Raw genomic sequence first — 288,358 nt, 5'->3', positions numbered from 1 at the left:
GTTACAGGGGTTGCTTACAAGAGCTTGGGGTGAATCTCACATCTGCATCACTGACAATAGCCCAGCCCAGTGTGAGTGATGACTTACAGAAGTTATAGCAACAGATTCTTATCTCAGTGTGGACGACCAAGAAGCTGATCCACTGAGGTCTCCTCAATGGATTGTGGGAAACTTGGCTATTGAAGTCATCCTCACCTGCTTCCAGCCCCATGCACAGCATCCTGCATCTCATGATGGACGGACGGAGGCAGCCTGATGAGTCTCTTGCAGGTGATCACAAGTGCTTTGACTAAAGATATCCTAGCAACCTACAGGGTTTCCTTATATAACTCAGATTGGCTGTGTATCTGTAATCCTCCTGCCTCAACGTCCTGAGTTCTGGATTATAGGCAGGTGCCACCACACCTGTCTTTGTTTTCTTATTCCCACAATGCTTTTTATATTAAAAGAGTGTATTCTTTTATGTTCTGGCAATATTGACTGACTCATATTAAACATCAGCATGTACCTGGCTCTGTTTTATGAATTTTAGGATATTTTATATGTCTTAAGGCACTTATCCATTTATTAAGATACCATAATTTCTATCCTTCACATACCACAGCACTGAGGAACAGTTAAGAAGACTGCCTTGTTCCCAGGAGAATTTTAATAATATCAGCAAAACAAAAAGATGAACAAAAATTAAAGTGGGGCCAGAGAAATGGCTCAACAGTGATGAGCCCTTGCTCTTCTTGCAGAGGACCTGGGTTCAGTTCCCAGCACCTACATGGCACCTCCCAACCTTCTGCAGCCCCAGCTCTAGGGGTTCTGACACCCTGTTCTGGCCTCCACTGCACACAAGCTATGTACACACACACACACACACACACACACACACACACACACACACACACACACACCTTCAGGCAAACACTCATACACATAAAATAAGAATTAATAAGTTTTTATTGAAGACTATAATCCCAACACTCAACTACACTCACTGTTAACCTGTGGTGGGAATGGATGTCTATAAATCAGATACGGGTGAGGACCAGCGAGTATCAGAATTGCTTGGGGAACTGCTAAGTTAGGTATACGCTCGGTGTTGTTTTAGTTTTAAATTTAAAATTTAAAAAAAATTAGTAAAATTAAAAAATTTAGATTACATTTTAAAAATTTAATTTAAACTTCTTTTAAAAAGTTAAAATGAAACTCAAATTTGTTTTAGTTTATCACCTCATCACTGACACGAACAACTTAGAAGGTTTTATTTTTCCTCACAGTTGTTTCATGGGAGGTGTGGCAGCTGAGGCTCCATCAGTGCTGCTGGCCAGCCTGGACTCCCTACTCCTGGATCCTCTGAGCTGAACAGGTCACACTGAGAGCTGTCACCGTCTGTAACCGATGCTTCCATTTCCACTTCCACCCTTTTCCTTCCAGGTCAAGGTCATATGGGACCACCTTAGCATTTCCCCTCATTGTACCACTTTCCTCATCTGGAAAGTTCCCAGCCCAGACTCCTCGACTTGGCATAGGACAATGTGGACTGTTGTCTTAAACTCCTGTCCAGTCAGCTTCCCACTTTGATGCCGTCTCTACAACTTATGAACTGTGGAACGTTGTAGTGTCTATCACTTAACCTGTTTCCCCCTCAGGACCCTCGTCTGTCTCATAATAACCACAGTGACTTCACTCAGTTCTTGCTGGGATGCGGTCATCAGAGACCAATGCTCAGAACATAAAAAAAAAATTGTTTTTTTCTTACAAGCCTGGATGATAGATAATACCTTTGACTCATTGGGTCACAGCTTCTTTCTCAGATGACCACCAGTTGGAATCTGAATGTTTTTATCTCCCAAAAAAATTTTTTTTAGCCCTTATCCCCAAGATGACAGTATTGAGTGGGTGGGACAGGGTATTTGGACACATGGGTGGAACCCTTGTAAGGGGGACCCTAGAGAGCTGTAACCTATTCCACATGGCGAGCACACAGTGAAAGACACCACAGGTATGAATCTGAAAATTCTTACCAAGCACCTCATACAGGTGCTTGGAACATCCCAGTTCCCAGGAATGTGAGAAATAACTATCATTTATACGCAACTCATATTAGGGTATCTTGTTCCAGCAGCCCCAGAGGGACAAGATAGGCAGCCACAGACAACACAAAGAGGAATGAATATAACTGACCCACCAGTAAGATTTTATTTCTGGGCACAGAAATTTGCATTTCAAGTCATTTGCATGTGTCATGAAATTTTTTAATTTTTTTTGCAAGCATTTAAAAATGTAAAACCCCTTTCTTAGTTCATGGATAGTCTAGTGCAAAAGCAGGTGCTGGACCAGATCTGGTAAACAGGCTGTGTTTGCCGCTCCTGGTTTAGAACACCACCTGGCACACAGGAAGAGCTTCACAAATCTAAGAGAAGCAGGAACAAGAAAGGGGAGGGAGCCAGGACCTGGGATGTGACAAGGAGGTGGGAGTGGAACAGATATGTCACACAGAAGATGGGCTAAGGACCCAACATCCCCTGAGCATCCCTCCCTGAGGCTGTTGACTGACCCTATACCCTACATCTGTTCATGGGGTTGAGTGGAGCTCAGAGAGGTTTAGTAGCATGCTCAGACAGCACTGCATAGCTTCTACATGGCAGAATGGGGATGTGAACCTGCTCTTGATAAGATTCAAAAAGACTACTTTTCCCACCGCCACCATTCACGGATTTCATTGGAAACTTAGGCGAATGATGCTATGCCAGTGGAATAAACCATTTACCTCTGACCTTGCCAAGTGATCAGTCAAGTAGGAAACCAGATACTCCTCTGAGCAATTATAACCGGGGGAGACACCTCTTGCCTCCTGAATCCTTGGGAAGAGCCCTGAGTTTACTTGGGAAATCTGGGAGAAGTGATGTCTAAACTGAGACTGAAAATGGAGAAGAAAGGGCCCAGGAAATCAGGAAACAGAATGATTGCACTAATCCACAATTTTGCCTGTGCAACCAGGTGGCCAGCTTAGTGCCTCAATATTCCTGAAACTGATTGTGCTACTTAGGGCCTCTGATGTTCCAAGTCCCTTTCCCAGGACAGCCCGTGGCACTCCTGGCTCCTACCATCTCTCATCCTGAACTGCTTTCCTATTTCGGTCCCCCAGTTTCCCTGAGACAGAATTCAGTGCTCCATCTCTGTGTTTATCGCCCCCATCCTTGAAGTTACTCTATTAGTTGGGGAAAGTTGACTCCGATTTTGGCGGAGGGAGGGGATCTTCCTAGGGAAGGATCCTTTCTGGAGTTGGGTTTCCTGTCCCTCTGGGCTCTCTACTTCCTTCCTGGAGCTTCAAACAAATCCTTCCTTTGTCTTGCTGGGTGTGTCCCGCCCACCTCTGCCAAGAAGATGAAACCCTACTTGGGGACAGTGCTGCCTTTTCAAGAGCTGTGAACATTCTCTCTATACGGCAAGCCCTTGTATCCTCCAAGATGGCTGCTGTTGTTCCTACTTTGTAGGTGAGAGAACAGAGTAGTTCCTCTAAGCAATGCTGTTGGCCGTGACAGGCAGGCCAGCCTAGCTCCCAGGTCCCTTGCTCAGCTCCTGGGCTCTGTTTTCCATTGAGCTGGGGACAGGAGATGGAGGACTGTCTACAAGGGAGACCCGAAGGAAGAAGTCAAAAGGCCCCAGTGGCTGGGTCCACAGGAGAGAATCAACTTCAAAAGAAATGTTCATTTGTGATTGCCTCCCCACCATCTGAGGGTGAAGGCTTCTTATATGTTCTTCCAGGATGAGAGACATAGGCAAGATTAGTGAGAGAATTAGACAAGATGGGCTGTGTTCACACCCCCACCCCTCCCCCACCCTCACCCCCACCCCCACCCTAGACACCACCAAATACAAAAGGGTCCTCCATGAGAGAAATGTAGGTGACCCAAAAGGCCATAGTTCCTGTGTTTGGCTTAGTAAGAGAGGTGGCACCCCACTAGGTCAACTAGAGTAGAGGGCCCAAGCCTGGGGCTCTGCCCACTGCTTGACCCGATATAGTTCTGGGAGACAGCACTGAGTGTGCTCTTAGGAGACAAGAAGAGAAGAAATCAGAAAATGAGGACAAAGGAAAAGACATGTTTCACGTTGTGGGTGGGGGGGGACCAATGAGTCAAAGTGAATTTTGTTCACTGAAGCTAGAAGCTAGACAAGTTCACATGGGCCCAGGTCTCAGGTCGGCTCTTTGGAGCGCCTGCTTCCCAGTCAGGGACATTAAATGCCAGGGAAGTCCCGTGTCCGTGTCCCTAACTATAAACAAGGCCTTGTTTTCAGAGTCCAGAAGGCTCCGAAAGAGCCATTACCAGAATCTCTGGTGTTGCAAACTCCGACCCTTCTCCACCGGTGAGTATCTGAGCTCCGCTGCTGACCTGCTGACACACGCACCCAGAGGAAAGCAAAGACCAGGCGCCCCGCCTTCAGGAAGTCCTGAGCCCAGAGCAGCAAAACTGGCTTCCTCTTCCCCTCACTCTTGGGGGATGGGGTGGGGGCAAAGGTCACTGTGGTCTGGCGAGCCCTGCCCCCACCCCAGCGGGGCTTGGAGCATCTCGGAACATCCTACCAGCCAGCAGTCCCCAGTTGAGACACAGCCGCCTCTCTAGCCCACCTGCCCCCTGGTTGGACTCGCTACTCTTGGACTTCTGCTCTTAGAGACAAAGGAAACCAAAACCCAAGGTCACAGTGGCAGATGCTGCCAGGCCTCAGGAAGTACGCTTCTGGACCAGGAGACAGCAGCGGGCAGCCCTGGAAAGAGGAAATCCTCTTTGGCATCCAAAACAACAATTGTGTAGAACAGTGTTCGCCCTAGCAACGGGCCACGTGTAAGCTGTGACTGCCTCAGATTAGCTTCTGGGTGTGCTGGGAAGAATAGATGGGGTGGTTATGGATGAAAGCTTGAAAGATTATGGATCTGGATGACTAAATGGCACCCGTTTGAGGTCCCGGAGTTCCGATTAGCAAGGCTCCCATGGAAACGGGTGGAGCCGAGAGATGAACTCGATCTTCAGCCGGAACACGTCTGTGGTGGGCCCAGGGCAAGATGCTGTAGAATTACATGTCTAGGATCTTAATGTTTCCCTAACACAGACGAAGACTTGGAACTGTAAACCTAGCATCTGGGCTCTGCGCTTCTTCCCTCCCACCCCTTACCCCTCACATTATGCAAAGTCTAAAATCCTGTGCATTGTCTTTTCATACAGTTGGTAACTAATCACCATATCCCCTGGAATAGTCACATCAATTGGTGAGAAGTTTGGAAATGCGACAAGTCCTTTTTTTTTTTTTTTTTAAGTGGAATCAGCCCACTAATTGCACAAGCTATACAAAAGGCAAAGTGTCTACTTTCTCACCTCTGGGGCTGTCAGATCCTGCTCCGTTCTGCAGGAGACTTAATTCATGCTGTCAGGGTTACGGTGGAAGACTCCGTATGCAGCTCTAATTTGAGCACCTGTGGGTCCCACTCTTCCTCATCCTAATGGCTCCCCATTAGGGTCAAACTCACCCCTGCAAAGACATTTGGTGACACCTGGAGACAATTCCAGTTGTTACCGTTTGGGGAAGGGAAATGCCCCTGATATCTATCTAGTAGGTAGAGACCTGAGCATCTCTACGTAAAGATTCAGCCAGCCCAGAAGACAGTGGTGTAGAGATTGGAAACTCTACACCAGACTGAGAGCTGAACCAAGACAATAAAGGGAGGCAGTGAGCTGTAAAGAAAAATCAGGAAGGTCCGAGAGAGGCAGCTGCTCCCAGGGGCCAGCGGTGTCAGGAAGAAATCCAGATTTTCATGAGCAAACAGAGTTTGCCGGTTTTAATTAGCTCCCGATGGTGACGTTAACATTGTGGTGTTTTGCTTCTGATGATAAATCAGTCAACTCCAAATGCACCACCAGAAGCCCTGACTTGTCTAGTTTCTGACAAACCCCCTAAGTTCATCAGTCCAGAAAGGCCCCTGACTTATCACCTTGTACCCGTGACGGTCAAAACGAAGCTTCGAGTTTCAGGAACAATAATAATAGTCTCAGAGGGGTTACCAATCATCTTCACAAAATATTATAACTAGTTATGGTTAAAACATACAGATTCTCACCTGTACAACGTAAGAGTGTGTGTGTGTGTGTGTGTGTGTGTGTGTGTGCAGCACATGAGTGTGTGTGCAGCACATGGGTGTGTGTGCAGCACATGGGTGTGTGTGCAGCACATGGGTGTGTGCAGCACATGGGTGTGTGTAGCACATGTGTATGTGTGTGTGTGTGTGTGTGTGTGTGTGTAGCACATGTGTGTTCTTTGTTTTTGAGGTAGGGTCTCACTATGTAGCCCAGGCTAGTCTCAAATTTCTCTCACAGTGGTGTACCACTGCTCTTAATTAGCTCTATTGAAATGTCTGAAGTATTCAGGATTTTTCTTTTCAGTTAATTTGCAGTCAGCCAATTAATGCAGTGAGTAAGATTGCTGAAGTCAGCATCTGCGCACAGTAGGGTCTTTGTTAGCTGTCATTGAAAAGTAAATTGAAATTAGCAAATCTACCAATGCGGTTAAAAAAAAAATAGGGCTGGAGGGATGGCTCAGTGGTTAAGAGCACTGACTGCTCTTCCAGAGGTCCTGAGTTCAATTCCCAGCAACCATATTGAGGCTCGCAATGATCTGTAATGGGATCTGATGCCCTCTTCTGGTGTGTCTGAAGACAGGGACAGTGTGTTCATATATATAAAATAAATTAATCTTTAAAAAACATTAAAAAATAAAAAAGACTTAAAAGTTGTTGATTCTGATGGGAATTAATCATAAGCAAGCCTTCCATTTTACCATAGTAAAACTCTTTAAATAGCCACAATTCATAAAATTGACTCCAGAGCTTAAAAGATACAACAAGTATTTCATACCTCCTACTCCATTAAAATAAATATTGCTTTAAAAAAACAGGCATCCCCGAAGCAGTATTTCTTTTTGCACACCAGTGTTGGCCCCTGGGAAATTAGAAAACTCACAAAGCCAAGTTAATTTTCAAGAAGCACTCCTGTCTTCTTGCTTGCTGGGGATTTTGAGAAGATGGGGGTGGGAGGTGGGGGTATGGGGGGTGGGGGTGGGGTCACAATGGTGTTCACATCCTGAGCCACGGCCCTTACCCCAACCCAGAACCCTAGCAACTCTACTCAGCCCACATTTTGTATTGGCTTTTAACCCAAGATTACAACATCTGGGGACTTGGGCGTCCAGTAAGGCTTCAAACCACTGTCATTTGAACAATTGTACCGTTGTCTTTAGGATTTTTGGAGAACCCCAAGAATCATTATCAGAAAGCTTATTTTATTTTGATTAGGTCTTACTCTATACCCTAGGCTGTCTTCTAACTCATAATCTCTCTGCTTCAACCTCCCACAGGCTGGGATTGCAGGTGTATGCTGCCACAGTCAGCTGTTAATCGACATCATTTATTAGCGTGTGTTAATTACACAAGCCAATGAATTTCATTATGATACTTTCTTACTCGTATACATTTAAAGTATGCTGTGATCAGATTCGCCCACCCATGCCCTCCCCATGTCCACTGAAGCAGATAGAGTAGGACCCTTATAAATAAGCTTGGCCTATGGATCACATTCCTGAGGCACAGAGAGAAATCCAAGTGTGGGACGAGGAAGGGCTCTCTCATCATCCCAATGTGGCTGCGAACCAAGAGGCAGCCCTTTGTCTCTGCGGAGAGGGAAATGTCAGACTGAGAGCAAAGTCATCATTGCTGAGCTGGAGAAGCTCCTTGACCGTTTGATATGATGCCAAATTCTCATCCATTCCTTAACTTTTTGTTCCAAGGCAAGGTGGGTAATGCAAGGAGTCAGAGGGCCAGAAAATGGTTCTGTGGTTTAGAGTACTTGCTGCTCTTACAGAGGACCAGTATTGACCTCCTGGCACCCACATAGGATGGCTCACCATAGCCTGTACCTCTAGCTCCAGGGCATCTGCCATCCATGCTCTTTTGGGCTCGGCTGGCACCTGCAAGCATGTGGTATACATATAGACAAGCGCGTGCACACACACACACACACACACACACACACACACACACACGTAAAATAAACATTTTTTTAAAAAGATGCATAGAAAAGTCTCAGTTTTCTCAAATTGATTGTGGTATTGGTGTCACAACCCAGAGAATATGCTAAAACCCACTGAACTGCTATATGTGAATTGTGCATCATATAAATAATATCTTAATGAAGCTATTATATATGAAGAGAAGATAGAGAAAGAAGGAGAAGGGAGGGTGAGGGAGAAGGGAGGAGAGGGGAAGGGAGGGGCAAGGAATGACTGAAGCACTGGGCTGCCCTAGCTGATGTCGTCAGATGCTGAAGCAGCAGTGTGGGTATGGATGGCCTTGTAGGCCAGAAGAATGTGACTTTCACATTCATGGTGGATTCTAAGCAAAGGGGTGATGTGGTCTGATCATTAAAGCAACTTTGTCTTACGTAGAGACTGACTAGGGGACAAGGAGTAATTCTCCACTAGAAAACTCAGGTTTACCAGAAGGCCCTGGTAAGAAGGATGCCTGGAGAGCAGTGAAGACTACTTGTCCACGTGCAGCCTCATCCCTCTGCCTGTGACCCATCCTCTCCTCAATGTTCTCCAGCTTCTTAGCTAAGGGATGAAGACCTGAAAGAGTTAGCTAAGATTTATACCAGCCCATTCTCGTTGCTTGATTTGAAAATGGGTCAACTTGTACTGAGGTGGTCACTTAACATGTAAGGTACTGACTTCTCTTGTGAGTACAAGGGCATGAGTTCAAGGCCCAGAACCCACTGGAACAAAAGCCAGACATGATGGTGTGGACTAGCGTAATCCCAGTGCAGAGATGGGCAGGTCTATGGGGCTTGCTGGCCAGCCAGTCTAATCTACTTAGTCTCCAAGCCAGTGAGACACCCTACCTCAAAAAGAAGGTGAATGGTGCCTGAAGAATTCTACCTAAAGTTGTCTTTGGCTTCCACATGAACACACACACACACACACACACACACAAAGAACCAGGCAACTCTACCTTATTCACTTCCTCAGTTTCTATGGCACAAGACACTTGGGAAGTTGCTTGTGTTATATGAGTGATGCGTCAAGAGTCCTTTTGTGGTAGCCAAGTTGCTGCAGTAGAGAATCTACATCAAGATTAAAATGTAATAGAAGCCAGTTGGCAGAGAAAGACTAGAATCTTCCTCCACCTGGTCTATATCCAAAGAATCGGGCACAGAGAAATAATACCTGTGAGATACCTGTGTGGGACAGACAAGCATTAGGTAGATGACCTGTAAAGGGTCCCGAGTCTTAAGGCTTTCGAACCACGTCTACGGCCTACTCCCTTCCTAGGTACCCCTTTCCCTTCCTTAATAACCTGCCTCTGTTTCCATTTCTAACCATGTATCTGTGCTTTGTTCCGGCACCCTGTGACTCAGGAACTCTGACATTTAGGTAGCAGTGGCTCCTAGGCACTGGCTTCTGCCACTAACACAACTGGGGCCCACCCCAGTCAGCTTTCGAAGCCAGAAAGGCCAAAAGCAAAAAATGATTTTCTCCGTGAGTGACTCTATAGTCACTTTAGTTGCAGTCACACAGGAAGTAAGCATGCAGATTTACGAAACTGAGAAAGGAAGCTGCTGGGAGGAAGTGTGAGCAGCGCACTCCCATTTTAAGGATTAGTCACTCAGGGCTTCTGGGGGGCCAAGTCCCTTGCAACAAATGAAGCTGGCCAATGGGGCCACTCCACACCACATGACCAGCCCATCTCAATTTAAAAGTCCAACCAAGAACTGTGCTCCTCACTGGTATAGGTATCAACTCTATTCTGGGGATAGAGATATCTTGAGTCCTAGAACCCATCCAGTTTTGGAGACTCTTTAAGGGAAAGAGTAAACAGTTGTGTGTTTGGATAGGAAATTAGCATTCACGGAATTTAAAAAGCTGAGGAGTACCACAGGCACCACCGAATTCATTAAAATAATGCAACGTTTCATTTGCTAATTAGTTACCTGATCTCCTCCCATCCTACATCCCACAGACTGTCCTCTTCCCCCCATACCCTCCCCCCCCCCCCCCCCGCTCCTGCACCCCACCCCTGTGTCCTCACAGCTGTGACTGGATTCTCCTCCTCTGGATGACATCGTGTGGTCAACTGGTGATTTGGGAGGTGGAGTTGGGGATGGGATGATGATCTGACTTTCCTCTTGTACGTTTTCTGTTAATGCTTGTTGTCCTTAGGAGTCTCTTCGTGCTCTAGAACCCTTCCCTGGAAAGGTTTCTTCCGTAGCACCCAGTAGAGCTTCTTGCTTAGTGTCTGGACAGCAGCTGGTCCACTTGGCCAGCTCTATGTCCCTGCCAGTCTTAGAGTGGCTAGAGCACTGGATCGTCATTGTGTGTGAGAAGAGAGCAGCTTCCCATTCTAATACTTCCTTGAAGGATCAAAGGTCACAATGGAACATTCCAGAAGACACCAGCCCAAGCAGGCAAAGGACTACCTCCTTTGTTTACAAATTTGGTAGGAGCCTCCTGGAATTGGCACCTTCCTGACACCCCACAATGAAGGGATCTCTACAGAGTTTTAGAACAAACTTGAGCTAAAGAAGGGGCCAGGACGATTTAACTCTGTGTATTTCTCAAAGTTCTACCTCCTCAAGACCCATCACTGAAAATCCTGCAGGGTGGAGATCGTCTATTTAAGGAGAGATATTTTTACCTTCCTTTCAGCTATCAGATGCTTGAGACAATGGAACTCAAGACATTTTTATTTTCCCTAAGACTCTCACACTAGGAGAAGAAAAGGGGCTAAATCTTAGTGCAGCCCGAGGAGGAGCTTGTCTCCAGGAAAAGATTTGACAGGGTTCGGACAACTCATTAGAACACCTTGTGGGAAGGAATGACTAGAGACAATGACAGGTGGAACCTTGACCCAGATTGCTTATCTATGCATAACTCTTTGTTTAAACCTAAACCTTCAGGACTGAAGATAAGGGGTAGGGAGAAGGTGAAGGAAGAGGATTGAGGGGTGAGGGTGGGGGTTGGGGGTGGGATTGCACCTCTCTGTTTCTCTTCCCAATGGCCACATGGAATAAATACTCTGCCTTTTAATATTGCTTGTCTCTTTAATTGGCCCATTGAGGATGAGGGGATGGGCCTAGATCACTAAGGCTGCCGGGGTCCAGGTTTTGACTCTATCTGCCCTGGTGGCACCCTCATGAGCTAGGATGACGATGACTGTCAGAGAGGAGGAGAATCCCATATTCCTGTTTCCCGAAGAGAAGCCAGAGCAGACAGTGCCGTTGAGAAACTGAAGTCCACAGCTGCATGGAGAATTTTACTTTTCTTCCTCAAACTTCCTCTAGAAACCAATCACCAGAAATGTAATAATGTAATGATACATGCGTTGGCTAGTTTTTTGCTTTTTTGGGTGTTTTTTTGTAAACTTGACACAAGTTATGGTCTTCCGGGAACATGGAATCTCAACTGAGAGAATGTTGCTGTAAGATTGGCCTGTAGGCAAGTCTATAGGCATGTAGAGGTTATTTTCTTGACCTACGTGAGGGCCCAGCCCACTGGGGATGGTGCTAAGAAGGCAGTCTTGGTCTGTATGAAAAACCAAGTTAAGTAAGTCATGGGAAGTGAGCCAGTAACCTGAGACTGTGGCTCACTGCTATGAGACTCCAGATGACTTAGCAGGTGACTTAGATTTCTAGAATGATTCTAGTACACCCTCCCACCCCCGTTCCTCAGCATCACCACCAGCTCCTAAAGAGGAGCTACATAATTGCAGTAGCTGATAGATATTCAGTGTCTGCGGGTGCCACATGCCCAGTGTTTAGTCACTTACCTGTATGGTCTCTTGGGACCCTCACAGCATCTGCTAAGGGAAGGGCCCTTGCTACCTACCTGCCCATCTGGATAATACCTGGTCCTTCTGTGGGTCTGTCTTTCTCCAGAGCCCATGATGTTTAGCCTCATGCTAGAGGACCATTATCATCTGGCTTAACAACCTTTAGTTAATTAATGAAAAATTTGAGTTGCATGTACTTCACATTACAGAGTGTGAGTTGCTTGTCCCCCCTCCCCCCGAATGCATGCACGCACACACGCACGCGCACGCGCACACACACACACACACACACACACACACACACACTGAATGAGACACCTAAGCCAAAGGTTATAGTGCCCAAAGGGTTACTCTCTAAACGAGTGGAAGTTTGTTCTTCTGTCCTACATAGTCAAAGCATAAATATTCCAAGGCTGACACAGTGGCTTCACGACAAGAGAAACCCACGTTTTCTGGCACCCCGAGTCTCCTTGTCCTCACAAAGCTCTCTCTGCCTTAGGTTGAAGTTGCTACTCAGGCCCTGCTCTCCTGCTTGAATCCTAGCCCTGGGGGAGGAAAGAAGAAAGACGCAGATGCTAGCCTTTGTCTTTAAGGTCATGGCCTGGATTCGTCATATATCACTGTAATTTCTTTGACTAACATCCCTTCAGTCAAAACTCATCCCTTGATTACCTAAGGGTTAGGAAGAAGAGTCTTGGAGCTGGCTAAGAGTCAGGGCCTGTAGTATCAAAGGAAGATGTGAGGTTTCCGGTTTAGGGGACAAGCCACCATACTGCCTAGGTGACAAGCCTGTGTGAAAGGACCAAGCTTGGATGGAAGTCTCCTTTGATGAGACTCATTTCATTCCAACGCGTACCATTTCCTATGAACATCTGTGATTTTTTGTTAACCAACCGTCTGTACCTCGAGAAACTCTGAGACATTGGTGAATACTGATGCTCAGAAAGAACGTCCAGACATGAGCAATTATTTTCACAAAGAAATGAAGCAGTCAGTCAATGGTGAAGCCATCCTACTTCCGTCCCCTCTGGAGCTATGACTGTACAAAGGTTAAAGCGCTTGCACAAGACAGTCCACAACAGTGCAAAAGCCTGATACTCCTTCAGCCTAGGACATGGCTTCCAATAGAGTTCATCTTTCTTCATCTATGAGTCACTTAGACAGGGGACTGACTTCTGTGCAAGGCTGGAACTCAGAAGACCTCATTTCCTTGTCCAACACTCCTCCCTGTTCAAACTCACATTTACCTTCAAGTTGAAAGAAAACATGCATGCACGCGCGCGCGCACACACACACACACACGCACACACGCACACACGCACACATGCACACACGCACACAGGCATTCAAGGGTCCAATGCACGCCCTTGAAGTAAACCCAAAGCCCGAGGTCATTTCCTCTCCTCGTTTGCTCTGATCTGCATGACAGGTTTGGATGACATGGGATGTGTGCTGGTTATCAGTCCACTCATAAAAGGAGCTGTTAAACAGTATGGCCAAGAGAAGGCCTACCTGGTGGCCCAGAGGCATCATATAATTGATAGGTTCATGGCAAGGCTCCACAGAGAAAAACAAATGCTATAACATTACAAGCTACGTCAACACAGCCCTGTAGCCACCAGTCAATCTAATAAAGGAAGAGATGAAAATCTATCAAATGGGTTATTTAGAAAACTTCCTTATTGAGAGACACTGGAGAGCAATGGCCTCCTCCACTTCCAGCTACTAATTAGCCAGGCCACGGGAAGGCATCAGCAGAAGGAACTGTAAAATAGGGGTCTGGTGGTGAGAAGTCACCATATCTATCCTCTGTCTGTGGCCAGGTCAATTCTTGGTGGTTTATTTTTAACAAACAGAACTTGAGTGTCCATCCCAGGGTCCAATAGGAATGCTTTTGTGTTCCTGACTACCCTTCTGTGGCAATCTCATCCCATTTCCTATAATTTGCCCCTCCGTGAAGATGAAAAACAGTTAGCCATTTCTCTTCCTGTGTTAGTCTTTCTTGTGCCCACGTACAAGAGCACGATGCTATCTTGTTTCCCATGTTAAATGACCCAAGACCCTTGTTGCTGGTTTTCAGAATACCTTTTTTTTTATTTTTTAAGCTATTAGTGTGGCTTTCCTGTAGATTTCACTTTATCTTCCCCTCCACCCCCACAACACAAAAACTCCACATTGTGTTATTTAATATGGTTTCCCTCAGCCTGAGGAAAGCTAAAAGACCCCATCTCAGTCTTCAGACCTTCTAGTCTTGACCACAAGCTGGGTTTAAATGTTCCCTCTGGTGCCCGTGGGGGGTACTCCAGTCTTACCAGTTTTTCTTCTAATAAAGATTTCATTCTGACTTTCGGAAAGTTACTTTTGTGTTGGGTTTCTAGAGTATCGTTTCCTCTGCCTATACATCCTCCAAGCCTGGTGACCTCTGTGAACCACAAACACATCCCAGCCTCAGGTAAAGATTGCTGACAGCACTAGACTAACACCTGAGCCGCTAACCAGTATTTTGCCTCCCTGACTGCTTCAGAGCCAGAAATACTCCACCCATGAAGGTGGGCTGGCCTGGCATGTTGGTGTATGCTATAGAAAGCAAGACAAGGACCCCGCTTTGGTTCACATCAGGATTTCCTAGCCTTGGAAAGGGTAAAATGAAATCCAACAGTGGGCAGAGGCCAGAAGAGGGCATCAGAACCCCTGAAACTTGAGGTATATGTGGTTGTTAGCCACCATGGGAATGGGTACTGGGGACCAAACTCTAGTCCTTTGCAAGAACAACAAGCCAAGCTATCCCCAGTCTTACAGTTTTTGCTGTAGGAGGCTGCTGTCCCACATGCTGTAGGATGATTGACAGCTGTGGGTTCTGTGCTCTATCTGCCAGCCGTGTTTCTGTCTTCAACTGTGACAAGTAAAAATGTCTGCCGTCTCTCGCCAAGGACCTTCCAGCTGTGAATCCTGTTCTGGATAAGCCTTCCCTTCTGATCTTATCTTTTCAGACACAAATTGCATTGGTTCGAAATAAAAGTGTTCGTGGTACATCCCCTCCCACCTTGAACCCAAAGGGCTGCTGAGATTTGCCTAAGGATAGGACCTATTTTCGTGGTTTGTTTGTTTGTTTTCTGATCACAGTCATATTACAGTGGTCTCTCTGTGGCTGTAGTGGATTAAGCAGCACACAGTTACCCAGGAGCCTCTTCAGCCAGCTTCTCCCTCACCACATGCAGCACCCTCTTCTGAGGGTGTATTTTTTTTTTTTTAAGTAAACTCATGTGACTGGCAATGTCTCATCATCCTTTCCCGTTTACAAAGTGGAAATCTCATCTTATGAGACCTGTCAGCGCTGGGGATTGAAGCCAAGGGCATGCACAGGCTTACACACCCCCAGCCCTGTTTTCTTGTTTGTTTGTTTGTTTGTTTGTTTGTTGAGGCAGGGGGCCAGCCTTGGTCTTAAACTTATCATCCTCCTGTCTCTACTTTCCTAGTGCTGTAGTCAGAAGGATGAACCACCACACCCAGCTATGGACTGCATAATCTTTAAATAAAATCTTCCTGTCATCCACCGAGGAGAGGAAAACCCCTGATACAGAATCCCCCGGCAAGCATTGACCTTAAAAAAATGCCTCCTTCATGCCAAGGGCAGTTCCCTCGTGTGTCTTTATAAAGCTGTTCCTCCTCATCTCCTTTCTTCAGAGTTTCACTTCCCCTGGTGACATAGGCCCTCACGTTACTCTCGTACCCTTGATATCCTCTTGACTTGTCGTCATGGTACTCGGGCCCACTTGACCCCACGGAGTCCGGGACAGTGGCTTACCCGAGTCTCTTCCAGCCTCTGCTCTCGCCAGCAGTAACGGCAGAGGCTCCATCAATTCCAAGGCACCTTCCCATGATCCTTCAGGTGTGAGTCCTACCATACCTGCAAAGGATCCTGGGAGGTAGGACTATGTAAAAAAAGAAAATGGGGGGAGTGTCGGGCTGAAGGCTGCACACTGATAAATGTCCACGGAAAGGCCTGTAAGATTTGCTGGCTTCACCTACTTTCGTGGCTCTTTCAGACCTACTCTATTCCTGTGTCCTTTGTCCTTTTTTGTGTCGTTGTTCCTGCGAGGGCCACGCCCCTTCGTTATCTGACTTTATCTGAGAACTCTTTTCCTCCTGCTTTGTTGCCACGCAAATGTTTTGCTTAATAGCATCATTTTTGCAGTATTTCGTCTTTGAGATGAGTCTATTTCTATAGACCTCCTGGGTTTGAAGAGATCTGCTTCGATGGCATTTTTTTCTTTCCTTCAGTGCAGATGCTATCTCTTGCCAGGCAGCTCAGCCCTTTTCCCACCTGCCTGCTGCAGTCACTGGCTGGAGACTGGCCCCACCTTAGCTTGGTGTAAACATCTCCTGAAGACCCCAAGGCTTCACTTTCCAGCCCCATCTCATTCCCCGACCATCTCACTGACCTGATGTGGGAGCTTGAAGCTATACTGTGTGTGAGCTAAGTGGCCCTACCCACAGGAAGGGCACCAGAGGAGTTTACATCCTTCGTGGAAAAGGCATCCTGCCTGTGCGGACCCTTTGTCCTTTTGTTCTTCCATTGCTTTCCCATGGGATTTCTCTCGCCAAGGTCCCAGGCAGTGGAAAATGGATCTTGCTGTAGCCTGTTTTCCTTATCTGGTTGACTTCTCTCCTTCCTTCCTCGGCACCCTGAGTATTATCACATTCTCACCTCCACCCAGGTCTGCAGGTTCCTTTCTTAAAAGGTGGGTGAAAGAAATGTGGATCTGCCTAAGGTTTCAGACATACTCGGGGAGAGAGGGAAGAGTTAAAGATACAGAAAGACAAAAAGATTGCTGGAAATAGGAAGCCCTACAAGGAGACCCGGAACATGATTCCCAAAGGTAGGAATAAGGGTCTTCAGAGATGTGAAGGCACAGAAAGTCAGGAGCATTTTAAGATCCTCATCTGGCTCAGTAGGAGGCCGAGTGACAGGGCTTTGGGTCAGGCATTGATCAGGGGTACTTGGTGGCCTGGGTGGGGGTGCTGCTTTTGGTGGAGTGAAATCTGGGGACTTGGAGAGTTTTGGGCAAACAGTGAAATACAAACTAATGACCAATGGTATCTAGGCTGGGCAGGAGGGAAGGAAAGCAAAAGAGATTAGGAGACACAGATTAAGTGTTTTACGAGAAAACCGAAGGGCTAGGCATTTATGCTCTGAAGATTTGAGGTTGAAGTGAGATTCCAAATTTTCACATTGAATGAGTAAAACCTTCCTTTACAAGCCCTGCCCCAAGAATAACTCTTGAGTGACCTGGGCCCTAATTTGCTCCATATCCTGTCCCCAGTGACCCTCCCCACCACTGAGCGCCAAGCTTCACTTGGCTTTGTATCCCTCCCTGGATGTCTTGCATGATTTTGTTCTACTGCCAAGTAATGGCTTTGCCTGTTCCCAGGCTTGATTCTGCCTTTCTGGCTTCTTAGGAAATCTTCAGATGCCTCAGGTAGACCCTCTCCCCATCACCCTCTTCCCTCAGAGCACAGCGTTGATACCCAGCTGACTTTGAGTGAGAAATGCAAGGAGCCTTGTGGACATGAAAACTATGAGGCACAGAAAGGTTAGGTTGTTTCCTCAATGTCACACAGCAAGGAAATGGAGGAGCAGGGAATTGAACCCTAGCATGTCTGATTTGTTCCCAGACATTAAATACCTGTAAATGCTACATTTGACTACTCACTCTACTTATTGGCCAACACAGTAAGGAAAGAACAGGACTCTTTTGTCCTGGTCCTCAGAGCAGGCATTGACACCCCTGGGAAGCACAGCTACCTTCTTTCTCTAACTGACTCTGTTGCTTTTGGCGGAACACCATGGCAACCTGAGGTAACCTAGGGCCCTCTGGCCCACATTCTTGCCATACTTGCCAGACCACTGTGTCTCAGGCACACAGATTACATCACTATCCTGGTCCTGAGCAGAGAAGTCAGAATACCTTCTCTTTATGTGTAAACCTTTCCGTCTGTCCTTCTGTCAACACGAGTTTTTCTTTCACTTTCTTGCATCTCTTCTCCACTGAGGCCTGCTCTAACTTCCCGTGTTTCTTCTGGAGGCTGCTTTCCCTTTGAACTTGGAAAACCCAAGGCCCCCTTGGGCTTCACAACCATGCTGCCCCAGCTCCATTCGCTTGGTCCTCCAGCCCATCCCGGAAGATATCCTTCCCTTTTACCTGCTGATTGAGAAATTGGAAATAGTCTCTATTCACACATTCAGAGAGTCATAGTGGCCATCTCTTTTCTTGTCCTTCCTTCTCAAAGATCTAATGCTCTTCCTGGTGGGCTTGGTCTAAGTGACGTCTGATCAAGCTCACACAGGCAACTGAAGAAGAGCAGGGCACTGGATTATTGCACTGGATTCATACATGCTCAGGGCAAGGAGAGGGATGCCTTGTGGGTACCGTTTTGCAGATCCTCTGAGTGAAGGGTGGTCATTTCTTCCTCAGCTCTCCAGTGTTCTGTTCCTCTTCTCTGGTAGGAAAAAGTGTATGTTCTCAGAAAAGTTCCTTTCCATGCCCAGGAGTCCTTCTCAGCCACTCTATTCTACTTTTTTTTTTTCCGGAGCTGGGGACTGAACCCAGGGCCTTGCGCTTGCTAGGCAAGCGCTCTACCACTGAGCTAAATCCCCAACCCCTCTATTCTACTTCTAAACTGAGGACAACAGACTCAGAGCAAAGGGAAGCAACCAGGAGACCAAGACCGTGGACACGATTCTGCTGTCTAGCTATATGCTTCATGCAGTCACCCTGACCCCCATGTTAAATGTGAGAGACAAGTCAACATGGCAATGCAAAGTGACTTAGTCTCTAGTCTCTAAGCCTGTGCCACAAGGGCTTCCCAAAGAGGATGCTAAAATGCACAAACGAGTTGGTGTCCGGAGAGAAGCAACTTTAGTGAGAAGGTGGCAGTGGGGATGTGGGACTGCCTGGCTGTCCCCTCACTCCATGGGGATGGTCTCAAGTATCTCAACCTTCATAGCACAATGCAAATGCCTTTTCAACACCTCCTTCCACTTCCCACTCAGGAATCCCTCTGTATAGAGATTCTAAAATCCAACTAGATTGGGGCCTGTTACAGTATAACTGAGCAGTTTTAAAGTCAAATGATACATTATTAACAAGTGTATATGTTAGCATTCTATCTAAGCTCTACCCCCACAGTTACCTGGCAACAGCCAGACATGCCTGACATTATAAAGGAGACTGCTTGCCCCCTCCTCACTCTCTCTTGCCCTTGCTTCCTCTTGCCCCTTTGTCCCTTCTCTCCAGTGCTCATGGCTCCACTCTTCTCTTCTCTTCTCTTCTCTTCTCTTCTCTTCTCTTCTCTTCTCTTCTCTTCTCTTCCCTTCCCTTCCCTTCCCTTCCCTTCCCTTCCCTTCCCTTCCCTTCCCTTCCCTTCTCCTCTCCTCTCCTCTCCTCTCCTCTCCTCTCCTCTCCTCTCTTCCCTCCCCTCCTCTCTTCTCCTCTCTTTTCCTCTCTTTCTCTCTCTCTTTCTCCTCCCTCTCTTACCTCCCCTTGTCTCCGCCATTCCAATAAACCTCCTCCACATGAGACCATGTTGGCCTGGTGTGGTTTGTCTGACCCATCCCAACAGTATAGGAAACACATTAAATGATTCATTATTAACAAGTGTATAGGAAACGTTTACCTAAACAGCATTCTTTCAGGCATTCCAAATGGCCTCTACGTTTGCAGGTTTTAAATGTCAACTGCCCTCAACTGGAATCCTCTCAGAAGGGAATCTTGGTGGAGGAATGATCCAGAACAGGTTGGCCCGAGAGCATTTCTGGGTACAGGAGGATCTTTTTGTGAATGTTGACAGAGGTGGGAAGACCTACCCTGAATATGGGAGGGGCAATGTCACAGGCCGGACCTGTGTAAGAGCAGGAAGGCGAGCTGAGCAGAAGCAGCAGCAAGCAGCGCAGACGCATTCATTCCTTATCGCTCTTCTGTGGATGTGACGTGACAGCTGCTTGAGTTCCTGCCTTAGCTTCCCCTCAGTGATGGACTGTAACCTGGAATTGTAAACTGAAGAAAGCCCTGTCGTTCCAAGTTGATTGTGATTAGGCTGTTTTTATCACAGCAACAGAAATAAAAATAAGATAATAATTCTCTCTCTCTCTCTCTCTCTCTCTCTTTGTGTGTGTGTGTGTGTGTGTGTGTGTGTGTGTGTGTGTGTGTGTACGTGCACTTATAATGGTTCTATGTAGATTTTTATTTGTTTCTCAAGCTTTCTTCACAGTGACAAGAGATACATTCGGATACGCTAAAGTCAAGGGTTAAGCGTAAGGAGAATGGGATATGAGGGAGGGCACTTTTGACTTCACGAATAAACCTGACAGAATAATCAAGCCATGTGGGGATCTCTCACTGACGTCAGAGTCCAGAGTCGATTTACAGACTGCAAAATATCATTATGGACCTAAACCTTCTTACTTTCTCATTCAGCCACCTTCTTCATACATTTTTGTATGTATTACCTTGTGTGTATAATATGATTGCCCTGGCCATAGAGCCTCTCACGCAAAGAACACAGTAAGAAGGAAAAGCAATGAAAAAGGACACATATCCTCTCTTTCCCCGTAGGACATACTCGACGAGGAGGAGACTCCTCAGGGGAGCCCTTCGTCAGCCTGGCACTGTTTTTGCTAGTCTAGAACTGAGTGTGTCTTATCTCTAGTCCAATCCTAAGCGAAGGAGTCAATGGCTTGCAGCCCTAGGTGGCTATTGGGTAGATAACAGAATCAGCCATGACAATGTGATCCCAATTCAGGTTTCTATAGAACAAAGACTGGGGTAAGTGGAAACATATTCTGTGAATGTAGAATAGAGGTATGTTTTATTCATGAGCTAGGAAATAAGAAACAAATGTATGGAGATGCGCTCAGAAGGCATGCGCAGCTCAAGTCGGCAGCCCCCTGGCGTGCTCATCTACTTGGAGCAAGTGAGACTTTCGATCACGAAAACAAAGAAATCGACCATTGGTGGGTAAATCGTGTGGTGAGTCCTCTAGAGAGCAGAATTACCATGATCGCAATGGTGGAACAGTAAGGGAATCTGCTTGGCGTCTATTCTTTTTTTGGGGGGGGGGCTACCTGACTCTTCCTTTTTTGCCCAAAGGAAGCTAGCTCTGTTTCTGACAATCCCATGACTTCAAATGTGTAGCTTCTGGAATGGACCTGTCATCCTCCTCTGGCCTAACTTGATTTGCTCTTCAAAGCATGGGAGCAGAGACAGACAAACACAATCCAAATTCATCCTCAGCCAGGTTTACACAAAGAATCATTAGAAGGTCCTGCTACTGAGGCTCTGAATCTGCAGCCATTCCTGGAACTTAAATTTTCAACTCTTTCCCACGCATTGATTAAACCTGTATATCTTTTTGAGAATACTAGGCAAGCCGAGCATTATTGGAATTTCTGCAGATAGAAGAACAAAGAAGGAAAAGAAGGAAGAGGAGGAGGAGAAAGACAAGGAGGAAGAGGAGGAGAAAAGAGGAAAAGGAGGATGAAGAAGAGGAGATAGAGAGGAAGAAGAGGAAGAAGAGGATGAAGGAGAAGAAGGAGGAGGAGGAAGAGGAGGAGGAGGAGGAGAAGAAGGAGGAGGAGGAGGAAGAGGAGGAGGAGGAGGAGGAGAAGAAGGAGGAGGAGGAGGAAGAGGAGGAGGAGAAGGAGAAGAAGGAGGAGGAGGAGGAAGAGGAGGAGGAGGAGGAGGAGGAGGAGAAGAAGAAGAAGAAGAAGAAGAAGAAGAAGAAGAAGAAGAAGAGGAGGAGGAGGAGGAGGAGGAGGAGGAGGAGGAGGAGGAAGGAGGAAGAGAAGGGGGAGGAGAAGGAGAAGGAGGAGGAGAATGCCCTTGTTTCTGTGGAGTACACAGTCTAATGAGGAAGACTCAATGATAAAAACATCAATAAGCTCATTACAGGTGACAAAAGTCCCACAGAAGGATGATGAGCATGTTGGAAGGATGGAGCCCAGCTGAGCAGGCCTCCAGACAGATCAGTCAGGGACAGCTCTAAGCTAGCCTGGTTCCAGCAACCTTCCTATCTTAGTTAGGGTTTCCATTTCTGAGAAAAGACACCAGGACCAAGGCAACTCTTGTAAGGGACAACATTTAATCGGGGCTGTCTTACAGGTTCAGAGGTGCAGTCCATCATCATCATAGCAGTGTGCAGGCAAGCACGGTATGGGGATACCTGAAAGTTCTACATCATGATCTAAAGGCAGACAAGAAAAGACTAGCCTCCAGGCAGCTAGAAGGAGAGTCTCTAAGCCAACCCCTACAACGACACACTTCCTCCAACCAGGCCACACCTACCACAAGGCCACACCTCCTAAGAGCGCCACTCTTAGGACCAAGCATTTTCAAACCACCATGCTTCCCTTCTTAGTTTTTTAAAGCCAGGGCCATTTCTTTTACGTGTAACTCAACCCTCCTAACAGTCACATAGGACAAAAGAGAATCAACAGGAAACAATGGCCTCCAAATCACAAGGCTTTCTTATTCTAAATCCATACACCCAATCTCTTGATACCTAGTGTGACTTGCCAATGTCTTAGTCAGGGTTTCTATTGCTGTGATAAAAAACCATGACCAAAAACACAAGTTGGGGAGGAAAGGGTTTATTTGGCTTACACTTCCACACTACTATTCATCATTAAAGGAAATCAGGACAGGAGCTCAAACAGGGCAGGAGACAGGAGCTATTGCAGAGGCCATGGAGAAGTGCTGCTTACTGACTTGCTAATCAAGTCTTGCCCAGCCTGCTTTCTTATAGAACCCAGGACCACTGGTGCAGGGATGGCCCCAGCCACAATAATCTGGGCCCTCCCGACCGATCACTAATTGAGAAACTGCCTGACAGCTAGATCTCAAGGAAGCATTTCTTCAACGGAGGCTCCTTTTCCTCTGACACAAGACTCTAGCTTGTGTCAAGTTGACACAGAGCCAGCCAGCACAACCAAGAACTCTGAGAAAGTATTAATATACCTGGGCCACTGATCTAAGGGAAAGGTGTACTGGGCTAAAGATGGGAGTTGTCTGCCTTGAGCTTTCTCGTGTAAATCTGACTCGGCGTCAGGCAGAGCAGCATGAGTCATTTCTTCCAGGGTCTGATGTCATCCCTGGATGAGATGACAGCTCCAGATAGGCACAGCTGACCAGCCAGAGCTTGTGCAAGGTGACGTAGCAAGGTCAGCTGACTTGGGGAGTCTGTTAATCTTACCCATCATCTTTTAATTCTGGAAGCTAAATATGAAGTCATGTAAACCCCATCATAGTAAGAAGGAAGATTATACGCAAGGTGTGGCCCACAGGCCTGGCCAGCGTTTACACAACCTTTTCACATTCGGTACCTGCCTAAGACTCAGATGGGCAACTCAGACCCAGCCTGGGTGAAGAGTCTGTGTATTTTAATTTGGGGACCTTGGCAATGTGCCCCGCTACTGCTATGGGACAAAGCACTTTAAGACAAAATGCTTTGTTAATTTAAACCCATGATGGCCAGGAAAAGCAGATTTGAACTGAATGGCCAAGAGCTTGGTGTCTTGCAATAGAATGTGGACTTTTTCTCGGGAACTGGGTGCTATGGAAGATCTCAAAGCCAAGGGAAGTTAGGTGATCTAATCAGCAGTCTAGAGCCTGAATTTGACGGTGGAGGGAAACTGCTGGTGGGATCCAAGCAGAATCAGAAGGTCTAAAATGGCCAGCTAAGAAATGATAAAGGCTCAGACAGTTCGAGAAGAGATTAAGGTAGGCAGCCTGGCAGGACAAGGAAAAACCTACTCTGTGAGGGATCAGATAGGTGATAGAAGCCACAGTGTGGGTGATAAGAACAGAGGAATCAGGTGGCAGATGCGGATTTAGCCTATGTCAGTCCCAAGCATCAGTGGGCTGTCCACCTAGATCCATGACTCTGAACTCACTCCACAGACCCAGAAGAGGAGGAGACATTGCTTCCCTGGCTCTCCTGAGAACAACTGGGAATTGAAAGCCCCCAGAGAATGAGAAATTCATCATCGCAGGAGTAACCAGTGAGAACAGAGCAGGAGGAGGCGGGAGGCCGTAAGAATAGCAGAAGGGAGCCCACGAAGGCAAGTGAGAACTAGACAAGAGAAGTCATACAGGATGAAGAAAGAGGGGACATGAGAGACTCCAATGTGGAGAGTGCATCTGTGTGGGATAGCAAGGGACGCCATGTCAACCCTCCCACCTGTCTGCTAGAACTGCTTGCCTTGGTCCTATATGTGCAGAGGAGTTTTTATGACAAGGGTGCTGACTGGGTGGAATTCACAAGGGTCTCACTTAAAAAAAAAAAGACCAATTCCACCTTCAAAAGGTCTATGGGCTAGCATGGAAGGTGTCCACAAATCAAACTTCCTCCTGGTATGCTTCTTTACTGTTTCCCTCTTCCGTTTCTCGGGTCAAAAGGGCAGAGCTTCCTGTCTGAACCATACAGCCTCTGTCACCTTCGCTTTGTCCCTGGCTCGATGGAGATGCAGACAAACAGTAGAGCCGTGTGAACAGCCACAGGCATGTTGGGAAGCTCTGGATGCCTTTCAAAAGTCCATCTCAGGAAACAGTCTCTGAAGGGGAGTGCGAGGTCCTCAGCTTCATTCTGGAAGACAGAGTCTCATCCGCTCTGAAATCGTACTTTCTAACTAAATTCATAAAAGTAAAGAAAATGTCTGATCGGAGGAGGAAGCAAAGTTGGCTGAAAGGGGGGGGGGGGGGGGACGAGCACATCACAAAAGACCGGAGCATCGAAATGCTGTATTTAAAAAATCGTATGCATATACGCTTGCCAGCCTCCTGGCTGTCCCTTTGGGTCTGTGATTACTGGGTTTCTTCCAAACTGACCCTTCAGGGATTTCTAGGTTAGCTAAGACCCAGGGCTGTGCAGGTAGACTCTGCAAGAAAAAACAACAACAAAAAAGCAAACCAAACAAACAAAAAACCCATTTACTTTTATGTCTACTCTCCTGGTGCTTAAACGACTCTGGCATAGTGTCCTGAAACTAGGAAGTGGGCAACGTGTTCAAATTCCATTCTCAGGACACGGGTTGCTTCTCTTAATGTCAAGACTGCTGTACAACAGGAGACGGTCCTGTCGAAACCAGACGGTTCCTGTATGCCTCTTGCTAGCTCCGTAGCAATTATTTTCTGCAGTGTTTCCCTCTCCTTTGCTTCTGCCCCAAGCAAACACAAAGTCTCGCATGCATGCATCAGCAGGTACTTATGGAGCGCCCATTGCATGCCTCACAATGGCACCAGCCATTGGCCTGAATGCGTTTTCCACAAGTCATTAGCCTTTATGAGACTCAGTCTTCTAGTCTCTAAACTGAGACTAACATAAAAAGGCACGTGGATTTTGGTGAGGGATGAGGAGGGAGAACTCAGCTGCCTGAAAGACTGCATCATGGTTGTCTCTGGCAGGAGATTGCCCACCATGCTGTCTGCCAGCCTGGATGGCCCAACCTTGTTTTGGTGGATCTCCACAATGATTGAGAGCAACCCCAGCTCCATCAACCTCAGGCTGAACTCCTACGCCCTCCATCTGAGCTATAGTCCACGACACTACAAGGCTCAACAGACACATGTATGCTCTAACCAGAATACTTTGTAGGGGGAAGGGAAGCTAGAGTCAAAGATGCTTGAGATGTAAAATCACGGCAGCCTAATCGTGAGAGCTCATGTTGGTAATCGACAGTTCCCAGACCGTTTATGGCTCACATTGGGATGGCGAGTTTTTCCGTCAATACTAACAGGATGACATACACCGGAGGTGACAAGAGTATCCCTTGTCATCAATTAATAAGGTCTCAAAAGAGAAAGAACTTACATTGTTTTATTCATGGAATTTACATTAAAAACATGTTTTCATCCTTTCTATGTCTTAAAAATTATTTTTCGATGCCAGGAAAGGGCTAAAGGGTCTAGTTGTGAAGGCCGGATAGACTGGGCTTGACTCCTGGTCTTCATTTCAAGTTGCGTGTTATCAGATGAGCTGCATGCCTCCGTGAGTCCCAGCTTCCTCATCTGCACACTGGGCAAATAGCATTTACATTGCAAAGTCACTAGGAGGACCCGAGAAGGGGTTCATAAAAGACAAAAAGGGACAACCAACCCACGCTGAACAAATATTCACCATTTCCAGCTCTGAGTTTCTTTCTATAAACACCCCTAATTAGGCCTGAGCCGCCTCCGTTAGGTTTCTGTCACCAGTCATTCGTAACCTTGTTTTGCAGTATCGCACAGGCTTTTCCTAGGCTTGGGCAATTTCTTCGGGATTTTTTTTTTTAAAGAGAATGAAAACATTTAAAGGGTAGATTTAAATTGAGCGTTGCTCCGAATTCTTTAATCATAAAATTATAACTAAGCTCTTAGGCAACTGGAAAATCCTACACTGCATTTACAAAAAAACGAAACGAGCGAGAAGCCTCTGCATGAGCAGCACAGCTCTGCCTAAGAGCAAGGACGTGAGTTGGTGTTGACCCTGATCACAAGGAGGCTGAACTCTGACCTCTGGGGTGGCTGCCCTTCTGTGTGTGACCACCTGCTTTTCTTGTTATTCTGTGATGTCACTTGGATTTCATAGGCATCACTCGCAAGTCACCCAGGAACTAAGGTGTCTCACCTTACTCCTTCCACATAAGTCTTGGGTAATGGATGTGGCACCATTTTGTCCCAATAGGACGATAAATAAAAACCGGGAGTTGGCCATGAAAAATCTCTCACTGTCTCTCCATTCTTGGGATAGGTAATGGCCTAGCTTGCTTCCCATTGGTGTGAAGAGTAAGAACCATGATCAAAAGTAGCTTGGGGAGGAAAGGGTTTGCTTGGCTTACGAGTTACATCCCACTTTGAAGAGAACTTGAGGCAAGAACCTGGAAACAAGAGGCCACGGAGGAACATTGTTTACTGGCTTGGTCCCCAGAGTCTCTCAATCAGACTGCTTTCTTATACAACCCAGTACCACCTACCCAGCCATGACGTTTCCCATGGTGTGCTGGACCCTCCTCCAACAACCATCAATCAAGAAAATGCTCTTCAGATTTGGCTACAGGCTAACCTGAGGGAGGTGTTTTCTCAGACCCTAGTGGTCTGTCATTTTGACAAGCAGTTTAACACTGTTGCCAGAATGTAAACGCAAACCCCACCACACTTAATAATGGTCCTCAAACTCTGAGACTTGAGTGGATCTACAAACTCAAAATAGGAAAAGGGATCTGGGTGTTATGCTGCCGATGAGCTTTGCTGTTAGGAAGTCTGGGTTCAGATCTATCACGTGGCACCGTGTGATTTTTGGAGGAATGCATTTACTCAACAAACACACACTTAACACTTACTTTTTCAGTACTGCAGATATAGCTGGGCATGGGGGAAGCAAAGTGACAGTGTTCGTAGGGATTCTATCCTGAAGTCCAGTGAGGCAAGGCATTTGAACTCCTCCCTAATCTGTGCTGCTCTACATATGAAAGGACACGAGCGTAATGGGCTGAATGAGTTGCTTTGGCCACAAAGACATGGGAAGCCCTCATTGGTCAGACCTGGCTCATGAACCTAGACCACAAAGACATGGAAAGCCCTCATTGGTCAGGCCCGGCTCGTGAGCGCAGACCACAAAGACATGGAAATCCCTCATTGGTCAGGCTCGGCTCATGAACGCAGACCAGTGCTCACAACAGGCACATACTAAGAATGGCTGCCCATAGGAAGCGCAAGGCCCTGGGTTCGGTCCCCAGCTCCGAAAAAAAGAACCAAAAAAAAAAAGAATGGCTGCCCAGCATAGCAAGAAGGTGGTGTGGGGATCTGCAGAAGGAGACCGCTCTATCCTTTATCCTATCACACGGTGGGAAGATGACTTATGTAGATGCAGCATGGCTTGGGCTCGTTTACCCGTGAGCTTGTGCTGGGTTCAGCCATTTTGTCCCCTCTAAACATCAGCAGATGAGAGAATGGTGTTGGGGTACTTCTTCCTGCTGGCCCTGGAAGAGGCAATGACCGCTCAACCTTCTATCATGATCTCAGCCACCTTATGACCATTTCCAGCAGCTTCAGGTGGTCCAGGATCCCTTCAGATACCAAGGGTCACCTTGCCAGCTGCTCCAGGTTCCAAGTTTCCTCGGGTAGTTATGGAGGCCTCAGACTTCTCATCTCTTGCGGCTTGTTCCGTGCCCCACCCACATCTTTACAAACAGTTCATGTTCAGTATCATCACTTGACTGTATCTTGGATTTTCTGATGGACTCTGCTTCAGACCCACACAGAAAGTACAGGTCTTTAAATTTGTGAGATGAGTGTCACAAATTTAAATGTGAAGGGGGTTATGAAATTGGTTCTTTTTTTGTTTTGTTTTGTTTTGTTTTGTTTTGAGACAATGTTTTGTGCTTTTCCACCCATACACTAGTTTCCAAATAATAACTCTGTTGCTTATTTATGAAGGCCATAAGCTTGGGCTTATTCCCCAACTAGCTTGTAACTTATATAACCCACTTATTCTATTCTATGTCTGCCAAATGGCTGGTTAGCTCTCCTCAGTTTCATACGTCTGTCTCTTCAGAGTCTTGGTGACAATTCTAATTACTGCCTCTGAATCTCCCAGAATTCCCATCTCTCTCTCTGCCGAATGTCCCACCTTCTAATCCTGCCTCAGCTCATTGGCCATCAGATTTTTATTGACAAGTGATGCTGGGAGAGATTGTCTTCACAATGTCTCTTGTATTCCAGGCTGGCCTTGTAGTCACTATGACATTCATGACCTTGGACTTCTGATCTTCTGTCTTCTACTCCTCAAGCACTGGAACTATAGGGGTGCACCATTACTCTCAATTGATGCAGTGCTTGGGGTGTAGGTCGGGGGAGAGCAAACCCAGGGCTTTTATTTTTTATTTGCTAGACAAGCCCTCTACCCACTAGCCACTAGCCACACTGCATCCAGACTTGGTTCTTGTTGGATAAAGTTAAATTTGTCTGTGATCACCATCCCACGGATGGCATGATATGTCAAGGACCAATCGTTTCTGGGTCTTACCAGGATGTGAAGCTACACTCTCACCTCTAGGGATCAGCAGCTCCAGCTGCACACTTCACAGCAATGTTTCCTCCATTCATTTCAGAGACCAGACCCTGGATTATGAGAGTATACAGATAGCTATGGAGGCTCCTGACCTCTCGGCTGAATCCAAGAGCAGCACAGTTCACACCGCTCTGTGTGTGCTGCCTTCAATACACATCTGTGTGCTCATAATAAAATCAGGTCCTGCCCATCCTTCTCCAGTGGCTTGCTTCTTTTCCTCAGGCTAATCTCCTGGAAGCTTTACTCTAAGCACAGTGGGATCCCCTTCTGTTCTGTTGTGGTTTGAATGAGAATGGTCCCCATAGGTTCCTAGGTTTGAATACGTGGCTCTCAGTTAGTGGAAAGGATAAGGAGGTGTGGCCTTGTTGGAGGAGGTGTGTCATTCATTTTAGTTTCAAAAGACAGGCAAGGCCAAGTCTCAGTCTCTGTCTCTGTCTCTCTGTCTCTCTGTCTCTCTGTCTCTCTGTCTCTCTCTGTCTGTCTCTGTCTCTGTCTCTCTGTCTCTGTCTCTGTCTCTGTCTCTGTCTCTCTCTCTCTCTCTCTCTCTCTCTCTCTCTCTCTCTCTCTGCCTGCTGCTCACAGACCAGGATGTTGATTTCTCAGCTATTATTCATGTGTTATGCCTGTCTGCTTCCTGCCGTGATGAACTTGGACCAGCCCTCTAAAAAAACTGTAAGCAAGCTCCAAACTAAATGCTTTCTTTTATAAATGTTGCCTCCGTTGCGGCATCTCATTAGCATAGCAAGCGACTACTGTGACATCCTATGACGCCTTTCGGTAACACATGGCCAAAGCATACAGCATCCAGATCAGTGACTCTCAACCTTCCTATTGCTGCAAACCTTTATCCCCCCTTGGGTATAACTATATAACTAGGATTATTATTAATGTCCCATCGATAGGCATGACTCAACAGCCCCCTGGCTCAACAAGGAAGTAGAAAAACCTTTAACAAAAAGAGCGTAGGTTAGATACGCTAGGGAGTCAGAAACCCTGTGACATGTCATCTTCTCTTTGGTACCCAGAAGAGAGTGTGAGACTCTTCAAGGCTTCCAAAGCTTCCGGGAGTCCTGGGCCATTTTGGAAGGAATCCTTGGGGAATCTGCTTTGCGGAACCCCATGGGCGTGTTGTGCCTTTCCCAATCCTTTTGCCTGAGGTACATTGAAGTAATTCCTAGGCCAAGGTTTGACCCATAGCTTCTGACAAATTGAGTATGTCCCCTTGACTCCAGCTCAGATATGTGAGGCTCGGGCAACTGCTTGAGTTCCACCTCATACCTTTGATATAGGAACCAAGTCCTAATGTCTTCTCTTGTCATTCTGAGTGTGTGAGACAAGGCCTCCAGAGCCTCCTCGTTAGGGTCAGGGTCTGTCTCGAAGTGCCGTATTAGCTCCAAGAACTGGTCAAGGGTGAAGGCAGAATTGTTATCCCAGGAAGACAGACTCGGACTTGTCTTCATCTTGTTTCGTCTACCATGGCTGCGGCTCACTTGAGTCCCCTTCCTCGGTTTTACAAACCCTTTAATACAGTTCCTAGTGCTGTGGTGACCCCCAACCATAAAGTTGTTTTGTTGCTACATCGTAACTGTAATTTTGCTACTGTTATGAATCATTTTGTAAACATCTGATATGTGACCTCTGTGAAAGGGTCACTCAATCCCCAAGAGGGGTCCCACCCCACAGGTTGAGAAACACTGGGCTAGATCGAAAGGACATTTGAATGTGCTGCCGGATCTAGAGGGAGAGAGAGGGAGGGAGGGAGGGAGGGAGGGAGGGAGGAGGAGAAGGAGGAGGAAGAGGAATGGGCTGAATGTCTTGGGCTGCCATAACAAAGCTGCTCAGACTACAGTCGTTTAATGACAGAAATTTATTTTCTCTTGGCTCTACAAGCTGAGGGCCTAAGATTAAGGCAGTAGTATGGTTGGTGCCTTCTGAAGGAAGTGTTTCCTGACTTATAGTTGCTGCCACTGTGCTGGTCACTTATGCAACTTTCCCTCTAGGCATATGCACCTGTGATGTCCCTCCAGGCATATGCACCTGTGATGTCCCTCTATGGATACATACCCCTAGTACCCATGATAGCATTCTGTGCAGCCAAACGTCCTCCTTTTGCACAGATGTAATTGTTTCCTCTCTTTTAGCATGGAGCTACTATGATGGTTAATCTTGGTTGTCAACCCAACAGGATTTAGAATCACCATGGGAACAAATGCCTGACCATGTCAGTGAGGGAGTTTTCTGGAGTAGGAGGAAAGACCCATCCTAACTGTAGGTGACACCGTGCCCGGGCTGGGGTCCCAGACTAGATAAGAAGGACAAAGGCAGAACAGCAGCATTCATCTGCTTCCTGACTGCAGACGTGACGAGATCAGTTGCTTCCTGTCCCTGTTACCATACCTTTCTTGCCTTTGTAGATTATATTCTCTTGGCGGGCTATAAGCCAAAATAAATTGCTTTTCTCAGACATTTTGTTGCAGGAACAAAAGTAACTAATATATCTACCTTAAAGCCTCCATGGTCATTACTCCTCTTCACTGTGGAGGACATGCCTCATTCTCTCTGCCTCCAACTTTTCCCTTGCTCCCCCCACCTTATGCATCTCCAAGAAGACCCCATATCGGTTCCTCTATGAGCTTGGCTTCTGTGCAAAATACCAGACAGGCAGTTTGCGTTCAGCAAGCTTTGGCTTTTGACTTTGTGGTGCCAGGGCACCGTTACACAGGACGGGACATGGAGATCCAATGAGAAAATCAGCTTCTCGGTCAATTAGCATACCAGACGGAGGCTAGCGCAATGCTAGACAGAGCTGGTGTCTGAAGACACGGGACGCAATCGGGACAATTCATTCGGCCATTATTGTCTCAAAAATCGAGGTTGGAGCAGCACTCGGAGTCAGCGATCTGAGGAAAAAGCATGCAGGGCTCTTGCGTCAGCTGAGCAGGAAAGACCTCTGCCTTGATCCAATAGGTTAGTCAACGGTCACATGAAGAGATGGCCAACTGGCCACACACGGCCACCAAACACTTGAAATGCGGCAAATGCAACTGAGAAGCAGGAATTCTACGTTTTATTTAACTTTAACACCAATCTGTTTAAATACAAATACAGCCACTTAAAAGATCACTGGGCAACACAGACTTAGTAGATTTTTGTAGGAGCAGTAGAAACGGTGTGTTTCATCCCAAATAATCTAGTGATCCCCACTAATTTCCTAGCCTTGGCCTGCGGCCAGCTGTGCCCACCCAACGTATACAAAGAGCGCCTTTCTAGTTCCTGCATGCAAATCGAAATGCCTACATCTGGGAGAATCAGGTGTGGCTTCACTTTTCCCAGGTTTCTGCACTGGAGAGACATCACGAGGTGTAGCCGTTCTCCCATAACCTTAGTTTGCAGCGTGCACTTGGGCAAATTTTACATGCCGTTTTTAATACATATTCACAATAAGCGTATGTATCAAAATGTAATGAATTGTGGTTTTTTTGGGGGGGGTTGGTTTGGTTTTGGTTTTATGTGTACTGGTGCAGACTTCCACACTACCGTAAGCCCATCAGGATGCTGTGAACCACCCGACTCGAAGCCAGCCTGGGAACTGCACATTCCACCTCACCTCCAAGGTGCCAAGCCCTGTGGAAGTCCAACCAGGAAAATTAGGAGTTTTTTTTTTTTTTTTTTACACTAGCAATGCCTTAATGGTATACCCACTAGAAATATGTATCTTGGCACAGCTGAGCCTTCTGGCCCCTGTCACCTTCTTTCTGTGTCTAGAGTTGGCATGGCAGCCCTGGAAAATAGGCACCGTTTTCCTTTACACTCAGCATGAATCGCTCGTTCTGTGCTGGAGCAGGGCTTGCCTCAGACGCCTTGCAGATACCCGGACAGCACATTTCCCATGTCCGTCTTTCCCCAGGGGCCAGAAGAGGGTTGAAAATAACTCCTGGAGTTGCTGTGAGTTTTCCTCTCCTCCTCCCCGCTCTCCGCCCTCTCCAAATATATGATTTCTTGGGAGTAGCTGGCTTTGAAAAGTCTCTCACATAGCTTCCCAAATATTCATAGCGAGTACGCACAGCAAGGCATGCGTCCTCAAGGTGAGTCTGGCCAAGGTGTCGAGTGAATGGAATCGGATGGTGCACGCGCGCGCACGCATGTGTGTGTGTGTGTGCATGTGTGTGTGTGTGTGTGTGCATGTGCGTGTGTGTGTGTGCATGTGCGTGTGTGTGTGTGTGTGTGTGTGTATGTGTGTGTGTGTGTGTTTTGAACATTTTTCTGAGTCCCCAGCACTCACAGAGTCTGATACAAGCTTATTCATTCATACTAGAAAACTAGGCTCTTTGTGGTCTGGGTCCTGACTGCACTGACAGTCTTGTCGTCGCCTCCGTCCCCATTCCTATGCCCCGGCAGTACTGAGTGGGTGAAAGCACATGCAGTTTGTTCCTTCGCTTTCTGTTGTCAATCCAGAAAGCCTCTGTCTGGTTTCCATTCTGGAACAATTCCTCCCAAACATCCAGGACAGCAGGTACCTGCTGCAGGTGACTTTCTCTTCCTTCTTAGAGAACTCCCTCCTGTGCTCTTCAGTGCCTCTACTCTATATATTCCAAAGCATTCCACGTCTTCTTCTTCTTCTTTTTTTTTACTGTATTCTGTTACCTTGCCCATTTTCCCTTTCTGTTGGTCTTTGAGAGTCTTGAGAGCTAGGGATATACTGGTCTTAAATCTGAACACTCAGAGCTAGCCATTGTGCGGGACTCATACCCATCAATCAAAAGGAGTCCTGAATTAGTTGTGACAAACAGGAAGAGCATCAGGTGGGAGGACACTGGGCGTTTCCCCTACTGCATGATCTCACCTCAAAGTGTTTTGATTTTTAATGGATCTGGATCAATCTGGCATTGGACAGGATTCATATCTGTCTATTTAATGAAAAATAGGCCAGATACTTCAGAGATACCTTAGGCTAAGGCTCAGCGAATGAAGGAAACCGTCGCATGGGATTGAGAGCAGAAAAAGAAAGGCAGTCAGCGCACGTGTGTATGTGTTGAGGGTCTGTCTCTGAACTCCGAGTCTAAAGGACAGCCTGAACTGGGCCACCCCTTGCTCTCCGATTATCCCCAACCTCATCCAGATCCCACTGTCTCATCAGGAGCTTCATTCTCCTGCTCTCACTCGTCTTGTTGCTCACAAGATTCATGTGTTGTCTTGTAGGAAAAGAGACCTCTCTGTCTCTGTCTCTGTCCCTCCCTTCCTCCCTTCCTTCCTCCCCACTCCCTGACTCTTCCCTCCCTTTCCTCTCTCTTCTCTCCTTTTCTTTGTCTCCTCTCTCTGCTCTCAGTTCATAGACACAAAAAGAGAGGTCCTGTTGAATGCATAGTACTGCCACAGGCACACAGTGTGGCTACAGGCACATAGTGTGGCCTGCTGACAGCCCAGTGGAGGCCCCTCGGTGCAAGCAGAATCTCTCAGCACCCTGACCAGGGACTTCCCGGTCTCCAGAACTGCAATCAATACTTGTCCTTCAGCCCATCTAGTCTAAGTGCTTTGTAGCCTTCTGACCTGAGACACGCTCCCCTACACTCTCCACCAGCCACCAGAGCCGCCTTTTATAAAAACACATCGGGACATTTTTGCCTTTACCTCCTTACTGAGTTCAAGTCAAATCTGAAAACAACCCATACCTCTTGGCTGCCTATAAAACCTTGTGATCTGGCTGCCACTCTATTTCTAAACTTTCCCTCCTGGGACACTCTTCACACTCCATGCATGTCACCCCCCCGCTGAAATCCTGTGTGTGTGTGTGTGTGTGTGTGTGTGTGTGTGTGTGTGTGTGTGTGTGATCCTGCAGCCTTCCAAATGTCCCTTTCAAGATGTTTTCCGACTGAGCACTGTGTGCGAAGTCTATGCCACACCACTAGCCATCATTCCACCCGTTTGGTTTTCTTCATAGTGTTTTTAAAGACCTGACACCCTACTGTCTCACATCCTAATCTCTGATTTCTCATTCCTGATTGAGAACAAGAAAACTTGGCCTGTGCATTTACTGTTATGTCATTGACATGGGATGGGCCCTGCTCAGCTCTCATTGGTTCTGAGTGACTACGAGTGCTAGTTGCTAGAGAGGTAAGATGCTTCACCTCTCCTGGTCTGTGTTTCTCCTCCTTTAAGAAAGAGTGATGACTGGACGTGTTCCCAAATAGTACTTTTTTTTTTTTGCATTCCCATATCGTAGATTGGAGAATTATCAATGACTTCTAAGATTCTGACGTAGTACCTGGGGTGAGTAGATTCATAATTAGTTTCTTTCAAGTACAAGTGAGTCAGAGAGCATGCTAGCTCCTTCTCAGACCAACATCAAAGCCTTTATGGATGAATGCATGGGCAACAGCATTTAATGGAGACTTCAAATGAGAGGTGCCAGAAGATGAGACACAAAGGGATGTGGTGGGTGGTGACAGCATCCCACTAGTCCATACTTTGCTTCTGATCCCCTAAAAATGCAAAGGGTTACCTAACCTGAAAAGTATACCTAGCCTTGTTGGAAAGAGGGGGGAGAATTACTGTTTGTAGGAGAGAGACAGGAAAGGGTATGAGGGGATATATATATATATATGATGGCTGGAAGTGTTCCCAAACAGTACTTATTTTTGCATTCACATATCATAGATTGGGGAATTATCAATGACATATATATATATATGGATAAATGCCATAATAAAGCCAATTATGTATAAATATGCTAATAAAAACATTTGAAAAGGTACATCTAGTACTGTCTGCCTACCCATTTTGTGGAATTGATGGAATTTCTTGAAACACTGAACCTCATATAAACAAAATATAAGACAGATTTTAATTTAGAAAAGCATTGTCTAAGGGAATCTGGAGTTTTCTTCAACTTTTGAAAGACAACTGGGCTCAGAATCAGAGACCCAGGTCTGAGCCTAGATTCTAAAGCTGAAAAGTTGTGTGACTTTGTGTAGGAACCCTTAGACATCATCCAGTCACCTTTTGATCTCTTGTTAAGGTAATGCTACTCCACCCACTTTAGAGCCTGTATCTCAGTGGCTCCTTGGAAAGGCTTCAGACTGTAAGCCACCATGTATTGTGCTTTGGTATTGCAAAAGCCATTGAGATAGAGTCTCTACAGAATAAAAGGAAAAGAGAATGTCAAAAGCTATTAATTAATACTCTTGCACATGGTGTGTGTGTGGTGTGTGTGTGTGTGTGTGTGTGTGTGGTATATGTGTTGTCATGCATGCATATGTATGCATGCATATGTGTGATGTGTGTGGTACATGAGTGCTCATGCATGCAAATGAGTGTGTACACATACATGCATATGTGTGTGCATGCATATGGGCATGTGAGCATGAATGCATGTGTGTGTGTTTGTGCGTGTGCGTGTGTATGATGTTACATGTGTTATGGGTTGCTTGCTTTCAACTTTTATTTTTCAAGACAGATTTCTCTGTGTAGCCCTGGCTATCCTGGAACTCACTCTGTAGACCAGGCTCCAGGCTGGCCTCAAACTCAGAGAGATCTGCCTGCTTCTGCCTCCCAAGTGCTTTCAACTTTTTCCCATCAGAAGAGAACACAACCAGGTGGAAAGCTAAGTAATGAAAGACGGGCCAGATAAACCCTTGTATGAAATGTTGTGGAAACTTTTGACAGTGACCTAGAATATTGCAACCATTTTCTTATCCTTTAGATTTCCCCCTCCCCAAACCATCTCCTACAAGTCATATATACATATGCACATACATATACATCACATACATATACATCATATACATATATGTACACATACACATATACACACACCATATGCATATACATGTACATGCACATATATGCATATGTCCTACTTGTTATGTATATGTATATATACATACATATATACATACATATGTCTTTCTTGTTTTCTTTTTTTCTTTTTTTTTTTTTTTTGGTTCTTTTTTTCGGAGCTGGGGACCGAACCCAGGGCCTTGCACTTCCTAGGTAAGCGCTCTACCACTGAGCTAAATCCCCAGCCCCTTCCTTGTTTTCTATACATATACATATACACATACATACATACATACACACACACACACACACACACACACACACACACATATATATATATATATTCAACAAAAACTAGAACAGGTAAGTGCTGACTAAAGTTGACTTTTGGGCCAGGTTGCTTAGGTTCACGCTGTGCTGGTGAACTAGAATTGACTTCAGTTCTGTGTAAAGCTGGGCAAGCAGCAGCCCTCATGGTTGTTTAGGCTGTGGTTCTGAACCTCGATAATACTAAGGCCCTTTAATACAGTTCCTCATGTTGTGGTGACCCCAGTCATAACATTATTTCATTGCTACTTCATAACTGTAACTTTGCTACTGTTATGAACTGTAATTTAGATATTTTTTAGAGATAGAAGTTTGCCTAAAGGGTAGCAACCCACAGGTTGAGAACCACTGGTTTAGAAGATTCCAGGATTGTATATAAATGTCATCTGGCTGACCTGTGATGCGTGTTTTCTATGACTATTAAGCTGCTCCTCTGAACCAGTCACTGGTCTTGTCCATGCTTCTTTCCAGTCAGGGCAGAAGATACCTGGGCAGATGCTGGAGACTTCTCCACAGCCCAGCAGCCTTGTATGCTGCTTCTCTGCTCTCTGGAGGCTGGTCTTACCCTCTCAGCTTCGCCCTACACTCCAGAGCTGGGTGTGTCTCTCCTTCCCTCAGAATCATTGCCTTTCTACGTGTTCCACTCTATACTCTCTCCTGGATGGCATAGCTTGTGACCACACTGACTTGTATTCTTGGCCATACCCCAGCAGGCCTTTTGTCCATGGTAAGTGTTCAGTAGATGTTTGTTGGATGAACGATATAATCAGAAATGGCATCACAAACATGTGGGTCGAAATGCCTCGAGGAAGAGGCTTTCAAATCACACTTACTAATTTCAATCATGTAGCGCTTAAGAGTGCATGCATCATGGAGCTAAACTACCGAGGATGAATCCCAACGCTGATATTTGCTGGCATGGTGACTTTTGGCAAACGGCATGGCCTTAAGTGCATTGGTTTTCTTGAATAGAGTTCACGGAAGTCTTTTCTGTGGCTTTTCTATCATGAGTGTTATCTCACAAACTTCATATCTCCAAAGCCTTAGTAAGCACTCAGCCCACAGCAGGCACTGATGCTATTATCACGCAAGTAACAAAATGCTTCTCGTGTGAAGACCAACGTAGCAAATGTAGAGGTGTTTCTATCTCCACACAGAGCAACGGCCATTACTTCTAGAGGTTCTGTCAATACAGAATAGATTAAGCAATGTGAGCATGGTCATATTACAGGAGCCACCTTGTAAATCATGCACACAAACTTCACTGTCTGTGTCAATTCCAACCACCCCTCTTCTGAAGCCCTTCACACCTGCCTGGCACGTGGGTTGATTGCTAATGATCATTCTGGAATTGTCCAGGCCTTTCCAGTCTTTCTCACCATTATACACAACTGCGCAGGGCACGGCTGAGGAGTATTGTGCCAGGTGCCAGGAGTGCAGTGCACAGCAGCGGGGTGAAGTCCTGTCTAGGACACACATCACACAGATGAGAAGTGGTCATCCTGATGTTCAAGGACCCCAGTTGCACAGAACTCTTGGAGTTTGCTACTGTAGTTGTGAGCTAGAACAGAGGGTCAGATTTGAGGCACACAGCAAGGCTGAGGGGCTGTGAACTTTACCGACACCAGGGAGTGAGATGAGTCACTGAACAAAGACATTATTACCATAAAGATTTGCCTGTGGACAGTCAAATTACATTACGGCAGTTTGCCAAAAATATCTTGTGTCGGTTAGGAGAGACTGAGTCATGCTGTGACGAGAGATCACTCCACCTCCTGGCCCATGAACACGCACAACCGTGTCTAACCACTGTGCACTGTTTGCTGATTTCCCTTTCATTAACGGCCTTGCTCATGGTAGGCAAACACTCAGCTCCCATGCCAGGCATGCATATGCATGGATGTGTGTGTTCATGTTTGTGTCGACTTTAAGATAAGATCTTCCTGTGTAGCCCAGGATAGCCTCAAAATCAAAATTCTCCTGTCTTAAGCCAAGAACACACACACACACACACACACACACACACACACACACACACCACTGTACCTGGCAGCTTTATCCCATACAACTTTTATTTCTTGTTCATGCTACCTGGTCACCAGACATTGGTTGGAAAGGGTTTGGGCCTGTGGTAGCTCTGGCCAGCGTTTATGAACCTCACTGAGGTATGCAGGCTGGTAGTACGGCCTCCACTTCCAATATTGCTGGATTCCATGGCAGAGGGAAAAAAAAGCATTGATAGATCTTGTGTTGGCTACTACATGTTTTAGCTTGTAGTCATCACCCTTGACTACAGACAACTCGTTAACCACAAGCAGCCATTTTGACCTCATTCAACCTTCCAAAGGAGGCCAGGAAAATGTGATCACACCAACAGAAAGAAAGCTAACAAAAAAAAATTGCCAAATATCCCCACTGCTCACCTCTGTTCCATTATCTACTAATGAAACTGGATTCTTAGAAACCCCATGACAACGAAGAGAGAAGAGCTAGGTGATGCCATTGCGGCCAGTTGTGGGCCACAGGCAAAGCTTAGGAATTCTTCAAAACCAGTCTGGCTCAATAGGGTGATCCTTCTTCTCTTGAGAACATCTTCCTCCCATCCATCCATTTACTTATCCTTTTTGCAATTTCTTTGATCAAAGCCTTGCCCTTATTCTCTCTTAGTGCCTTCTCCCATTCTGCCAAATCCTGTCTTCTCCAACCCCAGCCCTCCTTCCATGTCTTTGTGTGTGTGAACCACTGCACTTCCTTAGGGTTCCTGCATGAGTGGTAGCGCCAATGCATCAGTAGCAGCAACGTTGACGACTGTTACTAATCCCCTTACCCCACAACCTTTTTAACTATCTATAGTTCTTCTGGAGAGGTGAGGCCTTATGTGCCCCTCTCTGATCCGTGATGGAATGTTGATGCATCCAGTCACATATGAGTCTTGTGTAGGCAGCAGCTGCTGCTCTGAGTTCGTGGGCACAGCAACCACCTCATGTCTAATGTATCACATTTTACATGCTAATTTCCATTCTTGAGCTCTATCACCCTTTCTGCCTGCCTCCTCTTCCACAGTGTTCTCTAAGTCTCTCAGGAGTAGTAGAGATGTCCCCTTCAGGCAGGCCACTCAACAGTCACTCGTTCTCAAAACATTGACTATAACTATATAGTCACATATATATATATATATATATACATACACACATATACATATATATGTAAACTATAGCTCACTATGAGCAGAAGCCTCCCTGACCAATGGTTCAAATCCTATTTTGAACATGGTTTTGAATGGGTTGAGTGAGGTGAAAGCTTCTGGAATAGGAAAAAACCAGCCAATCAACCATCCATCTGTCCATCCATCCATCCATCCATCCATCCATCCAGCCAGCCAGCCAACCAACCAGCCAACCAACATGTCTAAGATAGTCATAGCTGCTTCATTCTCTGTGAACCCCTTAATTACCTTTCCCTGGAATCCTTCAACCATCTCAGGGACTTATACAGGACTCATCCAGTCTCTACTGTTCAGTGTTTCCCAGTAGAACACCACGATGATGATGAGAACCATCAAGCCTGTGACCTTCAGTGGTATTTCTGAGCTGGAGCGTTCTGTCAATGGTCCCATTTCTCATTGGTACGACAACACCTGACAAGAAGAACTTAAGGAAGGGAGGGTCTGTTTTTGTTTATAGTTTGAAGGAGCACAATCCATCATGGTGTTGGGAGCATGGAGCAGCTGCTCCTGTCACATTGCATCTGTCATTAGGAAACAAAGAGAGATGAATGCTAGCAGTCATTGGCCTGCTATTCCCCTCCCCCTCTTTTCTCAATCCAGTACCCCAGTCCATGGTACAGTGCCATTCACATCAGAAAACAGGGTGGGTTTTCTTCCCCAGTTAGACCTCTCTGGAAACACCTTCCTAGGTATACCCAGGGTGTGTCTACCATGTGATTCCAAATCCAGTCAAACTGAGAATGATAACAAGCCATTGTAGAAATGAACCCTTTTATCCTCTCACCGACCTCTGAGGTGGGCATTTTTCACTATTTTCCCTTGATCAATAAAGACACGGGGGCAGCACCAGGTCGAATAACTTGCCCTAAGACGTCCAAAAATTAGAAGGCAGGCAATGAAGTTCCGAAGATGAATGTGACTGCCGGACCAACTGGTGGAAGAAATATTCTATATAACACTGTTCCTCTGCAACCACAAACCTCTAGCTACCATAACTTACCACACAACCCTCTGTATCCTAACAGAGAATCCCTGGTCCTCAGGCAAGCTTCATTAATTCTAGCCAGCATTCAATCCAAAGAAATGGTACCACACTGGAAGCACATGTTGCCTATCAGTTCCTTTACTAGACTTGACCTGAGTGCTTTACAGAAAACACAGTCCTGATGACATGGTGGCGGGCTGGCTCTGGCTCTGCTAAGAAGTCAATTTTCATTGCCTTAACTGTGGGGTGGGCTTTGGGTCTCAACTCATTCTCTTCCTGCTGCCTATGGAGCAAGATGTAGAACTCTCAGCCCCTTCTCTGGCACATTTTAATAAGGGTTCTCAAATGCGTCTACCCACCCTTCTAGCCCATAGTCCAAAGGTAGGGAAGAAAAAAATGGTAAATAGGACAAGGGGAGGTAGACTGGTTAGAAGTAAGTTCTTTGGGGGTGATTCCAATCTCTGTTTGTCAGAATACCAGCAGTCCAGTTCAGTAGTATCAGGATACCAAGAGTCCACTTCAAAAGTGTCACCAAACTCAAATTAGCAATGGCAGCATGATCCAGCAGAAACTACTAGTCCTCCACCAAATTGGCACTAGTCAGCAGAAACCACAAGGACCAGCCAGAAAGCTAGGAGTTCTCTGCTGTGCCTCTCTAAACAAAGCAAAGACCAACAAATCATGGCACAGCTAGCTATGCAAGCACCCTGCCACTGTCATTTGAGTCCTATTTACATTCTCTCTAAACATCTTGTGTCCTCCCACGAGGTTCCCAAAGAAACCTGTGTGTATAGGAAGAGAAAAGTTGCCATTATAAGGATGGTACATCATGAAAGGAACCCTTCCCCGTCAATACACACAGGGAAATTATATAAATATTCAGGATCTTTTAAAAGTAAACAGCACACTAAGAGATTGCGTGTAACGACAAAAACTTCCAAGTTTGAGCCTCTAGTCTCCAGGATTAATTCTTGGGAAAACTCATGAAGCAGATCCTTTGACAATGAAGCGCTGCTGGAAGACACATGGGAGACATTGAGGAGAACCAGAAAGTGGCGTGGATCGTTCTTCGCAGAAGATCAAGAGGATCTGGGATGATGTTCTCTGTCACTTAATGAAAGTACATTTGGCGAGCTTGCAGTTTGGGGGAAGCTACAGGTTAGTAGGAGAACCAGTCCTTGCATCCTGACCCTTTGTGATCTGCCACTCTCAGAGCAATAGTAAACACAGGAAAACTTGCTTGTCGGAAGCAAATGCACTGAGACTTAGGAACGACAGTGATGTTAGTCAGTCACAGACTGTTCACAGGGATGGCTGCGATGAAGACCTTATGCTTTCTGATGGGTCAGCAAACACATAAAATCATCAAAAACATTGTGTGAACCTTTTTTTAGACTCTGTGTATTAGGCATGTATGAAACAAATAAATTTAGAGTTTGCATTTGGGTTTCATTCCTAGAATAACATTATATATACAAATATTCCAAAATATAAAGGGAGAAAAAGGTCCCAATTCAGAAGCACTTCTGATCTCAAGCATTTTGGTTCAGAGATACTCGACTTTTATTTGTTTATCTATTTATTTTATATGAGTACATGGTAACTTCCTTCACCGGAAGAGGGCATCAGATCCCATTACAGATGGTTGTGAGCCACCATGTGGTTGCTAGGATTTGAACTCAGGACCTCTGGAAGAGCAGTCAGTGCTCTAACCGCTGAGCCATCTCTCCAGCCCAGATATTCAACTTTTAATATGATTCCTCATCACATCCCAGGTGGATGTCCTCTTTATGGTGTGAACACTGTGGTCCCTGGGCTTCCGTTTTAACTGTAACTCACTCTGTCTTAGGCAAGATGGAGGAATGCAGTTTGATAAACACTTGGGGCCTGAGGGGTACGGAACTGAAGTGCTAACGATGAAGGTGGTAGTGAGGACACTGGGACTAAGATCTCAGTAAAGAATGGAGATTAAGCCTGTCAAAACCCCTGACCCCAGGAGCTGTGAGGTCAGTGTTTTAGGGTGAGGGATATGGAAATATAGAAATTTGAAAGTGGCCAAGATGAGTGTTAATGTCACGATTAAGTGATAGGCTAGGAATGCAACACATGTTGGAATGATATGGGTGGACTGCTAGATCAGTTCAGTGGGAAATAGTTCACGTTCTTTAATGAGTAGGACCAGTGTGGGACTGAGTTTTAACAAGGGCGGGGTTTAAGGGAGTCCATTCTGCCTTCAAATGTGAATACAAAGAACTCTTCCTTGCCCATCATTAAGTTGTCAGAGGTCCAACAGTGCCAGATTCCTTTAGGGTTTACCAGCATCTCAAGACACTGTACTTTTGGGTTGGCCAGATTGTAGAAATCTAATCACTGAATAGCCATGTCTGGGGACAGGATAGTTGCCATCTTTGCTAAACAGTCATTGAGGAGAATTGCTATCAGATATCCAAGGCAGTTCTGACCGGATGCTGAAGGATAAGGTAGTGGTGTGGTTCCCAGGCATAGGTGACCACTGATGCTGTGAGTGAGTCATGGGTGACCCTGGAGGTGAAACGTCACACATTTTCTTTTTTCTTTTTTCTTTTTTTTTTTTATTTTTTTCCGGAGCTGGGGACCGAACCCAGGGCCTTGCTCTTGCTAGGCAAGCGCTCTACCACTGAGCTAAATCCCCAACCCCATCACACATTTTCTTTGCCTGGATTCTCCCCCCTCCCCTCCCTCCCTCTCCCCTCCTCCTCCCCTCCCCTCCCTCTTCCCTCTCCCTCTCCCCCTCCCTTTCCCCCTACCCCTTTCCCTCCCTCTCTCCCTCCCTCACCCTCTCTTCCTCCCTCAGCCTCTCTCTTCCTCTCTCCCTCTTCCCCTTCCCCTCCCTCTCCCTCTCCCCTGTTTTGCTTTTGGGGGTTTTGTTTGTTTTACTTCATTCATTTGTTTTGTTTCATCTTGGTTTTAGAGTCAGGGTTTCTCTGTGCAGCCCAGGCTGTCCTAGAACTCACTCTGTATACCAGACTGGCTTTGAACTCACACCTCTGCTTATCCATGACGTTTCTGCCAAGTGCTCTGCCTTTCCTGTGGGTCTTCTCAGCTTCCTTGTTAGACGATGCCTCTGAAACACAAAAGTTGGGGAGAGTCTCTTCCTGGCTGTTTTTAAAAACTGAGTATTATAATCTCTTCTCTCAGAGCTGGTCAATACCGAAAAGCCCCACTGTCCCGGGTTGTAAGGAAGCAACAAGTAAAAAATAAAAAGAAAGGAAATATTAGGGTTTGGGAACAAGTATGGCCTAGACAAGAGAGTTTTTCTCTCAAGGACCTAACTCTTGAGCAAAAATGTAACTGCTCCCACATTGGCTATGGCTATGACATGGAGACACTACAGAGGAGACCCTTGGCAAGTTCTTCGGGAACATCAAGTGGGTACCCTAGAATAAGCTTGGGGGTAGGAGGGTCTTATCATACACAGCCAAGGGTATGGACCTGCAGAGACATCTAACAGCAAGGGCTATCCTACAGAGCCTGAGAAAAAGGAAGCTGGAGGGTTTCTCCCAGTTACAAATATCCTTTCGCCGCGTGAGAACCCAAGCAGTCAGCAGCTTGAGCGTTGGAAAATGAGGCAGGAGCGTAAACTCTTTGATCAGAGACAGAGCAGTGGGCTCTGGCTGATAGAGTCTGGCAAAGTCTCACCTACTGTCTAGTGGAGCCATACTGCGTTCTGACCCTGGTGTTCTTGAAGGTAATCTAAGTGGAACGACTTGTGTCGTGACTCCACTGAGGATCAGCTTCCCAGGGTCTAAGTCTGAGCACCAAGATGAAGTAATATTGAGTAGCGAGGACCCTCTGCTCTATGTAACTCCCGTGTTAAGGTTTTACATGTGAAATGACTACCTCTCTTAAAACGTTATCATCTGGAGTCACTGCCATAGGACACGGAGCACCTGGACTGAGCCTCAATCCTGTCAGATCAACTTTAGTGGTTGGGCCTGATTAGGTAGAAGGGAGGGGGTCGGCCACAATTACTAGAATTCTTAAGATATGGCTGTGGCTTCTGTCTGTGTCCCACACCAACGTTCAACCTACACTGCCAGGCAGTTGTAAGTGGGAACTGCTGTTTTATGTGAACTCTGGGCAAGGGGTTTCATTCCTCCGTGGAACTGAGCATTTCCATAAGGCAGCTAGCCGTGGTCACACCCAAAGGTCTCCACTTAAAACGGACTCATTTCCTATCCTGAGAGACCACCTTTGTGTAAATGTAGGACGCATTCATCTCACCGGTAAACAGAAATGTCCCCCACCTTGTGGTGGTAGGGGATATATCTGAAAAACAGAATAGAATCTGTTTAGCGCCCCCAGAGAGACAGGCGGGGGCTTGGGGGGGTGAGGACGATTCTCACTTCCTGTCAGTTCGATGAAAAACAATGAAGGGAGTGAGAGGGAAGGAAAAAAAAGAAATGGAGCCCTCCCTTCTGTGTCTGGCCTTAGACATGAACCCCTGATAAGATCCTGGAAAACAAGCAACATTTCTAACAGCCTGTTTGCCCTCTTCAGCTGAGAAAACAGCAAGAGCCAAAGCGAGGAATAGGGGCGACCTCTATTGTGAACGTGGCCAGGCGGACTTACTGTCGCCAAATGGCAGAGGCCGAAATGACTGAGATAAGGAATATAATAACATTTTCACATGAACCTTGCATTCTTACCTCTTCTATAGGAAAGGATATCCCTGCAGGAAGGAGGAAGTGGGGCCCTGCCCATGTCCTAGCGCAGCGCTGGGACCGCATTGTCCAGGCCTTCGTGGTGACTCAGGAAGCGGGTACGGAAGTTTCGACAGGAAAACAGAAAAGTTCAAACGTAAACAGCGTCCAAAAAAAATTTACCAATAGCACACTAGATTTCCTCTCCGGGCCTTTCCGTGTTTCAGAGCATCTCTGGGCTGGCAGATTTTAATCTTGGCTCCGTTCACCTTGGTAACCTCCAGCAGGGCAACCATAACTGTTTCCCTCCTCAGTAAGTCAAGAGGATGTGTTTTCTATGGCAATGGAGACAAAAACAACCTCTTTCCATAGACTGTATCCTGCCTGGCCTAGCGGGAGTCTGTTCTTTCTTTTCCATTGGTCATTTCTGGGGAGGGTCGGAGCTCGCCCTGATCTGCATGTGGTAACTGGGAGCTTGTTAGCAGGGCTTAAACAAGCCCAGAGCTCAGTGCCCCCTTTTTAAGGTAAGGGTTTAGTTGGGCTGCCCAGTTTAGCCCGGGGATGGGTTTTGAGTTTCACTCCTAAGAACATTTGGGGAGTTGAACCTGGTCCTTTCCAAAGGTTCCAGGGTGGTTGGAATTTCCCTTCCCACAGCCTGTATTCTGTGCTCCCAAGGGGAGCTGCATGGTGACTCTGGGTTTAAGGTTAGGAAAAGCAAAGATATAACAGAAAGAAACAATTGCACTGCTAGATCTGAAATTTAGCAATCCAACACGACACAAAGACAGTAACTTCAGAATCTCTTTCTCTCCTCCACTCAGTCCCAACCTTTTGTGTGGAACCAAAATGGCTCCCTTAGGGGAGCTGGAGAGAGAGAGAGAGAGAGAGAGAGAGAGAGAGAGAGAGAGAGAGAGAGATTATCAGTCATCAGTCTCCCTGCTGAGAGCTAAAGGAGAATAAGGGAGGTCTGTGGTCTGTGCAGGGCACATCTTAAACAGAGGGAATTTATCTCCACTTTCCCGGACACTGAAAGCCTTGCAACTGTAACAAAGAATTGCAAAGACACTTCTAACATAGTTTTAATGGGGGCTGCTAGGCACTAAAAAGAGCACCCATAACTTCTGAGATAGACCAGATCACACATTTCAGGAACAGTTAGACTTCTTTGATGCCGCCACTGTGGGAAATTAAAGAACCCTCTGTCCCCTCAAAGCATCTCTTAAGCTCAAGTGTCTTTCACAGTCTCTTCGTGGAGAAGTTCCAAGTGGGCTGCTATAGCTCTTTAAGGGATATCTTTTTCTGAATTGTCTTTTCCAGAATAAACGACCACCATTATGTTCAACCAGGGACCAATTCTTCACTTATGTATGTAAAGCAAACCGTGGCCTGTTCCTGAGATATGCTCCTCACTACAGAAAGCTTTTGTGTACAGCTCTGAGGGATAGGAGAATATTGAGTAAAAGCTCCAGGTATACCAACGGGGTGATCTCAAGTTATAAAGCGGGTTTCAAGCTGCTTGAGATGGAATGAGGAGGTTTTGCTGAAAGCAAGGTCTGCATTCTTAGAAGATAGGACACAAAGATCATATTCCTGCCCCTTACATATAGTCAACAACTATTGATTCCATCCATCTACTCACTCATCCATCCAACCATCCACCCACCCACCCGTCTGTCCATCCATCCATCCATCCATCTGTCCATCTATCCATCTACCAATCCATCCATCCATCCATCCATCCATCCATCCAACTATCCATCCATTCATGCACATTTTTTATATGAGATGCTGGGCATTGAATTAAGTTTTAAGGACAGTTAGGGGTGGGCTTAAATATATTTAGCAGCAAGGCATTGGCCCCACCTCATCAGAAAGGACACCAGATACCTCATAAACATACTGTAGGAGATCAGCCACTTCTGTCAGATGGTGGCTCTGTGTCACGTGGGGCATTTTAATATGGCAGTAACCACCACAGCTGTGTGGGATCATGTCAGGCCACTATACCTTGAGTTCAGTGATGTATAATGCGCAGACTCCAGTGGGCTCCTGAGTGGGAGACCCTTAAAGCATCCAAGCAGACACTCCTGAACTCGCTCCATCATCTCCTAACACCAAGACCCCATTTTCTTCTGTCTGAATGGAGACTACTGCATTTGGCTCTCCATCACTCTTCCCATAGTACCTTTCCAGAAACAGAGTCATGGATCTATGGCCTTTCCAGCCGACTCTTGGTACCTGCTACCCTGCTCCAAGCTCTGGCCTAACATGCTTTGTCTTCTCTTCCCTCAGCCTGGGTTGTCTCCCCTTCCACCATCCATGGCACCTGCATAGCCACTCGACAGATTCTTAGGAGCACTTATCTTGGCCACACCAAGGCACAGCAATAGCCAAGATGGGCAGGGCCCTGAATTTAGAGGGATGCTGTCCTGGCAGTGACGAGAAGGGTCAAGATGTAGTCTGTTCACTTGAAAGTTTTGTCTTAAATAATTCCATTTCAATGCTTTATGTAGAAGCTGAGATATAATTCATTAAGGCTGTTTATATTTGTTTCATAATAATATGAAGTCCATAGGCCTTAGTGTGTTCACATGACCCAGACTGTCTTCCTAGTGGGGAAAGTGGAAGGAACAGTATGGCCTCAGGGACCCCAGGACCAAGTTCTTAACACATCAGAGATTTTCCACAGAGGGACAGAGGACAGGAAATAAGAGACAAAGACAGGAGATGGAGAATAAGAGAGAAAGAAAAGGGAATGAGGGAGAGGGTGCGGGGATATTTGTCCTGGGGAGGGGGAGACAAAGGACTGGTTCTGGATAGACAGGAGACAGATATGACGCACAGGAAAATGGCGGTTTATAAAGGTAAAGGGGGAAGTCCCATGTAAGCATAAGGTGTCTAATTTTAATTGAGCATGTTGATCAGGTGAGCCAAAGGGGTCTTTTTAAGAAGTTAATTATCATTTTATATTTATTTTTAAATATAATGCAAATACAATATGGTTATTTTCAGTTATTTTAAAACGTAATTATAGATTCTTTGTGAATTTCATATCGTTCACCCCCCAACCACATTCATTTCCCTGTCCTTCAATATCTGCCCTCCACCTTTGTAATCCACACACAAACAAAAAAACAACCCCCCCAAAAAATACAAAAACAAAACAAAACAAAACCCTCCTTCTTGCCCTGGAAGTTGCCATGTGTCATGGTGTGTCACACAGTCCACCCTTTTGGCCACATAGCTTTCTTTACAAACATTCATTGTAATGAGTCATGGGTCTGGCTTGAGGGCCTCTTCTGCTACGCCATCAACACTGGACCCTCCCTGGAACTCCTCTCAGATGTCCCACTGTTCCTGTGCATCATGGAGATCCCGGAGCTTTGGTTCATCAGGACCAACCCAAAGTGGGGCTTTTGATAGCTGGACCTCAGCAGTCAGCCTCAGGAGGAAGAAGTGGCCAAATAAGGGAATAGACCTTGGTAACTAGCTCTAGGGATGTAACTTAACATCTCTAGCAAGGTAGGGGAATGGGGGAAGGGCAAGGCCTGCCAGAGCCCTGCTTACGGCTGGTCAGCATCCCTTCAGAAGGGTTTCCCCAGCTCATGCCTTTTGCCTAATGGTAGATGGGGATGGTGAGGGGGATGCCAGGTTTTAGGTTACAGGCTTCTTCGTTTATTATAACAACTCACCAGACAGCTGTTAATATCATCCTCATTCTACAGATACAGAAACTAAGGCTCAGAGAGGATAATAGTCTAAGAAAAACAAACCTTTTATTGGTTAAATCCGAAACATTGTTGCTCCCAGGCATGGGGGTGGGGTGGTAAATAAGATATTTAACACCTGGTTCCGTGTGGATACTAAATAGCTGATCAGGGTGCCAGGTCAGGACACCGAATCTGAGGTCCCCCAGGGGAGGCTGGATGATTAGTGTAACCCAGTCAGCGGCAGAGTTGGCCAAGATGGCATGGACCTAATACTTGTCTATGTGAAGGTCTAGCCTTGCATATACAGCCCCGGCCAAGACACCTTGGAAAAGCCCCCTTCCTGTTGGCAGGCTGTGTGACTAGTGAGACAGTGCGCCTATTACTAAACTGGAGACTTATTAAGGGTCACTGTGACCTTTACAGATCATTACACATGTCTGTGTGCTTTGGAAAAAGGCTGAGATGGTGAGTCTGATTTTCTACACTGTCTTTGGTTCTTCAAACCTTTCCTGGTTCTAGACTAGAGCAGTAAAACCATGTTTTGTTTAGCCCATACAGAAGCTTTTTATTTTACAGGCTCTGTGTGTGTGTGTGTGTGTGTGTGTGTGTGTGTGTGTGTGTGTGTAAGTGTATGTGAGTATAAGTGTATGAGTGAGCGTGTGTATAGGTGTGTAAGTATATGTGTGTGTGAATGTGAGTGTAATGGTGAATGAAGTGTGTGAGTGTATGTGTGAGTGTAAGCGTATGTGTGTATGAGTGTGTGTATATGATTTAAACTATGTAAGTGTGTGTATATCTGTGAGTATGTGTATGAATGTATGAATGTGTGTGTATGAGTGTGTATTTGTAGTATATGTGAGTATATAAGATGTCTATGGTCATGAGTGTGTATGTGTGAGTATATGTGTGTGACTGTGTATGGGGCTGTGGGTGTGAGTTTAAGTGTGTGAGTGTGTGAATGTGTGTGGGAGTTTAAGTGCGTGAATGTATAGAAGTGTGAATGTGAGCAAGAATGTGTGAGTGTGAGTGTAGCTATGTGAGTGGGACTCTGTGTGTGAGAGTTTAAGTGTGTGAGAGTGTATAAGTGTGAATGTGAGTGTGTGGCTGTGTGGGGTGGAGGTGTGAGTGTGAGTGTATTTGTGTGAGTGTGTGTGTGAGTGCGTGTGTGAGTATGTGTGAGTGTGTGTGAGTGTGTGTGTGAGAGAGTTTAAGTGCATGAGAGTGTATGAGTGTGAATGTGAGTGTGTGGCTGTGTGGGGTGGAGGTGTGAGTGTGAGTGTATTTGTGTGAGTGTGTGTGAGTGCATGTGTGAGTGTGAGTGTGTGTGTGAGTATATGTGTGTGAGTGCGTGTGTGAGTATGTGTGAGTGTGTGGCTGTGTGGGTGGGGTGTGAGTGTGAGTGTATGTGTGTGACTGTGTGTGAGAGAGAATTTAAGTGTGTGAATGAGTTATGAGTGTGAATGTGAGTGTGAATGTGTGAGCGTGTATGACTGTGGGGGTGTGAGTTTGAGTGTGTGTGTATGTGACTGTGTGTGGGTTTGAGTGTGTTGAGTGAGTGTGACTCTGTGTGAGTGTGTGTGAGTGAGTGTGACTGTGTGTGTGAGTGAGTGTGTGTGTATGTGTGTGTAAGAGTGTGTTAGTGTTTACATGCTGACTTCCTCATCCTTCATCAAGGACCTATGATGTAAGTAGTATTATTTATGGTCACTTTCGTTCTACAGAGGAGAAAAACTAAGACACAGGGTCTCATCTTCTGCTCACAGTGGCAGGTAAATATGGTAGAGGCAGAAACTCAACTGCCCGGCCTAGTTCCAGATTAGGAGCTACTGACTAGAGCACGACTAGAAATCTTTGATGACACTAAACAAAAAACAAACAAACAAACAGGAGAGGAAAGACAGACAGACGGACAAATTCTCCAGCTTGTCCTGACTTAAAAAAAAAAAAAGTTGTAAGTAGCCATGAGTTTATGTTTGACGGGTCAAATGTCAGCTAATCTCCCAGGCTTTTCCCAGTCCCCACTATTCCCTACTGCCTCCCAACATGAAGGTAGCCAGGCACTTGCTGCTTCCCAAGCATGTAAGCATTCCCACCTGCTGATGTCACTTACCTGTCACTCACCTGGGCCCCGTGGACATTTGTGACATCTGATAGACTATTCATAAAAAATGATGCTTATCAAGGGTCAAAAGTGAAAAACTAGACTGGAAAGCAGAAGGTAGGAATCAGTGGCTGGGGCCATGGGGAATAACACATCCATGATACATCAGACAGACTTGGGAAAAGCCGAAAAATGCAATATCACATATGTAAGAGGTCTCTGTATGGGCTCAGGGTTCCCAAGAGCAAGTTCTCAACACAAAGGAAATTTATTTGCCCCAGAGGGACAATAAGAGACAGAGAGTAAGAAGCAAAGACAAGAGATGGAGAATGAGGGAGGAGAAGGGGAAGGGAACAAGGGAGAAGGGGAAGGAGTACTTTTCCCCGGGGACAAAGGATGGCCTCTGGATAGAGAGGAGACAGATGTGGCCCACAGGACAATGGTGGTTTATAAGGGGGAACTCTGTGTGAGAATTGGGTGTTTAGTTTTGACTGGGCATGTTAGTTAGATGAACCAAAGAGGGCTTTGGATTGCTGGGCTTCCGTACTATGATAGCTGGACCTTGGTAGTCAGCCTCAGGAGGAGGATGTGGCCAGATAAGGGAATAGACCTCGGTGTCTAGCTCTCGGAATGCAATCTAATGGTTTTTAGCAAGGCAGAGAGACTAGGGGAGAAGGGCAGAGCCTGACAGAGCTGTTTGTTGTACTCCTGCTGGCCAGAGTTCCTTCAGGTATAATTAACATATGCTACTAAAGAGAACTCAGAAATCACTCTAACTTCTCCCTACCCCCCCTCAAGATTTATTTATTTTATGTAAGTGCTCTATCTGCATGTATATCTCTGTATGAGAAGGCAAGAGCATCAGGTCCCATTATTGATGGTTCTGAGCTACCATGTTGTTGCTGGAATTTGAACTCAGCACCTCTGGAAGAGCAGCCGGTGCTCTTAACCACCGAGCCATCTCTCCAGTCCCAACTCTTCTTTCTTCTTCTTTTTTTTTTTGTTGTTCTTTTTTTCCGGAGCTGGGGACCGAACCCAGGGCCTTGCGCTTCCTAGGTAAGCGCTCTACCACTGAGCTAAATCCCCAGCCCCCCAACTCTTCTTTCTTAAACAAGTGTGAAAAGTCATTATGGTTACTCTGACAACACATGTTTATAGGAGTCCGGAAGTGCATGGCAGGAATCAGGGGGGCTCACTTCCCTCCTGAACTTGAACTAAGACCAAATTTAAGGAGACTGGCCAGAAGCAGTCGAGGCAAAGCCATCGTGGACAAGTTAAAGCTTCAACAGTTGCTCAGAGAGAATATGACTTCCCTTGAACCCAAACTGTACCATTTCCTACAAACATCCAGCATGGTGAAAACATTATAAACCAATAGGGTTCTCTTTATAACTCGACCACCGGGATTTTTGCTTTAGATGCAAGCCAGCAACTGAGAGGCCCCTCTGAAGGCCTGATCTTTTCTCTGTGCACCCTTTCGGGAAGCATTTTGGAAACTCCTTTCAGGGACTAATTGCCAAAGCTAGTGTATGAGCCACTTTTCCTAAGAACTTTACATGGTTTTATTTTCAAACTTTATTTTGATCTAAAATAGAAACACTCAACTTTCCTGCCATTATCCAAACACTGTTATAGAATGGACTTCATCAGAGAATGATTGTCTGCTCTCGTACTGAGACAATTAGCACTTTGAAGGCAAGGCCTTGCGTGTATCAGCAATAATAAATCATCGAAGTGAGAGCAGTCCCCAAGGTGACCTTGAATGAGCCACTACTGGTTTGCTCATTTAGGAGGGTTTGTTAAAGGAATCTACAAAGGGAGTTCTGAGCGTGCATGTTACCTTTTATAATTTTTTTATTTTTTATTTTTTTATTGGATATTTTATTTATTTACATTTCAAATGTTATCCCCTTTCTCGGTTTCCCCTCTGGAAACCCCATATCCCATCCCCTTCCCCCCTGCTTCTGTGAGGGTGCCCCCTCACACCCACCTCCCCATCCTGGCATTCCCCTACACTGGGGCATGGAGCCTTCCCAGGACCAAGGGCCTCTCCTCCCATTGATGTCCAACAAGGCCATCCCTGCTACACGTGCAACACATGGTTGTTCCATGTGTCCTCTTTGGTTCGTGGTTTAGTTGATACTGTTGTTCTTCCTATGGAGTTGCAAACCCCTTCAACTCCTTCAGTCTTTTCTCTAACTCCTCCACTGGGGACCCTGTTCTCAGTTCAATGGTTGGCTGCAAGCATCTGCCTCTGTATTTCAGGCTCTGGTGGAACCTCTCAGGAGACAGCTATATCAGGCTCCTGTCAGCCTGCACTTCTTGGCATTTGCAATAGTGTCTGGGTTTGGTGTCCATATGTGGGATTGGTCCCCAAGTGGGGCAGTCTCTGGATGGCCTTTTCTTCAGTCTCTGCTCTATACTTTGTCTCTGTATTTCCTCCCGTGAGTATTTTGTTCCCCTTTCTAAGAAGGACTGAAACATCCACACTTTGGTCTTTCTTCTTCTTGAGCTTGGAAATCAGTCTGGCAGTTCCTCAGAAAATTGGATATTGCACTATCTGAGGATCCAGCTATACCTCTCTTGGGCATATACCCAAAAGATGCCCCAACATATAACAAGGACACGTGCTCCACTATGTTCATAGCAGCCTTATTTATAATAGCCAGAAACTGGAAAGAACCCAGATGCCCTTCAACAGAGGAATGGATACAGAAAATGTGGTACATCTACACAATGGAATATTACTCAGCTATCAAAAACAATGACTTCATGAAATTCATAGGCAAATGGATAGAACTAGAAATATCATCCTGAGTGAGGTAACCCAATCACAGAAAAACACACATGGCATGCACTCACTGAGAAGTGGATATTAGCTCAAAAGCTCAGAACACCCAAGATACAATCTGCAGACCACAGGAAGCTCCAGAAGTATGCTACTTTAATTTAAAGAATCGTGTGTATGCAATATGAGCAAATTGTAGGCATGTACACTAAAGTATGAGTTATAGTTCCTTCTGGGTGATACCATCACATGTGATTTTTTAAAAAAGTTTTCCTATCAATGTTAATTCAAAAGAACTCAGTGCTTATTGTCACTGGGTTAAACATTAAGAACATGGTAGATAGGCTCTTTACAATTTTATATAGAATGGCAGGGTATAGTTTTTTAATAATAAAAATCAAAGTCATTTCCACTCTAAAAATGACACAGTCTATATTCATCTGCCAGGTTAAAGGGAAAAAAATCCAAAGACAAGGAAGGTCTGCTTTTGTCACCTGACCTATTGAGGTAACCAGTTCTTTTGGAACACCCCAAATTCTACTCTAAGAGCCGAAGGCAGATGAGATCTCAAGCAAGCAGCCACTCACAAAGACAGTGACTTGGACAAGAGTAATAAAAACAGGAAGAGAGGAGACTGGAGGTTTAAGATCCAAACCTGCCATCTGGGTGACTTGGAACATAAATGAGGATGGTTTAGCTATCCCAGGGTCTGGCTTTTCATTTACTCCGTGTTTTGTGTGTGTGTGTGTGTGTGTGTGTGTGTGTGTGTGTGTGTGTGTCCATTTGTTTATTTGCTTTGTCCCCACTATCACAGAACCCCACAGGCAAGATAATAGATAAACAATAGAAATGTATTTCTCATGTTCCTGCAAACTGGGGAGGCCACTATCAAGGTGCCAGCATATGATATAGGTCTTCTTGTTACATGATATCATGGCATAAAGAGAGAGGTGGGAGGAGAAAGTTGCTCCTTCAAGAACTTACTTTCTCAATTAAAAAAAAAAATCTACCCTTGAGTACAGAGCCCTCCCAACCTGGTCACTTCAGGGAAGTTTAAACTCTCAGAGGTATTGTCTGGGGATCGGATTCCTAACACAAATCTTGAAGGGTATTATAGGAACCATAACAGCTCCTTCTCGTGAGATAAAGGAACTGTACTAAGTAGTCCCTGGCAACCTTGACATTCTGTGGCTCTATGAACTCATCCAAGTAAATCGTGAGATAAAATATACTGTTAGCTGTGAAGTAGGTGGTGTGACTAAGAGGCCTGAAGATCGCCAAATAGGAGCTTGGCTGCAAGTGGAGGTGGCTTTTGTTTCCCTGACAACCCTGACCCTGGAGTGGGTGGGTCCAGGGAGGGTGGATGCCAGGTAGGAAACAGAGGTCACATTACTCAGCTGTTAGGGTCAATCTTAAAGACAGGCTTTGGGAAAGAGAAGAAAAACTACCGTGTATGGGATGTTGCTGGTCATGGGGGAGGAGGAGAGGGGACATGGGGAGTGGGAGGTGGTGGTAGTTAATATTTGAAGCTTGCCTTTCTACAGGGAGAGGAAGCATGAGGTCTCTTGCAGCAGAAGACTGTCATGTAATTCAGCAGATGAAGTCTAAGGGAAAGGGAACAAAGGCAGAGGTTGGAAGCCCAGCATTCAGGTCCCTTGAGCAAGCCTCGGGGATCGGGGAGTATCCAGGTAGCAGTGGGGAGGTCAGCTGACCTCCGTTGTCTTCTGAGAAGTTAAATTCTCTTAACTATGGCATCCCATAAACCCACGGGGCAACCGCAGTCCAGTCTCTCCAACGAGAAGAGCCTTAGATTGTTGTTTGCTCTCGGCCTGCGCATGGTCTGTAGGAGACAAAGAAGTCCTCTAGCTCAGTGGGTTCTCAACCTTCCTAATGCTGCGACCCTTTAATAGAGTTCCTCATGCTGTGGGGACCCCCGCCCCCACCATAAAATTATTTTTGTTGCTACTTCGTAACCGCAAGTTTGCTACGGTTACGAATCCTAATACAAACATTTGTGCTTTCTGGTGGTCTTTGGTGATTTCTGTGAGACCGTTGCTCAGTCCTCTGGGGTTTACGACCCACAGGGTTGAGGAACCCTGCTCTTAGATTCTTTCTCTCAAGCCGTCTGAAGATGCTGGTCTTGAAAAGCTGGTGGGTCGCGAATGTGGTTAGCACACGCTCTCTCGGTGCGACTGCTTCGCTGAAGGTTGACTGCCAAGCTGGTCCCACACTTCCCAGAGGCCGAGACTCTTCTTAGGGGCTCGAAGGCCAGAAAGGCCAAGCTGCAGGCCTATCTAGGGCAAGGCAGAAGAAGGTGCTGAGTTCTCCCAGAGCAGAAGCAGAGGTGACCGCTCCCAGCCCACCCAATCTCTGCCCAAAGCTCTTTCAGTCACCATCTGACCCTGCAGCTAGAGGTCCCTCCCTGGAGCCTGAGGAGGGAGGGAAGCCAGGAAGCCACTCTGATAGGAATTTTCATCTCTGAATTAGCTGATTATGTGAGGGGAAACAGATTGTTTTAAACCGGAAGAGGCCGATACCTTCTAAGAGCAAGTTGAAGTCTCTCCCACCCCAACCCCACCACGGCAGAAGGAGGGGAGCCCAATTTTAAAAATGAGAAAAGTCAGACGACCTATTAGCCAACTCGTGCTGCGGTTCAGACGTTTTCCCATTTCGCTAAGCACAGAAGTGCGACGGCCTTGAATCCTATGAAGGAAAGGTCGCTGGTGCTTTAAATGCATTTAATCAGGGCACATACACAGACTGGCAGACAGCCCTCAGGGACAGCTTCTAGCAGGAAGTGGTGTTAGAACTGTGGGTTGAAGGAGGGGTTAGATAGGCATGGGAAAAACCCCCAACCCCCAGGAGGAAGAGGCCTTGTCCACTGGAGGTTAGATGGGCTGAAGGACTGGGAACCAGAGAGTAGTCTCAGAAGAAAGGTTGGGGGCAGGCATCCGGGGCATTTCAGTTCTTTCACTACAGTCAAATCCACTTGAAAACAGCAACAAAGAGAGTGAATTTCCCAGCTTGGAATCATAGCGAGACGATAAAATGCTGTGACTACAACAGAGGAATGGAGTGGGAACCAAGGCAGCTGGTAGACCAACGGTGTCACCCACCCCTGCCCACAACCTCCTTGGCCACCAGGCATTCCTGGGCCCAGACAGTGCCCCCAGAGTTCCACAGGGATGGCTTAGCAGTAGAGCTGTCCTTGTGTGACAGAGTCAAAAGGAACAGCAGGAGGAGGTTGGTAAGCTCCTGGTCAATTCTGGAGACTCCAGAGTATAACGTATGACTTCTGTGGAGGCTCTGGCTACAAAGTGGCATCTCTAAGAAACCCCTTCATGGTACAGAGAGTGTTGTAATGGTACCAGAGCAGAGAGAACGGAGGCTAAATGGCGTAGAACAGTTGGTCTTCTCCTCATCTCTTCAGCCAGGCTCCTGCTCTAAGTTGCCAGTACACCCCGTCAAGAATATAATCTTTTATCGTGCCTTTGTTCTCTCATTTTATTTTCTTGACATTTTTGAAAAAATAATTTATTTTTACTTTATGTGCATTTGTGTTTTGCCTGCACGTATGTCTGTGTGAGGGTGTCAGATCCCCTGGGACTGGAGTTATAGATAGTCGTCAACTGTCTTGTGGGTACTGGGTATTGAACCCAGTACCTGGAAGAGCAGCCAGTGCTCTAAAGGGCTGAGCCATCTCTCTGGGCCTTCAACTTAGTTTGTTTAATTATGTGCATATGTGATGTGATGTGGTGTGTGCGTGCGCACGCACGTATGCAGCAGTGCACGTGAGTACCGGTGCCTGAAGGGCCCAGTAGAGCGTGTGCGCTCCCACGGAGATGAAGTTCCAGGTATTTCTGAGCTGCCCAATGTGAATGTTGGGAACCCAATTCAGTTCTACTGGAAACACAAGAAGTGCTTTTAACTGCTGAGCTATCTCTCCAGGTCTCCGTTCTGCCCACCCCTCTGTCAAGATTATTTTTAGATAGCTTTTTTAAAAAATTACAAACCAAACCAGATCGTGTCTGTACTTTGCATCAAACCCTTTGCTAGATTCATTCTTATCTTGCTTTTAACAAAATCAAAAATCCTTCCATGTCTGCAAGACCACAAAAGCTGCCCCTGGCTTAACCTCCAGTGTTATCTTTCCCTGCTTTCTCATCCCACTTCTCTGGTGTTTTCCCACGAAGCTACCCTCTCCTGAAATCTCTCCTGGACATTCTTAAGGGTGACTCTCTTATCCAATAGGTCTTGGTCCACGTGCCATCTCCTCAGAAAGGTAACACCGCCCACCGGCAATGGCGGGTCAATTCCTAGCTTGTCAATGTGCTCATTCCTCTCATGGTTCTTATTTAGTCTGGGTTTGTATCATTTGTCCAATGTCTACGTCGTCATTCCCGAGCATTTAAATACCTTGCCGGTGGAAGCCAGTCGTTGAATAATGCTTGTTGCAAAGGCGGTACACAATTAGCACCTGTCAGGTGAACGCACTGACAAGTGAATGAATGCACGGACGTCTCTCTCTTATCAAAGATAGAACGAGGTAGCTGCGTGATGGTGGAGCCTGCTTTAAATCCCAGCACTCAGGAAGCAGAGACAGGTAGAGCTCTGAGTTTGAAGTCAGCCTGGTCTACAAGAGGGAGTTCCAGGACAACTAAGGCTGCACAGAGAAGCCTTGTCTCAAAAAACCAACCAACCAACCAACAACAAAAATAAAACAGAGCAAGGGGACGGGATGACTAGAAACATAAGCAAGTGCATTATGTGCTTAGCTGTGGCTGCTGACAGATCTAAGGCAAGGCGTTCAGGGGTGTTCTGCCTGCAGCCCCCCTAATGGAGGTGAACACAATAGAAATGACTTCCACAGAAACTCTGGAAGACATGCGGCAGTCTCAGTAAAGCTCGCTGATTTTGCTCGGGAAATTGGAAATATCCCCTAGACCCAAATTTAGCTCGACAGTTAGTTCTGATATGGATTGGACTTCGAATGGTTCTCTAAAGACTCAGATGTTAAGAGTCTTGCCCTGATGGTGGTGCTATTGGGAGATGCTGGAACCTTCAAGGAGGTTGAGATAGTAAAAGGGTTGTGAGGCAACTGACAGGGACTGAGTGGCCCTTCCACCTCCTCTCCTTGGCTCTCTAGCTAGTGCTGAGAACATTCCATTGCACACTCCCTCCGATGATGTGCTGGCTTGCCTCAGGTCCCTAAGCCACAGGGCCAACTCCCCACGAACCGCAACTTGAAAAACTGTGAGGAAAAAAGCAAGACTTCTTTTGAGTTGACTGCCTCGAGCAGTTGACTGCCTCTTAGTCAGTCACTCTTCTGCTGTGAAGAGATGCCACGACCACGGGAACTCTTATAAAAGAAAGCATTTCAATGGGGCTGAATTACAGTTCAGAGGTTTGGTTCATTGTTAGCATGGTGGGAAGCATGGCTGTGGACATGGTGCTGAAGAAATTCTGGGAGTTTTTTTTTTTTTTTTTTTAAATCTGGATCAGCAGGCAGCAGGAAGAGAGAGTGACACTGGGCCCTGTGTGAGCTTCTGAAACCTCTAAGCTCACCCCTATTGACACACTTCCTCCAACAAGGCCGTACCCACTCCCACAAGGCCACACCTCCAATAATGCCACTCCCTCCCTATGACCTATGGAGGACATTTTCATTCAAACCACCCCAGTAATGGTGACAGATGAAAACTAACTGACACAAGTTCAGGAAACCATAAATGTGGACTTTTACTGTTATATAACACCCTGGACACAGGAGGATGAGCACACTTGGTTCTTGCCCTCGGGGCACACGGCCTTGTAGAGGATGTGAGCACAGAAACACTGAATTAACGCACAAGCTGGTAAGTGTGGGAGAAGCCAGAAAGAAACACTCAGAACAGCTCCGAGTCGGGATGCATTGGCTTTTCCCAAAGAAGGGACTTTATAGGAGAGCTGGCGTCTCGTGGTGCCCTGAAACTGAACAGGGTTTGCTTTTAAGATTTATTTTTTCATGTTTAAATTATGTGTATGCGTGCACATCTGTATGTGTGTTTGTGCACATGAGCGTGATGCCCTCGGAGGCTAGAAAAGGGGTCTGATCGCCCGCCCCTAGAGCTGAAGTTTCAGGTGGTTGTGAGCCATCCAGTGTAGGAGCTGGGGCTGAAACTCTAAGAGGCAATTCAGTTGAGCAGATCACTGTAGTGTCTACCGCACCTGAGAGACATCTTCCAGGGTGTACCACAGACATACTGTACGAAGAAGAAAAAATCACGTATACTAAAGCTCTATTTAGTGAAATGCCTACAACAGAACTCAATGAAGGGAGATTTGGCTGTAAATCTAGAAGAATTCCCTGGAAGTGGAACCCCCATTTCGATGCAGGAGTTTCCTAGAATCAACCATGCTGCAGCCAGCTTCGGCAATAGGGCTCCGGTGCTTTGTTCTAAGTCTGCATTTGTACCATATGGCTAAGCAGAAGGAGAAACCCTGAGATGTGAAATGGCTCAATGGACTGGCTTGGTCACTGGGCTGGGACAAATTAAGAGGTCACACTGGACGAAGCCCTGGAAAGTACCCTGGACTGAAAATCAGGAGACCTGAGCTCCCACTCTGGGAGTGACATTGGTTCTTTGTGAGCCTGACAAAAGCATTTAACCTATGTATGTCTTGGTCATGGTAACTCAACCTTGCTTACCTTAGATTACATGACCCTCTGCAAAGATGGCCATGAATCCTCCTGTCATTGCTTGCTTGTCCGTCTGTGCTACCCAGTTTTGCTTTTCCCCTATTAAGAGGTGTAATATCTCAAGAGGAGGGAAGTCCCTTTAAGTCAGGGCTAGTCCCATGATGCAATGTGGTGTAAAGAACGCAATACAAGAGGTACTCTAAGCCTGTGGTTCTCCATGGGCCACAACCATGTTGAGGGTTAAATGGCCTTTCACAGGGGTTGCCTAAGACTATCTGAAACACACACACACACACACACACACACACACACACACACACCACCACCACCACCACCACCACCACCACCACCACCATCATCATCATCATCATCACAACTTGAGGAACTGTATGAAGGGTCTCAGCGCTGGGAAGGTTGAGAAGCACTGCTCCAAGCAATCAGAGGTTCCGTCTACAGGGGCTTCTATCACTGCAGAATGAGATGAGATCAAGCCTCAACTAGTCTCCTTGAGATTGAAAGATCAGGAAAAGGAGGTTCAGACAATGGCTTGTACCAACCACTGGATATGGGAGAGACTACCTTGCATTATTCAACCCCACTTAATTCACCAGATGAACACTGGTAAGGAAGTAATCTGTACTCAGTTAGCAGCACAGTCGCTCAACTAAACCAGTCAATATTTCTGACCCATAGAGTTATGAGCAGCTAAAGTGGCTGACGTGTTAATTCATGGATTTTAAGCCTTTGGTCGCCACCACTGTGAAACCAATCTACTGCCCTTAGAGGAGCTGATCTGAATGATGTTTATGCTGTGTATTAGGCTTTGCTGCGAAGAACTGAAACAAGGGTTAAACGAAGCTTCCGTCTTCTCACCCTTGACCTTTAACCTATTTCCTTTCCAAACTATTGTGTGGACCAACTAGAGCACCCAGTTCTCAACCTGTGGGTTGAGACCGCATTTTGGGGGGGGGATGCATATCAAATGACTCTTCCACAGGGGTCGCCTAAGACCATTGGAAAACACAGATACTTACAATTCATAGCAGTAGCAAAATTAGTTATAAAGTTATCAATGAAAATCATTTTATGGCTGGGGGAATCACCACAACCTGAGGAACCAGATTAACAGGTCGCAGTGTTAGGAAGGTTGGGAACCACTGCTCTATAGTTTAAATCACTGCCAGTTCCCAATGGGAGGAAATTGAAACATTCCCTCTGAAGGACTCAAAGCCATAGTCAGTAAAATAAAAATCGTAGTAGATTAACAGGGGGAAGTCCACAACAGATTTATTAATGTGTGCATGTACAAAAACCATACAGAACATAAAAAAAAAAAACCCAGGTTCAATGACAGAGAATCAGCTAAGCATGTACAAGGCTTTGGGTTTGAACTCCAGCACCAAAAAGGAAGAGTCACAAATAATAAATAAATACTCAAAGATGACATCAAACACTAGGAACTTAGATGCCATTCTATACAGGACACAGGGACATGGGGGTGCTGTAGGCACTTTAGATGGTTCGAATCCACAGTCGAAGGATTGCGAGTTGCACCACACCTGACTGGAGTGTCACTTGCTCCGGCAACTTGAGGTTGGAGGGCAGCAAGCCCCACAGGAAATAGCTTGTATGACTCAGCGGTGCCTCCCCTTGAGTCATCAAGTTGCAAGTTCCCAAGCTCTACTTGTCCCACAGGTCATTCATTCATCCTCATTGGTCAGTGAGCAGCTGTTGTGTGCCAGGGACTATATGGGACATGCTGTGCCAAAGGGAAGGTGTGTACTGGCCCAGGGGGGACGGGATTTGGACATTCTACTGGGGAAGGGGCTCACTTCTCATCCTCTTTCTGGTACTATCTCATATACTTCAGGGTTGCCTCAGAGGTGGCCCCACCCTGAAGGGTCAGAATTTCAGATCTACCAGAACTTTGTTTTCTCCCAACACTATTTGTACAAACAGTATTGGAAGAACAGCAGCCCCATGGAGAACAGCCCAAGATCACATCAATCTTGTCCTCATGATGGGAGTCAGGGGCCCTTACTCTGGGGCCTTCATGGGGTCTGGTATTTTGGGGGACCTGAACCTGAGTCAGAACTGAACCTGGAGCCATGGATGTGGCTTTGGCTAATGGAGTCCAAATTGGTAACATAGGACATGGCATCCTCTATTGGCAGAGGATGGGTGGTGTAGCCTATGGAAAATGTAGCTTTTCCTTTTATAGGGAAAGAGGTTGAACCTGAGAAAGACGATAGAAGTTACTGCTGGAACCAGAACCCTTGTTTTTGCATTCATGTCTTCTGTTGTGATATAGCACAAAATGGCAAAAAAGAAAAGATTTAGATTTAGGTAGAAACCCCCAAACCCTGGATTTTAATCTCAACTCCTTTATTCCTTAACCGGGTGACATTTAATTCAAAACTTTTATCTTTGCTCCTTGGTTGAAGTAAAGCAGGATTTAATAATCTCAGGTCTCCATGGAGTTCAACAATTCCATGGAACTATTTAGAGTGTGGATATTACACGTAATCTCCAATAATGACGTCTTAAGTACCTGCTCCTGGTATTTATTCAAGGAATGCCATATCGCCAAGGCTCACCCTCTTGAGAGCATTCATTGACCCTTTCTAAGAGGTCATGTCTCTATTTCACCCCAGCATCTCCTGTCATCTCTTTGCATGGGATCTCTTTGGGTCCTTGAGCCCTGACTAAGGGTGATAGTGGAATAAAGAAATGACAGACACACAGGCACAGGAAAGCTGAGGTTGGGTGATCTCAGCTGTCGGATGGAGAAGCCCCAGTGACCCAGAAACTCAGCCTTTAATTGCATACAATTGAGTGAGGATGTGTGGGTATTGCATACAGCTGAACAAGGAGGTGGGGTTAAGTTATCTCAGTAGGGGCAGTGTCTGCAGGGGAGAGGTCCTCAAGGCATAAACATAAACATGGTGTGAGTGTGTGTGTGTGTGTGTTGTGTGTGTGTTGTGTGTGTGTGTGTGTGTGTGTGTGTGTGTGTGCGCGTGTGTATGTGACTATGGAGGATAACTTTCTGCACATAGTATCATATCCACACATGGGCCAGGGAAGGCCATTTTTTGTACATCGAAGGCACGGGACCTTGCCATTGCCATGCCCATGACAAACAACATACATTCACTCAGAATTTTACTCACTCCCTACAATGTTCTGCCTTCAGACCTCTCCCAGTGGCTTAGGAAGGGAGTTCATTTAATAGCACAGTATCAGCCTAGCACCCTCACCTGTAACCCTCGGGCAGCCTACAGAGTGGCCTTTCTTATCCTCTTCTCCTTCACGCTGTAGCTGCGTCTGTGTCTCAGGTACAGAAGAGGGCTTGAGGCAACGTTATGACATCACTTAGCCAACATACGCAGTCGTGGGAACTCAATAACTGCCTTCCCCAAACAGTCTTCAGAGTTATTTCTTTTTTTTTTTTTTTTTTTTTAGATTTTATTTTTATTTATTATATATCTAAGTACACCGTAGCTGTCTTCAGATACACCAGAAGAGGGCATCAGATCTCTTTACAGATGGTTGTGAGCCACCATGTGGTTGCTGGGAATTGAACTCATGACCTCTGGAAGAGCAGTTGGGTGCTCTTAACCACTGAGCCATCTCTCCAGCCCTATTTCTTTTTCATTTTCAAATCTCTTTGTCTGTCTGCCTGCCTGCCTGTCTGTCTGTCCACCTCCTCTTTCTGTGTGTCTGTGTGTCTGTGTGTGTGCGCGCGCGTGCGTGAGCGCGTACAGTCCCACGTGTGTGCAGGTGAATTTCTATATGAATGTGTTGAGGCCCAAACTTAGCATCAGGTGGCCTCCTCCGCCTCTTCCCACCTTATATATTATGGTAAGGTCTCTTCACCATTGGTTCTGGGGATCCAAACTCTAGTCCTCATTCTGAGTCCCCTCCCTCCCTCTTTTGTAGTTATTTCCAGTTATTTCCAAATGACAAGAAGACCAGGTTCTACAATGTCAGCGTAAAGAAAACGCTCTCATCTCACCTCTGTGCTGGGTCCCAAAGAGCAGGGCCTGGTTCTACCTATTACGTCTCACGGGGTAGTGACTTCTTTACTTTGGATCGTCTCCCTTGGCTCCTGCCACCGTGGACAACTGAGCCAGTCCCAGCAGGCTGCTGCGGAGGAAGGATTCCATCAGCCTGGACTTTGTGCTCGGAAGCCCGTCATCTGGGCCAGCCTGGTTGGCCCAGAGGTCTTCCTAAATCATCCTAAATAACTGCTTGATGTCACCTGAGTGTGAAGAATCTTTGAAGCGCGACGGGATACCAAACTTCGAACCCCTTAGCTTTTTCCATCGTTAAAGTGTTGGTCTTGAAACTTCTAACCAGACTTGATCCATCTTTGCCTTGAACCCACGGCATGACATTCTGCCTTCCGTGGCATTTCCTGAGCTTCCGGTAATTGGAGAGAGGAGGGGGCGGGGCGGGGGTGGGGGTGGGAGAGACTGTGGTTTCCTGCAAAGCCTGATCCGACACCTTCTAGGATCAAAACAAAAGAGAAAAATCCTCCATCTTCTTGTCTTACCCATCCAAACCGGCTGTTAGCCCGGGTAGCACAGCATCGCTGAGGGCTGAGCCCGTTTGCGATTTTCTGGGCTTACCACACTTCTGTCATGTAGGAAGTGATTTTGACTAGTCGGGGCAGGTTCTCTATTGTCCTGGACACGGTGGCAGTGATTCACAGCTCAGGGATTTGCAATACTCTATTGCTGCATGTTCTTTCTTCCTTCTTCCTAATGGTAGGAATGAATGTAGATTTGGGGGCGGGGCAGGGGGAGGGGCGCTGAGAGTACAGAGTACTAACTGATTTAAACATTTAATAATCTGAAATTATTTTAACCCTCTCATTAGCTGTTCTCCCTCTGAAGGCGGTTCACATGTACCACTCCATCTATGGTAAAACTTCATCATGCACCATTCCTGGCCTTATAAACTCTAGGTTAATACAAGGAAATTAGCCTGGCCAGGGACGTGGCTGGCTGGGTAAAAGGGGAGAAGGCTCAGCCGGGTAAAAGTGACTGCTCTGTAAGCCCAATAACCTGAGTTAATCTCTGGAACTCAGGTAAAAATTTGAATACCGTGGCGTGTCCTGTAATCCTGACACTCTTCTGGTAAAATGGAAGACAGAGACAGGCGAGTCTGCCAGAATCTCACTGGGACATCGGCCTGGCGTCTTCAGAGCAATACGAGATTCTACAAGAGAGACCCTGATTCGTGAAAGGAGAGAACTGACTCTTAAAATGTTGTCTAAACTACACATATGCACACACACGCACAGACGCACAGCAAATAAATAAAAAAAAGCTAAATTTTCACTTTTTGAGTAGGTGATAAGGTTATAGATTCATATAGATTCATAGGAGGGTGACTCATATAAGTAACTCAGAGCGATAATGGAATCAACCTAACAATTTCTCTTTCAGATGCATTCAATTGAAGAATTCATCCTTGGGTATTTGTGCTGACATGGACAGAAAACAGAAGTCAAAACATCGTAATAGTTAACGAGATTGTTCTGGTATGTGCAGGAAGGTATAGTTGAAAATGTTATTTCCTAGTTGATCATAATCACACAATTCTAGTCAAATATGAGTCGAATCCTTTGCTGGTCTCTGGATCTGATGCTTCGCTTTACCTGTGCTTGATATGTATATGTATATGTATAATGTGTAATATGTAATGTATAATGCATAATATATTTGTACATATGTGTATGTGGTGTATATGTATGTGTATGTGGTGTATATATTTTTTTTGTTGAAACAAGGTCTGGCTCCTAAGACTCATGATCCATCTGCCCCTCACTAGCTGCAATGAGAATTTGGGTTTCTTTTCTTTTTTTAAAAAAGATTTATTTATTTAATGTATATGAGTGCACTGTGGCTGTCTTCAGACACACCAGAAGAGGGCATCAGATTCCCCTCCATGTGGTTGTTATGACTTGAACTCAGGACCTCTGGAATAGCAGTCAGTGCTCTTAACTATTGAGCCATCTTTCAGTTCAAGAATTTGTGTTTCTTAACAAAACAAAACAAAACCCACAGAAAGAGGAATGTGGTTTTGTTTCAATCCTGGGAGTAGGATACGGTGCTGCTTCAGATTGACCACAGCTGACTATGATTTGTCTCGTACTCTAGCAGGGATGTGATTTTGCCAGCTCGGATAGTTTCTGTGTTGTGTGATGTTGGAAATTGTGGGGACTTTTCAGAGGGTATGTAAATGCTAGGGTACTGGGTGTCATAGTCGGCTGCTGTTGATTGAGGTTTGTTAAGTAGTCCATGCACAAAGAAGAAACAACAAGAAGAAGAAATTAGGTATCCTGATGGTAAAGATCAAACTTGCCCCAAGGATCTGGACACCCCTAATCAGCAGGAAGTAGTCTAATGATAACATCGCCCCCTTTCTGACCTCTGACTTTATTCAGGGATCTCTTTCCTTTCCTCTCTGTCTTTTTCTCTCTTATCTAGTGTTAGAGGGTTGAAAGGGTGGAAGAAAAGGGGGTGGAGAAGGGTGGAAGGAAAAAGAACCCACAAAGTAGCAAAAAGATAGCTACATTTGGCCTCCCGGGAAAAAGAATCCACAAAGTAGCAAAAAGACAGCTATTTTTGGCCTCCTGGTTCCAGGTATTGCAGCTGTGTACCATACAACAGGCTTTGTGCTACCTTTGTTTCGATGCAGGTGAGACGCTTTGGACCAGCACAGCAGGAGGAGACACGTTATGAAGTCTGGATCATTACAGTGAGCCTGAGTATGAATGGCTGAGTGTTACTACACACATCCCACAGATCAGTGGATGATAGTTAGACCACACATCACGACTGGCAACAGAGTGTGAACAGGAGGGGAACAATTTCTCAGATGTGATGGCTACCATCTACAAGAGCAAAAATAAGTCCCATTTCCCACTCTAGGAATCTACCTACTGGGCAGAGACAAATTGGACTTGTAGGAACAAATTGTTCAGTCTGTCCCCACCAGGTCCAAACACAATAGCTTGTGGGTAAAAAGACATGTTTCGTCTGGTTGATGCTGGAAGGCTGCCTGGAGGAGGCTAGATTTGAGGTGAGTGAAGGATGGGCAAGACTTTTACAAGTGTTTGCAAGGACAAAGTGATCTGGGTGGAACTTCAGAGAAATACAGATTCCTAGGTTTGACATCAGCCTCCCAGGGATGAGGCCCTGTGCATGCAGCTGGGATGTGAAACTGGAATTAGGGGCCAGTCAGGAGGCTCAGGTCCGTTGAGAGACTATGAACAGACATTTGAGGGGACATCTTGGAGCTGTGATTGGGCGAGCTAGTTATTTCTCAGCTAATCAGAAGAATTAAATGAAGCGGGGGTTGGGGATTTAGCTCAGTGGTAGAGCACTTGCCTAGCAAGCGCAAGGCCCTGGGTTCGGTCCCCAGCTCCGAAAAAAAGAAAAGAAAAGAAAAAAAAAAGAATTAAATGAAGCACAGTTTTTGGGTTACCCTGACGATAAAATTCTTGGATGCGAAGGCTGTTAAAACTGCTGAGATTTTTATCTGACAAGGCAAGGGCTTTCTGCGGAAGAAGGGATACAGTTTAAAAGGCAAGCCACCGTCAGCATGGTGGTGTATACTCATGATCCCAGCACGGAGGCAGAAAGAAGAATCAGAACTCTGAGGTGAACTTGGGCTCTGTAGCCAGAACCTACCTCAAAAATCAAAAGGCAGCTGGGTGTGGTGGTGCACACCTTTCATCCCAGCACTCAAAAGGCAGAGGCAGGTGAATCTCTGAGTTCGAGGAAAGTCTGGTTTACAGCCTGGGAAAGCCAGGGGCTACACAGAGAAATGCTGTCTCAAAACCGTCCCCGCAAAGCAAACGTGAGACACAAAGCATGTTAAGACACTCACCCAAAACAACAACAAAAGAGGATGCATAATTTCCTCCGGCTAAACCAGTGGTAGACAACTGTTTCCTGTAAAGAACCAGAAAGTAAATGCTTTGGATTGCACAGACCATATGGTCTCTGTCACAGCTTTCAGTCCATTCCAGTGTAGAACAAACACAATGTTGGACAATGAACGTACAAACGAATAAGCATGTCTATCTCCCAACAAAACTTTTTGGATGCTGAAATAGAATTTTTTTTTTTTTTTTTGGTTTTTTTTTTTCGGAGCTGGGGACCGAACCCAGGGCCTTGCGCTTCCTAGGTAAGCGCTCTACCACTGAGCTAAATCCCCAGCCCCTAAAATAGAATTTTATGCAGCGTGCCCATGTTACAGGATGCTGCTCTTTAAAATTTTTGCTTTCAACCATTTAAAAATATAGATTCTTGGGCTTGGGATAAATCCCTATACGGAGATAAGCAAATGCTTATCAAATATGCACAAAGCCTTGGGCGTGATCCCTAGCATGGTAAAAATAAAGAAAAGTAAATAAATTCTTATTATTCCCAGTAGCCCAGAGATGGAAACGAACTCGAATGCCTACCAGCGCTGTACACATACTTTTTGGGCAAGCATTCAGTCTTAGCCTGAAGGACACTATGCTAAGTGAAACAAGCCAGCCGAGGATAGACAAATATTGAATGACTCTGCTTACATGAAGCCTCTCATCACATTCACAGAAGCAAGAAGTAGAAGGAGACTTACCAACGGCTTGTGGTGGGGTAGGGGTGAGGGTGAAGGCTGGTTAATGGTTACAGAATTTCAGTTTTACGAGATGAAAGCATTGTGGGGATTAGGTTCCTAACAAAGCAAGCACACCGTGACAGGACTGAACCAGACATTTAAAACAGGTACATCTTATTGCTGTTATTTTCAAAGCTACAATTAAAAAGAGGTGAATTCTTCCGCTTAAGCCTGGCAGATCTTGTTATTTTTTTTTCAAACTATAATTACAAAGGAAAAAGAGAGTCTTCTTCAGCCTCGATACACAGGAACAGGCCGTAGACTCTGACACGGTCCAAATCTATGCTTCTCAGCATCCCCAGCAAGTTCTCTAACAGCAAGGAGTGGGGAAGGCCAGCTCCTGAAAGGCTACCCACAAGTCTAGGAAACTCCTTTAAATGTGCTTTGAAATGAAATCCATGAACATTTTTAAACCCTAGTCCATAATGCAGCCTGTCTTAACGTAAACTTGGCTTTCACTGCTCCGAAAGAAAAAAGAAATTGGTAGAAACTGTTGCTTGTCCAGGCTCAGTGAAGCCGGAAGGGTCCTTCAGTGAACACTTTCCCCAGTCTGGGCTGCCTTTCCATCAGTCCGTTTGCCTCTCCGTTCCCAAACACCAATCCCTGAGGCACCCCAAATACTGAAACCTCTTCAAAGTAATGATGGCTAGACATTCTCTCCAGAATGACTAATGCTCAAGTGTCTAATAATTATTTTGTTCTAGAATGTTTTAGGTTGATTTCCTCTCCCACACTAATCATACTTTCTTATCTACCTTCAATTCTTTTCCCTTTTTGAATTTTTTTTCTTCTTCTTCAGTGCTGGAGATTGAATTCACATCTTTGTACAAGCGAGGCAAGTACTTTACCCCCAAGCTAAATCTCTAAGAAGACCTGAGCATCTCATTTCTAGAGCTTGCTTTCTGAGCCGCTGTACAGACGTCCTCCAATCTTCCCCAAGAGAGTGTTGTACCACTCACACATGATGAACCTTTCTTGATGAAACTGCCCCTGAAACCCATGGTTCACCTCATGGCTCATTCCTGATGGTAATTTGTGATTACAGGTACCCACCAGTATAGCTTCATATGGAGCAGTTCATGGCTGTCCCCCAACCCCTGGTGACCACAACTTTCTCACTGCCCCAATAGTTCTGCCTTTTCTGGAACAGGTAGGCTCCTACAGCAAGTAGCCCCTTCAGAGGAGCTTCTCTCAAGTGGATACTTTCTAAAATAAAGAGCAACATGTGTTCATAAGTGTGTGAGCTTCTGAATTGGATGATTCTCTGAAGTTTACATTCGGCATTCAGCTCACACCAACAGCTGGACACTATAGGGACACAGTCTCAGTTTTGCTGAGTGACAGGAGAAGCCAACTTGATTTTAAATGAAAGTCTCCAAAGTAGAAAATTAGCTGTGGAAAATCAGGGTTTGATAGACAGCCCCCTTCCCCATAATTCCTCCTGTTTCACATCTTACCCTGACCTGCTTTCCCCCCACACCATTGTCTCTTCTCAGAGTACTGGGGAGCCTGGTCCTCAGTGTATAACCAGCAGGTTAAATGCTGCCCTTTTTAAACAAGGTCTTCCGACAGGTACCTGCAGGTGTGTGTGTGTGTGGGGGGGGGGGTGTGAGTATTAGCATCCCTGAATCCAATCTAGAACCTTTAAGAGTAACAAGATAACTCATAAACAAGTAATCTTTCAGAGAGATAGCAAGTGCTAGAAGTGAGGGGGGAAAGGCAAGGAAATGTCAGAATGTGGTCCTCCTGACCTGGAGACTGGGTGGTGGTCTGGGATGCGTATGCTGTGGCTAGTTTTCAAAGCACCCCTTACCTCAATGTGATTCTATTATTGGGGAGCTTACGATCACACCAGACACATTGAGGGGAGGGCGTAAGGGCAATTAGGGTTTTAAATGAGCCCTGTACCCTCATGTTGAACATTCTGGATTGAAAACCACTGGTTTGAAAGCTTCAAAGAGTGAGGGCATGGGACTGGAAGGTTCTGGAAGGCTGGGGCCTGGGAGAACTGTGTAGATGTTTTTTTTTTAATTATTGGAGTCTTTTATTATTATTATTTATTTTTTCCCCGGAGCTGAGGACCCAACCAAGGGCCTTGTGCTTGCTAGGCAAGCGCCCTACCACTGAGCTAAATACCCAACCAGATGGTTTGTTAATAAGAGACTCATTCCCTTCTGCATCCTCAGAGCAATGCCCAACTCTCCAATCAGATCCTGGCCAGTGCCCCGGGGGCGGGGGGGGGGGGAGGTTGTCTTGAGACCACAGGGTGCCCCTCCCCAGTCTCGAGCCACCTGGAGCTCTTAAGTAGGCACGGTGGTGCCTGTTAGAGCCGCTTCACCCAGCCTAAGACACCCAGCGCCTAGTTTGTGGCTCTTAAGAAAGTTTTTCCCCAAAGAGGACCTCAACTTTAAAACTGCCTTCAAATTATTACTATTAATATTAATTACAGTGCTGCTGTTAAATATGTCCCCAACAGTAACTCTATCCGACAGCATCTCTAGAAAAACTCCATCTCCCTTTGTGCACATCCTACATTTTTCACCCTCATCTCCGGTCCACAATGAAAGCAGTCGGGTCCCCAGAGAGTATCCAAGCTCTGAACCCCACTCGCGAACTCTCTTGTCTCCAAACTCTTCTATACCTATGGGTAGAGAACAGCTCGCCCAGGCCAGGGACCTCCTTTCGGAGCAGCATCAGCAGGGCACGAACCCCGGGTCATGTCCAACTTAGGGACCCGAGGGCTCAGTAGCCAAGGGAGCCCCTGCCGAGTGGAGGGGCGGCGGCCTGGCCTGCGGGTCCCCAGGCTCCTCCCCTGGGGTGGCGGAGCAGGAAGCGGGGCGGGCACGGCGCGGGGGCGCGCGGGGCGTGCGGGCGGACGCGGGGCCCGGCGCCGGGGGTATGCGCGGGTCTGGGCGGGCAGCCCGGGCGCACAGCCGCGGCCGGGGCGCACGGCGCGGGGCGGAAAAGCCTGTTTACACAGACTGCACACCGCCTGGGGAATAATGCAGTAAAGGAAGTGAGCAGGCTCGGCCTGACTGCTCCAACTTCCTGCTCTCACACACACCAGAGGGGGGGTGGGGGGAGGGAGAAAAAAAAAAAAAAAAAGAGGAGCGAGAGAAAGAAAAAAAAAGAGGGGGGAAAATCAGGATCTCATTACAAGAGCAACAGACCGTCTGCAGACGCCTGTCAGCATGGAAAGTCGGGGGCTTTCGCCCGGGTCCTCCTAGAAATCTCCCCAAGAAGACTCCCAAACGCTCCCCCACATCTGGGTAGGTTGCAGGACTGTTTGCCTGTTGCTCTGGCGCTTGCAAAGTTTTCTTCGGGCTAGTTTCTTTTCTTTTCTTTTTTTCCTTTTACCCCTTTTCTTTTCTTTGGCTGGTGGGGGTGGGGCTGTGGGCGCTGTGGGGTGGGTTGTGGACTGTGTTGGGGGAGGATGGGGGTGCGTCCCCGAGGGGGAGGATGCTGCGCGCCGCCGCCGCCACCGGCGCCACCCGGGGAGCTCGAGCTCGGGCCTGGGGGCTGCTCTGGGAAGCCAGGGGAAGGGGACACCTGGAGTGCAAGCTCCTGTTTCCCTGCAGCGAGGCTCCGGGGCTCTGGGACTGGGGATGGTGGCCGTAGCAAGCTGTGTGGCTGGAGGCTGGATCGTCGCTGACCTCCAGCCGGGGTTGCGGTCTGGTTCCCTTCAGGATGGGCACCGAGGCGCGAGTGTTCAGATCCAGGGAATGGCACAGGGTGAAGTGGGAGCGGAGGACTTGGGCCATGGAGATGTTGGGCCCGGGGCTAGGTCCACTCTCGCTGGGCAGGTGACCCCCGCCCAGGTCACCGCCCCAGGCGCACGCCCAGTCAAATGGTCATTTAAAAGCCGGCCGAGAAGGCTAGTCCAGATTCGGATTGGGGAGATGGGGAGATGGGCCGGGCAAGGGATGATCTTGAAACTCTCAGCTCTTTAAATTCCAACTGCCTGCTGGCCTATAATGTTAATGGAACTTTTTTTTTTAAAGAGTGGGGATTAAATGGGTGGGTGGGGGGGAAAGGCAAAAAATATTAAATGGTCTCTGTTTTGTTATGTTTTCTGAACCGAATCATTCTGAGGATAAGCTGCAGTTACGCGGCGGGTGGGGGTGGAAGCAAGAAAGGCTATTTCAGAAACTGCAAAAGGGGCTTTTTAGAAGGGAAAAAAAAGAGTGTCGGGAGAGTTTCTGGCTTGTCTGGAAACGGCAAGACTAATTGCCGTGCGCTTCCGCTTTGAAACCGGCTGCAGACAGCATCTTGAAAATGACTCACTGAGGAGCTCACAAAGAAACTGTGGCTTGCTGCTTCTCAGGTTTATGTATTTGTGCCTTTTACAGTTTCCTTTGTAGTGTTCGAGGGTCCCCCCCCCCATTCCCTGCCGGCCCCCTCCCGCCCTCCCCATTTTGAAAGCCCCTTGCCGCGCCTGTAACTCCCGACACTGCTCTGCCCAAGGTGGGGGCAGTCGGGGGGTGTGTATGAGGGGGAGGCCGAGTTGTTTTTGGAGTTGGCTGGGGAGAGGGTTAAAGGGATCCTGCTGCTGCAGGGGGAAAAATGTTCCTTGAATTTTCCACTGGCTGCTGCAGGAAGAGAGAGCCCTTTAGTCATTGCTAAGTAATGTCTGCACACACACACACACACACACACACACACACACACACACACACACACACACACACACACACACCGACTAATCTCATTGGGAGTTTCCGCTACTCCGCACAGGAGGGGTTTTGTGCAAGCCACTGTCCGCCTGCAGAGCTAGGCGAGTCACAGCCTTTATTGACTTAGAGGTGCCTTCTCCACCCCTGCCAGTCTTTCTAGAGCACAGTCTCAAAAAATTTGGAAGTCCCTTTGGCCATTTTGGTTCTCAAGGAAACATGCTTTTCCTCTGGGGGCCCGCGGGTGTGTGTGTGTGTGTGTGTGTGTGTGTGTGTGTGTGTGTGTTCTGTGTATGTTCTGTTTTGTTCCCTGTTGTCCAATCAACTCTTACACAAACACACATGCCTGTCCATCCTCTCCCATCTGTGCCTCGGTTTTGTAGGGGTTGAGGGTGGGGGGTTCGGATCAAGCTGGGAAACCTAGCGTGTTCCAGGCATCAGGTATCTATTAGGGAACCTAAATCGATTTCTGAGCCTTATTACCCAACAAAATATTCTCTGGTCTCTTTCCTTCTCTCCCTTTCTGTGGCACACATTTATTCGGAAAAGGTCAGTTATGAGTTTGAATTTATGAGGATTATAAAATTACAGATTGTGTTAGGAGGGTATGTAGGTCAGACAGTTAGGGAGACTGTCCATAAGTGTACTTAGAGCTTCCAGTAATGACTGCTTGCAAAACCCCCAGAGCATGCAAAGGGATTCAATGCCAGATATAGAGCAGGCCTCCTTTTGGTTCTCTCTCTCTCTCTCTCTCTCTCTCTCTCTCTCTCTCTCTCTCTCTCTCTGTTTCTAAATGTTGACTAGAAATGTGTAGAGTTACTAAAAAGGGCAAAGAATTTTAGAGAACCCCACTGGAAGCACAGGGCTTCTTTCTTGATGAGGACATTTTGCCTCTCTTGAGGACTTCCAAGATGTTGCCAAGACTTCTGCGGTGAATATGTCCTAAAAACAACCCAGCCAGCCCACCCTAGGTGCATCAGTGGGCCAGAGTTCCAAGATGTCCCTCATACCTTTCCTAGTCCTAAGTGGGTGGTCAGTAAACTGCTGGTGTTGCTGGACCACAGAACTCCAGCTGATGGGGAAACCTTCCAGGCACTAGCATCATCCTGCAGGAGAACTCCATAAGGTTGTGAACACTTCCTTCTAACCCGGTGGTTCTCAACCTTCCTAACAGTGGGACCCTTTAACACAGTTCCTCATGTTGTGACGAACCCCCAACCATAACGTTTTGTTGCTGCTTCATAACTGTAACTTTTGCTACTGTTTTGAACCATCATGTTAACATCTCCTATGCAGGATTATCTAATGTGCGATTTCCCCAGGGGGGTCTCGACTCACAGGTTGAGAATCACCACTTTGATCAGAAGGAGGGCATCAGAGTCCAGGTTGTGGATGATGCCTGATATCTGCTTCTGTGGTTTTCAACCAGGAGGAATTTTGCTTCCTACAAGGAGCACTTGCAGGGTTGCTAAGTCCACCTGACATAAAGGAGGGATGCAGGTACTCAACCAATCTCCAGAACAGCTCCCCACCAATAATCTGCAAGTCTCTGGTGCTTACACCAAGCAGTTCTTTCTCCTTAGTGATGATGATAAACTCTCTGCGGCATTCATTCAACCAGTGGGCATTAACATCTTCAGTTGTTCCTTTGACAACTCACTCTGTCTGTCTGTCTGTCTGTCTGTCTGTCTGTCTTTTTCTCTCTCTTGGTCCCTCCCTCCTGTCCATCTTTTCTGCGCCACAGAATGATAGAGTGACAGATGCTGACATTGCGACGGTATAACTTTCATAAGTTGAGTTTTTGAACTTCCCTCAGCACTGACTTCTCACACAACCAGAGCTGATGCCTTTCAGAGCAGTATTTAGATGGGGGGGGGGAGCACTTGAATTTTGAGGACAGCTAAGCATTTACTTAAAACCTCCCCCTTTGTCCTCTTCCGTAAGAAACCAATTAATTCAAGACGGCTAATCTACAGTAAGTGCAACCCTGAGGTCATACATTAAAATTTATGTTTGTCATAACTTTTTGGAATTTAAGTCTTTCCCTGAAACTGGCCTTAAAGGACTTCCAGGCAGTGTGTATAAATTAAAATATTCCTTTCCAGCGATCAGATACAGGACTTTGGGTGTTCTATGCTACACAATATATGTTTATATAGATAGCATTGTCAGATGTCACAACACATAACCTACTGATAAGCCCAGAGCACTTAATTAAAGAATTATCCACAGATGTGATTTCCTGGAGTAGCCTTCTTTCTTTTTAAAGGTGAGTTACCCCTTACTAAGAGATGGTTTGGGTCCTTGGCATGTCCAGGCAATGACATCGTCCTCTTTGCTTCCCAGACCTCAGACTCCTCCTCATGCATAAAAAGCAATGTGCTCTCTGTCTGTCTTGATTCTGCGCTGGCGACAGCTTCCTCAGCCTGCCTTTACTCACCTGTGTCCATGGGTGTCGCCAAGGCTCTCGCAAGCATCACATAGCCTCGGATGTTGCAGGCGGACATTTTTTATGTAGTAGTTGGCAAAGCTCCTCTTGGCTTTCGCAGGGTGACTTAGAGCAGGCTGCAACCACACCAGTCACAAGACGTCTTCTCAAAGTTACTTTTTTTTTCTGTTTTCCTTGGTTGTGAAGAGTATCACAAATTACTCTAGGAAAACATAGAAAGCCACAATGACAACAATAAACATCACCCCCCTAAACCCCGCTGCTAACCTTTTGTTGTGTATTTTTGTACTCTTTTAAAACGTGCCATGTGTGCTCACTTGGACGGTTTTATTTAGAGTCCAGTCCTACTTTTTCTAAAAAAGCACCCCCACAGAGTGCATTTTAATGATGAATACTGAGGTTCAAGTTGCCAGACAGGGAGCTTCTATTTAGGGTGACATGATTTCTGAGGGAACTGGTTTGGTGTTTTGTCATCTGGAATATCTTAAGAATGCTGCCCTCTTGAAAGACCGGGTTCCTATGTGCCATGAAATTTGGGACTTTGATGAGTTTCTGTATGATTGAAGTGTGAGTCATGATTTGCAGTGGAGTATCGAGCTGTAGTGACAGGAAGTGAGGGCACACCACACACCAGAACAGAATGCAAGATAAAGAAAGAGAATGGAGGGTCAACAGAAAAAGTACACCTTAGGTCGAGCCAGCTGTACTCAACTTTTGTTTTGTTTTGTTTTGTTTTTGCTGGATCCACACTTTCCAAACTTTGCTGTTTTAAATTTAATTTTTCTTTTTCAAAGCTCAATACGACTATAGCCCGTGGCCAGTTTGAATTGAGGTCATTCAGCTTTTTGAGTGACAGGGATACCATGACCACTCTCTGTTCTGCCACTGAGAGCACAGCGCTAGCAAATTAAATTACCCCTGTGTTTGTGTGTTTAGCTCTCCGTGAACAAATCCTGTAGGCCCCCAAAGATGGTGGCTTCTTCTGCCTTTTAAGAAACTGCTCTTCAAATATTTAACTCTATCTGTGATTCTTTTCCATGATCAGAATTAAAATAGCCTTGTACTCATTCCTGGAAATTCACACAAAGGTCAGGAGCATTTAGAGTAAACTTTGCAGTGGTCATGTCAGCCAAATGTGATTTGCATTGTTACCAGGAATGAGCTCTGGTTACTTTACTGATATGTAGCAAGTTACATTTTTTTCTGGGAAGAATTAGTAACCTGCTTGAAAAGTTAAGTAGAATTCATTTATAACTTAGCTGAGAGTTTTACTTGTGTATTTTAAAAGTAACAAAGATAATTGGTTGTGATACCACATTTGTAGTTAAATGAATTTACCCACATGCTCCAAGTGGCTCAGAGGCTTTTAGTATTTTTAAGTATGTTTAAAGCTACTGGAGCAAGGTGCTCCCATTTAACCACGAATCTGATAGAAATCATGGGGTAGGTGTAAAACACAAGTATCTGGATGTATTGTCTCAAGACTGGTTAGGTTGGGTAGGGCTCTCAGGAATAGAAAGGAAAACCAAACAACCAACCAACCAATCAACCAAACAAACAAAAAACCAATGCAACAATCTTTTTTTTTTCCTTTTTCTTTCTTTCTTTTTTTTTTTTTTTTTTTTGGAGCTGGGGACCGAACCCAGGGCCTTGAGCTTGCTAGGCAAGTGCTCTACCGCTGAGCTAAATTCCCAACCCCCAATGCAACAATCTTAATGCCATCATTTTGACCTTAATGGAAAGAGAAGAGGTGTGGCTGGGCATGGTGTGTACATCTTTAGTGTCAGCGCTTGGGCCATTGAGGCAAGCTAACCTCTCTGAGACTGAGGCCTGGACTACATAGTGCCTCAAACAAAACCAAAAAAGGTCATTAGCTTACACACATTTTTAACACAGAGGTCTTGAGTATGATCGTGTACATCCATGTATCTACCCTCTCTGAATAAAGAATGTATTCCCATCACTTCCAAATATTCCCTGAGCATTAGCTTTTTATCCCAGTGGGGACAGCGTCGTGATTCTGCCGAGCAGATTCTTTTTTTTTTTTTTTTTTCTTTTTTTTCCGGAGCTGGGGACCGAGCCCAGGGCCTTGCGCTCTAGGCAAGTGTTCTACCGCTGAGCTAAATCCCCAACCCCTGCCGAGCAGATTCTTAAACTCCAGAATGCCTTGATAAAAATACTACTGTCTTTTATTTGATTGGTTAAACAAATCAGTAGGATATGTGGATTTCCACATTATTTAGGAAGGGGGGTCTTCTAGTTTAGCAGATGTAAAAAATATTTTACCAGTGTTATAGGAAAAATGAAAGTATTGCCTTAACACTGACTGGGTTCTTGGGATGGTGTAGAATCATTCTGTGCCTCAGTTTCCCTGGCTGGATGGTAATGGATTGAAATAGAGAGGTTCGATTCTCGCATCCCAAGTCCTCTAGCTTTTTGGGGAGGACATACTTGACCTTGTGGAAAGGTGCTAAGAATTTTTGCTGCCACCTAAGAACAAATGCGGATCTCACTTGTCCCTGTGTTGGATTAGGAGGACCCAAAGGAAGACTGTGCCACCTGCCCAGCTTCTGTCCTTTGTCCCTGAGCTCCGGGACAGAGCTGAGCGTTTCACCCGTTGCTCACAACCTTCGCACTCTCATCCTTGGGGTCCTAGTGGCTGATGTGGGTTGGGCCCTGTGCACTGCTGATGTGTCCAGTCAGGTCAACATGTGGTCCTTTCCTCACGGGCTTACTGAGCCTCCTGCCACCGGGCATTCTCCTGGGACTCTCTTCTGCAGAGGATCATAATCAACCATCATCCTTTACCGATTTTTTTTTCTTTTTTTCGGAGCTGGGGACCGAACCCAGGGCCTTGCGCTTGCTAGGCAAGCGCTCTACCACTGAGCTAAATCCCCAACCCCCTGATTTTTATTTTTGAGGTGAACTTACTAACTTTTGCTGCTCTTTAGTACACAGAGTAGTTGGTTTCATCGAGTCATATCCCTGCCCAGGGACCACTGTCCCATTCTCACCTTCCCCTCTCCAGCCTTCCTCCATCCTCTTCCCCATCAACTGGTCCTCCTTTCCAATAGTTCTCCTGCTTTCTCTTCTCTTGCCCTCTGATTAGCATTCTGCTTATGAAAGAAAACATGATACCTTGCCTGTCTCGCCGCTACCCTCTCTACGCTCCTCTTCTTTCTTTAGCTTTCTTATAATTCACCTGTCACACCTGCTGGCCCTCAGCCGTCCCCTGGGCCTCCTGAGCTTCTCGTGGCTTTCTTTCCAGCTTTCCTCATTACTCAAATTCTGACTGTCTGAACCCAGGAGCTGGATAGTTTTTGGTCTGTATTTCTGGAGATTGGCTATTAGTCCTAATCACCCAAACACTAAGATCAATAGATATATGATATCAATATGATAATAGATTGTCCAGACCCATGACCCAGGTAGCTTCAGAGAGTGAGGGGTCTGCAGATGTGTGCATGCCACATGATGCGTTCCACATCTGTGGCGCCCATCCCGCTGGGAGCTCTCTCCGGGTCGGCATCTGGTTTTGTCATCCTCGCGCCTACCCAGCACTGTGTACAACACCTGGCAGTGGATGAATTAGAACAAAAGAAAGGGAAAAAGCCTTATCTGCTGAGACTGGGCTGGATTAGGGACCTTGCTGTGTATAAACCCAGCCCTTTACTAGAAAGCACCCCCACTGAGTTACTAACAGGCAGGTCTCCTGGTTAGATGTCTGTGTCCTTTGACATTGCTGCAGTTTTTAATTAGACTTCCGAGGAAAGCGAATGTTCAGAAATCGGGTTTGTTTATTAGCATTGAGACAGCCTGGGCCCTGATTTTCAGATGAGTGTTAGAGGGAGAATGGCCGGCTGCCGTTCGAAAGGCTCTACGGAGCTCTTTCTTGTCAGAACTGGTCACTCTGTGGCCGCCGTGGTCCTCTGTGGAAGAGTTCGGTCGACAAGCTTCTCACAGATGCCCTGGATAACCTGTTTGGAGTCCTGCCTGTTCGTTCTTGAAAGTCTTTCTTCCCCCTGGAACAGCTGCCTGCAGAGACAGTGTTTGTCTATAACCTTTGGAAACCAGCGATGCTTCTGCTAGAGTTTAAAATAGCAGGAGAGATGGGCTAAAGACCAGCTTGGGTTTTTTGTTTGTTTGTTTGTTTGTTTTGTTTCTGTTCTGGCAGAGGGAGACTAGTTCTATTAACTAGTGTCACCTAGGTTTTGCCAAGGAGCCCTTTGCTGGGGGGCAAGTCTAGCTTAACCAGAGTGTCTGACCAAGCAGCTAATCCCTCAGCTCGGCCACCGAGATCTTAATTATCAGGAAAAATAGTGACCAAAAATAACAACAAAACAAGCGTCAAGATTTACCTCGGGGCTGGTTCCCTATTAGATATAAGGCTTGACTGGGAGACTGCACTGCCCACCCCTGTAGCTTGTAATCCTCTAAATGATGTCATGGGCACCCAAAATATTCACCTAAGGAATACTGTAAACAGAAACGGGGGGGGGGAGCAGTGTTGATGTCTGACGACTATCTACCACTTGAAGTAATGCCTCGCAGCTAGGCTTCACTAAGCCGGAACTGAAGTGTCCCTGTATTATCCCCGAATCAGAGTTGGGAAGATTTGACTTTTGAGGCTGGAATAGAAGCTCTGTGTATTGGCATTTATTTTTAGAAATGAAAGAGATTTAGTGGAAGGGTGTGCAGGGGTCCACATGTGTGCTTGCTTAGGTAGACCGTGGCTGCTGGACTGAAGCTTGAGTCTTTAGAGAATAGGGGCAGAATGTGACCTTAGAAAAAGAGACCAACCAAAACAACTCCTCAGATATAGGGGAGCAAGTCTGCCTGGCTGGGATTTGAGCCTTCCTTCTGTGCCTAGGGTGGTGCCTGGGGGAATGTTGTTTACTGAGTTTCTCCACCCGGAAGAATCATTGTTTCAATATCGGAAGTCAGCCGAGAGCCTGAATTTACTCTGTCGTTTTCAGGAAAGGAGAACCCTTGGGTTCCCAATCATGCCCTCCAGTCCCATTCCGAGCATATGAAGAAAGCACCCAGGCACTGAGTGCTGTCTGGAAGGTTAACCGAGGACATCCACCGCCTTAGTTTACTTGTATGATCTGAGGCTCAAACTCTTAGAATCGAGGACTCGGGAGCGTTGATAAGGAAGTCATGTCTGTCAGCATCCATCTCTGTTCTCCAAGCTTCACCCTCAGAGGCCTTTTAGACCAGAAACCATTAGGTTCCCTCTGTCTCTGTCTGTCTCTACCCAACCCCTCTTTCTTACTTCTCTTACTTCTTCAAAAAACTGTCTTTTAGAACTGTGCCTTCAAATGCTCCTAGGTAGAAGTGCATGGTCACACCTGGAGTGCATAGCCAGCGCCTCAGAGATGGCCTTGGGCAGACAATGCTTCATCTTTGATGGCTGAGGCAAAAGCAATGGTCAGCCTGCCACTTGGTATCCTTAGGTTTTGCTAAACTCACTTATTTAGTTTTCCTGAACTTGTGATATGTGCATAATATTGAAATTGCCTTAAAGCTAGTTATTTTAATCAAATTATATGTGTGTATACATACATATGTGTATATATACATGTATATACACATATACATACATGTATGTGTATGTATACATGTATATACACATACATATATGTGTATATATACATATATATATGTGTACATATGTGTATGTATATATGTATATGTGTATATGTACATATATATGTGTATATATGTGTATGTATATGTGTATATGTGTATATATACATATATACACACATATACATATATACCATACATATACATACATATACATATATATACATACACACACACACACACACACACACACACACACACATATATATGTTGTATCCAAGATGGTGGAGTCAGGAATCAAATAGAGTGATCCAAGGGTTCTGTGGTTCTTAGAAGGTTGAGAGTTGGGTTAGGACATAGGCAGTTGGGAAAATGCTTACCCAGCACGCATGAAACCCCGGGTTCCATTCCTAGCAACTCATTAACTAGGCGCGGTAGCTTAGCTCTGTAATCCCGGTGCTCTGAAAGTGAAGACAGGAAGATCGGGATGCTCAGAATCATCCTGGACTGCGCAGTGACTCCAAGCCCAGACTGAGCTACATGAGACCCTGTCTTAAAAAGAACGCCGTATCAAAATGACAGCAGCAGCAGCATTAGACCTAGCATTCTGATCTTAAAGAGCAGAAATTGTCCTGGGGGTACGGCTCAATACTTACAGTGCTTGATTTGCAACCAAGATAACCTCATTTGATCCCTAGGACCCACATAAAAGATTGGGTGTGGCTGCACTTGCTTGGGGCAGAGATGGGCCAAACCCTGGGGCTCGCAGACCAATCAGTCCTCAGTCTAGAAAGTGGGTGCTGTCTCTGAGAATGACCTGAGGTTGCCTTCTGGCCTCTGGCATGTGCGCATGCGCGCGCGCGCGCGCGCACAGACAGGCACTTTTAGACCTTTCCGTAGAAGATTATAAATCTTCGCTATGGGATTAGACTATCTCACTTTTTAAAAGGATCATTTTTCTCAAGGAAGGAGGAAGTATAATCTAAATCCAGAACGTGGCTGCTATTTTTATAGCTAAAATATTCATGGGGTGAAAAGATACGGCGTCAAGTTGTATGTGGTATTTCAGAAAGGGCCGACCCCATGGATGGCAGATCCCTGCGTAGGAGTTCAAGGAGGTGAAACCGCTTGGGGATGAGGGTCCATGTTTGCCTCTCTTGTTATCTCGGCCATTAGATGCTTTGAATGATGTGAGTGAATGGGTGTTGGCAGCAGTTTCCGGGACACTGTTCTCTTAATGAATTTGGATGATTCATTTTTGAAAGATTTTAATAGTAAGACACTGGAGAAGGCTTCTGTTTTGACATCACGCACTGTGTATTTTTGCAACATTCTCCTTATAAATAACAGTGTCTACCTGCCAGGCAGTGGTGGCGAACACCTTTAATCCCAGCACTCAGGAGGCAGAGACAGGTGGATCTCTGAGTTAGAGGCCAGCCTGGTGTACAGAACAAGTTCCAGACACGTGCCAGGGCCACAGAGAGAAACCCTGTCTTGAAGTAAACAAAAACCCAACCAAACAAAACAGCATCTACCAAGAATACCAAGTTATTTTACATGTGTCCCACTAGCTGTCCTAATTCACTTACTGTTGTTTCCCCACACATGAGTGGCCTCTGGTTTACTTTTACCTTGGTGCCACTGGGTTTTTACTTCGTGTTAAAAGCACTCTGTTGGAAGTCATTAACCATTGGGAGAAGTTCTGTGCACGAGAAACAGTTGCTAGATCACATCTGGGGAGACGTAACGCCCATGCTGCAAGAGAAACGTGTGCATGTTGGTCGGGGAAGCGGATAGGGCCCGTTGCCACCTTCCTGACTTAAGATGTGACCAGACCCCCACACATGTCCACCACATGAGCAGGCAAAGACACACTGAACACTCCAGCTGCACTGCCAAGGAACATCCTCAGAGCAGACTGAGGTACGCGTATTTGGACCTGGAATTTGCATCTCCTGAGCTATGAAAGAGCTTTGCTTTGAGTGTGACACTGGATCTGAATGATCAGCACCTCAGAATCCAGAAGCACCCAGCTCCTGGCACAGATAACCTCTGTGAGGGGCTCTCTGCGCTTCTCAAAAATCCAAAAGCGATGTCTCCAGCCTCCTCTTGTTCATCAACACCAGTAGCACGTAACCATTTTATGGGCAAGAACTGTCTTTTTTTTTTTTTCTTTTTTTTCTTTTTTTTCGGAGCTGGGGACCGAACCCAGGGCCTTGCACTTGCTAGGCAAGCGCTCTACCACTGAGCTAAATCCCCAACCTCAGGAGAGAACTGTCTTAAAGAACACCAGAGACCAGCTAATGTCAGCTCTACCTGCTTCAGTCGCGACACTGGCAAGTGTTTACTTAAGCAATAGCAAAAGAATTATAATATTACTAAGCCCCCTGGAACTACCAGAAAAATATCGGCAGTTCCAAGGTGCCATATAAAATCATTTTCATCATAATCGTATACTTCTGAACAGAGATGAGATCAGCCAGCTGATTTCTTTTTTCTGTACCTCTTTATCTAGGTACCATTAAGAACCAAGAGCTTTAAAATACTTGCAGTGGAGTTAGTCCCAGGAGAAAGATTGCTATTCTAGGAGAACTGGTGTTTGTCTGAGACAGGCATCTGGTTATTCTGTTGATGATGTTGGTGGGGGTGGTGGTGGTGGTGGTGGTGGTGGTGGTGTGTGTGTGTGTGTGTGTGTGTGTGTGTGTGTGTGTGTGTGTGTGTGTGTGTATGAGAGAGAGAGACAGAGACAGAGACAGAGACAGACTTGGCCATTGAGAAATTGCCTTAACTTCTATGGAGAAGACAAGAAAGTTCTAATCTTAGACATGGCCTTTCCCCTTTGCCAGGGTTTCTGTGGAGGAATCTTGAAGGATGGGGTCAAGGATTCCTATGGCTAGAATAGTCCATTGCCTAGAAAACTGTGGACTAATGCACATGTTTGAGAAGCAGATCCCCATGAAAAGCTGGGCTTTGGTGATGGCAGTTAACAACAGGGAGCTAAACCACCTGTCGGTTGGCTGTGACATCCACAAAGGCCTCAGAAGGACAAGAGTAGTCATGTTCATATGGAGACAGGACCCAGGAGAAAGGAGAGGACCAATAACTGTCTCCAGGAATCTCTAACTGCAATGTTAGAGGTGGTCAGACCAGGTTGCATCTTGCCAGGAGAAGAGGAAGGGATCCAGATGGCTGTACCTCTCTCTCTCAGGAAATGCCTGACTGTCCCTGTATCAGATCTAGGATGTCCAGCACAGCTGTGCAGACTTCCCATGCCCCAAATCCCTTGAGGTCTTTTAAAGAGGAAGGGATTGGGCAGTGGTGGCAACTCGTACCTAATCACACCTGGACCACTTCCTTCCTGGGCTTGCACCCTGCTTCCTGACCCTGCTCGGCCTGTGTGTGCACAGGAGAAAGAGGGGGCAGATGGGCTGGGAGAGATCACGTGGAAGCAGGGTGCCATCCATGGAAAAGGAACAGTAATGGGACTCAGGGCCTGGACTTTTAGCTGGAGTAGCTGACGTGACCATTTTTACTAAATGTTTCAGTTTGCACACACACAAACCCCTGCCCCGCAACTCCCCCCTCCCCGCCACGTTTCCACTGGGTGGTGCTATAAGAATTCCTACCTTTTTGCCTCAGGAGTTTCCCCCTTCCCAGAAAGCCGCCTCTGCGACATAATAGAAGGAAGTCCTGATTTAGAAAGGTTTTACAGTTTCAACACAATGAGAGAGTTGGAGGATGCTCTGGCAGGAAGTGCCCCAGTTGCTGGATGTGGAAAAACCGCCATCACTGTGTGTCCTGCAGAAATGATCTCAGTGCACGGGGCTTGTGTTTTTTACTTCCACCAGTCGCCTCTTTAGCACAAAAAAAGTCTTCTGAGAGACGCCAGTTTTCCGTCTCCCAGAAGTAGCATAGAAGATGGCCCTTAGTTTATTTTTTTTAATGTAAAACCATCTTCAAGTATCAAAGTGAATAAGCCATCCCTAATCTTAAATCAAGCATAGAGGTCCCTACGTCCCCCCTGAATGCACAGGACTGGACTTATTCACATTGTAAGCTAGGAAATTTGGAGAAAGGTTTACCAGCCCAGCCAAGGAAAGACACCCAGTGTTGTTTGCGGGGAGGCGTGCCCACCTCTTTACAGTGAAGCGCAAATTTAAAGACAGCCGGAGAGATTCTAGTAAGTTAAACTGTCTGTCTCTGTGTGATGAAAAGTTACCAAGGCTGCTCTGTGTACCAGGTCCCTTCCACGGGTGACCACACACAGGCCAGTGGCTCCTAGGCTGTTCTCCACCGAAGGAACGATTCTCCTGACTGAATTCTGAGTACCATGAACCGTTGATGTTTGGGGATAGGTCTTGCTTCCATCGTCAGGTTCCACAATCCTTGTGAAATAAAAGGACCAGTCCTTCCAAGTCTCAGTTCTGGAATTCACAGAGCCTCGTGTCCTGAGTTTTCATTAAGAGCCAACCTCGAGCTAGGCCTGGTGGCACAGGCCTGAAATCCCAGCTCCTCAGGAGGCTGTGTCACGCACGCACGTACATTGCAAATTCAAGGTCAACTCAGAATCCACAGAGAATTCTGGATCAGCCTGCACCTTACTCAGATTTTGACTCAAAAATGTAAAAAAGCGCAGAGCCGGAGAGATGGCCCAGTGGTTTAGAGCACTGACTGCTCTTCCAGAGGTCCTGAGTTCAATTCCCAGCAACCACCTGGTGGTTCACAACCATCTGTAGATCTGATGCCCTCTTCTGGTGTGTCTGAAGACAGCTATAGTGTACTCATATAAGCAAAATAAATAATTCTTTTTTTTTTTTTTTTTACCGAACTCAGGGCCTTGCGCTTGCTAGGCAAGCACTCTACCACTGAGCTAAATCCCCAACCCTATAAATAATTCTTTTAAAAAAGTATTAAAAAGATGTAAAACATGAACGGAGCTAGGTTATAGCCCACCTATTAACAGTTGTTGGTCTGGTGTGACTCCTAGACTCAATCTCCCCCCCCCCCGTCTTTAAAAAATCCTGTTGGGCTAAACTGGCATGTCTGTCTGTCTTTCTCTCTGACTCTCTGTCCTTCCTCATTAACCTGCCACTCTGTCTCTCTTCCTCTGTCTCTGTTCACTGAGGAAACCGGCCAAAAGAAATGTGGCAGCATGTCTCATATTAATTTAATTTAATTTTAGTTTTTGAGATAGGATCTCTGTGTAGCATAGGCTGTCCCAGAACTCACTCTGTAGACCAGGCTGGAACTCAGTGAGATCTGCCTGCCTCTGCTTCCCTGTGCCCCCTGGGCTCAGTTCAGTTTCACCAAACAGAACCCGGTCTGAGTGCCTGGAGTCACAGAGTGGTGAACTCCCGGAAATGAAGGACACGTCCCGACTTTATCCCGCCGAGTTGCCTTTGTACCACCTCCCGCCTTAGTAGCAGAGGGATGTGGGAAACAAACCTCTATTCTAGTGGTTCTCAGCCTTCCTAACGCTGCGACCCTTTAATACAGTTCCTCACGCTGTGGCGAACAGCAACCACCAAATCATTTTTGCTGCTGCTTCGCAAAGCTTTTGCTACCGTTAAGAATCGTAATGCAAACATTCGTGTTTTCTGATGGTCTTAACCCCCCCCCCCCCCCCGCCAGTGAAAGAGGTTGCAGCCCACATGTTGAGAATTGCTGCTCCAGGGTGACCGTGTGCATTGTGGTTAGGGACCTGGACTTGGGAGCAGATATTCCTGGGTTGGGGTCTCCCTGTTCTGGCTCCTGGGTCCACACTTACCTGTCTTCATGTTTTTAAGTCATGGCCTCACAGTGGCTGGGGATGGCCGAGAGTGTAAGCTTGACACGTGTACTCAATGCAGTAAACTCATGGGCGCCTGAATGACCATTGAATATTAGCATTTAAAGGGAAGGCTCCTGTAAGGGTGGGGGTTTGGGTCTTTGTCTATATTTATTTTTATTTTATGTACATTGGTGTTTTGCCTGCTTGTGTGCAGGTGGTGAGGGTGTCAGATGGCTGTGAGCTGTCATTGTGGGTACTGGGAATTGAACCCAGATCCTCTGCAAGAGCAGTCAGTGAGTGCTCTTAACCGTTGAGCCATCTCTCCAGCACCCCAGACCAGGAGTCTTGATTTGGAACGTATAGATTTCTCATAGAGCTTTACGAACCCTATATATATTTTTAAAGACGTATTTATTTATTATATGTGAGTACACTGTAGCTAGCTGACTTCAGACACACCAGAAGAGGGCATCAGATCTCTTTACAGATGGTTGTGAGCCACCGTGTAGTTGCTGGGATTTGAACTCAGGACCTCTGGAAGAGCAGCCAGTGCCCTTAACCACTGAGCCACCTCTCCAGCCCTACAAACCCTATTGACCTATGTTCAAACATACACACGTTTAGATCTATATGAAGAAACATGGATAGACTATTTTACCCCAGGGAGTTCTCAAAAAGGGTTCATGGGTCAAATGCACAAGAAGCTCCTTCCCTGTGGCTGGGATGATGTGTGTATTCACATTTATTTTAGATGTGATATTGTATGTTTTAGGTGGAATATATGAGATTGTTGCTGTTTAACAGTTTCCATCCATAAGAACAACAATTTCATGTCCTTCCGCCTGGTAGATCCCGATGCTGTGGGGAAACACGACTTGGAATAACCTCACGATGAGACCGGCTATTTGATGAGGTGCACATTTACAGTTCCCTTTCCTGTTATGCATCAAAGCCTGGCAAATTAAAACTCATCAGGCAGCCTGTAAATCTACTTACCCAGAATGACTTGTGTTGTGCCTGATGTTATGAAATCGTCTTAAGCTCTCACTGGAGAGGCGATTGAATTCATGGGATTGGTTGCTCGGGAGAAGCCAAAAATCCTACAGGAGCCTTCTGAGCCGCAGGCACACGGCTGTTCTTTCAGAGAGTGGTTCGGGCCCGTCGTGCGGAGGGTTAAAATAGAGCTGACACACAGACCGAGTGAAACCAGAGCTGCAGTTACAAAGTGGGACAGATGTGGGAGGGTCAGGTTTCCTGTGGTCCGTTTTCCAGTTTCCTGCCTGCAACCTGCAGAAGAAGAGGAAGCTCAGTGTTAGCAAGCCGGAGAGCCCTCGGATGGGGGGCTGTGCCGCCAGCCAGAAATAAGAGTCGCGCAAAGAACCCGGGACAATAAAAACAATAGCGCAGAAAGTAAATGGTCAGGTTCTCTTCCAGAAACCTCTGGAAAGGAACGGCCTTCTGTTTAAAGAAAAACATTCTCGCCATCCCTGGGGCAGGGGGTTGGGGGTGGGGCGGCTGTACCCACCACGCAGGAACCTCTGCGCTTTACAGCTCGGCTTGTCTTTCCAGACACGGTCAAGTTTTGTTAAGACAGTTGGTTACCTGGAATGATTTTTTCCTCACAAGCGCTGTGGTTTCTCCCTCTGTCTCCTGAACTTACTGTTGCTCAGAGCGGTAGCTGTAGACAACCCAGGGGCTGCAGCCTCTCTGTTGGGAAATCTAGGCGCCTAGTTGGGTTTCTTTCTTGGCTCTTTGATCGAGCTGTCCCATAACACTGTGGTCTGATGTTTTCAATAAGAGTTTAAATGGAGGTTTGGGCGTCGAAGATACCTTGCAGGCTCTGTTGTTGGTTACCTAGAGAGTCATGGCGCACAGAGGGCTCAGGTGATCAGAAGACACTGGAAAAGGTGGGCCATGCTGCATCTCTCCCAAGGGAGCGGTTGCAAAATGGCTGGGATCTTTAGCTTTTGTGAAGCATCCATAAAGCCAAAGCACTTCAATTCCACCAGAAAGAATTTAAGGTTAAAAAAAAAAGTTGGGAGCATTTATACAGCCGTTTAGCGTGCTTTCCCATCGTGTGCTATGTTGGAATTGCAGGGGATACTAACGGAATTCTGGCTAAAAACACTCAGCCTGTTTGGCCAAGCCTTACTTCCTATAAGGCGATATCATAAGATATGTGCGTGAGCGTTGCTGCAGCCCGATAGCAAGTGGGCTATTATTCCGAGCTCTCCCCTGGCTATCCCAATTAGAAGTGACTTGCACCTTTGAGGCACATAGAGGTGTGTGCTTCTGAGACACTAGATATTTATTTATCCTCTAGGTGGTTCACTTTTTTCTCCAGGCCCAGAAAGAACACATTGTATCTTGAGGAAGCTTTGGGACTTTGCCACATTGGAGATCAAAGAGGACCCGTGTGAGGCCGTCTAGAGAGGTCTGAAAAGGTGGAATAAGATAGGGCTGGATTGTGCCCTGCTAGGGTGGGGCGGGAAGTGGATGAATTTGCGGATGTCGGAGGAAGCAGAGTGGCCCACAGACACTGTCCCAGTGGAGGCAAGGTATCTATCCATTTAGTTTTCCAAAGAAAACACCCTTGTATGTGGGCCACCAGCAGGCCATGGATGACAGAGTTCCAGGAGACTTGGGCATTTTGTATACACAGTGAGTTGCAATTCCATTCTGACCGAGTGGCCATCGGGTCGGTAATTTCTCCTGAAAATCTTCCCCTCAAATGGAAGATTCAGTTTTAAGACGTGGCAAGCTGTCTCGCATGGTCTCAGAGGATAAATCACTAGGTCAAGCAGCGCCCGCTTCTCTTTGCTCTTCCCTCGTTCCTTTTGAAAACATGAGCGACCTGTAGATTGTTTACAGAACAAATGAAATTACAGACCCTGGCTATCCCGTGGGAAGAACTTTGGGGAACATGGACCCCGTGAAGGACTTTATACCTTTCCTTCTCACTTGTGGCAGCAGCAATGACTAAAATATTTCTTGAAAATGAATTGTAAGAATGTCAGGCTGGTCCCAGAAAAAAATACACACCAGAGGTTCTCAGCCTTCGGGGTCATGACCTCTTTGGGGACTGAATGACTCTTTCTCTAAGGCTGTCAGAAAACACATGCATTTGTTATTTTTTTTATTTTTGTTATTATTATATATTACGATTCACAACAGTAGAAAGTTTCAGTTATGAAGTCGCAACAAAGTAACAAAAGCACGACCTGAGAACTGTTGCAGCATTAGGAAAGCTGAGAACCGACCACTGCCTAAGACAAAAAGACCTCAGAATTTGTTGGTGTCCTGTGCTCATGTGCTTAGCAAATTACCCTTGCATGCCTGAAAGTTGCCTGTTCTGGGTTCTGGCAGACCTAAATGTATTCCTGTTCCTTGCTTTCAGTGGGCTTGTGGCTTTTGTCCATCCCCTTGGGCAGCAGTGAACTGCTCTGAACCCCTTCCTCATTGACCAGGAACTGCATCCAGGAGAAATGTCAGCGAGACAGGAACATCCCTTGTTTTCAGACAACAGGGGCACACCTTTAATCGCAGCACTCAGGAGGTAGAGACAGGCGGATCTCTGTGAGTTCCAGGTCAGGTCAGCCCCAGTCTATAGTGTGTTCCAGGACAGCTAGGGGCTACCTAATGAGACCCTGTGCCTGTCTCAAGTCAAAGGAGAAAGAAAGACAACCAGAGCATCCTTTTACCTGCTTAGCTGACACCTCCGTACAATCCCAGAAGCAAAGCTAACAGCGTGCAGACAGAAACATCAGGTGTCAGTTAACGGGGGGGGGGGGGGGGGGGGGAACAAGCAAGTGAAATTTTGGATTTCTTTCTGTCTTTTTTTCTCTTTTTGCCATTCTTGGTATTTTTATTGGATATATTTTTAAATTTACATTTCAAATGTTATCCCCTTTCCTGGTTTCTCCTCCAGAAATCCACTATCCCATCTCCCTTCCTCCAGCTTCTATGAGGGTGTTCCCCACTTACCCACCCATCCACTTCCTCCTACCTCCCCACCCTGACATTCCCCCACACTAGGGCATCGAGCCTTGACAGGACCAAGGTCCTCTCCTCCCATTTATGCCTGACAAGGCCATCCTCTGCTATATATGCAACTGGAGCCATAGGTCCATCCCAGTGTACTCTCAGGATGGTGGTTTAGTCCCTGGTAGCTCTGGGGGGGGTGTGTGTGCAGGGGGGTCTGGTTGGTTGATATTCTTCTTCTTCTTATGGGGTTGCAAACCCCTTCAGCTCCTTCAGTCCTTTCTCTAACTCCTCTATTGGGGACCCCGTTCTTAGTTCAATGGTTGACTGCAAGAAGTTTTGGATTTCTAAGAAGCAGCTCAAACGCCTGGCTGTGGGTGAGGAGTGTGCCGCCAGCTCACAGGAGGACATCTGGCGCCCCCTTGTGGCAGATGAAAGGTAGAGGGCTTGAGTTTTTGAGAGGAGAGGATATCAGGGAGATGGGACCTCTGAAAGTCCAAAGACCACACTGTTCAAGTAGGCAATGTCCTGGTACGTGGGGGCTGACGGCAAGAGTAGTCAGTCTGTTCTGTCTACAGCATCTTTCCCTTTGTCATTCTGCCCTAAGTTTTTCTTAAGCAAGAGAGATGAGGAAGAACAAAAAAAACAAAAAAAACAAAAAAACATCTCATGCTTACATCTGTAAAAAGCTGAGTGTGGAAAACACAGAGGCGGAGAGTACTCACGGGGAGTCCACAAAAATGTCCCTCCTCCACAGTGCCAGCGGCCCCTTCCACGTCTTTGCTCTGTCTGTCGCGCTAATCAGCTGGCTTGGGTTATGTCACCCACAGACAGAGACTTATTATTCTAGATCCTCCTCGCCCAACTCAGCAGTTCTCATCCTCTTGACTTCCTGGCCTCCTGGCCTCTTGTGAGATCCGTGGGACCTAAAGCATGTCCAGGGGCCGCATGAACAGCAGGGGTCGCTCTCTGCTGATCTGCCCAACCTGGAGGCCTTATGCTAGCGGGGAAGGATGGGTGCTGTGTTGCCTGTAGTCCTAACAATGTATATGGTTACAGTCCCTGTCACCTTGTAAGCCAACATGCACAGTCCCTTAACGTTCACGTTGGTGACTGTATTGAAGCCACTGCCTAATGACAAAGTACATACAGCATCTGGATGGTGCCTTTGAACTAGGGAAAGCCCATCCGACGTCACAGCAGCATCTGCGAAGAGCTTTCCTTGTTTAAGAAGTAACAGCAGCCATTGTTTAAATAGAACTTGCTCTGTCCCAGATAGAGTTTGTTAGCGACTTTGTAATGTTGAACAATAACCCTGCAGGGTAGTGATTTTTTAATCTCCATTCACCACCTCCGCATTAAACCCACCACCACCATCACTTTACCTGTGAGGACATACGTGTACAGAAAGGTGAATGACACCCCTCACGACAGGCAGGCAGGACAAATGCTCAGAGATGAACCCAAAGATGGCCCAGAATCTTCTCGCTTGCCGAGTAGCCCTCTCAGTGTGCATGGGTATTCCTTAAACGTATAGAAAAGAACCCTGCTCAGGTAAAGTCGGGCGGCATCTAGGATCTGGAGAAGACCCCTGTGGCTGTTAGAATTCTGATTTTTATGAAAGCTTTTTACAGCTTTGTTCGTTATTTAGGTTCTGGCTGTGAAATAATTCTTGTCCATAGATACCCAGCCCGTCTTACAATGCTTCTTTTTTTCTCTCCCACCCTCATTTTGTTTTTTTGCCTCTGTTTGCCTATTTGTTTCATTATTCCTCATCTGTAAATGCCCCATTATTAAGACTTTTGCTGCCATTATAAAACCTACCTAGTTCCTTTGTCTTAATAGACAAAGTGAGTAGACAATAGACTTAATAAGAGAAGAATATCTTTGACCTGTGTTCATTTTATATCCCTCTGGCAACTGTGGTTTTTAATCCTTGTTCAAAAACTCCATTTTTAAACAAAGAAATGTTTTCATTATCACCGTCTTAGCAAGGCCTTCTCTGACCCCTGGACCCCTGCCCTGGATCTGCATGCACATCCTGCTCCCCCAGCCCCTCGTCCAGCTTTAATGACTCTCCATAACCCCCATCTTTCAACACACTGTGCCTAATTCATCATGTGTTTTGTTGTTCACAGCCTGTCTCTTCTGCTGACATGTGAGCTCAATACGGACATACGTCTTTTTGTTTACTGATGTTTTCCAAGTAGCTAGACAGCATCTTGGCATGAGAGAGAGAGAGAGAGAGAGAGAGAGAGAGAGAGAGAGAGGAAGGAGAGGAGAGAAGAAAGCAAAGCAAAGGAATCAAGAGCAAGAGAATGGAGAGATTGATGTTTCCAGTTAGTTATAGCATAATATATAATATAATATAATATATAATATATATTATATATAATATAATATATAATATAATATATAATACTGTATAGTATATATTATATACATCTTATTTAAAAGAGCCTACATTGATGTACTGAGCATCGCAGCTTTTAATTTATTTCTTTTTTCTTTTTATTACATTTACTTATTCTTGCTCTCCCCCCCACCCCCACGGGCACGTATGTATCTGGGAACACATCTTATGGCGTACATGTGGCGACCAGAGGGTCATTTGTTGGACTTGATTCTCTCCTTTCACTATGTGGATCTTGGGGATAGAAGTCAGGATGCCAGGCTGTTGAGGAAAGGGCCTCGCTGTCTTGCTGGCCCTGTCTTGTCTTGTTTTGTGAGAGGTGGACAGGTTTCGGCAAACATCATATGCCACGTGTGAAGCTAGCTGTTAATCTGAACAGGCGGAGAGAACATCGGCTTTTGCTTCTGAATTCCGTCTCACCTGTCAGGAGCTGCCTGGCCTGAGCCTTTAGTACCCAGCTTTGCCTTTTGCTTGGAAGAAAGATGATAGTAAAACGTGTAATTTAAAAAAAAAAAAAAAAAAAGAAGGCTGTCAACTTGGCCAGTCATCAGTTTTCTTCCTGCCTCTTTAAAGGAGGTTTTTCAGATCCAATAAGCCATTTTATTTTATTTTAATCATTTAATTGACATGGTAATCGTATGTATTTATGAGGTGTGATGTGATGTTTTGATACTTGGGTACTGTGTACAAGCAAATCAGCAACATTCGTACATTCGGTACATAAACATTTATAGTCTGAGGAGACTCAACCTGGTGAGACAGTCCAGCAGACGATGTGCTTGCGGGCAAGTCTGGGAACCCGCTTCATCCCTGAGAAGCGACTACGTGTAGCTTTCCCCTGACTTCCATTCATGCGCTCTTGTGCTACCATGTGCACATGCTCCTCCCCTCATAATAATCTTTTAAAAGATGGCATTAAAATACCTGATCAAATCCCATATATCCTGGGCAGGGCAAGAGAAGCATGTTCTCATTAGCGATCAGACAAACAATAACAAATGTGTTGTGTGTTCTCTTCAATATGTGGAAGCTTTAAAAAGTGACTTTGTAGTCGTTGCTCGGGGCTGGGAGGGTGGGAGGGTTGGATGAAAGGGGCAGAGGCCAATGTATACAACTGGAGGAGCAAGTTCTGACCTAGGAACATATACTTCACAGTAGTCTATTGTCTGTCTTACAGAGCTCTGAAAGACAGAAGTTTGAGGCTCCAAAAACAAAGAGAGGAAACTACCCACCATCCTGATTTGATGGGTACCCTTTGTGCGTGCGGATACATCCTGAACCAACAAAACCCAAAGTGGGGTGGGGAGGAGCATTTAAAAGCCCAGACTACCTGGGGACGGATGTCAGTGCATTTATCACATTTCTAGCATTGCTTTCAAGAGTTCTAGTCATTGGAAGCTAGCACGTCTGGGCAACGAGCCAAATGAATGTCAGCTGATGACACACTGTAACTTAAAGCCAGCTCTGCTACCAAGACAGCGACAGTCTCATAGATACAATGTATCTGTACAAACAGTTGCTCCCCTAAGGGAGCCCACAGCCTGCCCAGGTTGTAAGGCTTTCGTGACTTCTTCCTCCTGGTGAATCCCACAGTAAACAGTTAAGTACAGCAGTCACAGTTCTTAGAACACACCTCCAGGTACATAAGTCATTACTTTTTCTCTTGCTGGACATTCTAAATGACTGGTATTGACAGATATTAGGGGTGGAGGTGGGGTGACCTGCTGGATGGTTGTATATGAAAACAACTACAAGTTACAACATTTGATGCGGCCATAATTAAAGGAACAGTAGAAATGGAGTCAAAGAAACCTAGCTTGTGCCCTTGAGGGGAGGGCACAAGTGTAGTGTCCTCCTGGAGTGGCCCACCTGAGCCTGGTCTTGGCTCTGTGGCTCCATGTAATATCACTTGATGTGGATGTAGGGGCTGGGAGGGGGGCGGTCAGAACCGCCTTATGCTTCTGTGACACACCCCTCCTACAGGATGGTTTCTACCGTGGGACTGTGAGCTGGCTAAAAGAGAACCATGTCTGATATTCACCACTGAGTAATGTGTGGCTTGGGCTTCCAACCCAAAGTGGAACTTTGTGTGAGTCAGTCATCAAAACTGGGGCGTCGAGTAGGGCGAAGCAGCGGCTGGCGCGAGCTCGGAAGGAGAGCAGGTTTGTGATGGGTGGATGCTTTCCACACGTGAAGCCTGAGCCCTTAGTCACCTCCGGGGAGCATGGTTGCTCTCAGCAACTCTGAGTGATCCATGCTGCTGCTTGCCACCTCACAGACTGGCCTCTGTCCTAAGAGTTGTTGGGTGACTTTGAGGTCCTTATCCTTGGCCCTCTGTGGGTCCATTCTTTCTGCTTCAGGATGTTCCAGAAATGTAGGAGTCCCTGAAGCTGAGTGTCCCATCCCCACCAAAGGCCTGTTCCCTTTCTGCCCTTTCATACCTCCTGGAGCTCCCAAGGGCATCCTGGTGAAGGAAGGAACAAATATGTGTGATGTTGTAGCAGTTAGCTTTTGCTGTGTTGATGCTATGTAACAAATGGTCCTGAGAATCCTTGGCTCACGATGGCATTTATTTTACTTCTGTGCCAGGCTTTGAGAAAATTCAGGTCAGTTTTATGTATCTCATCACTTCAAAGCCAGTATTTCACTGACTAAGCCCAACTCTCAGTGTGTTGAGGGTTATAGGGACCCATCTCAGTGTGCTGCTGGCTGCCTGGCCCCTTAAAGGAGTAAAGCCAGGACGAGAGAGGCAGGCTGAGCACTTCCCTCTCTGCAGAACCCCAAACTGGCTGGCATCTCTCTGCCTCTCCAGGAAGGCTCCTCTGAGTGACCACTAAGTTTCAAAGATATTTTAAAAACTCGTTGCCAGAAGGTTTGGCTGCAGACACCCGTGAATTTGAACCGTGTGTGGCTTATTTGGGCTCATTAGGAACTGGAGCCATAAGGCTTGCACGTCCTGCCAGGAGTCCTTCTCAGAGCTCAAGAGTTGCTGGTGTGGTTTGAAGTCAGCAGCAACGGGGCTGACTCTCACAGACCCAGTGACCGCTGTGGTGAAGGGTCTTTATGGATACCCCGTTTAAAGAGTTATAAATAAAACACCCCGTGGAGATTTGTAGCGCATTCTTAGTCTGGACCTTCTGTAACAGACACTGGGTGGCACCCACGGTGCTCAGAGAAACAATAGGATTCTTCTGGCTGGGCCTGTGAGGAAGCAGGAATGAATGCTCCTTAGGGGTGACTGGGGGTTTTCATACTGCAATGGGGCTTGGGGGGAGTGTGAGGGGGGTCTGGAGGTATTGCTGACAGGATCCCAAAGCTGCTTCCTGTGGTGCTGTGGTGGAACCCAGGGCCCATGCTGGCCAAGCGCTCGCCGCTGAGCAATTCTCCTGTCCTGTAGGACCTGCCTGAAGACACAGAAAGATGTCAGGCAGTTTGAGGTCTATCAGAAGGGAATTGCCTGACTTGCTCTGGCTCCTAGGACACCTAGAAGCTGTTCAATGCAAAGCCATGAAAACAGGCACTGAGGGGGACTCACTGTAGAAAACTCCTCATGGCCACTATTCTGTCTTCCAGGCATCTTCCTCACTGTCCTTATTGTCGTCACCCTGGGCTATCCCAAACAGACCCCAATGTCTCCTTGCTATAGATGGAGTTTCCTCATCCTGTCATCCTTGTCTCCACCTCACGGCTTGACTTTTGCGTGTCTTGAGGTAGACCCCCCTAAACCCCTCCTTCAGATCTTTGCTGAGCCTCCCAGACTCGGCATCCAATTCTCAGCTCCATGTATTTGCCCAGATCAAAACACCTGCAGTATTGGCTCTCACCAGCTAACCTGGAGGAAGGCATTTCCTAATTACACGGGCATTAGTAAAATCAACGGGTAAGGCTAGCAAGCTAGCTCGGCGGGTGTAAAGGTGCCTGCCAGCAAGCCTGACTACCTGAGTTCAATCCCCAGGACTCAGTGGAAGAAAATGGACCGCTTACAAGTTGTCCTCCGACTTTCACACACAAGCCATGTTTTGTATGGGTGCACACACACACACACACACACACACACACACACACACACGCAATAAATAAGTGTAATAGAACAAAGGGGTAATTTCTTCCAAATATATTCAAGCGATCAAAATTCAGATCATGACAGTCCAGCGATCCCACTTGACCTGCTTTCATATGAAAAAGCGGGAGTCCACTGGACTCTAAAAAGTAGCGAGTACTATGTTAGGAGGAAGGAATAGCAGAGTTTGTGCTACAGGCAAAGGAGAAAGATAGCATTGTTTTATGGGATTTCCTCTCCTGGTTGGGAAAAACACTTCCTGTCAGTGTGCTTGAGACCGTGGGGCTTGGGCGACTACACAAGTGCCTGGGAAATTGACCGTCTCTTCCTTCAGTTGGCAACAACTGATTGTTTAACCAGCATCTACTGACTGGATGTCTGCTTTATGCAAACACTGTCCTGGGACCTGAGAACATTGACAGTGCAAAGAATAACTGAGTTCCCCTCCCTGCAATGCAAGGCTGGCTGGGTAGGGTGAAAGGACAGTTCAACCAAGGGGGGGTTATGGCTTCATGACCCCAGGCCCCTGCGTGACTTCACTTAGCCCTAGCAGATGCTCATGGCCACATTCCAGCAAGTGATGGCTAGATGCAGTTGATGTGATGGGCGGGAATAGAGGAAGCTAGCCATTCCTTTAGTCAGTTTATTCCAGTAGCTCCCAGCACAGGGAGGTCTCTGCGGGTTTGTGATTAGGGAGTTTCAGGACTCCAGGGCACTGCCATCACGTTCCTGGATCGAAGCTGCTTGTAAACTTGCGACCAGAAAGCCTGTGTGTGACTTGGTAGTCTGTTGGGATGGGGGGAGGAAAGTCCTCTCTCTGTCTTATGCTCTGTGGAACAGAGCCATGGAGCAGAGCCCCACACAGCCCCTGGCCTGCAGACCCGAGCTCTGACCTGCCTGCCTCCTGCCCCCCCTCCCAGGTATGGAGAGTGCAATCACCCTGTGGCAGTTCCTTTTGCACTTGCTGCTGGACCAGAAACATGAGCACCTCATCTGCTGGACGTCTAACGATGGCGAGTTCAAACTCCTCAAGGCTGAAGAAGTGGCCAAACTGTGGGGCCTCCGCAAGAACAAGACAAACATGAACTACGACAAGCTGAGCAGGGCTCTGAGATACTATTACGACAAGGTAAAGCAAGCCTTGGCGGCCTGTGCGGGGGAGGGGGAGGGAGGGGCCTCCTGTCTTAGTTCATTGAGGAGGCCAGATGTGCTTGTGCTGTGCATCCAATCAGAAAACAGAAGTAGTGACTAGGAGGCAGCACGGTTAGTGAACTTAATCTCTGGAACCCACGACAAAGGCAGGGTGTGGTGGAATACGCTTGGTACCCCGGAGCCAGACAAGTGGAGACAGGAGGATCCCGGGGACTCACTGGCCAGTCAGCCTTGCCTAATTGCCAAGCCCTGGGCCAGGTAGAGACTCTGTTTCACGAAAAGGCTGACATGGGGAACCTGGTGAATGCTGACTGAGGTTGTCCCCTGGCTTCTCTGTGCACGTGCCAGCGCGTGAACATGTGTACAAACGACTCGCAGAGAACACGAGATAAGGTTGGCGATCTATAGCTTGAATTCTGAGGGAACCCTTGGTATGTTCCTCGGGCTCAGTTCTTGTATCCTCCCTCCCCCTTCCTTTCATATGTCATTTGGTGAAGGTGGGCATCGGGCTGCCCGCAGGTCTAAGATGTCAACTGCCTCTGGAGACAATAAGAATTACAGTCTGAGCTGGGGCATGGTGGTGGACGCCTTTAATCCTAGCACTGGGAAGGCAGAGGCAGGTGAATCTCTGAGTTCAAGGTCAGCCTGGTCTGCAGAGTGAGTTCCAGGACAGCCAGGGCTACACTGAGAAAAAAACAAAACAAAACAAAACAAAAAAACAAAAAAACAAGAAACAAAACAAACAATCAAAAAATAATTACAGTCTAAAAGTCTGTCTTTCTTTCTGGTCAAGAGTTCAGTCAGAGAGGCCTTTCCAGGGAAATGGTAATTTGGGGGACCACATTCATCCCCTGAGTGCTGGGTATTATGTTCTGGGGCCTTGTGCATGCTGGGCAAGCTCTCTAATACTGAGTTATACTTTCGGCCCCGGACACAGTACTGCTGTGAGGGATCTGGTACCTCGGCATCCCTGTTTGTGAAACAGAAAACAGCAGTTCTACAGTCAGGGTCTCTGGGAGGATTCGCTGAGCTTCTGCATGCTAAGTCCTTAGATCTGTGCTTGGTGCGTGACATTTGGCTTGTTATTAACTTCCCGAATTAGAAGCAAAGCCAGTCTCATTTTTTCATCATGGAGGTGAGGGACAGAGTGCTACAACTATATAACTATATAATTATATAACTATTTATACATATACATATCATATATACATACATAAAACACACACATGTATATGTATATATATATAATGTATATATATAATGTATATGGGTGTTTCACTTGCATATGTATGTGTAACATGCATGCAGTACCCATGGAGGCCAGAAGATGGCGGTGGCCCTCCTAAGACTGGAATTGCAGCAGTTGTGAGCTGCCATGTGGGAGCTGGGAATTGAACTGGGTCTTCTGGAAGAGCAGCCAGTGCTCTTAACCATTAAGCTGTCTCCCCAGCTCCTAGAGTGTTTTTTAAAGGTGAATCAGAGCAAGGACAATTGGCATGAGTTAATTCAAGTTAGTATGCTTGGTAGGGCAAGCTTCGTTCGGTGTAGGTTAAATATATCAGACCCGTAATTATTGGCCATTACTGTTTGAACCTATGCTTGCTGACTGTTTAACCCGACGGACAAAAGGGCTCAGAATCCTAGAAACTGAAGTGAGCTTTTGTTCTGGGTTCACTACTCTTATGGAAAGGCGAGTTTTAAAGTGATTTAAACATTGGTTCCGGATCTATATTTAGTGCCTTCTGTCTGCAAACCTCTTTGGAATTGAGGACAGAAGGATTACATGTTTCAGGAAGTGAAGACGTCATTAATTATAAAGGGCTCCTTTCTGTGCTTCTAATTGCATCTGATTATGTCATTGGAGCGCTAAAGGTGCTTCCCATTAACACAGCAATTAATTAATCCCGACTTAATGCAGTCCTACGAAGATGTAAAGGCACTTCTCAGCTAATTACACTGTCCAGAAGCCAAGCAGATGGCATGTCGCTTTGCATTTTCCCCAAGTTCTGTGTTCTGCCCTGAGAATCGGGGGCCGGCAGGAAAGCAGTCTGCCTCGCCCATTGGCAGAGAGCCCGGAAACTTGGCCTTTCTATTGTTTTAAATCAGGTGTCAAAGAAAGAGGGCTTGCCTCTGTGCCTGGGACTAGAGTCACCTCTTCAAGTCCTGGGCATTGAACCTGAGCTCGTGTCCTATCAGCAAGAAGGGATCTGTGTCCTGGAATGGGGATCGATTGTTAGTGGCTGACAGCCATTGTTTGGACAAACACGTGTGCTCCCTAGACTGAACAGTTTCAGGTTGGACAGACGGACAGTAAGGTGCATCCCCGGCAAGCAGAGGGCTCTGATCTCATGGAACCCCTGGAGGAAGGCTGGGCACAATGGTTCAGGATTCCACTGCTGAGAAAGCAGAGAGAGGTAGGTCCTCAGGGCTCACTGATCAGCTAGCCTAGCCTAATAGGTGGGCTCCAGGCCAAAGAGAGACCCTGCCACAAAGGACGTTCCTATCACAAAGGCATTCCTAAGGATGCCACCTGAAGTCCTCTGGCCTCTGCATGCATGTGCACACTTGTACAAATATACACAAATATACATATACTCTGTGTGTGTGTGTGTGTGTGTATGTGCACATGCATGGTCATATATATATATATATATATATACATATATATATGTATATGGACACATAGAAGCACACACATAAACACAGAAATGCAATATACATACTCACAAACATACCTACATGTGCACACATGTACACACACAAGCATAGTTCACATACACTGACAAGTACACACGTATGCACACAAACACATGTATATGCAAGTACAATATACATATACACAAACACGCACACCTACACACAAGTGTAATTCATAATACACAAACATGTGCATGCCCACACACATTTTTTTTAAAGTAGTTTTGTAGTCATCTGTCTGTTAGGAGCTTAATGCCCTGTCCAAAGCACTTCCTGTGGTCTCTTTTAAACTAGATGGCACCTCCATTAGGCAGGTTCTGCACCAGAAAAACCTCCCATACAAAGCAGAACACTGGCATTTGGCTGGGAGATCACTGAGGCCCATGCAGCCGGTGGGTGGCAGGGCCCGGGGACCCACCTGCCCTGTGCTATTCCTTAGGACACAAACCTTCATTCACTTCTGCCTTGGCACTTCTGAGATCAGGTAGGCTGCCCATATGCTGTTCTAAGCTCAGGAGTTTTTATTAGCAAGGGTTTTAATCAAGGGGAAACAAGTCCAAACAGATGTCACAGTAGACTCTGCATTTGCCTGTTTTCTGTTGCTATTATGAAACACACCAGGCTGGCTGTGTAAAGAAAGGAGTTCTGGAGATTCAGAAGCACAGCAGTGGCTCTGGTAAGGGTCTGCTTGGCGGCCGTGTCATAACAGGAGGCTGGCGTCATGGCGGGAACATGCTCGAGGAGCCTGAGATGGGACTCACACTTTTACAACAACCCACTGTCATAAGGTCCATCCCTGCCAGAGCATCTCTCCCACACCCTCAGGGACAGGCCACGTAGTCACAGGACACAGTCCCCAACTCTAAAAGGTGTGGTCACAGGACACAGTCCCCAACTCTAAAAGGCATTGCCACACTGAGGACTCGGCTTCCAACTTGGGAACTCTGGGGACACAGTCTAGCCATGGCCGACTGCGGAGTCTCAATACAGTTAGAAAAAAGAAGAGGGGATGGGGGAGGGAAGAGAAGGGAGGACGACGAAAGGGAAGAGAGAAGGGAGGAACAGAAGAGCCAAGAGGGAAACGCAGGAAGAAAATGGCCACTGAGGCATTAAGATCATTTATTTTGAGCTATTTTCTGGCCAACGCTTCCAGCTTTGCCAGCCGCCCTCTGGAGAGCTGCGTCCGTTAAACTGGTTTAAACGAGTTTAACTCTGACAACATTAGGCTGGCCATCACGGTCGACATAAATGTCCGACGTCTCACTTGGAAGGGCAGCTCGGATCAGAGCCTCTGTGGATATGAAGCCCTTGGGTCACGAGGGCATGGACGTGAGGTCTTGCTCTGTTTTACAGGCAGATTCAGGCTGGTCCCTTCTGCTTCTCGGTGTGACAGTCAGACGTCCTCTTCTTCCCCCTCCCTCCTCCCTCACACTCAGCCTGTGAGCGGGCTAACTCTGTGGCTGTCGGCTCACTCTGCAAACCATGGTAGCTTTCTCTGTTGCCTTCTCTGGCCTTCTCTAGCGTGCGTCCCTTCCCTGGCGGCTGCAAATGTGCATCCTTTGGTTTGTCCTAATAGGGAAGTTTCTATACCAGAGCAGACAGGCCTGCGGATGGCATTATTTTTATATACATTGTATTTTTAGCTTGTTCCAGCACATTAACAGTGGGCAGAAAAGAAATGTGTAAAAAAAAGCCATACAACCAGACATGGAGGAAAAATAACTTTATGTGTTCAAGACATCAGGCAGGGTGAAGGGCTCTACTCAGTGTCCCTTCAAAGCACGTATCCACCAGCCCACGGATTGTAACAGAAAGGTGGGCATGGTGTGGCCTTTGGACCAGATGTTTGGGCTAGAATCCAGCTGTGGGAAAAGCAATCTCTCCGGGCCTTGGCCTCCTTTTAAAATTGATTTATTTATTGAGTGCATTTGTGTGTGTTCATTTTTGTGTGCACGTGTGTGGGTGGATGCATGTGGAGGCAGAGGTCAATGTCAGGTCTCCACTGCTCTTTTTGAGTCAGGGTCTCTCAGTGAGCATCAGGGATCCTCCTGACTCTACCTCCCTGCCCTGAGATGGCAAACACACACCAGAGACCAGACCCGAGGTCGCTCCTCTTGCTTACTTCAGAAGCACTTCACTGACTGAACCATCTCTCCAGCTTTGTCTGCACACCCCATTTTTTCTGAGAACTGAGGATTGGGTTCAGGGCCCTCACATGCTAGGCAAGTACCCTCTCCTTTTTATGCATATTGAGGGTGATGGATTCAGAGGCCCATGGAGAATAGTTTCAGGGGCACCTGTACACCTTAGACACAGTGCCCACTACTCGAAACTTAAGATGAAGCCTTGGCCAGAGTCACAGTGTGGATGATCATACTACTTTCCAAACTGAAAATGCAGAAAATGTGGGTGAATGCAGAGAAGGAAAATCAACCTTTGTACCAACCCTTGGGATGGGCGTGTGGGGATGGGAAGATGGCCCCCTTTGCCCTGCCGTACAGTGTCTGAGAGTGGCCAGCGACTTTTGTCAGTCAGCGTTTTCTACACGGTTAGGCTGTTCTGAAAATTCTCCCACAGTTCTACACCCTTCCTGTCCCTCTGGGTCAGAGCCAGCACGCTTCCCGGTGCACTTAGAGGGAGTGACGTGGTATCCATCTCTAGTTCCCTTAGAATCAAGATTTTGGATTCAGGACCAAGGAGGTTGGAGGGCAGCTGCTTCACTTCCACTACCACAGAGCGCAGCCTTAGCAGCACCTCCCCTTCCTGGATCACACGAAGATCCGGAGTTGAGGATGTGCACCCGGCACTTGACAGGGTTAGCCTCTGCGTCGTACATGCTTAGGAATGCACGCCATTTTACCGTTCATGTTTGTGAGTCTTAATGCGTTAGGTAACACAGGTTGGTTATTTAGAGGCCTTCCTTCCTCCCAGAACCACACGTTACTGTGATTATTTGTCGTTGAGACTGAGTCTCGCCATGCAGCTCAACCAAAGCGTAATGCTGTAACAGGGATGACACTAGAGTCAACGGCATGTGTGTCACACTGTGTTTCTGACACTGAGGGCTCTGAAAGGTGACTGAGGATGAGAGGAAAACCGTGCCTGAGGGCTCAGATTCTGGGGTGGCCACACCATCCAGCTGCACATCTCTGGATATCCTCACGGACACACGCATTATGATAGGAAAACCTGGGGGTGGGGGTCAGGGTTTGCAATGGTGAGCACCAGCAAAAGCCCACCCGAGGCTTTTGGAGAGGCTACTGGGCAGACCCCTGTACCATTCCAGGACAGAGGGACATGCTTTACTTCTGGGAAGGTTGTAGTGGGGCGGGTTTGAAGGATAGGGTAGATGGGCGAGGGCTGAGGAGCCCCTGGCCAGAAACTCTTAAGCACTGAGCGACTACTGGACATTGGGCAGTGGATGGCAGGACGGTAGAATGACTGCTGTGGGTGGTACTCACCTTCTTGAGATAGCTTGGTGTTCAGTTCTTCTCTGGATGAGTTTCTCAGTTCAGCTCTGATGAGTTGAAGGGTTTAGTAGCCCCCTCCCCAGCCCCAGTTAGTTTTAAAGCATCACCCCAGAAAGCTAAACGTGATGATGCAATTATAAGGATGCCTCTTCGAGGGCTGGAGAGGTGACTCAGTGGTTAAGAGCACCGACTGCTCTTCCAAAGGTCCTGAGTTCGAACCCCAGCAACCACATGGTGACTCACAACCATCTGTAATGAGATCAGATGCCCTCTTCTGGTGTGTCTGAAGACAGCGGCAGTGTACTCATATATAATAAATAAATATTTAGAGAAATAAAAGGATGCCTTTTGGAGATGTTGTTAGTGAGCTGACCTTTACTCCACGATACTAGACGTGCTTGGTTTAAAATGGAGGGAGGAGGGAGGAACTGATAAGCAGTCAATGTAGCTGCTCCCCACGCCCCTCCTCCGGGAACCATGGGGGCGGTACTGCTTTCAATCCATTTAAAAAAAATGAGTTTATTTCGTGTGCATGGGTGTTTGATGTGCATGTATATCTGCGTACCACATGCGTACCTGGTCCTAGAAGAGGGCGTCAGTCCCTGGGAATGGAGTCACAGATGGTTTGGGGCTGCCATGTAGGCGCTGGGAATTAACACCATTTCTCTGGAAAAGCCAGGTCAGTACTCTTAGAGCTCTGAACCACCACCCCAGCTCCATTCATTAATTGCTTAACAACTCTTGAGTGTTTACAGCTTGACACCAAGAAGATCCTTCTCCATCACCTCTGTTCCCATGTCAAGTCCCTCAGCTGTTTCTTTGAAAATGTCCCTCCCTCACCTTGCGTGGTTCAGCCACTCTGGGGCTGGGGACAGACACATGAACCGTTCCACACTCTAAATTATGGAAAGTGCTGATGAGCCTTCCAGAGGAGGGAGGAAGGGGAGTAGAGACGGAGAGAGAAGATTTCTGGGTTGTGGGGGTTGGTTAAGATACTGGTTGACCAGGGGCTCCTGGGCTGAACCTGAGTTCAGCTGATGCCAGGCTGGGAGAAGTTAGGAAGGAAATCCAAGTGGAGAACAAATATCGTGTGGACAGATGGGAGGTGTGAGCGTTTGACCTTTCCAAGTGCAGAGTATTTATTTAGGGAAAGGGGTTGAGAAGACCCTGGGAGAGAAGCTTGGAGCAGCACCTCATGTTGTGCTTGGCACTTCCTCGAGAGAGCCAACCAAGTATGAAAAGCAAGAGGGAGCCGCGATTCACTTTGAATTTTTCGGAAAATAAAAATCCACATCTCCTGGGCTTCTTGGCATCGGTGGCTTCACCCTCAGATGCCACCACTCTGATGGTCCCTTTGGCCAGTTACTGAGAAAGCGTGGCCCACACTGAGTGGATTGGCCGGTTATGACATCAGAGCCAAGGCCTGCACCCCTCCGACTCCCTACCCCCACGCAACCCCAGGGACAGGGAAGGAAAGTGTCACTGCCTGGCACTCCTCTAGGTGCAGCTGCTCTTGGGAAGCTGAGGAGACCCGGAAGCTTATTAAATCTGTATCCTTTCCCATCCAACAGACCTATTGTCTCTGCCGTTGGCAATGAGCGAGCGCTCCTCCCAGGGGGAGACTGGAAACTTTGCCAGTTCCCTTCTCAGTCACTGATGGATCTGGCAATAGGAGGAACGGTCCTCCGGTCTCCACAGCAACCTCCCAGCTGATCCTCACAGGGGTACCTCGGGATCTTTACCTAATTGGAGGGAAATTAGGGGAGCGCAGTCAAGACCAAAGCCACGGGCACCAAATCCCAGGAAGTCGAATGCATCACCTTCTTAGCCGTAATTGAGTAATTTGTTTGAAATGGGGGTATGCAATCGCGCCGAGAAAATGTTAGTATTAATGACGTGTGTCTGGAATCAGCTGGCCGTGCCGAAAAGCCTCGGCCCTGGTGGGATCCTTTAATAACCCCCAAAATAAATTGCTGAGAAGGTAAAATGATATATCTTCAGAGTGGAGAAAGAATGAGTCCAGCGGGTGTCTCGACCCTGGAACTTCCTCGAATGCCCATCTGGGCTTTTGTCAGGGCGCTCCGTGTATGGTTGGGAACCTTTCTGCCTGGCCCTAGGCCTGCGTATGGAGAGCCTGAGCCCTCTGCTGGGTGTCTTTTGGTTCCATGTCAGCCACTCAGATTGTTGGAGGACAACAGATGGTACCTGGGCTCTTGTCCAGAGGCCAACAGTGTAAGCAGGACTTTCCTGTATGAACTTGGCCCTGGAAGCTGCCTACAGACCTGTTTGGTAGCCGAACTCCGCTGTGGAGGGCTTCTAAGCTGGCCCCCTCGTCCCAGGAGATGGTAACCAGCATAAGGTGGCAGGCCGTGGGAGTGCAAGGGGTTGGAGGCGTTATTTGGGGGCGCTTCCTGTCTTGCACATGCTTCCAAGGCGGTGTCCGGTGTCCCCGAAGCACTCCACATTCCTCCAAATAGGCTGGTTGCTAAGAGACGGGATGAGGCAGTCTTGAGAGCACAGTTTAGCATGTTGATGGGGCTGCTGCGTGGTACTCAGATGCCGAGGCTCCCACAGCCCCGCCAAATTGCTGCATTTGCCCTTGCCCACACCGAGTCCCCCTTGGCAGGCACCAGCATTCCTGCTCTGGGCTCTTAGCTGCGGGAAAATTTAGGGACTGTGTAGACAAACTGACAAAAACTGCCAACATTCACATCACACCTCCCACCACCCACCAGCCGCCAGCTGCTCCTCTGGGCTGCCTCTTCCCACTTTCCTCACAGGCTCAGCTCTTATCCCAGATGGTAACACCAGGAGGGACACTCACGTGTGTGTGTGTGTGTGTGTGTGTGTGTGTGTGTGATGCTGTGTGAGGCTCTGTGCTAGGCATTGGACATTTGTTAACTCCTAAGGCATCTGGCCTTGTGGCCAGTGATGGACCCATTCTAGAGACAGAAATACCGAGTCTCAGGTGCATGGAGTTAAATAACACACTCAAGGGTCAAGCATTCACCCTAGAAGTTTTGCCCTCAGCTTTGTAGTTTGTGCAGACTGCTGGAGGCCCAGGCTGGAGTCTTCATCCTTCATATGACTGACCAGTATCTCTTAACGTAGACCAAGGAAAGGACTTGATTGCTCAAGTGGTCAGTGGAAAGATTGCTCTGAGCTCTGTGTGGGAAGGTGCTCTGAGCTAGCTGTGAATGGGAGGTGTTGGTTGGTCGCCCCAGAGAATGCATGCTTCCTGAAGGAGACCAGACTGAGGGCTGGAGAGATGAGGCAGACAAGAGTTTGAAGTTGGGAGAGAGAGAGAGAGACAGAGAGAGAGAGAGAGAGAGAGAGAGAGAGAGACAGAGAGACAGAGAGACAGAGAGAGACAGAGACAGAGAGAGAGACAGAGAGAGAGACAGAGAGAGACACAGAGAGAGACACAGAGAGAGACACAGAGAGAGACACAGAGAGACAGAGAGAGAGACAGAGAGAGAGACAGAGAGAGACACACAGAGAGAGACAGAGACAGAGAGACAGAGACACATACAGACACAGACACAGACACAGACACAGACACAGACACAGACACAGACACAGACACAGACACAGACACAGACACAGACACAGACAAGAAGGAGATAGGTTTTTGTACCACAGTAACTACCCAATGGCCCTGGGAAAACCCCAAACTGTCCTTACCATCTGGCCTCCCTCTACTTACTGGTTCTGAACACTCCTACCTTTAGCCTCGGCATTAGCCCTGCCTATCTTGCCTGCCTGCTTCAGGCCACATCTGCTGCTCAACTCTGACTGAAACTTGCCAGTCCCTGCTTGGCGTCTGCCTCCCCTGTTCTGTGCCCCCTCCCCTCTCCCGTCACTGCATCTACTTTACTGCCCCCACTCTGTGACTCCCCCACGTTTTTTTTCTTAACACCACTATAATCTTCCACAGTGCCTGCTGTGGTAGCTTCCTGTAACCACAGAACTGTAGAAAGTGTGAGTAAGGAGCCAGCAGGCATCCTTAGCATAGGAGGAAATCTGTCATGGGGAAATGCCAACACCAGAAAGACCAGAAGAAACCACTTTGCCCCACACCTCTAGCAAGCAAGCATCCTAAAAGGAGAGAGAGAGTACTTCTATTCTTATTATATGTCATACTTTTTGCTCTTTTGGCTTGGTGCTTGTCTGAGTGTGCCTTCAATGGCTGTGATAAATCACCGTGACCAAAAGGAGAAAAGGGTTTACTTCTGTCATGAAGGGAAGACTGGGCAGGAACCAGGACGCAGGGGCTGATGCAGAGGCCGTGGAGGAGCACTGCCTACGGGCTTGCTTCCCATGACTTGCTCAGCCTGCTTTTCTGTACCACTCAGGACTTTCTGCCCACGGGTGACACCGCCCATAGTGGGCTGGGCCCTCCCACATCAATCATTAATTAAGAAAATGCCCTGCAGATTTTCAACAGGCAATTTGATGGAGGCGTTTTCTCAGTTTAAGGTTCCTTTGTCCCAGATGACTCTAGCTTGTGTCAAATAGACAAAAAAAATAAACGAGGACAGCGCCAGAGACTGAGCCCAAGGCTCTGTCTCCAATATGGAATGTCAAAAATCCATACAGCAAAGACAGGGTGGGAGTGTATTTCTGTCCATCTGTGGCTCTGATGTCCCCATGCTGACTGGCATCGTTTAGAGTTGGCCACTCAAAAATGGAGAACCATCGTAGTTATTCCCCCAACACAGTCCGGGAAGGCTTATGGTGGCAGAATAGTCTTATGGTTCAATTTATTAAGGACAAACACTCTTGGAGGAATGTTTAAAGGAGCCAGGGTAAAATTAGAGCTGAACCCAGTAAGAAGCAGCTGCAAAGAGAGCCGGGGAGAAAGATACCCTTAGCATAAAGCTTGGGTCTCCCAGGGAAGGGTGTCCTGCCCGACCAGCAAGAAGAAGAGTTCCTCATTTCTAGCAGCCTCAGGATGCCACGGTGGCTCAGGTGAGTCTGAGCAGCTCTCCCTTGGTCAAGCGGCCACACTGGGCGAGCTGATTCACGTTGCAGTTGACTGATGCCAGAAAACAAAGAAATCTTAACCCAAACCACAAGAAAACTTCGAGGCCGGGAGCTGGTGGAGCAGGCCGACTCTGAGCCAAATTTAGGGTGTGTTATTCTTAGAAGTTTGGGATGGTGTGTGTGCACATGTGTGCGTGTGTGTGTGTGCTCCAAACTTAAGATTTAGACAAAGGGCTGTGCCCAGACCAACACCCAGTGTGGAACTAGGCACTCAATGATTCTGCTGAGCAGAGGCAACTTTAAGAAGGCCCCCAAGGCTGCGGTTGCAGATAACCCCAGACTTGGCAGCTCAAAGTAACACAATTTTATTGTCCCCAAGAATGACAAAATTCTGAAGTCAGGTGTCAGCTGGGCCCCTGAATGGCTTCAAGGAAGATACTGTGCCTCTAGCCCTGGCGGCTCCCAGTAGTCCTCGATGCCCCATAGCTGCATCTTCCATTCTCTGCTTCTGTCTATATCTGTGCGGTCTTCTTTCTTGAACGCCCCTCTCTGTCCTCTTCTTACAGGACACTAGTCATTGTACTTCCTGCTCAACCCAAATCTCAACGCCCTTGGCCAATTTCATCTGCAGAGAGATCTTATTTCCAAATAAGGCCACATTCTGAGCCTCTGAGGAGGCATGAGTTCTGGGGGGGAGTTCACCACACTGTGGGAGTAGAGAAGGCTGTCTTGTTAAAAGTAGCTCAGGTGAATGGGGTCAAGGAGCCTTTATATAAGTGCTCCTTGGGGGCAAATGCGACCCGACCTGGCCTGAAACATTCAGAGCTGACTCCAATAGAACTTGACCTGCTGCTTAGAGCCCCTGCCAGCCATGGGCCTCAGGCCGAGATGAGACGGGGCCTACACTGCTCACATACAGTAACACTTGGCAACTTACTGGACTCACTCTGGTTCTGTTTTGCAGAGCATGGACGACTCCATAGGGAAGAGTCTCTTCGGGTTTGTGGGTAGTTAGCTGGTTAAGAAAGGAAACGTTGAGCATGCCTACTGGAGGCATTATATTCTAACTTTGGAGAGGGGACACTTCGGGATCTGTGTCAGGAGAGTGAGTCAGCCTCCAGTCTGGACATGACCTCAGATGATGAACTTATGGTGGGGTGTTGGCTGGGAAGCCAGTGACTTGGAGACACGCCACTCCCTGCCGCTGGAGACTGTGGGAACTCGGCTCAAAGCACTGGGTCCCTCATCTGTAAAATGGGCGTTTGAGTGGTGAGGTTTCCTCAGGCTTCCTCATAGTGAGGTGCCAGCTAAGGGTTCCTGGTGGGCCTGCAGCAAAATAATAGAAGTGTGTTACAATGATCACTGTTGGCCACGCGGAATCCAGCTGTGCCCGGTCTTGTTTCAAGGACCCTGTGAGCAGAGTACCGATGCATTTGAGCCCCTAAGAGCAAACTACCTCATGAGTTATCTTTCTTTCCGTTCCAGAGACCGCAGACTGAGGCCCGTGGGAGTTAAATAACGTTCCCAGGCTATACTGAGTAAAAAGGCTGGAGCTTGAACCCAGGTCTGCCGTACCAGTGTTATTTTGTGTAATGCCAGTCCCTCGGTGCTGGTCTTCGCTGTGTTGGTCACAGAGCCACATCGAGCCGTGTGTGATCCATGTTTGTTTTCTGCCACTCCTCTTAGGTGGTATACACTTACAGGTTGGTTGTAGATGGCTGGTCGAGGTTATGATTATGGGGTCCCAGTGCTTCATGCCGGGGTGTCCCCATCAAAGCAGGTGCCTCCCTGCCCCAGGCATGGACAGAACGGGCATGGGAGGCTTGTGGTTATAGGATGCGAGCCTCCTCTCAGGGAGAGAGAAGGAGCCTTTCTTCAGAAGGACCTTACTTCCTCAGCAAGGAGCCAGTTCCTAGGTCCCTGTCAGCAAGCCCCACTGCTGCTCTGAAAGGCAAAGCCTGGGTTCTGGTGCCTTAACCTTAGTAACCGCCTGTGGAGCCAGAGCGGCCGCCTTCTGGAAGGGGTGTGGTCATTGAGTCATTGAGGCCTAGCTGAGAACGTCCAGTTTAGACTTCAGTGACTCGGGCTCAGGTAACACATAGTAAATAGGTATTGTGTAGAAAATGCAGATGAAAGAAAATACTATAATCACTATTACGTTTTATTATTCATCTTGATTAATTTCTCTTTTAAGCATGAATTCACACACACACACACACACACACACACTAACATTATTTCATTAATGTTGGGGACATCCATGGGCACTATAATTTTCACCTAAAGTCTATGTAAAGACATAGGAAGTCAGAATGCTGCTGTTCTCTGAAATACTTAACCTACTTCTCCACGACGAGGTGTTGGATCAAACCTCCCTGTCTACACAGCGACTCCTGACAGCTCCATCTTTAAAGCGGTTGGGTGGTGTGTCCCTTGTAAGGTGGCTGTGTTCCTGGCAGCTGGTGGCCTTCCTTTAGCCTTTTTTGCCACAGCTCAGTTTGTATGAAACGTTTGCTGTGAGAAGGCGCCCCACGGAAACCTATCATCCTGTGTGTGCCAGCGCTCAAGCTCCTGGTTCCCTGTACCTGGGACCTCGGTGACAGGCCCTGGGGCCAGCAGCCTCCGGTGATCTCCCTTCGGAGCCGTGGCCACCGTCAGTACGCCAGGCTATTCTTCCTTGTCTGGCAGCACATTTCTTGCCTCAAGAGGCGTCAAGCAGCTGCTGGCATCGTCTGGGTGTCTGGTTCTTGTCTGTGCCTCTGCACAGGACCTAGTGTGCAGTGTCCCTGCCACAGGCTGGGATCCTCATTGCTGCAAATCCCGAGACTCCTCAATTTAGTAGTGGGTCCCCGAGGGCCAGTGCTCTTGTCCCCTCCCCACAGCCCTGGTAATTAGTTGGGTCGTGTGAGCTTTTCTCCATGGTGAATATATACCGTAAACTTCACATCTCTTTCTTGTGTGGGTCCAACTAAGTAAAGCACCATGCTTCCCCGGCTTGGTTGAGATATACAAACCAGATGTGATGTGCCTGCTGAGCCATGGGCTATTTAACCCAGAACTGTGAAAAACTCTAGAAGGCATGCAGCCATCTAGGAGGTCTATATTATCTATTAAATTGTCATCCGGGCCAAGAGTGGGTAGTGGTAATGGGTTGATACTGGCTAAATGGGAGCAGAGAATAAGAACATTACGCTAAAGCTGATAAACGGTGTTTCGCGTGTGGATTTATTGGGTATCTGGCTGCAAGCTTTAGGTGGGTCGGTCGGTCCCATTCTACAGATGAGGACTTCATCCAAGCACGGCCTTGCAGTAGTATCAAGAAGATATTTCTGGGAAAGGTCCTCTGATATTGTCCCCTTTCCCAGCTGGGCTCTCAGCACAAGGCTGAGAAAAGCCCCAGCTGGTGGTGCAGGAGGCCTCTCTACAACTTTCCCTCTGGGCTGGGCACAGGACGGGGTGGGGCAAGGTCAGAGGGTAAAAGGCTGCAGTTCCAGGGAGCCCTCAGAGGACGGAGCGTGAGAGAGCTGGACCAGAGAGAAGGATGGGAGACCCATTGAGAAAATGAGAGTTGGCTAAGCAGTCGGAGGGCATGACATCCAGACATGTTACCTGAGGTCAACACTGAAGTGCTAGCCTGGTAAAGCATGTTCCACACATACATGATTAGCATTTACCGAGTCCACAAACTGGTGAGACAGAAGTTTTAGAAACTCTCAAAGGATGTGTGACATTGTAGAGGTGTTTGCATGTCTCTATGTAGGTAGCATCTATGTAGAAGGTTTTAGGGCACTGGGTGTGGTGGAACATTGTTTTAATTCTAGTCCTCAAGAGGCAGAGACAGGCTGATCTCTCTTGCGTTCCAGGACAGGGCGGTCTACACAGCAAGTTCCAGACTGGCTATACAATAAGACACTGTCTCAAAAAAAAAAATGGTGGCTGAGGGGGTGGGAAGACAAGAGCCAGAGTTTGGAAAAGAGTGATGTAAAAGTGTCTCCTGGAAATGGCCGATACACCTGGGTACCTGTAATCCACATTGTGATTAAATGGTCTCTTTCCTCTTTTTGGCTTTCTGAGATGGTTTTGCTGTGCAGCCCAGGCTGATCTCAAACCTCCCATTCTTCCACCTCGGCTTCCAGAGTCCTAGGATTACACCACGCCAGCCTGCGATGGATATTTTCTGCTCCACACATTTCATATAAACAGACGATATGATAGACAGCCTTTAAAGTCTCTTAGCACGGTGACTCCTATCCCTGTCGTAGCATGTCTCTGCCCTTCTTGCTTTTTTGGTGTTGCGTAATACTCCGTCCTAAGTCTGTATCAGTTTCCTGTCCTTCGTCAGCTGGAAGGCTTGTGAGTCAGGGCCCGGCGGCTCTCCATCCATGACTGGCTTTTAAACCCCAACCAAGTTTTTGAGGAGAGACTTACAGTGCTTTTCAAAGGCTTTTGCTTCATGTCTGCATGCCTGTGTGAATATGTTCCCCATGTGCGGATGTCTAAGGAAGTCAGAGGAGGGCATCGGATCCTCCAGGATGTGAGTTCCAGGCAAGTGTGAGCCACCCAGCATGGATGCTAGCACGCTAACTCAGGTCTTCCCACAGAGCAGTCTATGCCCTTAACCGCCGAGCGATCTCATTGGACCCTAAAACACACTTTATAACAGTCCCTCGCTGCTTGTTGGCTAACTCACAAATATAGTAATCATCTCTCTGATCCAGCCGTTAAAGAAAATTAGTTTGTGGGACTGGTCAGTTGAAGCAACGGTTTATCTGTGCAATTACTTAGGCTTAAGAGATTCACTCAATTGAGATGAGTGTTTAAAGTGGTTGAGAAGGAAAAAAAAAGTTTTCTGCCAAACAGGAAAGTACCAGCTATAAGTAAGAAAAAAATGTAATATATAGGATATAAATAAAGATGTAATATATAGGATATAAATAAAAATGTAATATATAGGATATAAATAAAAATGTAATATATAGGATATAAATAAAAATGTAATATATAGGATATAAATAAAAATGTAATATATAGGATATAAATAAAAAGAACCAGCAGTTTTAGCAGAGGAGGCTCCACAGTACATACTCCTTTATAACAGGAATAGCTTTGGGTCATGCAGGCCCTGGACTCCCTGATTTAGTCTTTTCCTGTGGGGAGCTGGTTTTCCTGGCATGGTCTCCACCCAGGCCTGGCGCTCTCCTCAAGAGAGATACCATCCCTCAGCAGCAGGTGGAACTTTTCTTTGCCCCTCCCCCCCATTCCTCTGAAGATTTGCCAGCATGGGGGTGAGATCAGCTAGAGTCACCATGGGACCAGAGTCATGGATTTTGGTGGGGTGAGTTGCAGCCCAGAGAACCCTAGCACAGCAGCCGTGGGACTGTTTAACTAGGTTCAGTCTGACCTGTCCCTTGGCACAGGCACACCTGTGTGCTTTGCTGGACAAGGGCTCTCTCTGGGGCTCATGGTGGGAGGGGGTTCCCTTACATGCCTCTTGTAAAATCCCACAATGAGGAATTTCTTCTTGAACGTGGCAACTAGGTTCTCTGCTGTTGTAGGAAAGGACGGGAAAGTCTAACATGGTCATAGCTAGAACAAGCCCTGAGCACCCAAGGAGGGTCAGAAATGACAGAGATGTCTCTGTCAGGGGGTACTGTGCTTTCTTCCCCGCTGTGAGGAAGTGTGGAAAGGCCCTGGCTTCAGTGCCAGGAGATCTTGGCAGTCTGTGGCTGTGGCTCTAGCTCCACATTTGTCTTGGCAGTGGAAGGATGCTACCTTCCTCCCTCCATGGGGGCTACTGTAGGATTTATACACCAGATGGCTGGACTTGTAGGGCACTCTATCCATACAATGCTTCTCCCTCAAGTGATTGATTTTTTTACAAGGTGTAGGAGGAGGAGTTTGTAAAGAAACCTATAGGGTTCTTTCTCATAGAATAATGCTGGCTTTTTGAGCCAGAGGGAAGCCATCTTTTTCTTCCCCAGAGTACTCAGGACTGCGAGTTAACCACAGGGTGAGCCCTGCAGCAAGCATTTGCCAGACAGACATGGAACTGGGTAGGTCCTTCAGGGACAGCTCTCCCAGCCCAATTAGCCTTAAGAACAGCACACAACCTTCCACATAAAACCCACTCGCTCATGGGCTGAGAAAACTTTTGCCTTCAGAGCAATTTTCATTTTCCATTTATATCCTGATGCTGGAGGGATGGAACCTTAGCTGAAGAGCCAGAAGCAGACACCAGCGACTAAGAATATGAGCCAAATGCCATAAATATCCAAACGGGCGATTTCTTCCTCTCCAGTGGCTCTCTTGCCAGAAATGGCTGCCTGACTGAAGAAAACGTTGCATTGCTAGGTAGCGGTAACTTAAGATTCTTGGATGCTTCCCAAAGAGTGCTTCCCTGTTAGTATTTCAGTGTATTCTCCTGGTTCCCAGAGGCAGGTAAGACAGTACCATGTTAGGGTGAAGGAAGTCCTCCGTTGCCACTTCTTGCTTAACCTCGGCCATGTGGGGCACTGCAGTACTGAAAGTTTATCTCCTAATTCTTAAGACTTTTTGTTTTTTTTGCATGTTATGTAGTATGCATGCATGCATGTGCGGGCATATGTGGTGCAAGGGTGCACACGCCTGCATGTGTGTATGTAGGCACAAGACTTGCGTCAGGGGTCTTCCTTAATTACTCTCCACTTTACTTCCTGAGACAGGAACCCTTGCTGAACCCAGAGCTCATGGATTCAGGATGATCTAGCTAGCCGTCCTAGTCATCCTGGACATCTTAGCTTGTCCCAGGCATCCCCGTTGTTAACCCTTTTACATGGATACTGCTGATCCGGAGTTCAGGTCTTATGCTTGCAATCTATTCGCTAGGCCATCTCCCTAGCTCCCTCTCCTAACTGCAAAACAAAAATGACAAAAGCTGCTTGTAGGATTACTGTGCAAATTTTCCGTGCTAAGGTCTGAATCATCCCAGCCACACAGTTAAGTGCTAACTCAGTGGTAGTTTTTGCTATTACGAAATTATCACAGACAATAGATGAGAAAGTTGCCGTAGGCTGGAGACCTCAGTCACTATTCCTGGTCAGCAGGACCACAGTGCAAATGCAAACGTGAGTCATTCCTCGTAGGCACCCTGTGGGCGTCAGGAATATCGGTGGTGCTTCAGCTGCTGCCAGCATTTGTCAGGCCTGTGTACCCTCCTTCCATGTCTCTGGCTTACCCATTGCAATGTCTGCTTTTGCATTCACAGAACATTATCAAGAAAGTGATCGGGCAGAAGTTTGTGTACAAGTTCGTCTCTTTCCCGGATATCCTAAAAATGGATCCTCACGCGGTAGAGATCAGCCGGGAGAGCCTCCTGCTGCAGGACAGCGACTGTAAGGTGTCCCCGGAAGGCCGAGAGATCCACAAGCACGGCTTGTCTTCCCTCAAAAGCGCGAGCCGCAACGAATACATCCACTCAGGCCTGTACTCGTCCTTCACCATCAACTCCCTGCAGAACGCTCCAGAGGCCTTCAAGGCCATCAAGACAGAGAAGCTGGAGGAGCCATGTGATGACAGCCCCCCTGTGGAAGAAGTCAGGACTGTGATCAGGTTTGTGACCAATAAAACCGACAAGCACATCACCAGGCCTGTGGTGTCCCTGCCTTCCACATCCGAGGCCGCCGCGGCGGCATCCGCTTTCCTGGCCTCGTCTGTTTCAGCCAAGATCTCCTCTTTAATGTTGCCAAATGCTGCCAGCGTTTCGTCTGCATCACCCTCTTCATCTCGGTCCCCATCCCTGTCCCCCAACTCTCCCCTCCCTTCCGAACATAGAAGCCTCTTCCTGGAGGCAGCCTGCCATGACGCGGATTCTCTGGAGCCCCTAAATCTGTCATCGGGCTCCAAAACCAAGTCTCCATCTCTTCCCCCAAAAGGCAAAAAACCCAAAGGCTTGGAAATCTCCGCGCCCCAACTGTTGCTCTCCGGCACCGACATCGGCTCCATCGCCCTCAACAGCCCAGCCCTCCCCTCAGGATCCCTCACTCCAGCTTTCTTCAGTGCACAGGTAAACAAACGCTTTCCCCATGATCCTAGCTGTTAGCAGGAAGAACCACCCCTATTCTCCTTGAGAGATATCCCTTGGCCAGTGCCCCAACATTACTGCGTACACAGAGGGGCATACAGGAGGGAAGGCTTGGTATCCTGGCAACAGAGGGACATTTGCTTTTTGTGACCAGAGGAACTAGGCTCGGAGGGTGGGGATATCTCTAGGAACACGGCACTTGGGGGATGGGGGGGGGTGCAATTTAGGCCTTAGGAGGTTTTTAAGGCATATTTTTGGGGGGAGGCAATCATACGCCATGTGCTTCCTGATAAGAAAATTCATGCTCACAGATAGTCAGTGTGGCGCTGCGTGGGCCACACTGACCTTTAATAAGAAACACAAGGGCGTAGAAGGGGCAACACATAGATGGAAAGTCCCCACCAAAAGCAGGGCTGCTGTGGGGAAGTTCAGGTCCCATGGGGAAAGAAGGGAAAACTCATGGAGTGTGTGAGTCTTAGCTGCTTTGAGCCCCTGGTAAAGGTGACCTTTTTCCCTTCAGAAGTGTCCCTCCAGGTGGTGTCTGGTTCAGCTGCAGGGCAGACTGGTTAGGTGGTCCCAGATCCAAGCAGATGCATGTTGGTGGTAGAAGTTAGCAGCCTTGGGCTAGAGTCTGCTTCTGCCTTCCCAGCTGCCGAGGTGTGGGGCAGTAGGCTCTCTGCGTGATGCTGTACGGTAACAATCCATTCCGATGATGGACATGCTACCCTACCCAGCCAGCTCCAAGGAACTGGCAGGCGTTATCCTCCTGCAGCTTTGAGGCTCTAATCGGGGTTATGTTGCAAGGGGCCTGGAATTCCCAGCCCTGCCTCCGGCCTTCTCATAGCTGTCCCCGTCAGCCCCAACAGTAGACACCAAACTCTTTGCGTGTGCCAGACACCTGCCACAACATCACACACCTTGCGGCCTGTGTCTCGGCAGCCCCACCCCCGCCCTCTGGTGTGGATACCTTTGCCATTACAACTGCCTGGCTGAGGTGACTGGAGTTCAGAGGTGAAGTACCTTGACCTGGATCCAAAGCCGGAAGTAGGAAGAATGAGTTTGGACCCACTTTGCATCCACTCTGAAGCTAAAAAAGTCTCTGCCATCCCTTGGGGAGAAGACCCGGCCACTCTTGTTGTGACAATAAATAGTCCGTGGGGTCTGCAGACCAGAGTCCAGCAATTCTTTGCTACTTTGCTTTGTGAGGCTTCCCAGGGGTCACGTGACAGCTTATTTTTGTGAAGAGGCTGAAGGAGCCGCACTCGTTACTGAGGAGAGGCCCAGGACTCCTGTGATAGGTTGGAATGGGCACATGCACTCCCAAATTAGCATTCCCTAACAAAGCAAGGGTGCCTGGCAACAGGCAAGAAATCAGCCTCTCAAGTAGCAGCTCAGGCAAGTAAGGAGAGTTAAGAGCAGTCAGGTGGAGAGTCTGGCCTTAGTGTTCATGACTGTAAGGTTGAGAGCGGTCTAAAGTCAGGCCAAGGTCACCCCCGGTTTCAGCACCTGTGCTCTCGATGAGCCTGCATTCCCTTCTCTGAGCAGAGTGGGGCTGACACCAAGCCCTGTCTATCTCAAGGAAAATTGCTACTGTGGCTTTGGTCCTAGATACTGTGAACTCAGTGGGGACTGGGAGTGGCAGGGCAGGGGCTAGGAGTAGAGGGACCTTGACCTGGGATCCTAACATGTGGACAAAGAGTTAATCCCTAGAGATAGAACCTACCGGAATGGCCTAAAACCTGGAGAGAATGCTTAGGAAGCATGGTTTCTGGAACAGAGGGCCTGTGTCCTCAGGCATGTGGGGGGCGAGCTGAGAGGACGCCACTCTCATTGAGTGACTACCAAGAAATCCAAAAATGGGGCACAGGCTTTCTGAGTGAGGGGGAGGGAGAGGAGAGGGAGAGGGAAAGGGAGGGGGAGGAGAGAGAATGAGAGAGAGACAGAGAGAGAGAGAGAGAGAGAGAGAGAGAGAGAGAGAGAGAGAGAGAGAGAGATAGTTGTGTCACACAGGAAGTAAAAGAGGCTCCTTGGGGACATAGTGTAATCCTCAGGACCTAAATGCCACCAGAGACTTCGACTTCGTGCTCCTGGAATGTGTCCCCTGCTCCTCCTGTGGCTGTGGGTGGCCAACAGAGAGGGAGCGAAGGGCAGAGATCTGGTAAAATTCAGTCACACATGCCTTTTTTCAGCCATCAGTGGATTAACGTGGACCAGACAGACCCCTCAGGTCGATCATGATAAGCTTCCTGTTCTACAGGATTAGGCTATGCTTGAAGTCAGTGAAGACTTAGATCAGCAGTAAAGTTCCCCCAACAGGTTGCCCCAGGGGTCCCCCAGAAGTTTATCCACCCACCCTTAGCTCTCCCACTCACCCTTAGTGCTCCCTCTTGGGTCTTGGGGTTTAGAAACAGAATGAACAGACCTGGTGAACGGATCATGGGCTTCCCGGCCTACCTTAGGACTTCCCCTTACGCATGGAAAGACTCCTTTCTCCTGTAGGGTATGCTTGGTGAGGTGGCTCGGAGCATTTTGTGCTCTGTGAGAACGCCCCCTCGACCTTTCCCCTGAGGGTAAGCATTCTTTACAAGAGAGGAAGTGTGTGCTCTACTAACGCCGTCCCCTGTAAATGAGGAGCCTTGACAAAACATGTCACACGATCAGTGTCCTTTTCCGCACATGTCATGGGGGTCCACATCCAGATTTGAAAATTCCATCTTCAACTTGATATTCAGAAAAGAAAGCGCCAGCATGATTGTGCCCCCCCCCCAAGTGCCAGGGCCACCTCCCGTCAGGAACACTGGTGAAGCCTCCGACAGGAGCTACACAGAGCTGAGGACATCTCTCTTGGTGTAAAGTTTGTAATTAATAGTGCCCAGGCAGGGACTTCTCCAACAAGGGGGCTGAAAAACTCAAGCAAAAGTCAACTAGGTACAGAGAAATGATGACATCAGAGGTCAGCCACCGAGGTCCCACCTGAATGTTGTTGAAAAAGCAAGGCGCTTGCTGTCCCTGTTGGCACAAGCTCCCGAATGTAAGGCAGAGAGGAAGGAGCTGGGGTGTGAAGCCCTCCTGGTCTCTAGCCAGGCACCTTGGCAGCCGAGGTGTCAACTGAAACTTGCCACTCTTCTGCACACTGGTTTCATCTGTCCCTCTTTCTGCCACTCACCATCTGTGTTCCCGTCGTCGCTCCTGTCTCCCTGTGGTGAAGTTAATTCGGAGTCCAAGGCATTGTATTTCTCACTTATGCCAAGACTCCTGTTCACCTCACCTGTGCTTTGCGAGATGCTGAAATCTGAGATGTTTTAGCACGGGGGGGGGGGGGGGGGGGCGCCACACATCTCCATCATAGTCTGAGTATGCATGCCTCAGGGTGTTTGCTCAGCGGCAGCCTGGGATTAGTAGCTGAGTGGAGACAGCCTGCTAGGTTTGAAATGCTGAAGCCTACTTCCTTTTTATTATGGGGTGGCGAGACAGCTTTACCAGAGTGCCAGAGTGTGGGCATCCTGTCCCCCACACCCCACTTCTGGGGTGATTCCCGTCTTCCTACCTCTTACCATTATCATCAGAAGAAACACATTTTCCCCCTCTCCATTCAAAATTACCTTTTCTACAGGCAGAGAACTTCCTTGTAGGTCTTCTCAGTAGAAGATAGGATGGTTCTTGGCTCCCAAGTTGTGGGTTGCACCAAATAAACAATAAAGGGAATGCCATCTCTCCTTGTGCCCCGGGGTCCCCTGCTGCCCGTCTCCTCCTTCTATTGACTGCCTGTGGTCCGGTCTGCCTCCATCACTCTCAGTGCTTCTATTAGATGCATGGAAGAGACTCTCCTTACCTCATTACCTCAGACTGGAGCTGCACAAAACTCTTGGAGGATTCTATTCCTTTATTGAAGCCTTTAAAATTGTGTTTTTATTGAATTAAAACAACTCGATGGCTTTCTAGAGATTCAGTCACTTCAGACACACACACACACACACACACACACACACACACACACACACACATACACACACACTCACTTATTATTGTGTGCATGTGGGCCATGGCACATGTATGGAGGTCAGAGACAACTTGTCGGAGATGGTTCTTTTCTTCCACCATGTGAGTCCCTGAGGTCAAACTCTGACTTATTGGCAAGTGCCTTTACCCCAGCCCAGCTATTGAAAATAATAGCTGGAGTGCCATTACCATGGAGTCTGGTGGCCTCTATGCCACTTTTAAGGTATATGTGTTAGGGTTTCTCCTTTCCTGTTTCTGAAGTCTGAATGATTTTCTAATGTCTCCGGCACCCACTCAAGACACCAGCAAGGACATCTACTCATTGCCACCCTGCAGGCCACACCCATTCTCTCCTTGGCCTCTTTGCTAATCAGTTCACTTGGAGCTAGTCACTGAACTCCCAGGCACTTACTTGCTGCCCCGGGGATACCAGGATTAGTATATAGACTCGGTTCATGTTCTTGTGAACTTACAGCTCCTTCCCAGAAGGTAAAGAATATGGGACAAATATAATATAAATATAATTTCTTCTGCCCAAGAAGTTGAGACATGGTTTGATAGGAAATTAACAACTTTTAGAGGCATAAGCCAAGTGGAACATGGACTCCTCATGAGAGTTAATAAATGACCACTGAACATAAATTCTTGCAAGACATGAAAAGTACATAAGAAGTGACCTTTTTTTTTTTTTTTTTTTACAACCTTAGGACCTATCCCTGAGGAAACACACACATGCATGCACACAAGACAGTTATGTCCTACAGAGGAGACCCGAGCAGCACAAGAAAGAACATTTGGCTCAATTTCTGAAACCTGATGGGCGCGCGCTTACATGTACACACACACACACACACACACACACACACACACACACACACCACACACCCGTGTATGCTGCTGTGGTTGGTAATAGGGGTACAAGCCTGGCTGGTAGAGTCCCTGGGAGACACAGAAAGAATGTTGAAGAAGGGAAGAACTTACCCAGAGGAGTGACATGTTGAGAGTAGCTATGGAAGGGGCAGTCACAGTTGGGTGGGGAGCTGAGGGAGCAGCCGAGATTTTTCTGGCAGATGGGAGGGGAGCATTATGGGCTGGGAAGAGGTAAGGATGAGGAACAGCTCTGGGTATTAGAGGAAGAGTTGGAGTTTAGTCAGATGGGAGCAGATTAAGGCAGCAGGTGTGGGACAGTGTGAACTGTGTGACGGCATAGATACAAAGGGGGCCACTGTATCCAGTTAGGATACTGTGTAGCATTCCAGCTAACCAGAAGATGCTGGGTTGTAACAGAAACAGCCAGAGGAGCTGGATCTGAGAGATTGAGACTATCAGACACAGGACTCGGTGACTAACTCGAGGGGTGAGTGTGAGCCAGGGAATGAACCCAAAGATGATGGGAAGGTGCAGGAGAAAAGGGTATAGGTCGGGACCATGGTAAATCAGGGAAGCCATGACACACTCAGCCACCAACCTGAGGCAAGGTTAAAATCGTGGGAATGGGGGTTGGGGATTTAGCTCAGTGGTAGAGCGCTTGCCTAGCAAGCTCAAGGCCCTGGGTTCGGTCCCCAGCTCCGAAAAAAAAGGGAAAAAAACCAAAAACCAAAAAACAAAACCATGGGAACGGTGCCTGGGGAGTGAGCAAAGTTGAGTGTGTAGAAAGACTGAAGAGTTGTAAGTCTATGAATCCCTAGGTGATAAGCCCAGGAAACAAGGCCAAGCAGCAAGGTTGACAGAGGGAAGTGACAAGGTGTTTAATAAGTATAGGGGATTTAGCGTTGTGGCTGAGGAGGCCTCCCCCCTGCACCTGAATGGATTTTTGAATGAAGTGTTTTAGAGTGACTGTGTGGAACTGTGTACTGGATAGGGGACGTGAGGCAGGCAGACTGGTCCAGGTGACTGTTGTATCACCGGTGGTAAGCTGACTGGATCTAAACACAGCCCAGAAGGAAGTGGAGAGATATGTTGAAAATGAGTCCAAGGAAGGTACTATTTCTGTCTTGGTGCCTGGGATGCTGAGTGGTAGGTAGAGACAGCCATGTGTGCAGAAAGCATGTTTTATTTTCTTCTTGTTTCTGCAAATATTTTCCATCTCAGTCAGTATGTATGTTGAGATACACAGCTTGCCAACAGAAATGGAAGTCTTAAGAAGAGGTGGATATGAAAAATGAGTTCGGTTTTGAACATGCAGGTCATTTCAGGAGAAGATGAATAAAAAGAAAAATAAAATAGGAGGAGGACGGGATTACTCCTGACGTATGGAGGAGATTTTTATTGTAGATGTAGAGAAAGCAGGCAGAAGGAAGAGCCCAGGCTAAACATGGCTGGCAGACTAAACCGGACGCTGAGAGGAGAGACAGGGAGGGGGAGCAACAGACAGGACCAAGAGACCAGTGTAGCCTCAATGACTGGGTTAGAATAGGAGTGTGTGTGTGTGTGTGTGTGTGTGTGTGTGAAGCCCAACCCCTGGGAGGGAGGGACTTAGGGTAGGGGACAGGTTGAGAAGTGCTGGGAGGAGCCACAGGTACCAAGTGAGACTTGTCCTGGGTTTGAATCTCACAGATGTCAGACGACTGAGGAGGGAGGGTGTCTACCCTTTGCAGTTGGTCCTCCCTCCAGGAGGTCAGGCAGAGACATCTTGACAGCTTTGCAATGTCCCGGAATAACCCAGGCAAGGCTCTTTAGGAAGGCTCCCCTTCCAAGTTCCCAAACAGTCCTTCCCTTAAGGCTGCAGGATCTCCGGGGAGCACAGCCGTGGGAGGAAGAGTTAATGAAGTCATTTCACAATGTTTATTTGCATATATTATAGAAGACATTTCAAATGTAGTAACCATGAGAAACAGAAGGCCATTGCATTCTGTGTGCATCCTGTATTCCCTGGAAACAAATGTGCGAGCACCTCAGGTCCAGAGGCGGGGATGCAAACCATAGACTATGGAAATAGAAATCCTATGCTTCAGGTGCTGCCCAGAGGTGTGAGTCTGGCCTTGGATGAGAAAAGGCTGCCCTTTATGGTTTAGTAGACTGTGTAGACTTTGACAAGAACCAGAAAGCTCTGGCACTGGCTATGAAATGTTCATGTGACACACTGTGGTTTGAACCTGGCTCGGAAATATCTCATTATCACCTGGTCTGTGGACTGGGGCCCAACCCACGAGAACTTTTCAGTATCCAGTTGAGAATTCTCCCCTGGATGGATAGATTCCACTTAATGAGTACATCAGGTACATTTTATATTTATTAATGGTTCACAAATGACTTGTCACTTAGACGTGACATTTCTTTGTATTGGTCTTCTATATATTATTATATATACTTTTATATTATAGTGTGTTGTATATAACTATGTATTTATGTTTTAAATAGTATCTTATATATATAGAAGATAAAATATATAAAATAATGTGTATTATATTACTACATAAAATTAATAGAATTAATGCATAGTAATATATTAAGAGTGTCAGGTGAGTTGCCTGTCTTCCCAGCAACCCTGCAATAACAGCCTGCATTTCCCTTCCCCTCCCATTTAACAGGTTGAAATTGAGGCCCAAAGACGCTAGGTTGCTCGGCCGAGGCTGTCAAGCCAGCGAGTAGAGCTTCTGAACATGGGGACCCCAGCAGATCATGCTTAGCCATTCATTTTCAACCGTGAGGCTAGCTGACCTAGCACACTTGTGAGATTGCCTCCAAGTAGGAAAAAAAAAAATGGAGCACTGACTCAAAACACATATTTATCCTAGTAACCTCGCAGGCCATTCAGTATGTAGAAGGAAATGCCGTGGGACCAGAGACTCAAAGAACTTGGTTTCAATTTGTTTACCATTCAGCACTTTGGATGGAAGACCCCTGGATGTTTGTCCCTCTCCCGCTGAACAGAGCAAGCCTTTCAATTTAGGTTTAAGCTCAAATGCTCTTGATAACCACTGAGGCTGCTGAGGCCAGTTCTAGGAAAAAATAACACGGCAGCATCCAGCGTGGGGCGGTCTTTAATGCTGGCGCCTTTGCTGTGTTCTTACAAAAAGAGTCTCATTGAGGGGCTCCTTCTGGTCACCAGAGGTGCAGACACCCTGGGCCAGAGAGCTTGGCTCTGCTGAGAATAAAGGCCGTGCAGATTTACTGGCCTGGGCGGGTTGTTTCTCCTGCCCTTTAGCTGGCTTGTGGGCCAGGCCTCCTGCCGAGTGTGGGCAAGCAAATGCCAGTCCCGTCACTTCTAAGAAATGCCGAGTTCTGGCTCTACCGCTCTACTTCCCATTGCCAGGGCGACGGATTCTTTCCGGCCCCACGTCCAGAGTGAAGTCCACGAAATCAGCTCGGGGCTTCTGAACAGGCGGCTGCGATCCACGCTAATAGAATTTCAATGATTACAGGGCTGTTGATAATGGCGTGTGAAGCCTGAGATGACCTTTATACAAACGTGTGTGCCCCTGGGGGTTGTACACTTTGGGTGTGATCGGTATCCATGGTGGCCAAAAAGTTTGATAAGAAATGAAGTCCTTTCCAGGGATCCTGTTCAGTCTGGACATGTGTCTCCTGGCAGCAGGGGGAAGGGGTTGAAGGAACGGCTTGACACGTTGCTACAAACCTGACTTTTCCAACCAGATTGTTTAAGCAGGGTAACTTGCTTAAGAATTGCCCATGAAATTAGTATTGAGGAGAATTAAACTGCTTCCTAGTCATGTCGACAGAACTAAAGTTGCCCAGTTTTCCCTAGAAGGCAAGGCGTGCCTCACTGTCTGTGGCCTACACACCTAACCACTCCGCTGCTTTTGGTCATGGCTGGTGTTAGGTGAACCCCTATCAAGACCTGCCTGTTGCCTTGTCTTCTAGACGCCAAGTGGACTGCTTCTGACCCCAAGTCCGCTGCTCCCCAGCATACATTTCTGGAGCAGCCTTAGTCCGGTCGCCCCGCTGAGTCCCGCTAGGCTGCAAGGGCCAAACACACTTTTCCAGGTAAGTGTTTTTGCAAATGAGCTTTTAAACACAGGTCATCCAAGGGATGGCTTTTCTCGAAACTCCACAAAGGCCCTGATGGTACCTTCTGCCACTGAGCTACTAAGTTAAAGTTTCCAAGGGGGATTTGTAAGGATTGGGTTGCACAGCCTTTCAGACAGACATTTTCACTGAGGTAGAAAAGAAGTGCTTACATTAGGAATCCGAACATAGACTCTGTGTTCTGGACACTTCCACATGACTAAGAAAGCTGAAAACTGACTGCAGAAACGATTTAATATTTAAAAATGATTTTCGTAAAAGCTCAATAAAAGACTTTAAAATAGGAACCCAACTAGCCAATGTATCCACATGAAAAACATCGAGAAATAAAAAAAACGGTGAACAGCTTTTCCAAACTGGAGTAGACACGTTACCTGCATCATTCTATAGGTCATAATTAAGCTCAGATTTTGTAACAAAATACTGTGCAGCACACGGTTAAAAAAAAAAATGAAGACCTCCCTGAGTTAGGCGAACACATTTCATTATTCATTCTTCTTCTGGAATCTTCCAGGAAGCCTTTACTCACTATCCCGTGGAGATCAGTGTTTCCTGAGCCTCAAGATTGCTACTCATCAACTCAAGGTGTTACAGCCTTGGGGATGTGAATACAGGCAGGGCAGGAATGAGGCAAAGGTGGACACCTTGCCAGCTCTGTGTCCCTCAATGTCTAGCTTGATCTTTTTTTAAAAGAATTATTTATTTTATGTATATGAGTACACTGTAGCTGCCTTCAGACACACCAGAAGAGGGCATCAGATCTCATTACAGATGGTTGTGAGCCACTATGTCATGTGGTTGCTGGGAATTGAACTGAGGACCTCTGGAAGAGCAGTCAGTGCTCTTAACCACTGAGCCATCTCTCCAGCCCGTCTAGCTTGATCTTACCCGGCCTGCTTACCCTGCCCTAGGATGGCTCGCCCCAAACTATGTACTGTGCTATTTCCCAGTTTCTAGCATGTTGATGGTCACAATAATGCCAGCCGCTACTGAAGGCCTAGCAACATGATGCCAAAGCACACACGTCAATAAGACGTTATGAGCTCCCGTCTGTCCTCTAAGTTGGTCACTTTGCTTAGCGAGGTTAGTATTTGCTGAGCACGTCTCTGCAAGAACACAGTGTAAACACAATAGGATTTAGGATCTCATTGGAAGCGTGGAGGGGCCTCAGAGGGTTCGATTGCGTCTGGTTTCCTAGCAGGCTTGGAGTAGGGTGTCATGATGTGACTACTACCGGGAGTAATCGAGTTTCCTTCTCTCCCTGGCCCTTTGTCCCGTCCTAGCTCAGTTCTGGTCAGGCACAGTGAACATGTTGTTATCGTTCTAACCTGAAGTGGCGGAGTCTAGTAGAAGCGTAGCAGGAGGGAGTTGTGTGAATACATCAGCCCTTTGTGGGTAGGACCGACCGCACCACTAGAGAGTCTAAAACATGGAGCTTCTGCAGAGCTCAGTGAATATTTGAAAAACAGCTTCTGATTTCTACGGTTTTGGGGAGTTCTGCCATCAGATTGGTAGGGGCTTAAAGACCTCCTAGGAAAGCCACAAGGAGCCAGTGGAACTTTGTTCCTATTCCAGGATTCCCAACAGTAAAGAGTTCATTCCTACAGTGCACTGACAGGCAGGATCTCTGGGAGCCGGGAGATGTCCACGGCACATATTCAGTGGTTCTGCAAAGTCAGCATGCATGTGGGTCACATGGGTAGTGTGTCAAGTAAAGATGCTAACTAGGCCCACCCTGGGGCTTCTGATTCACGGGGTCTTGGGCATGGTCTGAAAAATGGTTCACACTTCTCACAATGTTGTAGGGTAGGAACCACATTCTGAGAACTGGTGCAGGCTAGGGTTCCTAGTTTACATTTAGAATTCTGCAGGTTACTGCACACAAAAGCCATCTGCAAAGAGTTTTCCATTTTAATTTCTGCAAACAGACCTCTTTTCAATCCAAGAGCCTTTCGAAAAACAGCCATGGAGGTTGGAAGTGGGGGTTGCAACATCAACCTCTGATGGCTGGCAGGTCGTGTGGCCTGGAGTTCTCAAGTTATGGCTGGGTCCACGTGCAAAGGGGAACCACTCCGTACCTTTTAACATATGACTCTTTTCATAAAAGAGAGCAACGGGTCCTGTAGAAGTTGGAGGTGGCAGTTTCAAAAATGGGAAAGAGCAAACATCCCAGGAGGAAGGAGACTTCTGAGGAAAAATATCGAGACATCGAGCTCTTCCTCAGAATGCACATTACCACTGAGCCCCTTCAAAATGCATAAAGAACAGTGAGCCTCATTTACATACACTGGATGTCGTCGAATGAATGATCAGACAACCTACAGAGCAGAGTGGGCATGCTTCCTGCATGAGCGAACTGAAATCCTTCCGGAAGGAGTTGGTTGGGGCTGGGGTGTTGCTGCACAGATCTCCTGAGACAATGATCTGTCTGTCGGGCTGTCTTGGAGGGAGAGTGGCTGGTGCAGGGTCATACACTGTAGATTTGGCTAGCTTGCAACTCGCTTTGTAGCCTAGGCTGCCCTTAAACTCACAGTAGTCCTCCTGCCTCGGCCCCCTGAATGTTGGGAGTGTACACCATGCTTTGAGCAGATTACAGCAGATATGGCAGAATTTCAGCAAAGGAGAGAACAGACAAAGACACTAATCTTTCTGCGAGAGGTCTGGTTTTGTATTTGCAAAATGCTTCAGTAAAGGGAGGGAGGTGCCAAAGACGAGCTTGATTCTGGAGCCTGCCCTACGAACACACTGGGACATTTCTCACAGGCAGGTCTGTGTGGAAACAGGGCAGAGAAGACTTGGTTTCCGACTGAGAATGTGCTCTATGTAACTTTTTGGCTTGGCCCACTTTTACAGTTGTGGTGAGAGAAAAGCCAATAAACATTCTGGGGTTGGGGGGACCCAAGCTGATCAAGAGAAATGTGGCGAATGAGTGTACGCAGAGTGGGCGGCAATCCATCCTAACACATGCAATGAGCTAAAAACACCAAAGAAGATTCTTTCACAGGCACCAATGAAACGGTCAGAGAGTATCTGCAGTTCACCTGAAGTCAACATGGGATGAGTTGGGTTAAGGGTGTGGTTAGAAAGGTTTAAGTGCCTACGGATAGATCCGGTAACTCGACAGAAACAAAGTCAGACGAAATGTAAAGAGCCCAAATGACAAGAAACCCTTGCCTACGCCACTTACCATTAAATAAATAGCCGGAGATAAAACTTAACTTCGCTTAGGAGCTACGACCTTGAGCTAACCAGAATCTGCTCTTGGACTTGTTTTTCTCACTTATGAAGGTGTTGATAACAAAGGTGGCTTTACCCAACCTTTCATTGGGTTCCTGGTGACCCAGTGAAACGGCAGCCCCTGAGAAGCAAAGGCGTTGAACGTTACCGAAATAGTTCAGGGGGGAAAGTATTTACTCATTCTACAAATATTTATTGTACCTCTAACGTGTGCCAGGCCCTGCAGTTTGATATTTAGTACTCAGGTTTAATATTTAACTTTCCTGGACTAAACGGGGATTAAGCTTCAAGAGTACCTGGTTGGGGGGGGGGGGGGTCAGCCGGCCACACTGCATCCTTGGCAACGCAGGATGCGAGCCGTGAGTGGGCAGCACATCTGCAAGGTTGCTTCTGCTCGCCCTTCTTCGTTTGGGATCACAGCTGAAGTATTTGTTCCAGTTACGAAATCCAGCGCTTTCGTTCCGCCAGCTACCATTTTCGTTACCAACAACACAAGAGATCTCACTGTTCGCCTGGGCAAGGGTGACTGAATGAGTGGATATTAGATCAACGAAAGTGTTCTGTCACCTCCAGGAAAGTTTAAGATCATCTTTCTTTTAGAAAAATGTACAGAGGCCAGGACAACAGATCTGGCACTGGGATAGTTCGGATAGAGGACATGGGTGCTGGAATCAAGGTTCAAGCCCTCTGTCAACAGAGCAGTCAGCACTAGTAACAGCTCCTCATTTTTGAACAAGAACTGACAGACATCTCTGATGTGCTGTGGGAAACTGACAGCAAATTTCACAATTTGAGATTACTGACCCATTTGTAAAGAGTCTTGGTTTTCAGTTTCACCCCTCAATATTTAAGGCAAATCGGCAAACTAGCGTAGAACCTTAAAAATTAGTAGAATAAACTTTACCATAACATGTGAAGGACACGTTGGGGCCTTAGACACACAGAATGGGGGCATTTTCTGGGCTCTGTTGCTCTATGTAACCTTTGTAAACAGCTCAGCAGCCAGCTCCCATCGCTGGGCTCAGAGAACAACTTACATTGGTCTGTCTATGTAATTCTAAGGAATGCAAGCTCCTTAATGGCTTTGGCACAGTTACTAACTGACTGCTTCTTGTCCCTCACAGTTCCCCACACTGCTCAATGGTCACATGCCCATGCCGCTCCCCAGTCTGGATAGAGCCCCATCTCCAGTACTGCTGTCCTCCAGCTCTCAGAAATCATGATGACGGCCACCGCCACTGTCAGCGACTAAGGACTCACAGAACTGATGATGCCAGTTTGTCCCTCTGGGCTAGTTTACCTGTGTCATGAGAAGGACGTCGTGAAACCCGGTCAATTTGGTTTGCACTTTTCATAACACGGATAATCTAGATGTATGTCACCATTTTAAAAGACGGTTTTATATATATATATATATATATATATATATATATATATATATATATATTCAGCTCTCTATGGAAGTCTGTTTTGCATCAAGTGGATTTTAATGTTTGTTTTTTATCCTGTTAGCTCTGGAGTGTTGAACACTGACAGTGAGGAGCCTTTCTTAATGTTTTCAGTGTAACTAATAAGGCTGTGAAGCTTTCTATCGCTTTAAATCTACATATGCTGAGCTCTGCTTGTATACACGGTATAACCAGCTGTGCCTTCCTTTGCATTTAGTTTTATGTACATGAACTTGTGTATTTCTAGTATTGAGAGGAAATGTTTGAAGGACGCATTGGCATCAAACAGCTCTCAGTAGAGTGCTATTTTCTCACGTAGACACCATCAAAGTGTACTTCTATCACTAAGAACTGCCTTAGGACTTCTTTTGAACTGAAATCCAGTAAATACAATGTCCAAGTAATGTTTTTATAAGAATGAACGAAGCCATATTTAGACAATAAACATTCTTTAAAGAACATGTTCCAAAGTGCATTTTTTAAAAGGAGAACTTTGAGAGGCCAGTGGCTTAGTCATCTATAGAGGCCTTTCTAACCCCCCGGCAGAAGTCTGGGCTGCTAAGGCTATGTTAAGTCCATGCCAGCCAAACTCTCAAGGGGACTTCCCAGGTTTGTGTTTAATTTTAAAAGACTAGCCCTGCCTTCTTCATTTCCTACAACCACAGCCATCTGGGATCTTATCACTGCTGGGAGTTAAGGTTTCTTAAGATTCCTGGCACGGCAATTAATATTTAAAACCTAATGTTGTAGGGCTGAGGACTTAGCTCAGTAGAATGTGTGCCCTGCATGTGCTGAGGCAGTGGGTACAAACCCCAGGAATCTGTCTCCCTGCCTCTCCCAAAGAGGGGGCTGGGAGACAAACTAAGAATGTTTTGGAGAGATGCTCACAGATGGCGAATTCAAACAAAGAAACGATTATATAATACCAGCTTTCTGTAGATATACTTCCTATGTATAGGTAATTTTTGGTGGATTAAAGCAAAATGCGTTACTAAGATCTGGAGGAACTGAAAGCCTTGCTTCTCAAGATGAGCGCCCGAGAGACACTGCTTTCTGTATTCAATTGGTGGCGAGAAGGAAGGCAATCCGATAAAGGAAAACTCTTCAGGAATCTCACTCTGAATCCGAGGCAGCAGCTCCTCGGATGCTCTGCAGGGAAGGCTTCATGTGCCGTGGGTCAGGGCTGTGAAGGTGGCAGGCCCTCATCTGGTAAAACCCAGAAGGTAGCAGCACATTTGTGCTTAAGGGGAAGTCCTGATGTAAGACTATGGACTCAAAGTGCTTTCAATTTAAGATCAGGTGAGCTGAAACACTACTTATCCACAAGTAGTAAAAAAAAACAAAAACAAAAACCAAAGTACAATTTGAAATGTGCCTCAACAGAATAGATAAATAACAGATCATAAGGGGGCTAAAAAAAAAAGTTTATGCAAAAAAAATCTGAATTTTAAACAATTAAAATTATGTTTAGATACTTACAAATTGAGACTTAGTACCGGAATGGGACTATCTTTCTAAGGGGTGTGTGCTTACTAAGAGGAGAGAAAAAGCCTCTGACTGTAAGGCCATGAAGACAGCTCCAAGCCCATAAATAGACACCCTGCCACTCCCTCATGGCAAAGAATAAATGTGTACTAAAATAAAAAGGATCTGGTTCAGGGGACTATAATTACTGAACGCAGTGTCAGAGCTGGGAGGGGCTTTCAGAGGGCGTGCTTCCGCTGTTCTCCAGTCAAGACAGGCCCACAGAACCAGGTGAGAGGCAGGGAGCGGCCTGGGGCCACAGCATTCACTGAGGGTAGAGTGGGAGTGGTTCAACACCTACGGAAACATCAGGCTGGAGTGCTGAAAATTGCTTGATGAGGGTGCGTTTGATATGCAAGATTCTTAGGAAGGAACAAGGAGTGTGCAGGAATCTCAACAGAATGACTTTTTGTAGACTTTTAAACTATAAATGCTGGCTGGAAATGTTCATGTGACTGTAAGTCTGCCTGCTGTTTCCTTGTCCTCCAATTACTGTGATTATCCTGTATTCTAGATACACTGTGTCATTCTTGGTGAGTCCAAATACTCAAGGGAGAACTGAAGATGGAGAATAACAGCTTCGCCGTCTTCTGTGTTTTTAACAGGATTAATTTAGCCAGAAAATAGGCTGCAAAAAGCATCCCCGGCTCTTATGCTTGCTTAATCAGTGTTCAGCTGCTGCAGCTGCCGTTGGAGCTCTAGAACCTCACTGTGGAAGCTGAACTCAGTCCCTGCGCAGCTTCCCTACAGCTGAGAAGCTTCCTCCGCTGCCACATGGGTGTCGTTTTTTTACTGTCATATTGTTTTGTTGAATAAATACTTTGTAATAAAAAAAGTGCTAAGAGGCAAGTGGGTTTGTTCATTTCCATTTACTTACAGTGACTCCAACATGGCTCCTTCTGCGTTAACAAGGTGGATAAATACAGAATCCTATCTCTGTACATGGCACATTGAATGCTTTCTGTGTGCATAAGGATTATAGTGCAGTAGAGGAGTGCTTGCCTAGCATGTGTGAGACTCTAAAGCCCAGTACACCACACACACACACACACACACACACACACACACACACACACACACACTCCTTGCCACTGAGGTTGAATTGGGAGAATAGTAAAATGGATTTCAGATGGTTTCCTGATCTTAAGACATGTGGCTGCTTGGTGTGTAAGGGAGCAGAAGGACCCCAGCACCCATGTTGGGCATAACTGTGCATGGGTCTCTAAGTCCAGCACTGTGAGGCTTAGGGACAAGCCCGAGGCCGGCAGGTCACCAGTCTAGACGAAATGGAGAAGCCTAGGTCTCAAAAAGAAGTAAGGCAGAGTGCTGAGTGGGGCAGCTGATGTCATCTAGTCTCTGTGTCTGTGCACCACACACACACACACACACACACACACACACACACACACACACACTACTGCCACCACTACCCAAGTTCAGTCATTTGCTCTATACTGAGGCAAGAAAATGAAAAGGGGAGAAACTAATTTTTTCCTTTTAGCCATTTTGTTGACACAAGGACATATGAACTACAGACTTGTTGGCAAAGGTTATTCTTCTTTGTTTTACTTCCAATGAGCTCAGTGCAGTCAACAGGTGGTTTGGTTCAGAAGACGTGTGTGTGTGTGTGTGTGTGTGTGTGTGTGTGTGTGTGTGTGTGTGTAGGAAGGAAGAAATAGCAGATAAGCAGAGACCCAGACTGATGTTAACTGTCAGTACAATTTTAAAAGGGGTACATCCATAGCTATATAAGCTATAACATATTTGTAGGTGTGGTAGGGAATTATTCACTTACTGAAGAAGCATTTGAAAACCAACCGTGTTTCCAGGAAGCACTGCAGAAACATTGCTTCTACCCAAGGAGATGCAAGGCCACGTGTGGTCCTGTGCCCTTTGTTTAAACCTTCAGGCATGGCATCTCTGCATCAGAACTCCCTTGTTTGGCGCCCAATACGGAACTGCCACTGAGTTCTGGTACCTTCTTCTAAATGACCGTGGAACCTAAGCCCCATTTTCATCCCATCACGTGACAGGTTCAGTTACTGATAGGAACTATTTCTACACTACTTCACAAGTGTGCAGCACTGCTCCACGCTCCAAGTCCAGAGAACTCACACAGCCCTGCGAAGGAAGGACTAATATACACCATTTTACAAGTAAGGGAACTGAGACCAATGGTACTTCAGTAACTGATTCAAAGAAACAGCTGGAGTCCAGAGCTCCAAGTCCAAGCCCTGTGAGGGAAGAGCCCTGCGAAGGAAGGACTAATATACATCATTTTACAAAAGGGAACTGAGACCAACTCTAGTTAAATAACTGACTCAAAGAAACAGCTGGTCAGTTTTTAAAATTATACTTTGATTGAAGAGGCCATGATGTTGGTCAATATGCTTAAAAGATAAGTCTTTTAAGTTTAAGAACTAGTAGTCTATGTCTTTACACCATACCAAGCACACACCACTGTTGCCTAGGAGACTCCCAGTAATTATAGACTGTTCTGCCTGGACTTCTGTACTGACTTTATTCCTAGTCCTATGTGAGATCTCTATGTGTGTGTGTGTGTGTGTGTGTGTGTGTGTGTGTGTGTGTGTGTAGAGGTAGAACAACTTGATTATGAGTTAGTTCTTAGGTTTCCTGATTGCATTAATCTCTAGTTCAAAGAAAGGAGACAAGGCCAAGTTATGTAAGTGGTAAGTTTTACTTACAAACAAGGATTTCGTGTGTCTTAATCAACAAATACTATTTCTTATCTAGTCCAAGACATAGTAATCCTTTTCTTCACAGGGCTTATGGGTTATTGAGTGATGATAAAAAATGATTAAGTATTTTTATATTTTGAAGTACATGGACAACAGACATCAGGGAAGTAAAACTGGAGGGCCCATAAACCAATCTGTAGTAGGGTAGGGTACAGAGAAGGACTTCCAGAAGAAAGAGCGGAGACTCAAGCGTAGGCAAGAGAAGAAGACACCGGGGTGAGTAAATCGTACGAGAAAGCAACATAGAATAATTAGTAGCAATAAAGCATAAGCTCAGAAAGATGGGGAGGGGTCCCCAGATAGCTAAGTCCTGAAAGATTGGCTGGCTGGGGTCTGGAAGAGCCAAATGGCTGGAATGCTTCCAAGGCAATCTTTCTAACGAGTTCCAGTGTTTCCAGATAAAAACAAAAGAAGCATGAGCACCATTCCACAATGACCCTATAGCCCACACCCCCGCCCTTTCATTGAATCATTATGTAATAGCCCAGGGGGTAGGGGGACTGGAAGACCTAACTAAGAACTGTCACTACAGCTGCCAAAGGGGCTGGAGCACTTGAAATGCTTCACTAGCACTGTTCTAGGAATTCAGTCTGAGGGAGACAAGTCTGTCTGTCCTGTCCACAGCCCAGTGAAGCATCTTTCAGTATCCCAGGCAATCCTGTATCTGCACCGCAGTAGGGACAGCACAGCCACTGCTGTGAAAGAACTGTCTGCCTGTCTTTCTCACAAGAGTACATGTTAGTCTGTCAAGTGATAGCTTTAAAAGAATGTTAGTTTTCCAATAGATTAGGAAAAGCCTGGCCTCTTAGAGAGAAGCTGGAAAGTTTGAAAAGGCCTTCCAACCATCGTAGGTCAACTCTTTTTTTTTTTTCAATAAAATATCAAGTTTATTAAAATATAGTTACACGTGTAGGTCAACTCATATTCTTTTCACATCGAAGTAGTTTTTTAATCAGTAATTTACTTATATTCTTCTTGTTTTGGATGGACGGATGTCAGTAGTTTTCTTAGGTCAGAAGTGGAAACTAAACTCTCGACTAACAAACCTTCTACCTGAGGCCCAGGGTCTGAACTTAGCATTAGAAAACATTCCAGAAGGAAAATACGCATTTCGTCGTGTGTAGGAACACATTAAAATTTTTTAATTCTACCAAGTTTGTGAGTTTGTATTGCCACTTAACATTTTGATACAAATGAACATGTAAAACAAAGAAAGAATTAAGAATCTAGATTAAAATTTAAGAACTAGAGTCACCGACAGAATAATAAAAGGGGATGACATTAGGGGATAACACAACTCTTAACTCTTAAGACAACACAAACTCAAAATAATTAATATTTGTAATATATATTATCAAAACAACTACACACACACACACACACACACACACACACACACACACAAAGAAAGGAAGGAAAGGCATCAAGATGGCCTACTATAAAAAACAGCTAGATGCAAAGCAGCATGGGATTAGGAGAACTAAGCCATCTTAAGTCACTTCACATAACTGAAGGGGGCGAACACTCCTTCACTCACCTCAGGTGCCAGCAATGCTAACACTAAATGGAGACAGATGCTGCAAGCAGAGTGCAGGCCAGACCCGTTATAAATACAGGCAAAAATTCTCAATACTAGCAAATTGGAGAGCGTGTTTAAAGAATGACAACTTAAGCGTCCCTGATATAAAACCTAAAGGGTGTTGGCACCTGAAACTTTTAGAGTAACAATGATCAAAACATTTTTAGATTGTTTTGCAGCATTTCAGATTTATTGTTTTGAAGCGGGGATGTTCAATTACCACAGGCAAATAAATATTCCAAACTGGGGGCAAAAAAACCCCTTTGAAATCTGAGACACGTTTGGTCCCAAATGTTTTCATAAAAGGATGCTTAAACTTTCCTTCATCGCGAGTGGGATTCTTTCCAGGAACGAAATGCTGATGTAACACAAAAAATCAATCAAGGTAATGAGTGAAGAAAACAGCACGGCCATCACAAACGACTGCGAGAACGTTTTCAACTATAAAGCCGACCGACCAGTAACCTCCTGGTAAAAGCTCGCAGGAAACTAGGGAGAAGGAAGCTCCTTAAACATAAGGGCTGAATGCACACCCACCTAGTTACAGGGGTGGTGGACGGGTGGACGGACAGACGGACGGCTGAAAGCTTTTCCCAAGACCAGGAACACAAGTTACTGGCCTTCATTCACTGCTCAGTAACACTGGAGCTCTAAAGGACCAATTATGAAGGGGAAAAAAAGGAACAGAGAAGAAAGAAAAGGCATCCAAATTATAAATGAAAAAGTCAAGCTATTTCTTCCTACAGATGATGTAATTTTGTACGTAGAGGTAAAGAATGGACAACAGCAACAAACCTTTAAAAAGGCAAAAAAGTCAACAAAGTTGGAAGTTACAAAATCAAAACAAAACAAAATTATCTGTATTTCCAAGCACTAGCAATGAAAAGAAAAATCAAACAGAAACTAAGAAAGCTATCGCACCTACACCGGCAGCAATAAATACTGAGAAGTAAATTCAACCATGGAGGGGGAATACTTTTACATTAAAAACTACTGACCATTGCTGAGAGCATTAAAGACAACCTAAATAAACAGAGAACACCTCGAACTTGTGGACCAGGAAAAACGTTGAGAGAGCAGTGCCCACCTTTGGGGACGGGACTTAAGCTCAGTGCAATCCTCACTGAGATGCCGATGTGGGCCTATTGTTTGTCTTCTTCTAAACTCACCTGGAGAGGTTCGGGGGATGCTAGGTAACCTCAAGCTCTCAAAACACCCAACCTGCAGCCTGCCTGCTGCATGGGACCAAGGATGGCTACGACTATAACCCAACCCAGAATCCTGAGCAACTAAAACCTTGTGAGATTCTGTTTGTAGTTCATTTTATATATAACTGTCAAAAGGCTGGACATATCTATTGGATAACTCGTATTTCCTCATTTCAAAATTTGTCCCCTGTCCCAAAAGCTATACTGAGGAAAAAAAAAAAAAAAGACCTGTGGTAAAATTGGAATGGCCAGACTATAGATGTATGGATTGATGGAGTAGAACAGAGGGTCCAGAAATAAACCCTTGCATTTACTGCAAACTGGTTTTTGATAAGGTTGTGAGGATCATTCAATGTGGGCACCTCCTCAAGAAATGGTGGTGATGGAAAAACGACTGTTTACATTCAAAAGAATGAAGCTGGATTTGTATGAACCGAACTTGCAGATAAAACTTCAGATAGTTGCAGTCTTAGAAAACTGACAATAGGTTTGTAAAATCTGACACCAAAGGCACTGGCAACGGAATAGGTGAGTGAGAAGTGACACTGACACTTCGGCCTCGCTCCCACGAGCAAGTGAAAGGTCAGCAACGGAATAGGTGAGTGAGAAGTGACACTGACACTTCGGCCTCGCTCCCACGAGCAAGTGAAAGGTCACCAGAGAGCAGGAGGAAGTACTGAAAATCATGTGCTTTGTAAGGGCAGACTGGGAATCCACAGAGAATCCCTACAATTCAACAAAGCGACTCTGTTATTAAAACTGGCAACATTTTTCCGTGAAGAACTTTTCTTTAAAGCAGGTCTACAAAAGGCAAAAAAACAAAACAAAACCCAAACAAACAAAAGACACTTGAGGTAGGTAATCATGAGTAAATGTCAATGCGGCCTTCGGTGTGCGCCTGTCAGAAGGGACATGATGATGGTACTGACAAGACTGAGTATTGAAGGATGAAGAATTCTCTCTCCCACGTTACCAGGAATTTAATAGAGCAGCTGCTGGTGAGGTCTGACCAGCAGTTTTACTTCTAATGCACACACTCCAAAGAGATAGAGACAGGAACTCAAGCATGTGTGTTCACCAATGCTCACCGCAACAGCATGTACACTGTTCAGTCACAAGGGAACGTCAGTCAGCCATGAAGAGAAACTCTGAAGATATTGCCTTGAAAGAAATAAACCAAACGTAAAATATAAATATGGTACGGTTGCCAGGACAGAAAATATCTAGAATAGGAAACTTCACAGATACAGAGAGTAAATTAATAGTTATGAGAAGCTGGGAGGGAGAAATGGAATATTTTAGTGAGTTCAACGTCTGGAAATAAATAATGTAACCGTCATGTCGTTAATACCATAAAGGCATAAAGAAAAGCCAACATGGACAGTCATGAGTCTGAAAGATGGATTATAACGTAAATATTCTTTCAAGTTCAGCTGGTAACATAGGACCCTGGACACGCTGCGTGACGTAGCACCTCTTACCTTCGGAGGCCTTGTCAGTTTAAGGGGCTTGTGAGAATTCCAGGTTCAGTCTTTCCGAGTTTTAAGTCTCTTCTCTGCAGTTTCCAGGATCAGGATAGGGCTGAAATGTTAACAGACAAAAGCAACCTATGCGTGCCTATTTGTTTGCTGAATTTCTTAAAGTCCGTGGACCCCTAGAAAGAATTCTAAATCATGCCCCCTTACTTTTTATAAGCTTTTATACGCGAGAATCAAGCTCACTGACAGCTGAGGCCGGTTTGCAAATCAAACGGACAAATCTGATACTCCACCAGTAAAGAATTCTATCTCGGGAGATCACGAGAGACTAACCGGAGGGTGGGCAAGAGCGAGGCGGCTGTCACCTTCAGCAGTGACGTCTTCTCACTCTATAGGGATACCACAAAAGGAAAATGGCCCCGGTGTGCACGGCTTTCTTCCCCAAGAAAGAACGGTGACTCCACAAAGATCACATTTTATATAACACAGAGATTTAGTTATTATAAATTTCAAAACGAAGGAAGGAATTTTCACATAATATTTATAACCTTCAAAGTACAATATTAATACATGTCTGTCAGTTAGAAATAACAGCAGTTAGGCTACGGGGCTTAACATAAAACCAGCTGACAATCGTGAAAAGCAGCAGTGGTCCAATATTCACTGTTACACATGAATCTGTTTCTTCCAGAACTTTCTTTTTTTAAAAAAAAAAATTAAAATTTCAGTATTGTGAAATATTAAAATAACATCCCCAAACATGCCACAATCACTATTCACAAATAAAGTTAAAATGAAAATATACAAAAACTCACTTTAATACTGTTAAATAACAAACAATAAACTACAGGATTTCCTGAACAGAAATGAGAGGACCCTGAATGTTTTACAGTGAATGGCAGGACAAAAATTAAGTTATAACTATTTTCATGATATAAGGCAAAAACTTACATGACCATTTCAAAGTATACCAATTAAGATTTCTAGTTGTAAGATGCACTAACCAATAGTCCTTAACGATGAACACGAATGCCTAAGACACGGTTACCAACACCGAGTGTCTGTGATGGTCAAGGACATGCATAATTCAAGTTACACTGTTAGTGTCTCTGATGAGCAGATAATACCCACAATGCTAAGGCAGTCCTCTGGGCTCTTATTTCTCATTTCTAATTCATCATGGCTCCATTTAAAGACAGAGTCCAGCTTTCAGCTGGTTATTCCAAGTGAACGTTATTTGAAACATACACAGCCCCCAAGTGAAAGAAACTGTTCCTCAAAATGAAGTAGTATCTAGGAAAAGAAACGTGCTTCAGACAAACAGCAGCAAGGCTTTTCCTGTTTGAATGACCTCTACGGTTAAATGTTAACTGAAAGCACAGTGTAAAAGTTAATCAAGTGTAGGCATACGAAGAGGCAGTAGACATCTCTCAGGTGAGGAATAGGTAAAAATGGATAACTTGGTGTTCTTAGTTGATTGGTGTCTGATGTGGGAACCCAAAATGGCTGCTATTCATTTGCTTGGCTCAGCCCCTCACATTACACGCTTCCCAAACACACGGTGCTGTCCCTCTCTCAGCTACTCTATTGGCCAATGCTCCTAAGAAATTATAAGTAGCACGAACTTCGAGTGTTCACGATGGCTCACTTATTTTACTGCTAAGCAAAGCTAAATATACATTCCAGGAAACACTGCAGTTTAATTTTTTTTTAAAAACAAACAAACAAACAAAACAAAACAACAACGAAATGCAGCAGTCAAACAATTTGTGAGGAGAAACAGATGCGTTCACATCTAATAAAGCCACTGCAACTTCTTCAGGCATTCAACTGTTGTGTTAAATAAACAGACAGTAGTTATTTAGCAGCAATGATTCCACAATAAATAATGCACTGTGTTTCTCAGTCCTGCACAAATCTGCAGCCACAGTTACATTGAGAGCTGTAACCTCCTGGCTCTACAGGCAGAGAAGACCTTAAAACCAACTGTACAAAAAAAAAAAAAATTGTCACACTGTGACAAGAAATATAAAAACAATCTGTAGGTCTGAAATAAAAAGACTCCACTGGGAAGAGGACAGTGCAGACACACGGAGATCCCAAGTCCAGCACAAGAAATGACTGCCTTCAGCTCTGAGTCCATGGCTGGTAAGAAAGGCTGGGGCTGGGCTTGAGACCAAGCTACCAGACTTAAAAGAGCATGCTCTGTCTTCTGTTCTTCCCATGTCCTAAAATATAAAGTCATTTCATGAGGCAGTTCAAGGCTCAGTGATTATCCCACATACAGTATTTGGTGACTCTAGGAGGCTAACATTCCCACCAGCAAACGCTACTATTCCACGGTAAGAGTGGTCGGCACTGTCTTAAAGGGCCTTTGTGTTGACGGGGTCAGTCTACAGCTTCTAGGCTTCCGAGTGACGAAGCGGATGGCTAGGTAAGCACAAGCCGTGTCTTCTGCCTCGGGTACCAGGGATGGCGTGTGCAGTGGTCAAGCCAGGTCACTTGTGAAAGGTCTCTGTGCCATCTGCAGCTCGCAGGATCCCTGACTTGACTGAATCACATTTCTCTCTGAAGATTTACTGCGCTGCCCACATTGTACAGAACAGCAAGTATATGCAATTCTAAAAATACAGAGTTTTGGGATGCACTGTACATTGTTGGTTTTTTTTTTTACATCAATAATTTTACTGATCGATTTATAAACCCAAAGCTTGGCTCCACGAAAAAAAATTCATGATCGACATGTGAAATGGTTTATGACAAACACACCTGTCTCTGGATAGGAAGAATTTCGAAAACCCGGGTCCTTTTGCAACTGAATCTCTTTCAAACTGAATATTGATACGCCTGAAATGAACAGACAGAAATCACCAGATATTAATGACAAATCTAGACCAACCATAATTATTCAAAAAGCACAAAACGATTATTCAACATCAAACATCCATACTGTGCCCCCAAAAGTTATAGCCCCATGGAAAGATTGCCCATTTGTCCCCATGTTCTAGACAGAAAGCCAAACTCTATGGGAGAAGTCCTGTGGATTTTCTGATGGGCTTTGCTGCTGACTGTTCCATGACCCTCGGTTAACAAGGACTACCTAGTGAAAGGGAATGGGAACTGAGGAATGGCCCTCACAGCTGACTTCCCAAACGCTGTCCTCCTTCCCTGCTCAGCCCACTTTAAACACTGGACTACTTTAAGACAGGATGGACAAAATTAAATAGCTACCTCAGGCCTGGGGAGTTTTCTACTCTGGTGATTTTGATAACAGACTCACTAACTTCGTAGGGACAATGTCACCAGAGCAATTGCAAGAAAGGGGGACTTTCTTTGTATCTCCTCAGGAAGGAAATCACTTTCACCTGGGAAGCATCTGCTTAGTGACTGTTCGTCCTTAATCTCCACAGTGCTTTTACAGGGGCCTGGGGACCCGAACCAGGTCTGCACTGCACAGCAAGCATGGCGCCCACCCATCCAATCTAGAAATCCACTTTTAACAAAGAAATTGAGCCACACTAGGGCTGAGGATGATGGTGCCAGCATATTGATTTAAATCAAGGAAGATTAATGACTCACACTCAAATATGACTCATTTCTCACTGAGTAGAGACAATATATATATACTCAATATTACAAGACATGAACAAGAAAAACCAGTCAAGAAAAACTTCCTTGGAAAAATTATGATTTGATTTAAAAAAAAAAAGGACTAAAAATCTTAGGTATAAAAATCAACAACCACCTCTTTTTAAACTCTATAAACCTCCCGATGCTCACTCCTAGACAAATGAGTAGAAGGAACGAACTCGAGGCTTCTTACTTTCTGGTAAAGCATGTATTCTCGGCCCTAGACTTCGGAAGTACACATGTTTCATGGCCTCTTCTGCTGGAGCCCTTTTCTTAGATTCATACTGTGAAAAAGCAAAAAGCCATTTCATTAACCTTCTGTCTAATTACCGTAAAAAGTTGAAGAAGGATAAATTAGTACTTAGAACTACTTAACAAAGTTCTTGATTACTTGACAATTTTTTAACATCACTTTAGAGTCCTCCCAACACACTCAAAGCATGAAGATAATTCGATCTCAATTCCACACTTCCTAGCTCAGCCTCCTCATAAAAATTAGATTCCTTGTATTTTCCTGAAGTATTCAATCATTAGTGCTCTTTTCCTTTGTGAACTGCGGTGTACTGACAGAGCACGCCCAGTTAGTGCCTTTAGGCCCAACGATCTCAACAGATAAAGCCCACTGCAAGTCTCCTAAATGACACAACCTAGATTTGCAAATTCAAGATGTTCATGCTTCCAGCTCCAACAGATAAATCACGAACCATGACTGTTGCAGGTTGAGGCTAATTCCCCAATTCCCAGACTCTCTTTGTGTTGTTCTGTTTCTACAGTGAATGTTCTGGCCAAGGAGACTTGGGAAAAGCCTATGCTTTTGGGATGTAGGGGAGTTAATGTGGCAAGTCCCGCCCTGCCATCTCTTCTGCCTGCTCTGGGGAAACCGGAGCGCTACTTGAAAGGGCAGCATGCCGCAAGGCAGCAAGCACTAGGGAGCAGAGGACGGAGAAACAGCCGCAAAGAACGAGACTGTGAGCTGGCTGAAGCAGCCTCGAAAGACCGTAACCATCCCATTGTCGCTAACAGTATTTGAGGGAGTACAACTGATTCTATTTTCCTGAGGGAAGAGACACTTAATGATCCATTTAGCGTCACAAAATAAGACGTGGCTTACCTGAAGAAACTTTGTTATCAACTCAATTCCTTCAGAATCTAACCTAGAAACAAAAGATAAACCAAAACAAGTGTCCATTTATTCTTTTATGATAGAAACTTTTCGGATAAAATTATTTTCCAAATGCTTCCATTTACCAAATCCAAGTGCCCTAAAATAGCCATCTTTACTGCTTTCAAAGACCCAGATCTGTTTCAGCCCTAAAAAGCTCATCTTGTCATTTGCTTCAGGACAAATCATGAACGGACTGCCGCTCGAAATTTCAATATTTAAGAAAAATTACTAACACTGTAGAACGTTTGAAGTTAGCACTCTATCCCCAAAGTAAGCTCTACTCAGGGGAAGTTTAAACAGGCTACAAGGGTACAAGTATTTGGTGTGCCAATGTTGGCAGGCTCACCGGAATATCGCTGTCCTAGCATAGAGGTAAAAACATTGCAACAGTGATCCCAACATATATTAATGGGGTTCAAAGTAGACACAAGCCATCAACAAAATTATATAAACACAGCCTGCTAAGCAATGGCTACTGTACAGCATTGAGTTAGGGAAACTTCAGTAACAGAAATGAGCTCAGGGACGCAGCCAACGGCCGCCAGGCAGCAGTGCTGTCTTGGCCTCTGTGGATCTATCCACGTAAGCTCTAGAATTCCGATATGTGCATTCTGTATTCTCTTCACAGCTCAATTCTATTCGAATGTTTTGGTGATTCTTGGCCGCTGATTTATAAAATTACTATGTCAAAGGAAGGGGTAAGCTGTTACTATGTCAAAGGAAGGGGTAGGCTGACTGAAGTTACATTGCACAGTAATGAAAAGCTGCCCTGTATCAGTCCCGAGCCCTTCCTGTGCAAGGACACCAAACAAGACGAGTCCCGTGGGCCTGGCCCTTCCCACTTAAAAAGAAAAAAAAATACCTGGGTGCATGATTAATTAGAGGTTGTGGCTTATATTTTGGGAAGTTGTAGTTCTTGAATTCATCATTTGAAGAAACACCTGGCCAAGTTTCCTGAGATGGAGTTCCTGAATTAAAAGAATAAATTCATGATAAGCATTTAAATTATATGTGTGCAAACACCTATCAACAGGCATAAGAACTGTCCTAAAAAACATGATGCTCTTATTAAATGATTTAACTTTTCAATTGAAATTAAAATATTGTATGTGTGTATACACTTAGGGACACTACATACATACATGTGGATTGGGGCCCATTCAAATATATCTTAAATATGATAAAATCCCCTTTCTATCCATAGGACATCACCTACACTAGGAAGAGTTGTTAATAATATGTCTAAGGTCAAATCTTTCATGAAATCTTTATGAAATGAAGCTAAATGAGTCACCTTGGAAAAAATCTCCCCTTGTAGCATCTAAGCCAACTGCGGTTCTTATGGTGACAGCTATGGGACGCATGTGTACGGACGCCTTACAGACACAGTCCTAAGTTAACCAGGCAACTGCAGGTGTGAATCACAGGGAGAAGACTTCTCTCCTACCTAGTAGTCGAAATATTAAGTGCAGTTCATCTTCCACAGTTGACCCTGGAAACAGTGGTCTTCCAGAAGCCATTTCAAAGAAAATGCAGCCAACTCCCCTTCAAAATACATCATTTAAAAAAAGAGAGAGAAAAAAAATCAGTCCATTTACACATTGGGTAGCAGAAGATATGTTTTCTCAAGATTGCCTTTCTGAAAAATTTTTGGGCTCCCAGAAAATCTTCTGTGAAGATACTTTTGAATCCAATGAATTTATTAAATTTACAGTCTCAATTTATACATTACTAATCCTTTTTCCCCACTTAAAACCTCTAGACTTCTTTTATGTAGGACTCTCAAAAAATAAAACAACACTTACTAGTAATGGAGTGCTAACTATCACTGTGGTAAACTGGGAAGTAATGGTGGCTACGGCAGCACAGAGAGAAGGGAATGAGTGATTCACTCAGAGAGAAGTGAATGAGTGATCCACTTAGAGAGAAGGGAATGAATGATTCACTCAGAGAGAGGGGAATGAGTGATTTGCTTAGAGAGAAGGGAATGAATGATTCAGAGAGAAGTGAATGAGTAATTCATTTATAGAGAAGTGAATGAGTGATTCACTTAGAGAGAAGGGAATGAATGATTCACTCAGAGAGAAGGGAATGAATGATTTGCTCAGAGAGAAGGGAATGAGTGATTCATGACTGATGCAGGAAGCAGTTACTACAGCAGAGTGCTGTCACTGGGGACTGTGTGTAAGGGAGGGAGAGGGGACAAGGGACAGGCATCACCATCTAGGAACTACAGGATATATGCAAGGTTGCGACACAGTCGTCCATAAGAGCTCACAGCCAGTAGAAGTAGAGAAAACTGAAAACAGCACAGGGAAAATGAAATGGCATGTTGTTATAGGAAATACGATAATCCCTCAGACATTTTGAAATATAATTGCTATGGCCTGCAATCTTCGTTTTGGGTATTAAGCACGAGAAACTAACCAGGCGAAACACTGTCCACCCGTCAAGGAAGCACCGCTTACAGTGGTGAGAGAAGAGGCTCACGTGTCCCCATTGCTGAACAAGTAAACAAAGCGAGGTGTGCACGCTCAACGACCAAGGAAACTTAACTACACGCAGTGCTGACGGACCGTAACGACGCCATGGTAACCGAGAAAGGCTGAGTAAGCCCGTCAGTGACTGACTGACAAACAGATACAGCAGGACCTCACTTGCATGAGCTGCTTGGGACAGGTAAACTCAGAGACAAGCAGTAGTGTCCTGATTCCCAGGACCAAATGAAAACAGTAGAATGGTTTGCCTAACAGGTAAAATCTCAGTTTTTAAAAAAAATTTAAGAGAGTAAAAAGCCTTGAAGTTCTAAAAAGATGGATGGCAGCGATAGTTGTACAATAATGTAACAAACTTACTATCTCAAAACCACACAATTAGACTAGTTAAAATTATAAACTTTATCTTAGACATCTTATCAGAACTTAAGGGGAAAAGTCCTACAAATGAAACTCTATGTAATTGCTCAAGACAGTAGCAGAAACGAGCACTAACTTATCAAGACACGAGGAGTACAAACATAATGAACACAGCCATGATTCAGAAAGAGCTGCCTCTGACTGCCAGGGCATGCCCAGGAAGGCACTGATGGCCAGCCCCGGGGAACTGTCAAACACGAGCCTGCAGGGACAAAGGAGAGCCTAGTGGGCAGACCGTGGTGAGCCCAGTCAGGCTTGTTTTGAAGAACAGCGAGGAGAGCAACGCTGCTAAAAGACAAGATCTGTATTAAGAAATAGGCTGAGTTGAGTTGGAAAAGGAAGTTTATAGACGTCTATGAAACTCTGTAACTACTGGATAAAGGAAATGGAATTTATCCTATAGGCAGTAAATGGAATTTATCCTATAGGCAGTAAATGTAGTTTATCCTATAGGCAGTAAATGTAATTTATCCTATGGGCAACGCTGACGTCAGCACCGGGCACAAGGGCGTCACGGTATCTGTTGACTGGGAGGTGGCTCAGTGGCTACAGCACTCATGAGAGGCTGAGTCCAGATTGTATGCACACAAGCGTGACCGGCCTGAGGCAGGTAGGGCCCAGGTCTCGCTGGCCAGCTAGCCTATCCAGGCTCAGTGAAAGACTGTCTCAGAGAAGTAATAAATGAGTAACTTTTCCTTAAAGTGAAAAGTGGTATCTGAGCGTGCTTCCTGTTGACCTCTGGCCTCCATTTGTACATGCATGTATAGGCGAGTGCGCTTAAACACACACACACACACACACACACACACACACACACACACACACGTACATATATCTGCAACACATATACAGACATCATAATGCATAAGAAAGGTCTTTGAAATTCTATTATTTTTGACCAACTTAAGTAGGTATGTTTTCCACACTGACGCAATCCTTGTCTGAAATCGCTGTGTACCACATACTCTTTTCACAAGTGCTCTCTGCGCATTAGCCCATTCAGTCTTAACAGCATCTACCGGACTTTATCACAATTGTGCCCACCTCCTTAAAGGAGGAGATGGAGGCACAGGCTACTAGTGTGAATGAGATGGTTAGTCTAATGGAGTCGTTAGCGTTGCCTTGATATTTAAATCTAAATAGTTTTATTTCCACGCCTCGATTCTTACTCACTGCTCAAAGGCATATTAACTCTTTATAAATAAGTATTTGTCAGTATGCCCCGTTAACGGCTAACTCCTTTAAAACTATAAACGGCACCGGCATCTCTACTTACCACATGTCGATCTGAGTTGAGTACTCCGAGGAACCAAGAAGCACGTCAGGGGGCCGATACCACAGCGTGACAACTTCATTTGAGTAGGTCTTGGTGGGGACTGACTTGGCTCTGGCTAGTCCTTTACAGAGAAAGGAAAGAGAAGAGTTAAATATACTGAGATCCATCAACGCGCTGAAGGTCTTAGCCCCAGTGTCACACGACCAGTCAAAGAGATGCATCCTGCAACTTCGAAACAGTGGTTCTACAAATTTTGTTGAGTGTATGTAGCTCTGGGCCAAGTCGGTATTATATAAACTGAACACAGTAGTTATACAACGGGAAACTAAGCTGGTCGTGATGGAGTCATGGTGCCAGGATGATTTCCGACTAGAGTTAACCCAAAACGGTCAGTGACACTGAGGCACGGTTCGTTTGCTACAGTTATAAAAACTACCTATCACTTTTTTAACTCAAATGACACATTTATTTGCTATACTATTTTTTTTTAATTAAAACCACAAAAATCATTGGTATAGGACCGGTTGGATTTTACTGGCGATTTCCTTGGACCTATTTGGTGATTTCCCTGGAGCGGTCTTTGTCCTTTTGTAATGACATAAGGCATATGAATAACTTCAGAATGAGGCCTTGATACTTTGGGATAATACCGACTGCTGTAGAGAAAAGTCTGCCTTGTCAGCCTCGAGTGGACCCCACTGCGTCCAGAAACACAAGGTCGGCTCCCAACCTTCTTGCTTTGCCACTGGTAGAGGATTAGCTCCCCATAACCTCTAGATTGTGGTCACTGAGTTTAGATCTGAAGAAACAGATCCCTATTTTTACCATACAGTTTGCTTCAAGTAACAATAGCACTTAGGCTAAGATTGCTGCTATGTAAAAACTTTACATATCTTATTAAAAAATATTAAGGAAGAAAAATGTCATAAACAGTAATTCAACATTTCATTAAACTGGTATAATGCTGACATTATTTAAATTTACCGTAGCATGCCAGCTTGATTTAGTCATGCCCAACAAATTATTCTTCCACACATTTTAGTAATTAGCAAGATGTAGGGCAGCTCTGATTCCTCTTCCTTGGTTTTTTTTAGTCACTATACCATGGTGACCTTGTTTTTTTGTGAATTTCATTGATAGTAGTAACATTGGAATTTTCAAAGGAATAGAGAGTAAGTCAAAAGGGTAGAGATATGGTGGAGAGACAGTGCTTGCCTAGCATATTCAAGGCTCTCTCTGACTTTGATCCCCAATACCACCAAGGGGCGGGGGTCAACCAACAGTGGAAATATTCAAACTTAAACAACACTCATTACTTGAAGCCATATTATGTACTCACTATGCAACAACAGCAACAATAACAACAAAAACAACAACAACAACAACAACACAAGCCAAGGACCAGAAACTTGATGACTGTGTTGTGAGATCTGCTTTCTGGAGGTTAAAAGCAAAATGTTCAAGTATTAGATTCAAAGAATTCTCAGATAAAAATTTTCCATGGCCCGTGACACACCCTTTGCATGGTTCCACGCGAGCTGCATGAAAAACAGCTTGGCATGAAGGGGGGAGGGGAGCAGGGCTGATTATAGGGGAAATACCGTAAACAATGCTCAAGAAATAGTCTGCTTCAATCTCAGGTAGACAACAGCAAATCCCTTTCAAACAAACCACAAAAGTCCTACATAAACAAATATCTAGGAATAGCCAGGGCATGTTTTTAACTTGTTACTAAGAAAACGCTTGAAAAAAAATCTCCTATTTGTGAAATGTTTCACACAGTCCTAACCCAAACGCTAACATAATTTATTTATTAAAATAATTCAAATTATAAGCATGTAACACAAAAATCAAAGCTAACTCTAAAAATGTTCTTTCAATATAAAAGGTTTACTCCTAGAAGCGAAGAGCATGCTACTGGACTTTACTGTCAAATCCTATAAAATCAGATTAGCTAAAGGGATAGACGGAGCTGCTAGTCAAGTCACCAAGCAGACAACAGCAGCAGTCAAATGGTGGGTGACATATTGGGGGACTGGAACCTTCCAGGGGCAGCGTCTAGTTCTCAGATCTGGAGTAAGCATCTCGAAATTAAGAAGTGTTTTTATTTTACATGGATCATTGATATTTACTGTATCTGTAACCCAAAAGGGATAAAACTTAAAGTATTTATTTACAGATTAAAACTAAGACACAATCAGGTGCAGCGACCCTGTCCTACAATCCTGTAATTCAAGAGACTGAGGCAGGATGATCATGAGTTTGAGGACAATGCAAGTACACAGTGAGATCCTGATTCAAAAACAGAAACAATTCGATCCTCAAATGCTCGCCAGTCACAATAGGCTGTCTGCAATACCATCTCTATAAAAAGTTACTTTCCAAGGCAAAAAAAAAAAAAAAAGTCTTCTATTCTTATTATCTTAAATGTCATGTTAATAAAGGATAACTGGATTCCATATTTTCTTTGATATACATGGTATATACAGGGCAGCACATCAAATTTGTAATCACTTGCATACATATGACAAGAATAAATCACACAGAGACCAAGAGAGAAAGGAGGACCCTAGCGCCTCTGCTGAAGTGAAGCCACGAACCATCGTCTGTGGCCGTGCTAGAGCCGGAGAGACCGCGGCCTTAGTAAAACGTAGGTAAAAGGAGTGCCACGCTGACCTGCTCCTGCTTCCACTGCAGCCCACTGCTCTGCCTGGTGCTGTAATTACATGTTTATCCGTGCACACTCTGTAGTATCATTTCCTGGTAATTGGGAAAATACTGATCTTTGAGATATGTATTATAAACAGCTATGTATTCCTTAAAAGTATCCACAGTTCACATGTACGTCTCTCTGTGTTGTCTCTAACAAGTTAGTAAATATGGCCAAAGTAGCAGGTCCAAATTTTCAAATACTAAATTTTGTTTGAAAACTTGAATAAATGGGGTTGGGGATTTAGCTCAGTGGTAGAGTGCTTGCCTAGCAAGCGCAAGGCCCTGGGTTTGGTCCCCAGCTCCGAAAAAAAAAGAAGAAAGAAAACTTGAATAATATCGACAAAAATACTTCTAGTTGTTTTCCCTTTTTATATATTTGTGTTATATTAATATACTGAGTTATAGATAAATATGTTAACTTAATTTTTTATTAAAATGGCAATTCATTTTTAATTTTTTGAAATGAAAATACAAATCACATTGTTCCCTCTTCCTTTTCCAACTCCTCCAATGTTACACACCTTTCCTGACACTTGCTCTCTCAGATCTCAATCCAGAGCCTCTTTTTCTTTAAAACACATACACACACACATGCACGCACACATACGTCTACATAGGTATATTCCTAAATATATAAACATAGTCTGTTCAGCTCATATAATGGTACTTGGACATATATGACCACAATCACTTGGTCCTGGGTAACTTGGAGCAAGGCTCTTGCCTGGGGAAGATGATTTCTCCCACACCCGAGATTCCTTAGTGACTTGCGGTTTTCTTCTAGAGTTGAGTCTCTGGAGACTTCCCCCTTGCCTATTACCATGATCTGGATCCTGAAGAAGAGCCTGTAGCTGCCATTTTACTAAGCCAGCACAATTGCTAATTGCATCACAACTATTTATCCTTATACCCACAGAAGTAAGGTAGCTCAAAACTTCCAACAAACAAACAAAAACAAAAAACAACAAAAACAAACAAAAAACAAAAAAACCCCAACTGTTTTGGAACAGATGATTCCAATATAAAACTCGCACAACTGATCAAAATGCAAAGAACAAGTGAGCACGTGGCCCCACATCAACTGATCCATCTATACCACAGCCCCTGCCATGGCTCCACAGTCCCCACGGACCCATCCACAGCACAGTCCCGCACCTAAGGCTCAGGGATCGTCTCCCAAGAGGGGGCAGAAGAAGGAGCTTGCGGAACAGGAAATCTGTGGAGAGAACACCTCCCACAAGTGTCAGGGGAGCTACACCCATGAAATATCAACAGATAGATGCCTACCTCAGACTAAAGGACAATTCATTTTTCAGAAAACCAAATGTCAAAGTCTCAATAATTGGTCTACTGGTCCAAATTTTCCTAGTAAAATGGTGTTTCTTTAAAAAAAAAAAAAAAAGCAGCCCTTAATAATCTTCCTCTTTCGACTACTGTTGTTTCTGTGAGGCCACTGTGGTTTATGTATGGTCTTCGTTTTATCACAAGAAATACTGTAAAGACTTATACTCTAGGCTCAAGATTTAGGAAAACAAATGGTACTGTGGTATCACGTATCCCAAGTATAACAGACACTTTCCCCTAAAAATGTAAGCAGTGAAGACTACACGTGGCCCTGCCCTGGATACCCCAACACGCAGAGGAACGGGTGACTCTACCTCCTACTGGTATTGAGTCCTCAGTGCAAAGAGTGACTCAGGAAAAAGCAGGGAGCGACAGTAGAATTCACACTGGGAATCCCACTGAGACCCTGGGAAGTCTACTAGAGGTCTAACCATGCTAGGGAACACTCGCATGTTAGAGTTGTCACCAATGAACCATCCACCTAAATTCTATCACATATCTCTGAGCTACAGAGAACACGTCAAAACCCACAGAAAAGGGATGGCACTGTGACAATGGTGGTTTTCTCGCTTAGCCACCTGCAAGTTATTTCTGAACATCTTGTCTCTCCATACCAAAGTCAGCCAGCTTTAGTTCTCCTCTTTCATTAATGAGGAGGTTCTGTGGTTTCAGGTCCCGGTGCAACACTTTTCTTCTATGGCAATATGCCAAACCACGGAGAATCTGGTACAGGAACAGCTGCAGAAACAAATGAAAAGCAGTCTTAACGGGTCTCACTACAAAGAGCAATCAAGTAAAGCCAGTTAAAGTGACATCGTTTCATCTTACGGCTATTTTCTGAATTTGACTGTTTACTGTTCAATGTAAAACTTAATCGATTAGCTTTTAACCTAATGATAATCAGGAAAATAAATACTACAAATAAAATGTTGAACAACATAAGTTCAGTGGTTAGGGGCCTAGAGTTTGATTATAAAATTCTATTGTAACAACCAACCAAACCCCCAAACCCCGCCACTGATTTCCTCCTTCTAAGAAACACACACACACACACACACACACACACACACACACACACACACACACTTCCCTGATGATCTGGGGCAGCATCAACTTAAAAGGGCACCATATTTGGTGGTTTTTCAGAAGAGCCAAGCTATCAGAAGAGAAAGGTGCTGTGTAGCCCTGGCAAGCCATTTGCTGTAAGAGTAAGTGGCTTCCCCCGCACTGCCTGGGCACTTGACTTTGAGCGCTTCCTACTCACTCTTCAAGCTCCACTGTGACTCAGAAAGGGGCCCTGGCACTATTGTACTCTGAATGACAGAAAAGGGACTACTGTAAGGTTAATGGCCAAGGGCTCTATGTATTTTAGAAGAAGGAAAGCATTTGGGTTCTTTGTGGTTAGCAGAAAGAGACTGCATAGAGAGGACGCAGCGTGCATCCACTGCAGAGGATGCGGAAGGGCCTGAAAGAATTCTTAGACGCTGTTTCCAGAGTTGCCACTGCTCTGTTCTGAAAACTCCACAATTATTATCTCAGTATCTGAACTTTCTATCCGTGGGAAACGTGAAGTGTGATTTTAACAGACAGACAGTAAAACACTTTCTTTCCACCTTACAGCCGCCATATGCGGCCGCATGCACGGACTTTGCAAACCTTTGTCAATTATGACAGTTAAACTCTATTCTGTTTCCAAATTATTGCTTCAAGCAGAGAAAACAAAATTAACAGAACAAAAATTCACAAATGTTATTCATAATATCTTATAAAATATAATAAAGTATTTTTAAAAAAACCCTCCTAGAACACATGGAAATCCATTCAAAGCCCTGTTCTGCCTGTTTTCAGAGCATTCTGTTAGTAACAGAAACTGGCTTTCCTCTGGATCCACCGAGTTACTATTTAAAGAAAAAAAGTTAAATTTACTATTTACAGAATTAGAAATGTCTCAACCACACACGGCACAGTGCCTTCTTCCAAAATAAGTTTCCAGGAACTGTTAATTTTGCATAAATAAGTCTTTGATAAATTTAGGGTATGCCAGTCTGGTCAAAGACGTCTATTGTGAAAATTCAGCCATGTTAAACTAATTTTATTTAAGTAACTTTTGAGTCTCATCCAGCAGTAGGTGTCTTAGCAAACTTCCCCAGCGTCACCTCTTAGATAACTAATGCTAAGAGAACACACCCATTTTCTTCTCATCACACAGATCAATATTTCTAGCTCAGCTATCAAGATACCTATAAGTTTCTGACCTTGTCCAGTTGACTATTTCAAATGCTACTTTAAATATATTAGTGACGTTTATCCTTAAAAAGGACCTTTCACAGTACAAACCCACCATTTATATTTATCTTAAGGGCTTTTTATCATTTATCTTAAGGGCTTTTTAATCCAGAATATACTTGGCTATCCATCCTACATATAAAGGATTGCTCTCAAAGAAAATGTCAAAATGTAAGAGACCTTGGAAAGGAAGCAGCACCCCACAGGGTCTGGTTTTTAACAGCTTAGTACATCCAGCAGCAGACGCTGACTAACTATGCTTAGACACCAACGGGAAATCACGTGCGGGGCCGGCCTACTTGCCCGGGCCATACAGCCCGCTGCGCCTCGCGCCAGGCCAGGCCTACCTTGACGTTGTGCATGCTCATGATGCTCCCACAGTCGTCCATGTACTGCTTCAGGTCTTTGTCCTGGAAAGACACGTACGGCACTTCAGCTGACCATGCCTTTGGGAAGGCATGGCTGGCTAACTGGGGAGCTTTCTTTTTTAAAACGTTAATTTATATGTTGGGGGTGCACACATATGTGCCACGGCATGCGTGCGGGGATCCGTGGACAACTCCAGGGAGTTGATTCTATTCTATGTTAAGTTCCAGGCACAGAACTCAAGTTGTCAGTCATGGTGGTAAACACCCTTATCCATGGAGCCATCTGCCCAGCCCAACGGAGGTTAATTTTAGAACGAAGTTGCTTTTCAAGGAATCATACAGAATTCATCACACCACATTTAAGCACCAATACTTAAACAACAATGTCCCTGAGGCTGTTGAAAGATCCAACGTTCTATTATATCAAAGCAAAATAGAATGCTAAATTGTATTAAATGCTTACCAGGTACTCAAAGACCAGAGTCAAAGACTTGTCCGTGTGAACGATGTCATGCAACGTTACTATATTTGCATGTTTTAAGTCCTTTAACAGTGAAACTGGGAAACAAGACAAGAGAGGGAATTATTTAGTCTATGATAGCCAGTCTATAAGAACCCCAAGTTTTGAACCAAAGTTGACTGTGTCTAAGATAAAGTTCGAAGTTGAAATCAAGACTGACAGTGGAGGCAGTGAAGGCGTAGGACTGATGGTGGAGGCAGCGGGGGTTCCTTCTCTGGTTGTGTGGTGTGGGTCTGAGATTGTACTTCCTGAAACTCCCCGATGGTACAACCAGGCATCTCCTAACTTCATGTCCGCTGTTTGAAATTCTGACGCCAACTTTCATATAGAGCACAGCGTGCCTTTTATTCCATGCTTTTTGTGCTTTCGTTTTGGTTCTTTTTCCTCCCTGTTTATTTTTATTCTATCTTATTATTTTTAAATGTTTACTGGTATTTTGATGAGACAAAAAAAAAAAGCAGTGTAGATCTGGGTGAGTGAAGAAGTGGGGAGGACCTGGTGGGTGATGGGCATGGGGGTCATAATCAGAATACATTGTATGTGCTGTATTTATTTTCAATTAAAAAAACTGATTTTTAAAAACAAAATGATCATGTTTCTATGCTATTTGTTTCTTATATTCAGTTAAACTTATTGATGTCGCTAATTTATAGTTGCCATAACGATACAGAAATTTTTCTTAAGTCTATATTTATCTGTCAGAGATTTTAACGGCTTCGTAAGCATTTCACTCTAAGTTAGACAATAATACAATTGACTAATTCCTTTCTGTTGAGTATTTTGGTTTTAAAAACTAACATTTGAAAGATCCAAGAATGACTTCCAGGGACTGAGTGTGTCTCTAACTGAGCCCGTTTTACAAACAGTACTCTTAACATGACTGAGACCCAAAGTTCTATGGAAATACTGTACCTTCTCTTATAGCTGTACAGGGTGCACCTTCTTCGTGTTCCAAGCGGATCTCTTTTAATGCCACCAAGTTCTCTGTCAACTTACTTCTCCCTTTATATACCGTTGCATATGTGCCCTATAAAATATATTTTGAGGAACATTTTAAAAACGTGATAGTTGCCAGGCATGGGACAGCATGTCTTACTTCCAGCACTTGAGGGACAGAGGGAGCCAATCTGGCCAACATAGTGAGCTACAGGGCAGCCAGGGCTACACAGTAAGGTTCTGCTCAAAATAGTACAAAGGGCCTTAGCCTCAGTTTCTACCTTCTAAGCACATTAAAGTCTGTCTTATTTTTGAAAAATCATCTTAGTTCCCTGCACGCAAAATCCGTATCCCTACCATACTATGGTGATTCCAAAATATTTATTCTTGTGTTATTTCAGATTAACAACCGGATCAATGGATTTAATATCAAAGGCACTTAGGTCATGAGACATAAAAACCACAGGGCGCTGAGCACTGGCAATAAAGACGTAATGATGATGTTCAATTATGAAAGCCTGATTCAGACCTTCATGTTCCTCAATAATCTGAGCATGTTGGCTCTCCTGTAAGAAGCTCCCTTAGGGCTTGCCTACTGTTCTCCTGCCCTCCCTTGCTGTGGAAGGCGGGCCATTTATAAACTAACAGCAGTTCCCGCAGAAGCAGCAAGCAAGCTCGAGGAAGCCAGAGCCTGCGGAATTTCCTCTGGTTCTTGTCAGAATTAGGTATATAATCTTTTAGGTGGTATCTAGAACCTTTATTTTCCTAAGTTGGAAAAAATTATGGCCTAATTGAGAGTTTAAATAATAAGAAAATGCCTTACTTTTACAAATAAGAGAGTATACTCACCTCTCCAAGCTTTTCCAATTTGATGTAGGTTTCCATTTTCCCAAACCCAATTTCTGACTGAAAGCAAACAATTCGGAATTTAGCATCTAGTCTTAAAACTTTACTTCTTCTTTATCTTCTAACTCTAACAAGTAAGAAATTATTGAACAGTTGTCAAGTTTTAAAATACATGCGATGTTAAAACATCAGAAGGTTTAAAAACATCAAAGTTTATAATTAAAATAGTCTGTACAAGAACCGGCTAATTTTCTGTTGGTGAACATTTAAACCTCTAAGACTTTTAAGTATCACAGGCATTTAAACCCTGACCAGTCTGCAGAAGTTCCTCACAAGAACTGTTCTCAGAGTTTTGATACAATGATGCATACATGTCATGCTAAAAGACACATTACAACACCATGCAATGTGGTTTTAGAAAACCACAATTTTTAGTCACAGGTGGTATTATTGAATGATTTAGTGGGTTTTTTTTCCACCCTTAATGATTTTTTTTGTATGTATACGGTATTTTTCTGAAAAAAAAATAGGATACTAAAAGTTTTAGAGTCATTCTGTCTACCGTATGCATGACATTAAGGCCTTACTTTTTACTATCAAAACATTTACTATGAAAACATTGGGTAAAATGACAACAGAAATGTTCCCAATACAAGTGAAGCTTTAAGTTTCAGTCTAGAAAATGCAGTAAACATTTAAGGATTATATAAGGTAGGTCATTGTATAAGGTATCTGATGTGTGACAGCTGGATTCTGGATTCTTTTTTATGCAAGAAGTTTATGTAAAACGCTAATTACCAAGGTCATAGAAACTATACCAAAATGCTTTATTTATACATGGGCATCCTTAGAATTCAGATATTTTAATTCAAATGGCAGTGAATTTTTCTTGTTCCCTATTACAGAAAGAGCAACACTACATTGAGAATAAATTCAAAGTACTATGAACAAAACAGTAAACATCACTGAAATAGTTTAAAATAGCTCATGGGAAAATGTCAAGTGTAAGCTAAACATTTTCCTCTCAGGAATAGTGACTTCTTTTTTCACTCATCTTGTTAGAGTGAGTGAATGCTACCATACTCTGGAAACATTTGGTCCAGCAGTGATTATGACAAAAATATTGAGGTCTGCTATAAGGATAATACAAAGTACTATCAACAAAATGAGGGCTATATAAAGAAAATGTTTTAGAAATTACTATAATTCCAAGTACATGTGGAACAAAGTGGAACAGATGCATCCAAATTGATATTACAGAGTTGCTCTTTAGAGAATGAAATATAGTGACATTATTAGTACATACCACACACACAAATACATGTCCATGTGCACAAGTTCACAAACACACATGCACATTTAAATACATATATACACACAAAAAACTATAGCCAACAATAACTGTAAATGTCAGATATGTAATATAAATACAGATATTTGTAATATAATATAGATCCTTGTTGATAAATATGGTGCTTCCTCTAGTCAAAGCATACTGTACCCAGGTAATGAAATGACACACTGTACCGGATAAATACACAGAATATGCCAGTTACAAATAAACATATATCTAGAAGAAAAAGTGAATGGTAAATTGTAATTATTACAGTTATGTTTGGACAAGTAGTTAGTATACAAAAAATAAATGACATTACTGAGTTCCATCCACGTGGTTGGCCAGGAAATTCAGACAGAGGGACTTATACCAGTGAAGTGGCCGTCAGATTCAGAGAATCAGACACACTAGTCCCAGCCCCTCACAGAATTTTCAACTTAGTGGACTCAATGACTATGTCCAAATAGCAATTGGTAAAGTTTTAAATGTAATTTTTAGAAAACTTTGCTTGCACTGGCATCTGTCGAACATTGACAGATTTATTAATCAGTCGGCAGCGTGTTGACTCTCCTACAGAAATCGTTCAGAGGACGAGAAACAAGGCTCATCTATTCCACATTTGCCAAGGACACTGCCAGGTGCTGAGAACACGGAGAAGACAGACGCCATCCCTGCTATCCTGAGTTAACAATGCATACTCAGTCTACCCTGGACTATGTTAGGATATAAAAAACTAACAGACATCATACAGACTATTGGAAATGGCTATAGAACCTTATATTTTATAACACTGTCAAGACTCCATAATTTGGTCTGTATACAAATAAAAGATTTTTATAGTAATTCATTCCAAGAGAATAATTTATTTTGTGACTCCATTACTTCAAGAAATAAGTTTTCACAATCTAAGCAAATTCCTGGTGAGATGACCCTTACAACAAAGGCATACGAATATTAAAATATTATACATAAAATAAGTTACAACTTATAGTAAGCCAACCTCTAATAGCATACATAACTTGAAAGTTAGGTAGCAAATGCTATGGGAGATTTGCAGCTTACTTTGGATCTAGTGAACCAAAATCCACACAGGAATGGTGACAGAAGCTGACATGACAAGAGGCTAAAAGCAAGCTTGGAGACCATGACACGAGGATGACAGGGTGTAACACTCAGAAAGGAAGGACAGTTAACAACTGTGCACCATACAATGAAAACCGGCAGACCACGACTACATGCGACAAAACAGATAGGCTCAGACTTAACACTGAACACGAGGTGACAACAGAAGTGCGTTTGCACACTGACAGACAGGCTGTAAATTTATAATAGTACAGAGGCTTCATATAATATACAAACGTCTAGCATATTTGTATAAGCACATTCTTTTTTTTTTTTTTTGGTTCTTTTTTTCGGAGCTGGGGACCGAACCCAGGGCCTTGCGCTTCCTGGGCAAGCACTCTACCACTGAGCTAAATCCCCAACCCCCATATAAGCACATTCTATAACATATATTCACAACTACACAAAGCTCAAAAGATTAAGTGAGAGGACACAGGAAACAGATTCGGGTGTTGTAGAACAGGTTTGTAATCCCAGCCCCTAAGGGGGCTGAGCGAAGTGGGATGTGAGACCAGCCTGATTGACACAGTCAATTCCAGACTAGCAAAACCCTCTCTCGATAAAAATAAAGTATTAAATACTTCAGAAACAATACGAAATGTTTACGAATAATAAGGCTCAGATATAAAATCATACTACGAAAAGAGTATAATTGACACAGTATGACATGTGTGTAAAACTATCTTTGCTATCGGAGAGCGGGGCTTCTGGGTAAGTTGAGGAATGAGGTGTCTTAAGTAAAGAGGAAAGTGTCTAAAGCTTTCATGTATTTACTGGGGAATGGCCACACAGTGTGACAACACCACAAACACACTGAGCTGTAAAGCTAGAGTCTGAGTCCTCTGCTCAAAGTCTGGCATTATCGTCTGGCTGCACATCTAGCCAGCAGATACATTCAAAAGTAAGCTGTAATTCAAGTTCTGTTCCAGTACACCCTTTAAGTATGAGAAATGACGGTAAGTAGCCAATAATGTGCTAAAACTAAGCACATATAAAAATACATATAAAAATAAAATAAAATTCAGGGCTGGGTGCCACCGACTGGTAGAGCGCTTGCCTGATGCATGCAAACCTGGGGTTTGAGAAAGTTATAAAGGGCAAAAAGGAGAGGAAGGAAGAAAAGAAAGGGAGGAAGGGAAGGAGAAGAGGAGGGAGAGAAGAAGGGAAGGGACAAAAGGACAAGAAGGAAAAAGGAGTTACAATCCAGAAAAGCAAGCAAGCTCCTCACAGCGCAGCCAAGGCGGAAACTTACTAAGGAGGCTCTGCGGGACCTGCGGCTCATGGGCTGGTCGAAGGGCGGGCTGCTGATCTGCAGCTTCTCCAGGTAGCCATCGGGTATCCTGATGTCTGCAGGCAGCGACAGCCGCTTATTCAAGTCCTACGCGGATAGATAAGGGAGCAGGGCATTAGGCGTGGGAAGCCATGGGCCCAGGCCCCTTATTCTTTAGTGACAGACAACCGAAGCTGGCTGGCGGTTACAAGGTCACTTACGGCAAAGACACTTATTATAACCAAAGGTGGATAACAAGGTTTGTATAAATAGTTTTAAAAAGACTCAATCGTTTCTTTAGCAAATTTAAGTGGAACTTTACTTTGAAATTATTCTCCATGCAGAAATAAGCAGTCTGCCATAGAACATGATCTCTTAGATCACAGAGGACCATTTGCAGGAAGGAGTGAGCTCTCTCCTTCACCACCTGGGCTCCAGAGACCGAACTCAGGTTGCCAGGCCTGCTGGCAAGCGCTGTCACCTGCAGAACCATCACTTTCGCCCCCTAAAATTTTCTTTTAAAGTGTGTTCAGTATCTTCACAGAAAGCTTTTAACTTACAGGGTATATTGAAATAATAACAGCCATAACAGAACTTCTGTCCATAAAACTATAACATACATCTTTAAAGAAATGAATTATTAAGGGTTGATTTTAGTATTTCTTCATGTGCATGATTTTTTTTGTCAGCATGTGTACATGGGAGCCATCTCTGTCCTGTACCCTCAGAGGCCAGAGGGGAGCACTGGGTCCCCTGGAACCACTGAGAGCTGAACCTGGGTTCTTCTGTAGGAGTGGCAAGGCTCTGAACTGCTGAGCCGTCTCTCCAGTCCCCAGCTCTTTCTTACATGGAGAAATAAATAAATACAGTGTACCACAAAGGAGAAACCAGCCAAGTAAGAAAACGAGCTGGGCCTAGTTGATTTACACCTCTTTTTTTTTTTTTTTTGGTTCTTTTTTTTTTTTTTTTTTCCAGAGCTGGGGACCGAACCCAGGGCCTTGCGCTTCCTAGGCAAGCGCTCTACCACTGAGCTAAATCCCCAACCCCGATTTACACCTCTTAAAGCATACATATATAAACAAGGAGGTGCTCGGATGAACACCAAAAAGGATGGCTAAGGAAAGGTTTATTACAGAATGTGAACTGTAGTTAATGGATAGCTGCCTTGGGACAGTAATTTGAAACAACAAACATTCAGACCACAGCTCACTAAGGTTAAGAAACAGCTCTCGTCTACGTTCCATTTGCCGTCATGATGTTTCAAATGGGCACCGTGTGTTTCTTCACAAACACAAATATTTGTACAAAGGTTATCTTTCCATTTTCTTCACTGGTTACCTCCATCGAGATCCGTCTATGTATACGATTTCTGAGGCAAACACCTGTAGGGGACTGGACTTCATCAGATGATGTCCCAGAAGCTTGGTCACTCTCACCATCTGATCCCATTTTCAGATTTTCATGAACAATATCTGTGTCAGAAAAGGAGGCATTGGTCACCTTTAAAAGAAACTCTTACTATCCAGTATACTTCATTAACATTACAAATAAAAGACAGACACTCGGCAAACGGAAATCACAGTACTGAAAGACACCTATGTGCTGGAATGCAAGCAGTTAACAACAAAACATAAATGCCTTACAGGAGAAACAAGAAATCTCAGGCCAGGTGGGCTGGTTAGGTTTTGGTCAATTTGGTACAAGCTAGAGTCATCTGGAAAGAAGGAAAAGTCAACTGAGAGAATGCCACCATCAGACTGCCCTGCAGGCAAGCTTGTGGGGAATTTTCTTGATTAGTGATTGTTGTGAGAGAGCTCAACCACTATGGGTCTTTACTTGTGTAAGAAAGCAGACTGAGCAAGCCAGTTAGTAAAGTTCCTCTCCACGGTCTCTGCCTCAGCTCCTGACTCCAGGTTCCTGCCCTGCTTGAGTTCCTGACCAGGCTTCCCTCAGAGAGAGATGTGTAAGCCAAATAAACCCTTTCTCCTCAAGTTGATTATGGTGTTTCTTACAAAGCAAGCTAATAGAGAAATCAGTACCAGGATTGTGGGAAACTGTTGTGACAGGCCTGACCATGTTGTTTTGGGGAAAGACGCTTGAGACTTTAGAACTGGAAAAGCCATTAGTGCTGGAAGCTTGGTGGGGGAATTCACTGGGAGCTGGAAGGGAAGATGGTGGAGGAACACAGGTGGTGGAGGCCTGGCGTGTTGTTTCAGAGGGAGGCAAACGCTTCATCGGGCTTCTAAGGTTCTGAATTGAGAGTCTGTGGCTTCTGTCAGCTGAGAGTGAAAAGCAGCTGTGATTATGAAGAGACCTCAGCACCACGGAGGTGAAATCTGGGAAGTGCTTCCTCGGGGTCACCGCAATAAGCTGTGGTCCAGAGGGAGCCAAAGCCTCATCTCAAGCTGGCACGCAGTTTTGGCGATGTGTAATGGTCCCCCATGTGTTACTAGCCTTGGCAGCATGAGGGCTGCAGGATTGAAGGCTTGGCTGAGGCTTAGCACTCTGAGAGGCCAGGGTAGGCTACTGGTGGATGTGCAGTCTCAGCTGCTGCGGTGTAAACCCTAGGACTGAAGGACTCCTGGAGAGAGGCCGGGGCTCAGCCCCGTGTGGAGAGTCCCCGAGGAGCATGCCATGCTGAATGTACAGCCCAGTTACCATGGAGACTCCAAAGTCCTGGAGAGCCCAGGACTGTGGGAAAACCGCCAAGGACAGCAGGTATGGCGCTGGGGTAGAAACCTGGTCTTCTGCTTCTTACACCTATTCTCTCACTAAATGTATCAACCTGAGCCTGTGAGGTTAGCTGCTTGTGCTGTGGTCGGCACAACAGGAAAGCTGGGGGAGCTGTCGAGTCTGAGGGAGCCCCAGGATCGTGAGTGAGTGAGTCCCAGATGCTGAACATAGCTATGAGCTTTCATTAACACTGTTGAAGGCTGGATGTCATCCGATTTAATGTAACTGTGTCGTGCCTTTTCCCTCTTGGAACAAGAAATGTGTAACTTTTTTTTTTACTTTACAGAAGCTCAAGTGGAGAGACCTTGGATTTTAAGATACTTTAAAGACTGAATTTTTTTTAAAGTTTTTTTAATATCTTTTAAAACCATGAAACTTTCAAAGATATATATGTTTTAGAGTTATATAATGGTTACATTAGTATGATACGTTAGGGGAAACATGAAAGGTTAGGGTTTAGTAGTGATGTGTCTGTCAAGGTGACGAAGGGTTGACAACTTGACTCAAGTTAGAGTCACTAGGGAAAGTCAGTTGAGAAAACACCTCCACTAGTCTGCTCTGCAAGCAAAGCATGTGATGATTTTTTTTTTTTTTTTGGTTAATAATTGACATGTGAGGACCCAGCGGTGAATGAAAAGGCAAGCTGAACAAGACACTTGGAGCAAGGGAATAAGTAGCACCCTCCATGGTCTCAGCTTCAAATGCTGTCGCCAGGTACCTGCCGTGCATGAGTTCCTCCCTTGGGTTCCCTCTCAGTGACAGACTGTGACATGTATGTCAAAAAACAAAAACAAAAAGAAAGGAAGGAAGGAAGGAAGAAAGAAAGAAGGAAAGAAAGAGAAAACACCCTCTTTCCAAACTGCTTTTGACCATGGTTTCAGCAATACAGAGCAAGCTATCCATCAAGCATGGTGGCACAGCATTTAACCCCAGCACTAGGGAGGCAGAGGTAGGAGAGGGAAATCCCTTTACATTTTCAAACTATGAATATTGTTCCAAGAAAAATAATTCAAGTTATTATCAAGACTTGAATAAAATTACAGCCTTGACAGAGTTCTTGAGAATTACTGTAACTTCACTCATTTTCCAGATGCCGGGAGTTAGAGCCTTAAAAGTAACCGGCTTCTAGACCAGGCAGCTGAGGCGCACAGCTGGGGTGGAAACCTGCCTGGTCTTTTACTTCTTACACCTATTCTCTGGTTAAATGTATCACTAGGTCAATACAAAAATGGAACTCACTCATAGGACAGTCTTAAAGTATTTCAAAAGCTGCTACCCATCCGTAGCAAGACAGAAGTGGTGGCGCATGCCTGTGACCTGGAACTAAGGCACAGGATGGAGCAGAAGACACCAGCTGAGGCTACAGCAAGACGCTGCCTTGAGTTCCAAGCATTACTCGCTGGGTATCTACGGCAAAACTAAGTCTGTGCTCTCTAAAGTACCAAAACTCTGCTGAGAGCAAGTGCACAAGTTCGAGACCTGCCTAGACCAACTGGAAAGGCCATGCGAGCTCAGTGACTTAGCATTTCTGAAGCAAGCCTTAATGAGGCAGCAGATTCAGTTCCCCAGGACTAACAAGCGACCAAAACCAGCCAGCCCTGTCCCACAAGGACTGCCAAGCAAAGGTGTCCATCTCAGGTACGGGTAAACACTGAGAACCGTTTGACTCGGCCAGGAGACTCAGGCACGGTAATGAGCACGACTGTTTCTGTTTCCTTCAGAGTACAAGTGAGGTCTGAGAGTGAAGGCTGATGTCAGAGCCTCACGAACTTGTAGTAGGGTAAAGAACTTTGAGGAAACCGGAAGCGTATCAAGAACTAGAGAATACTTGCTTAGTCAAGCTTGTACCACTTACTAGTAAACTGACAAAGACACAATACACTGATAAATCCAATCAACATTACTAACATTTTCAATGCTACTTTCTTAACTCGAGACCAAGAGTCTCAAGAACAGATGTTTGTATGTTGCTCTTGAACTAGAAATGTTTCTTGCAATTTTTTTTCTTTTTTCTTTTTTCTTTTTTTTTTTTTTCGGAGCTGGGGACCGAACCCAGGGCCTTGCGCTTGCTAGGCAAGTGCTCTACCGCTGAGCTAAATCCCCAACCCCGTTTCTTGCAATTTTAAAGGGTTACTACACACAGAAAAAGAATATTCAACAGACTCCAGTCCATACAACCTAAAACATAACTAACTCTTGACTACACTGCCAACAAAATTACAAGCCAAGACCTGATTTTTTGAAGATAAATACTCCCTCGTGACTGGCTTCAGATTTTTGGCACAGTATGACTGGACAGGTTGCACTGTCCAGACATATGCAATGGTGCACCATCACACAGTGTTATCAGTACTGACACATGATGCAAATAACATCATCGCAGAGAGTAGACAACCGTAACAGGAAATCAGTTAGGGGGTAAGGACTCTGGAGCACTCATTACCTTTGGCTTTTAACTTAGCTTAACTCTAAAGCTGTGCAATATAAACTACAACCATAGCTATGTTTAACAACTCGTCTCTCTGACTATGACACTCATCTCTCACGAACCAGGCTGATGATTCCGGCGCCACTCTCTGTGCTGTGCTGACAGGGATAAAGGCACATTTCTCACAGATGAAGCCACACTGTAGAGAGGCTCATAGTCTTAAAATTAGGGACAAGAACCGGAAGTAACCTACTGTAGCAAGAAATAAAGCAAACGGTGGAGTAAGACGTTCGGGAACTGTAGTAAATACATCTATCTAATGGGGTAATGAAACAGCTCTATTTAAAGTGATTTCTAAAATGAAAACATAATTCTCCACTATCAAAAAAGACGCGAGACATAAAATACACACAAACTCGCAGGTATCTTTCCTGGATATTTCAAAAGCACATAAAGGCAAAAGAGTAACAAGCCAGCTGGTAACTACTTCTTGTACTGTGATAATGCGGTCGTGACCCGAAGCACGCTGAAGTGGTACCCACTCTTCTGGATGAACAGACACGGAAGCATCACTTTCTGCGGTGTTAGCACCCCATCTTCCTTCCTGGGCTCTACATGACTAGAGGAGATCTGACAGTGAAAGAGGCCGGCTTTCTTCATACACTCACGCCAGCGCGCATGTCCTCCAAGCACACTGTTAAACACAGCAAACCAATAAGCACGTTACCTAATCTGCTTCCATTTCTGGGCATTGCCATAAAGGAACCAAGGCTTCCTCCAATAACGCTGTGGGGTCTTCGCAGTGGGGGCTTCTTGAAGGACCCTGTGTACTGATGGAGGAAGGAATGCATGCTGTGAGACGTTGGCGGCCTGCCATTCTTCACAATGGGCTCTGTGGTTCATGGCATCCAAGAATCATTCCACAGCCATCCCAAGAGTCAGGATCACAAGAGAAGGGTTAAGAAAACAGAACAAAACACAAGGCTGTAACAGAGATCGTTTACAGGTAAGCTCACTTCTTTGGCGACTCATTCAAAGTGCAACAGTTAGAAAGGATTTCTATGAAAACACATTTATAGAAAAGACCTTAACATTTTAGGTTGGTCCAGTGACCAAAGCTGTTTAACAGCTACTAATACGCCCCCCCCCCAGGTTTCTTATTATCAAATTACTCACATCTTAAAATTATTTGCAAACCAGTCCTCCATGTGCTGTCTTAACGTGACTACCATGTGTCTGTCGCACACAACGTTAAATATGCCGTAGAATATAACACACGTAATTCTTACCAAAAGGCATCTCATCTGTACCTCTACTACTAGACATTCAGAAAGGTGTGTCAGTGAGTGAGTACAACAGAAATACTGAGTGTGCATCCGTACGGAGGCTGAGATTACTGCCCTGAATATGGAATCCTGTTATATAAGAACCTTTAAACAACCAGAGACACCCTACAGGATGATAATACTTGATAACCAGTCAGCTATGAATGAGGAAGTCTCTTAGCCGTGTTTTGCTTGAATACCTACTTCAATTTCGTTGAGTACATTCCTAAAAGTGAAACTGCTTGTCCATATGGTAATTCTATGCTAGGCTTTTAGAGACAAAGAAATAAATTAATTTGACAATTTAAAAAGACTAAAGGCTCAGGGTTGGGACCATAGCTCAGTGATACAGTGATAGCCTAGCATGTGTGAGTCCCCAAGTCGAATTCTCACACTACAAACAACTAACTGACTGACTGAATGAATGAATAAATAAGTAAATAAATAAATAAATGAATAAATAAGTAAATAAAAATAAAAACTTAAAAATTTCTAGTCATCTTTCCTAGAAAATATTTTAGGAATACTTTCTTATTCTTCCACTTATAAATTTTCAATTTATATTTAAATAAAGCTGCTCTAAATTAGGGCCGGTATGTGTAAAGTGGCCAAGATTATCAATTTTAAGCTTATTTTTACATTCTGACTACCAATTCAGTAAGTAAAACTCAAGATTCTTCTTTTCTAGATTTGATCTACCAGTCACTGTGCAAACATCACAGCTGCACAGTGCACTGTGAGTTACAATTACAGCACAACATTTTAAGTTTGCCTTTAAAGTGTGATATGGTTATTAAAAGTACAGAAACCTCTCAGATTCTAGTTGGGAGGAGTATCGTAGATAACCACAAGTGCCACGTGCATTTAATTTTTCTAAGATGTTTACAGAATTACAACCCTGCAAGTGTGTACTTGTCCATTATGTTACGGTATACATGTCTTCATATTACGCAAGCATAACAGATGTCTTGACCACCCATGCAATCAAACTAGAGACAGGATATCAAAAATTGGTGTGAGGCAGTTTACTCGGAGAAATAACAAACTACTTCACTTATTTCTTAATCTAGAATGTTCACTGTTTCAAACTGGACAAAGCACTTTTGCTTTATAAGTTGATTCTGTTTTGGGTAAGCTTTGTAAATAGCACGCTCTACATACATTCGCAGAGTGCTTCGCCATGGGCGCTATCTCTGTGTGCAGCCTACGTTACGTAGTTCTTGTGCTAAAAACAAAACGGGGAAAACGAATAGACTTAAACTCTCCAAGGGGAAAACTGTGTTTAGTACAGCCATTAGGCATTGACATGAGCAAAAAGAGACTCATTTTTGATGAAATCCACATTACACAGAGAGAATAAGCAGCAAGTGACTATGGTAGTTAAGGTCTATCTCTGAACGACTTCAGGTCACTCTGATGAGGAGGAACACCCTTTCTTAGTCTTTCCTTCCTATGGTTTGTCACAAATAAATAACTTACACCATTTCCAAAATATTGGTTATTTTTAACATCTCATCATTTGTTACAAATTAATCAGGTTTTAAAGTAATTACCAAAATATTCCAGAAAACACTCCATTAGTATTAAGTAGCTCTAAAATGTCAGTGCATCGTCCATGACTCAGTTTTAATAGAAAACGTTTGTCTGGTAATCAAATACTCATAGGAATGCATTCCAGAAGTCACTGACCGTGAGGTACACTGTGCCTCTTCTATCTTTGAACATCACTGGCAAGCACACTGGCCAGAATTTCTAGCACAAGAATAAGCAAGCTGGATTCAACTATTATTAACCACCAAGGATCCAATGGGAATCTTTGAGAATAGCAGAATTCTGCTCTGTGTATCGAGCAGATTCTCTTAAAAGAGGAATAAATATTACAAAATCATCTTCAAGAGTTGAGACAAATGTAAATTTTTGCCCCCTATATAGAATGATAACCAAATTATTGTCTTAAATTTCTGACTGAGCTCTTGTCAAAATTTTTTCTCTGTTCTTGTCAAAAATCAGACCATCAAGGAAAACATCGGAAAACCAGGACAGACCATGAGAACAGACCCAAGGTCGCCTGGACTCTGCCAACAAGATGGGCATTGTTCGGCAAGCAATGATTTGTCTGAGGAAGAAAGGCAAGGTCTGTGAAACCTGCATTGGATAAACCGACTTCTCCCCATGGGTGAAGCAGTACTTCAGTGCCTTTGTGCACCTGCAGTCCCATATGATGGCTGCTGACACGCACGACGATACTGCGTCTCTCACCCCACAAGCCTTCCCCTGCAATGAAGCAGCTGATCAGGCTTTGGCCACTGCCAGATATCTCGAACCAGATTTTCAAGCTCAGGCAAGGGAACTCCCCAGACATGGAAAATCATGGCTCGCTCATTGCTGGCTGTTTTTATCTCCCTCCTGATCACTGGGACATTCCTCGGTTTATTTTGGCAACAGTGTTCTAAAACTTTCACCAAGTTGACATTTTAGTTCAATTTAATAAACTCTTTACATTGTTACAATAAAATGTGTGCGCTACTACTTTGCATTGTAAAAAGCACTGTCAAATGAAACAATGATTTTGTCTCTGTCACAGGAGTTCTCAATACTCTGGTCACACTGTGGGACACAAAATAAGAAAATAGCAAATTTCCACACCTGATGATCCTTGTAATACATAGACAGCCAATACACACCTAGAATGCTTAAGACTATATAATAATGCCACGGACAGGACCTTCACAACCTCACTATCCTTCAGTAACTCAGGATACTTAATACAAATATTTAAATGATAATTTACCAATAGTTATTTAACAATCAGTCTAATTTTATAGCATATGTAAGAAATTGAGAGCTAGTCAAAACATAAAGGTACTCCTGGGTGAGGTGGCCATTCCCAGCTGAGAGGAGTCCAGGAAACCAAAGACGTGGATAAACAAAAATAGCATCGTCAACTTACCTGAGAGAAGATGGAAGTGTGTCTGTAAGGTAACGAAGGCTCTCCCCTGCAGAGACTTACCGTTGTCTTTGCTACTGCTCTCCTCTATGGTCATCTGTTCAGCCAGCTCCGACAGGGACTCATCAATAGTCTGGCTTCCCCTGAGCGTGAGGGACAGTCTCCTCTTAAACTTTTTCATCCTATCAGCTGGATATGGCTTGAAAAATTCTGAAGGTAAAGAACAAACAAACAAAAATTCTAGTTTTAAATATTTTATTGCTGAAGAAAAATGTCACTCTGAGCTTAGAGTTTATCTTTAAAATGGGAATCGATCTATTAAGGAATTCTCATTTCCAGCAAATATCTCAGAATCTAAATGTTTTGTTCAAAATTATATAGTCTGATTAGTGCTCTATTTAGTTGCTCTTGTTAACAGCACTATTAATGCTGTATCGACAGAGGGCAAACTTTTATGGAACTCAACAGTGAGACCTTAATAATGAAGAGGTCAGAAGGGATAAAAGTCCCTAGACCCTGCTGCCCTCTGCAAACTCCAAGTGGCTGTTACTTTGATGCTTACGTCTATGTACAAGTGTCAACCACCATCCAGAACCAGCCAGATCCATGGCCTATCCCATTTTCAAGGTAGGAAAATGCTCAAAGAACTTCCCTGAGCGAACCATCAAACACCGAGCAACAGAACTAAAGACTTAGAGGTAAGGCTAATATTGACTTTTTCTTTTAATTTCAACATCTCTGAAATCAGGATGCACGTAACAATTTACAAGACATCGAATGTAACTGGCAGTCTTTTTCCTGTCTTATTAGTTAGAGGAGCATTACTAAGTGAGAAACAAGTCAATTGCCCCTTTACGCAACTCAATAATTTACCATAATGTCTTTTCTAATGGCTCTTTATGACCTACATGTAATAAGCAAACTTACCGGAGCGCCTTGCAAGCCATCCCAGATAAAAACAAGCCCTTTACCATGCCCTGGTGCTAAAATAAATCCTGCTGTATGTTTTCCATCTGTGTTTTGCTCAACCTCTCACTCTTACGGTATACTCTAGGTTTACTAAATAGGAGACTCATAGAAAGGGTTTGCTGCTGGAAGTCTGGAGAACACAAATACAAATTATAACGGATAACTTCGTATTTGATCACTCCCTTGTATGTATTTACTGTAAGTTTAAAAACATCATACTAAAACATGAAACAGCACATGTGAAAAGGCAGCATTGCAGCTATAATCTAGCATCGTTTCTCTTCATCGCCAAGCTCCAATCGTAAAGCATACTGTTTAGGGAGTCTAAGAAGCAACCACAGCAGAGCTTGGGTCAGTCCTGATACCGAGCAGACAAGTCTGTGCTGAGTGTCTGGGAACTCACCATCCCGTTTACCGGTCATCCTCCTCGCTGTGTCTCGCCTGGGACTAAACCCATCTCCTCGATGCACTGCCCATTTCTTCAGTTATAGAACCCCCACCTGATTCTTTTCTGCAGATCCCAGCTCTCTGGCAGCATTCTAGCTCCAGCATCTATCTTCATGAATATGCTAATGGGCACTCCTGTCTATAACCCCTCAGTCTGTATAAGCCGTCAGGCTGCTTCTGCTGCTGGCTTTTTCTCTCTCTTTGATGTGTGGATAGCTTACAGGCTGTCAGACACTACATGAAGACGAGGTAAACTGGAGGAACGTAGAGGTTCCACATGCAGCTGTCTTCCTCCACGGAGGCTTTATTTATTGTCCCTAGCTGAATATTCAAGCAGATGCAGATCAGCAGTTAAATACAACCTGGTGAAGGACAGAGACTGCTGGGGACTGACCTTGAACACTGACAGTTTGACCCACTCCCGCATTACTGTCCCTGCTACAGTAAGGTCCTTCAGGGGACTTAGTAAATCTAGGGCAGAATAACAGCAGCGGAGGCTGTTAAGTAAAATATGTAATAATTACATATATAAGATATTAAAAATAAAATATACAAATAAAAATAAAGACAGGGCAGTGGAGGCTCTGTACAGTCCCCGGTTGCTTTTTGCTCTTCTCTTATGCCCTGCTCAAACTTTATCCTTCCATTGTGAACAGTTCAAAGGCTGTTAACTAACTCAGCAAATGAAGAATACTGTGTCTCCCTCCCTGCCCTCCTGAAGTTTGGACAGACTGAGTCTTACATACTTTCAAAATGGACTCTCATTCCCCTGGGTATTTCTAATAGTTTCAGCAGGACTTCAGTTTACTTAAAGTATTCCATCATAGGCTAAATGGAAGCTTCGGTTGTGTGTTAGCCAAGGTAATATACAGATGGCAATGGGAAGCAGCCTGGTATGCTAAACCTGATTCCAAAGAAACGTGCTAACTGTAAGACATGCCCTAAATGTGCCAACTGCAGACATGTCCTAAATGTCATCTATCTGCTTCATTCCTGTAGCTGCACCTTCAAAAGAGCTCTGCTGTGACAGTCAGCAACTAAGGCAGGATATCTGTTTCTACCTTAGAGAGTCAAGGTAAACTCCATTACTTCCAACTACCATTTTGCTTCTCTAAATCTTTATGCTACAGGTAGACAAGATGGCTCCCACTATAGTCCTAGCACCTGGGAGGTTGGCTGATGCTAGTTCCAGGACAGTACGGGCCTCACAGTGAATTCGCAGATAGACTGGAGCTACAGAGTGAGGCCTTCTCAGAAGTCAATTGACAGAACAAGAGCAACAAAAGAGACACCAGAGAAGCCTTTCTTTCTAAGGTTAAACCAGTGACAGGCCCAGCAGAGGAGTAACTATGCAGGCTTGGGTCCTACATCGTTTGAGGAAAACCTCATCTGTGAGAAAAAAAAATCTATAAGCCTTTGAAATACTGCATGTGTGATGAGTATCTCTATAAACCTTAGACTCAGTCACACCAGATAATGATTTCCAGTGCCTCGTACAGGCTAGGCACCACGCGAAGCTCAGCCCCACACCAGATCAAAAGCCTATCAACACTTCAACCACCATTGTCTCTTAACGTACTCATATGGTCCCTCCTGTCTATCCAAGCATACGTATCGTTGCAGAATCCTGAAGGAACTATGCTGGCCACAAGTCTTGCCTATTGTTCTAGAAGGACAAAGGAGGATAAAATAATCACAGATAGCACAGATCAATTACATATAGATGCTGTATTATAATACCATACAGAATTTGGCTATCCAAAATATAGGCCGATGTGGCTAATGAGCACCTACGAAGTGATGAGTCCAAATGGAGTTCTGCTGCAAATGTAAAATATACATTTGGCATGAAAACAAGGTTGTAAAAATATCTTCATAACCGTAAACAAAATCATAAACAAAACAAACAAAACTAAAATAAAGTCCCAGAGCCTAGGGAAGGGTGGAAAGTGGGAATATTAATAGATACAGAATTCCTGGTTCCCAAGAAAAAGACCTCTAGAGATTGAAAAGAGCAGTGGAAACGCTGGAGATTTCTAGGGAAATGTGCTAACACAGAGCATTAAATAGATCTTGGTGGGCTTAAGTAGCTCTGAGAGATACAAATAACTTCTTATTGTATTTGAGTGCATTTGAGTAATAGCACACAACAGGAAAGGATCCACTTATTCATAATCTACAAACAATGAAGAAAATCCTAGCAAATAAAATAAAAAGCTGAGAGCAACGGACATCTGGGACCCTGTCACACAAGTACACGCATGAATACCAGGGCTCTGTAAGTTCTAGAAAAACAGCAAAATGAAGTCAAGTGCATTTTTAAAAATAAACATTGACCTCAAAGTTCCCCGCTCTGATGACAAAGACATGAATACACAAAGACCAACAGGAATACAAAGAGATCCACACCGAGATACTTCTCGTTAAAGACATAGAAATCCCAAGGAAAGAAATCATGAGGCAGCCAGTGTGGGGCTATTTAATCTTCACTAGGGTTTCTAAACATGATTACGGCTGATGATACTTAGAAATTAAAAGGCCAGGAACAGCACATTGAAATATTAGAAGAAAAAAATGTTAAACAAGAATATTACATTCCACAAAACTTTACTTTGAAATGAAAGAGAAATTAAGACATTTGCTCCCAACAGACCTCCCCCCCCCACACACACAGGAACAGCAGGAAGGAAGGGCTTCCAGGGCAAAGTAAAAGGAGGGTGACGAGGAACCGAAAACCTCAACAGCCAACTTACAGCAAGTGTTAGAAAGAGCACACAAAACAGACCTTGGAAACACTGCACATTTAACGTCTACAGGACCTAAGTCACATGCAGGATTCTTTACTTGACAACAGTACACACCAGCTCTTCTCAAGTGTGCAGAACATACTGCAGACCAGACCGCAAGACTACAAAACAAACTGAAAACATGGTTTTCCTTTTTTAGTATTAGACCCAGGGACATGTATATATAGGCTAGGCAGGGGCTCTACTACTGAGATATATTCCTAGCAGAAGTGTGTGTGTGTGTGTGTGTGTGTGTGTGTGTGTGTGTGTGTGTATGCTCGCGCGCTTCTCTGTCTGTCTTTTTCTGAATCTAATAAAATGAAACTAAGCATCAAACAAGGAAAGCTTACAAGCTTACAAATATGTGAAAACAAAATAAAACAACCCTAACTAATACCATACAGAAGAACTCACACAGACCACAGAACACACTGAGACACAGGAAAACACTAATACAATACACCTAACCTTACGGTGTACAGCTAAGTGTCAAGAGAACTTCTAGCTCTACTGTCTACATCAAAAAGAAAATCTCGAATTAGTATCCAAATGGTACACTTCATGGAATTAGGAAGCAAAGATCCAATTAAACCCAAAACTAACTAAAAGAAGGATACAAGAAAGACAGTGGAGATACACAAGACAGAATTTGGTTCTTTGAAAGTGTTATACTGACTTAGAAGACATACCAACTAGAGTGAGGTGGCTCACACCTGCAGCGGATCTGCTGCCAAGCCAAGTGACTGATTTTATCCTCCAGACACACTGGGTAAAGGAAAGAAAAGACCCCCAGGGTTGTCCTTACTGCCACACACAAGCCATGGCATTCAAGTGATTCTTTCTCAAAAAGCAAGCTAGGAGGCTCTTCAGGAACAATGCCCAAGGTTGAACTCTGACCTCCAGGCCATGTCCACACATGTGCACATACAGTACACACATACACTCACACACAGAAGGGAAACAGTTATAATAGTAATTTAAAAAGTATTAAAAAGATAAGTCCTTTGGAGTTATCCAATGAGATAACAAGTATATGCTAAAAGCTAAAAAATACTGTTGAATAAAGCTCAAAAAATGTATGTAGATGAAAATATATCCCCTTTCCATGGACTAGAAGATAAATCTATTAAGACTTTTCTACTATTCAAGGGGATCTACATATTCAATATGGTCCCAATCAAAAGTCCAATTGTGTTTTTTCAAAAAAATAGACAAAAGCAAATAGGTATATCTGAACCTCAGCATTAAAACCATGTCATGAAAACCAAAAAGTTCTTGGGGCTGGTGAGGCGGTTCAGCCGGTAAGGGCACTCTCCGCCACGCCAAGCCTGATGACCTGAACCAGAGCTCATGTGAGAGAAGGAAAGAACTGAGCCCAGCAAGTTGTCCTCTGTCCTTCTTCACCCATGTACCATGCCAAGTGTGCCACGCACCCCCGGGGCCCAAAAGGCTTCAAGCATTACAAACTATTGCCAGTGTTCTTGGTTGTCCTCCAAAACTTGAGATAAGACCTTCTTGCTGAAGACGCCAGCCATATGGAGAAAGCAAACTGGTAGTGTCCCGGGAGCATCATCTCTTCTGGCTGGCTTTCACAGTGCTGAAAGATGTGATGCGTGCTCTCAGAGCAGGAAATAACCATCAGTACTGCCCAGTGGATTACAGTAACCATCAGCCTGGCGAGACGTGTTCTGCTAAGTGGACACAGTATTAAACCAACGCCTAATGACCTTTCATTGTACACACTGATTGAAGCATCTCATCAGAGAAGCCTGTTTTCAGTACATGTCCACAGCCAGCCAGGTCAAGTAGAGAGAGGGGCTATGGGGAATAAGTGACTACAGTATGAACAGCCATACTCAATGAGCCAGGCTCATTGTGGAAGAGGAGGCAGAGAGCGCGTCAGAGCCAGGAGAGGCAGATGATTAGGAGGAGAGAGTCTGCTGGACACAGTGGAGCAGCTACACACTCGGTTCTGATGGTTACGGCGTCATACACAAAACCTGTACGAGCCTAAAGCAGACCAAGAGATCCAGTGGGAAGAGGGAAGCCATACACGGTCTACCCCTGGTCAAGGGTAAGCCTCAGCTTCCAGGAGAAGGGTCAGTTTTCTCTAAAAGCATAGCCCCCAATAAGTTAAACAAATCACAACCCCAACTCCTCAGGACTTTAAAAGATAATGTTTTTTTTTTTCTACAAGAAGTTTATGATTTTCTTTAAGCAAATTTTTCAGCAGCTATTTTCAGATATATGATTTACTAGTCAGTAGGTTAAAATTTTAAATAGAATTAAAATCTGACTTTAAAAATCTTCAAAATGTGGTTACTTTCTCATCATGAATAATCAGTTGATTGGCAGATGATAAATCCCCACAAAGGGGATTCTGTTTTAAACAGCTTCTTAGTTTCAGGGAATTCAGAAAATAATCTACTAGGAAAGTCACTGGATGCTTTTGATCATCACAGTCTCACGGGACAGAACCAAAAGGGTGACTGTAACTGTGCAGGGTGAGACAAATGAGAACAGCACATCCAGAAAGTAGCACAGGACAAGGAACATCGGGACCCCACTTTACAAATGAAACAAATTTAACAAATTTCCCTTTAATTATGTGCTCCAGCTACACCCATTTTGCCAAATCCTCTTTGGCTTAAAAGCAAGCAAACAAACAAACAACCATGACTTTAGGAGCTACTGTGGGGACTCGATGGTTAGGAGGACCTGAATTCAGTTTCCACCCCCCACCTACGAGGCTGCAGATCCCAACCAGCCAAGGGCACTGGGCACACCTATGACCCACAGATCTATGTGCAGAAAGAACACCAGTACACATAAAGAGTAAAATTTATTATTAATTTTATTTTCAAAAAGTAATTTTAAATCATAAAAGCAGGAGTTTACTGAAAGATAAAAAAATTGTTTTGAAAATACTTGCTCAGTTTAGAAGCAATCACCACTTACGGAACTCTGATGAAAATATAAATCCCTCCATTGTAATTCAAAGATACAGCTCTCCTCCTTTTCTTTGGTACTGAGGATCAAATGCACTTCACTGCTGACTAATCACTTCAAGACCTGGAAGCCACTTGGGTATGTGTGGGGTTCCAAACCAGAAAGTCGTGGTGATGAAAACGCAGCACAGAACACAGGCTTGACCTGTGGGCCCCGTGCAGAGCAAGGGGAAGAGGAAATCTGAGGAAAAGCATAACAGCAAAATCCAAGAAACATCCCTGCCCAAGACGGACGAATGTCTTTATCAAGACAGAGCCTTGGATGGTTAATACTTTCATAAAACTAAACATCAAGATACTGCTCAGATCAGATGTTCTCAACACGTGGATTATAATTTATAACAGTAGTAAGATTGCAGTTAGCAATAAAATAACTTTATGGTTGGGGTTACCACAACATGAGGAACTGTACTAAAGGTCACAGCCTGAGGAAGGGTGAGAACCACTGACTTAGTAGATAAATGTATATAATGTTTCTATTGACTGAAAAAGAATAAACAATATCTTCACAACATGTAACGTACATCATGAGCCATGAATTGTGACTACCATAATTCTGTGTAAATTAGCAAAAACAATGGTAATAAGTTTATGAAATATTGGGAATAGACAGGCATAATTAAAAGTTAACAGTAAAAAGCTGAAGGAATAAACGGCACACTTTAATGATCAAGGTCAAAAGGCCAGGCTTACTTTCTTCAATCCTGCTACCAAGTAACTATAATCTCAGGCTACTACTGACTTAGTGGGGCTTTTTTTCCTTTAAGATTTGCTTTTGTTATTATTTTTAATTATGTGATTCCCATCTATCTGTTGAGGGGCCGTGTGCACATGCTGGCAGAGGTCAGAGACGTCAGATACCCCTGCTTGTAGAGTTACCAGGTAGTTGGGAGCAACTTGGGTTAGGGAAGGCATTGGTCTGTTTACCCAGCACTGGGGATGGAAGAGAGAATATATCTTATTATTCAGACATATGAGAATTTCAAAGAAATTCTCCTTTGAATCCTAAGACCCCAAAATTTGTGATTCAAGTTATCTAGTTAGTAGATGAACAGATCAACAAGAGAAATAAAAGCAGGAACTGAGAAGTAATTCTCTCTAGTTTGGTTGTTAAATGGTCCCTCGAAGGCCTAGCAATTTACAAGCCACTGGCTCTACTGGGGTTGGGGTGGGGTGGGCAGAACTGAGATGTGGGGCCTAGTAGGAGGAACGTAAGTCTCCGAGGTCGTGCTGTAGAAAGGATAGCACCAACCATTCTCCTGCTCTCTCTTCTTTCACACTTGGCCATGAGGTAGTCTTCCTTCACCAAGTGTCCCCACCAGGATGGATGACCTCACCATAAGCCTAAAAGAAAGGGGCAGCCAGTAACAGACTGAGACCACCAAAACTGTGAGCCAACACAAACCTGAAATATCTAAAACATTCTGCAACAGGACCAGGAAGCCAACACAGTAATGGCAAACTTGTTTTATTTATAGTTAGACGGAGGTACCCATCTTAATGGAGAGCCCAACAGAAAAGACATTAAGTGCATAATACAGATCATTATGGAGCAATCTGCAAGGGTGTGTGTGCCAAGATGTAATTCCTACAACTTCAAGCTCCTGGAAACCAGTTGGGGAAGGTTCCAGATACATCAAAGAACACAGAGTTAATCGAGGATCAGAAAGGGAAAGCTGGAAGACTTATTTGAAAGGAAAGCCTAAGAGGCGGAAACCTAAGAAAGTTTACTGCATCCAGACAGACTGCTGTGATTCTTCTCTGGAATTCCTTACACGAACTGGTGAGGAACTAACTGCCAGGAAGGAGGAGCAGCTTTGATCTCAGGAGCCACCGAGGTGGAGAGGCCCAGTCAAGCCTCAGGGATGTGGATTCTGGAGGATGTTTATATGACTTAGGACCTCAGGATTTGGCTTCCACCGGTGAGGAAGTTTAGGTGCCAGGTGTTTAAGTGAGGTCCATCCCATTAGCAGGTGCCTTCTGCCCTTCAGAAGGGCCCACAGGCATGCTCAGCAGCCAAAACTTTCACTGTGGACCTTGTGTGCAGAGATCTTATATTAAGGACGAGGTAGAGAAGAAACAAGAACAAGCAAGGCCAGCATCACTGCCCTTGCAATAAGAAGCGCAGAAGAGCAAACAACAGAACTATGACACCGAGCTCAGAAACCTCTGGGCCACAGGAGAGGCTAGCTGGCAGGGTGACAGAAGGGAAAGAAGAGTCTCCACTGTGCAGAGCCTCGGTCACTACAACAGGAAGACAGCCTCATACTGTTCCTGGCACTCTGTGGGTAACGGCATTTTGACAAATTTATGAGTCAGGCTTTGATAAAAAGACAAGTATCACACCTATAATTTAACCTTTTTTTAAATATTTTATTACATTTATGTATGTGTGAATGTGTGTGTGAGTATGTGAGCAGGTACACCTGCGGAGGTCAGAGGACAACTTACACAAGTCAGTTCTCTTCTTCCGCCATTGGATCTCTGGGACCGGGTGGCGCCTACCTTAACCTACTGAGTCATCTCATCAGCCCCAAGAGTTTAATGTAAATCGCTAGCCAGGAACTGGAGAATTGAAAAGGAAAAAGGGGAAGAGGCAGATTATTATGGAAGCAGGAATTGCACAGAGCTGAAAGAAACAAAGAGGAAGTAGTTGGAATTATTACAACTCTGGGCCTTCAAACAGAAACCCTACGAACTGAACCCCTGAAAGGAGGGAGCTGTTAGCAGGACACTAGAAGCCAAGAGCTCAAGCCAAGGGGCTCGCTCGGCAATGACCACACGCAGCTCTCTGAGGAGCACATGACTGGCTCATCTAAACGGAGCTTTGAAGAGGATGGTCTGTAGGCAAGCAGAGGCTGTGCACTGGAACCAACTGCCACTCTGTTCCTGCCAGGGTAGAGCTCTCTGGCTGCCAGTGAGAGGAAAAGTAGACAAGGCTCTCTTGATTCTCCCTCTGCCCTCTCCTACTTCTCCCAGGTACACTTTCTCTTGGCAGAATGTAACAAGGGACGGAGCAAAGTTTCCAAACAGTCTGTAGGACTCCTGCTCGACAGGGCACAAATTTAGCCTGTGTCAGAGGCTACTAAAAATCGGACTAATAGCCAGAACCACTTGCATGACTTTATTTCTTCATTTTTATGTACTTGCAGTAACGGTTTGCAAATATTTAGTTAATAAAAATCTAGTTAAGAACATTTGGTATTTTTCTTATGAATTCTGAAGTAATTATGTCAATACTAAATACTAAAATAAGAGCAAACACTTTTTAAAAAAAAATGAGGTTTGAAAAAAATAACCTTTTATAGATCGTATAAAACAAAATCAGAAATTCAAAATCAGAACTGGAAAAACTGAGTAAGTCCTAATCTGGCATCTGCATAGAAACCCTAAGTTCCCACCTACTCGGCCTACACCAAAGAAAAAGATTAATGAGGATTAGTGAAAGGTAGTGCGTTACTTTCATACCTAAGCCATTTTCCCTTTAATCTAAACCTTATTCATCTTTGTACTCTCACTGGCTGAAAGGTTGTCGTTCTCTGTTAACAGTTAGTGTTTGTCATTTTAAGCATATCCTGTACAAAACCTAAGGCATCACCAATTACGGATCACAACGTTACTGCAAAAACTGGCAAGAAGAAAACGCTATACAAGAAAGCTGCATGTTTGGGGTCCTTTCACAGACGTTTAAGAGTCAGTGAAGTTTTGTTTTTTCACAGTCATAGACTATTGTAGTGCTAAGGGAATATAACCTCGGAATACACTTATATGTTAAGGCAATCATGAGAATGGATCACAGACACACTCTTTCAAACACAGTCAGAGTTCATAACCCCTCTAGTTTTGAGTAGAATCAAATATGTCACCAATAAGCATTAATAATAATAATAATAATAATTAATATAATAATTAGAATTCCAAGACAAGGGTGTTAAGAGGGGTTCCACATAGTAAGTCAAAGGTTCCATAAAAGTCTACTTACATAAGCTATTTTAGCTAATAAAAATAAAAATCACAAGACTCTGCTCAGCCTTGCACCTCTGAACAACACTGAAGCTCATGGTGCTGGGGTCCAAGCAGCCATATAATGAGCGCTTAAAGGCTGGCCCTGGCTGCCTGAGACCCTACTTCAAAACGGTTTCTTTAGGACGTCATTCTGTCATTCTGAACTGCGTTTCTGCTGCAGCTGCTTCTTTACTAGGGATAACTCTGAGGCCGCTCTGCTGTTGGGTGGTTTCTCACTGCTTCCCTGAAGTCCATGCTGTGAAGACACCCCATTTTCCACTCATCTGAGCTCAGCCACTTTAGCCTTCTCTGGGTTACAGTCACATGGTGTGATTTCCCCTCGTTTTACTGTAAATGCTCCACTTATTCTTTATAAAGAGTCGTAGTTTAAAAGCCAGTTAACTGTGTACACGCTAAGTGTGTACTCCAACAATGAGCTATGTCCCTAGCACGAATCTTCCCTCTCTGCATTAACTGCACGACTGCATATCTTCCTATTTGCTGTTTGTCCCATTCTCTGATCTTTGTCATCATTGTCATCCTCCTCCTCTGCCTCCTCCTTTTCACCCCGTAGCGTACTTCTGTGCTGTCAGATGTTTTATAGGCTTGTTCTGTCGTTTACCATCACCCCTTTAGTGGTTCCTAGAGAAATTCACAAAGGATTTTCATCTTTTCTAAGGTTAAGCTCTCCGGTTGTAGCAGTAGCCCAGGCTCATCTTACAACTCAATTCTTTTTCCCTAGCCTCCCAAATGCTGAAATTACAGGCATGCATTAACACATACTAGGCTTACATAACACTAATATTGGACTGCCAAAATTTAACTTTGTTTCTTAAACAAAACAAAACAAAAACAAAAACAAAACAGGGTTAGAAAGATGGCTCAGTGGTGAAAAGAACTGATCTTATAGGGGACCAGAATTCTGTTCCCAGCACCCACACCAACTCCAGGGGATCCAATGCCCTTGTCTGCCTTTGTGAGCACTCACATGCATGTGCATATACATGCACATAGACACACATAAAAATATTTCTCTCAATTATAATTTCAACCAGGTATTTAAGGGAATCAGAAACATTAAGTATACATCACTGGCCTTATATGAGTGCTTAGCCAAAATTGTAAGTGGTTGAACAACATCCGTGCTGGTTAGGTTTTGGTCAATTTGACACAAACTCTTGTCAGTAACTGAGAAAACGCCCCTAACAGAGTGGACTGCAAGCAAGTCTATAGGGCATTTTCTTAATTAGTGATTGATACAGGAGGACCCAGTCTGATATGGGCAGGGCCACCCTTAATCAGGTGGCCCTGGGTTCTATAAGAAAGCAGGCTGAACAAGTCATGCAGAGCAAGTCAGTAGGCAGCACCCTTCCATGGCCTCTGCTCCAGTTCCTGCCTCCAGGCTGCTACCCTGACTTCCCTTAGGACTGATCCATTTCTTAGAAATACAAGATGAAATAAATCCTTTCCTCCCAAAATTGCTTTTGGTCAATGTTTTATCACAGCAACAGGAAACAAAGGAAGGCACCATCAATTATTAAGAAGATAGATAACTGAAGTTCACATAACTTCAGAGAAATATCTGGGTGCCTCTCTACCTCTAAGTAAAAATAGATTAATTCCACAGAGTCAACAAAACATCAATAGTAACCAACCACCTACATGTATTTTTTAATCTTATTTCCTTTCCTTCCTATTTTTAATGTTTTCTATTCTTCTTCTTTTTCTCTAAGTATGTCCTTCAGGAGTCCAGCACAGATCTTTGGCATACCATTTTCTTCGGTACCAGGGAAACTTAAGCAAGTAAAACAGCAGTTTGAACGCTATGGTTAATTATAATCACATTATAAGCCCCTGAATTTATTATTAACCACTAAATAAATGTGAGTTATGCTTAATGAATTAGGAGCGATTAGAGTTAGTTACTCTATAATTAAATAATTAATGGGGGAAAGTAGATATATAACTTATAACTTGGAAACTGACCACCATTTTCAGTTGCTCTTCAACAGAGCAACTCAGAACGTTCTGGAGGTGGAGGATCTACACTCTCAGGCAAGTCAGAGAAGGAACAAAGTCGAAGTGCCTACAAAAGAAAGTGCAGAGCTGGGCACAGTGACCCGTGCCGATAATGCTGGTCGGGAGGCTGAGGCTGGAGGAATGACTGCTGTGACTTCAGGGGTAGTCTGGGTTATCCTGGGTAGTTCTAGGCTATCCTGGACTACAGAGTGCTTTTCTGTCTCAAAAAAGAAGCAAACAAAGAAAAACTAAATTAAACCTTTGTAGCGAGTAAAGGAACAGTCCAAGAGCAAGAACAAGGGACATATGAACAAGAAATAGAAGTAAGAAGTATACTCCTATGAGTATAAGAATGCGTGCATCACAGCTGGGGCGCAGTGCTCAGTGGGTAACTCCGCTGAGCAAATGTGAAGATCTTAGTGTGGATCCCCAGCGCCTGCATGAACGCCAGCTGCACAGCAGGCAACTGTAACGGAACCCGGGGGTGAGGACCCAGCAGGCTGACCAAACTGTACGCTTCAGGTTTCATAAGACCTCATCTCCACAGCGTGAGAGCAATGAGGAAGTAACCAAATGTCAGTTTCAGGTACACACACACACACACACACACACACACACACACACACTCTTTCTCTCTCTCACACACACACACACACACACACACACACACACACACACACACACACACACCAAGAAACAATGGCTTGTTATCGGAAAAGAGTTGTTGCTCCTCTGCATACTGTTTTAGGGAAAGGGCAGGTTTAGACCAGTCCTAGGTCTAATTTACCAGCTGCATCTACAGCAGCTCCAGGAAGACTAGAGTAAGGATTAAAAAGGAAGAAGAAGAGGGAAGAACAGAACTCTTTCTCTACTCAACATGTAACAGCAGGCTCAGAATAATGCTCCTTTTACACTAAAGGAAAACGAGAAGATCCCGTGTAAGATCTGCCTGTGTTCAGAAATCGCTGAAATGTCACGCTCTTTTTATGTGGCTATCCATTCCCAAGCATCTTGTGGCTAGAACTGGGAAGTGACAAGAACACTCCTCTCTTTCAAAGGTAAGAAAGGAGGTTACCCTGAGGTCAGGAGCCTCTCATGTGGCTTCCATTTAAGTTGTGTTAACTTGCTCTGCTCTAAGATGAAAGCAGTCATGACGAGATCAATGTGCTCGGCAGCTGGTTAGTCAGCTGCTCAGAGCGGGCAGCCAGCAAAACAGCTTCGGAGCCCTCTCTGGGCACTGTGCCTCCCAGTCTGAGTGCAAGCCAATCCCAGTACCACTTGGTCCTAGAGGGTGTTTTCCACTCTTCGACTTATTAAGAAAAATAAACAAATAGAAAATAGCCTCCTTCTATATTCCAGCAATGGAAGTGTTTTCTGCTTTAATATGCACTCAAAAATGAAATATTATATTTCTATATGAAGCCATTATACTCAGTCAAGAGGCAAGGAAGTCCAAGTTTACCCTAGAAAAATCAGCTGAAGAAAATATAAGAGGAAGCCTATTTCCCTTTCTGAATGGTTAAAACCATTCAGAAGGGTGATGGAAAGGAATATAAAAGTCCCTAACTCCTAGGAAACTACAAAGTCCTTAAAAAAAACCCAAAAGGACAACAAAATCAGCACAAATAGTTGCAGAAACTGTAAGGTGTACTAACTCCAAAAATCAATGTAGTATTCCAATTCTGCTATAAAGTCTACGCTAAAGTTCTCAAAAAAGATACCTCAGTCTTACTGTTAAATTTTTAAGTCAGATTTTTTTTTTTAAAAATGCAAGATAGAAGGTATAGTCACTAAAAATAAGAATTTAGTGAGCAACTAACTTAGGACAGCCTACTAATATAGTTGGTAGTTCAGGAAAACACAGTGTGTATCACTCGCATGTGTGTGTGCATGTATGTGTGTGTGCGCATCCTAAACCTTTTAAAAAGAATAATGAAGTATTCAAATGTGCTTACCAGTCAGTGCTTTCTTAGACGAAAGCCTGGGTCCCCAATAAGAATTCCTTACATAAATAAACTATACATCAGCAAACACCCACCATTTCTAGCTGATTTAAGTGTGAAGGGGAAACTTGAAGGCAGGCCTGAAACAACCAATCCCAAACTCTCTTGGGTGTTTAGAACTTTGCAGACTTTCAGAAGTCTTCCTCAATCCGATTCCAAGACTTTCTTCACAGGAATGACTCTGTATGCACTAACACTTCACTGGTTTAGGTAGTGCTTGATTCGGCCGTAGAAATATCATCGTATGAACAACTAACAGGGAAAAAAAATGAACGTCAAACTAGACAGAAGTCTCTTCGAGGGTTAGCATTCAATATGCTGGAGGCAGCAGTCTTACAGAGGAACAGCCATATACTGACTTGGAGACTACACCTCACTCACATAGTTATCTTTACTCCCCTAATTTACGTGTGCATGTGTGTAGTGATGAGCACAGCTGTGGGTGCCCTTGTCTTCCACTATGGGTCTCAGAGACTGAGCTCAGGCCAGCGGGCTGGACAGAAGCATCTCACCTCTGAGCCATCTCACTTTGAAAATAATGTCCCCGGTGATCACTGCCCTTTGTCACTAACGCTATCTAAAACAGTTAAAAAAATTAAACATGTAACAAATCTTTTAATCGAAGAATAAGCATGTTTTAAACTTTCTACTGCAATGCTGATGACCAAGTCATCAAAGATCTCTGCGATTTTAAATGATATAGTAGAAAGGGGGATAAAGAGGGGAAAAGAAACCAAACTCAATATTCCTTGAAGTTGTAATATGCCTATCTGTCCATCATCTTTAATATAATAAAGATATATCCCACAAGGACTTCCTTTCCAAAAAAAATTAACTTATGAATCTCAAGAACTTTATGATTACAATGGGTATCTTTGAAATACAGTATTTACTGCTTACCTTATATAGTAGTAAAAATACCATAAGTCTGACCTGATGTTACAAGGTCAGTCTGTCTTTATCATGTTGTTTGGTACAATAGCCTTTGAAACTGTGATTCAAACATGATCAGGATACAAGTCAGGATCAGGATGGGTGTCCAAGCACGAAGAGAACACGCACCAAAGTTCTCCAGACTCATGAGTAGTATGACCAGAACTGTCTTATTTACCCACATATCAGAAGAGAAGGTGTTAGTTAGGCGCAGTAACAACACTGTTAGACAGAAGACCTCAGAGGTCTGTGAATCAGGAAAATCCCTCCCCAAGATGTCAATCTCCTTTTTTTGTGGTTTTAATTGCTTTCAAAAGCACATTTTGTTGTTGTTTTAAGCAAAAGGGAAAACATGGCCCTTTCCCCCTGATGCAGACTTGATCGTTTTTTTTAACCTCGGCACGGAACGGTAACAGGAGCTCTGCTACGGGCATCCCCTTCCAGCCAAGCGCAACCTAGAGCGCTGCTGTGCGTTGCCTATGACGCGACTTCCACCTCTGCGAAAGTACTGCTCTACTTCCCCATATCCTCAATGGCACGAAATATGGAGACAGGTTTCTACTCTTATTTATTCTCTTCTGTAAGCAGAAGAATTAAACTTAAAGATGCACTGGACCTGGAATGGAACAATATTAATGGCATGCTATCCTGACACTTGACCCAGAACAGTGTACCTCAGACAACCAAAAGCAGGCTCAGTACTGAACTACATGCAATGCCCTACAAGTTAACCAGACAGCCTGCAGGCTATGCAGTAGTCCCCGTAACCTTTAAGCAGATATATGAGAGATAAGCAGAACAATTTGAAAGCATTTTTCTTAAATTATATCTGTTTGTTTCTGAATCCAGTAGAGAAAAAAATACAATTTAAAATTTGCATTCACTCTAAAAAAATTACTTACAAGTTATAAGTATCTAGAGCCATTAACAGACAGTTTTTCTCTCAATGAGAATGAAGTTGAGGTACTCTAGATATTGTTTTAGACTTCAGAAGTACAATGGAAGACAAAGTTTCCCCAGTAGCACTGTATAAATGAGAAGGGCTATATTTTGAGGAAAGTACAGACCACTGGAGATAAGAAGGAGGTGACCAGACACTGAAAGGGCTCAGAGAAACAGAGGTGGTGCACCGAAACACTGGGAATTGTCCCAGCTCCAACCTGGGCTCCCAGTGGGTAGAAGCCAATGCTACAACAGCAAGGTCTAGTGTTTGTGTCTGTCTATCTACTGCAGACACGAACACAAGGGGCGGCAGCCACTGCATCTGGGTAGGAGAAGTAGCAAAAGAAATAAGGATGGGGAAGGGTAAGGCTTGAACCAGCTCAAATATTTAAGCAGCACAGATCCCAGGCTGCGGAGGATGAGGTGTTGGTGGGCCTGCCCTCTGTGGTAAGGACCTGGCCGTACACTGGAGATGGAGGCAGCTCTGGGCTTGGCCTCCAGAACTGCCTTACTGACAGTTTGCTGCTGGGTGGGACAGGCAGTGTAGAGGCCATATCTGACGTATTCCTCAGTTTCCACGGTGTCCTTCCTCCTGCACAGTGGTCTGCTGCTGGGCTGTATCAGTGAGACCCTCAGCTCTCTCCCTGCAGTACAGAAACTGTGCTCCTCACATCACCGACTGTAGCAGACTCGCCACTGGCAAGCTGGACCGCCATTATACAAACTGAAGGGCCTCTGGAGCGAGCGAGAATCTGCCTGCCAACAGGCCAAACAGCTCCTTTGGGCCGGCAGTGGGGCACACAGAGAAGGGAATTATCTACATGGGTGCAGTCCCTTGATGGCCTGACCCTCAGACTACACAATACCAACTTCTATCTACAGTGAGAACAACATGGGAAACAACAGACTCCAGTGACAACCCAATCTGCCCCCAGTCCCCAGCCCCCAGCCTCCAGCCACGGCTTAGTCTAATATGAGAGGATTTTTAAAGAAAAGGTCTCTGATTACGTGGTTTCTTTCTTTTCACTCTTTTTATTTAAATTTTTGTTTATATAGTGGTTTTACTTTTAAGAATTTCATGATATGTTTTTACCACACTTTTCCCTTCCCACTTCCCCACCACACAACTTCGTGTTCTTGATCTCTTAAAAACAAAACGACAAAACATGGAGAATGGTTTGTGTTGTTCAACCAAGGCTGAACTTGAGGCCTGCCCTGGGGTGTGTGTAGCTGACAAACTCAGGGTTAAGTCCTCTGAAGAAAATAGATTTCTCTCCTAGCTACCTTCTACTTGGCTTTGATAGGGTGAGCTCCATCACCATTGTTGCGTCTTCCTCACATGCGCTCCCTGCTCTTTGTCGTCTTTTACTCAGCTGTACTGCTGCACCCTCCCCTCCCCTCCTCAGATCAGTTCTGTAATACATTTTAACATCAGAGCTTACTTTGCATCATTTTTGCCATTTCCCCCCGACAGTTATGGGTAGAATGATAGCTCACTTTAACGTGTTTTTCTCGTATTTCTGTGTCCGGTTTCTTTTTGTTGTTACTGTAATAGTGGTTTGCTTTTTCTTTTCTGAAGAGTGCTGAGGTTTGGGCCCTTGTGCAGGATGCTACCTAAGATCTTTTTTTTTTTTTTTTGGAGCTGGGGACCGAACCCAGGGCCTTGCACTTCCTAGGTAAGCGCTCTACCACTGAGCTAGATCCCCAGCCCCACTACCTAAGATCTTAGTCACTGTTCTATCGCTGTGAAGAAACACCATGACCAAGGCAACTTGGAAAGGAAAGCATTTACTGGGGGTTTGCTTATAGTTTCAGAGGGCGAGTCCTGGACTACTGTGGCAGAAAACATGGCGGCAGGCAGGCAAGGCACTAGAGCAGTAGCTAAGAGCTGAAGGAGAGACAAGAGGCAGAGGGACAGAGACAGAGAGAAGACAGTGACTATGACTGGTAGTCTGCCCGCAGTGACACACCTCCTCTAGGAGGTCTACATCCTTCCCTAAACAGCCCAACCTACTAGGGACCAAGCATCCAAATAAGAGCCTAGGAGGGCCATTCTCATTCAAAAACCATGACAAGGCTGCAATATAAAATGGAGAAGACATCAATTTCAACATCTGGATAAATCACAATAGAAGGATAAATATTAAAAAGGCAAGACAAGTTTACTCCTCCAAAGATGTGTGACTCTTTAATAACTGAATCCACAAGCAGTGAAACAGATTAAATGCTAAGAATTCTAAAGTTGAGTTTAAAGAAGACTCATAAACCAATCTATGAAGTAAAGGTGTCAATACAAGATCTAAGTGAGAAATCTAAACATCTGGATGAGAAGTTCAACAAAGAGGAAGATTCTGGTGGGACAATATGAAATCCTTAAAAATTCAAAATCAATCCAAAACTCAAGCCAACCACCAAGAGGCTAGACCTCTTAGAAGAAAAAGTTCCAAGGCCAGACAAAAGGCCAAGGAATTTTAACACTGAAGTATAAACAGGAAAAAGGAGAAGGTGAGATGGGGAGAAAGAGATAGAAGGAAATGGATGGGGAGACAGAGCTAGAGAGACAGTGAGAGGTAAGAGAGATCTAAAAAGCAAGCGATCGGAAATGGCCACGGCATTAAAGACCAAGACTCTTAGCCAGTGCTGAGAGGCCAAACCTATGAATCAGTCGTGAGGAACGGTGAGCTAAGACCAGGCTAGCAATGCAGTAAATCTAGTCAATGAAATTACAACAGAAAATGTCAGAAATCTCAGGAATGAAACAGACGTCCAAACACAAGTGCATCTAAACCCCCATGTCCTACTGTAGTTAAGACGCCAAGAGTGCAGAACAAAGGAAGAACAAGAATCCTGAAAGCCACAAGTAAGGAGTGTCAGATGACTTAGAAGGGCAAACAATCGGAAGAACAGACTCGGCAGAAATCCCAAAGGCCAGGAGGGCATGGGCCACGTCATGAAACAAAACTGTCACCCAAGGTTACTACATCAAACAAAGCCAACCTTTAAAATCCAAGAGACCTTCTGTGAGCGTGAGGCAATTCGTGATCACTAAGCCAGCACTCGGGAGAGCTCAGGAAATCATCAACTGTACTGGGAGAGTGTATGATTGGGGGGGACGGGGATCACGCACGGTTAATAAACGTAAGCCAGCCAAGTTTTAAGGTGAAGAACAAAGAAATTCATACAAACTTGGTCTAGCAACTCTAACTATAAATGGTCCAGTTAAAAGATAAAAACAAAAACGGCAAACTGGATCACAAACAACAGCCTTTGATGTCTGCTAAAAAAAAAAAAAAAAAAAAAAAAAAGAAAGCCTCAGCCCACCGGCAAAGACACTCAGACTGAAAGTCAATGGAGAGGAGATGTTTGCAGTAAATGAAAACTTAAAAGTAAGCCCAAGTAACTAGACTGCTAACCGACTAGGCCAAGTTCAAGGCCCAGCTAGGTCAGAAGATACACAGGTCACTCTATGTTAATGAAAGGAAAGCTCCACTAAAGAGATACAATGATTGCAAATATATATGTACTGAATATTAGCATACCCAAGTCCATAAGATAAATTACTGGACAGAAGGACCTATAGGTCCAGTTACGGTTAATATAGGTGACCTTAATATTCCACTCTCCTCAAAGGACAGATCAAGCCAGAGTGAAAAGCAAACAAAAAAACAAAACAAAAGTTCGGTTAAATTATACTACATACAAAAAATTTAACATCGCACCTACGGGATATTCCACTCCAAAGCTGAAGCACACACTCTTCCCAGGAGCCCATGAAACTTTCTCCAAAATACATCCTATCTCAGGCTCTAAAGTCTTAGTATAAGGGAACTGCCACGCTTTCTTATCATCAGACCATGAGGGGATGAGAACAGAGATCAGTAACAAAGTAACTCTTCAAGCACCTTGAGGAATGAAAGGTAGTGTCCGGAGGGCAATGGCAAAAATCAAGAGGGAAATGAAAATGCCCTAACAATCTAAGCCAGGCGGGGTGGTGCACACCTTTAATTCCAGACTCAGGAGGCAGAGGCAGGATCTCTGTGAGGCCAGCCTCTTTTACGTAGTGAGTTCCAGGACAGTCGGTCGAAACCTTGTCTGAAAAAAAAACCAAAATACATTCATAAAGGAGGACTGGAAGGAGAGAGCTAGGGACAAGATGATCAAGGAACGCTGTATTCATGTGTGAAAATGTCATCATGAAACCCATTATAGGGTATGTGGAAATGGCTCAGAGGGTTCAAAAACAAACAAACAAACAAACAAACAAACAAAGAAACTTGCTCTCAAGCCTGACAACCTGAATTAGAGATTCCAAGTGGAGCAGAAAGTAACAACCAGCAATTCTAACTGTCCTCAAACACACTCGGCACTCCAGCAAGCTCTCCCAAACTCACAAAATAAGCAGAAAAAAAAAATTAAGATAAAGCTATTATTCCACACAACTCATGCTAACGATTTTTAGGTTAAATTTAGAAGCTTTCATGGTCATTAATTTTTCATACAAGCACCTACAAATTTTATTAAAAGACATTTCAAATGTGATTTTAGGAAGAATAAAGACTGTCAGGTCTGGTCTTTTATCAGTTTTCTCTGGTGTAAGTCAAGGTGATAAAACATGATTTAAAGAGCCAAGAGGTGAACAAACGAACTTCTCCTCTTACAACTTTTCAGGAGTCACTTTAAAAAAAATGATCTCTATGGGAGTGCTACAAGTTAGAACTATCAACAGAATAATGTCTATGCACTTTTCAGTGTGTTCTGTAACAGGGAAAGCAGCCGGGTGGTATTATATGCCAGAATGTTCAAGACACACACACACACACACACACACACACACACACACACACACACACACATATTAATTCATTCAACCACTAATGGTTTATAATATTTTTGAAATTATCCTCATTTTATACATAAGAAACTTACCAAGTGAAGAATTAAAAGCCTAGAGCAAGTTACAACAAGTTAGCAGAGAAGTCGTTTGAGAGCCCAGAGACTTGACCACCACATAGTACCATCTAGAATAGGATGGCAGAGAACAGAATTAGCACACACCTTTGCTCAGTGAACAAGCATGAACTGGTTGGGTCCTTTATAACCTTTTCTTTCTGTGAGCAGTTATAGAATTCAGCACAGTTCAGGCACGGGGGTGGCACACGGGAGGCAGAAACAGGTAGCTGTCTGTGAGTTTAAGAACAACCTGGTCTCATAGTGACTTCCAGGCAAGACAGGGGTATATATTGAGAGACTCTGTCACAAAAAAAAAAAAAAAAAAAAAAAAAGACAGGCTAGAGAGATGGCTCAGTGGTTAAGGGCACAGACTGTTCTTCCAGAGGTCCTGAGTTCAATTCCCAGCAACCACAATCATCTGTAATGGGATCCAATGCCCTCTGAAGATAGCTACAGTGTACTCATATAAATAAAATAAATAAATCTCTTTAAAATATAAATAATAAAATAAATTAGAAAGTCAATAAATATAAAACTATCAGCTGGTTTCTTTGCTTTTTCAAGTTTGTTTTTACTTAGAACTAGTGTTCCCTGTGAACTCGGCCTCATATGCATCCATACAGTGCCACTTCCTGTTTCTAATTATTAGCCACATATTCTGAGCACCTTAGAGATGAAAGATACTTTGCTGGAGGGCCTATATAAGTACTAGACAAAAACACAAAAAAGGGGAGATAACTTTAAATAAACCACTTTCCTGAAGTAACTTGCAAACAAGACACACACTATAATCACTGCCTATTATTTTACAGATGTACCCAAATTACCATGTATTAGTCAGGGATCTCTAGAATAACAACTTATAAAAGAAGTTCTCTCTACATATAGAAAAGGGATTTATTGAGATGTCTTACAGGCTACTGTTTAGGTAATCCAACAATGGCAGATTTTTGACACAAAGTCCAAAAATCCACTAGTTGCTCTGTCCAGGAAGCTGGATGTCTCAGTGGGAATCCCAAAGAAGTAAGCGCTAACACCAGTGAAGGAATGGACTTGCTGTCAACGTGAGAGCAGGCAGCAAGAGCTTTCGTCCCCCATGGCCTCATGTAGGCTTCCAGCAGAAGGTATGGCCCAGATTAAAGGTGTCTTCCTGCCTCAAAGAGCAGGATTAGAAGTGAATCTTCCTACTTCGAATTAAGCAAAACTCCCTCCCAGGTACGTCCTCCATTTAAGGGTTTTAGTTCTATATAATCAAGTTGACAACCAAGAATGCCATCACATACCCCAAAATACATGTGACAAAAATTGTAACATTTCAGGTAGTATTATTACCAGAGAGATATGGTTCACAAATGTATGCTAATTATTTTATTTTACCGCCATGAAAATCTCATAGATTGCTATTGCTCTTCCAACTTTACATAAGCAAATACATCCCAAGTCAAAGAATGTGACTCAGGTTAATCAGAGTTACATAGTTAGGAGGCTTCACCACATCCAAACCGAGTCTACACAGAACTAAATGTATTTACTCTATGACGGTCAATTCCAAAAATAAAGTGTAGTGAGTGGCTACTAAAGGGCAGAAAAGGCCCATGGGTGTGCAAGTCAAGAGGGTAAGGATTGATTTCATTTTGCTCTAAATCAGTGGTTCTCCATCTTCCTAATGCTTCAACTCTTTAATACGGGTCCTCATGTTGTTGTGACCCCCAACCATAAAAATTATGCTACTTCATAATTGTATGGAAATGCCTGTGTCTTGGTCTTAGGTGACCCTTGTTGAAAGAATCAATTGACCCGGAAAGAGGTCATGCCCCACAGGTTGAGAACCAGTCCTCTAAAGCAAAGATTCTAAAGCACAGAGTAGGAAATCTTTGCACGGGGGTCAAGCAGTTTTCATAATAATGCTAAGAATGTCTTCGCTTTCCCATGCTTCTCCCGCAGTCACACAGTAGGATTTTCTACAACGTACGTTCCATAAACCATTTCAATGGACTGAACGCAAAAGTACGCCCGGAGAGGTGGCAATTTAGCTGGCTTTAGATTTTACTGAGACTTCCATGGAAGTAAATAATGGGACTCTTCTTATATGGTTTTAAAAGTTTTTTTAAAAAAATATTTGTGAGCTTTTAATATTTGTTATTTTCCAGTAAGTTATATCCCCTTATTATTTAAATTTTTTGTTTTCATTTATAATCAAGCGGACACAACCCATGTACACAAAAGCTCCTAAGGGTCTTCAATAAGTGTGGACGAGCGACTCCTAACAACATCGTCAGAGCTGTCCATCGCTGTATCCCTGACCCTTCGGCAGAGAAGCTGCCTCGTGTACTGGGAGGTAATAACACAGAGACTTGTAACTGGACATCATGCAGGAGTTAGAGACTTTAGTACTCAGCCTCGAGTGGCATGTGTATATCCCTCCCCTCGAGGCTCAGGGATCTACGGGAAAGGGGGAACAGAAAGACTGAGGGCTTCAGGAGGTCTCTAGACACAGCAGGGCTGATGCATCCGGGAACTCACACACAGAGACTATGGCAGCACGGACGTGTCCTGCACAGGAGGAGGCGAGGAAGTGGACACAAACTCCTACTCCCAACCAAGGCGCTACCTGCACTTGATCCCTTCAGGGAGAGGGGAATCGGCTTTCCAGTGGAGCTGATGTTGGGCATCCCGACCACATCCCGGAGCAGCAACGGTCGCCAGCACAAAGGAGCGCTGTCTTTCTTTTGCTTGCTTTTGTTTTGTTTTGCTTTTATGTATGGGGGGGGGGGGCTTTTTGTTATTTTTATTTTTAGAAAGAGAAAGACTATGAATGGCATGGTGTGGGGGGTAGGATCTGGAAAAGAGTTGGGGGAAGGAAAATACAGTTCATGAAATTTTTAAATGAATTTTTTTTTCTTTTTTTCGGAGCTGGGGACCGAACCCAGGGCCTTGCGCTTGCTAGGCAAGTGCTCTACCGCTGAGCTAAATCCCCAACCCCTAAATGAATTTTTTAATGAGTAAAAATTATAAAAATGGGTTAAGAGTATATATAAAGTCTCCGACTAAAAAACAAACAAACAAACAAACAAAAACCCACTGAAAACCCACTTCTCTAAAGCTAACCAATCTTCAAATCCAAAATCTGGTCTTCTGGACTGACTTATTTAACTGGGCTGTATAAATGAAAGCTTTCACAATATTATAAACTACTTAAGGATGGAAACATTTAAAACTAAATCCTCGTGCCCCCGCTAGCTACTCTACCACTGACAGAGAGAGGGAGGGAGGGGGGAGAAAGAAAGAGAGAGAGAGAGAGACAGACAGACAGACAGACAGACACCAGGCCAGACTTTTTTCTCATTATATCTACATGTATAGCTATACACTTTTTGGTAGTACTAGTTGTCAAACCTGGAACCTTATATGTTGGAACACAGTCCAGGAATGGAGTCGTATGAGGAGAATTCTGAGTGCTTGTGAGAAAACTAAGAAAACAAGACAAAAGTCTTGTGACTTCCGTTTCTTCAAAACCCGGAAGTGTTCTTTGCCTGTGTTCTGCTGCTCCTCCAGGTATGATAGCACTGGGTTTACTTCAGATCCCTCAGTACTGCTTGCGCTGTTATTCAACTAAATGCTGGAACCAGCCCTTACACGCCTGTACTAGTCAGGGCTCTCTAGTCAGAGAACTTATGGGTAGGCTCTACACAGTAAGGGAATTTGTAGTCCAGCTCCCCAACTATGCTCAGCAGCAGATGTGAATGGAAGTCCGAGGATCCAGCAGTTGCTCAGTCCCACAAGGCAAGCGGGCAAAGCAGAGAGAATCTTCCTTCTTCCAGTGTCCATATGTAGGTCTCCAGCAGAAGATGTGGCCCAGACTAAAGGTGTGCACCACCACGCCTGGATCTGGGACTTGCTCTGTCCCAGGTGACCTTGAACTCAGATCTCCTTGCCTTAGTCTCCAGGGATTCATAGCCACTATGCCTCAAGATCCAGGTCAGAAACTTGCATCTCCCAGCCTCAAGATCAGGATCACAGGTGAGCCTTCCAATTCTGGATGGTAGTTCATTCCAGATGTAGTCAAGTTGACAACCAGGAATAGCCACAACACTGTCTCTATTGACATACAGGTTTTGTCAGCTGCAGCTTGTCCTTGTGATTGTATACAGCTGGACAGCGTGAGAACTTAACTCAGGTGACCCTTCTTAACCCCAAAAGTATAAATTTGCCTGAGGCTCTAAATGAAGTTGGCCAGCACGTGAGACTTTAGTCCCCTCACTTACTGGCTTCATCCTCCTGGGTCCCGGCAGCAAGATGACACTTGCACGCTCTAGGTAAACACTAGGCTATCCTTCTCTAGCTTTCCTTTTGCCTGTTATTTCAAGACAGAACCTTACTAAGTTGCCCAGAATGTTCTTGATCTCCAACTATACACCTGGACAGGCTTTGAACTTATGATCCTCCTGCCTCAGCCTCCTAAATAGCCGGTAAAACTGGCCTGTGCTACCAGGCCCCGTTCACTGCACAATGTTTAAATTTAGTCTAACTCCTAATTCGCATGAACGTTCCTAGAGTATGTATCACATTAAGACAAACTAAAGCATGTCGGTCTACAAAGCTGAAAAGACTGCTTATGATATAATGTTGTAAGCATATCTGACGAAATCTAGTCATTCTTTTAATTACCTCTTAAGGGACTGGAGAGATGGCTCAGCGGTTAAGAGCACACACTGTTCTTCCAGAGGTCCTGAGTTCAATTCCTACCACCTATGTCTGGTGGATCATAGCTAAGTATTCTAAGGGATCTGATACCTCAAGCCTCTGTAGTCACCAGTATTCATGTACACATACCTACATATCAACACACACAAACAGACATAATTTAAAATGTATAATGAGATCTAGGCCAGCCAAAGCTACAAAGTGACACACTGTATCAAAAAAAACAAACAAAAAATAATGCATCTTTTAGGAATAGATTTAATCACTTCTAAACACTAACAGTAAGAGATTAAAGAGGGCCTAATTTTAATAAAGAAAATTAAGCAATGCTACATGTTTACATACTTTAAAGGCCATATTACAGCTACTGGATAAGGAACTAATTCTAAGCCAGACCAAACCCAGCCTGAGAGGGGCTGACATGAAGTCCTGCCTCTAGCCAAGGAGCCTTTTGACAACTGAAAGTGCCAGGGACAGGAGACTGGGTTTTCTCTAAGAGTGTCACCCTGATACCACCGTGCTCCAATGGATTCCTCCACATCCGACGGGCAACACAAATTGGACTTGATAGGTCAAAAAAAAAAAAAAAAAAAAAAAGAAGAGGACCAAAGGTCAGGTGGGTAGGGAAGGGGGAGGAATCTGGAAGGAGTTAGGGGAGGAGATAAGTGTGATTAAAACATGCTCTACAAAACTCCTAATTTAAAAAATTTAATAAAACACGAATCCACATTTTTTTAATTAACAATACTATATATATTTTTAAAGTACATCTCACAAAAACTATTTTCAAGATTCCTATGTCAGTTTCACTGGAGGGAACAAAGAAAGCCACGTAGACAGCTTTCTACCTACCCTTTGTCTCTAAGACACATCTGGACTGAACAACTGTGCATGGTAAGTTTTGACAATAGTGATGGTGCCTTTGCTAGACTAACCCTTTAGTAAAGCCTATGTGAGATAAACTGCTGAGGAGCGGCCAACCCACCTCAGCCACGGGAAGCCCCACTCTCCAGTCTTCTGGTAACGCTTTTCAGTAGGACAAGATCGCTTGTAATGTTCTAAAGAAATTGGACTGTCCTTCCAAAGACTGTGTCAGTTGCCCTTAAAACTACAGAGCGACACTCACTCTGGGAAATGTGGGTATGATTCGGAGCAGGGTGAGCTCAAACCTTCCACATTACTTGCTGAGCAGAAAATTAGGAATTGTTCACATACCAACCTTAAAACAGAGAGGGAGAAAGCAAACAAGACGGCAGTTAATGGGCGCACTCCTCCACAAGGCCTATAACAAAGGCCAAGAGAGCAAGAAGAAAATTTGTGTCTGGCTAAATTCAACAGCCACAACTCTTTGTTTCTGTTTCCAGTTTTAATTTACTTGTACCCTGTGGTACCAATTCTACTTTCTTAGGAAACTTCTGAAGGTTAAATAGAGAAAAGTGAAGTGGTGGGTCAGATTAGTATAAAATAAAGCAAAGATGTCCAAATATTACATGTATATTAAAAGTAAAGCTTTTTCAATATACACAGAAAAATGTCCTATGAGGACACAGGAAAAACATGTAGAATTACTTGAAGCTGAGGATGATAACACCTGTAATCCCAGAACTCAGGAAGTGGAGCAGGTTAGCCTGGAAACAAGATAATGAGAGAGTAGCCTGGGCTACCTAGGAAGACCCTATCCTGGATGGATGGATGGATGGATGGATGGATGGATGGATGGATGGATGGATGGAGTAATGCTTAAACTAACCAGAACTCTGATCAAGATACTTCTGGCTGGCTGAACTTTCTAAGTAGAATTAAATGAAATCAGCTTAGTAATTGTCTCCACAAGCCTAGAATTGTTTCTCATTACCTGTTCAGCTGACCCTAAAATCTGAGAAGTTAACATATCCCTCCCATTGGTGAAATGTTAGTTACAAACATTTGTAACTGGCAGTAATGGTGAAAGTTTTACAGCATACAAGAAATTTGAAGAAGCAGAACTTGAGAGTAGGTTTTAGAGTAAGCCTAACCTAACACTTGATTCTTGTCTCCTTCGCTGGGACACTGAGGAGAGCAAAGAATGATGCTGAGAAAACTGTGCTCTCTTCCCCCTTTAAAGAAAGAACCAACAACAACCTCAGAAGAACGTGAGATCAAAGAAGAATTATGTTCTGTGGCAGTATGTACATTTGATGCTCCTGCTTTGGAAGTATACAGTAGAAGAAGGTGTTGAATGACGTGTGTGTGTGTGTGTGTGTGAGAGAGAGAGAGAGAGAGAGAGAGAGAGAGAGAGAGAGAGCGCCATGAACCATGCACACTGCTGACACACACACATAAAAAGGAAGCCATGTTGAGTAACTGACTGACCCTATCTAGTTTGTGGAAGCACAACAGGCGCCTGGACAATAGCCAAGCCTCCTACCTACTAGCAAAATGGTTCTCAGAAGGTGACCCCATCCTGCTACCTGAGGTAGAGTTATGGTAGGATGTCTTATCTGGGTTTCTATTGCTGAAACAAACATCAGGGTCAAAAACACGATCAAAGAGCAAGTTGGTGAGAAAGGGGTTAATTTTGCTCATACTTCCAGATCACAGTCCATCCCTAGAGGAAGTCAGGACAGGAACTCAAACAGAGCAGGAACTTGGAGGCAGGAGCTGATGCAGAGGCCATGGAGGGGTGCTGCTTACTGGCTTGTTTCCCCTGGCTTGCTCAGCCTGCTTTCTTACAGAACCTGGGACCACCAGCCCAGGGAGGGCACCACCCACAATGGGCTGGACCCTTCCCCATTAATCATTAATTAAATCCTACCTCCAACTAGAGATGACCTTTTACCCAAACCACAACTGACTACGTGTGTGCAAGCACACTCACACATACACCAACATGCCCTCCCATACTTAACCTTCAAAATGAAGCCTTAGAGAAAGGATCCCCTCAGCAAACCTAAACTTGCAGCCTCGGGTCTCCTTCCCTGCTTGAGTGCTTGACCTCTCTTTCTTCATGCTGCCTATGTATGTACACATGGACACACATGTGGGGTAGATGTGAAGGCAGGAGGACAATTTCAGCTATCAGTTCTTCAGGTGCTATCCACCTTGGTTTTGGCCCCAGGGTCTCTCACTGAACTGGTTCTTGCCAAGTAGGCTAGGCTGGGTGGTCAATGAATCCCAGAGATCTGACCATCTCTACCCGCCAAGGTTAGGATTACAAAGGGACACCTCACACCAGGCCTGGCTTCTTTTTTAATTTAACGTAGGTTCTGGGAATCGAACTCAGACACTCATGTTGGCGAGGCAGGTGAGCACTACTGAGCTATGCCCCCAACCCTTCTTCATCATTCTTAAAAACATTTTTGGGGGGAGACAAGAGATGCTTCAGCAGTTATGAACACTGGCAGTTCTTCCAGGGGACCAGAGTCTAACCCTAGCACCCACATGGTAGTTCACAACCGTCCCTAACATTAGTCCCAGGAGACCCTGCTCTCTTCTGTCTGCCTTGAGCACTGCACGCGCATACAGTGCACAGACATGCATGCAGGTAAAACATCAGTACACATAAAATAAGATTTTAAAAGCACATTTCCTAACATCCAACCACCACTCTATCAGCTTTATACTGTCATTCTCTCTGCATTATTAGCTACACACACACACACACACACACACACACACACACACACACCCCAATATAACCATTAAATACTAGAACCCTTAAAGCTCACAATTTTTTCTTACTGTTTCCTTCTTAGACAAACCCATCCAGGCAAATGGTTTCAAAAGCATCTATGTAGGGGTTGGGGATTTAGCTCAGTGGTAGAGCACTTGCCTAGCAAGCGCAAGGCCCTAGGTTCGGTCCCCAGCTCCGAAAAAAAGAACCAAAAAAAAAGCATCTATGTAACAACTTCCTAATTTTTCCCCTGATTCTGAACTCTTCTGGCTACAAACCCATATGCAACTGCCCACTTGGGGGTCAGAAGTGCCAGGTTAAAGTTGGACCTTGTTGCCGAGGGGGAGAAGTTCAGTATCAAAGAACCGATCAAAAAGGTCTTTATAGATGGGACCAAAAGGCTGACTTTTTATAAACACACTTTCAAGTCTGTACTGGTTCGGAGTGGTCACTAACAATCCAAACTGTCTACACTGAAGTCAGGCTACACCAACCCCCGGAAGTCATCTGTCTGCAGTCAAATATTCACTATTCCAGGAAACCTCCAACGGGGAGATAAAGAGTTTCAAATAACTTCATTGTTCATTTCAGGAACTTCCCAAAAAGCTCACATAAACTGACATCAGACTATTCAAAGTTTCAGTAAATAGCAGTAAGTGATTGTTCGCATTCCAGCGGTTGGACTACCTCCCCCACAGCGTGCTCGCCTTGCTGCCTGTGTCAGTCAAAACTTAAACTTCATCGTGATCCTTAAGCTGGCCTAGGGATTCCAATCTGGCCTAGTACTGAGCTACGAATTGTAAACCAGCCTCCCGACAGTCAACGCCAATCATTTTGCCATGTTGCCCCCACCATCCCATCCCCTACTCCACCCCACCCACAGACACACCCAGTTCTGTAAAGACGCACTCCTTTACTGGTATAAGTAATAAACGCAACAGCCTATTTTTGGTACCATTCTCCAGGCGCAAACATTCCTACAGCGCTACTGGACAATTTCCCGAATGTCTATTAAGAATTCAGCTCAGCAATACTGGATTCATTACAAGCCCTGTTGGAAAATATGAATACCTTCATAGAAGGTTATGCTAGATCATCACCCTACGTTAGACACCATCCAACCGCACAACTAGCTTCCATGTCTTAATAAAAGAGTTAATTGGTTCACCAATTAAATCCCTAATTATCAAATACACTAACAATGTCACAATGGATATGCGTGAGGACTTATAAGAAAGATAGGAAACACATCAGAGACAAATTTACTCATGAAAGGAAAAATAATCTGAGAAACACAATACAGAAAAATAGAATACATAATCACCCACAGTAGTAATCAACAGAGGAAAAATACTAGGTAGGAAATACGGTACAATTTAACAGTGAAAGAAACTGTAAAACCACGTATAAAACGTGATTCGCAACTGAGAGAGTTTCCCCCTCAAGTCTTCTACAGAATGTTAACAAGGCCTATCCAAGGAGAATAAACGGAACCAGATGCCGTGATCTAAGCCTGTTGTAGCACTTGGGATGCTGAGGCAGGAGGACTGCTATGATTTAGAGGCCAGCCTGAGCTACATTAGATCTTATGTCAAAAAACACAAAACACGGGGTAGAGAGGGTGACTCAACGGTCATTCTGCTTTTGTAGACGACCCAAGTTCAATCACTAGCGTCCATGTCATGTGGCTCACGACCACCGGTCACCCGGTCACTACAGCTTCAGGGGTACCAAAGCCTCTGGCCTCCTGGGGTACCTGCACCCATGTGTGTATACCCTCCCTACCCCCCAACTCATATAATTTAAAGATTAATCTAAATAAAGAATAAATGCATTAACATTTCAAATGCTTCGAAGCACTGGAAAGATGGCTCTTCTGCAAAAGGGTTTGCTAGCAAGTCTGATAACCTGAGCTAGTTCCCGGGACTGCCATGATGGAGAGAACATTCTCCCAGGTGTCCTCTGACCTCCCTGGCGCCCCTCTTTTCCCTGCCACCACAAATACACAGATGTGACATTAATAATAAAGAACGTAAGTGCTAAAGACAACAAAGTACTAAATGAAGTATTTGGAACTTAAACTCTAAAGTGTAAAGAGAAAGTGCCCCGCTGCTGGCTGGCAGGCTGCCGACAGGTGAAGCCTGCTGGCAGAGGGGCAGTCACTTCCTTTAAGGGTGTGGCCCTGGTAGGTCCACCTTGCTCCAGTAGGTGGACCACACCCGCCGGCAGCAGAAATGGGACTCAGTGGGTTATTTAAGAAACAGAGACATAGAGAGACACACACATAGAGGAACAGGAAGTTGACGGGGGTTGGTGGGGTGAATATGAACAAACTCTATTCTGTGTACTTTTCAAACTCCCAAATAACAAAGAGAAACTTAAAGGAAACAGAAACTTTACTACAGAGGGCAAAAACAAACAACTCACTTAAAAACTGGTTGTGATGAAAGATTTCCTAATTATACTTAAATAGTAAACATAAAAGAAAAAAAATCACCGTGTAAAGTCCATAAACAATCTTTAAAAAACAAACAAACCAGCTGAAGTTCAGACCACACATAAAGGGTTGATCTTCTAGAGAACAGAGCCAAAAGGGAAAGAAAGACCAGGGTCCCTGAAGAAAACCGAAGGTCATAAGGGTTTGTGGATGGGGGAGGGGACGACGCCCCATAAGCCTATGAAATGAACTATCCACATCATTGATAAGATGAACAACATGGCAGTCTGAATTCCTTCCACCAGTTCTCATCTACCAAACTAGCAAATTCCGGAAGTCCGGCTCCAGACAGATCAGGGCTCCAGATGGCAACAGGGCAATATCTATTGGAAAGATGTAAGCATTTACCATTTTTAAATAAGCTTTTTAGAATCACTGTAGATTCACAGAAAACTTGCAAACGTAGGGCACGGAGTTCTCCTGCACCCCATATACAACGTTCTGCTCTTCATATCTTACACTGGAGGGGCACCTTTGTCACAGCTAGTGAAGCCCACCATTTAATTCCATTTCCTTAGTTGTAATCTAACGCCCTCTTTCAGTTCTAGGATCCTGTTCAGTTTATAATGTACTGCAACAAAACATGTCCTTAGGTTACTCCTGGCTATGACAGGCTCTGACTTCCCCATTTATGATGACATAAACAACCTGACCAGCACCATTCAAGCACTGTATAGAATGTTCCTCAATTGGAATGTGACTAATGTTTTCTTACAATTAAACAAGGGTTATAATGTGCAGGACAGAAAAAAAAATCACAAAAACAAAGTATATTCTCACAACAAAATATCACTAACACGCTTATAATTGTTGAAGCTAGCTTTGACCACCTGACTGACTAGTGTTTCTCGGGTTTGTTCTACCCAAGTTATTCTTCCCCCCAAAATATTATCATGCACTCTTTAGAGAAAAGTGCCATGTGTAGTTTACACTTGAGAAGTAAGGAATCAGGCAGGATGTGGTGCCTTTGTTCCCATCCCTTGGAAGGCAGAGGCAGGTAGACCTCCGAGTTAGAGACCAGCTGGTCTACAGACTGAGTTCCACAACAACCAGGGCTACATGGAGAAACTCTCTCTTGAAAACCAAAAACAAAACAAAAACAGAAAGAAGTAAGAAACTGTTACACATGCTTCATTTATGGACTGGAATTTTGCAGAGATTTTTATCAGTATAAACTCACAGTATAACTTTAGGTTCTGGCTAGCTGCATACCAATTTATTTTGGTCCCCCATTATCCTGGTACTGGCCACTGTAGACTCTCCCAGCAGGGAGCTAACAAATAACTCAGGGTGGTTAAGGATTTCTTACATGCCGGCACTCTAAGATGCCATGGCGTCACCTGAAATTTTCACTTCTTCCCCCAGACCAAGAATTCAGCCATTTCCTCAAGAAGGGCTGGTTAGATAGATAGATAGATAGATAGACAGACGGACAGATAATAGACAGACAGACAGACAGACAGACAGACAGACAGAAGCAGAGAGAGTAAAAACAGCATTCTCCATATGGATTACAACCCTCTGAAGCTACCTTTGATCATCAACACATACACAGTTGCTTATCTGACACTATGAAAGCAAAACATAGGGAAGAGCTAAGAACCACACAGTCCAAAGGAAGAGAGCACAGCACAGCTACAGAATGAAATACGAGGGGGCTGTCAATACAAAAATTACCTAACTGTGTGCAGGTCTCCGGCATAAATTATTCATGTGTTTATATCGCGTGTCGGAAACATTCCTCATAAACTTGAATGCAGCAAAGGTATTTCGAGTCAAGCTCAAGTTGAATTTAAAACACTCACATGCACGCAGATGGCGTACGGGCTTATTTTTAGGTCCCAAATACAATTTAACTGAGCCAGTACTGAATGGACGGTATTGCTCAGGCAGAGTAGCAATATCTGTATTAGCAGGGAGATAATCATGCACAGAGTCGCAGAATTTGTATTCCTTATCATAAAGTAGGCCATTTACAGTTGAATAAAAGGACCCATCACGTCTATATTTTTGTAAATCTATTGTTTACCCCCCTCAAAAAAAATGGTAACAGCGATTTCTAACAGGGAAACATGATTTTAATAAAAGATTAAGAAGTAAAGTGTCTGCAAATTAAATACTCTTCTCCAAGTGTTCCTGAGACAGTAAAATAACCTTCACGTCTCTGAGTTGAGTAAGCTGGAGCAAACATGGCATTGTCAATATGAAATGCAACCACTGAAGTTGCTTCTGAATGGCTACATGTCACAATACCGTATCTAGCCCACCAAGTCCACCAAGTGGCCTGTCGGCAACTGTTCATAAAACCTTCCCAAGAACGTCACTGTAGAAAACGTCCAGGTGCCAGTGGTGCTACCCACCTTTAATCCCAGCACTTGGGAAGCAGATGCAGGAGGATCTCTGTGAGTTCAAGACCAGCCTGGTCTATAGAGCTAGTTCCAGGACAAGCCAGAGCTACACAAAGAAACACTGTCTCGAACGAAAATGAAACAAAACGAAAACAAACAAAAGGTTTAACATGTAGTTTACTTCAATAATTGAATAAAATCTACGCTCTTTGCTGGGTATGGTGGTTTAAACAGAAACTGTCTCCCACAGCCTCAGGAGTTTGAACGCGTAGTCTAGTGCTAATGATGTTACTGTTCAGGGAGGTTATGGAGCCTTTATGAAGTATAGCCTTGCAGAGGAGATGGGCTTCACAGTTCGTCATTTTGACCCTACTTCTAGTTTGCTCTCTGCTTTTCTGCATGTGACTGAAGGTGTAATCTCTCACCTTCCTAGTGTGGCTTCCACCGTGTGTCCCCCTACCATTATGAACTCTCCCTCTGGAAACATGACCCCAAATAAAGTCTTCCTTCTGTATATTGCCTTGGTCCTGGTACTTTATCACAGCAGCAAAAATAACTAATACACTGGGGTATGTCTCTCTTGTCTCTCTTTGACTTCATCTTCAATACCCTCACAAGGTACCTTTCTTTCTTCATACCCACTGTAGTCAAGAGCTGTGTGGAAGAACAACACTATCTTATGTGTGTGCTGATATACATGCATGTGAGTGAACATATATGTACTTGAGTGATGGCCCATGGAGGCCAGAGGGCAACCTTGGGTATGGTTTATCAGGCTGCCATCCACCCATCTGTTTATTTATTGTTGAGGCCAAGTCTCTTGCTGGCCTGCAGCTTGCCAACAAGCCTAGACATCCATCCATCCATCCATCCATCCATCCATCCATCCATCCATCCATCCGTCCGTCCGTCCATCCAAGACAGAGTCTCACCCTGACCTGGAGTTTCCCAGCAGCCTAGCCTGGCTGATTTCAGAGCCCCAGGAATCCATATGGGTGCATGTCAGTTTGAAACAAAATGTAAGTTGTTTTTTTTTTTAAAGAGTTCCAGGATTGAAGAAAAAAATCCAACATCCCTGCACCTCATACAAAGGATACCTGACTGTAAGCCAATGTATGAAAGCGTATGGGTTCCTGGATGCATGGTGTGGTGCCATGGGACATGTGTGGAAGTCAGAGGACCCCAGGAGTCACCTTTTCCCTGTGTGACACAGAGAAGAAGCAGACATCAGACCAGCTGCCTGCAAGCTTCCTGGGACTCCTGTTTGCAGCTCCTACTTCACCACAGTCATAATGAGATCGCAGAAGCAAGCTACAGTGCCAGGCTTCACAGGGCGTCTGAGGACTCGCATTCAGGTCCTCACACTTCCATGGCATGTGCTCTACTCGATAAGCCACAACAAAAATCACTGTATCTATTCATAGGCTGGATTTTTGTATCACTGTGACAGAATACTTGACATAGACAACTTCGGAGGGTAAAGAGTTAAATTCGTGGTTTCAGAAGTTTATTTAGATCACAACCGGAAGGGTGTAATGGAGCAGCTCACACCAAGGCAGACCAGAACCAGAGTGCACATGTAACAGGAAGTGGTCAGGGCAAATCATAGCACCCAGAATTATGCCCCCAGAGGCCTACTTCTTCCAACTAGGCATGACTTACCATAGGTCCACTATGGCCCAATAGCCTAAACCAATCTAAATGGATTAAACCCATTCCTTAGGTCACGGCCTTCATTATCTAACCCTCTCTGCAAACACTCAGACACATCCCTGGGTGTGTCTTTACTAATGTTCTCCTATTTCTCAATCTAATCAAGATGGGCTGTAACAACCAGTGTCACTAACATGGGTTGTCACTGGTGATAGTGGTACAGTAGGCAATACCAGAAAAATACTAAGCTTCCATTTGAGATGGCCACTTCTGGATATCTAGATGCCCTAAAACAAATGGGGGGTCGGGGGAGAAAACAAATGAAATATGAAATGGAAGCATTTGTCAAACACTATGAAATAGCTAAACCTCTTTTGACAGATCAATGTAAAAAGTAAAAATCACAGCCTTAAGAATTATCTGCTACCTTACAAAAATGTTATGTTACAGAAGTTATCTTAAAAATACAAAACTATTTGTGAAAAGGAAGACAACTGGGACTATCTGAAGTTGAAGAGCACTGGGGGATTCAGACTGTCTAGTTTCTACACTATTGTGCATTTCAAAATTAATTTTCAGAAGCATAGTAATTAAGACCATATAGACAGCCACAGGAAGACCTGGTAAGAGCAGGAGGGTCCACTATGTGACGTCAAAAGAACGAAAATAGAACAAAACAGCTCCACACATAAGCAAGGCTCCTAACTCTCTCACCAAAAGCTGGCAAAACTGGAAGGTTCTGAGTTAACGAAAGACTGAAAGATGTAGTTTAAATCATTTTGTCTTTATTCTAAATTCAATTTGCATTATTAGTAGTAGCTTTTTCTCTTAATAGGATGTTAAAATTCAAGACTCACCAAGAATTACATAGAACACTAGAAATTCAAGCCAGGTATTTTGATTCAGTTGTTCTGGAAGAGAGATGGAGACTACCCTCATATACAGATATAGCCAGGCAGGGAGGGAGGGAGGAAGGCAGGCAGGCAGGCAGACAGACAGACAGACAGACAGACAGACAGACAGACACACACACACACACACACACACACACACACACACACACACTACTTTTTGCTTCTAATCAACAAGAATATTTTTGAAGTTCAAGTTAAATCCGCTGGCCTAGAACAAAAGATAATTAAGAGGAATACCCTAACAGCATGCATCTAAGCAGATTTCATGACAAGGAATAAAAGGAAAGGTCAATTTGTCTTTAAATTAGTTTCATGACTAATTATTCTATTTTGTTTTTTAAAGGCCTTGAGAGTGGCATACAGGGGTCATTAGCAAGAATAAACACTGTCTCAAATGTTTAGATGCCAAACAAGGGGAAACCCACAAGGCTAAGGAAAGGGAATCAATTGCAAGGAAATTTGCCTGGCCCTACAGAAACACTTACTCCAAAATGTGCTTGCACAAGGTTAATGCCCTCTTTGTTCCTGGACTGCTGAATATGAAGCAGCAATGATCCTGGCATGGTGGTGCACAGTGTTAATCCCAGCACTTGGGAGGCAGAGGCAGGTGGGTCTCTGTGAATCTGAGGACAGCCTGGTCTGCAGAGTTCTAGGAGAGCCAAGGCTATAAAGAGAAACCTTGTCTTGAAGGAAGGAAGGAAGGAAGGAAGGAAGGAAGGAAGGAAGGAAGGACGGACGGACGGACGGACGGACACACACAGGGAAGGAGAGAGGGAGAGGAGAGGGGAGGAAGTGAAACAACAATGATTATCCTAGACGACTTAATCCTGCATTCCTTCACACACACACACACACACACACACACACACACACACACACACACACACACACTCACGCACACTGAGTAATTTTCACACTGGGCAAGAGCAGTGAAACATTTTAGAAAAACCCAAGAGGTATGAATAATTTAAAAATCCCATACTATTTTGATCTTTGTCCTTATAAATCACTGATCAACCTGAACAGATCAGATCTATTATATTACCAAATACAGTTCTCACTCCATTATTTCTGAAGTAATACATGTAATAATTTTGATATAAAATGACAGAATAAAAAAATGACAGAATAAAAAATATGAAAAAAATTTGAAATAAAAAATGACAGAAAAGTTAATGAATCAAGGCTATACAATAAGTTGAGATATTTGAAAAGTTCTAAATCTCATAAACTGGGAAAGTTCATTTTTAAATGTTACATGTTTAAACATGATGTTGCCAGACCATAACCACTGGTTTGTAAAATAAATGTATTAATTACAACAAACCTACACCAAAACAGGTGTAATTTAAGATTCAGCTTTAACAGTCCTTAATTTTAAAAGTGAAACTTTTTTTAAATTTTAATTATACTGGAAAACAAATATATTTGTTGCAGGAACAATATTAAAGCCCCGTTCAATCCTTTGACACAACTCTGTATGTCGTGCATTCAAGTCTGGCATTGTATACACACCTAAAAAACTAGACCTCATCAAAAATCAAAGTTGTTCAGTTAAACAAAATTACTAGTACTGACTACTGTTTTTAGATCTTTAGAACTAAGTATTTTATGTAGAAATATGCGAGTTTCGTTATTTTTAGTTTGTCTAAAAGACAACCATTTTTGAGGACCACAAGCCTTTTCTCTTCATTTTCTCTAACAAGTCAGTACAGCTCACATGTAATTAAAGTCTCAAAATGCCAAATTACTACCCCTCTAAGTTGGCCTATAACTGGTTTCTAGATTACTCTCACACAAACACTGCCAACACGGTATTCTCCAATATTCAAAACCTGAAATTACTCTATTGTTTCCAGGCCAGCAACGCTGATAGTACTTTACAACCTCAGTGACCTGTTTCCCCTCCCCCCAGTCCACTGAACTGAACAATGAATGTATCAGTGTGGTGTTTCCCAGTGCTCCCAGGCCACTGGACTGAACAATGTATCAGTGTGGTGTTTCCCAGTGCTCCCAGGCCACTGGACTGAACAATGTATCAGTGTGGTGTTCCCCAGTCTCCCCACCCCCTAGTCCACTGAACTGAACAATATATCAGTGTGGTGTTCCCCAGTGCTCCCAGTCCACTGAAGAGAACAATGTATACTGGGTGTGCGGATGAGATCATGGAAAAGGAAAACAGAGCAGGAAGTCAAAGGAGAGACTTAAACATTCCCTACAGCAGAACAAAGTCAGCACTACAGTAGACATAAATGTTCCAAATAACGTAATCACCACAACCCTGTCAGACCAGAATAAAGAAGATGTCACAGGAACTGGCATTTTGGCCTCAAAACTGAGAAGTTCTCTCCAAGTCTCCCAGCATTATAATATCAACACCCACGTTTCCTCACCATTGAAAGCCAGCTCTAATATACACTGCCATTTTCCCTATCCTTTTAAAAAAAATAAACAGGAAAAAAATAAAACACACGTTATTTAAAAAGAACTGTCTCAGTTTCATTTGCTGGTTGGTAATTTCTCACAAATATCTAATCAACCTTTGCTTTTATTAGTGAGTATTATATTAATGTGTGCTAAAAACAACTATCAGCCATCAATGAAAAACAGCGCAACATTAGATATATGCTTCGAGAAAAACAAAATGACCACATAATCTAGGATACAGGGAAAAGATACTTTCGAATATTTTCTTCATTATTTACACTTATAAAACTGAAAATTCTTGAACATACAGTAACAAGTACATAAAAGGAAAAAAAAACACGTTATGAAAAGAGAGGGCTAGAGAGAAAGATCTGTCATAAAAGGCTTCCCTAGGCACGTGGCCCTGAGTTCAGGTTTCTAGAACCCATGTGAAGAGCTGTACACAGTGCCCTTGTCTATAGTCTGTGCTGGAGAGGCAGACAGGCAGGGGACTCAGCCTACTGCCTGGCCAACCTTGGTGAAAAAATTACCTCAGGTTCAATGAGAGAATCTTTGAAACAGAGAAAGAAAAAGAGGAAAGAAGAAAAACCATAATAAAGTAGAGAACAGCAGCACACCCCATATTGACCTCTGACCTCTAGGCATGCATGGGAGCATGCTCACACATATACACCCCAACTCCCTCACACACACTTCCAAGCACAAAGCCTTGTCTTTTTTAATTTTTTTTTTGAGACAGAATCTCAATGTATAGCTCAGAATGGCTTTAAAGTTCCTTATAATCCTCCTGCCTCCCCCTCCTCAGTACCGGGACTGCAGGTAAGTACCAATATGATTAGCTAAATGATTCTTATTATTAGCCTTAATGGGGGGAAATTTCCTTTTCACCTTAATGGAACACCTTTCAGGAAACAACATTTTCTATTCTTTACATTAAGTAAGAAATGTATGTTAACAATAGTAATTCATAGGTTTTTCTATCCTAAAGATCAATTTTCAACAGGAAAAATATTATAGTTCTATTCTCAGTGGATATCTGATTAAAAATATGCAAAGTTTCTACCTTGCTTACAGTAAGCTATATCAAGATAAAAAAACAATAGGTGGTGCGTGTGTTTGTTGAAGTTTTCACTTTGATGGTTCTATGGATTGGCTCCTAAATATTCCCAGAACCTCAAGGGTTAAAAGCAGTTCTCAATGCAACCGTGTTCAGACAGTGGCCCCGTCTGGAAGACGACTGGACCATGAAGGTGTTGATCTCACAAACAGATAAGGTATTTATAAATTAATAACCTAGAGAGTGATCGGGAGGCAGTGGAAACTTCAGGAGGAAGGACTAGGTAAGGAGGCAGGTTCTGGAAGACATAAACATGAAGGATATACTCTATCCCAGGCCCCTCCTTCTGTCTCCCTTTACTCGCCTCACAACAGGAGATTACCTGCTTTGCTCTACTGCATGTGTGCTCCTCATGATGTTCTGCCTGACCACGGGCCCAGAAACCATGGAGCCAAATAACCTCGGACTGAAACCTCTGAAACAAGTGTCAAAATAACTGCCTCCCCCTGTAGGGTGATTTTCTTTTCCTCAGGTATTCTGTGACAGGCGTATAAAGCTGGCCAAAACAGATGGCCTATGCTCTAATAATGAAAGCACTATAGTTAAATGATATAAATTCAATAATTCCAATCTCTGTAAAGTCAATGTAAATGAACATAGACATTTTGAAAAGAAAGCAAATGCATTTAAAGCATCCACAAAAGATACCAGGGTGGGGAGGACTGTGGAACGGTCTGTACACACACTGCCTGTGCCTTCTTCTCTGACTGACCACTGCCTCTGTGTTAGCTAGCAAGCTGCTCAGCATTCCATCCTGGTAGAGACACTATGAGCACAGCATTTTTGAATGCTTAAACTGGATCTTGGGTCACTACAGTGGTAGGACCCTGGGGGAAATTACTTAACCCAAGGCCTTCGCTTCCTTATTAGGAAATAAAAAAAAAAAAAAAAAAAGGTTTACCCACTACAATAGGTTTCCTGTGAGGACTTAACCAAACACTAGTGTCTGGTGCGGCACCAGGCACAACTGAGGAGCTCACAGTTTGCGTTATATACTGAACGTCTGAGTGGCTTCAGATTCATGGGTTAAGACTCTCACCTACCAGTACAATGGCTTCTAGAGGTGATCTGGGGTATCTAGTTAGATTTAAGCAAGGTCCAGAGGGCAGGCCTTTATAATAGTAGTTACATCCTTATAAGAAGAAAAACCTCTCTCCCTTGTTCTATTCCTCCGTTTCCCCCCTCACCCCCCCCCCTTTTTTCTCTCTCATCCTTCCTCTCCACCTGCAGGCGACAAACAAAAAGCCAGAAAACCACAGTTAAGACAAGCATCTACAAACAAAGAGAGCCCTCACCAAAATTTAACCAAGTTGGCACTATGACCTCAGACTTCAGGAATCCAGCAAAGTAAGGAGAAAACACTGTTTTAAAAAGCCACCCAGTAGGTGGTGCTTTGTTATGGAAGATGAAGTGGTCTAAGATGAGGTTTCTCAAAAATTATTTTTGAAGATTCTTTAGAAAATTTTCACTAGATCTACATTAGCTCCCCCAAGCCTATCTCCAAACCATTTAACCAGTTGGTTATGGGTCTCCACCACGTGAATTTGGAGGCCATGCAATCAATCAGTATACAATATGAACTATGAGAAAACAAAGTCATTAAATGTTAACTGTGTCCTCTGCTAGGCAAGCTATCCTGACACACTGTGGATCTGATCTAAAAATCAGCTTCCCAAAAACAAGTGTTTGGGGTGGTATGTTACTGTAGGCCACAAAACATTAGATTTACTGCTAGATGTGGTTTATTGATTTTCCAAGTTGGCCAGCAGAGAGAAGCAAAACATGGCAGAATGAGAAAGTTATACCCCAAAACAGTTTTTTCAGGCTTTTCACAATTCCTTTTTCCAGGTCAATATTTTGCAGACATCAAAAGTAAACACACATGTAAACACACATGTAAACACACATGCGCACATGTGCATATGCGAACAAAATTAAACACCGAGTGATTATACTGTGAGCAAAAGGACAACAAGCCCACCAAAGACAAGAAGAATCCATAAAAGACAGTCAAATCAGTCCTCTCTCCAAAGAGTTCAAAGAAACTGGCAACATCACAAGTTGAATCCGCTAGTGACCTATGGGATGAATCTTCTAGCATTTACAAGTGCTACGGAAAGCACATTTTAAATACCATTACATCAACCCTAAAAATTAAAAATGTCATCATCCTTTTTATAAAAAGATGTGTCAAATACATTATTAAAAAGCTTGAGCCAAAATAACCTTTAAATTCAAAATAATTCAAAATTACTTTTCCTTTGCATGTACAAAAAGGAGAGATCGTTTCTGAAAGAACATAGAGCCTATTTCTGTAAGTAGAGTTCAACATATAATAGCTTTTTCCTGCCAACAGAGAAATATATTTATTCAGTAATTATCTACTCTGTAAGTAAAAAAAAAAAAAAAAAAAAACCCATGTAGAAGAATGTCAGAACATGAAGTTATAATTATTCAAAGACTAAAGAACAACAATAAAGATACTGACTGTGATCTCTTGTAAGTATCCAAGACTATGAGACAATAACAAAGGAAACAGGCAAAGCAATGCAGTGTTCAGACAGCTTTTTAATATTAGAAGACAACATGGTCTTCCCTTTGTGAATAGCTTCCTCTGTTGCCACCATCCTTTTCTGTACTCTTCACAATAAGGTATCCCACTGCTTTTCAGTTCGCAGCCCCATTTCATCATGGAAGGAAAAGGAAACAGTTTTGCTGGAAGTTGAGGGTTGAAAACAGGCCTTGTCAGAGCCAAGCAAATGATCTTATACCCTGCACCTTCCCATCACAATGGTAGGGTTACATAGTATCTGAAAACTAAATGTATCGAAACGGACCTTCAAATCCCTGCAGCCAACACAGCTTCTAGTCAACACCGCTGTAAGCAACAGAACAGGACAAAAGATTTTCTGTCTTCTAGTTTTTGTAGAATCAATGACGTATAAGCATTAAAGCTAACATACTAAATTAAGTCCTCTAATTTCATCTTTCCTTACTGTGCACATATCTCTTTTGTTCTTTTGATATCCAACTTGTATAGGGCAGGTTACACTATGTCACACAGTTAACACCAAAAGTTACTTCCTTAGGCCTGAATCCGAAGATGGGAATACATATTTGACAAAACCCTATTTTAGGAATACAAAAAATATGCTATTAACAAGACTTTAATTCTACATTTTTCCTGGCTGTAAAAGGAATGTGAAGATTTAGAAAAATAGAGGTAAAAAATGAACAACCCACAATTCATAAACACTGATTGGGCATACATTTTCTTGGTGTCACAAATTTTTATTATCTAAGTAGGTACTAAAAGGGGTGAAAAGAAAGGTACACAGGTTTTGATAAGTATATTAAGCATCAATTAATAATGTGACCTGCTAATTTCACAAAGGTTTCTAAACACTGACAGGGAGAGAAGAAGTTGAAAAATGCAGACTGTAGCTGAAATGCCTAAAATTTTAGTGTCGATACTTGAAAGACAGCATGTTGTTAGATGTGAATGTCCTTACAGCCACACTAACATTACTGCACCTACAATAAACGGATTTTACTCTTACTTTCTTCCTATTCATATTTTCATTTCCATTGTAAAAATAGTTGAAACTCCTATGCTTGCATAAGAATTTTAAAATAGGTATTTTTGTTGTTATTATTTATTACTCAACGGACGTGATGATGATGATGATGAAGATGAAGATGATGAGATGTGTGTGGTGTATGCATGTGGGAATCGTGGATAACTTTGTGGGGTTCTTGCCTTCCATCTTTGCATGTGTTCCCCTGGATTGAATTCAGGCCCTGAGACGAGCAGCCTTACCAACTGAGCCATCTTGCTGGCACTTGTGTTGGAATTTTAAAGCAGCTTCAAATCAAAGAGTCAGCAATATTTCTTTGAAGCGCAGCATTCAAACAGTTAATGCTTCTGGCCTATGAGATGGCTTGCCAGATAAAAGAGCAGCACTCTTCACATTCCTGTATTCACTCTCATAACATTAAAAATAAAAAATTAAAATTAAAGACGTCCTTAGTCATGTTGTTTTCTTTTGTCTGAACCCACTGTTTATGGAATTATGCAGATGTCAGAACAACAAAAACTGAAATGACTTCATCAATCAGGTGACACTACATTTAATACATAAGCCAACTCCTCACACTCACAAAAGAACAAAATAAAACCTATTCTATTACCACTAGCAAATTTTTTTTTCTCATAAAATTCAGTTTACACATATTTCTAGATTCAAAGGTTTGGGTCAATTCGACTTATCAGAGATCTTCTGTTCGGTGGTTAACAAAGTCAATCTCGAACAGTCACTCAAATCTGTGACTTTGATACTCTTGCACAAATACTGTTAAAAAAGAAGTCCAACAAAGGATCAGGAAAAAAGAAACAGTAAAAGTTGGGAGGCAAGAATTGTCTCCCTTTAAGTCAAGCATTTCCTGTTAAGTGACAGGGGGTCCGCTATTAGAAATACACTTTGCTGGCCAAAGGAATGGCAAAGATTCAAAACAAAATTTTCAGACTTGTGTCTTAAGAATCAATTTGACTTAGGAGGCGATAAAGCAGGGCCACTGACACGTCTTCGATGGCCACATTCACAGAAGGGAAAGGCGCCACAGATTTCAGCTAAATGCTTTTGCCATTTTTGAAGAAGAAAAGCTAATTGTTAATGGCCACGTGACACAGAAGATCCCAGAAAGGAAAGGGTGGGAGGAAAAGAGAGAAGAGTTCAAGGCAGTTCAGGGTCAGAACAAGTCAGGCATCCTGTCATTAGCAAACGTTCCCCTAGCTGAAGGCAAAATACCGCTTACCCCAGAAGGAGTGGGTGAAAAGTAGGGGAGAGAATGAGTGGGGAACCACAGGGGAAGGCGATGTGGCAGTGCGGGGGTGTTGTGGGGGAGAAAACTGGGGCCACCTAGCTGAGATGGGGAACAGAAGCACCGAACATAAACACGGAGCAAAGCAACTGCGGCTGAGACAACGGTGGAACCCACCCCCACCCCCCTCTTCCCGGGTTCTTTGGGTTTCCCACAGTCCCTCCGCCTCCGGTTGGAGCGACACTCAGGGGTGTGACCCGCCAGCAAGAGGGCTGCCCGGAGCTTTGTGTCGACCCGATCCCCCACGCGAGGGCTCCTCCCCCGCGGAGTTGCCCACCCACCCGCGCGCAGCCTCCCGCGTCTCCAAGGAGCCCGCAGCGCCGCGTCCTCGCCCACTCCCGCCGCCCGCGCCTCCACCCGGACCCCGGGGACCTTTGTGTCTCGGGGGGACTTTCCGCCTCTTCCCCTCCCGCCGCCCCGCGGGGCCACCAGCCTCCCAGGGAGCCCCGATCCGCCGCGAACTCCGGCGGCGGCGACGGGAGCCCCTCCCCCCAGGCCCCCCAATCAGCTCGGCACTCCCGCAGCCCACGTCGCGCGTGGACATTCGACCGACACGGTCCCCACCCGAGCCGCCCGCTGACAGGCGTCGCGATCCCTGCCCAGCCCCGCCGCCAACTCACCAGCAAGTGCGGAGATCGCGGGCTCCGGGCGGACGGGCGGGCGGGCGCGCAGAACGAGCGGATGCAGGTCCGGTGGCGGCGGACGCGCCGAGGCGCCTCAGGCTCAGGCCTCCCCCTCTCGCGCCTTCCGCTCCGCGAGGGCCGCCGGCCGCCTCACGCGTGGCCGAGCCCCCCGCTCAACATGGCTCCCGGGCCGCGGAGCCTCGCGGACGGCCCAGTACTCCGGGCAGCGGAGCCGGGGAGGAGCGAGGCGGCGGGGCGCGGGCTGCTGGACCGCCGGGCGCTGGGGAGACCGCAGCTGCCGCTCTCGTTCGTCTGCGTGCGCGTTGCTTTCTCTCGCTCGGAGGCTGCGGCTTAACGCCTCCGCCTGTTCCCCGGAGCGAGCAAGAGCGGGGAGGGAAAAAAAAGAAAAGAAAAAAAAAAAGACTTTTATTGAAACGATCCAACCAGCGGCGGCGGAGAAAAGCGACCGGCTGCGGGAGCTTCCCCACCCCCGCCTGCACGGCTCGCCTGGGGCAGCGCGACCCCTGCCGGCGGCGGCGACAGGGCGGGGCGGGGCCTTACTTGGGGGTGGGGCTTATGGCCGGGGCGTGGTCTGGGCGGGGCGGGGGTATTCCCAGGGAACTCGCGCCCAAAGCCTCACTTCAAACTCATCGGGAGAGCAGGGAGACCCTGTCGGTGGACAGAACGCTGCACTGTGCCTGTCCACCACGATTGGTGAGGAACCGATCACAATAAATCAATCCCTCACTGTCCCCCTCGCAACTGTAAAACACTGAAGTATTCCAGGCGCTACTGTACACAGGATGCCTGCCAAAGTGCTTTCGAGAGTTGATGTCAAATGACCCACAAAGAAATATCTCGGTGGATTGCCCCAACTTTTCTCCTGTTCTGTGACTGGTTGTGCGTTGCTAGTGCGTAGTCACCCACGCACGAAACTTTGATTTCAACCACAGTGTTTTTAAATCTTATTACACTGTTGGCTGTATGCTCCGTGGGGGGGGGGGGGGAAAACCACCAACAACAACAAAAACTAAAATGGTTAGAATAAAACCGTGTTGTGAGAGGGTCAATACTATGTTATAGGACCCAGAAAGAGATACTGTTGCAGTGAGTTAGATTCTGTTGCTTGAAGGAGGCGAGTCAAAGAGGTTGGCCCAGTTTCTGTAAATCCTTTTGCTTTCTTATTTTCCAGGTAGGAACAACTGATGTGTAGACAAACTAAAGTGACACTGGCCCATTTCTTTCCACAAGTAGGGATAGAAGCATAAAGTTAAAGCAGACTTAAGTTCCAGAGGGAGATACTGAGAGAACAGAAAGAAGACGATGGGGCCCCGGATGTGGACACCCTAACCAAGAAAAAGTTAACCATATAAAAGGCCCCTAGGGTGAAGGTTGGGGTTTTTTGTTATGTTTTGTTCTTCCGTTCTCAACACCAGGAAGTGTACAATATATTTTAAGTCCAATTTCAAATCTCATTATTTCCTAAGGACTTCTGAGTAGTATCTTTTCAGATTGCTGTACTTTTTCCTTGAAGATACTTTCTGCTACCTTCTTTCTACTACTTTGTTGGACGAAGCTGGATGTATTTTCTGCAACTCCCAAGGTTCATACATGTCAACCAGATCTCTCCTGTGTCTCCAATATTACCAGAACTATAAGTTAATAATAGTTATTCTCTACAAATACTTTAACACGTATTTACCATGTAAGAATGACCATATTTACAATGCGTCCCTTTAAAAACGAGTATGCAGGGTTGGGGATTTAGCTCAGTGGTAGAGTGCTTGCCTAGCAAGCGCAAGGCCCTGGGTTTCGGTCCCCAGCTCCAGTAAAAAAAAAAAAAAAAAAGAGTATGCACTTTTAAACAGCAGCTAATAATTTTTTACATGTGTAAAAACTAACTCAAGCAATTTTATAATATGGTAAGAATTAGCAACATTTTCAGAGTTCTTTGTAAGTTAAAGAAAAAATATTTTTAATACATGACCTACTTTCATACCAAATATTTTCACATGCTTGCCTTATATTAAAAAGCAATTGTATACTTTTTTTTTTGGTTATCTTAGTAAATATTCAAAATAGTAAAAAGGGAATCTACATGATTGCAGCCTGAGTTTCGGCATCTAGAATTCTTCCTTCACATCGCTGGACTGAAATTAGCCCATTAGAAATCAAAGATTATTTTGCCTCAGCCGAAATTCCCAAGAAATATCTTCTCTACCATAGCACCATAGAAGAAATCTGACCTGTGGAATCTAGATGATTATTTGGTTGACCTATTTGTTCTTTCATTTAAAAACAAACATTGCTAACTGCATCATTTGGCCCAGGTACCATGCTAGACCTTAAAGACTCAGAGGTGAAGGTAGTTTTGCTCTTGAACTCTGTCAGTGGAAATGAGCAATATATAAGCAGATCACTTAAGGAACCAATCAGTTAATGCATAAACAGGAGAGACAAACAAGCTCAAACATCGATGGTGATGAGATTGAGGAAGGAGGTGGCAGGATGCTTGAGGTGTTTTTTTTTTGGGGGGGGGGGGTTCTTTTTTTCGGAGCTGGGGACCGAACCCAGGGCCTTGCGCTTCCTAGGTAAGCGCTCTACCACTGAGCTAAATCCCCAGCCCCGCTTGAGGTGTTTAAGATGAGGAAAAACTAGGAAGATGATCAGAGGCTAGTAAATGCTGATATGAAATTTTTAGGGATTATACTTTGGGGTTTTTTGGTTGGTTGGTTTTGTTTTTGTTTCTTTTTTTCCCTTCCTTCCTTCCTTCCTTCCTTCCTTCCTTCCTTCCTTCCTTTTTAAATTTATTGGAGACCTCTATAGTCTGTAGCCCTAGCTGTCCTAGAACTCACTCTGTAGACCAGACTGACCTCAAACTCTGCCTCTGCCTCTGCCTCTGCCTCTGCCTCTGCCACCCAAGTTCTGGGATTAAAGGTATGCACCATTATACCCAGCTTTGTAAAATATTTTTAAATGTAGAATAGTTTTTTAAACTCTGAATGTTTTCCAAACTGCAGTTAAATATGTTAAGCAGGTTTTTTTTTTTTTTTTAAATCTCCCTGCTACTTGGGAAGGAGAGAGATGTGGAAGAATTCCAAGTTCAAATCCACTTGGAAAATGCCACATTTGTCTCTTCCAGAAAGTCACAGTGCACAGTTATATACAGAAAGCTGGGAGAGGTTCTGAGATTAAAAATAATTTTCTTTCCAGTAAGGCTAATGTATGCCAGGCTGCTTTGACCACAGAGAAGGAATATCCTTGGGGCATACATGAAAATACTGGGGAGAGAGTCAAAAGGCATTGAACATGGAATAAAATGAGGCAGAAACGAAATTGGTCTTTAGTTACTGACAAAATGCTTTGGAGAGGTTTGGCTCCTGGCTTTTAGGAGGCTGCAAGGCTGTACCAAGACTAAGGGGAGATCAAATAGCTTGTCCTCTCTGCTTTCTCTTCTTTCTCCCCTTCCCTAGACTGACAATACTCAATTTAGACAAAAATCAGAAGTGGGCCATTAAGAAAATAAAATAAATTTAAAATTGAGGGCATGGTGGAATATACCAGGGAAGTGGCGGCAAGAAAAAAAAAAGGAAATGCAAAACTCATTCTCGGGGTTAGGGATTTTGCTCAGTGGTAGAGCGCTTGCCTAGCAAGCGCAAGGCCCTGGGTTTGGTACCCAGCTCTGGAAAAAAAACAAAAAGCAAAAAACAAAAAACTCATTCTCAAATTGAGCTTGAGGTCAGTGTGAGCCTCAGGAGACCTCAAACAAAAGAACTTATCTAAGAGTCCCCTGAAAAGTGATGCCAGCTTTAACAAATTCTTTCCCTTTTGTTTTATTGGGTGTTATACTTTTGCATATAAGCTTGCTGGCTTGCCCCTGTGGAGGCCAGAGACAAACAAGGTTCTTCCTTTGTCATTCTCCACCCCATCCCCCACCCCAAGGCAGAGGACGCTCTGGGTAGCCCTGGCTGTCCTGGCACTGACCTTGAACCCAGAGATCTGTCTACCTCTGCCTCTCGTGATTAAAGGCTTACACCACTACAGCCCAGCTCAGCGAATGGGAAGACTGGCTGGCCAGCAAGCCTCCGAGACCCTCACATCTCCAACCCGGAAGTGCTGGAATTCGAAGCCCCTGCCTCCGGGTCTGAGGATCTGAACTCAGGTCGTCAAGCTTTTTGGAGCAAGCGCTTTGCCCATTGAGCCATCTCTCCATCCCCAAATCCTCTCTTTTACTAAATATGGTTGAAAAGGATGCGCACTGGTTTTCCCTGTTCGGTAAATGAAGGATGGTATGGCGGTCGGCAATCTTCCCAGGAGAAAATAATCAATGGACATTAATTTTTTTTTCATTTTTTTTTTTTAAGAATGAGACGAAGCAAGGAACAGCAGTGGTCTGTGGTCTGTCATCTTGAAATTCGTCTCAGTGTGTTCTCATAACAGACTCATTGGAAATCTTCTAATCTTTGAGCATTCATCAAAAAAAAAAAAAGTTGTTTTTCAGTAAACTAAGTTTCATGCCCAAGCTCACCATGATCCAGGAGCATTTAAAGTTGATGAGAAGGGTGAAGAGTAGACTAGAGAAAGTATCTGGTATTTAGAGAGATTATAGGGAAAGAAATTGAGGGAGTAGGTGAAAAAGAGAAAAAGAATCAAACCAGACAAATATATATATTTTTTAATTATGGTTATTTTTTCTACAAATATACTTTTTTTCAGCAATAAAGCTACAAACGTCAGGAGCGTTAAATGTCACGCAAAAGATCAGCGAACTTGAAGCTGAGCAGGTCAGAGGTCTAGCCTGAAGCACTGTTGGAGCAATTATGTATTACAGCTGATCCGGGCAGCTCCAACCTCTTCCAATCGTGCCAGTCGGACAAGTCCATAGATTACTAAAGAGCTTTCCCACATATGAACTTGGACCATGAAAGTACCTGCCAGGTTAAAAGGACTAAAGAAGACAATGCCATAACGCCACGTGAATTGTTCTGTCATATGCCACGTGAATATTTACTGGAAGGAGATTTGGGCCAAGGGTAGTCTCAGCTTCAGAGACAGCTCGATTAATGCCATCAGGACCCTTGGCTCATTCCGAACTAGGTCAGCCAACCCATGGATTCGGTATGGGTAGCTCTTTACATCTGGGGTCCTACCTCAGAGAAAAGAAACGCCAGTATCCAGGAGGATAAACAAATTAGCCGGCTTCAGTCAAAGGCCGTCATCGAGACCCCTGAAATCAAGAAAAAAAAAAAAAACATGTATTACCTGAAGGACAAGCATGCAGATAACAGAAAGAGAGCCCCTCCCTAAGGAAGAAAAGATTAGCCACTCTGGTAAGTAGGAAAGTGGATGCAGTGCCCTCATTTAATTAAAGTTCCAACAGCTAGGGATGAGCGGCCCGTTGTCGGCCAACTCCATGAAGTCAGCCTTGGAACACATTTGCTCTGGTTCTCACGAGCCTCTCCTTCTGGTGTTGATTCACTCATGTTAGTACTAAACATCAGGCCTCGTACCTTAGACAAGTCCTTTACCACTGAGCTATATTTCCAGCCTCACTTCTCAACTTTTTTTTTTTTTTTTTTTGAGGCAGGGTCTTCCTAAGTTGCCCAGGCTGCCTCTGACCTTGCTATCCTCCTACATCAGCCTCCAGAGCAGTTGAGACCACAGGCCTGTGTCAGCGAACAAACCCCACTTCTTTACAACTTCACAGGCACTCTGGAGTCACGAGCTCACAGTTTCAGCAGCGGTCTGAGTAAGTGCCCGAAAAGGCTCACAGATCAAAGATTCGGGTTTCAGCCTTTAGTACTTTAATATGTTGAAGCCCTTATGAGGTGGGGCCTTCTGGAATGAAGTATTGAAGAAGATATTGATATCCCATCTCTCCGCCCCCTCCTTCCTAACAGCCACGAAGTGCTCAGGCCTCCCTCGCTTTGTGCTCTGTCCATAATATACTATGCTGTCCCTGGCCCAAGACAACAGAACAAAATGCCCATGGATGAAAATATTCAATGCCATAAGGCAAAAAAAAAATGAATAAATAAAAAAGTTTAAAAGCCTTTTAAGCTGATAACCACAGGTATTTTATCAAAATAGTCTAAAAGGGGACTAGTGCCAGTTTCCGACCTAAAGGGAGGAAGTTCCATTCAGAAAATTCTAAGAGTGGCTCTGATGCCAACCTTGAGTCTTGTGTCCATCATGTAATCAGAAGAGATGCATCAAACTAGGGGTAGTGTAGAAGATGCAAGATGATGAAAACAGCCAACGGATAGGAAAAAATATGCTATTAAGCAAAGAGGGAAAAAAGTGCAGGGCAGTCAGAGACCACAAGTCTCTCCCATCCCTGAGTTTATGCCATGAGTACTATCAGAATATTGAAACCTAGAGGAAGTAATTTGGATAAAGGAGAGCGAAGTGCAAAAATGGACAAAAGAAAGCTACGTGAAAAGAACAAGTAGAAGAAAAAGAAGGGGCTGGAGAGATGGCTCAGCAGTTAAGAGCACTGACTGCTCTTCCAGAGGTCCTGAGTTCAATTCCCAGCAACCACATGGTGGCTCACAACCATCTGTAAAGAGATCCAATGCCCTCTTCTGGTGTGTCTGAAGATAGCCACAGTGTACTCACATATAATAAATGAATAAATCTTTAAAAAAAAAAAGAAGAAAAATAATTGACTTATCAGTAAGTAAAGCAATGTAGATGGATCCCAAATCCATTGTGCTGGGGAAAGAAAGGCAAAGTACAAGGTAGATAAGAGATAGATTTCAGATAGATAGATGGATCGATGGTAGATAGATATACAGATGATTGATATGATAAATAGATGATAGATAAATAGATGATCAATAATAGAAAAGAATATTATATGATTACATTTTGTCTGTGTATAAATGTTCGTGTGTATGCAGGTACATGTGTGAGAGGCTGCATGTGCATATGTAGAAGCCAAAACACAACCTTCGATATCATTTCCTAGGCTCTGTCTCCCTGGGGTTTTTATTTTGTTTTTCTTTTTTTCTTTTTTTTTTTTCTTTTGTTTTGGTTTGGTTTTCGTTTGTTCTTTGAGACAGGGTCTCTTGCTGGCGCAAAAGGCACTAGGGTCACTAGGCTGGCTGACCAGCAAGTTCTGTAGATCCATCATTGTCTCTGTATCCCCAGTGTTGGAACCATAGCTGGTCACCACCACACTCAGCTCTTTGATTGCTTGCTTGATTGCTTGTTTGAATTCAAGGGACTGAACTCAGGTCCTCGTGCTTTAAAGTCAAGCATTTTGCTGACTGCAGTATCTTTCAAGCTCCCATATGATTACGTTTTTTATACAATTATAGGAGACAAAAAATAATCAGAAGTTCCTTGGGTCTAGAGGAAGCAAAGATTACAAAAGGGCATGAAGACGCTCACAGTCATTCACTCACAGTCATTATAAAATGTGTTCTTCTCTGTCCTTTTAAAAAATGACCGTAGAGCTGGAGAGATGGCTCAGCGGTTCAGAGCACTGACTGCTCTTCCAGAGGTCCTGAGTTCCATTCCCAGCAACCACGTGGTGGCTCACAAGCATCTGTAATGGGATCTGATGCCCTCTTCTGGTGTGTCTGAGGACAACTACAGTGTACTCACATAAATAAAATCTCAAAAAAAAAAAAAAAAAAAAAAAAGATCCGGCTGATACTTTCATGATATCAAATAGGACGCTTGAAATGTGTGCAGTTTATGGTATGTGATCATGCCTGGACAGAACTGTTAAAAACAAGAAAATTACTATAAAAACAAAACAAAACAAAAACATTGTTGTCTGACCTGTCCGTGCAAGCCTGAGTGTTCTGGCAGCACTGAAAAGGGAAGCTTTAATGCGTAGATGGTCTCTAGGCTCAGGGTCAAAGAAGAGGTTAATAAAAGCTACCTACTGGGTTCCATTCTTCTGATGGATACCTCCCCACAGGGCAAAAGTGTAGAGCAGTGATCAGTTGTGAGTTCGGCACATCTGAAAACCACTTAACCTTATATAAAATACCGAGCTGAGATGTCCAGCAGGTTAGTTAAAGCAGATTTGTGTTGGTAAGTGTTAGCTTCTTCCCTGAGATCTCCTCAGTGTGGCAACCATCCAAACAGTATGAAGTGACATTCACTGCATAAATTTATGCAATATAAGTAGTCGGGCTGCTTATAGTTCTGACCTGAAGTGTATATAATCTGTGTGATCTATGGGGTATCTCCCTGAGATCCAAGAGGGAATTGTCATGGGGTAGGATACCCTGTTCTAGTACCCAGTACTTCTGATACCCAGGACTATTTGGACAATTACCATTAGAATTATTTTCTAGCGCTCATAAAATTACCTATCTTCCAATTCTAGTTTGATTGGAAGGCATCAGATATGCTGAATATTTCGCTATTATCTCTCGTACACCTGGACTTAGGAAGACACTTTATAGAGTCTCTTTTTGTTGTTGTTGTTGTTGTTGTTGTTGTTGTTGTTGTTTGAAAGACAATGTCTTTATGGTGATCAAAAAGTAAAAGAATGTTGTCTGTCAAAATCTAGTTTGTCTGTGTTTGAATAACTCGCATTGTTGTGAGTAGAGCCATTGTTATATTGTTTCAGTCCTCGGTTGTCTCTCTATGCTTCCTGCTTTGTTTCTTCTTTTTTTTTTTTTTTTTTTTTCGGAGCTGGGGGACCGAACCCAGGGCCTTGTACTTGCTAGGCAAGCGCTCTACCACTGAGCTAAATCCCCAACCCCTTGTTTCTTCTTAATGCTGTTTACTTCCAGGCAGGATGTAGAAAACACTCCAGGGCCTTCTTTTTCCGCTTGCACAAGTGTTCGCAAAGGTTTTAGTGTGATGCAATAGAAATTCTACAGGATTCGAAGCGTGCCTTGGGGTTAGATCTGGGCTCTACTGTCTTGTTGTGAGACACGGAGGAAGGTAGTTATCTTCAGCCTCAGCCCCTTACTACACAGCACAGGCATGTGTTCTATAAGGCTTCTCCACAAGATGCTAAATATAAAAGTGCCTGACACAGTATTTGGCACTTAGCGAGCAATGAATAAATGTTAGCGTTCTTCCTTCCACCCCAGCACATCATGACTATAAAAGTCGTGGAAAAATACTTTGAGGAAAATGCATTGAGGAAGGCAGAGATCTAAGTTTACAATACTCCAGAGAAATAATCTGTCTTCTGTGGAGAAGTACTATAATATTTAGCAAGAAAGAAACAGGGGAAAATAAACATTTTCTGGGATGATTAGCAGCTCCATTCAGACAAAATATATGGATGTTTATATTTCCATTATAATGTTAGCATTAAATTTCAGAACGTGAAGGATCTATGATAGCTAGTGTGACAAAAGGAAAAAACATGTAATCTGTATGGATTTTGTTGTCAGAGAATAAATCATATTAGCACCTTTTACCTGCTTTCTAGATACATTACATTTTCAAGAAAAACAATGCATCTTTAATCTTACCAGAAATACTCGTGCCATTTTTGGTTTGGGAACTTTCTAGTTCCCCAATATTTACATTTAGTTTTCAAGTGCCACTTGCCATTTCATTCAAGCCTTTTTTCCCCCCCCCGTATAAAAGCCTTGGCTGTCCTGGAACTCACTTTGTAGACCAGGCTGTCTTCGAACTCAGAGATGTGCCTGCCTCTGCTTGCAGGTGTTAGGATTAGAGGAGTGCACCACCTCCATTGCCTAGCTACATCCTAGTCTTCCTCGAACCAACTTGTGTTCAACATACGGAGCCTGGTAAGCAAAAGACAGGACGAGTCAGAGAGCATCAATCCTCAATGATTTAGAGTATATCAAGAAAGAAGACCCAGCCAGCTACAGTTTAGAGAAAGCCAAGATCTTACGATGAAATTTTGACGTGTTTTTGGAGTCAGAGAGGGCAACTTAAAGCTGGCAGAGATGGAGGAAGGAGAAAGATCAAAGCCAACTACGTTGACAAGTCACCTGGTGACTCTAAGAACATAGCATAGAGTGATGGGGAATGCAGCAGTACATAAGTGGTCACCCCTGGCTTCACAGCATGGGATGCGCTGAGCAAATACCCCAACACCAAAGGGAACTCGCAAGGCAGGAGGCCTATTTGTAGTTCTCCTTATCTCTCCTGATGCGTTTGCTCCAGACACCAATTTTCTTTTAACGGTAACTCAGTTATTAAATATAATTCAAAATTTAAAAGCAGCAAGCGAATCACATGCGAAGTGAGAGGCGGCCCCCGTCTCTTTATATAAGTGGTTTGTTAAACAGAAAATGAAAAGGGAGGTGAGGTAGACCAGGACCTTTCCACAGAGCCTCTGAATCCTTTGCCAAAGTATGCATGGGGTAGGCGCTCTTCATGAGTCTTGGCTACCAAGCAGCATTTTGAAAACTAAAAATTTAAAAGAGCTGTGTGCTTATTGCTCACACCCTTGTAAACAAGCACAGTAGTGGCTACACAGTCATAGAATTTGGGTCAAGTGTACTATATTTAATAAGTCAGGTATTAAATTTTTTTTTTTTGAGCTGGGGACCGAACCCAGGGCCTTGCGCTTCCTAAAATTTTTTATTATCAAGGCTAAGCATTTTATTTCACAATACTGAAGTCTCCATAAATCCTTAACAACCTACCTTAAAATTATCTTCAGGAATAAATAAAGTTAATGCTGTTCATAAGTCTGTTAAATACTCCATTCCAACTTCCATCGAAGTTTCCAGCACTCATCAAACGGACTCATTCTCATCGATTGACTTCCCCGGGTAATACTAGCTTTCCTTGTGCATCTGACTCACGCCTTCTGCTGTTTTAAAACTGGGCATCTCCTTCTGTGGGTCAGATACTTCTAACTCTTCTAGTGGAGGCAAGTCTGAAGGGCTCATGCAAGAGACTCAGAGCCAGCAAAATACTAGAGTCTCAAACTGGACCATCATTTAGCCTGAGGGGAAGTGATTGGTTTTGTTTAAAAAGGGCAACCAACAGGAGGAAATAGAAGAAGGTTGAAAGTCAACTCTGAAAGACTAGTAAAGGAGGAAAAACAGACCAAAGGGAGAGAGAGAAAGAGAGATTCTAATAAATGTTTTTACTTTTCTTATAGACTATTACATATTATCGATTACATCTTCTCCTTTTGCCTCCTTTCTGGTAAACGCTTTTAAAAATTATTCAATCATAACATGAATTCCTAAAAAGAGATTAAATAAAGTCACCCATAACTCTTCTACTCCAACACAGTAGTTTCCTCTTTTTGAGTATTTCTTTTTAGCTACTGTACTGTGTTTAGTTATTTTATTTTGTCTTACTTTATTGTCTTTTACGGATAGAGTCTCATGTAGTCCAGGGTGGCCTCGAACTAGGGATGTTAACAAGTCTGACCTGGAGCTTCTGATCCTCTGACTTCTCCCTCCAGCCTGATGGGATTACAGGTCCATGTCACCACGCCCAGCACTCTCATGCTTACATGTTTCGAGAGCACACAAGTAGATTTATATTACCTTCTTCAGTGATCATAAACATTTATTCACTTTCTGAGAGTCTTGATGATTCAATCATTGACTATCTACAACTCTAACCCATTTCAAGGGCCTCTTCCACACGTCTCTGAAGTTTTCCCCAAAGTATGCTGGGCAGTTGCTAGGGAAACGTTATCACATGCTTGAGTTCCTGCCCAGTCAACTACTATAGAGTTCATCAAATTCCTTTTCTCTGTTGCTAGATGCTGCCATGTTCATAGGCAAGTAACCCTTGAGGAAATGATTTATGAAAGGGAAGGTTTATGATGGCTTACAGTATTGAAGGTTCATTCTATGAAAGATTGCTTCTGTTGCTGTGTCGGTGGCAGAACACCATGCTCTGAGCCTGTGGGAAAGGAAATCATTCACCTCATAGTCGTGACTGAAAGAAAGAAGGGAAAGAGAGGAATCTCACCAACACCTTTGAGAGCCTGGCTCCAGGGACCACTATGCCTCAGCTACCAATAGCATGGGGTATGTATGTGTGGGGAGTGAGTGGGTGGATGGTGGGGATAAGGGTGGGGTGTGGGATGAGGGGGGCACTTTACCACGTGGCCCTTTGAAAGACATTGGAGGTCTAAACTATAACACTGTGACTGCTATTTTCTCTAGAAACCACTGACTTCCTGTGGGGCTTCTGTTTTCCTCTCTTCTCCCAGACGGCTGTTGTTCTAAGCTAACGTTGCTCGGAGGGAGTCCAGCTGTCCTTATATCAATAGCATGCCTAGTTCAAACAGTTTACTCTGCCTTCAAGATGGCGAACGGGAACTCCTTGTTAACAGTCAAAAAATCTCAACTCAACTCTTGTTGTTCTATCCATTCAATCCTCCAGTATTCTCAATGAAAAGCTTTAGGTTGTTCACACGCCCTTCTTTAAGACATAGAGTCTGTCCCCGCACTATACCTACCAGAATTTAACCAACTCAAGTTGAAGGAATTACACACAGAGTCCAGACAATGGCAAAATGACACAGGAAGAAAAGCCCGGGCTTTGGTTTCAGGTTATAGTGACACCCCCCAGTTGAAGGCAACTCTTAGTTATTTAAGATGTTTAAATCTGCTTATGGATTTGAACCCAGGACATCTGTCATCAAAGAAAAATAAGCAGGACCAAGGCGCCATAGGTGGCAGGCGGGCACTCTAAGCAGCTGGCAATTGGTACAGGTGCCAGCAGGTGGGGCCTCATACTGGGGAGAATTTGAGAGGCATGCATTTGGGAAAAAAGGACATTGTTTTCACAGAAAGCTGATGGTTGAGTGTTACTTTCTTAAATTGTTTTGTTTTGCTTTATTTTGATTCCCAATAACTTTCCTAGGTGCATATGGGATGGGTCACCAAGGAAATATAATGGCTATAACACAACAAATCCTCACGAGAATAGTCCTAAATGTCTCTTCAACTTTGGCATACGTTTAATCTGATTTCACTGAAAATAGATTTGCTTCACAGAGAAGAACTTTATACTCCTTGTCCTGGCGTATTCACACAAATTAAGCAATTGATAAGGAATACAGATGTATAAATACAGAAGAAAAAAATTTTTTTTCCTCAAGTGATTTTCTATATCAAGACAGTTCTTGTTTGACATGAGGAGAAATCATGGTCTGTTCTTAGATGGTAATATGTTGGTCCTTTGTTTTAGAATATGAGTTTTTAAAAGCTATTGCATTACCCTTTTTGGCCTGGAACTCCCTGTGTAGGCCAAGCTGGCCTTGAATTTATAGAGCTCTGCTTCCTTCTGTCTCCTGAGTTCTGGGGTCAAAGGTAAATGCCACCAAGCCTGGAATCTTCCAATTTTAATAACAGCAAAAAGGGAAGGCTGGGTCCAGACACGATGGCATTCTCTAAAACTCTTTGTTTTGTTTTTAAAAAGAAGCTCTTTTACGTTATTGGGGCTGCATCTTTCCCTCTATCTTCACATCTACAAACTCAGGCCATCTTTGCAAAGTCTGTAGCATCTGTGTCTGTATCAGGGCTAGGCTAAGATGCAGACAGGGTTCGCATTTTGAGGTCAAACCTCACTAAACCTTCAGAGGCATGCTACATTTTTCTAATGTCTGTTGACTTTAGTCTCCTGAAAGGTAGACATATTTCCTCGGTCTTCAATAGAACTAGTATCTCCCTAGTGTGAGAATAGTTTTGGGTAAATTGTCTTATCAATCTCATGGTGACAACTTTACGAAAAGTACTCCTGGCTTATTACCTTCCTTTGCCTGTCTGTCTGTCTGTCTCTCCTCTCTCTCTCTCTCTCTCTCTCTCTCTCTCTCTCTCTCTCTCTCTGTCTGTCTCCCCCCACTCCCAACACTCCTTTTTTCCCCAGATTAGTTTCCCAAACAGCCACTCAGGACCTTCTCTATGGAACAAAAGCAGGAACCTTAAAATACGTGACTCAATAAACCAACGAACCACCCCTTCCCTGAAGAATTTCTCGAGGTATGAATTTTACATTTCGAGGCGAGTCTCTTTCAGTGGCAGTAAGTCCAAGTCTAGGGTCTGGAGCAATCAGTGACTTCTGTGGCTATAGGCAGACTCAGTCTGGGACTGTTGGCAGGGACTGGTGTGCTGTGTTAGGTGATGTGTAAGCCATGACTCAGAGCGAGGCAGTGAACTGCTTTCTTCATCGAAGCAGAAAAACCGGTGTGCGGCCAAATGCTGCACAAGCACTGTAGCCTCAACGTTGGGTTTGCAACTGTGGTTTCACTGTGAAGAAGTAGCTCTTTCCCATTTCAGATACCAAGAGCCTTTAGCATGCCCAACAGACAGACAGACAGACAGACAGACAGACACACACACACACACACACACACACACACACACACACAGTTTCCAAGTCCAGTCAGTACTGAACTTCAAGTTTTCTGCCTCAACCTTCAAGTTCCAACACTATAACTGCGTACCTTCAGATCCGAACGTAAGATATTTAAAAAAAAATTCTTTTAGTATTTCAGGTATGAGAGTGAGTCATATATTAAAATGAAACAGAATATTGGAAAGAATAAACAAGCAGAATTCGAAAAGATTGTGTGCCATTTGGATGTGAAAATAGAGAATCTCAAAATAGTTATGTCAGCTGTTGATATAAACTAACTGGACCGACACGGATAGCTCCCCAATTCCTCTGCTGATGTTACGGGTTTTCCTTTTGGTTTTGGTATCTTGACACTTTGGTCTCTCATACCATAGCCTACGGCTCACTCTTCCGGCTGGCCTCAAACTCAGTGATCCCCCTGCCTCATTCTCCCGAGTGTTGGGATTACAGGCATGAGCCACCACACCTGGCTTCCACTTAATCTTCCTAACAGCCTTGTGAGACAGGTACTTTTGACATTTTGTCTAGGCTCTGCCACACAGTTACCTGGCAACAGTCAGGTATGCCTGACTCACTATAAAAGGGGTTCTCACTCTCTTACTCTTCTCCTCTGACTCTTCCCCCTCTCTCCATGTGATCATGGCCTGCCTCCCTCCTCTTCTTCCTCTTCCTCCTCCTCCTCCTCCCCTTCCTCCTCCTCTTCTTCTTCTCTGAGCAACAGAAATGGTAGCTGTTCTGAAGCGGAGGAGCCCACAGGTCTGTGGCTGCAGTGCAGAGGCTCTGTAACCCGGCAATATGGGGTAGAAGGAGAGGTGTGGGTGAAAAGCTAAGAATAAGAGGAGCAAGCATGATTCTCAGCCAATGGGTAAAGATAGAATATTGGGGGGGGGGGTGGAATTCATTGGAAGGGAAATGAATAGAAATATTTTGGGGGAAGGGGCCATGTTTTAAAAGAATCCTGCCCTCTTTACTCTAAACCCAGAGTCCCCCCCCAAATCTTACGATGGCGACTTGGGCTCCACCTTGGGGATATTTATCAGAAATGGTTGTCCCCATTCAGAGTCCAAGGCTTCAAACATTTGCATCGTAGGGGCTGGAGAGATGGCTCAGTGGTTGAGGGTACTTACTGCTCTTTTAGAGGATCCTGGTTCAAATCCCAGCATCCACATGGCAGCTCGCAACTGTCTGTAGCTCCAAGATCTGGCACCTTCACACAGACATGAATGCAGGCAAAAGACCAACGTACATGATATTTTAAAAACATTTTGCATTATTAATAGATGCTGCTTTTTTTTTCTTTTCTTTCTTTTTTTAATGGTCAACAAGCCCTTAGGAGCTTGTGGGGTGTGGGGCAGCTTTTTTTCTAAGAATCATATTTGCATTTCTTAATTCCTTGTTTTGTTCATCTCCCAATCCTCCCAGCCCAGCAAGATGTCTAGCAGTTCCTGGGTGCCCGGTAAGGCGTCTGTTGTATGTTAAAATAACGAGATTCTGCGGCACTCACCACACGGAGTGCAAGCGTCCAGTAGACTTGAACCATCCAGCCATTTGTGGCGAGAGAAATGTTTACATTAATGCAGTCCCACCAAGGATTCTCCTCTGTTCCTGCAACACCACAGTGGGGGACCGAGGGCAGGGGCACTCCGTGCTTCCTTGGTTTGGAAGGGCGCATGTCTGAAGCGCGTGGCCTGCTGACTCACCCACCTTCTGTTCCCCTACACTGCAGCCTTCTTCCAACTGCCCTTCGCCACCGTTCCCTTATCTTCAGAAAGCATATTTTCCCTGCTGCTCTCGATCTTACTGAATGCCACACATCTGGCTCTTGACTGCTTTGATCATATGCTGTAGCCCGCTGCTACAGTTTTCTCTTAATCCTCGAGTGAAAGAGAGGAGAGTGAAATTTTCTTATCAGTTGCGAACAACTCCTTCCTCTCCCCAGTTCCCCCAGTAACACCACCAGGTAATCTCCATGGCATATAAGAGAAAAGTACACCCCACCACGCCGCAGTAGAGCCGCGTCTGAACTGCGCTTTGGTAATCTGGTTTTTGTCGGTTTTTACAATCGTTGAGTTGGTTTGGTAAGGCGATTCTGTGGGTTTTCTTGGAGGAGGCGGGGAGGGAGGCACCTGCAAGAGCAGCAAAAGGAAAGCTATTTCTCTCTCTCTCTCTCTCTCTCTCTCTCTCTCTCTCTCTCTCTCTCTCTCTCTCTCTCTGAATGTGAACACTCTGGGAGGATTTCCTGCTGCGGCTTTGTGTGCTGTGAAACAGGTTCTCCTACTAAGCTTTCTTGCCTCTGGCTTGGGTGAAGGGAAGGACTTAGTGCTGGGTCTCCCCACACCGCAGCCCCTGGTTCTTGATATATTAATAGCTATGTTTCCCCACTGGTGCCTGGACAAAACTCCTGAGGAAAAAAAAGAATACCGCCCTCGAAGATAGCATTTGCTTTGGGAATAAACTCCAATAATTTCCCTCTCTGTACAAATTGTCTCCATAAAAATGAGAAGCCAATCTTGGCTGACAGGCAGTGCAGAGCTATTTAAGTGTTCAACCACATGAAATTCTCCCGACGAGCACAGATCTGGGTGTCAGAGAGAGCCAGGAATTCATGACTACTTCCCACTTGGGAGCCAATCTTATATTAAAACATGACATATATTATCTAAGGAATTCGACTGCGATGCAACTGGGATCTCTCTCTCTCTCTCTCTCTCTCTCTCTCTCTCTCTCTCTCTCTCTCTCTCTCTCTCTCTTTCTGAAGTCTACTGCAAAGACCTGAGCCACAATTTCAACTTGACTATTTTGAAGGTTTTTTTAAAAATCCAATCCTGTGTTCAGATGAAATTTTAAATAAAATTGCTCACATCTTAGCTTTAATTATGCACTAAAATACTTTATCACTTAGTTCTGCTCATCTATTTTGGGGAATCAAAGACTTAAAGGACCATGTTTTATAACGATTGCCAAGCAGAATGTAGTATGAGGTCACTAACAGTAGCTGTATTTTCATATAAATATGCATATGTACATAAAGTATAAGTATCTAATTTCCCTCTTTTCCTGTTTTTTTTTTTTAAATTATTATTCTTAATTTTGAGACAGGGTCTGTCTGTGTAGCCCTGGAACTCACAATGTAGACCAGGCTGACCTCAAACTCACAGAGATCTGCCTGCTTCTGCCTCCTGAGTGCTGGAATTAAAATGTGTGAGTCACCATGTTCAGCTGAAATTGTCTTAAAGACAAAGACCCCAGGGGACTAGGTAGATGGATCAGTGAATGCTGAGTGTTAACACTGGTACTGGGACAGGCACGGCACCCGCCTATGATCCCTGCACTTGGGAGACAGAGCCATGAAATTCCCAGGGCAAACTGGCTGGCCACCAACATAAATGGGAGAACTCTCAGTTCAGAGCGAGAGCGAGAGCGAGATCGAGAGTGAGAGCAAGAAATCCTCAACACTAGTAACATAGGTAGAAAGCAACCAAGGAAGGCATTGATGTCAGCCTATGACCCTACACACACACACACACACTCACTCACTCACACACACTCACACACATACACACACACTCACACACTCACACACTCACACACACACTCTCAGACACACTCATACACACACTCACACACATACACATACACACTCACACACTCGCACACACTCACACACACACTCTCAGACACACTCATACACACTCACACACATACACACACATACACACACTCACACACTCACACACACTCACGCACACATACACATACAAACTCATACACACACATACACACACATACTCACACACATACACACACATACACACACACTCACATATACGCACTCACACACACATACACTCTCAGACACACACTCATACTCACACACATACACACACATACACACACTCGCACACACACACACACACACTCATACACACATACACACACTCACACACATACTCACACATACACACACTCGCACACACACTCACACACACTCACACACACTCATACACACATACACACACTCATACACACTCATACACACATACACACACATACACACACACACACATACACACATACACACACTCACACACATACTCACACATACACACACACTCGCACACATACACACATACACACACACTCACACACACTCTCAAACACACACACACACTCTCACACACTCACACACTCATACACACACTCACACACTCTCTCTCTCTATATATATATATATAGAGAGAGAGAGTACACTTGTAGGGTACTGTTATGTGCACTGTATAATAAAACATAGGTGACTTAGACTTGGTCTCTGTCCTCAAGGCCATGCTGATCAGTACTATACAGAACAGGAAGAAACAGTCAAGGATACCTTAGTTAAGCCAATTGTACTAACCCTTAGGGAAGATATGAAAACATTGGATGACAGCGGAAGGGTCTGATCTCACACACAGCACATTCACACCCCCTCAGGATGTCTACACATGCCTTCCTGTTCATGGACCGTGTAAGCCCCTCCCCTTCCTACTTGTCTCAGCTTCTGTTTTGCCTTCTTGTGGAGTTCTTTTCTTACTTGCTGTTCTGGCTGGTTTTGTGTGTCAACTTGACACAAGCTGCAGTTATCACAGAGAAAGGAGCCTCCCTTGAGGAAATGCCTCCATGAGATCCAGCTGTAAGGCATTTTCTCAATTAGTGATCAAGGAGGGAGGGCCTGGCCCATTGTGGATGGTGCTATTCTTGGGCTGGTAGTCCTGGATTCTATAAGAAAGCAAACTGAGCAAACCAGGGGAAGCAAGCCAGGGTAACATCCCTCCATGGCCTCTGCATCAACTCCTGCTTCCTGGCCTGCTTGAGTTCCAGTCCTGACATCCTTTGGTGATTAACAGCAATGTGGAAAGTGTAAGCTGAATTAACCCTTTCCTCCCCAACTTGCATCTTGGTCAAGATGTTTTGTGCAGGAATAGAAATTCTGACTAAGACACATGCATCATGAAGCAGATGGCTCCATGTTATTCTCTGCCTCTCAGGACCTTGTTTGTTTCCTTTATCACAGTCCAATTTATTTCCTTGCTGTACACTTGCATGTCTGTCTCTCCATGTAAAACCTAAGCTACATGGAGACAGGACTATACTACGCGTGTCTGTCCAATGCCATTTATCCTGGATGCCTAGACAGTGCCTGCCTGGTACACAGTAGACCTTCAATAGGTTATCTGTGGGATGAACCAATGAGCAACCACAAGGTCACATTCGGTTAATAGGATCTAAGCCAGGGCAAGCCACAAGAGGCAAAAATCCTTAAGAGGTCAACAGAGTGCAGAGAGAGGCACAGTCAGATGTTGCATAGAAGGAAAGGATGGAAATACTGAACACATTTTGATATAAGACGTCTCTTTAGCCTGAGTTCCTCCTTCTCACTTTGACATTAAATTGGTGTAACTGGTGTGTGTCTATCACTGTGTAAACAATGCCCAGCAGTTATTCCCTTTTTGTCCCATGAGATGTCCTTTAATTGATCATGCGTTTTCTAGTCATCGGTTAGAATGAATAAATGGCAAAATGAGATAAATTGCTTTTCAAAGGAGACTTACTTTGATTTTATGTGTATGAATGTTTTGACTACGTTCATGTTGTGTGGCATGGTGTGTATTCAGCGGCCCTGGAAGCCAGAGACAGGCATCAGACTCCATGGCGATGGAGTTATACAAGGTTGTGAGCCACCATGGAGGCAGAGTGTTGGTGGCTGGGAATGAAATCCAGTCCTATGAAAGGGCATCCACCGCTCTTAACCACTGTGCCATCCTTCCAGCCATGGGAACCCACTCATTGTGGGACACAGAATGCATATGGGAGCTGAGCAAAGCAAGTGACGCAGAGCCCTGTTTGTAACAGTTAGGCTTTGAGAATATGCAGCTTTTACAACATTGTCAGGGTGGCGAATGTATGCTTACTAGACTTAATCAGCAGGGGGTTGAGTTTGGACTGAAAGGGACTGATACACTCATTCCCAAAATAGCTGTAAGTGATCCTGTAGAGATACCTTTTACTTAGCCATTCATTTTTAAAGAATTATTTATTATTTCATTTATATATACGAGTGCTCTGTAGCTGTCTTCAGACACACCAGAAGAGGGCATCGAATCCCATTACAGACGGTTGTGAACTTCCAAGTGGTTGTGGGGATTTGAACTCAGGACCTCTGGAAGAGCTGCCAGTGCTCTTAACCATCAGTGCTCTGAGCCATCTCTCCCCCATTCATGTTTTTTTTTTTTTTTAATGTCCCAAGTCATATACTTCCATGTCCAAGACTGGCTAGACTCTGCCTCGTTGGGTGATGAGGTAGGGACCCCCTATCTTCAGCAATGATCACAACAGGTACCATGCTAACACAGGTTCTGTCGAGCTTATGACATGGGAGAAAATAAATACTTATAGAATGTCGAGCTCCTAATAACTGTGAAATAAATTCAAAATGGCGTTTTATTTCTTCTTTAAATGACATTTAGTGGATAATTGAGATGAAAACAGTGGTAAGAATTTTTTAAGTCCAATGAAGTTAATCTAGGAAAAGGCTTCGGGAAGTAGAGTGTTCGCTAATTGGAAACAGGGGGAAGATATTGGCCAGCAGTATGGAGGCTTACTCTTACTCGCACAATACTTGTGAGCCAAAGACAGGACCCTGGAGAATGAGATGAATCAGTGAAGGCAGGGACAGGAGGAAGAGGCTTATCATGGGAGCTGACCATGGCCTGAATCAGGTTTACTCTAAGGAAGTCAGGCAGAAAGTATGTTTGGCTCCTTACATGTGAATAATGGGGTCATCGGGAATGTAGGCAGATCCTCCTCATACTTGTCACCAGCGGTCCCCAGGACACAAAGACACAAGGGTTATTTCTTTTTCTTTTTCTTCTTTTTATCTTTATTAACTTGAGTATTTCTTTTTTTAAAAAAAATATTTATTTATTTATTATATATAGATCATACAGCTTTCTGCCTCCATGTAGGCCTGCAGGCCAGAAGAGAACCAGATCTCATTATAGATGATTGTGAGCCACCATGTGGTTGCTGGGAATTGAACTCAGGGCCTTTGGAAGAGTAGACAGTGCTCTTAACCTCTGAGCCATCTCTCCAGCCCAAGTATTTCTTATTTACATTTTGATTGTCATTCCCCTTCCGGGTTTCCAGGCCAACATCCCCCTAGCCCCTCCTCCTCTCCTTCTATATGGGTGTTCCCCTCCCCATCCTCCCCCCATTACTACCCTCCCCCCAACAATCATGTTCACTGGGGGTTCAGTCTTAGCAGGACCCAGGGCTTCCCCTTCCACTGGTGCTCTTACTAGGCTATTCATTGCTACCTATGAGGTCAGAGTCCAGGGTCAGTCCATGTATAGTCTTTAGGTAGTGGCTTAGTCCCTGGAAGCTCTGGTTGCTTGGCATTGTTGTTCATATGGGGTCTTGAGCCCCTTCAAGCTCTTCCAGTTCTTTCTCTGATTCCTTCAACGGGGGTCCCGTTCTCAGTTCAGTGGTTTGCTGCTGGCATTCGCCTCTGTGTTTGCTGTATTCCAGCTGTGTCTCTCAGGAAAGATCTACATCGGTTCCTGTCGGTCTGCACTTCTTTGCTTCATCACAAGGGCTATTTTCACCCTTCTCTGAACCTGAGCTTTTAGCAGCATCGGACTCTATGGACCTGTCTTTACAATAACAGTGATAAAATATGCATAGCACACAGTCTGCCACCTCGGTCGCCTGTGTGTCCATCCAGTTCAGTGGCACATTCACAATGTTGCCGTACCTCTCTCGCCACTACCTACTCACAGCAAAACTGAAGCCCTACACCCGTTAAGCACTGACTCCCTAATTAGCCCCTCCTCACCCAACCCTGGGAACCACAGCTCTATTGTCACCATGGGTTTGGCATTCTAGGTACTTTATGTAAACAAATCATATAATACTTGCTCCTTCATGACTGACTTCTGTGGCTTAGTGTGATATCCTCAGGGCTCATCCACTTTGTAGCATGTGTTAAATGTGTTATCTACCCTTATAAGTCGAATAATCTGCCATTGCTTCTTCCTCCTCCTCGCCGTCTTCCTCCTCTTTCTTTATTGAGACTGAGTTTCCCTGTGTTGCCCTGGGTGTCTTGGAACTCACTTTGTAGACCAGGCTGACCTCGAACTCAGAGATCTACCTGGCTCTGCCTCACCACTACCCAGCTTCGCCATTATTTCTTATGCTACATTTTGATTATTGTCTCTCTCTTTTTGAAAACCTTCCCTCCCCTTGGCTTCCACAGGAGCACATTTTCCCTGTTTTTCTTTCTACCCTTTTGACATCTCCTTCTCTGTTTCTACCCTATAGCACTTGAACATTTGCTGTTAGAGTTCCCCAATACTTATACCAGGCCCACACCCCCTCTTACTCTCTTCTTTCCATAGACAAGTGCACCAGGAACCGTGGGCTCCCTCCCTGTTTGTTTGTTTGTTTGTTTGTTTGTTTGCTGTGTGCAGTTTTGAGTGAGGCAGACCACCTGGAACGGTGGGAAATGAATATCCCTCCCCGTAGGCAGTTAGATCAGTAGAATCAGTGCCGATGAACCTAGTAGGAACAGATGTCTCAGCCAGTTTGCTTTCACATCTGGATCAGGAGCTAGAGTATCATTTGGAAGTCATGAGGCCAAAGTAATGCTTGAGAAGCGCTCTGTCAGAAAGGGATGGCTCAAAGAGTCAGCTATTGGGAGACAGGATACTACAGGGCAAATGGTATCTTCAATAGCAGAGATAGATTTGAGAGGAAGCTGCTTGTATAAAGAAAGACAGACACAATTGATATCTTCTGCCTGTAGTCATCTTTTACAGATGTTCAATGCCAAAAGAACATACCCTCTGAAGACAGAACAAAAGACCAGCCCACTGAGATGTTTTTTTTGCCAATCCATGGAGATGCTTTTCTACCAACCCCTCCTTTTCTTCTTTATTTCATCCCATTCTAGGGCTGGAATCAGGGCAAAATTTGGAGGGCAACAAAGGGGACAGACTGACAAGTAGATCCGTACTTCCTTTCTTTTGTCTGTAATACTGAGTTTGGGGTTAAAAACCTTTAGGGACAGTCTTGCTATATCCCTTCACCATTGTCAGCTGGCAGATTTTTCCAAGTTTGAAACCTGCAAGAAAGAAACCATGTGTCTTCTTTTGGACTGAGCCTTGAAAATGCAAGCCCTGTGTGAGTGACAAGTGAAATTTTATAAGGAAAAAAAAATAAAGCAGCAATCTCAGAAGATCAATAATGGTGGGGCTGAAACATCAGTCAGTGTAGCTAACAAGACACAGTACTTGCCCCACGAGTGTAGCAATTCTAGAGCGACAAATGCAGTTAGTGCGTTTGTTCATAAGTTACTCCTTGTTGTGAAAGTGTCCTGTTTGTTTACGTATACTACTGGGGATGATTTAGTCATTTCACTGCACAAGATAATTTGCTAATCAGGCAAATAGGTAGCAATATGACCTAAACTAGATCAACAAATGATTCTCTGAGAAATTTGAATCTTGAGTAGAGAAACGCAGAGGACAGAAACCTGATCTACCCTGATCCTCCTTGTCTGGTTACCTGAATCCCTGTGGCTACCCTGGTCCTTAATTTTTCTTTGGTAACTAAGCTGGGCTTTTCAATCCATGAGCTGCTAGCATACTGAGTGGAAATTTTCCACTCTGCCTACTTAAGCTAGTTTCCTTCCTTTATTGCCAATTAGTATTTTCCTCTCGAATACTTACAAGTGCCAGGCACCATTGTAAAGTTTTCTGTATGTGTGATTACATCATTCAATCATTTTAACAACCCTTCAGTTATTGTTCCCATTTGACAGATGAAGATGAGCATTGGAAACAATAAGCAGTGTATCAAAGGGGACACAGCTAGGCAGCCCTGGTACCGAGTGAGATCCAGATTCCACAATAGGACTGCTGGCCTTCAGCATCTAATCTCTGGGAGTAATTCTTCAGGAGAACTCATTAAGTGGGCCTTTGGATCAGGAAGTGATGGGGAGGAGTCTTTGAGGAGAAGACAGATGGGAGAAATTGAGAATACGGGGAGTTGTTCTATCGCATTTAAAGTAGTAGAACGTTGGGAGACATTTTCTCACATTGAGAAAATGGTGACCTGGGAGAGCCTGGGATTCAGTGAAGGCTGTTGGTAGTAGAAAGAGATGGCAGTAGGGATGTTCTTAGGAAAGAGACATCAAAACATCCACTAGAATATTTTCCAGTGTAAAGAAGAGAGCATGTGCTCAAAACAGGTATAAGTGTTCAGAATACTGTCCCAAAAAGAAGTAGGGATACTCAGGATGAAGTCTTCTGGTGGGCCAACAGTAAAGACCAGCCTTTCCAAACATCATTACCATCACCACCACCACCATCATCATCATCATTTTCTCTGTCTCTCTCTGTCTCTGTCTCTCTCTGTTTCTCTATCTCTGTCTCTGTCTCTCTCTGTCTTTCTCTGTCTCTGTCTCTCTCTGTTTCTCTATCTCTGTCTCTGTCTCTCTGTCTCTGTCTGTCTCTGTCTCTGTCTCTGTCTCTCTCTCTCTCTCTCTCTCTCTCTCTCTCTCTCTTTCTCTCTCTCTCTGTGTTATCCTTTTCCTTGGGAAAAATACTCAAAGCACTGCCTTGAAAAAAAAAAGAAAGAAACAGTCCTGGTAGGAAACGGTTATCTTGGGAAGAGGGATATTTTCCTGGGAAAAGCTCAAAAGAGTCTTTTCACAGCTTTTTAGCCAGAATGCATTGCATGTCTGCACCTAAGTGAATCCATGTTGGACAAAATTGCTGAGATCAAGGTATAGGTCTCAGGGTGGGACAGTACTCACTTCCCGTGGACGTCAAATTTTACAAGGAAGAAAGGGAAACTTTTTAGACAGTGGATGGATAGACAAACAATAAGATTTCTATGTCTAGTAAGAGGTCCTAGTAAGATGGTGGTGAGCATTAGAAATGCAGGTCAGGGGGCTGGGGATTTAGCTCAGTGGTAGAGCGCTTACCTAGGAAGCGCAAGGCCCTGGGTTCAGTCCCCAGCTCCGAAAAAAAGAACCAAAAAAAAAAAAAAAAGAAAAAGAAATGCAGGTCAGTATTAGAGTCTCCAAGGTCAGAAAGCCTAGGACTTTGAATCCTGGCCCCCTGGCTCACCACATGTGTGCTAGTGGGTAAATATCTAGCTAAACAATGCAAGGGGTTGGGGATTTAGTTCAGTGGTAGAACATTTGCCTAGCAAGCGCAAGGCTCTGGGTTCGGTCCTCAGCTCCAAAAACAAAACAAAACAAAACAAAAACAATGCAAGCACAATGCTTGGCTCAGTGTCTGACAATACACTGACTACTCAATAGCTGTAGATGACTTCATTATGATATAGTCATAGGTAATATAGGAGACTAGGTCATTTTCTATTCTGTTCATTTAATTCTATTAATCCAAAATGTTTAGGAAAGGGTAGTTCCATGGACCAGCCTTGTGATGATGGTGCTTTAAGGAATGGAGGAAGAGAAACACATATAAATTATGCACTTCTTGGGGGGATGTGATGGTAGAAAAGAATAAGAAATGAGGAAATGCAGGCAGCTCAGTGTGAAAGATGCACGGAGCAGAGGTCTGGACAGCCACAGTCAGAGAATCCACGTGCCCTTCCCAGGAGAGCAACATGATGTCCACTCAGAGTTGTGTTTATTCTACTAAGCACTGAAAGGAGGAGGAATTCCTGATATTTGGGTTCTATGTGTACCCCAAATTTCACTGCCAAAGACGCAATGAGTGATGAGGATGCCAAGACAACAGGAAAACTCAAAAGAAAGAAAATCCACAGGAAATTACAGTGGCCCAGAAAGATTTGTAAGACTTGAACGTTTGAGAGTTAGTTAGGGGTGGACAAAAAGAACATTCTAGATGTTAAGATGATAAGAACAGAGTTGTGGCATCAAGAACATGCAGAAGATTGGACAATTACGACTGTGATTATTACAATGGTTGAAGTGTTAAATACTGTATGATCAGAAAGCTAGTTCTATTTTGCATTCTTAAAAAAATCACATGATAATGGTATTGCTAGCTAAAAATTATACTTTGAGACTGGAGAGATTGACATTCACACATACACCCACATGAATACACCATGCACGCACATGCCTATAACATGCACATATATATACCACTGTCTTAGTTAGGATTTTACTGCTGTGAACAGACACCATGACTAAGGCAAGTCTTATAAAGGACAACCTTAAATTGGGGCTGGCTTACAGGTTCAGAGGTTCAGTCCACTATCATCAAGGCAGGATCATGGCAGCATCCAGTCAATACTGTTTATTCTAAAATCTTTAAGGTGTGAGGTTAAAAATAATGTTAAACAAACATGTCTTGACTAAAACTACTGAAAGTTATTACATACGTTTCATGAGAACTTTTTAAAACATCAATTACAACAGAGAGCTAACCTTAAGGAACTATAGTCCAGTTAGAGACTCCTACCATAAAAAACCTTAACACAAGGCCAGTGTGAAAGTAAACTTTCAAAATGCGGAGAGTGGTAGTTTGAATGAGAATGGTCCCCATAGGGCTTGAATATGTTTGAATGTTTGGACTTCAGTTGGTGGAACTGTTTGCGAAGGATTAGGAAGTGAGGTCTTCTTGGAGGAGGTGTGTTTCTAGGAGTATAGGCTTTGAGGTTTCAAAAGCTGACCCCATTGCAAGTCTGTCTTCTTTTTCTGCCTTACACTTGCTGATAAGGATGTAAGTTCTTGGCTAGTGCTCTAGCACCATGGCTGCTTGCCTGCTGCCATGCTTCCTGCCATGATCATCACGGACTCACCCTTTGAAACTATAAACCCCAATAAACTCTTCTGTGAATTGCCTTGGTCATGGCGTCTCTTCACAGCAACAGAAGAGAGAAAAAGAGAGAGAGAGAGAGAGAGAGAGAGAGAGAGAGAGAGAGCGCCACCAAAGGAAGTGATACAAATCATGGTTAATCTAACTGTCATGCCCAGGGTAGATCAGAAGGTGGAGAGACAAAAGACAGGGGACCTGTCTGTAAGAAGAGCTTGAACGCAGGACAATAAGGATCTGGGCTAAAGGGTATTATACTAAGAAAGAAAAGTAGAAGGGATCTGGAGATGACCAGCTCTTCACCAGCTTATGACACCTTTGGGGCCAGCTCTGCCTCACCCAGATAGAAGGACATCCAAAACTCAGCAAATGGACTCCAAGATGTGAATATTTCCACAGCTCTCCTACTTAGAGCTCCATCTCACTCTTGGCATATACTCTTAGTTTCTACTGTGTTGAAAATCTTTCTGTCTGCTATAAGAAACAGAAACCTGAGGTGGGGACATAGCTCAGTAGTTAAGCTGAGTTGGTTAATATATGAGAGACCCTAGCTTCGATTTTGAGTACTACAGAAAGAATGGGTGTGGGGAACAGTCAAACATAGATAAAGGCCTAAGACCATATATGATGACTTAATGGTCATAGGAGTATTTTTCCCCTTTGCTCAATCAGGAGACTGCCTCAAGTCTGATTCAGTAACTCAGCACTGTTATCTGCAAAGCAAATTCCATCCTGCTTCCTCAATGAGTCAGAAGTTTTCCCTTAGTGATTGTCCCCTTTTGCTGTCACCACCATAGGAAATAACCTTTATTTCAAAGTGAAATTAAAGGGAGGGACATAAAAGGCCTTTCTTTTTCCTTGGAGAATAAAACCTTTTCAGGGAGTCCTCAGATAACTTCTCAAATCTTACTGATCAATGCTGGCCCCACCTGTCTGTTCCCATCCCAGTCACTCGGAAAGGAAAACGGTTTTACCAGGATTGGCTGAGACCTAACATCACTCATCCCATGAGCTGATCACGTGACGCTGGTCACTTGATGCACAGATCATGTGTTCCTAGAAGGGGGGTGCAGAGCTTTCCTGAACAAGAAGTGCTTAAAGGTTGTGGGACAATGGTTTAAGAGTATTGGGCATGAAGTCTGCATGCAGCAATCCATCCTACCCCAAATGATCACTTCTAAGCCAGTTCTCAACACCCAACCTCACTGCTTCCTTCCCTTTCCCTCCACTCTACTCTCCCAGGAAGTTCCAGGCTTGATTTCCTGAGTTCTGAAGCAAGCAAGATTTAGACAGTCATTGCGAAAGAATAATTAGACCGGGGATGTAACTGAGCCCCAGAGTGCCCGCTTAGCACACAGGAGGCCTTGATTTCCATCTCTACACCAACACAAAAAGCAAACCAAAGACAACTAAATAGATGAAGCCTTTGCCTGGATCTGCCGGACAAGGCTGACCTACGCTGTAGGATCTTAGTGAGGTCATTTCAACCTCTGTTGCTACTTTGGCCTTATATGTGACGATTTGGGAATGGAGTGCTTGTTTTTAATCCCTGGAGTCTGTCAAGTGTTGAGTTTTAAGGGGGTGGATAATATAAACAAGGAGGATTAGGCGAGAACAGTTTGAGGAGGAGTCGAGAGAAGAATAGAAAATGCCAGCGTCTCTGCAGATGACAGTCTTTGTAAGCCGCGCTCATTACCGCTGATTTTCTGTGGTTCATTTCACATTAAAATTTCCTCCAGCACTTGGCATGGATAAAACTTGGCAATGTCTTTTTGAAAAAATAATTATTATGTATTTTTTCCCCCTTGTTAAAGCCAAGCAGATTTTTTAAAGATGGCTACACTCTGGAGTATTCATTAGGAAAATCTCTTGGGCGTTTACAAAGTGAAGATCATTAAAGCCTCATAATGCAACCGATTTCACTCCCGGCCCCTCTTTTCAGCTACATTTTGATTATTCTTTATCCCAATAGTTCTAATTATCATAAATACAAAAGCAATGCATCCCCTTACTTTAAATACGGTTCTATCTTGGGGTCCCTCTCCTATGCGGAACCTAGATTTAAATATATACAAGGCATGGAGACAAAGGCTTACTACTTGTAGGAAAGGAAAGGAACCGCAAATGAGGAGGAGGCAAAAGAAGGGTGATGCCCGGGGCCAATGGATCGTGCCATTAAAAAAATGTATTGTTTTGCAGGTTTGAAAAAAAAAAGTCTTTGCTTTGTTCAAACCTGAGGCCGAGCTGTTTGTCCCTACAGATGTATTAGATTTCATACCTAGGATTCATTTTAAATTTGTCTGGAGGGATTGTGACTAATCCAGATCAACTCTGTCTGACCTGGTCTTTCTGTCTCCCCTACAGGTCGTTTCTACATCATTCCAATTTGTGTTTGTACCGGGGCTTTGGATGTGTGTCAGATAAAATGTGTAAGAAAATATGAGCTTCATTGAAAATGCAACGAAGAAAGGAGTCTTTAATTAAAGGGTGACTTCATTTCTTTTTCTATCCATCTTTCATACCCCTTGCCTATAAAACACACACACACACACACACACACACACACACACACACACACACACAGAACGCACTGTTTTTTGGCTACCCCAGATTAGTCATCCTTTACAGTAAAAATACCTCAGGCCCTCATCCTTTTGCTAATTATAATCTTTTGCATGCAGCTCTCTCTAGCTTGTTCACTTTCCCGGTCCACTCAATCCTGTAAATTTGGGTTTCTTTTTTCTTCACCTCAGCTGCCCTGCCTTTCTGCTCCTGTGGGTATTTAAATCCCTCCTCCTCTCTGTATTCTTTGTAACTATGTGCAACTTGTTTTATGTTAAGGATTGTCACGTTGCCCCTAACCAGTCCCAGCACTTTCAGTCAGGCTTCGACCTTTGGGTTCTGTACTGGCCGCTTTTGTATGTGAACTTGACACAGGCTAGAATCATCGCGGCAGAAAGGAGCTTCACCTGGAAATGCTTCCACGAGATCCAGCCGTAAGGTAATTTTTCTCAATTAGTGATCAGTGGTGGAGGGCCCAGTGCATGGTGGGTGGTGCTATCCCTGGGCTGGTGGTCCTGGGTTCCAGGCTGAGCAAGCCGGGGAAGCAAGCCAGTAAGCAGCATCCCTCTGTGGCCTCTGCATCAGCTCCTGCCTCCAGTCCTGCTTGAGTTCCTTCCTCTCCTGACTCCCTCCAAGGATGGTCTGTGATCCGGAAGTGTAAGCCGACCCAACTTGCTTTCGGGTTATGGTGTTTTTGTCAGAGCAATAGAAACCCTAACCACTACAGGTTCTAAGAACTGGGACACTGCCTTCGTGTCAATATTATTCATTATGCTAGCACGTAGAAGTGTCAGCTGCAGTGACATCAACACCAGCCCTCAGCATGGGTGTGTCATGTGCTCAGAGCATTGCAGTTGGAACAAACAGCTGTGTATGAGCCTAATTGACTCCCTTCCTGCCCCTGTACTGTGTATGCTTCCTTGCCAGACTGTGAGCTTGAGCAGGGGGGGTTTGACTTAGCGACTAGGAAAGGGCACCATCACAGTGGTGACAAGTGCTATGTTAAAGTCCCCACCTCAATTTTCTTTGAGACCGGTGCTCAGGGTTTTTAAAAATAGAGGCTCAAATGACTAGTCCCCGGGGTGAAGATTTCTTCAAGAACAAATGGTTCGCAGAGTAAAAAGGAGAAAACAAATGACTCTTGAGAATCTGAAGTTATATTTGATGCCGTTTCTAACGGGACAAGTATGGCCTACGTTTTTTGATGGGATATTGTGTTCTGTCCACCCTAAGGCAGAAAGCAAAACTTCCATCAACACACCGAATGAAAAACAGAAATAAAAAGGAGGAGGATGCGACTACTTCTTAGGTACGGAGATTTTTATTGTAGACATGAGGGAGAGCAGGGAGAGCATTGCCTGAGGTGGAGACATCCGGGAGAGTCCAGAGTGAACTGAGCCAATCCGAGGAAGGTGAATCCTCAACTGAGATTCTCTCTTCATGGAGGACACGTGACCGTGTCTAGGAGGGCATTTTCTTCCCGTCATGGGTGGTATCAGTCCTCAGGCAGGTTGGCTTGGGCTGGATAGCTGAGCGAGCCAGTAAGAAGCATTTCTTCGTGTCTCTGCTTCAGTTCCTGCTTCCAGGTTCCTGTCCGGATTTTCCTCAGTGATAGACTATGTAACCTATAGATCAAATAGATCTGGATCCTTTCTTCCCTCAAGTTGCTGGTCATGATAGGGAAAAGGAGGCCATCTAGGACAGGAATGTATGAAATACCTACGTATGTATAATGTTACTCAGGGAAACAGCCCAGAGTTTCACTTGACGAATAAAGAACACTATAGCCACATATCGGAATACTATGCAGCCAAAATCTGCGAAATATTTACATATGTTAATATAAGGCAGTTTTCAATATCTGTTAATGGAAGATCTCATGGGATGCTAGGGACACACATATGGTGTGTTCATTGATACAAGAGAGAGTCATTTGGGAAGAGAGACTCTCAGTTGAGAAAAATGCCTCCATGAGCTTGGCCTATAGGTAAGTGTACAGTGCCAGTTTCTTAATTAGTGATTGAGGGAAGAGGGTCAAGCTCTTTATTGGCTATGGTACTTGGTGCTATAAGAGAGCAGGCTGAGCAAGCCAGGAAGGGGGCAAGCCAGTGAGCAGCACTCCTCCGTGGTCTCTACATCAAGTCTTAGCCTTAGATCTCTTCCTTGAGTTTCTGCTCTGACACCTCAACACTAGATTTTGGAAGCTAAATCAAACCTTGTCTCCCCCAAGTTGCTTTGGGTGTCAGTGTTTTGTTTTATTTTTAATTTTTATTTACTTTTATTTCATTGTGTGATGGTGTTTTGCCTACGTGCATGTCTGTGTGAGGGTGTTGGAGCCTCTGGAACTGGAGTCACAGACAGTTATGAGCCGCCATGTGGGTGCTAGGAATTGAACCTGGGTCCTCCGGGAGAGTAGTCATTGCTCTTAATTACTGAGCCTTCTCTCCAGCCCTGGTCTCGGTATTTTATTATAGTAATAGAAACCCCAGCTAGGACATGTGGCAAGGAGGTTTTAATATTTTTGTCATGTGTTTGTTATTTTGTGCTATTATTATATTGGTGGTGGTGATGGGGGGGCTAAACCTACAGCTTCATGTTTGCTCAGGCAAAAGCTCAAACGTTCAGCTAAACTCCAATTCTCTTTCTGCATTTGACAGATGGTGTCACTAAGCAGTCTGTGATTGTCCTACTTCTGCCTTGCAAGTCGCTGAAATAAAACAAACAAACGAACAAACAAACAAACACAAGAGTGTCTTTCCCCTAACACCAAGCTTAAGGTTTACCTTTTTTTTTTGACTATTCATATTTTCTAGAAAATAAGTTTGGGATTATACAATCATCATTTCAGGGGACAATCCCAGGGAACCCGGAGTTAGGAGAAACAGAGAGAAAGAAGGGGAGCGAATACCAGGTGGCCCTTTACTTTGCTGGCCTCTGCTCCACCACAAAACAGAGTGATCTGATTGGAAAGTAGAACATCTGTAAATAGTAGAAGGCTATTTTATCTGGGACCTTTACGTTGCCTGTTGCACGGTATTACTCCCTAATCTCTACATTCTTATTTACGCTGGCATGATTTTATAGTACGTTAAGGAGAACTCTTTATCAAATATTCTTCTCTCTGTGTGTGTCTCTCTCTGTGTCTCTCTGTGTCTTTGTCTTTGTCTTTGTCTCTGTCTCTGTCTCTGTTTCTCTCTCTCTCTCTCTCTCTCTCTCTCTCTCTCTCTCTCTCTGGCATGGTCTTTTGTAGCACAAGCTGTATTGGAAGGATAGTTTATAGTTTATCTAGGATCCTCCAAGTCCACCGTTCTCACTGGGTAATTTCTACTGCTTTTCTTCTTTTCTTCCCTTCCCTTCCCTTCCCTTCCCTTCCCTTCCCTTCCCTTCCCTTCCCTTCCCTTCCCTTCCCTTCCCTTCCCTTCCCTTCCCTTTCTTCCTTCCTTCCTTCCTTCCTTCCTTCCTTCCTTGCTTCCTTCCTTGCTTCCTTCCCTCCTTGTCTTTTCTCCCCCCCCCCTTCCTTTCATCAGTTCTACCTACTCCAAGAAGCTTTTAGCAAAGAAGGAGCCTCCAAAGACTCACTTGGCTAATATGTGAGGACTGGAGTATCTGGGGGTGTAGCTCCATTGGTAAGGTGCTTGCCTGGCATGCACAAAGCCCTGGCCTTCTACCCCAGTACAGCATAAGACAAAGCAAGGTGGTGAAGACCTGTAATTCCAGCATTTGTGAGGCAGAGGCAGGGGGATCAGAAGTCCAATGTCATTCCTGTGCCAAAGAGCCAACTTGGGCTACATAAGACCATACTGCAAAGGAAACAAAAAGTAGTAAGTAGTAATTCGGGATGCTGGGCAAGCATTATTTGGGGCATGCAATAAAGAACTCTCTCCCTAATTCATTATAAAATCATGCAAGTTTAAATAAGAAAGGAGGGACTGGGGAGTAATGTTGTACAACAAAGAGCCTAACATGTACTCCATTGGTAGGATGATTAGTTCTCAAGAGACAGAGAGATGTTGCACGGTTACAGGGTCCTTGAACTAGATTTGACCTCGGAACACAACCTTAAAAGGAGAATAGAATTGGTAAGTCCATTAGGACAGTAGCCTGGCTTTAGTCCCAGCTCTTAAAGCTTGGGACACAATGCGTAGACTCTTACAAATAAGAAAGTGACACTGGGATGGCTCGAGACAAGTCTGGGAAGAGAGGTGAAGACTGAGTATGATGTAAGACTTTCCAATCTTTGGGAAAACGCTTAAATTTTCTTCTTTAATCAAATGGCAGTCATTAAAGTATTTGAGTAAAGTTTCTTACTGCCCTGTTAGGAATATCTGAGAAACAGAATCTAATAAAATGTCTCCAACACACTCCTAACCCGTCGCCAAATCAGAAGACATTTCCCCCTGTGGAAATGTCTGTGATGAGTTGACCAAAGTCTGGAGGAGCTGATTTCCCTAGAAACAGATTCGGTGTATTTCTGGAGTCTTATAGATCATCAGGGGGCTGTTTAATGAAAACAAATACATATATCTTAACTTTGGGCTCTTAATCTCTTCTACAACGTAAGCATTTTCAAGGACTGGGTAGTTAAGAGGTGTGTAAGAGGCAAGCTTGAAATCCTGAACCTCGAGCTGGCCAGACGAAAACTAAGTCACCGGGCTCCGAATGGAAGGTGGAGGCCTTTATCAGCCGCATCTTAGACTGCAGAGGTCTCACGTCACATCCTCCCCTCTCTGCTATCAGTCGGATGCAGCAGGAAGCTGACGAAGGTGCTGGGCAGTTTCCTTTCTGCTGGGACCTGCCTGGCTTCCTCTGCGGCTTGCAGCCAGTCGATTGTAAGGGAAAGCCAGCAAATGCCAGGCAGCTTCCTCCAGCTGGATCAGGACCAGCATGAGGAAGGAAAGACAGAGTTCTTAGATTAGTCAGTTTCCCTTTGCAGCTGATGTTGGTGTAGGTTTATCTCCAGGCCTGGCTCTTTACAGTGTTTCTCTCTCATAGCTCAGCTTTCAACAACGAGAGGCACGATAAGGACTTCTCTAAAATTGCCCAACACATATTATGTAAGTCTATGGGAAGGCTTCTGTTGACTCATGGGAAGCCTTCCCATACAGAATAACCTACTTAAAATATGCTTAAATCTTGAGCTGATACATGGAAAGGCTACTCATACAGAAATTTTCACTTGGTAAGCTTTAATTCCACTCACCCATCCCACCTTTGGTGGTGCTAGGAAGGATCCCAAGACCTTGTTAATGTTAGGGAAGGACCCCGCCCCTGAGCTACACCCCCAGGGGATGCACATTTTAGCCAGATGCTCTACCACTAAGCACTCAGTTTTTCTGATTCAGGGTCTCGAACTGTAGACCAGTCTAGACTCGAACTCATGATCCTTCCGCCGTAGCCTCCAAAATGCTGGGGTTAAGAATATGAATCACCCTAACAGGTTTTGATAAGTTTTTAATTTTCCTTTGATTTCAAGAAGACTCATTTGGGGGTTGGGGGGGGGGAACACCTTACTGCTAACTCTAATTTGTATACCCAACAGCCAAGTTCTTTTTTTTCCTGTCTCAATATGACTAGCAAGGAACTGTTTCCACAGAGAACATTTATTCAGCGTTAACAGGGGAATCAAATTAGTTTAGAAAAGGGAGGGGGGCAGGGTTGGATTACCTCAGACAGCAGGAAGTTCTGTCTGGTTTCTAGCAGGTTGCCGGCATGGTTGTAGGGCTTCAGACAAATGCTATGACTGCTTTAAAAGACAGCTCAGGGTGGTTGACTTTCTAGAAGTCCTTCCCTTCGAAAACACGAGCTACCGCATGAACATCGTCGGCGTTGGATGTGCTATTTGAGCTTTGTAACCTCCGAATTCAAGTGTCAGAGACCAGAGGATTGAGTTTGAGATCCGTCTCTGGTTATATAACACAGCTCTGTCTCACAAAAACAAACCTGGTGCTAGAGAGAGGCTTGGTGGCTGAGAGTGATTGCCGCTCTTGCAGAGTTCCTGAGTTTAGTTCCCTGCACATGTAGAGTGGCACACAACCATCTCTAAGTCCAAGTCCACGGATCCTGCAGGATCCTCTGGCCTCTTCCATGGGTGCATGCTCTCACATGCACATACCCACATATAGATAACTTAAAGTAAATAATGATAATAATAATAATAATAATACCACGATGAAACAAAATTTCCTCCATGAACTTAGCAATGTGGCATCATGCTGTGACATTGCTGTGAAATTCGGACAGAGCGAGGTAAACTAATTTATCAGATGGACCATTTCCTCATCATGATGCATTTCCTGTTGTACCTTTAGTTTCTTTTTGAGACTGTCCTCGATTTCAGTAGTGCATAGCTATTCTCAGCGTTTTGGTTGTGACCCTAGCCTTTAACGGCTGAGCCATCTCTCCAGCCTGAGTGCATAGTTATTCTTAAAACGAGACTCCCATATAGCTCCCTTTTATGTATTTGTATAACTGTACACAGATTCCTTTAGCTTAGTTGTAATTGTGATTGGTGAAGTGGAGAAGGCGAGGAAGAGAAGAGTCCGGGGTACAGGAGCCTTGCAACAGGAAGAACAGATGAGCAGGGTCTGAATCTGAATCTGAATGTAAAAGCCATCAGACAGGCGACAGATTTTTGGTCGAAGTGGCATTCTCCTGTTGTTTTTTTTTTTTTTTCCCTCCCTAGAGACTAATTATCTGTTATTTAGCAGACTTGCTAATATACTGTGGAGTTCTCCAAGCAACTTGATGGATCAACCAGCGGATGCTTTATTAAATGAACAAACAAACAGAAAGGCTTTGTGTGTGAATAAGGGGCTTCATCATCTGTAGACTTTTTCTTAACACTCACAAGAGAAATAGACCTCTCGTTTGCAGCGATAGCTCACTACTTCAGTGGTGTATGTGGTGCTTGGATTGATCCTAGAGCCTTGAGTCTGTTAGGCAACTGTTGTAACATTGCACTATACTGGAAATCAGTAAAAAAATGTTTTTAATTTACATATTATTTTACAGACTCAGATTCTTTATATAATCATCATTCATAGATACCATTATTATTATTATTATTATTATTATTATTATTATTATTATTATTGGGTTTTTTTTTTTGGAGACAGGGATTCTCTACCTAGCTTTAGCTGTTCTGGAACTAACTCCGTGGATCAGACTGGCCTTAAAGGTGTGAACCACCACCTCCTGACTCATTAGCGTTTTAATAATGGACTCTGAGTGATTTCTGTCTTCATAAAATTTGAGACAAAAATTGAGCATTTGATTTATGAAATATGGGCAAGATATTATCTAATCAAATATACATTGAATTACTTGAATTGATTTGATGTTTAGACTTCAAGAGACCCACGAACACTATTTTTTAAAAAGACATTATTATGTGTTAATACACTGTAGCTGTCTTCATCCACACCAAAATAGAGCATCAGATCTCACCTAGGTGGTCATGAGCCACCATGCGGTTGCTGGGATTTGAACTCAGGCCCTCTAGAAGAGCAGTCAGTGCTCTTAAAACCACTGAGCCATCTCTCCAGCCCAACCCACAAACACTATAAAGATGTCTTAGCTCTACTCCACTCCAGCCCCTGCCTTGTAACATTTCCCCAGGTGTTGACACCAAAGTGCTCCTTCATAAACCTCTCGGATGTGCAGAACTCTGTCTCCATGGCTGCCTCCCAGGGAATTCACACTCTTTCATAATGATTGCTCTTAAGCAGCTCTGGCCAAGTAGACTGAGAAGGCCACACAAGGGCAAACATGTCAAGAATGACTGAAGGGCAAGCTAGAAATATGAAAAAAAAATAGTTGTGAAATTCAGCGAATGGATGAATGGATTAGAATCTTACCTGGAGTACTCACTTGTGAGACCTGAATACAGTTTTTTAACCTCTGTGTTTCTCATCTGCAAAATGAGGCTACTGACAGTAACACTCAAGGCTTGGGAAGGTTGGATGAACTGATACAAATGTATGAGCTACTTTTCTCATTGCTGTGACTGAATACAGGACTGGAAACGGCTTCAGGAAGTGAAGGGTTCTTCGGGGTCACAGTTGGAGGGGATACTGTCCATCGAGGTGGGGGCAGGCATTGTGGTTGGCCTCATGGTGTCTATAGTTAGAGCTCAGAAAGTAAACTGGAAATAGGGGCGGGACAATAAAACCTCAAGGCCTCTGGAGTGATGTAGTCTGTCCAGCAAAACCCCCAAAGCTTCCACAGCCTTCCCAAACAGCTCCATCAGTTTGGCCTGAGTGTTCAAACACATAAACCAATGGGGGACGCCAATGGGGGACAACTCACTTTAAACCACAGCAAGTACCTTGCGTACAATCGATTGATATGGTTCCGATCTATTATTATTAGTTATTATTATAGTTGAATCATGTCATATTGTATAAGAGGAAGGATTTGACTCATGGGAAGAACAACAGTATATTTTATTTTGACTCAAAGGTGAAACCTATAAGGAAGATGGTGGATACTGGGCCACTATGAAATGGGGAGGGGTTGGGGGGCTCCCAAAGAATTAGAATTTTTCCAGGAATCTCATGTCCAAGGAGGGAAATGCTGAACCTCTGGCAGAGAATAGAAAATTGCCTCCCAGGAAGAGAGTGCACAGGGCTCTGAGGGCCATTCCAGCCTCTGACTTCTGTGTATCTGTATATCTGGCTTTTCTTTCATCTGTTTCTGGAAAACGTAACACAGACGCAGGCAAGATGGGAAGAAACTCGGCTTCTTTCTCTTCTAGGTTTAGCCAAGCTGTAAACAAATCCATTTTCTGGGTGGGTATGTGGCTCAGGGGGTAAAATGCTTGCCTGATACCCATGAAGCCCCGGGTTTGATCTTCAGTGCCAAAACCAACAGAATGGTGCAGGCCTTCAACTCCAGCATTTGGGAGGCGGAGGCAGGAAGATGAGGTCAAGGCTAGCAAGTTTCAGGCAAGCCTAAGCTGCATGAAAACCTCTCTCGAAAACAAAATAAATCCATTTTTCCAATATCTGTCTCCTAATTTTTTTTAAGATATAGTGGAATTCAGGTAGTGACTCTGTGGATGCAAGCGTCTGGTAATAATTCCAGCTCGGGGGTTCTTCAATATGAAGAGGCTAGAGTGCGGAGCTGAACTAGAATGGATGCTAGACAAGTCCTGCCTCTCTTCAGACGCCCTTCCTCCCAGGACCAAATTTGCTTCCTTTCCTCGTGACCTCAAATGAGGGCTTCAAACCCGGAGGGGCTGAAGCCAGAGTTGTTGTTTTCTCATTGGCTTGAGCAAGCTTCTTCCCAAACAGAGGAAGAATGCTCCTGGCATGATTCAGGATCTCCTCTCTTCCGTCTTCCCTCTGCCTCCCACTCAAAACCAGACAAAGACAGTTGGTGCCTGTGTGTGCGTGTTGGTTAAGATTACGAAGTGAATAAAAAATATCTCTCTCTTCAGTTTTCTGTTATTTTCCTCTCCACATTTTACTTTTGATGAGCATGAATTTGTTGTCCATGTGAATAGGGTTCGGTCAGTTATTACCAAATGTATGTATAGCATGGCTCATTAGTTCTAACTATTCTTTATCTAAATTGCAGCAAACACCATTCTCCATTCAGCCTGGATTCCTTTGTCATTACTTCCACACACGAGAGAGAACACATGGTACTAGTCTTTCTGTGTCTGGCTTATTTCATTCAAAATAACATCCTCAAGTAATGCCCACTTTGCTGAAAATAACAGGGTTTTGTTTTTCAGGACATTTTCCATTTTTATATTTATTCATTGACGGACATCTAGATTGGCGAAATAGCTTCGGTATTGTGCATAACACCACAATAAATGGCATGCAAGGATCTCTTTAGTTTGGTTATTTCATTTCCTTTGTATATAAACCCAGAAGTAGGGCTGATGGGTCATATGGTAGAGCTCTTTTTAGGGTTATGTTTAAACTCCCATGCTGTTTTGCATTGGGACAATCTAATTATTATTAACATTATCTGTCTTAATTAAGGTTTTATTGATGTGAAGAGACACCATGACCAAGGCAACTCTTATAAGAGAAAACATTTAATTGGAGTTGGCTTACAGTTTCAGAGGTTCAGTCCATTATCACCATGTCAGGAAATATGGCAATTTGTAGGCAAACATGTTACTAGGGAAGGAACTGAGAGTTTTACATCTGATCCAAAGGCAGCCAGAAGGAAACTATCTTCCACCAGCAGCCAGGAGAAGAATCTGGATCACACTGGCCAAACTTGAGCATATATATGAGACCTCAAAGCCTTGCCTCTACAGTGACACACTTCCTCTAACATGCCTCACCTCTTCCAATAAGGCCACACCTTTTCATGGGCCAAGCATACTCAACCCAAATTGTTAAAAGGGTCATACATACAATTACTTACAATTACTTACACATCTCCAATAAAGTGCTAATAATATTTAGTCACTACAACAAAAAACACACTGAACCCTAAAATTTATATGGAAATATGTAAGGCCTCCAGTAATCTTGAAAAAAAAATCTAAACGGACAGGGAATATGACTCAGTACTTGATGTGAGAGTCTTAGGACCTGAGTTTGGATTGGAGGGATCCACAGAAAGCATGTGTCACTACATGTCCACAATGCCAGCACTGGGGAAAGGGACAGGAGGGTCCTCAGGAGTTGTTGGTTAAGACTGTCTAGCTGAATTGCAAAGCTCCAGGGTCAGTGAGAGACCCTGTTTCTCACCTGTAAGGTGGAGAGCAATTGAAAAAGACACTCAACAAAGGTCCTCTGGCCTATACACACACACTACACATTACATACACACACACACACACACACACACACACACTACACACTATACACATACTCTACACACACACACACACACACACACACACACACACACACACACTCCTCCCACCACACATGCACAGATACCCAAAGATCAAATTTAGAGGCTTTACAACACCCAATTTAAAGATATTATGAATTATTGTAACTATAACAGCACGGAACTGGCATTAAAACAAAACAAAACAAACAGAAACGAAAAACAGACACATAAACCAAGAGAGCAGAATAAAACTCCAGAAACAAACCTGCACACCTACATCTAAAGGAGTCTCAAAAAAGGCTCGAAAGACATACAGTGGACAAAGTGAAGCTTCTCTAACATAAAACACTGGGACAACTGGATGTTCATGATCAAGAAACCTGACCCATGTCTCTCATTCTATATAAAACTCAACTAAAAATGGACCAGAGACATGAGTGTAAGAACTAGAACTATAGAACAACTAGAAGAAAAAAACATAAGGAATCCAGGAGGAGTGGGCAGGCCTATAATCTTATTACTAGGGAAGTAGAGGCAGAAGGGTCAAGAGTGAAAGAAGAGCCTTGACTGTCTCATGAATTCGAGGCCAGCGTTGATTACATGAGACCCTGTCTTTAAAAACAACAACAAAATATCAAAACAAACAAACAAACAAAAAGAAAACATCAGGAAAACTCTTCAAGATGTTGGAACAGGCAATGAATGAAGTTTTGGATATGATCTCCCCAATACTGAGCATCAATAGGTGATCTTCAGTTAACAGGCTAATGACTCTATTTCAGACTATGGGGAAAGAGGGAACCTTTCTGAGGGGTGAGCTTCTCATTGATAAAGGTGGTTTTATTGGATGTTATAATGAAGGGGATGGGGATAGATGACATTCAATTTTTTTAATTTTTCAAATTTTCAATTTGAATGGAGTTTACCAAATCCACAGTGTGTGCCCAGCATTTAGTTGTTGTTGTGGGTTAGCCTGATGCTTCTTGTATTCTAATGCTAATATTGGGCCCCCAAGACTTGATTGTCTCAAAGACAAGAGAATCTGCATGTAGAAGCAAGTGACCCAAGTGTCCCTGCCCCCAAATTATTTCTGATTGGTAAATAAAGATGCCAACACCCAATAGCTAGGCAGAAGAGATATAGGAGGAGTTTAGGGTTCCCAGGCTTGGGGTTGAGGGAGAACCATGAGGAGAAGAAGGCGGTGGAGGAGGAAGAGGGGGAGGAGAAGCCGTCATGGGTTGGTGAGTTTAAGAGAACATGGCCCTGAGGGCTGCCCTATTGGAGTTAAGAGGAGCCCAGATGAAACATAGTCAGTAATAACTTGGGCTTATTGGTAGGAAAGTAGATCTAATAGCACAGAGGGTAAATATCTGCCTAGCTATGGTGTTGTTTAAAGCTTGTTGTAAATATAAAGGTTGTGTGTGTCTTTTATCAAGGAACTAAATGGTCAAAGGCAGGGTAGAACCCCAGATAGGGATTAAATAATTTCTACAACAGCTTTTTGGCACCACTTCACTTTTCAGGACTTTCTGTTCCAGGTTTTCTTCTGAGAGTCCTCGATTCTCAAGAGTTTGACATTGTCCCCTGAAGTATATGTGACCAGTGTCACATTCTTTTAATAGACCATAACTAAGTTATACTTCATTACAGATTAATGTTTATCCTTCTGATAAAAACTTTACTGATTATCATGGAGCGATGACTTAACTGTAAAAGGAATATAAGTCTTAGTGTTCTACTTGGCTTTCAATGTCAGCTTGGCACAGCCTAGAATCATCTGAGAGAGGAGTCTCAATTGAGAGATTGTCCAGTTCAGTTCAGACTGGCTTGTGAGCATGTCCATGGGGGCATTCTCTCCATTGTTAATTGACATAGGAGGGTCCAGCCCACTGTGGGCAGCACCATTCCCTGAGCAGGTGGTATTGGGTTGCGTTAAGAAAGCCAGCTAGCCAAGCATGAACCAGGGAGCAATGTTTCTCTATGGTTTCTGCTTCAAGTTCTTCCCCTGATTTCCCTTAATGATAGACTATAAACTATAGCGTGAAATAGACTTCTTTCCCCGCTACTTTGCTCATGATTAAAGTGTTTGTATCCCAGCAACAGAGACTCTTAGAACAGTTAACATTGCATATTGTGAAGAAGATTAGTGGGGACAAGTAAACCCTTGAATGGTCCTTAATTGCACAATCACTTAGTGTGTCTCCAAATGAGACAAGACCACCAGAGCAAAACTATTAGTGTTGGCAAATGATGTACCATAACACTTAAATTCAGACAACTCTTTAGAATCCAGACTAAACCCCTTTCTACCTGTGCGAGCACTAACTAAACCTCGGTTTTAAAACTTATGCTACATGATCATTGTTGTGAAATTCCCTTAAATAATTGAATATACGCAGCATATCTGGCACATCCTAAGAGCTCAGTAATTGGTGGTTATTATTCTCATCATTAAGAATTAGAAAATTGCCCACAGGGTGGTCTCATCCTTTTACAAGCTCAAATGTCCTCTATATTTAAAAAAAAAACAATGTATGTTTCATTTTTATTAATTACAGGGTTAGTATTCTTAAACTTAACTCAACTGGGAATATATTCGGGGACGTTTTGGTAAGTGGCAGTAAGCTGTGATTAACCAGTCACTTCTGCTTCCCTCCTCTTTGAAGTTAAGCAATCTTCACTTTGGCTTGGATTTTTAAGTTCTAAATAGCTAGTCTTGGCTTGTTCCCTGTCCCTACTCCTTACCTCCCTTCTGCATCTCTGTATCTCTCCCCCTCTTCCTTCTTTCCTTCCTCCCCTGCCTCACTTCTTCCTTCCTCTTTCCTTCCTTCCCTTCTTCCTTCCTTCCTTCCTGCCTTCCTTCCTTCCTTCCTTCCTTCCTTCCTGCTTGCCTGCCTTTCTTCCTTCCTTCTCTCTCCTTCCTTCTTTACTCCTTCTTTTCTTTCTTTCTGTCTGCCTGTCTGTCTTCTTGTCTTTCTTTCTTGTGGTTTTGGGGACGGCTCATTGGACTTGTAGCTGCTAAACAAACACTCTATCATACCACAGGGCTACATCTCCAGCCCTTGGTTTTGCAAGACAGGTGCTTGCTCTGCAAGCCAGGCTGACTTCAGACCCCTCATTTTCCTACATCAGCCTCGTGAGTGCTGGGATTCTAGGCTTCTACTAATGTACCAACTTGTTCATATCTTAATACTTGAGAATGACTCAAATAGCAGGGTGTTATTTCAGTGAGGCCATTTTCAAGGGGAGCATTGGAGAAGTGGGCGGACCATCTCTGAGAGCTCTTGACAGATAATCTGAAGGCTCCTAACTAGTCTGAATCCGCTAAGTCAAACATCAGTTGAGTCAATGTCCAATCTGCAAAGTTCTTACTCAAGGAATGCTTCTGCCATGAAGTTGTTGGGATTCAGAACCACAGATCTTTTGTATTTTTGAAATTATATATATATAACTATATATATATATAACTACATATGTATAACTATATATATATAACTATATATATACACATATACATACACACACAAATAACATATACTACTTTTCTTTAAATGCTTGGTATGATTGATTTCATATGTGTTATTGCAATATTATATATCCATTATACATGGATGATTTCTTTTGTGTGTTCATTCACTCACAACTGTGTACAGATAATGTGATGATATCATTCTAAATGTTAAGATTGTATTTGGCTAAGGAAAAGTAGAACCAAAACCGACAGCATTCTAAGCATTCGTGCTCTCGTGTCTAAACACAAAGACAAGCTACTGGGGATGATATGCGAAGGACCCTGCCTCCCTCTGTTGCTGCCATTCCATTATGCATGACTCTTCAACACAAAGTCATCACAAAGTTCAAGATGGACATCACACCTCTAGTGAACATGTCTTTACTATAGTACAATGGATAAAGTTTCAGTCTCCCATTTTATTTCTATCCATTGGCTAAAGTGATAAGCCAAAAATCCACATCACTGCAGCAATAAAGAATAGGGAGACAATCTTATCCTCAACATTTAACCTAAAACGTGCATGTTCTGTCACTGATGAAAAGGGAGAAAGTGTTCTGGGTTGTATGCTGAGTAGATAAGCCCCACGCCTGAAACTTCATAGCAAATACATAAGTTTTTAAATCTATACACAGCAAAAGAACTAAGAAAATAAAATAGGCTGTTGACAACTGAGTTTGATCCTGGGACGCACACAGTGGAAGAAGAAAATTGACCTTTCTAGGAGTTTTAGTTAGGGTTTCTATTGCTGTAGAGACAATAAGAGCAAGGCAACTCTTATAAAGGACAACAGTTAATTGGGGCTGGCTTACAGTTCAGAGGTATGGCCTTGTTGGAGTGGGTGTGGCCTTGTTGGAGGAAGTGTATCACTGAAGGTGGGCTTTGGAAGGAAGCATGGTAGGATACACTAGACATGGTGCCGGCGAAGAAGCTGAGAGTTCTACATCTGAATCAGTGGATATCAGGAAGAGGGAGTGAGACACTGGGCCTAGCTTGAGCTTCTGCACTTGATCTTAGCCAAAAGGCCGAGAAGCGATAGCTTGAGCTTCTGAAATCTCAAAGCCCACCTTCAGTGATACACTTCCTCCAACAAGGCCACACCCACTCCAACAAGGCCACACCTACTCCAACAAGGCCACACCTACTCCAACAAGGCCACACCTACTCCAACAAGGCCACACCCACTCCAACAAGGCCACACCTACTCCAACAAGGCCACACCTACTCCAACAAGGCCACACCCACTCCAACAAGGCCACACCTACTCCAACAAGGCCATACCTACTCCAACAAGGCCACACCCACTCCAACAAGGCCACACCCACTCCAACAAGGCCATACCTAATAGCACCACTCTCAGTGGGCTTATGGGAGCCATTTTCATTCAAACCACCACACCAGGTTTTCTGATCTCTACCCGTGTGTACATGAGTATGCACTCACACGTACACATATAGCAGTATATCTGGGAGGAAGTGGGGGTGACCATGGTGACCTGAGCAACCTGTTTAGACTAGAGAAAATAGTAACCACCATTCAGGGGAGAAACCAGGGGCTTTAGTGAACAGGAGCCATCACTCTTATTTTGGCTTATGAAAAAGAGATGTTTTTTAAGAGCTTAATAATTCTAACAAGAGCTTGAGAATTAACATATTGTCCTCATAACAAATTACAAAAACGTATTACCCTCCCCCATCCCCAATCTTTTCTTTATATAATCTTTTCTGTTCCCAGACAAGAATATATTTTTATTGCTTAGAATGTGAAATAGTTGTCTCTTGACAAGTTATGAAACACCTCTCCTTTCTCCCCCTTTCTTGACTTCATGCCCCATTTTTTTGAAACCTTGTAAATGTTTTAATTTCTAGAACACCTTCATCTCTTGTGATGACTATTTCAGGTTGTCACCTTGACTACACCTGGAATGAACTGTAATCCAGAAATGGAGGGCACACCTGTGACCCAGGTTTTAAGGCTGGAAGGCACATGTTTCTGTTCCAGATCTTGACATGGGAGGACACTTGCTTTTGATCCAGATCTTGGGGACGGTGGCCATGAAAAGCTTAGGCCCAGGCAAGGTAGTACATGCCTAAATTTAATCCTAGAGACTGAGGCAAGCAGATCTCTGAGTTCAAGGCCAGGCTGGGACACAGCACGGTTCTAAATCCAGGCGTGGTGATGCACACCTTTAATCTGGGCCACATCTTCTGCTGGAGGCCTTTATAAGGACACTGGAAGAAGGCTTTCTCCTTCCCCTGCTTGCACTTACGTGCTAGCACCTGCTCCCTACTTCTTCAGGATTCCAGTTTATACAGGAGGTCAGCTGAAACACCCAGCCTCGTGGGCCTGAGCAACTACTAGACTCTTAGACTTCCCATTGTTCTGTTAGTTGGACTACAGACTGTAAGTCACTCCAGTCAATTCACTTAATACATAGAGACATTCCATAAATTCTAGAGAACCCCAACTTCTACACTTTCAGAAAGCTAATTGCTATCAGGAAGCAAAACAAAGCCAAAAAAGAAGGAGGAGGTGGGGGAGGAGAAGAAGGAGGAGGAGGAGGAGGGGGAAGAGGGGAGGGGGAGGGGAGAAGAAAAGATGAAAACATTTTACGTCTTGAAACTCATTAGTCTTAACATAGAAAATATCTTCCTCAGCGGAGGGGTGATATGTTCACCTTAAGCCCAGATTTCAAAGCCTGTGTTCTTGACTGGAGCATCAATCGAGAAGAAAATGCTAATTTGAACAGCTAAGAGTTAGTGTTGCGCTGGGGGTGATAAGTCACATGGTTTACTGAGTCAACGTGTATATCACCCAAAAAGAAAAACCTTTAAAAATTGGCAGAAAGCAAGAGAGAGTAACTGACTTAAATTTCTTTGAAAACTGAAATAGTAATTTCTCTCCCAAAACTATGAGTCCGGAGCTTTTAGATAAAAGTCATAATGATTTCCATACATGAAATGGCATGATTTTCTCTTTCTGTTCCCAAAACAAGGAAGGAAAGTGGCAGAGGGACAGAATGAATGAACAGTGGCTTTGTTAGGACACTAGGCTGTGATTGTAGCCTCATCGCTAATTACACTAATTAGCCGGGAGTCGTGGGAATTAGCCATGAGATATGGGTAAGTAACTACCTCCCTATAATTTCTTTTCTTATTTGCAAAGTGGTGGGATCGGCCTCTGTTGTTTCTTCCTCTTTCCGATTTCAAATCCTGTGATTTGGGGTTATGCACTGTAATGGAACTCTCCATGGAGAATGCCCAGGAGCCATGAACAAATCTCTCCATGGCTGCTTTCTGCTTTGTGTGCCAGATCTACATAGAATTTTCTAGACTGATGGAGCAGCAAGAAGTGATGTGTGCACCTAAGAAAGGATTGGCTGGTAGGTGGTGCAATTATTTACACCAGAGCCAGAAAGCTGTTCACTGAGCTCCAAATTCATGAAGGTCCTCAGAGCTCCTGGGTTTACTCTGCTTCCTCAAGTCCTGCAGAGGTGACAGACCTGAGAAAGTAGCAGCTTAGTAGAGCTGGCTAAGGAGTTGACTGACTTTATAAGGTTTTAGATGGTGCTAACATGAATTCTGAAGTCAACTGCTGTTCCTACTGAGTTTTTATTCTTTCTGGATCTTTGGGCTTTGCAGTAAGATCTACCCTTTCAATGCCTCAATTCTTAAAGCCAGAAAATGGACAGACTAGAAATGACCTCACAGGGCAGCTGGAGCCAAGAGCTTTAAATATAATGAACTCTTCATGCCTTACCTAAAATTATTGCCTTTTGGGATGGTATTATAGGTATAGTTATAAAGTTAATATTGAGATGGCTCAGCTGTTAAGAGCACTGGAAGCTGCTCTTCCAGAAGGTCTGGGTTCAATTCCCAGCCCCCACGTGGCAGCTCGCAACTGTCTGTAACTCCAGTTCCAGAGTGTCTGACACACAGACTTACATGGAGGCAAAACACCAATGCACATTTAAAAAGTTAACATTGAATATTAAAATAAATTCAGTTAGACATGATTCAGTAAAACCAGCAGGAATTTAAAAAACAAAGCAAAACGAAACACGTTACTCTTCCACAGGTGAAAGATAATAGCTTTGATGACCCCTGATGAGGAATCCTAAAGTGTTAGGAATAGAGACAGAGACAGGCAGTAGGATAATTAATTACACTGCCACAGAGAAACTGAATCTGTCTTTATTCTCTAGGTTCCTGGCACGCAGCATGTGCCCTGGGTCAAGGTTATGAATTCTGCTGTCTAAATTCACCAGGATATTTGTTGCCAGACATTGATTGCCAAAGTGAGTGTTGAGACCCTGGAGAGAGATGACACAATAATCCAGTCATTTCCTTGGGTTGTAAGCCACATGAAAAGGCAATGTATTGTCTTGATTGGGACAGAGTCAAGTGAAAGAAAGCATTATTCATAATTATACCAGGCTAAGGGGGGTGAACCGTGACCATCAAAGGTGAACTGGCATGCGCTTTTCCTGGGTTACATGGTTGGAACAAGAAGGCTGAGGGCCACACAGTCTCCCTTCCTAGTCAGGAATTGCACACCAGTTGCCAAGACAACAAGGAACTTCATTAGCTGAAGCCCTGCGGCCACTAAATAGTCCAACCTAATCCCAACTTGAGGTAACCAAGAAGTCCCAAACATTTGAGGAAAGCCAACAGCACAGAGAATGGTACAAGGGTGGTGGTAGGGGGTGGAGCCCGATGCCACACAGTTGAAAACAGGAGATTCCCCATAAAGCAACAAAATTGATGCAAGAAGCAGGGAGATCTGTACAAATTTATTCTTCCCACAAAACAAAAAGAGGTCGCCGTTCTTAAAAGAAGCAAACCAAGCCCGAGGACATTTGAGAAGGAATTGGCTCTTGCTTGAAGAAATCAAAATAAAGGACAACCATTTAAGTTTCAACTAATTTTCTATGTCTATGCACATCCAAGAAAAGAAAAATGTTGAAGGAAACAGAGTTACACTATAACTATTTTTCTTATTGTTATTTTTGTATTTGCCGGTTTGTATGCAACATGTGTCTACAGGAGCCTAAGGAAGCCAGAGGAGGTGTTATACTTTTCCCAAAACTGGAGTTGTATGTGGTGGTAAATCTCAAACCCCAATCAGCCTGTACAAAAGAACCCACACAACTCAGGTACAATATTTATAAGCTGTATGCCTCGATTGGGCAGATACACCACTACATGAATCTATTAACCAGCTACGAGATCCCTTCGGCTTCTCCGGGCCACATACTTCTGCTCCATCTTCCTTCCACTTCCTCTTCCTCTGGCTTCTTCTACTCTCATTTCCCTTCTCTTCCCCCACTCTCTAAAGCCTCCAGCCCCACCTTTCCCTTCTGCTGCCCAATCACAGACTCTAGCCTTTATTTGACCAGTTAAAATAGGGAGAAGGCTCACATGAAATCACTTGAGTACAAGATCCACTCCTCCTCAGGGCAGCCTCTCTTGAGGAAGCAGAATTAACACCAGAATACAAGCAGCAGCAGGACAACCCACGACAGTTGGGAACTGCTGAATGTGGATCCTGTGAACCATTGAGATACTGCTCCTCTCGTTTTTACTTTTAATCTGTAATAAGTTATTTATATCTATATAAAGCTATAGATATATCATCGCATACCTCTTGACTTATATCTCCTTTGACTTTCCTTAACGATCCTTTGCAGAATTTGCCTGTTAAGCTTCTTCAGACCATGCTCCATTAAGCTCATCAAGGCTATCCAACTTGCTTTATTCTTTTGACCACTGAATATTTGCATATGGGAAAAATGTATCTGATGTCAGTATCATGAGCCAGTCACACAGAACATAACTGGCAACCTGTTGAATGCTTGGAGGATTACTCTTCAAGTCTAGGCTGTTAAATAGCCCAGGCTCACACTTCATGGCCTAAGTTGCCTTTCGTGTTGCGGTCAATAACTTTTTATAAATTTGTCTATTGACAATTGGGACTGCAGAGATGTCTTAGGGTTAAGAACACTGACTGCTCTTCCAGAGGACCTGGGTTCAATTCTCAGCACCCACATGGTGGCTCACAACCACCTATATAAGTCCAGCTCCAGGGGATCTGACGTCCTTTTCTAACCTCCATAGGCAATAAGGTGTCTGTGTGGCACACAGAGATACAAGCCCAGAAATACATGGATGCATAATAAATAAGTTTTACCAAGTTGTCTGCCAACAAGAAGGTATTGTCATCTGTTTCCCTTACTTCCTCATTGCTTCTTATGATTCTACTTGCTGCCATGTTGGAAGTCTTTAAGCATATCCATGTAAAAGATGGATTTATATCATAGGATATAAATATCCTCTTCAGAAGGTACTCATAGGACGTGTCATGACAATTAACCATTTTAACTTGGAATTTCATAGTTAGGTATGGTGGTACAGGACTGTAATCCCAGCCTGGGGAGAGATAGAAAGTTCAGGAAGGAGGTCAAGACCAGCCAGCCTCTGCTACATAGTGATCTTGAGGCCTGGAATAGAGGGGCTCTCATCTCAGAAATACTTTATTTATCTTTACCTGTCAGTAAAGGGCAGCCTTGCCACCCAAAGACATATTTCATAGACTTTGTTATTCATTTTATATGTAACAGATTGAACTGGTTATGTAACAGGTCTATCGGGCTAGATTGTATGCATTGAAAGACTGACCGGCAGTATACAGCACAGGATGACCTGCATTTGCTTCAGTTAAATTATTGTATTCATGTAAATTCTTTTTAGTCAAAAACTAATTTATCACCTATAGGTACTAGTTAAGGAAATAACACATTTCACAGTCAGCTAATTATAGACATTCGACTTAGCACGGTGTTTCCTGTTGAGTGGATAATGGCCTATGATGAATTCAAAGCTACCTCTTCTCTCTTCCGTAAAAGCCCACTGCCCCAAAAAGTCATTGTAAAATTTATACTTGGGTTTTGACATTTTAGGTTCAAACATGTTCAAACAGAAGGCAGTAAAGAGCAAGCATTACAAGAAGGGGGAAGATTACATTTAATATTCTCACAGTAATGCCAACATGTCTGTCACTAAGTTTAGTTCACTCCTGAGGGTTGATCCGCTCAGTGTTCTGACCCACTTACGAACTAGTGAGAAACTCAACTACAGACAAAATCCCCAGGCACGGTCTCCTCAAATAATCAAATCTTATTTTTGTTTTATTTTGCTTTCAGAGACTCGGTCTCACTATCTGGTATCTCGACCCATATCTTGTTCCGTAGCTCAGGCTGGCCTGGAACTTGCAGTCTTCCTGCCTCAGCTTCCCCAGTGTTGAGCCGAAAGTCTTGGGCCACTGTGTGCAGACAAATCTGATTTCGTAAGCGGTTTTAGGAAGCTTGGTATTTACATATCGATGAGCTGCTGTCACAGTTACTGGGAACAACAGCAAGTGTTAGTGCTGACGCCCATGCAAAAGTCTCTACAAAATAGCAAACATTACAAGGAACAGAAGTCCATTTAATGCTATCATCGCAATAATATAAAGTAAAAATATTAAAATATACGTGTCTTAGTTAGGGTTTCTATTGCTTCAGTGAAACACCGTGACCAAAAAGCAAGAAGTTGAGGAAAGGCTTACACTTCTACATTGTTCTTCATCACTAAAAGAAGTCAGGACAGCAATTCAAACAGGACAGGAACCTGAAGGCAGGAGCTGATGCAGAGGCCATGGAAGGTTGCTGCTTACTGGCTTGCTCACATGGCTTGCTTTCTTATAGAACCCAAAAGTACCAGCCCAGGGATGGGACCACACACTGTGGGCTGGACCCTTCCCGTATTGATCACTAATTGAGAAAGTGCCTTACCGCTGGATCCCATGAAGGCATTTCCTCAACGGAAGCTTCTGCCTCTCTGATGACTCCAGCTTGTGTCAAGTTGAAAACCAGCCAGTACACTATGCAACAAAAATTCTTAGAAACAGAGAGAACTGGATGGGGAAGGAAAACCTTATGATTATGGTATAAGACTTCAGAGTGGCATGCCAAAAGTAAGTAACCCTTGGGTGATCTTAACATAATAGAACAGTCCTCAGACTTGACTGGGCAAGACTAGGTGGCCTGCATGCCTTTAATCTCAGAACTTGGGAGCCAGAAGCCTGTGTATCTCTCTGAGTTTGGGGCTAGCCTGGTCTACAGATTCCTAGCTGTTCTAGAACATCCAGGGCTACAGAGAGAAACCCTGTCTCAAAAACCAAAACTTAAATAAATAATTAATTAATTAACCAATTAAAACAACCCAAATTTTATTGCAATGAATCATGAATCAAATTTTTAATCTGGAGGAAAAAAGTAAACGCATAATATCATCTATGTTTCTACACTTTTTATACATGTTTGGGATAGAGGCTGAACGTGTGTGTGTGTGTGTGTGTATGTGTGTGTGTGTGTGTGTATGTGTGTATATGTGTGTATGTGTGTGTGTATGTGTGTGTATGTGCATGTATGTGTATGTGTGTGTGTATGTGTGTGTGTGCATGTAATTGCTTTCTCAAATGAGTTGGCCTATTAGTCATGGAGACTTTATATAGGTAGTGCTCAACCTGTGCTAGGGCATCCACTTACAGGTTTGAAACAAGGCAGAGGATGGAGCTCAGTGGTAGAGTATTTGCCTGATGTGTAAACCAAAGCAACAAAGCAAACCCAATAAAAAGCCAGCTATGGTGGTATATGCCTTCAACCCAGCACTCAGAAGTTAGAGGGAAGAGGATTGGGAGTTCAAAGTTGTCCTCAGCTGTATAGTGAACTCTGTGCCAGCCTGGGAAACCATCTCTAAGATAGATAGATAGATAGATAGATAGATAGATAGATAGATAGATAGATAGATAGAAAGATAGATGAGTGAGTAGGTGGGTGGGTAGATGGATGGTACATACATACATACATGGATGGATGGATACATACATACATACATGGATGAATACATACATACATACATGGATACATACATACATACATGGATGGATACATACATACATACATACATGACATTTAAAGTTAAAAGAGAATATTATGCACTTTTCAAAAAGCTTTGAAAAATAAAATGGATTCTTTTCTAGAGAAGAGAGTAGAAATGAATGAAAAATTTCACTAAGTAGTTAATTTGAATAATTCAGTAAGTGATTTTTTAAAAAATCAGAAAAAAACATCTCTGTGCCAAAAGACACTCACATTGGGTGATTTTTCAGTGAGCTTTCCAACTTTTAAGGAAGGAGTGTCATATTTAAGTTCATAAAATAAAGAAAAGTTGGAATCTTTAACTCTGTTTTACACAGGGGAATATTCTGGTAAGAATTCTTGGCAAACATTGCACCTATTTTAAGTGTAAAAAAGATGCCTTCTGATAAAACTGTTTTTCCCAGTTGGTGGTAACTGTTCTCTCTCTCTCTCTCTCTCTCTCTCTCTCTCTCTCTCTCTCTCTGTCTCTCTCTCTCCCTCTCTCCTCCCCTCCCTACTTCCTTCCATTCTCTCCTGTCTCCCTTCCCTCCCTCTCTCCTTCCTTCCTTCTTTCCTTCCCTCCTTCCTTCTTCCTTCCTTTTCTTTCTTTTACCTTCCTGTGTCCTAGTTTGCTTTCTCCTGCTGTGAAAAACACTATGATCAAAAGCAACTAGGGAGAAAAGGGATTTATTTCAAGTGCACATACTGATTAACCATTGTGATGAATCAGGATAGGAACTCAAGGATCAGAGTCAGGAACCATGGAGAAATCATGCTAGCTGCCTTGTTTCCCTCTGCCTAGTTCAGTTTGCTGTCCTAGACTACCCAGGATCACCTTCCCAGAAGTGGCACCAGAGTAGGCTGGGTCCTCCTGTATCAACTAGCAATCAAGAAAATGTCTCCACAGGCCAATGTGATGGAACTTATTCCCCATTAATCAAGACTGAAATTTCTTCTTCTCAGAAGATGCTAGTCCATGTCAAGTTAACAAAAAACAAATAACATATTGTTGTCTTGAGACCTCTGTGTGTGTGTGTGTGTGTGTGTGTGTGTGTGTGTGTGTGTGTGTGTTTAATTAAGCATAGTCTTTGCAATAGAATAGGATCTTAAAGTAAACTTTTAAAGGTGATAGCACAGAGAAGTTACCTAATGATAGAACTCAAAACTTAAGCATCTTACCATTGAGCAATAGCATTTGTTTAATTGACAAGCAAATACTTAATGAGAACGTGCTGAATGGATGACCAAACTCTTCTACAAAACTTTAAACTCTTGAGGTCAGTGGGTTGCTGTGCATAACTAACTGGTCCCAGTCGAGAATTATTTGCTGGGCCTAGTGACTAAGAGCATTTCTCAGCTCTTGCTGAGATTCAAAGTTTCATTCCCGTCCCCACATTAGGTGGCTTACAACCTCCTGTAACTCCAGGTTCGGGCAATCTAACCGTACTTCTGTCCTCCACAGGCACGACAGAGCGCACTCGTGCACGCAAACACACACACACACACACACACACACACACACACACACACACACACACACCACATATTTAAATATTTAAAAAGGATAAAACCGTTTTTCCCAGTTGGTGATAACTATTCTCTCTCTCTCTCTCTCTCTCTCTCTCTCTCTCTCTCTCTCTCCCCATCCATCCATCCCTCTTCCCTCCCTCCCTTTTCTCCCTTCTTTCTTTCCTTCCTTCCTTCCTTCCATCCTTCCTTCCTTCCTTCTTTCCTCCCTTCCTTCTTCCTTTTATCTTCTTTTAAAAGAAGAAATTTGTGAGATCTATGCACATGTACCCAATAAAATATTCTGGTTTCCATATGTTTCTTGACATCATCTTCTTTTTTCAAAAAAAAAAAAAAGTCAGAAGTCTTAAACTTTTACCAAAAATTTCATTTATGTTACAGGTTAGAGAACCTTTGTAACATATCTCATCAGCAGAAGCTGCCAGAGCCTGTAAGTACTGTTTAGTGGCATATTCTGCCTTTTCTCCCTAACGATGCAAAACTAATAATGTCAAAATGGTCTGTAAGTTATCTTTGGGTTCCAAGTTGTAAGATAATATCTTGAATCCCAGAGTGCCTAAGCTTTCTCTTGCTTTGGAAAATGGCTTTTAATTTGAAGTGGAAACCTAATGGGTGCTGAGTCTTTGTTTTTCGTGAATATTGTATTTCAAGACAAGGGCTTTGCCTCTAATCAGAAGCACATATTTTACATTTGAGAGAAATCTGGGACCTCGGGAACATACTGTGACAATCCAGTGCACTTAGCAACTGAGCGAGCGTGGGCTGCGCGTGCGCGGAGCCCGGTGACACGAAGAAATCATTTTGCAGAGAGACGCTTTCAGATCTGCACGTATTTTTTTTTTAAAGGTGCCATGAAGAGGCGTTGAAGACACAAAGCAATTAGGACACGGCATGCACTTCACTGTTTGTGCAAGATTCTGTAGCTCAACTGCCCTTACGTTGATTTGCTCCCATTTTTCTAATATCTCAGGAGAACTAACCATGGCTGTAGGCCTATGTACGAGAGAGAAAACCCTCAGCCTACAGTGTTCATCGCTTTGGATGGCTTTTCTTTCAGGACTCTAAGGGATCGATGGACGTGTTGAGGTGCTCGGAGATTTGCAAGTCGATATCCTTTCTGGTTTGCATTTTTAAGGTCTAAAACAAAAGCACCCAAGCTGTAACATTAGATAATAACCTATAGTGCCTGAAAGGACAGGAAATAAAAAGTCTGGGAAAATTCAAGATGTGATAGTATATGAGGAAACCATCATCAAAGGAGGTACCAGTCTTTCTCGCTGTCTCTCTCTTTCAACGGGGTCTCATGGTGTGGCCCAGGCTGATATCAAGCTTGTGACCCTTTTCGCATCTCCCTAGTTCTGACAGACATATTTGAGTGTGCCACAGAGCTCAGCACGGTGCCAATATTCCTGAAGCTGGAAAGCAAATAAGATTTAGCATGTCCAAAAAAAAATGTGTTGGCTTACAGCACCAGAAAACAAATCTGCCTAATTACTGCTCTCTCCTTGCAAGGGAGATTTTTTTTTTAAATTTCTTTTCTTTTATTCTTTTTGAGACAGAGCTTCTCTGCGTAACCCTGTCTGTCCTGGAACTTGCTTTGTTGACCAGGCTAGCCTTGAATTTAGAGATCTGCCTGCCTCTGCCTCCCCAAGTGCCTCCCACCATGCCTTGCTTTAAGGGAGAATTTCTTATGAGTATAACCAGAAACCAAGGTAGGAATGGCAGTTGCCCCCATGGAAGGGATGAAAACCATGGCTTCGTATTGACACAATATTCCTTGTAGTTTTCACCTTGGCTTCTTTGAGATATCTTGTGTTGTCTCTGCAAACTACCTGCTTGTGCTTGACATTTCTTGGGAGAAAGTGAACACTGTTCAAAAATCTTTTTATCCCCGATATGATTTTAAATAATATATATACATATATTCTGGCAATATGGCTTCTCTGGCTGGAATACAAGACACCGCTTAACACACACCTTTAATCCCTAACAAGAAAGGTAAAGATAGTTTGTAGAAGGAAGCAATCGTGTTGGATAGTGGTGTCTAATTGAGGGACAGACAAAGTGAAAAAATCAGAAAAAGATCTGACCGAATGAGTCAGAGATAGGATATGCCCGGCTCTCAGGAGAACAGCACAGGAAAGAGAAGCGATTGAAGAGCAGGCAGGGAGAGAGAGAGAGTCAGTGAGTTGGAGTGCAGTGCAGTGGAGTTGAGGTCATTCGTGAGTTCTTGGAGTTCAGTGCAGGTCAGCAGAGACAGTTGAAATCAGAGAATAAGAAGGAGCCAGAAGATTAGGACGAATTGCCAGAGGTAGTTTGAGGCCAAGTATAGCAATTCAGTGAGAATCTGAGAAAAGCCAGTTTAAATCAGTCAGTTTGGAAAGGAGTTTGAGCTGGGACAGCTGAGTTGAACCAGCCAGCCAGAGTTAAGAAAGAGCTAGAAAAAGTGAGCTTATTTATCAGTAAGTTTCTGAAATGACAATTGAATCTGGTAAATAAAAGTTACATTTTATATATATGTGTGTGTGTGTGTATGTATATTTATGTATATATGTGTTTATATACATATATATTTGTTTATTATCATTAATATAATAAAATGACATAAACAAATAATGTAATATAATTTATCTTATTTATTTTCATTAATACTGTATTATGTTTAATAGAGTTGCTTACAGCAGTGTGAATGAGAAGTTATTTGTAGGTATAAGAGCAACTTATCAGTGTCTGTACTACTGAAAAAATGTTTATACACACACATACACACACACACACACACACACACACACACACACACACACACACACATCCCTCCAGCAAACAAGAGTCTTAGTTGTTAGGGAACGGTGTTAGAAGAGGTTTATATGCCTTGGTTATCGATCTCTAGGCTTCCAAAAGTGATCTTCTTTAGTTCTTATCTGGACTGTGAAAACCACCAGTGATCTTTCCAGGTGCCAAGGCTCAAAAACTTGAATTCATTTGCAAATGATTATTTCTCCTTAGCTTCTGTCTTAGGGTTTTACTGTTGTGAGCAGGCACCATGGCCAAAGCAAGTCTTATACAAGACGACATTTAATTGGGGCTGGCTTACAGGTTCAGAGGTATAGTCCAGTATCATCAAGGAGGAAACATGGCAGTAGGCATGGTACAGGAGGTACTGAGAGTTCTACATCTTCATCTAAAGGCTGCTAGCAGAATACTGACTGGCAGGCAGCTAGGACTAGGGTATTAAATCCCACACCCACAGTGACACACCTACTCCAACAAGGTCACACCTCCAAATAGTGCTATTCCCTGGGTCAAGCATATACAAACCTTCACATTCCACTCCCTGGCTCCCATAGGCTTGTTCAAACATATGAGTCTATGGGGGCCATACCTAAACATAGCACAATGCAAAATACATATAGTCCAACTTCAAAAGTCCCCACAATTATAGTAGTCTCAACAATGTTAAAAGTCCAAAGTTCAAGGTCTTTTCTGAGATTCATCCAATCATTTAACTGTAACCCCCAAAGCAAGACAGGAAACCAGCTGGACAAACTCCAAACTCTGCATCTCTGTGGTGATGTCTAAGAGGCCTTCAGATCTCCACTTCTTTATCATCTTTGTTGACTACAATAACTTCTTCCTCCTGGTTCCACTCCCTGTTAGCAGTTTTCCTCAAGAGATAGCTCATGGTTCTGGCATCTCAAACATCTGGGTGCCTTCAAGGCAACTTCAACGTTACAACTTCTTGTTCCAATGTCTGGTAGCCAAACGTGATCTATGGGCTCCTCCAAAGGGCTGGTGTCACTTCTCAAACTCTGCCCTCTGTAGCACTCTGAGCTCAGGTTGATCTACTTCACTGCTGCTGCTGTTCTTGGTGATCACCCCATGGTACTGGCATCTTCATACACTGGGGTCCTTGAAAGACCCCCGGAGTGGGGAGACCCTCACCCAAGTCTCGGGATGACTCAACCCCCCAAGAACTCACACAAGACCGTCCTTGTTGTAATCACATGAGGTTTATCGATAGCGACCAGTGCACTGGGGTCGAGACTCGTATCCCACGCAGGGGCAGTGGAGTTCGACCCTGAGAGGCTGGGAGAAGAGGTATTTAAAGGGAGAAACCGCAACCCGAGGGGGCAGGGATGGCGTCATTGGAAAGTGTGTAGAATAACAGTGAAAAATCACAAGGAAGAACTCTCTGTCCCCCAAGATTGTTTCCTAGGAGAAGCTGTCTCCTACTTCTCAGATTGTTTAACTTCATGGTCCGCTAGTTCCTAGGAGAAGTTTCCTGCTTCTCAAGATTGTTCTCTAAGATTTATGGTCAGCTAGTTTCTGGGAGAAAGCTGTTGAGCTGGCCAATGTAATTATCCATTCTATGGCCCTACGAGAGGCTTCTTGGAACATATAATTTTGGGGCCTAAACTTTGTGTCTAGGGGGGCAACTTTAAAACTTTTATCTTTCAGTCTTCTGCTGCAACCAGGCTTCACAGTCTCACAGGCTCTCTGCATGGTACCAAACCTCAACTCCTTTGCATGACCCCTTCAGTCCTGGGCCATCAACTGCAACTGAGGCTGCATTTTCACCAATGGCCTTCCATGGCCTCTCACAGTGCCAAGCCTCAGCTGTTCTTCATGACCTCTTCATACCTTCAAAACCAGTGCCACTTGGGTGACGCTTACATTACCAAGTGCAGCTACTGCAGGAGGTACAACCTCAGCTATCTCTGGAACTCAGCTTCTTTGTGCTGTCAGAAAACACTGCACAGAAGACTTCACCTCAGTGATGCTGGTCTCTTCCTAATCACTGCTAATTTCTTAGCTCCAGCTCACCAGCATCAATTGTCCCAGTAACTCCTTCTATTCTGGACTTGAAAGCCAGAGACACTTTTCCAAAGCTGTTGAGCTCTGCTGCTTGCTGGGGCTGGAACATGGCCCCCTTGTTCTATTACATTGTCACCAGCTTTCTGTTTTCCAACTCCTTCACTGCCTAAGCCTGGCTGTCCTGGAACTTGTTCCGTAGACTGACTTTGAACTCAGAGATCTGCATGCCTGCCTCCTGAGCACTGGGGTTGAAGGTGTGCTCCACCAAGCGTGGATTTAAGCTTTCCTTCACCTAGAACTTGCTCTGTTCTAGGCTGGCCTTGAATTCAGTGCTTGTCTTTGCCTCCTGGGGTTAAAGGCTTATACTACCATGCCTGGACCTAAACTTAGCTGGGTGGGATCTTGCCCTAAAGTCACTTAATTACTTCCTTAATTCAATTTAATATCCTTAAAGACAGGATTCAGCTCCATTTCACTTCCTGGTGTCCCTTTAATACTCAAACCATATATTTTGTACTTTTCCTTTCTCAGCTTGCTACGTTTGTTTAAAATGATCTTCATGAGACTTAGCCAGAGAACAAAGTCTATAGTGGGCATTGCTGAGACTTCCTTTGTCAATGCAATTAATCTGAGTCTCTTCACCTTAGCCTGAGGCAGACTCTTCAGACAACGGCAAGACGTAGTCACATTCTTCACCAAAATAGCACAAAAAGTCTCTAGGCCACATATTGAAATTCTCCACTGAAGCCCCTTGGGCCAGGTGTGTACAATTCAAATCACTCTCACAAACAAAATCTTCAATATTCCTAGGAGGATATCCCATTAAGCCCCATTTAAAGCATTCCACTGCTTTCCCAATTCAAAGTCCCAAAATCCACATTCTTCCGAACAAAAGCATGGTCAGGACTATTACCCCAATATCTCAGTCCCTGGTACCAACTTCTGTCTTAGGGTTTTGAGCTCTAAACAGATACCATGACCAATGCAACCCTTATAAAGGACAACCTTTATTTGGGGCTGGCTTACAGCTTCAGAGGTTCAGTCCATTATCATCAAGGTGGGAACATGGCAGCATCCAGGCAGGCATGGTGCAGGAGGAGCTGAGAGTTCTACATCTTCATTTAAAGGCTGCTAGCAGAATACTGACTGGTAGGCAGCTAGGACTAGGGTATTAAAAGCCCACCCCAGTGACAAACCACCTACTCCAACAGGGCCACTCCTTCTAAAAGTGCCAATCCCTGGGCTGAGCATATACAAACCATCACAGCTTCCACTCCTGTTTTATTCACACCATTCAACACTTGTAGAATGATTGACAGCCAAATGCCAAGGATGGTTTGAAGCACTAAGGTTATAATAAAACATATAACCTCTGTCCTGAGAATCAGAATCACTATCAGTCATTTTAAAATTTATTTTGTTTATTATCACTATTATTCCCCCCCCCTCTGTGTGTGTGTGTGTGTGTGTGTGTGTGTGTGTGTGTGTTTAATAGAATTTCTTACAAAAGTATGGGAAAGGGGTTATTTACAGGAGTAAGGGCAACTTACCAGTGTCTGTACCACTGGGGGAAAAACATTTTTTTTTGTTTCCTTAGCAACCATTAATTAACTGCACATAAATTCTCAGGAAGGATAGGGCCGGGAGAGGAATTCCCGATCCATGGTGGAATGTTAATGGGCCCAATCTTGTGCAGGTGTTGCCTAGATAATCACAGGTGCTGTAAGCTCATGACTGTAATGACCATGGTATACTGGAAGTGTTCTGTTATTGCATAACCCTCCCATCTTTCCTGTGACTCTTGGCGTTCTTTCTGTCTCCTCTTCCACCACATTCCCTTAGCCCTGAAAGGGATGGTATAGATTTAGGACTGGTTATTCAATAGCTACTTATTCTCAGTATTCTGAATAGTTCTGAGTGTCGATAGGCCCATTTCAAGAAGCTGACAAGTGCTGACATCACCATTAATATGTAGCCATTAAACACAGATATTTAGATGACAATTCGATAGGCAAAACTTCTCCATTTAGATACCCTGAGTGGTACCCCACGCTTTTAATGCAAGTCTTTTGGCAGACAGGTGGATTTCTGTGAATTTGTCTACACGGTGAGTTCCAAGCATGGTCTACGTAGTAAGACCTTGTTAAATAAACAAACTAACGAACAAAAACATGTCCAGTTAGCAAAATAGCAATGGTACCTTCTTTTCTAAGGCCTATGGTTTTTGTATTTGTGTTTTTCCTGTAAATCTGTTTTCAGTACTGGGAACGAATTCCTTCCCGTGGACGAGGCCTGACATCCACCCTGAAAGTGTTTGGTTACCTCCATAATAGCATGCCACTGTTACACAGTGGGCACAGTTTCTGGTAGTTGGTAGTACGTAGAGTTTATGGACAACTAAGGCTATTTCTTTAGTCTCTATTTCTTTAATAAGCTGTTGATGACTTTTATACCCCAGCATAGCCTTATACTTTTTTTTCAATTGTCAGACATAATTTTAAAAACTTAAAGAAAAGCATACATATTTATTCATTTTTCATTTTTTGGTCATTTTCTTCTTTCTTTACATTTTAAGATTTTTTTTTCCTTTCTCTTTAAAACATTTTTTAGATTTACTTATTTTATGTGTATAAATGTTTTGGCTGCATTCATAAGGCCCACGGAGATCAGAAAGGCGTGTCACATATTCTGGAACTGTCGTTTGAGTGTGGGTGCTGGGAACTGAACCTGGGTCCTCTGGAAGAGCAACATGTTTGCTGGTGACGAATCCCCTTAGTTTTTCTTCATTGGTGAATGAACATTTTAACTCCCTCTTCATTCCTAAAGGATATTTTCCTGATGTATGAAACTTCTGGGAAGGCTAACAGGGTTTTGGTTTTTGTTGTTTTGAATTTGGCATTTGGAACTCGTGGCATTGCTTCCTTCCGGGTTGTGATGAGAAGACTGATGTCATTGCCAGCCATTTTTCTAATATACGTAAGTGACATTGTATGTAGCCTTATATAGTTACTTAGGTCTTGCGTTTTCCTTCTTCCTATTGTTGATTGATTCCATCTGCGTTGGTTGGTTTTGATGCAAGCTGAGGACATCTTGGAAGAGGGAATCTCAACTGAAAAATATACCCCCATTGGACAGACCTGTGTGCAACGGGAAGGCCCAGCTCCCTGTGGGCAGGGACACCTCTAGGCAGGTGGTCCTGGGTCACCTGGGTGAGCCCAAGGAGCAAGCAAGCCAATAAGGAATGCTCCTTCATGGCCTCTGCTTCAGTCCCTGCCATGGCCTCTCCCAATGACAGAATATGATCCAGAACTGTAAGCCAAACAAGCCCTTTCAGCCCCAAGTTTGCTTTTGGTCAGTGTTTTATCACAGCAAGAGAAAAGCAAACCAGGTTACCATCCACTGAGGTTTTAGTGTGTTTGATTTTTTTTGTTGTTGTTGTGTTTTTGGTTTATTGTTGTTTTTTTCGTTGTTATTATTGTTTGGGTTTGGATATGTGAGGGTAGTTAAGACAGGACTTCACTGTGTCTTCCAGGATGGCCTGATACATGCTAAACTTAAATTCACTATTCTCTTGTCTTTTGCCCCTAAGTGCTAGGATTATAGGTGTAGAACCCCATGAGGTGACTTTTAACTAAATATTTTACATAGCATTTTTTTTTTTTTTTTTTGGAGCTGGGGACCAAACCCAGGGCCTTGCGCTTCCTAGGTAAGCGCTCTACCACTGAGCTAAATCCCCAGCCCTACATAGCATTTTTTATATACTCTTCCTTCCTTCCTTCCTTCCTTCCTTCCTTCCTTCCTTCCTTCCTTCCTTCCTTCTTTCATTTTTGGTTTGTTTTTTCAAGACAGAGTTTCTCTGTGTAGCCCCAGCTGTCCTGGAACTCACTCTGTAGACCAGGCTGGCCTCGAACTCACAGCGATCCATTTACCTCTGCCGCTGGGATTACAGGCATGTGCCACCACCTTCTGGGCTACTCTATTTCATTGATAAGCCTTTCTTGTTCATTTGTTCCAAGCATGCATGAAACTATTCTTTGAACCATTTTTATGGTAGCTGACTTAAAATTCATATGTCTTTGTGAGGGTATGTGTGCACTTACGTGTGAACATGTATGTAGGGTGCCTGTGGCAACCATGTGTGTGTTAAGGATAGAGGAATGTGTGAGGTGTCCTCCTCTTTCAGACTGCCATCTTCAGTCTAACGCACCTGGGAAAAGGGAATTGCTTGCCTTACATTGGCCTCCAGGCATGTCTGCTGGGAATGTTCCTAATAGCTAATGGACTGGGAGGCCCCAGTCCCCTGTGGACAATATCCTCCATAAACAGTTGGGTTAGGTCTGTATAAAAAGTGGCTGAATGTGAGTCTGTAGGTGAGTGGTAAGCAATGGTCCTCTGTGATCTCTGCTTCAGTTCCCACCTCCATATTCCCACCCCAGTTTCTCTCCATGGTGAGGTGTAAACTGAAAGCCAAATAAACCCCTTCCTCCCCCAACTGGCTTTCTTTTTCTTTCTTTCTTTTCTTTTCTTTTTTTTTTTTTTTTATTAACTTGAGTATTTCTTATATACATTTCGAGTGTTATTCCCTTTCCCGGTTTCCGGGCAAACATCCCCCTTCCCCCCTCCCCTTCTTTATGGGTGTTCCCCTCCCCATCCTCCCCCCTTGCTGCCCTCCCCCCAACAATCTAGTTCACTGGGGGTTCAGTCTTAGCAGGACCCAGGGCTTCACCTTCCACTGGTGCTCTTACTAGGATATTCATTGCTACCTATGAGGTCAGAGTCTAGGGTCAGTCCATGGATAGTCTTTAGGTAGTGGCTTAGTCCCTGGAAGCTCTGGTTGCTTGGCATTGTTGTTCATATGGGGTCTCGAGCCCCTTCAAGCTCTTCCAGTTCTTTCTCTGATTCCTTCAACGGGGGTCCTGTTCTCAGTTCAGTGGTTTGCTGCTGGCATTCGCCTCTGTGTTTGCTGTATTCTGGCTGTGTCTCTCAGGAGAGATCTACATCCGGCTCCTGTCTGCCTGCACTTCTTTGCTTCATCCATCTTGTCTAATTGGATGGCTGTATATGCATGGGCCACATGTGGGGCAGGCTCTGAATGGGTGTTCCTTCTGTGTCTGGCTTTCTAACAGTGTTTTATCACGGCAGGAGAGGATCAAAGTGGAGCACAGGGTCCCTGGGTAAACCTGGAGCTCACTGTTTTAGTCAGGTTGGCTGGCCAGGAGGTATCAACAATTCTGTGTCTTATCCCCCCAGGGCACTGTGGTTACAGCTCTGAGAGACTGTTCCTGACTTACAGTGAGTCTGGAGATCTGAACTCAGGTCCTGGGATTTACACAGCCCACACTTTCACCTATTGAGCTATCCTTTCAGCCCGTGCCTGACAATTCTTAATATCTACCCTAGTTTGGATCTGAAATGTCTCTACAGACTCACGTTTTGAGTTTCTTGGCTAGCCGCCAGGCTGTTTTGAGAGGGTATGGAACTCTTAGTAATTTGGGTCCTCGCTGGACACTGAAGGGCGCAACTTGGGAAACTACTTCCTGGGCCCTAGTTTTAGCCAGTGTTCTGTGCTGTCTGGCCTGTCTTGATGGGAGGAGTCTTCGCCACACAATTCCACCAAATTCAGCTCTGCCACATCCTTCCCACTGTGAAACCAAGAGCCGAAATAAAAGCTTTCCTGTTATGTTGCTGTTATCAGGTACCGGGGTTACAGCTAACGTGGCTGTGTGTATTTTGCTGCCCGTGATTCACTTTTGAATCTAGGAGTGAGTATTATTGCTGGAGGTGATTTTCTTTCTTTCTTTTTTTTTTTTTTTTTTTTTCGGAGCTGGGGACCGAACCCAGGGCCTTGCGCTTCCTAGGCAAGCGCTCTAACCACTGAGCTAAATCCCCAACCCCGGATTTTCTTTTTAAGGAAATATAACTTGGACATTAGGCTAAGATTATGAGACTCTGCATGGCCTTCCAATCTTCCATTTTAGCAGCTCTCTCTGATACTACCCTGGCAGAGAAAGGGGGTACCAGTTTCCCCGTTACTATTGAGTTTGAGGAAGAGTTCATTCCCAGACTCAACCCCAGGTGTCCTGCAGTAGGGAGCTGGTCCTTCTTCCATCGCGGATGGCACCAAGTCTCTGTCGATACCTTGGGAAGCAGGCGTAACTCATCCCACAGTTCTCATATGCTAAGACCCCAGGGCAATGAGAGCCCTGATCACCTGCCAGGGCTCTAATGGTCCCTCAGCAACCAGGAGGAGGAAGCTGTAGAAGCACCATCTGCAGCTTTCCTACACCTCCCTTGATCACAAACAACGACACAGAGACCTATTATATTTATTCATAAGCTTCAAGTACTGTGGCCAGACAGATACTCATCTATTCTAACCTGACGATGCTGGCTCCTTCCCAGTCACCTGCCATGTTCCCTGCCCTGGCTGCTTCTGCTCCATCTGTATCCTAATGGCAACCCCTCCTCTCTCTACTCTCTCCACCTGGGACCCCCTCAACAGGCTCCAAAGTCCCTCCTTAACTCTCCTGCCCAGCTATAGGCTGATCCATTTTCGTACCAACCAGAGGAGAAGGAGAACAATTTGTATACAACATGGAGACAGGAGATGCGTCTTTAAAACGCCAAGGTGTAGACTGCAAGCAGATCTCTGGTCACAGAAATCAGCCCTTGAATACAGAGTGCACAAAACCAACCCCCACTAGGAGATGGTCTTATTACCTGCTGGTGAGAATGGACAGTGGAGAATGGACATAATTCTCCACTAATATGTGGCGGTGGGTTAGACACTGTGTTAGGGACTGGTTCTAATGCTTTGAATTAATCTGGCCCCCAAAATTGTGAACCTGGGTGTCCAAATGCTGAATTGTGTCCTTGTACTCAATTGGTTTTTGATCAATCAATAAAGAGCCAATGGCCAATGGCTACGGGGGACTTGGGGATTTGCAGTGGCTAGGGACTGGAAGAGAGGAAGAAGTAGAATTGAGATGGATCAGATTTAGAGTTGCAGAAGGAAAATCATCTGAAATGTAGGTGAGAAGGAATGAGGTCCCCAGAAGGGCTACCCAGAAGCATCTTAGGCAGCAAAGACCAGGGGGCCACCCAGAAGGAGTCAGGACAAAAAAGGATAAAATGTAGCATTAGAGGGTGTTAAGCCAGGAGTACCGGAGGGAAACATGTGCAAGCTGAGGGTTGGGATAGAACTGCCCGGCCCTTTGCATGTGAGCATGCACGTGTGTGTGTGTGTGTGTGTGTGTGTGTGCGTGTTTCCTTGTTTGTTGTCATCCGTGTGTCTTTATAATTCCATCTAGATTTCACGAGGCTGCGCTTTGGGTCCTAACTGCCATCTACGCATTTCAGAGTATTTATTTGTTTGTTTGTTTGTTTACTTATTTATTTAATGTAGCCCAGGCTAGCCTTCAAGTTGCTAGGCAGCTGAGGATGGACTTTAACTCCCTGTCTTTCTGCCTCTACCTCCCAAGTGCCAAGATTATAGATGTGACTACCAATCCCAGCCCTTTCACATTTGTGATTACATGGAGGGGGTAAGGGGAGGGGGAGAGGAGGGAGAGCGGGAGGGAGTGCCTTAAGATATCAATAAGGTATGTTAAGCAGCACAACAGGAATTCGATGCATGTAACTGGAGGGTTATAGAGCTAACTGGAAGACAGTGAGATGACCTATACAGCCAGGATGTTTAACATGCCAAAGTAACAAAGGGACCATGAGTCACACTGTCAAAACTGAAATGCAAAGGGCTTGCCCAATACAGTGGTGTCCAGTGTCACAGGGGAGGCTGGGCTAAGGAAGTACTGCCCAAGGCTCTTGGGAATAGGAAGAGAACACCACTTCTCGGTTTTTTTTTAAACACTTGAATTTCTCCCCAGTTCTCATTAGTGACAACAGGACTCCTGGGGAGGTGGGAGGAGGATCTGGAGGCGAGCAGACATGTGTCTAGCGCTGTCCCTTTCACTGATGAGTAAGCTCAGGCATAGAGCCTTGTGTGGCTGCGATTGCACAGATGTCAATCAATCCTTCAGAGTGCAGTGTCTGTGGCCTTGTACTTCCCGCCACTGGGAGACCCCAGGAGGTAAAGGTGTCACTGGGTTTGCATAGTTTATTTGTCATTTAAAAACACAGGAAATATAGATTCGTGACAAGAAGCCTGATAATGTCTAAAACTTGAAGATTTTCTCGATACTGGGGAAAGTTCCAAAGTCATGAAAGGGTTGACCTAAGCATGTTACGTATTTTGAAACTGTATTTTTTCTTTTCCTCTCTCTGTCCCACCTCTTTTCACTCTTTCACACACCCCCGCCCCCAATTAGGGTTTCATGTGTAGCCCAGGCTAGCCTGGAACTCTGCACATCTCAGTTTCCCACGCCGCGAGATTACAGGTGTGCACAACCATACCCAGTTGTTTTCGTTTTCCTGTTCTCTTTTTTATTTAGTGCTCGCTTTGTGCCAAATGCCCCTTCAGGCAGTCCAATTGTTTCAATTAACTTAATTCTTGTATCTATCTTGTGCTGGCTATGGTTTAGGTTAATTTGACACAAGCTAGAGTTGTCCAAAAAAAGAAAAGAAAAGGTAACAACAAAACAAAACAACCGGGATCTCAGTTGAGAAAATGACTCCATTAGATTTGGCTGTAGGGCATTTTCTTAATTAGTGATTGGCGATTTACCGGGGCCTGCTCAGCCCATTGTGTGTAGTGCCATCTCTGGGCTGGTTGGTGGTCCTGATAAGAAAGCAGGCTGAGCAAACCATAATGAGCAAACCTGTAAGCTGTATTCTTCCATGAACTCTGCATCAACTCCTACCTCCAGATTCCAGGCCTGTAGGAATTCCTGCCGATAGCTTTCAGTGATGGATGATTTAGGAGTGGAAACCAATAAACCCTTTGTAATCCCTTAGAGGCATCCCTAGACTACTCTAACTTCCATCAAACCTGTTTCCAGCCCCTTGAGATGCAATCAGCCAATCTCTACGAGAGGGAGAGGGGAAGGGGGGAGGGGGAGGGAAAAGGCAAGGAAGAGGAGGAGGACAGGGAGAAGGGGAGTGGGAGGGGAAGAGGGCCACAAAATCATACCAATCCCAGGCTACCATGGAAAGCTCCGCCCCTCAAAAAATCCTGTGTGAAGTCAGATTCTTCACTCAGTTCTTTCAGGTCTTTGCTGCTTCTCTCCGGTAGTAGTGTGACTTTGTGGTACTCCTTGGCCCCCAACTGCCTGGATACCGTTCCCCTCAGAGCTGTAAGGCTCACGCCCTTTCTTTCCCGAGTTGCTTTTGGTCACGCTGTTTCATCTCAGAAGTAGAAGAGTAAATAAGGTGAATTGGTAGCAGGATTCTGAGGCATTGCTGTGACAAACCTGACTGCGTGGTTTGGGGGTTTTGCACGAAGGACCTTGCAACTGTGGGCTAGAAAAGCTATTGAGTGCTCAAATCTTGGTGAGCTGCTGTGTGAGAACGAGGAAGGTAATACCGAAAAGAGTGCGATGCCTTTTGAAACTCAGAGGAAAGTTTAAAGCCTCTACGGGAGCCATTTTGAGTTAATACT

General features: G+C 44.5%; 3 protein-coding genes and 3 long non-coding RNA genes across 22 annotated transcripts in view; 4 read left to right on the top strand and 2 right to left on the bottom strand.

Moving 5' to 3' along the window:
- The window catches only part of LOC134479660 (uncharacterized), a 35,301-nt gene extending 30,124 nt beyond the window's left edge, over window positions 1-5,177 (top strand). For 2 of the 3 annotated variants that reach the window (XR_015625233.1, XR_015625235.1), the window contains 2 exons: window positions 1-270; window positions 1,269-5,177. The exon at window positions 1-270 is cut by the window's left edge and continues 328 nt beyond it. This is a non-coding gene — a long non-coding RNA (uncharacterized LOC134479660). Of the gene's footprint in view, window positions 506-1,268 lie in introns of those variants that run through there. The other variant, XR_015625234.1, reaches the window with a different exon arrangement.
- A 60,176-nt stretch (window positions 5,178-65,353) lies between these two features.
- On the top strand, window positions 65,354-71,151 carry LOC102548950 (uncharacterized). Of its 5 annotated transcripts, none has more exons than XR_015625230.1 (4): window positions 65,369-65,665; window positions 66,691-66,785; window positions 67,946-68,575; window positions 69,472-70,087. It is a non-coding gene; the product is annotated as an uncharacterized LOC102548950 (long non-coding RNA). The 5 variants fall into 5 exon arrangements; XR_015625229.1 differs by having other exon boundaries at window positions 65,419-65,665; window positions 69,460-70,086; XR_015625231.1 differs by lacking the exon at window positions 65,369-65,665 and adding an exon at window positions 65,705-66,006 and having other exon boundaries at window positions 69,460-71,151.
- A 1,633-nt stretch (window positions 71,152-72,784) lies between these two features.
- On the top strand, window positions 72,785-135,261 carry Elk3 (ETS transcription factor ELK3). 4 transcript variants are annotated; one of them, NR_199610.1, is given in 6 exon segments: window positions 72,785-73,188; window positions 99,772-99,980; window positions 118,400-118,743; window positions 119,067-119,197; window positions 128,039-128,161; window positions 132,565-135,261. NR_199610.1 is itself a non-coding variant. In NM_001108743.2 (5 exon segments), coding segments are annotated over 4 exon segments (1,227 nt in total). In that variant the 5' UTR covers window positions 72,785-73,188; window positions 99,772-99,773; the 3' UTR covers window positions 132,664-135,261.
- Window positions 135,262-141,895: 6,634 nt separating this feature from the next.
- Cdk17 (cyclin-dependent kinase 17) lies at window positions 141,896-219,973 on the bottom strand. 4 transcript variants are annotated; one of them, XM_087557151.1, is made up of 17 exons: window positions 219,471-219,973; window positions 172,659-172,805; window positions 169,051-169,215; window positions 164,219-164,634; window positions 163,145-164,091; window positions 159,438-159,494; window positions 158,565-158,679; window positions 157,596-157,690; window positions 157,112-157,174; window positions 155,093-155,216; window positions 150,423-150,543; window positions 147,679-147,776; window positions 147,094-147,199; window positions 146,178-146,220; window positions 145,260-145,350; window positions 144,206-144,283; window positions 141,896-143,664 (listed from the first exon to the last, which is right to left on the bottom strand). In XM_087557151.1, the coding sequence occupies exons 5-17, from the start codon at window positions 163,172-163,174 to the stop codon at window positions 143,627-143,629; spliced, it is 1,059 nt and encodes a 352-aa protein (XP_087413277.1). In that variant the 5' UTR covers window positions 163,175-164,091; window positions 164,219-164,634; window positions 169,051-169,215; window positions 172,659-172,805; window positions 219,471-219,973; the 3' UTR covers window positions 141,896-143,626.
- Window positions 219,974-229,068: 9,095 nt separating this feature from the next.
- On the bottom strand, window positions 229,069-235,816 carry LOC148004618 (uncharacterized). The gene is made up of 4 exons (XM_087559720.1): window positions 235,270-235,816; window positions 234,893-234,972; window positions 231,232-231,302; window positions 229,069-229,207 (listed from the first exon to the last, which is right to left on the bottom strand). Exons 1-4 carry the CDS (start codon window positions 235,435-235,437, stop codon window positions 229,194-229,196), a joined length of 333 nt encoding a protein of 110 aa, XP_087415846.1. The 5' UTR covers window positions 235,438-235,816; the 3' UTR covers window positions 229,069-229,193.
- On the top strand, window positions 235,563-258,618 carry LOC148004617 (uncharacterized). 5 transcript variants are annotated; one of them, XR_015625225.1, is made up of 6 exons: window positions 235,563-235,725; window positions 248,984-249,106; window positions 249,461-249,620; window positions 250,415-250,490; window positions 251,839-251,958; window positions 258,209-258,618. It is a non-coding gene; the product is annotated as an uncharacterized LOC148004617 (long non-coding RNA). The 5 variants fall into 5 exon arrangements; XR_015625223.1 differs by having other exon boundaries at window positions 235,655-235,799; XR_015625224.1 differs by lacking the exon at window positions 258,209-258,618 and adding an exon at window positions 255,886-256,176 and having other exon boundaries at window positions 235,655-235,799.
- The last annotated feature ends 29,740 nt before the right edge of the window (window positions 258,619-288,358 follow it).

Source organism: Rattus norvegicus, chromosome 7 (genome assembly GCF_021556685.1).
Source record: "Rattus norvegicus strain SHRSP/BbbUtx chromosome 7, alternate assembly SHRSP_T2T, whole genome shotgun sequence".
NCBI classification, from domain to species: Eukaryota; Metazoa; Chordata; class Mammalia; order Rodentia; family Muridae; genus Rattus; species Rattus norvegicus.
Note: the sequence above shows the minus strand (reverse complement) of the source record. Positions and strands in the feature narration are given on the sequence as shown.

Excerpts from the sequence above, each read along its gene's own strand:
- Cdk17 (XM_087557149.1), bottom strand. Across the intron at positions 147,777-150,422 it reads TCAACTCAGATCGACATGTG|GGGAGTTGGCTGCATTTTCT; the intron begins GTAAGTAGAGAT and ends TGTATTTTGAAG. Across the intron at positions 145,351-146,177 it reads TGATAACAAAGTTTCTTCAG|TATGAATCTAAGAAAAGGGC; the intron begins GTAAGCCACGTC and ends GCTTTTTCACAG.
- LOC148004618 (XM_087559720.1), bottom strand. The coding sequence starts at position 235,437 with ATGCGCCCTTCCAAACCAAGGAAGCACGGAGTGCCCCTGCCCTCGGTC. Across the intron at positions 234,973-235,269 it reads GGACGCTTGCACTCCGTGTG|GTGCCAGATCTTGGAGCTAC; the intron begins GTGAGTGCCGCA and ends GTCTGTGTGAAG. Across the intron at positions 231,303-234,892 it reads CAGGATCCTCTAAAAGAGCA|GCTCAGAGCATGGTGTTCTG; the intron begins GTAAGTACCCTC and ends CCTTTCCCACAG.